General features: G+C 50.4%; 18 protein-coding genes and 1 non-coding gene across 25 annotated transcripts; 12 read left to right on the top strand and 7 right to left on the bottom strand.

Annotated features, from left to right (window-relative positions):
* The first annotated feature begins 4,238 nt into the window (after window positions 1-4,238).
* Window positions 4,239-8,405, top strand: LOC117650766. The gene is made up of 3 exons (XM_034394366.1): window positions 4,239-4,349; window positions 5,514-5,681; window positions 8,155-8,405. The coding sequence occupies exons 1-3, from the start codon at window positions 4,239-4,241 to the stop codon at window positions 8,320-8,322; spliced, it is 447 nt and encodes a 148-aa protein (XP_034250257.1). The 3' UTR covers window positions 8,323-8,405.
* Window positions 8,406-10,386: 1,981 nt separating this feature from the next.
* Window positions 10,387-15,760, top strand: LOC117650539. The gene is made up of 4 exons (XM_034394042.1): window positions 10,387-10,462; window positions 11,149-11,322; window positions 13,599-13,766; window positions 15,021-15,760. Exons 2-4 carry the CDS (start codon window positions 11,161-11,163, stop codon window positions 15,186-15,188), a joined length of 498 nt encoding a protein of 165 aa, XP_034249933.1. The 5' UTR covers window positions 10,387-10,462; window positions 11,149-11,160; the 3' UTR covers window positions 15,189-15,760.
* A 1,321-nt stretch (window positions 15,761-17,081) lies between these two features.
* Window positions 17,082-18,638, top strand: LOC117650765. The gene is made up of 3 exons (XM_034394365.1): window positions 17,082-17,243; window positions 17,644-17,811; window positions 18,471-18,638. The coding sequence occupies exons 1-3, from the start codon at window positions 17,082-17,084 to the stop codon at window positions 18,636-18,638; spliced, it is 498 nt and encodes a 165-aa protein (XP_034250256.1).
* A 3,778-nt stretch (window positions 18,639-22,416) lies between these two features.
* LOC117650540 lies at window positions 22,417-24,127 on the top strand. The gene is made up of 3 exons (XM_034394043.1): window positions 22,417-22,568; window positions 23,684-23,892; window positions 24,022-24,127. The coding sequence occupies exons 1-3, from the start codon at window positions 22,524-22,526 to the stop codon at window positions 24,089-24,091; spliced, it is 324 nt and encodes a 107-aa protein (XP_034249934.1). The 5' UTR covers window positions 22,417-22,523; the 3' UTR covers window positions 24,092-24,127.
* Window positions 24,128-32,813: 8,686 nt separating this feature from the next.
* LOC117650759 (serine protease 33-like) lies at window positions 32,814-43,038 on the top strand. The gene is made up of 6 exons (XM_034394355.1): window positions 32,814-32,870; window positions 34,927-34,966; window positions 39,461-39,648; window positions 40,354-40,585; window positions 41,432-41,806; window positions 42,786-43,038. The coding sequence occupies exons 1-6, from the start codon at window positions 32,814-32,816 to the stop codon at window positions 42,914-42,916; spliced, it is 1,023 nt and encodes a 340-aa protein (XP_034250246.1). The 3' UTR covers window positions 42,917-43,038.
* Window positions 43,039-44,790: 1,752 nt separating this feature from the next.
* LOC117650601 (synaptic functional regulator FMR1) lies at window positions 44,791-54,760 on the top strand. Of its 5 annotated transcripts, none has more exons than XM_034394134.1 (13): window positions 44,791-44,945; window positions 45,926-45,978; window positions 46,055-46,363; window positions 46,439-46,675; window positions 47,292-47,360; window positions 48,348-48,495; window positions 48,583-48,720; window positions 48,824-48,967; window positions 49,044-49,287; window positions 49,750-49,980; window positions 50,294-50,440; window positions 51,954-52,196; window positions 52,881-54,760. In XM_034394134.1, the coding sequence occupies exons 1-13, from the start codon at window positions 44,895-44,897 to the stop codon at window positions 53,117-53,119; spliced, it is 2,253 nt and encodes a 750-aa protein (XP_034250025.1). In that variant the 5' UTR covers window positions 44,791-44,894; the 3' UTR covers window positions 53,120-54,760. The 5 variants fall into 5 exon arrangements, with proteins under 5 accessions (XP_034250025.1, XP_034250024.1, XP_034250027.1 ...); XM_034394133.1 differs by having other exon boundaries at window positions 48,583-48,729; XM_034394136.1 differs by lacking the exon at window positions 47,292-47,360.
* A 20,362-nt stretch (window positions 54,761-75,122) lies between these two features.
* On the top strand, window positions 75,123-77,813 carry LOC117650905 (probable cardiolipin synthase (CMP-forming)). Its single transcript, XM_034394547.1, has 8 exons — window positions 75,123-75,237; window positions 75,420-75,509; window positions 75,748-76,062; window positions 76,147-76,284; window positions 76,426-76,555; window positions 76,628-76,713; window positions 76,974-77,134; window positions 77,612-77,813. The coding sequence occupies exons 2-8, from the start codon at window positions 75,426-75,428 to the stop codon at window positions 77,721-77,723; spliced, it is 1,026 nt and encodes a 341-aa protein (XP_034250438.1). The 5' UTR covers window positions 75,123-75,237; window positions 75,420-75,425; the 3' UTR covers window positions 77,724-77,813.
* An 8-nt stretch (window positions 77,814-77,821) lies between these two features.
* Window positions 77,822-79,599, bottom strand: LOC117650906 (complex I intermediate-associated protein 30, mitochondrial). The gene is made up of 5 exons (XM_034394548.1): window positions 79,473-79,599; window positions 78,943-79,291; window positions 78,626-78,846; window positions 78,359-78,544; window positions 77,822-78,287 (listed from the first exon to the last, which is right to left on the bottom strand). The coding sequence occupies exons 2-5, from the start codon at window positions 79,268-79,270 to the stop codon at window positions 78,063-78,065; spliced, it is 960 nt and encodes a 319-aa protein (XP_034250439.1). The 5' UTR covers window positions 79,271-79,291; window positions 79,473-79,599; the 3' UTR covers window positions 77,822-78,062.
* A 1,351-nt stretch (window positions 79,600-80,950) lies between these two features.
* Window positions 80,951-165,376, top strand: LOC117650904 (ras-related and estrogen-regulated growth inhibitor-like protein). Its single transcript, XM_034394546.1, has 10 exons — window positions 80,951-81,153; window positions 81,969-82,180; window positions 82,711-83,110; window positions 83,870-83,913; window positions 121,920-124,088; window positions 154,393-154,529; window positions 157,193-157,354; window positions 160,271-160,423; window positions 161,390-161,606; window positions 164,475-165,376. The coding sequence occupies exons 5-10, from the start codon at window positions 123,977-123,979 to the stop codon at window positions 164,765-164,767; spliced, it is 1,074 nt and encodes a 357-aa protein (XP_034250437.1). The 5' UTR covers window positions 80,951-81,153; window positions 81,969-82,180; window positions 82,711-83,110; window positions 83,870-83,913; window positions 121,920-123,976; the 3' UTR covers window positions 164,768-165,376.
* Window positions 142,819-148,558, bottom strand: LOC117650910. Of its 2 annotated transcripts, none has more exons than XM_034394551.1 (5): window positions 148,445-148,558; window positions 147,495-147,502; window positions 145,123-145,205; window positions 144,603-144,773; window positions 142,819-143,225 (listed from the first exon to the last, which is right to left on the bottom strand). In XM_034394551.1, exons 3-5 carry the CDS (start codon window positions 145,141-145,143, stop codon window positions 142,836-142,838), a joined length of 582 nt encoding a protein of 193 aa, XP_034250442.1. In that variant the 5' UTR covers window positions 145,144-145,205; window positions 147,495-147,502; window positions 148,445-148,558; the 3' UTR covers window positions 142,819-142,835. The 2 variants fall into 2 exon arrangements, with proteins under 2 accessions (XP_034250442.1, XP_034250443.1); XM_034394552.1 differs by lacking the exons at window positions 147,495-147,502; window positions 148,445-148,558 and adding exons at window positions 146,735-146,963; window positions 147,039-147,103.
* On the bottom strand, window positions 161,642-166,109 carry LOC117650903. Its single transcript, XM_034394545.1, has 3 exons — window positions 165,950-166,109; window positions 165,803-165,857; window positions 161,642-164,423 (listed from the first exon to the last, which is right to left on the bottom strand). The coding sequence occupies exon 3, from the start codon at window positions 164,400-164,402 to the stop codon at window positions 162,468-162,470; it is 1,935 nt and encodes a 644-aa protein (XP_034250436.1). The 5' UTR covers window positions 164,403-164,423; window positions 165,803-165,857; window positions 165,950-166,109; the 3' UTR covers window positions 161,642-162,467.
* Window positions 166,110-166,187: 78 nt separating this feature from the next.
* Window positions 166,188-175,370, top strand: LOC117650902 (golgin subfamily A member 4-like). 2 transcript variants are annotated; one of them, XM_034394544.1, is made up of 17 exons: window positions 166,188-166,369; window positions 166,756-166,840; window positions 166,926-167,197; window positions 167,362-167,535; window positions 167,620-167,775; window positions 168,183-168,414; window positions 168,584-168,675; window positions 168,770-168,997; window positions 169,089-169,240; window positions 169,331-171,961; window positions 172,044-172,132; window positions 172,758-172,816; window positions 172,899-172,994; window positions 173,078-173,187; window positions 173,267-173,417; window positions 173,503-173,592; window positions 173,696-175,370. In XM_034394544.1, exons 1-17 carry the CDS (start codon window positions 166,283-166,285, stop codon window positions 173,717-173,719), a joined length of 4,728 nt encoding a protein of 1,575 aa, XP_034250435.1. In that variant the 5' UTR covers window positions 166,188-166,282; the 3' UTR covers window positions 173,720-175,370. The 2 variants fall into 2 exon arrangements, with proteins under 2 accessions (XP_034250435.1, XP_034250434.1); XM_034394543.1 differs by having other exon boundaries at window positions 168,162-168,414.
* Window positions 175,371-175,722: 352 nt separating this feature from the next.
* Window positions 175,723-176,715, top strand: LOC117650907 (EKC/KEOPS complex subunit TP53RK). The gene is made up of 2 exons (XM_034394549.1): window positions 175,723-176,008; window positions 176,109-176,715. The coding sequence occupies exons 1-2, from the start codon at window positions 175,810-175,812 to the stop codon at window positions 176,600-176,602; spliced, it is 693 nt and encodes a 230-aa protein (XP_034250440.1). The 5' UTR covers window positions 175,723-175,809; the 3' UTR covers window positions 176,603-176,715.
* Window positions 176,710-181,363, bottom strand: LOC117650909 (apolipoprotein D-like). The gene is made up of 3 exons (XM_034394550.1): window positions 181,224-181,363; window positions 178,751-178,973; window positions 176,710-178,117 (listed from the first exon to the last, which is right to left on the bottom strand). Exons 1-3 carry the CDS (start codon window positions 181,350-181,352, stop codon window positions 177,882-177,884), a joined length of 588 nt encoding a protein of 195 aa, XP_034250441.1. The 5' UTR covers window positions 181,353-181,363; the 3' UTR covers window positions 176,710-177,881.
* Trnar-ucg lies at window positions 177,093-177,165 on the bottom strand. The gene has a single exon. It is a non-coding gene; the product is annotated as a tRNA-Arg (tRNA).
* A 2,379-nt stretch (window positions 181,364-183,742) lies between the features above and the next one.
* On the bottom strand, window positions 183,743-189,129 carry LOC117650758. Its single transcript, XM_034394354.1, has 6 exons — window positions 188,743-189,129; window positions 188,061-188,387; window positions 186,780-186,932; window positions 186,326-186,436; window positions 185,146-185,249; window positions 183,743-183,926 (listed from the first exon to the last, which is right to left on the bottom strand). The coding sequence occupies exons 1-6, from the start codon at window positions 189,127-189,129 to the stop codon at window positions 183,743-183,745; spliced, it is 1,266 nt and encodes a 421-aa protein (XP_034250245.1).
* Window positions 189,130-223,511: 34,382 nt separating this feature from the next.
* Window positions 223,512-224,714, top strand: LOC117650879 (transcription initiation factor TFIID subunit 4-like). Its single transcript, XM_034394501.1, has 2 exons — window positions 223,512-223,565; window positions 223,843-224,714. The coding sequence occupies exons 1-2, from the start codon at window positions 223,548-223,550 to the stop codon at window positions 224,611-224,613; spliced, it is 789 nt and encodes a 262-aa protein (XP_034250392.1). The 5' UTR covers window positions 223,512-223,547; the 3' UTR covers window positions 224,614-224,714.
* Window positions 224,715-225,955: 1,241 nt separating this feature from the next.
* Window positions 225,956-228,735, top strand: LOC117650662 (Fanconi anemia group A protein homolog). The gene is made up of 10 exons (XM_034394223.1): window positions 225,956-226,132; window positions 226,228-226,331; window positions 226,425-226,622; window positions 226,697-226,770; window positions 226,886-227,081; window positions 227,163-227,441; window positions 227,519-227,660; window positions 227,737-227,993; window positions 228,068-228,208; window positions 228,288-228,735. The coding sequence occupies exons 1-10, from the start codon at window positions 226,087-226,089 to the stop codon at window positions 228,687-228,689; spliced, it is 1,839 nt and encodes a 612-aa protein (XP_034250114.1). The 5' UTR covers window positions 225,956-226,086; the 3' UTR covers window positions 228,690-228,735.
* A 296-nt stretch (window positions 228,736-229,031) lies between these two features.
* Window positions 229,032-233,256, bottom strand: LOC117650661 (serine/threonine-protein kinase D3). The gene is made up of 14 exons (XM_034394221.1): window positions 233,074-233,256; window positions 232,790-232,971; window positions 232,420-232,717; window positions 232,169-232,335; window positions 232,037-232,089; window positions 231,835-231,958; window positions 231,614-231,746; window positions 231,352-231,531; window positions 231,115-231,240; window positions 230,773-231,041; window positions 230,503-230,686; window positions 230,227-230,409; window positions 230,058-230,143; window positions 229,032-229,975 (listed from the first exon to the last, which is right to left on the bottom strand). Exons 1-14 carry the CDS (start codon window positions 233,111-233,113, stop codon window positions 229,856-229,858), a joined length of 2,145 nt encoding a protein of 714 aa, XP_034250112.1. The 5' UTR covers window positions 233,114-233,256; the 3' UTR covers window positions 229,032-229,855.
* Window positions 233,257-245,544: the final 12,288 nt, after the last annotated feature.

The raw sequence follows: 245,544 nt of genomic DNA, 5'->3' as shown, positions 1-245,544 counted from the left end.
CTGTATCCCGCCACGCCACGGCGCGCGGCGCGCCACCCTTCCCGGACGGAGCCATTCCGAGGAAAATACATTATTACATGATACCGTTTTATGCAATGCGGTGTCTTGTGGAAGCCCGCGCGCTCGACAAAAGCCTCTCTCACATCAGCGAAAGTCGCGCGCGCGGGGCGGGGCGGGGCAGGGCGGGGCGGGGGCATGCTCCACATGTGTGTCAGTCAGCCCGGAGGGCCAGGGCCAAACACTAGCGCACCAAGGTTGGTGACGAAGTGACGAACGATCCGATCGGGTTATTCGCGCTCAGGAAGTGCCGCGCTGCCCCCCCCCCTCCTTCCCCGCTCCGGCGGGCCTTGGGGGATACCCCGCGCGGCGCGACGCGACGGCCCGGCTGATTCACCGCTCCACGGCCACGGCCGCCCGCGAGCGGCGAGCGCCAAAATCAACAGAGGCAGAACTACACATCGTCCCGGCAGGCTTGGCGTTGTGAATCCAAGTGTGGAGAACTCTCCGAGGGGTCGGCAACTTCCCTTGGCCGTGTACAGTACGAGGGAGTATACGTATATTACCAGTAATATAGGTAGTATGTGTAATATAAAGTAATACAAAGTAATATTTAGTAATATAGGGGTATTATAGAGGCGAAATTGTGGTAATATGCAAGTAATATATGGTAATATACAGGTAATATACGGGTAACATAGCCACCGCGTACGAAGTAATATATGAGTTGCCGTTCCTCGGAACTCTCCCTCCACACCTGAATTGTGGAGGTGTGGAATTTGCAGTTCCCGCACTTGGAAGTGCATTGTTTGCACACTTCAAGTGTGGACACCTCCACGGTTTTCACCGGAGATAGGGGATCCATGAGCTACTTTACTGTAAGTGTGGAGACTGCAAACTCCTCACTACGTCGGACTACGTCCAAGTGAGGAGAATTAGTCCACACCAGGAGTTCTGTGCACTCGTGTAGATCTTGTCAGAATGTCAGAAACGTGTCTGAAAAGCTGATCAAAATTCGCGCACCTCTGAAAGCTGAAAGAATATTCTGACATTCTGCAGAACCCAGACCATCAATATCAGCATAATTTTTCGGAATTTCAGCTTTTAGAGGTACGCGAATTTTGATCAGAATTTCAGACATGTTTCTGACATTCTGACAAAATTTACACGAGTGGGAGTTCTCGACAGTTGGATGGATACATTGTAAATTTTGTCAGAATGGCAAAAACATTCTGAAATCCTGATCAAAATGCGCGCACCTCTGAAAGCTTAAATCCTGAAAACGTATGCTGATTGATGGCCTGAGTTCTGCAGAATGTCAGAAAATGTTTTCAGCTTTCAGAGGTGCGCGAATTTTGATCAGGTTTTCAGACACGTTTCTGACATTCTGACAAGATTTACACGAGTGTACTTACACTGTGAAAATTTGTTGTCACTTTATGACACAAAAAAAGTGGATGATACTTTCATCACTTTGACATGATGACAATCTCATCACAAATTGACGACATTTTTATCAAAGCTCCTATACTTATTGCATGGGTGTGACAACAATTTAATAAGTTGTTTTGATGATATTGTTCTAAAAAAATAGCCTTGAAATTTTCAAGTGACGACTCAAATTTTCACAGTGTACCGGCGTGTTTTGATTCCTCCATGTGGAATGTTTCCGTACTGCGCTTCCACTTGTGCATGTGCACAGAATGAATGGTTTGCCCCTCCTCGCTTGCTCTGCTTTGTTATGAGCTCTGGCTGCATTGCGTGTCACCGCTTCAGCAAAAAGACTTCACTGGAGTGTACGTACCTACAATGAAGTTTCCGTTGCGCTTTTCGGCTCAAAGGGCGCGTTTTGAGACTCCGATGGAGGCGAAGACCGTCACCGCCGTGGCCGCGGTGCTGCTGCTGTCTGGGACTGCCTCCGCCAAGAACATCCCGTCCTTCGCGGTGCGTTCGCATTTGCCAAACCCAGTCGTGTGGAGAACTCGGGAGAACTCCCAACTTCCTACACTGGGAGGTTGGCTGTTAATTCAGATGCCACTTTCATCGACAGAGGTTGTTTACCGTGCCCTGGGATTACAGTAGACACTGTGCCTGAAGAAACGGCGTTCACTGTACCCGAGGAACCCGCAGCCACTGTACCTTGGGAACTGTTCAGACTCTGCATTCGGCATCGGCACAACTGTAAAATAAAGGCAGAATTTCAAAATTGCGATAGGAACGATTCGATGACGGAAATGAACTTATCTCAACAAGACGAACCAAAAATGACTTGCATGTTACGGGCTCAGACTCGTAATTCAACGGAAATCGGGGTCAGAAGTCTAAAAAAGCAGGATTTTGGACTCATGAGTATCGGACTCATCAAATTACGGTCCAAAATCCTACTTTTGTAGGCTTCTAAAGCCGACTGCATGCTCTTGAATTTCAAGTTTGAGTCCATAACATGCTTACCATTTTTTGTTCGTATTGTTGAGATGAATTCATTTCCGTCATCGAACCATTCCTATCACGATTTTGGAATTTCGCCTTTATTTTACAGTTACACTGAATGCACACTACAAACCTAACTGTCTACTAAGTACACACTTACAAATGCGTGCTTGCAAGTACACACTCACAAACGCATGCTTGACCAAGTACACACTTACAAATGCATGCTTGCAAGTACACACTTACAAACGCATGCTTGACGCCATATAACTCATCCATGCGCCAAGCATGCGTTGTAAGTGTGTACTTGCAAGCATGCATTTGTAAGTGTGTACTTGGCCAAGCATGCGTTTGTAAGTGTGTACTTACAAGCACGCATTTGTAAGTGTGAACTTAGTAGACAGTTAGGTTTGCAGTGCAGTGTCTCTACAGTTTGCGCTATCCACTTCTCGCCATCGGCGACGAGTGAAAAAGTCTGTCGTTGCATCAGGGCCCGTACGTAATGATCGTGAAGCAGTTCTCTATGTTCTCCAACAACGACACGTTTTCCCACATAAAAGCGAAATGTTCCGAAACTTGGTCGAAATCGGTCCGAATCAGTCCGAACACCCTCGGACTGTTCCATAGAGCGCCCGAGACCAGGTCGGACTGTCCGCCACGAGCCCGCGTCGGGACTGGGACTGCCCGATGGATGCCCGATCAGATGATGCTTCCATCGGACTGCCCCGTACGGAGCCCGTAGACCCTAGTCCCGAAAGCGACTTGTCCGGCAGACCGATCGGCAGCGAGCCGAGTGTGGTGGACTGTCCCTGCCGGTGCAGGCGCGGAAAAGCCCGCTGGCCCGGGCCGGTCGGAGGCGCTCTCTGATTGGTTCGGCCGGGAGGGGAGCCTTAATCCTTCGGCAACTCGGAAAGTTTTGGCCGCCTCGGCACGCAAAACGTCAGTCTCCAGCTGCCCTTCAAGGTGCACGCATCGCGTTTGCCTGCGTCAGAGTCCACTCGCTCGGCGCGCTGAAGCCATGTCGCCTCCGCGCGCTGCAGCCTTGCGCAGCCTTGTGCTGGGAACGAGCCAGTTGGACGGAAAGAAGTGTGTTTTAGTTTGAAATTTTTTTTGCTGATGACCGTTTAGGACGCTAGTGACTCTACGCTTGCTGTTCTGTGTGCATCTCCCAACACTAAAGGGACGGGCAGTGCGAGGGCGGGAGGTGTATCATTTAATTCGCCTTTCCCCGTGCACTCTCGTCCCCAAAGTGCTTTCCATCGGAAATTATTTTTATCCTACATATCAACTATTTGATTACTATCGTAAGTTCAAATCCGGTGCCAAGTTTGCCTGCCACAAAAGTGGCACGCCGTTTTGAATGCTAAACATTGGCAAGCCCTGACCTGAAATCTTCCAGTTTGCCCAAACTTAGCGCTTCGGCCGCCAGCAATGCCCAAATTTAGCGAACTCGGAAGTATTTCAGGTCCAGGCTTGCCAATTTTCAACATTCAAAACGGCTTGCCAAGTGCACGGGCTTTGCAGTGTTGCCTGCACTGCACTTGCAGAGGGAGGGGAGGGGATTCCGAAGGGAGGAGAGGGGTTTCGGGAGGGAGGGGAAGGGTGGGGGGCGGCGGGGGGCAGCCCGGCAGCCCGCCCTGCTCGCCGGCCTTGCTTCGGGCTAGTCCGAAAAGAGTCCGAATCTAGTCGTCGGACAACACCCGAAACATTGCCGGATTTCTAACATTCTGGATGTCAGCCGGACCAGTCCGGTGGAACCGTTTTCGGACATAGCCCCCGCTCGGGCTGTTTTGGGAGCCTTTCTTTTTCATATGGGTTGGCCGAGAAACAGCAGCAGCCACTTCAACCCGGCCAAACCTTACGATCCGCAAATCGTCACCGGCACCGTGACGATCCCCTTGAATGTGGACGACAGCTTCTGGGTGAGATCGCTGTCTCTCTTGCACTCACGGAGCGGATTCGAAAGGAGGGAGAACTCTGCACTCAAGCGGAGGAGTGAAATTATTTCAGTCTCCACGGTTGAAAGATCAGAGTTTGCACTTAACACATGAGAAGCTCCACGTTGGCACTATACCAAGAAATAGCGAGGAGTCCTATTCAAAAGATCTTGTCTGGGCGCTCCCCCCAAGACAATCCTATCTTAAACACTCTAAATGTCTTACGAAGAAATTTCCCATAATACGAAGGAAATGGCGCAAGCATAATACGAAGGTGGTTTTCCTTCGTATTACGAAGGTTTTTCTTTGTATCTTACAATGAAAAAGCTAAAAAGATTCGTATTACGAAGGAATATTGCTTCGTATTATGCTTACGCCGAATTCACTGTAACATACGAATAACACAGGTCAAATTTCATTGTAAGACATTTAGAGTGAACGCCGGCAAATTTCACTCATTTTGAACAGTCAGAATAAATACGACGGTAAGCGAAACATATTTCAACATGCACTTTTGGATTTTTTGATCTTCCATCTTTAGATTTACTTGAACAAACTCACAAATTATGTTGATATGTAGCTGTATCAAATGATCAAACTATGTGAAATTCACCTGCGTTTAAGATAAGATTGTCTTGGGAGGAACGCCCAGATAAGATCTTTTGAATAGGACCCCTCGATAAGGGCTCAGTGAGCTACTCCACTCTTTAACTAGTGGATTGGAGAATGCAAACTGCTTACGCTTAGTGTGTGGAGAACTTACTTCGCGTAGAGTTCTCCACACTTGGTTTGACACAGTGGGCGACGAGGGGGTAACGACTTCGGGAATCCGGCTGACAGCAAATTGGTAATCCGTAATCCGGATAACCCGAATTTTTGAGGTAATCCGGGGTAATCCGGGAAAATTTTGAGGTAATCCGGGGTAATCCATGAATTTTTTTGTTGTAATCCGGAGGTAATTTGGGGGTAATCCGGGGTAATCCGAGGTAATCCTTAATCCGGCTGACACGAAATTTACCAGTCGTTACCCCCTCGGTGGGCGAGCGATTCCCGATATTCGACGAAAGTGAAGTTGACATCACATTCGTTAGAATGTGAATGTCAGGTTCGTTTAAATGTTAAAAGGCACTTGGAATTTCTTATTTGCAGATCAGCGGCAGAATTGCCAAGCGCGCCAATAACCAGTGGAAGGAGAACTACTTCGTGACGAACCGCTTCCCCATGGGCTTTTGTTCCGCGGTGCGATCGAACGTCCCCGAAGCATACTCCAAATTATTCAAGCCCAAGAGCATGACTGGGCTCTGCAGCATTGCCAAGGTTGGCAAGTTTGAAATGCGTTGGTTTCGTGATGAATAATCAGAAATTTAGACAAGGTAGGTGCCAGACCGCGTCTCGGCGTAACTGGCTTCACGATGTCTCGCTGCCTGTTTCTCCAATCCGCGCCTGGCGTACCTACCTTGGCCTGCGGCGCTAGCCTGCCTTCGACAGGCAATGGCTTGTCCATCGTCGGTTACTTCGAACCTCACTGAGAAAAATGTTTTGCTCCTGGACCAAGCTGACCTCGTATTATGCTTGCGCCGAACTCACTGTAACATACGAATAACATGGGTCAAATTTCATTGTAAGACATTACACTGTAAATTTATGTTGTGAATTTACAACGGAATATTTTACGATGGTTTTTGGGAATGTCCAAAAGTGCACTGTAAATGTTTCTTTCCTGCAGGAACTTTTGAAAATCAACGGAAGTTCGTCGTTAATTTACGAAGGTTCTTAGTAAATTTACGAAGAAAAATCGTAAATGTACAAAATCTGTTGTAAATTAACGAAGGGCTTCGTAAATTTACGACGGGCTTCGTTAATCTACGACGGGTCTTCGTAAATCTACGGTGGACCTTCGAAAATAACACTGTTAAAAAAAAAGTCGAAATTTTCAGACTTTTTAGGATGAAGTCAATTTTGAAACCCCGTGGTCTGAATTTTCAGACCCCCGGACACTCTGAATTTTTGGACCACCTGTCGTCTGAATTTTCAGACTAGCATGTACTTTGAATTTTATGACTACCAGGTGGTCTGAATTTTCGGACCAATTGGCGGTCTGAATTTTCCACCTCGCGGCTTTGAATTCTTAGCCGCCCAGGTAATAAAATTACCACTTCTGTCAGGATGTATATTTTTGGAGACGCATGTTTTAAATTGCTGAGAAACATGGAATGCATGCACAAAATTGAGCAGTTGTAAAACAGCTCTTGTTGTGCAGCACCCAAAGTTGCGCAAAACTTAAGCTAAATATGATATTGCTGCGAGACCTTTCCAAAAAAAACCTAGTCCTCCAATGTAAGACTCCAGGAGATGCAGCTGTGAACACTGGAAAGCAGCATGTTGGAACTAGATGCACACTTTGTGGAAACTTTTTCGGCACGATGAAAATACTTTGGGGACAAGGATGAAAGAGGAGTGGCAAATTTTCAAAACGCCACCCACTCGCTCATCACCCGTCCCATTAGTTTGGAAGACGCAATGTCAGCATAGGGCTACGCCACTTTCACAGCCTGCTGGCCGCGGATTTCCGATGCTTCAGAGTGGTGACTGCACGCAGCCAGAAGCAATTTTGGAGCACGGAAAGGCGAAGGCAAACCGGCACTGTACACACTGTGCTGAGCGCCGAGGTAACACATAAAACTTTGCTTCACGACGGAGCGTCACAAGAAAGATGACACGCGACGCGGACTTGTATTCGGATGCGATGTGCACTGCTCTGGAGACAAGCTAAAACTGACGCAAAGTGTCCAGAAATCCCGAGTGGCCGAGGGATTAAGGGCCCCCTCCTCTCCCCCCGCCCCGCGCAGGTAGGCTTCGGCCGGCACGCCGGTCAGCGGTGATTTTCCGAAAGCCCCGGCTCGGCTCGGAGTACCCTGCTCGGCTGCCCGCCGCCGGAGCGGCTCGGCTCGGGTGACCCGGGCTTCGGTCCAGGCCGGAACCAGGACAAACGTGTCGCATCCTGTAGCTTCCAGCGGAGTGCAGGCCGATTTTAAACTCAACACTAGATTGCCGTTCGCTTAGCTGAGCAAAAGTTTTTTAAGTACTGCTCTGGCAATTCAGGGTCCATCGCACTTGAAACGCAGTCATGCCTTTTATCAGAAAATAAAGCGTCAATTTCAGACTGCGCATGATGAAAATTCAGACCGTCTACTGCAAATGACTGTTTTTAGACCCCGACGCCGAAAATTTAAAGCACGCCATCCAAAAATTCAGACTCTTGAGTCCGAAACTCATTTTTCAGACCACAAGGAGTAAAATTAAGACCAACTGTCTGAAGATTCTGACTCAAGTCTGAATTCCAGATTCAGACCACTAAGTCTGAAAAAATTGGTCTGAATTTTCAGACTTTTTTTAACAGTGAAACGAAGGAACTGTTGGCAATTTTTTTGCCGAAGGATCCGTCGTTAATTCCAGACGTATAATTACGAAGGTTCTCTGTATATTAACGAAGGTTCTTTGTTTATTAACGAAGGCTCCCTGTAAATTTACGAAGGATCTTTGTAGATTTACGAAGGTGCTTCGTAAATTTCCATTGTGATTGTAAAATCGACAGAGATCGTTCAAAAAATTAACGAAGGTTTTTGTAAATATACGAAGAGCTTCGTAAATTAACGAAGGAACCGTTGGCAATTTTTTTGCCGAAGGATCCGTCGTTTATTCCGGACATTAATTTTTACAGTGTAAGAGTGTAGGTGGCACGCTACTGGCTTTTGTGATTGAAAACAGTGACGTAAACTATGACTTTCAGGGATCGTACAGCATGGACCACGAGCCTGTCCGTTACAGCCTGGCTAACTTCCCCACGTTACCGTACGGGACTTTCTTCATGAGGCTCAAAGGACAGCAGCTGGTCAAAGGGGTCCCCGGCAACGAGTTCGAACTCGACGCCGAGTTTGACACGTGGCCGCGGCCTTAGCCCGGTCGTGACGCCGTGGCGCAGCCGAACGCGACCGGACTGCAGCAGTTGTAAACAGAAGCCACACATTTTATAATCGTCGTCAGCTGGCCGTGTGTGTGTGTGTGTGTGTGTGCGTGCGTGCACTGTAAAAAAATATCGTGAATTTACGAAATATTACTACACGATATGTTTCATAAAAAAAGGTTATTGTTTTGTCAATTTACAAAATGTATCGCAATTATACAAAATCATTACAAAATGTATCGTAATCCTACAAAATCACTTCGTAAAGAGAGGGAAATCTTCCCAAATTGACGAATTTACAGACAATATCACTTCGAAATGTTAAGTTCAGTGAGGCTTTACGAAATATTGTCCAAAAACAACGAAAATTTTTTGGGTAATTTTCTTTTGCGAAGTTGTCGTTTATATACGAAAACATTTCGTAAACTTTTTGAACTGAAACAGTTGTTGTTACGAAGAAAAAAAATATTTTTTTGGAAGATTTTTTACAGCACGCTTGTTGAAGCTGAAAATCTTGATAATGGGCCGAAAACATTTCGAAAATATACGACATGTGTCGTATATAAACGACATTTTTGTAAAATTACGAACAGTTCGTAAAAGAAAATTACCCAAAAATTTTTCGTTATTTTACGAGAAATTTTTTTACAGTGTGTTCGTGTGTCCACATTTGAAATGCAGAGGATCGTAACTTTCAGTCTCCGCACTTGGAAGTGCAGACTTAGAGGTCTTCACACATCACAACGTGGAGTCGTCCACGTTTACACTATGCTAAGAGAAAGAGGCTCTGTTAACTCTGCTCTTATAAGAGCACTGCTATAGGAGCAGTTGCCAAAATAAGGGTATCTTTCGTGTCTTTTGGCTCTATAATCGTTATTTTTCAACGTATTGAGATGCGGTTTGGTGCGTTGTGTTGGGCTCGACGTCGCCCACTCTTATCCATCTGAAGTCACCACTTTTTCAATTCAGAAGATGTCGATAAAGTGCTCCAAAGGGTCATTTTGTAACGTTCCGGCATGTCCCCCGTCCATAAATTCAAAGATTCGATGCTTATATTTCAGCTAATATGGAACGTAGAACGATTCTGAGAAGATATTCGGAAACTTTATTATTTTATCTATCAGACACATGTTACTGAACTCGTTTTTACGAGCTCGATTTGGGTGCAATCTGTAAACGCAAAATGTCCTCCGTGGTTGACTTTGCGGAACGTTACATGTGAATTATCACGGTTTCTCGCGTTGTACTCCACTGATAGTTCTCGCCCTTGTCGTCAGATTAATCTGTAGAATTTTTGCCGTCGAATAGTGCAAACGGGAACTCTGAGAAGTTAATAGAAAGCTCAGAATCTTGTTTTATAGGTTATGTTTCGGTAGTCTCCGACCATGATTTTGAAATGCTTTTCTGTTCCCCGGGCAAGTTCTAGACCAAACAGAGATATGATTCTATCGGGACGTGTTGAGGAATTTTAAAACAGGAGCTCACACCAAATGGCGTGTTTTAATTCATAGCAAGAGAGTTACTAGGCCTGTTTGAATGACATGTAACGTTCCGTATCCCGCTGTTTTCTGTAACGTTCCGTGTCTTTCCCCTATACTTTTGATAGGGGCTTTTTGGTCTTTCTGCAATATTGCACCGGGAGCTTCGACTGCGTTCAGATATAAGTCGTGAGACGTCTCTGAATAAATTGGCCGAGAAAAAAGCCGACTTTTCCACGTTTTTTTTTTTGCGGTTCTATGGCCTTTAAAAGTGCCCCGAGTTTTGGCAACTGCTCATAGCAGTGCACTTTGTTTGACAGTTTACTCACCGGCGCTTTTGATGCCTGAATGTGGATTGCGTTTCCATATTGTGCACAGACTGGTTCGCTCCCCACTATTTCCTGTTTTTCGAGAGCCCTGGCCTGCGTGTCGCTGTTTTAAAAACAAAAAAGCGAAAACAAAAAAACGCCTTGTTGGAGTTACCTACGTATACACTTTCACTGAAGTTTCCGAGGTGCTGTCCCGCCCAAAGGCCACGTGGTGCGAGCCACGCAGTCGGTCCCGCGCGCACCGCGCCCATGGACGCGAACATCGTCAGCGTGGTGGCCGCGGTGCTGCTGCTGTCTGCCTCCGCCAAGAACATCCCGTCGTTCGCGGTGCGTCGTCATGTGTGGTACTTCACACATCCTGGTGTGGAGGGCGTCTGGAAGTTTTGCTCCACACTTCAAGCCAAGTGTGCAGTAGCTCACCGAGCCCCTGTCTGTCGGCATCTCGCTCGGCATGGTTGCAAACGTGGAAAGCTCGGGAAAGCTCCACACTCGAAGAGTGGACTGCAAACTCTGGGAGACTGCACCAATGCACTGAGAATCCAAACGCTATGAGTATAGCGTCAATTGGTGCAATGCAAAAGCATTGCACATGAAGTGCAATGCTTCCCCATTCCCATGCATTAGCATAGGGCCTTTTCGGGATGCATTGCACGCGCGTAAGGTGCAATATGGCCATGGCATTGCACGTATGGTGCGATATCTCAGCTGCATTGCACCATACGTCTTATACTCAGCGTTTGGAATCTCAGTGTGGTTCCTGGCTTTTTGATACCTCTTGGTCTTGACTCGGCGGCGCACAATGAGCCAGACGATGGGTGGAGGTGGCCAAAATTCTAGACCTGGTTTGAGCACTAGAGCAGGAGAACTACGCTTGAAGCCGAGCGTAGTAGCACTACACTTGAAGAAAGGCGTAGAAGTAATACGCTTCAGTTCTACCAGTGTAGAGTTTTGACTGCCTCCACCGGTCTTCTGGCCCACTGTGCGACGGTTGAAAGGGTTTGTCGTTGCCACAGGGTCCGTACATAATGACCATCAAGCGGTTCCTCATCTGCTCCGAAAACGACACTTCGTGGGGGCAGAACAGCAGCAGCCTGCGGTTCGGCCACTTCAACCCCGCCAAGCCGTACGCGCCGCAAATCGTCACCGGCACCTTCGTGGTCCCCTTCGACTTGGACGACAGCTTCTGGGTGAGATGACTGTCCCTCTCGCACTCACGGTGACTCGGACGACAGGATGAGGAGCATACTGTCTCTCTCGCACTCACACACGAAGAGACTCGACACGGTAAAAACGGTTCCTGGTTTTCTCAGGAACTCCCTGGAAATCGCCTATACCTTCACCATTGGCTTCCTGGGAAAACCAGGTTCCGTTTTTACCTTGGAAGGACGACTGTGGAAACCAATACACTCGTGTAAATCTTGACAAAACGTCAGAAATCTGTCTGAAAACCTAAACAAAATTCGCGCGCCTCTGAAAGCTGAAAACTGATTCTGACATTCTGTAGAACTCAGGCCGTCAATTTAACCGTAAACTTTCAGAATTTCAGCTTTTAAAGGTGCGCGAATTTTTGTCAGGAATCCAGACATGTTTCTGACATTCTGACAAAATTTACACGAGAAGTCCACACTTGAAATGTTCAGGTATGGAATTTTCCCTCTTCGCACTTGGAAGAGCTGAGTTTTGCAGTCTCGAAACTTTCAGAGTTCTTCACCTTTGCACCATGCCAAGAGATAAGGGCTTTGTAAGCTACTCTACACTCACTTATGAGACTGCAAACTCCACTCGTCCAAGTGAGCAGATTTACTTCGCATCAAGTGGGATCGCGACATCCAGTCTCCACAACTAATTTGACAGTGATCGCGTGCTTTAGGACGCCAATGTCACGTAAGGGAGTATGGGGCGATTTGTAACAGATTTTGGAATTCTCTATACAAAATTAAGAACATTCTGCATATCGGTGTCAAACTTGTGCCAGTTGAGCAGTCTGGCCCTTCATCTAAACTGTGCAGCTCCATTGGATCAATCTGAAGTCCGTAATCTTTGAAATCTAAGACGCTTTCCAAACCCTTGCATGCTGTTACGCATCGCCCCAGCGGGTGATTTGTAACAGCCATGGGGCTTTTCATAACATCCTGCTCAGTCCCAAAAAACCATGGATTGCATGGGATCCCATGACACAAATTCCATGACAGCGCATTGAAATACCATGAGACCGCGGTTCCGCACCATGGACAAGCGGCATGCCATGAAAAATGGAGGTTGTTTTCCATGGTGCAGGCCTAGCACCATGGGAGGACCTTCCCCATGATGCAAACTTTTCCATGGGTTCGGACTTCCCATGGGAAGGCAGTCCTGCTCGTGCGTTGAAGTCTCCGCCTGATTTTCAATTATAGGTCATATAATCTCAACAGTGCCCTCCAGACAAAATATGATTGCAAAATCGGATGTAGCGTCAAAAGTTTAGGGGGTGACAGTTCAAAAGAGACATGTATCTCTACGTGCTCATCATGTTGTAGTCGCAAGAGACTCTGCCAAGGCAACAAAGTGCCACCCATGACTCACACTGCATCATGGTACCTTTCCCCATGGGTCGCTAGACACCATAAGAAGTTGTTCCAAAAATCACGGGGAATCGTTCCCATGGAAAGAATCGGCCCATGGCATCCCATGTACCACCATGGCTCATGGGATGCCCCATGGTTTTTTTGGACTGGGGCACATTAAATGAAACATCGTCGGGAATGTTATCTCCTCCAGCAGTTGTTCTTCGGATGTCCTGCAGACGCCTTAAAATCTACATTACAATCTGCCGTTGGCCGCCTCAGCATTAACTGACCGGCTATGACAACCCTAACCTCAATTTTTTCAATTTTGGAGGAAAGAATATAATAACTCGCTTTAAAATGAATTTTGAGCTCTGTAAATGTATAGAAATTAGGCAGCAGATGATTCGAGAAATAATTCATGCATTTAGTTGCAAAAACTACTTCAATTCTTGTTTTTATACGGGTCTGTTACGAATCACCCCAAATGCCTGTTACGCAAGAAATACGTCCCTAACTATCACTGAACAAAGTATAAGCAACTTATGCCACGTGGTTACATTGTGAAGGGGTCACGCTTCAAGGCCCCAACGGTACTTCGATGGTGATTCATACCTGGGGAGCCTCAGACAGAAACTTCCTAGAACTCAAAATGAAAGATTTGCCTGTTTTCGGTGTACCCTATATTTCAGACGCCCTCCAAAACTATACCTGAGCACCGATCACATCCGCTTCGATTGTTGAAGGACCCTGTACTTGAAGGGAAAGAGGGGCCATACTCAGATTTTCCTCTGCTCCCTCCACTTAAATTAATAAACGCATTTGTTACGAATCGCCCCTGTTACAAATCGCCCCATATTCCCTTACGTTTGAATTTTGGTTCGTAAAACCAGGGGAGAATTTCTAATTAAAATTTGCAGGTCACCGTGAGAGTGGCCAAGCGCGCCAACAACCAGTGGAAGAAGAACTACTTCGTGTTAAACCGCTTCCCCGTGGGTTTTTGCTCCACGGTAAGATCGAACATCCCCGACTGCTTCGCCAAACTCTTCAAGCCCAAGAGCATGACGGGGCACTGCAGCATTCCCAAGGTAGTTCATATTGCTTTTAGTTCCTAATCAGATCAACCATGACCAACCTGGCCTACTCTTCTTACTTTATGAATCGTATCACTGGGAATCCGGAAATGTGACATCACGTTTCGGCCTGTACGCGCCTGGATTAACGTTCAAACGAATGTGACACGATTCATGTTAAATCGAACGCGTCGGCACATTCTCACATTTCCAGAGGTGTGTAGGCCCAAAACTATCTGGGTACGCCAGTGTTGCTTCTGTGCGAAAACACCCCACGGCCCACGGATCGACGTCGACGAAATTACATTACTGCGCTCGAGGTCTGCTGAGGCCTAACAGCGCTGATGCACTACAAACCTAACTGTCTACTAACACACTTCCAATTCCATGCTTGCAAGTACACACTTACAAACGCATGCTTGGCGCCAGGGGCGTCGGAAGTACTTTTGGGTGGGGGGTGCGCAAATTTAAAGGGTTGTGCTGTGGGTTGCCTACCTTTCAGGCGGTACTTCCCAAGGCCAGTATAATTGGCGAGCGAAGCGAGCCAAGAGCTCAGGACTAAGCTAACACAACAGGTTTGTTTCGAGAAATGACAAAAGACATGTGTAAAATGGATTGAGACTGTGCAATTTGTAATAAACAAGTCAATAATCCTTCAAAATAAACCAAGTGTAAGACTTCAGGGGAAGTGCAAGGTAAAGCTTTAAACTTATGCGTTCATAAGAACATTAGAGGCATTAAAACGTAATTTTTTGTACAGAATCTTTGAAAAAGAACGGGAAAAAAGGGAGTGAAGCGAGCTGGTTTCAGGATTTAGTTTTGGTCCTTTTTATCAGAGTACGGCGCTACGAGTTCTTTGCGAGCGAAGCTAGCCAAATGGTTTTGATTTAAAAAAGAAAATTATCAAAACCAGTAAGCAAAGCAAGTTTTAGATCGAATATCATCTCATGAGTGTTAACTAGTTTTGTTACCATTATGATCTCTCACTCTTTGTGCATCAAAATGGGGGGTGCTGCGCACCCCCCAGATTATTTTGGGGGGTGCGCAGCGCACCCTCTGAACCCCACTTCCGACGCCCCTGCTTGGCGCCAACTCCATGCTAAGCATAGGCATTTGTGTATACTTGCTAAGCATGCATTGGAAGTGTCTGCTTGGCCAAGCATGCGTTTTTAAGTGTGCACTTGCAAGCATGCATTTGTAGGTGTGTACTTAGTAGACAGTTAGATTTGTAGTGTGATGAATATGAAGGAAAACTTTGCCGCCTTGCAGGGTGCGTACTCCTTTGACCACGAGCCCATCCACTGGAGCCTGGCCAACTACCCGACGGTGCCCTACGGGAGCTACTTCCTGAGTCTGAAGGGACAGCAGATCGTCGACGGCGTCGCCGGCAACACGTTCCAACTCTGCACCGAGGGCGACATTACGCCGCAGCCCTAGCGACGCGTAGCGACGCCCAACACGACTGGGTCGCTCGAGCCAACCACTTGCGGAGGGGAGCAAGTCTCCTCACACTCGTGTAAATTTCGTCGAATGTCTGAAACATGTCTGTAATCCTAATCAAAATTCACGCACCTCTGAAAGCTGAAATTTTGAAATATTATGCTGATATTGATGGCCTGGGCTCTGCAGAATGTCAGAATATGTTTTCAGCTTTCAGAGGCGCCCAAGACCTGGTTTTCAAACAGTTTCTGACATTCTGATAAGATTTATACGAGTGTCACTTGGTAGTGCAGAGTTCGCAGTCCCCACACTTCAAGTGTGGACTGCTCAACGTTTGCACCATGTCAAGTGATAGAAGCTCTGAGATCTGCTCTGCACTCGGAGTGAGGAGACTGCAAACTCCACACGGTTCAAGTGTGGAGAATTGCTCGCTGTTCCAGGAAGTGCTCTGAACTGGGTTTGACAGTGTGCAGCTGTTGTAAACAGAAGCAAAAGCTGAATTTCATAATCGTCGCTCTCTCGCCAGTCCCACGCGAGCGCGCGTGATTCCGTCACGACTAGTCACGACCCCCCCCCCCCCTCCTCTCTGTCCTTAATTGTAATAAAAATAAATACTTTTAAAAACTAAACAGACACTGTCTTTTTTTCTCTGTGAAGTTTGCATTCACGGGTCATCCTCCAGAAGTGATATAATAACTTGGTGCTCCTGACGCCTACAAACTTGAAGTGTGGAGACTGCAAACTCTGCTCGTCCAAGACTACATACCGGGAAGACTCTTCCCGGCCGATTCCCACAGTTTGTTTGACAGTTTACTTACCGGCGCTTTTGATGCCTAAATGTGGAATGTGCTTGGATTGCGTTTCCATTTGTGCACAGAATAATTCGCCCCACACTATTTCCTGTTTTTCGAGAGCCCTGTCCACTTTGCGTGTCGCTGCTTTCAAAACAAAAAAGCGAAAACAAAAAACGCCTTATTGTTTTCACCTACGTATACACTTACACTGGAGTTTCCGAGGTGCTGTCCCGCCCAAAGGCCGCGTGGTGCGAGCCACGCAGTCGGTCCCGCGCGCACCGCGCCCATGGACGCGAACACCGTCAGCGTGGTGGCCGCGGTGCTGCTGCTGTCTGCCTCCGCCAAGAACATCCCGTCGTTCGCGGTGCGTCTTCATGTGCGGTGAACTCCACACATCCTGCCACTCGTGTAAATTTTGTCAGAATGTCAGAAACATGTCTGAAATCCTGATCAAAATTCACGCACTCCTAAAAGCTGAAATTCTGAAAACTTATTCTAAGATTGATGGTCTGAGTTCGGCACAATGTCAGAATAAGTTTTCAGCTTTCAGAGGTGCGCGAATTTTGATCAGGTTTTCAGACAGGTGGTTTCTGACGTTCTGACAACAGAAGTGTTAGTAAAGTCTCCACACTTGGCATGGTGCAAACGTGGAGAACTCTACGCTTGAAGAGTGGAGACTGCAATCTCTGCTTTCCCAAAGAGCGGAGACTGAGACTCCGCATTTGGTGTGGAGTTCCCGGGAAGGGTAACGACTGATAAATTTCGTGTCAGGATTACCTCATTTCGTGTCAGCCAGATTACCTCCGGATTACATAATTTTTTTTCCACGATTACCTTTGCATCAAACACAATTACCCCGGATTACCTCAGAATTTCTTGTCATTTGGATTACGGATAAACAATTTGCAGTCAGCCCTATTACCGAGGTCCTTACTCCCTCGGGAGTTCCCATAACACTTGGTTCACAGAGTGGTTAAAATACCTCATTCTTGCGTCCGTTAGGTGGAACACCCCTGGTTCCCGGCTTTTTGATAATTCTTGTTCTTGACTCGGCGACGAGTTAAGGGGCCTGTCGTTGCCACAGGGTCCGTACATAATGACCGTCAAGCGGTTCCTCATCTGCTCCGAAAACGACACTTCGTGGGGGCAGAACAGCAGCAGCCTACGGTTCGGCCACTTCAACCCGGCCAAGCCGTACGCGCCGCAAATCGTCACCGGCACCTTCGCGGTCCCCTTCGACTTGGACGACAGCTTCTGGGTGAGATCACTGTCCCTCTCGCACTCACAGAGTGATTGGAAGGAGCACTGAGAACGATTGGAAGGAGCACTGTGAAGCAAGTGTGGAGAGCTCCACACTTGAAATGGGAACGTGTGGGATGTCCAGTCGCCGCACTTGGAAGTGCAGAGTTTTGCAGTCTCAACACTTCAGGGTTCTTTACCTTTGCACCATGCCAAGAGATAGGGGCTTTGTGAGCTTCTCTACACTTGAAGAGAGGAGACTGCTAGTCCCAGCGTGCAGATTTACTGCCCATCAAGTGTGGATCGCGACATCTAGTCTCCACAGTTAATTTGACAGTGATCGCGTGCGTTACGATGCCGATGTCAGGTTCGTTTGGATCCTTGAACGAACCAGGGGAATTTCTTATCAAAATTTGCAGATCAGCGCCAGAATTGCCAAGCGTGCCAACAACCAGTGGAAGAAGAACTACTTCGTGTTGAACCGCTTCCCCGTGGGTTTTTGCTCCACGGCAAGATCGAACATCCCCGACTGCTTCGCCAAACTGTTCAAGCCCAAGAGCATGACTGGGCACTGCAGCATTCCCAAGGTTGGTCACATTGCTTTTGAGCCGACTCAGTAATATAGACAACCACGACCGAACCGTGCGTACTCCATCTCACACTCTAAATCCAAAGGTGATACTTTTAGTAGTAGAAGGAGTATTGCCAAGATTTGGCCAGGACTTGAACAAACCAAGGGGAATAGTTCTTTGTTTATTGACAGATTCTGGTGATACTCCTATGTGTTGCCAAATTTTGGCGATACTTTTGTTGTGTATCACCGTTAAAGTTTTGAAAGCAAGATTTTTCGGTAAGGCCGTTTGTTGGCAATACTCAATCGTGTTGCCAAAAAAAAAGATACTCAAGTATCGCTTTTGGACTTGAAGTACTGACGAATCTGTAGCCCCAAAACTGTTTCTGAGGACGCCAGCGTCGTTTCTGAGCACTAAGCCTACAAAGTATTTGCTTCGTTACTACAAAGATAATGAAGGCATTTTAGAATTGCTTCGCATTGACGAAATGATTCCTTGTTACGAAGGATTTTTCTTTCGTAACACGAAGCATTTCCTCGAAGATTTTACAATGCCTTCATTTTCTTCGTATTACAAAGCGGTTCTTCGTAGAGTTTTTACTGTGTGTGAAAACACCGGATCCATTCACCCCATCGACAAAATTATATTTCTGCAATGAAAAATATGCCTTCCAGGGTGCGTACAACTTAGACCACGAGTCTATCCACTGGTGCCTGGCCAACTATCCAACGATGCCCTACGGAAGCTACTTGATGAGTCTCACGGGGCAGCAGCTTGTCAACGGCGTCGCCGGCAACACGTTCCAGCTCTGCACCGAATTCGACATGACGCCGCAGCCCTAGCCATGGCAGTGTCATGGCACAACACGGCCGGACCGCTCTGAGAAATCAACCACTTGAAATGCGGAGGAGAGGAATTCGCGGTCTGCGCACTTGGAAGTGCAGAGTTTGCAGTCCCCTTCAAGAGTGGAGTTGTCCACGTTTGTAGCGTGCCAAGAGATAGTGGCTCTGTGAGCTGCTCTACACTCGAAGTGAGGAGACTGCTAACTGTACTCGGTTCGTGTGGAGAAGGGCTCCGCAACAGGAGTTCTCCACACTTGGTTTGACAGTGTGAGGCAGTTGTAAATTTACAGAGAGGCAGAAGCTAGATTTCATTATCGCTGCCCGCTCGCCTGTCCCACGCGAGCACACCTGATTTCCGTCATGACTAGTCACGACCTCTCTCTCTCTCTCTTTCTCTCTCTCTCTCCTCTCTCTCTCTCTCTCTCTGTGTGTGTGTTCAAGCGATTCAGGACGAGGATTCCGTGTCCGTTCCGTTGTGCGTGTAATTTATATCACACGGGTCGTTCTCCACGAGTTTGACGTCCCTTTGTGCCGAAACGGTTCATCCTGGAGAGTGGTGGCGTACGGCCGCAAGGGTGATGCGCCGTGGCAAAGAGAGTATACGGAGTTTACATTTACTTAACAATTAAAATGCTGTTGATACTTTTAATTTCTTTGCTCTGAAATAAAACTTTACCCACACTAAACAAACTGAGCTGAGGAGCTGACTGAGAAAGCGCCTCTAAATCACTCGTATTTTGTGCAGCGTCGTGAAGCACTTATATCACCGCCCCAAGCGTCGCAAGCCAAAGTCGACATGTGCTCTGCACTGTAAGAAGTTTTTTGTTTCGTAAAATTATGAAAAACCTTTGGGTAATTTTGCTGCACGAAATCTTTTTAAAGTGTTTGTTATGATGCTGTTATTACAAATTGTTCGCAAAGTATTTCTAATAAAACATTTCGTAACTTCACAAATTATTTTGTTCTCCCGTAACGTTTGATGAATGTTTTTAAGGGGGACACCAGTGAAAATCGACAAATATTAGCCTTCTTTTTAGGCACGAAGTAGCCTTATTTTTTTAAATTCATTTTTCTGCTATGCATTCCGAGTCGAACGCCGCAAACCCCACCTCAAAACTCCAACTACTTTGACTTGTGCACATTTTTAAAGTTCATAAAAAGGTAAGTAGTTTTTGCATATTTTACCCCAATTGGTAACGTTCAGGTGCTTCACTGAAGTCCAATGAGAAAAACCTTTTGGTCTGAGGCTTCCTCTCCCCCACCCCTCCGATTTTCAAATAAACAACGCCAAACTATTTGAAACATAAAATAAACAAAAAAGTCCAAGTTCCAATTTCAAACTGCTGCCCGGAACAAAGTCCACACTTTCGCATTTCGACTTGGTTTCGCAGTGGAGTGGGACGCGCAACGCGGCGCAGCATCGAGGGGGCGGTGGCGATGACGCGACGACGCGCCGTCAAAGGACAGGGCTTTCTTCGTGAGAGGCGCCGCCAGCAGCCGACCCATTCAGAGGAGTGGTTTGTCGCCCCGTCTCTCTCGCACCCTTACGGAGAGCCCTGCGAGTGCGACAGAGACAGAGCGGCTCTTGGAGCGCGTTGCATCGCGGGCCTCGTAATGCACCCCGGGGCGGTGGGCGCGGACGCAGCGGACGCAGCCCGCCGACGCGGAAAGCAGTCTCTCTCGCACTCCCAGGGTGTTGGGTAAGAGTGCGAGAGAGACGGAGCGACTGTTCGCGGAATCAGTCACAGGCGGCACCGGGCACCGGCAAGGGCTCCTTTCCCCTTTGGTCCATCTCTCCCGGTGCCGCCCCACCCTGCCTCGCCCCACCCCACCCTGCCCCGCCCCGCCCCGCCCATGTCTCAAGCTCCACGGGCCGCACCGCCCCAGTGACCGTGAGTCACGGTGTGTGGAGCAGGGTCGCGTCAGGGTTCCCAGGATCGGCGAGGCCGCCCTCAACGCCACACTGCAGTGCACTGGCGTCACGCTTCATTCAAGCAGACAACTATTCGCCCGAGGACCTTACGCCCTGCCCTGCTCAACTGCACGCTTTTTCCCAGTGCGTCCACCCCCTTGCCCCTTCATGTGTGGCTGGCTAGTGCGCGAGTGTAGACTGCGTCGAAAGGAAAACGAACATGGGTAGAATTTTTGTACGTGTAACTTGCACGATTTTGTGCATATGCTTACTGTTATGCGTAAAAATGCATAAGTATATGCAAATTTGAGCACATTTTTTATGCGCAACGGTACACAAGTTGACAATCATGTACAATTTTACTGCACAACGCGGTACTCAGGTTTAAAATCAAGCGTCACGACGTACAAAATTGTACATAAACATTGAGCGTGCATCCGCTCTATCCATCGAAATCGATGCGCGGAAATATTCCTAAGGCAATTTATTGTGAGACAATCATTTTAGGAGATGTTTATATATAGTTTTGCTACTCTCATCACTTGAAACGGAATCTTTTTATTTACTGCAGTGCACAGCACGGCAGGGCCAATAAACTCTTTCACGCGCGGGAGTGACGAGTGTGAAGCCCCACACATGCAAACACTCCTCCCACTCCTCCCCTCCATCCCCGCCAGCTCCCCAGGCGGTGGCGGCGTCAGGCGCGGACGCGCCGGGCGTGGCTGAAACGGGAGGTGTGGACTTCAGAGTCTCCGCTCTTGGAAGTGCAGAGTTTGCAGTCTTCACGCTTCACACTCGTGTAAATCTTGTCAGAATGTCAGAATCGTGTCTGAAAACCTGATCAAAATTCGCGCACCTCTGAAAGCTGAAAACATGTTCTGACATTCTGCAGAGCTCAGGCCATCAATATCAGAATAAGTTTTCAGAATTTCAGCTATCAGAGGTACGCGAATTTTGATCAGGATTTCAGCCATGTTTCTGACTTTCTGACAAAATTTAAACGAGTGCAAGTGGACATGGGTTTTGTGGTCTACTCTACGCACTTGAAGTGTGTAGACTGCTAACTCCACACACCAAAGTGCTGAGAATTGATCCGAATTGCTCCCTACTTGGTTTAAGGGGGGACATCACTCCAAAATGATCAAAAATTGCAACTTTTTTTTATTAGTTTATATTATAGACCATTCCTTTCTGCGTCGAATGGTGAAAACCGCATTCCGGAATTCAAAAAATTGCAGTTTTAGTACGTTGTGCGCCGCAAACATGCATAGGGGAAAAGCCCAGTTTCCCCAACTTTGATCGCGTTTTTCTCGGAACATGAAATTGCAAACGGTTGCAGGCCTCTAGGGCGCAGTTTTTGAGCTACAGCGGGGAGATTTAGCATGGAAGCTCCTACGACATGCCGCTATGGTGGGTAGCAAAATAATTTGGATTGGTCAATTTTTATTATTTTTTTAACGTTTAAAATTAAACAATTTTGACCAAAAAAATTGAACAATATTTTTTGGTATGTAACAAACACAACTTAAAATTATTTTTGAAATGTGATTGAGGTACCCACCATAGCCAGACATCTCTGGAAGGCTGTCACCAAATTTCAATGTTCTAGGTCAAACCGTTTGGCGTCCAGCGCTGCAACAGTGCGAAATGGTCTAACCTAACACTCAAAAATGTGTTTTCAACGAAAGCGCTGTACTGCCCTGGCGGATTGACTTTGTGTTGTTTTATACTTTATCTGTTAAAATATGAACAATTTTTCTCTTTCCGTTTGGTTATTATGACGTTTTTACAAAAGCACTGTTTTTGGAGTGATGTCCCCCCTTAAAGTCTCTGACGACACATTTTTGCAAAAACATTAAGAGTGTACGGTACACGACAGGCATTCTCCGGCAAGCGCGAGATGGGGCCCTCCGCGTCCGTGGCACTGCTGCTCGCTCTCTGCGTGGCTGGCCACGCCGTCGCGGCCCTCCCCGATGGGCAAGCCTTCGCAGCGGCTGCGCCCGGACCAGACGGACCACGTAAGCTCTGAGTGTCTCTCCACTGTGAAACCTATAGCGTCTATCCACTGCTACGGTGGCTGTTGGAAACCAGCAGAACTTGCTTGCATCTTGTCACCGACTTTACCAACATTTCGAGCTCAACGCACTGAAGAGACTAAGGGAACAACTGGAAGTCTCCAGCGATAAGGGAGTAGGATAACCTCAATAAACTGATCATTTTGTATGCTCCTAGTACGTTAAAACTTAATTTAGAGCTCATTCTGGCGGTCGAATCCTGCAGGATTGGCAGTGGCCGAGGCCGACTCAGGCAATCGGAATCTTCCTTTGGATAGTTAGCTGGGCTTGAGACCAAGCTGCCCGCCAGAGTCCCCTCAATTCGAGAGGTCTTATTCAAAAGACCTTATCTGGTCGTTTCCGTATAAACATTCTTATCTGCAACGCAAGCAAATTTCGCTGAGATTGAACATTTAAGACGGCTACAAATCAAAATAATTCGTAATTTAATTCACACATAAAAGATCTAAGATGAAATCAGCTCTGAAATTTTGTTCATTTAACTCCCACTATGGAGGACTACAAACCACCAAAAAATCAGCGAAATCCAACGAGGTCATTGTAAGGTCCTGCTTTTCTCTAATAAACCTGTTCTTTCATTTCGTGCTCATGGCGGGGCACTTGATTACAGCGCATAATTAAGCTAGCTAATCTTCCGTTAAATATTGTGGGTCTGCTGTCGATAGGGAACATTTTAATCGTTAACAGCTAAAACATTGATTAAAAATATGCCAAACTACCAAAAATTTCACCAAATTTCGGTGAAGCCAAAATATGCCTGCGCCACGTCCTGGCGTAACACTGTTTAGCTTCAAACCGATACATCAGGCACGGGACACCGAAATTTGGAAATCGATCAATAACGTTGCATAACATGTTTGTAAATATAAACATTGGAACAGGCGTGGATGGCAACAAAACGCTGATCAACCACGTTGTCACTAGGTGCCCCACGGAAAAGTTTCACAATCTTCCCCGAGGCTCACTTTATCATTGAACGAATATACGCAGACAACGGTAAATCAAAATTTCAAGACCAAAGCTGAAGGGTGAATCGCATTTCTCTTTTGTGTCTACAGCCCCGAACTGCGCTCCTGGCCAGAGGATCTGCGGCAATGTTTGCTGCAGTGGTCGGCAACTCTGTGTCAATGTCGGCTTACTCGGATTGGCCGCCTGTCTGGGGAGGCCATAACGTTTCAACCTTTGCGTCACTTTTCTCACCGCTGACTTCAATTGCCCTTGTTGCGGCAATCCAATCCCGAAGACCTGTCAGTCTGCCGGAACCCTTGTCAGTTTTAAGTTTTATCTCTTTTCTCCCCTACTGGACCGCGATCCGCGAAGACGCGAGTCCGCGGCGCCAGCCGGCATCTATACATACATCTGGTTGATCAACCTCTCCCTTTCGCCTCTCACGCAGATTGAACGGCGGTCACACCTATGCGGCCGTTCACTTGGACACCATTCACGCTGTACTCCTTCTGATCTGATCTGAATTACATATTCTGAGTCACTTTCATCATGAACCAAATTGGTCTCTTTATTCTACCGTCACAATACCACCTACAATCTGTCACACTACAAGGTAGGTGTACGCCAGACCGTGGCATGTCGTACCGTCAACGGGGATAACTTGGGACACTTTTCACGTTCTTAGCAGTATTAAATCAGCTAGCTTTGACTCTCCATCGCGCAAATCTGCAATTTCACTCCCTGCACTAGGATCAGCTTCTCAGTGTTTGACATTTTGTCAAAAACCTCATTATCTTCTTTCCCGTTTCTCAAATATGAATAGGGTACTTTCGTAGATCCCTGAACCGGAAGCACACAGACGCCATGTTGGCGGAAGTAGATCCAAACCTGACATGGGAAAGAGACGTTCGTCAAACGTATCGGCCACACTTGATCATAAACAGTCGTTCGATACTTGTTTGCAGTGCATATGTGTTTCGCGAGCAATATTTGTACAGCTCGGCTATAGTTTTGGATCCGAAGAGAGGTTAGTTTCCGGCCAATTTGGCGTCTGCTGGTCTGCTTGCTTCCGGTTTAGGATCTACGAAAGTACCCTATTGTGATGTTATGCTCCTTCTGCACCTTTCCGCGTGAGGCCCTGAAACAAAACACTGCCGCGGTTTTGACGCTCGGAAACTCCGTCGGTAGACGGCAGCACCAACAAGGCTGAAAGGGCAGACTGTCCCAAGTTTACCCTCGGTGTCCCAAATTACCCCTGTTGACGGTACACTGTAAAAAAAATATTTGTAGTCAAATTCCTATACATGTATATGAAACAATTCACATATACATGTTTAGGAATATTACCACAAACTTGTATGGCAATTTTCCTACACATATCGGCGCAAAATGTTTAGTTTGACGTACAGAGAAATATAGTTCTTAAATTGCGAGATATCTTCATTGTAATCTTATGAATGCTCAAAACACTTGAGTGATAAGTATAACAAGCAGGAAGCGCGGAGAGTTCTCCACACTGGGTGTGACATGGTATTTTATTCGCTCAGGTTTCAGTTTGATTCACTCCGTGGTGCGAGAGAGACAGAGCCCTGCACTGCAAATCCGGTGGTAAGTTTACTTGCCACAAATTTGGCAAGCCGTTTTGAATGCCAAAATTTGGCAAGCTTGGCTCGGAAACACCTCCAAGCTTGCCAAAGTTTGGCAAGCTTATGAAGATTTCCGACCAAAGCTTGCCAAAGTTTGGCATTCAAAACGGCTTGCCAAATTTGTGGCAAGTAAACTTACCACCGGATTTGCAGTGTGTCGTTGGGAATCAGCCTGCCTGCCGAGCCGCGCATGCTAACTGCGAAGTTTTCCGCGGCGTTAAGCGGGCGGCACCGCCACGGCTATTGCCGCGCTGCTGCGCCACCGCGGTAGTGCGAGCGGCAGCGATACGGTGGCACCGTTTTCAGCGCCGTCGCACAGTGGGCCAGAAGACCGGTGGAAGCGGCCAAAATTCTAAACACGTTTTGAGCTCCAGAGTCGCTAAGCAGCCCTCGAACCGAACGTGAGACCCCCACCAATGGATTCCTCGTGCGGAGAGCAATCCATTGGTTCGATCCCATTTTGAGACTCTGGAGCTCAAAACGCGTCCTGGATTTTGACCGCCTCCGCCGCACAGTGGGGCGAAACCGGAAAAAGTCGCACGTAAGTCCGATTTCGCCGTTTTTGTCCCACAGGGATGGGACCGACGTTTTTGAACTCAGAAAGGACCATTCTATACAGTTACGAACATTTTTTGCACCTCAAATAACTACTACTTGCCGTTTAGCGACCTCAAAGTAGAGCAATTTTGCGAGAAAATGATACATTTGGCGGGGGTCGGGTAAGAAAGGCTATTCCTATCGCTGTTGCAGAGCAAAATAACATGTTTTATATGTTTTTGGAAAGGCAAAAAATCAACCAGTCCAGTCCATTCATTGGAATTGGTTTCAAACGAAAAGTGTGGAAACTGCGGGTCTTCAAATGTTTGCGAAAATCGTCGTCTGTGACTTTTTTGACGAGGGATAAGTCGAGTTGCGAACATTTGCGAACCGGTCGGGCACCGTGATGAGATAGTATGGTGACCCCACTTTCATGTCCATTTCGTCCGGCGATGCCGTTCGATGCCGTTTTCCTTCAAATCGACGTCAAACATGCGACTTCGTCTCGCCGCGCCACACCGCCGCTACCGCACCGCGCCCTCGGGAGAGGACGGCAGAGGCGCTACGCGCGCTTGCTACTCCAGCCAGCTCTGCCAGACACTGTGCCACACCAGACATCGTTTTGGACTGCCACCGATAGTGATACTGACAACTTCCGTGGTCATGCTGTTACGCCAAGACATGCATCGTTACGCAGGCCTCGGGTGCAGCCAGTATCAATTGGCGGCACAAGAGGCGCGTTTGGTCGTCTCCTGGGTATATCTTTTGTCTTCTTATCTCCTCAGAAATGATTTTCACTACCAATGAAACCCTCAAATCTAAAGTTTTGCGAGAATTCAGCAATAAGGTTCGTTTTACCCCCCTTCACGCACCTGGCTCCGCCTCTTAGGGTGCCTTTCACGATCAAATCTCGTCAGAAATGAATTCAGCGACCCCTAAATACACTATACACAAAATTTGGTGAAGAAAATAATTTCGTGCGACTTTTTCCGTTTTCGCCCCACTGTGCGCCGATCTTCTGGCCCACTGTGCGTCGCCGCGTTGGGTGTGCGAGAATTCACTCAAAGCAAGGCGAGGGGGAAAAATCACTCTTAAAAACTGTGACCCGACTTCTCCCTATTACGTTCTATTAAGCTAGTGCAGAAGGCTTATTACGCTCGAAATTATCCATTTTTAGGCTAATATCGGATCCTAAATAGGGATTTTTTTTTAAAATTTGGCTATTACGCTATTACTATTCACTGTTAAAAAAAATTTCTGAATTTTCAGACTAATTTGAGTGAAGTACTTTTACATAAACTCGTTATTAATTTTCAGACTCGTCTTGGTCTGAAAATGAAGTCTTAAAATTCAGACATGGCCAAGTCTTAAAATTCCCACTGCTTTGTAGCTGAAAATTCATACTTTTTGTCCAAAATTTTAGAACATACTGTGTGAATTCATCCTGCAGCAATCCTGCGGAAAGGGCAGTCTGTTGTGGTGGTCTAGACGCTTGTTAGGGCGGACCTACTGGACGATAACGATTTTTCTCCTGTGAGAGAAAGAGCAAACTTGAAAGCGCGCCGGGATTCGGCGACCATGGTCACCATCGCTACTCAATAAATATCAGACGAGATGGTCCGCAATAAGACTGAGGCACTCGTCGTTCGAGGGAGAGAGCTCATATAGAACCTCCCATGTGTCCCACAACATTTCGGAGGATCATGCGGGCACCCAACCTAATGACCGAACGCAGACGCCAGCGAGAGCCAACATTGAAATGCGGTTTTATCGACTTCGGAGTAATATTTTGTTTCAAAATTATTGCTAAAGGCTAGAGCTGATAATTACTAAAGCAACAGATGATGCTGTTTGCAAAAATTATTTACTTTAATGACATTAATCGGAAATACAAAGTGGCGATCTGCCGCGGCGCTCCAGGCTCCACCTAGCGGCAGGTCCCTGAAACGTAACTCCAGGCGGCTGCAAGCAAGTGGACCAAACCATGTGAGAAGTGATTTGTCCACAGTTTGCATTCAACAAGCTCCCTCAACATAACAACTGCCAATATCATAATGCTTTGATGCGCGACGTTTTATTTTGTATATCTGGTTTTGTATTAGTCAGCCTAATCTTAATTTTATGACTTCCCTCATTATGAAATTTCAGACTGGGTACAAATATTCAGACCAAGCACGGTCTCAGACTGCCCTGTCTGACATCTCAGACAAAAGTTATGAAATTTCATAAAAAGGTCTTAATTGGTGTTTCATAACGTCAAGTCTGAAAAAAGTTGTCTGAATTTTCAGAATTTTTTTAACAGTGTTACGCGTAATACTAGGAATCGGTGACCCGACTATTACGTGAGTGATTTCCCCCTCGAAGCAAGGTGTGAAACAGTGAAGCAGTGATTCGCAATTGAAAAACAGTGAAGTGTAGCCGACTGGTTCCAAGCAAAGACTCACTGTCACTCTCGCGCACCCCTACGGAGGCTCATGTCTGCAACAGAGTCAAAAAGCAGTGTTGCGTGAAGTTGTGACAACGCGCAAAGTTGGCGCCTGAGGCGCCTGCGAGGTAGGCCACCAACCCATCCCGCAGCGCACGCCAGTGGAGACGGTGGCCTACCTCGCCCCTGCGAAGACGACAGGGGCGAGGTGGGCCACCGTCTCCACAGCGGTGCTTTGCGGGGGATGGGTTGGTGGCCTACCTCGCAGGCGCTAGGCTCCGAGCTGGCAAGCGCAAGACAGTGCATCTGGACGACAGCGCCGTGAAGGGCCGATCCAGAGCCGACCTGACTGGCCGCGGGGGGGGGGGGGGGGGGGCAGAAGTAGCACTCCGCAGGCTATAGTGATTGCTATTGACCGCGTATCACGACAAGGAAAAAGGACGGAGTGACGTTGCGTCCTTTGACCTGTTCCCTCCCTGCGGCGCACTGCGGCCGGCTTCACAGTCAATATGGCCTAAAGTGGCCTATTGGCAGCAGGATGATTCCGCTGCACAGTGGCGTGCGCAGAAATGTTGAAAAGGGGGGAGGGTCAGGCCATGCTTTTTGCCTACCTTCCAGGCGGCTGTCTAGTGCCCACAGGGGGAGGGGGAGACTGCCGCTGCAGTATTTCGTCTGTCTCTTTCCGTCTCTCTCTCTGCGGCAAGGTGACAAAGGCATCGGAATCGTCCCGGCTGCCGTCTGCCCGGTAGCGGCGAGGGTCGCGTCGAGGCTTCTGCCGGCAACGCGGTGCTCGGGGCGGGCCGCGGCGGGGCGGGGCGGGGTGGGGCGAGGCGGGGCGGGACGTGGCGGGGTGGGGTGCGGCGGGGTGCGGCGGGGCGGGGCGGGGCGGGCGACTCCATGGCACTGCGCCGCGCACGGCGGCACGGCGGCGGGCTGGCTGGGTCAATGCTGTGAGGACCTTGTCGACAACTGGAGCGGCCGAGCGATGCGGGCGCGACGCCACGACCCCCAGCACCTGCAGCCTGATTCCGAGAGCCGTTTTCGTCGCTCCGTCTCTCTCGCACTCACGGGGCGTGCCGTGCAGGTGCGAGAGAGACAGAGCGACGAAAAAGACTCTCGGAATGAGTCTGGCGACTGCGCCGCGGATGCCGCGCGCTCCGTCGTCGTGGCTGCGCCGGGCTGCGCTGCTGCGCGCACCTCGCACCCCACAGTGGGCCAGACGACCGGTGGAGGCGGCCAAAACTCTAGACGCGTTTTGAGCTCTAAAGTCGCTAAATGGGACTCGAACCGAACGTGTGACCCCACCAATGGATTCCTCGTTCGAAGAGCAATCCATTGGTGGGGTCACACGTTTGGTTCGAGCCCTGTTTAGCGACTCTGGAGCTCAAAAGGCGTCTTGAGTTTTGGCCGCCTCCACCGTTCTTCTGGCCCACTGTGCACCCCCGCGGCGCTGGGCCGCCCGGCCGATGCCGAGGCTGATGCAACCCACGCAGCGCCAGCGCCAGATAGCGGCAGCAGTGTAGCAACGAGGCGATGCATGGCGCTGCACGTAGCCAATGCAGCCAAACGTGAGGATTTCCGCACGTTGATGAGGCCGAGGGGGTAAACACTCGTGTAATACCCTGTACACAAAAACCGTCTATCACGCGTAATACACGTAATTGTAATACCATTTTTGGGCCAAATGTGCCAAATTTTGGCGTTTTAATGCCGTAATACACGTGTAATATCCCCGCAATACGGCGTAATACCGAGTACTCTGTACACGATTTCTCGGAGTGTTTACACCCCCTCGGATGAGGCCAAATTGCTACACTGTGAAACCATAGATGAAGAACTGCATGCTGTTTGGTGCGGAGTAATTCTCCATACTGGCTCTCCAAATTCATTGGCGTTACACATGGTGCTTCAAAGGCAGTAAAACCTGTTGTCGTCTCTTATCTTTCCCTGGTTGACTGGCCCTTCGAAAAATACTCTCCATAAAAACGGATCTGGAAGGGTGGCAATTTCTTTGTACCGCTTCTCTCGGCCTGTTGGTGGCTAGACCAGGACCAGGAGACCGCCACCACAACATTACCACCACCACCAGTAAAGGCCGGGGTATATTAACTGACAGCACAGTACCTTCAGTTTTGTCCTACAGTGCAAGTTGGTATTGGTGTGGCGTGGGCCGGGGGATCCCCCGGTTAAAATCAGCCCCCCCCCCCTCTTTCCCGCCCCCGTCAACCCCTTACGCGATAACTCGCAGTGGCGCTGCAGCAATGCCGCGCGGTCGGTCTGTGTGTCCCTCGCACCAGTGTATCCGTCGATTTACCTCTCTGGCACCTGTACAGTTCATCCCTTGCGTGCGAGAGAGGCAGACCCACACCGCACAGTGGGCCAGAAGATCGGTGGAGGCGGACAAAACTCCAGACGCGTTGGAGCTCCAGAGTCGCTAAATGGGACTCGAACCGAGCGTGTGACCCCACCAATGGATTGCTCTCCGAACGAGGAATCCATTGGTGGGGTCACACGTTCGGATCGAGGCCTGTTTAGCGATAGTGGAGCTCCAAACGCGTCTAGAGTTTTGTCCACCTCCACCGGTCTTCTGACCCACTGTGCACCGACGGCCGTACTGCCCAAGGCACTATGCCCGGGGCTGGGCCGCCGAATAGGCAAAAAGTGCTACCCTGCCCCTGTAAGTAGGCAAAAAGTGCGACTTCCCCCCCCCCAATAAGCCGCCTCTGGATCCGCCACTGCCGGAGTGCCGGAGTGCCGGCGTGCGCATCACCGCCTCGCCGCGCCGCCCAGCGCAGCGCGGTCTAAAGCGCGGCCCGGCAGCAACCGCCCCGTTCCGTTCACTTTCTCCTGTCAACACGGCGGCGCGCGGCGGGCCTTACCGCCCCACGTGCTCCGTGGCCTTGGCGTGTCCTTGGCGCGCCGCGCGGGGCCTTCAGGGGAAGGGGGAGGGGGCGTGTGGGAAGGGGTGACCCGGAGCGGGGCGGGGGGCGGCCGCGCCGTGGCCGCGCGGTGGGGGCCGCCATTCGTATATAGTCGGCGTGCGGGTCCCCGCGCCGACAGTGTCGTGCGTGGCGTGCGTGTGTCGGCGGCGTGCCCCTCGTTGTTGCCAGTGCAGTGGCGCGCCCCTGCGAGTGTGCGTGCGCGCGTGCGTGTGTGTGTGTGCGTGAGTGCGAACCGCGTCCTGCGCCTCGTTGTGCCGGAGCCAGGAGGGCGCGCGTCTCGTCGTGTAAGTGCAGCGCGGTGCAGCTTGCAGTGTGGTGGTGCAGCTTGCAGTGTGGTGGTGCAGCTTGCAGTGTGGTGGTGCAGCTTGCAGTGTGGTGGTGCAGCTTGCAGTGTGGTGGTGCAGCTTGCAGTGTGGTGGTGCAGCTTGCAGTGTGGTGGTGCAGCTTGCAGTGTGGTGGTGCAGCTTGCAGTGTGGTGGTGCAGCTTGCAGTGTGGTGGTGCAGCTTGCAGTGTGGTGGTGCAGCTTGCAGTGTGGTGGTGCAGCGTCCAGTGGTGCAGTGTAGACGCAGTGCGATACTCCTCTCTGCCGCCGTCCCCGGGCGTTCAAGTCGCCAAGCCGACGACGACGGCGTCCTCGTCCTCCAAGCGACACTCGGATTAACGTACAGCTGGTGCACTACGTGGAAGCGCGAGGGATTGGCAGTGCGCCCACCGCATGGACCATCGTCTGTGTCAGTCAGTGTGTGTGTCACACAGTGTGTGCCGCCGAAAGGACGACTCCGGCATTCGATGACGGATGGACGCGCTGCGCGGCGCGTGGTCAGGGCGTCACGGCGTGGCGCAGGCACGCTGGCGCCAGTCGACTGATTCCGAGGGCCGCCTTCGTCGCTTTGTCTCTCTCGCACGTGGGGCGTCCCCTATAGGTGCGAGAGAGATAGAACGACGAAGACGGCCCTCGGAATCAGACGGCAGCTCCACACCATCATGGTGCGCGGTGCGTGTCGGCCCAGTGCTGCCTATCGTCGCCAAGCCAGTGTGCTCTGCTCTAGAAACTGAAGAGTGTGCATGCACGCTCCCCCAGGGAGTCAACCACAAAGCACGCTCTTCCCTAGAGCATGCCCAATGGCTCCTAGGAACAAAGGCCGATGTCGCGCGCTCCCTGGTAAAAGGCACGATGTCCCGCGCTGCCTGGTAGAAAGACCGATGTCAAGCGCTGTCTAAAACGGCCATCGTTTGACAAGTTATATCTCCTAAACCGTTAGAGTTAGGTCGGTACAGTAAGCGAGCCGATTGTAGATCTAAGTTGGAACTAAAATCGGCTCGCTTACTGTACCGACCTTACTCTAACGGTTTAGGAGATATAACTTGTCAAACATGGCCCTTTTTAGACAGCGCTTGACATCGGTCTTTCTACCAGGCAGCGCGGGACATCGTGCCTTTTACCAGGGAGCGCGCGACATCGGCCTTTGTTCCTAGGAGCCATCGAATGCTTGCAAGCACACTCTTCCTAGGAGCATGCTTGCAAGCACTCTCTTGGATGAAAGCGTGCTGCGTCACTATTATACAGACTCATATCAACGAAGAGGCACGCTTTCATCATAGAGTGCTTGCACGCATGCTCCTAGGAAGAGCGTGCTTTGTGGTTGACTCCCTGGGGGAGCATGCCATGCACACTCTTCAGTTTCTAGAATGGAAACTAAAGAGTGTGCCTGCCTGGTGGGCCAGGAACCTCGAAACAAGCGGGAGGTACGCAGTCCTGGCGGGGTTCCTGGCCTACCTAGTATATGCTCTGCAAACTCAAGTGTGTACATAGTACACTCTTATTGGAGCATACTTCCAAGTACACTCTTATTTACAGCATACTTGCTAGGCACACGCTAAAATAGAGTGTACATTGCATGTACACGCTAAATAAGAGTGTACCTGGAAAGTACACTTAAACTAGCCCATGCTTTTAGATAGGGCTCATCGACTGTATTTTAGCGTGTACTTGCAAGGTACACACTTATTTAGCGTGTACATGCCAGGCACACTCTATTTTAGCGTGTGCCTAGCATGTATGCTGTAAATAAGAGTGTACTTGGAAGTATGCTCTAATAAGAGTGTACTATGTACACACTTCAGTTTGCAGAGTGGTTGACATCCACTTGACAGGCATATGCTAGTAAAACAGAGGGCACATGGTACCGAAGTATACACTCTTCTTTTGCGGCCATCCGGGCCAATGCAAAAACACAAGCGCATTACAGAGGACATTCCTTGTACATCTTTTTTACGCGGCATGCCTGCTAGTGGATTAAAAATTTAGCGCCAACCCCCGGGGTTGGCTCTTTAAAAGAGTCAGCCATTTACGCTCTTCAGTTTGAAGGGTATAGAGGCGAAGAACTGCCCCTATTGTTGCCCAGAGTCACACAACAGTGGCCCACAGGCACAGGACCGGTGGAGGCGGTCAAAATCGCGGACGCGCTTTGACGCGTTTTGAGCTCCAGAGTCGCTAAATGGGCCTTGAACCGAACGTGTGACCCCACCAATTGGTTCCTCGTCCGGAGAGCAATCCATTGGTGGGGTCACACGCTCGGTTAGAGTCCCATTTAGCGACTCTGAAGCTCAAAACGCATCCGGGATTTTGGCCGCCTCCACCGGTCTTCTGGCCCACTGTGCGCTGTGCGCGTCTCGACCTATTGTCGCCCGGCGTTGCGCGGGTCAGTGTGCCGGGCGGGCTGGAGCAGTGTGCCACACTGTGCCGCGTCACGGCCTATAGTGTCTAGTGTTGCGTGGTCTTACCGCGCTTACGCCGCCAACTTTTCCTGCCGTTCATTGAGCGGCCGGCCCACTGTAAAGCGCTGTGAAGTAACCAGGCGCCCAAAGCCCAGCGGCCCAGAGAGGCCCCCCCTGACGCTTCTGCAGACTGATTCCGAGAGTCTCGCTCCGTCTCTCTCGCACCTACACGGGACGCCCCGTGAGTGCGAGAGACACAGAGCGACGAAAACGACTCTCGGAATCAGTCTGCTGGGCCCACTGTGGGACGCGGGGCCTTCCGGTGGCGCTTCTCGCTGAATGGGCCCTGCCGCCTCCGCGGGCAAAAATGGACTCGTTACTCTGTGCCCCCCCCCCTTCCCCTTTCCCCGCTACTGCGGCATTGTCCGCGTTTGGCGGCTTATACAATCCGAGGCCCGCGGGGTTGTGGGTGAACGGCGGCGGCGACGTGTGTAGGCTGGCCTGGCTCCTGGCCTGGGGAATCACCGTCGCCGCTCCGCCGTACCTGTCGACTGGAGTCTGATTTCAAACAGTGCTCGTCGCCCTGTGTCTCTCGCACTCATTGGGGCAGCCTGCAGGCTGCAAGCACACTGTCAAACCTGAGGGTGGTGCCTGCAAACTCAACATTGTGCTCAGCACACTCTGTTCAGCGTGTACTCACCTAAGCACGCTCTCGTTGGAGTGTACTCACCTGAGTACACTCTTGTCGGAGTGTACTTGTGAGACACGCTGAACTGAGTGTGCTGAGCACACTGTTGAGTTTGCAAAGCACCCCTCCGCTTTCCAAGTGTGGAGGTCTTGGTTTGACAGTGTGGGCGGCATGCCGTCGCGGTGCCCCGGGTCAAGCCCCGTCAAGCCCCGGGCCGTTGCGTCATGGCCGTCACGGCCTGTCCGGCCAGACAGCCTCGGGGCGCGGCGGCGCAGCGCGCAGCCGTGGCGCGGCCACAGTGGCGTGGAAGGGAGGGGAGGGGCGACGACGTCCCCACTCTGGTTGGTGTCGGCCTTGGCGCCCCTGACCCCTAAAAGTACCATGCCTGTCCGTTAGAGTGCTCTGTGCGACAGTTCGTACTTCTATCAGACTGATTCCGAGAGTCGTTTTCGCCGCTCTGTCTCTCTCGCACCCACACGGGTCGCTTCATGAGTGCGAGGGAGACAGAGCGGCGGAAACGACTCTCGGAATGAGTCTGCTGGGCCCCGGGGGCCGGAGTCCATCCCGAACCCAACCCCGTGCCCGGTCCACCCGGTTCGCGAGTCCCGTGATGCAACGGGCAGCGGGTGGACCGGGCCGCGCGGCGTGGAGCGAAACGTCGGCACGGCATTGGGGTCTAGCCCGTAATGGTAATGGTAATGTCAAAGGTAGGCAATCGCGAAGCATCCCTGTCCGGCGGTGCGTCCGTCGCCTACCTCCCAGGGGCCCGCCCCCGCCACCGCCCCCGCCCCGCGCCCGCTGCTGCTCGCCCTGCAGTCTCATTCCGGGAGTCGTTTTTGTCGCTCTGACAATGTGAACCCACTACCAAGACTGCAGTGCACTGCCAAGTGCAGAGATTGAAACTTACACATCTCCGCATTTCAAATGCGGAGTTCTCCTGGTTTCAGAGCAGTGCACACTCGTGTAAATCTTGTCAGAATGTCAGAAACCTGTCTGAAAACCTGATCAAACTTCGGGCACCTCTGAAAGCTGAAAACGTATTCTGACGTTCTGTGGCACTCGGGCCATCAATATCAGAGTTTGCAGATTTCATTTTCAGACATCTGGGAAAAAATCACAGTAAATCTGTTGTGATAAGTACAGCTGTCAACTGTAGTCAGAGTACAGGATTTACTGTACTTTTGACCAGGTTACTTACTTTTACGGGATTTACTGTACCGAGGAGTGGAATACGGAATATCCTGTACCGTACAGTAAATACTGTCGCCAGGCAAAGTAGATCCTGTGTTTTAAACTACAGTAATCCCGGCAAAAAATTAACGGGATCACTGTGGTTTTTTCGCACAGTGGAAGTGCGCGAATTTTCATCAGGATTTCGGACTGGTTTCTGACATTCTGACAAAATTTACACGAGTGGCACGCGTCACCACGGCACCACCGGCCCGGCGTTGCTCGCGTTGCTCCAGCTAGACGGCGTCGTCTTGGTCGTCGTGGTTGCCGCGGCGGGATCCCATTCAGAGTCGCGGCCGCGGTTTGAAACGGGCGGACACGCCCATTCCACGACGACAGTGGGCAGAAGACCGGTGAGGCGGTCAAAATTCCGGACGCGTTTCGACTCCAGAGTCCAAAGGGGCCGACCAAAACGTGTGCCACACATGGATTGCTCTCAAACGAGGAATCCATTGGTGGGGTCACACGTTCGGTTCGAGTCCTGCTTAGCGACTCTGGAGGTCAACGCGTCTAGAATTTGTCCGCCTCCAAAGGTCTGCTGAGGCCTAACAGCGCCGATGACGATGACCGGTCCGGCCCATGTGCGCCAGGCCACGCTCGCACGCCAGCCAGGCCACGCCAGGCAGGCCAGGCCACGTACGCCGCCACGCCACGCCACGCCAGCCACGCCAGGCCACGCCAGGCCAGGAAACCCCGCGTCAGCCAGCTAGGCCACGCCAGGCCAGGCATCGCCACCCACGGGCACGCCACGCCACGCCACGCCACGCCACCCAGCACGCCAGGCCACGCCATGCACGCCAGGCCACGCCAGGCACGCCAGGCCACGCCACGCGACGACAGCCACGGGGATGGGCCCACTATTACTACGGCGTAGTACGGACGGTCCGAACCGGCTGCCCCTCCCTCCCCCTCCCCCTCTTGCCCCTGCCCCCTTTCCCTGCCCTCTCTCCCCCTTCTCCCTCGGGATGGTCATTGAAAACCGATGCGGCGGCGCGCGGCCGGCAGCAGAGCAGACTGATTCCGAGAGTCGCTTTCGTCGCTCTGCCACTCTCGCTCTCATGGGGCGTCCCGTACAGGTGCGAGAGAGACAGAGCGACGAAAACGACTCTCGGAATCAGTCTGGCGGTTCCGGCGCACTCGTCCCCAGGAAGCGGCATCCCGAGACGCGGCGACGCCCATTCGTCTTCGCGACGTTAAAAGCCTAAAAGCCCCGCGCCTCGCCGCGAGACCAGCCGCGCGATTCCAAAGAGTCGTTTCGTCGCTCTGTCTCTGTCGCACTCATGGAGCTCTCCGAAGCGTGCGAGAGAGACAGAGCGACAAACCGATCTTGTCAATTTCTCGGCAGCCTCCAATTTCCCAGTTGGGTCACCGCGCGACGGGTTACGAAATGGCCGCTGGAGCGCCAGTCGGCGTGGAGCTTGACAGACGCGGCAGGCGCACACACTCAAAGTCGAAAGGCCAGGCGGGAAAATTCCCACCCTTTACTGGAAGCAATCATTTTGTATTGACACGCCAGCAGCTGAAGCTGAGAAATAAACCACGTGCACTGATGTAAAAATTATTCAGGGTGGAAACATTTCGCCCTCAGGGTCGATTTCTTATTTCTCGCACAGACAGACGCGGTTGCAAGTTCCGGTCTGGGGCCGACGGGAAGGACTCTTGTCCTGATAAGCTGGAAACAGCCTTGCGATCGGCGCGGCGGCTCACAGTGGGCCAGAAGCCGGTGGAGGCGGCCAAAACTCTAAACGCGTTTTGAGCTCCAGAGTCGCTAAATGGGACGCGAACCGAACGTGTGACCCCACCAATCGATTCCTCGTTCGGAGAGCAATCCATTGGTGGGGTCACACGGTCGGTTCGAGTCCCATTTAGCGACTCTGGAGCTCAAAACGCGTCAAGAGTTTTGGCCGCCTCTGCCGGTTTCTGGCCCACTGTGCGGCTGGCCCTGCTTGTTCTCTGAGCGATCCGCCGCCGTCTCATCTCTCTCGCACTCTTGGGGCGTCCGGCAGGGGTGCGAGAGAGACAGAGTGACCTGGCTGCGCTTGTTGTTGTCGTCCCGCCCCGCTCCTCACTTTCACTCTGATTCACTCCAATCGGCAACCAAAACGCCACAGAGCAAGCCGTCGCGGCGTGTGAGTGAGGCGACCTCGCCAGTGTGCCGTCGTTGTCCGGCGGGGCGAGCAAACCAGAAGGGGCGTCCGCATGTTACGTCACGCGGCCGCGTCCACGCGGGCCTGGCCGTGGCAGACTGATTCCGAGACGTCGTTTGTAGTCCAGTCTGCTCTGCTCGCACCTAACGTGTGACGCCCCATGAATGGCGTAATTGACTGGCGTATCAAAGACTCTTGCAAATCCTTGCTCAGGGAGTCGAAGCGCTTCGGGTGAGCCTGTTCAGCGACGATCAAACGCTTAGAGTATTGCCGCGCACCGGCTATGGCCACTGGCCCGTCCGAAATCACATCGACTCCTGCAGACTACACGAGAGTCCAGTCCTGCTCTGCTGCACCTAACGCCAATCTTGCGAAACAAAGCCACTCTCGGATCAGCCGCTGGCGTATTCCGCTCAATGGAGACGCTATTGGTGCAGCAGCGTAATGCGTAAAGTATAAGCCTTGATCTTCAAGGACCGTGAGCCCTCATGCGTGTGTTCACATGACGAAATCCCGACTACGAGTATAGCGTCAATTGCACGAAGTGCATGCCTCTCCTTTCCCATGCATTATCATAGGGCATTTTCGGAAAGCATTGCACATATGGTGCGATACGGCTCTGGCATTGCACGTGTGGTGCGATATCCCAGCGCATTGCACCATACGTGCTATACTCATAGCGTTTGGAATCTCAGTGTTTGTGCCTTTTCTTTTTTACCAGTGCTTGACTGTCTTAACCCACGTAGCCATGCTGCTTGGTGGCGGGGAATACAGCAGGAAAACTACGCTTCTGAAGAAAAGGGGGAGGGGCGCACAGTGGGCCAGAGAGCGGTGGAGGCGGCCAAAATTGCGGACGCGTTTGGAGCTCCAGAGTACGTACCTCGAACTGAACGTGTGACCCCACCAATGGATTGCTTTCCGCACGAGGAACGAGGGGTGAATCACGAGTGTACTCATGTGTACAAATTTGCCCGTACTTAGTGTACTCACAAGTTTAAAAAGGGTAAAATTCACCAGTTTTTCGACCGATTTAGCGTTGAGTGCCTTTTAAAACGCTAAACAAAGCCTTAAAACGTTTATAAACATGTGTACACTAGGACGCGGAGTGATCCACCCCTCGACGAGGAATCCATTGGTGGGGTCACACGTTCGGTTCGAGTCCTGCTTAGCGACTCTGGAGGTCAAAACGCGTCTAGAATTTTGGCCGCCTCCACCGGTCTTCTGGCCCACTGTGGGGCGTACTACTCCGTTCGGACCACAATGAAGGTTGCAAGCACCTGCCCCTTGGATCTTCCCTTCAGGGCGCTCAGCTTTGCTTCACCAGTGTACCGCCAACTAACGCCGTGCTCGTGTTGCAGCCCCGCCCCGCCACGCCGCGCTGCTGCTTCGACCGCGGCCGCCGCGCCGCGATGGCCGCGAGGCTGGTGCTGGGCCTGCTGGGCCTGCTGGGCCTGCTGGCGGGGGCGTCGCCGTCGCCCAGCATCCCCGGCCCCGCGCCCACGACGCCGCCACGACGCCGCCCACGACGCCGTCCCCCAAGGCGCACCGCGCCGGGCGCTCCGGCGGCTTCCCCAAGTTTCCCGGCGTGCCGGCGGCGGGCCCCGCCGGCGCCGTGGTGGGCGAGAGGGTGGGCGCGCAGTGCGGCACCCGCGCCGTGCCCCACCTGCCCTCGCGGCCGGGGTCGCCGTCGTCGCGCATCGTGGGCGGCACGCAGCCGCCCTACGGCGCCTACCCCTGGCAGGTACACTGAGAAACCAGGCGTGCGGCGTGGAGAACCCCACACACTGCCAATCCAAGTGTGAGACAGTCTCACACTTGTACGTGTGGGACATTTTGTCCCACGCTTACATGTGTGAGCCACGCTTGTCTCACGCTTGCAAGTGTGAGACACGGTTTGTCCTACACTTGCAGGCGTGGGACCTGTGGCATTGAACCACAGAGCTAGCATAGGCAGCAATTGTGGGACAAGCTGTGTCTCACACTTGCAAGTGTGAGACTTCGTTGTCCCACACTTGCAAGCATGAGACAAACGTGGCGCACACTTGTAAGCGTGAGACAAAATGTCCCACACCTACAAAAGTGTGAGACTGTCTCACACTTGGATTGGCAGTGCAGTTGAAATGCGGAGGTGTGGGATTTGCAGTCTCCGCACTTGGAAGTGCATAGTTTGCAGTCTCCACTCTTCAAGTGTGCAGTTATCCACGCACGTGCACCGTGCTAAGAGACCGCGCAATACTTGAAATGTGGAGACTGCAAACTATGCACGTCCAAATGTGGAGAGTTACTCCGCACCAGGAAGTGCGTGGAGTTGCCCACACTTGGGTTTGACAGTGTAGGCACTTCATGCAAGTGCATTTTTGAGCCCTCGCAATTGCACAATGACCTCATAATACCACATAGTTTTAGTACAGAATCTACATAAAGTGTCCGTGTGGGTGCCCTGCAGGTGGAGATCCAGGCCTTCCGCGCCGAGCAGCGCTCCTTCCAGCACCACTGCGGCGGCGCGCTCATCGGGCCGCGCCTCGTGCTCACGGCGGCACACTGCCTCAAGGCGCCGGCGCTCAGCTCGCCCGACCAGCTGCGCGTCGTGCTGGGCGACCACAACCTGTCCACGTCCGACCCCCACGAGCAGGCCTTCCGCGCCGAGCGCGTGCTGCTGCACCCCGAGTTCCGGAAAGGTACGGACTGCGCCGTCAAACACGGCGGCGGGCAAGACCGGTGGTGGCGGTCAAAATCCCAGACGCGTTTTGAGCTCCAGAGTCGCTAAATGGGACTCGAACCGAACGTGTGACCCCACCAATGGATTGCTCTCCGAACGAGGAATCCATTGGTGGGGTCACTCGTTCGGCTCGAATCCCATTTAGCGACTCTGGAGTTCAAAAGGAGTCTAGAGTTTTGGCCACCTGCGCCGGTCTTCTGGCCCGCTGAGCCAAGTCCGTCTAGCATGACAGTGGCGGATCACCGATCGAGCAAGCAAGCTCAGTGAGCGTACTTACCCTGCCACACCAAGAGTGTCGAGAACCCCACACTTCCTGCTGCGGAGCATTTCTCCACACATGGACGTGTGTGAAGTTTGGCAGTCTCCACACTTGAAGTGTGGAGTAGCTCACAGAGCCCCTGTCTCTCAGCAAGGTGCAAACTGGCAAACTGCACACTAGAAGTGCGGAGACTGCAAACTCTGCACTTCCAAGCGCAAACAGCAAATTCCGCAAGTGTGGAGCTCCGCAGATTTGGTTTCACAGTGCAGCCACCCCACAGTGGGCCAGAAGACCGGTCGAGGCGGACAAAAGTCAAGAGGCGTTTTGAGCTCCAGAGTCGCTAAACAAGCCTCGAACCGAACGTGTGACCCCACCAATGGATTGCTCTCTGAACGAGGAATCCATCGGTGGGGTCACACGTTCGGTTCGAGTCCCATTTAGCGACTCTGGAGCTCAAAACGCGTCCAGAGTTTTGTCCGCCTCCACCGGTCTTCTGGCCCACTGTGCGCCCTGTTCTAACCGGCGCGGCCTGTGGACTGCTTGCAGAGGGCCCGTACAGCAACGACATCGCGCTCATCCTGGTGACGCCGGTGGGCGGTCGCGCGTTCCGCTTCTCGTCGCACGTGCAGCCCATCTGCCTGCCGGACTTGGCGGCCAAGCGCGCCGCCCCCGAGGGCGCGTGGTGCACCGTGACGGGCTGGGGCGCGCAGGCCGACGACGCCGTGGACAGCCTGTCGCCCGTGCTGCGCGCCGCCGCCGTGCCGCTGCTGGGCCAGGACACGTGCCGCGCCGCCGACGTGCTGGGCGGCCCCTTCCGCCGGCAGCCCATCCTGGACGGCATGCTGTGCGCCGGGCCGCTCTCCGGCGGCGTGGACGCGTGCGGCGGCGACTCGGGCGGCCCGCTCGCCTGCGAGGTGCACGGTGAGTACTGTACACTGGTAAAACTGGAGCGTAGTTGTATGCTTCATTCAAGCATACAACTACGCTTGAAGACTTTACGCTTGACGTCAAGCGTAGAGAAGAAATTCCCCCCATGCATTTAGATAGGCGGGAGAGAGGCGAAATGGAGAACTACGCTTGAAGCCGAGCGTAGTTCTACTACGCTTGAAGACAGGCGTAAAACTACGCTTGAGTTCTACCAGTGAAGGGCGACAGGGCACAGTGGGCCAGAAGACGGAGGCGGCCAAAACTCTAGACGCGTTTTGAGCTCCAGAGTCGCTGAATGAAGCTTGACTAGCGAACGAAGATATACTCCCACCATGGCATTGCTGCGTCGGCGAGACATGAGGAATCCATGGTGGGAAGATTCCACGTGCTTTCGGCTCAAGAGTCTACTAGCGCTCGATTCGGAGCTCTAGAAGATTGTAGCCCACTGGCGTCAGAAGAGGGTAAACTTCCACGAACATGGCGTGAGCGGCCGACGTCGCTGTGGATCAAGAGCCAGGACCCGTTCAAGTATTTTCTTGCCGGTCTTCTGTTCGCCAGCTCCATGACCTGGTCTACTACGCGTCTCGAATTTCGGCCGCCTACGCCGGTTTTCTAGCCCACTGTGCTCTTGTCAGACAAAGTGTTCAGAACTCCACGTACTACTTTCTGTGGAGCGATTCAGACGAGTCGTCTCATCGCTCTGTCTCTCATGGGGCGCCCTGCATGGGTGCGAGAGAGACAGAGCGACGAAAACGGCTCTCGGAATCAGTCTGCTGCTAAGGGAGGGGTTGAGCGCCGTGGCGGTAGGCAACCCAACAGGCAGTGCAGCGCAGTGCGATGGGTTGCCCACCGCCCCGGCGCTTCGCACACGCCACTCACGCGCTCGCGGCCGTAGCCTCACGGCTGTTGCGAAAAATCCGGGTCTTCTGTTTCCATCGCGGTTCTTGAAGTTGTTTCTGCTTGTCTGCCGCAGGCCGCTGGGTGCTGACGGGCCTGGTGTCGTGGGGCGACGGCTGCGCCAAGCGGAACCGCCCCGGCGTCTACACCAGGGTGGCGCACTACGGCGACTGGATCCGCGACTCGGCGAAGCAGCTGGGGCTGTGATGCACTGTGAAGCACTATGAAGCCTGTGGAGTGATTCCGAATGGGAGGCCTCTCTCTCGCACTCATGGGACGCTCCGTGCCGGTGTGAGAGATGCAGACCGACGGCCGCGCTGTGCCGCCATCCTCCGCTCTCCGTCGACGCCGCCCGGCGCGGCGCCCGGCGTCGGTAGGGACCGCGGCACAGTGGGCCAGAAGACCGGCCAAAACTCTAGACGCGTTTGGAGCTCCAGAGTCGCTAAATGGGACTCGAACCGAACGTGTGACCCCACCAATGGATTGCCCACCGAACGAAGAACCCATTGGTGGGGTCACGCGTTCGGTTCGAGGCCTGTTTAGCGACTCTGGAGCTCAAAACGCGTCTAGAGTTTTGGCCGCCTCCACCGGCCTCTGGCCCACTGTGGACCGCGGCAGCCTCGCCCCGCCAGTGCAGCTTGCTGCCCTGCTGGGCCAGCTCCAGGACGGTCGCGATGCAAGCCGCCACGGCTCGCCGGCGAGCTCCCGGGGCACGGCGCCTGCCTCGGCGCACCGCGCCCTGTTTGTTCTAGTCACAGTGTGGCGGCTCTTTCGAGGAGCGACTCGAGCTTGGGGAGTCAGAGTCAGGTCACTGTGAAACCAAGTGGGGAGGACGCCACACTCGAAATGCGGAGGAGTGGCATTTTCAGTCTCCGCACTTCAAGAGTGGAGTTCTCCACGTGTGCACCACACCAAGAGATAGGGGATCTGTGAGCCACTCCACACTTTGTGGGGACTGCAAGCAAAACTCCGCACGTCCAAATGTGGAGAAATACTCCACCCCAGGAAGTGTGGAGCTCTCCACACTTGGTTTGACAGTGGCGCCACGCCAGCTTCTCTGGCTGACGCGAAAGACTTTGGCGCAGAATGAAGAAAGGAAATGCAACGCGCCCCGTGAGGGAAGTCCACGCCGTCCACGCCGCCCACGCCCAGCCCAAGAACACGAAACGCTCACAGTGACGTCATTTCGATGTCAATATGACAAATTTTAGTCAAAATTTCGACAAAAAAAAGCATTATTGTGACGTCATTTTGAGGTCCTTTGACTGCTTCGTGAGTGTTTCGTGTTCTTTGGGGCCCGCTGCGCGCTGGGGCGTGCCTCACTGGCTGCTCCTCTCGCTGCTGGGACTATGCCATTCCCAAGTCGCTCGCTGCTGAGCTACGATGAGATACCAGTTAGTTGTTAAGGTTGACAAAGATGACCGGTGTACTGTTAAGACTACAAGTTTAGGATTCGATATTTTGGCTGTGAATAGTACTCTTAAGTTGCGTAGAATAGTTGTAATTTATTGAATGTTCCTCGTCGTGTGTAAATTGGGATAAATTAAATTTAGTCTCCATTGTTGATTTTTTATTATTGTTGCCTGTTTCCCCTCGTTCATGAGTGTGTGATTGTTGCCGCATACGGTACTGCTCAAGATCCAAGTCCAAAAACGGGCCTTTTTTCAAAGTTTGACTTAATATTTAAAAAAAAAATTAACGATGTCGCTAGTTTAACGCTCCCATTGCAAGTTTGAAGTAGGACGGCTCATTTCAAAGGATACTTCAACATTGATACGAGCGAAAACTTCTGAAAATAGAATCAAAACAATAAAGTTTTTGGCAGAGTACTGGGTGAGGCAGCAGTAGGCAGCAGCGGTCAACAACCGAGAAACTTTGACCACCAGCGACCGCAGAGCAGTATTTGCACGCATGGCCAAAACCACTCTCCACAACACGACCGCATGCTGACACTTTCACAACGCGTTCGGCGGTCGAGAGCGAAAGAACGAAGAAATTCGAGGCGTGAGACAGTCTTTTCCCGTAAAAATGAAGGATTTCTGCCCCCGGAGTGGCGCCACCTGACGGCGACGGCGCGCAACTGCCCGTTTTCAACATGGCGCAGACGCCGTGCGGCGGCAACCAGCGGTGGCGACGGTGGGCGAGAAGTGAACGCACTCCGCGCTCCTTGTTGTAGTAGAACAAAATGGATGAACTCGCAGTCGAGGTATGCGGCGAGAACGGAGCTTATTACAAGGTGTGTACCAATTGAAGTATGCCTCCACCCTGAGATTCAGAACCCAAATGTTTTTCTGCGTCACCCGCCGAATGATTCAAGGGCACCAACAACGCCGGCGAGACCATAGTTTGTCTTATTTTGGGTTGTTAAGACGACGGTGTATCACGGACGCCATGTCTCATTTGACAGGGCGTGTATTTTTCACGACCCGACACTCGCGACTTAAAGGCAAATTTGCTTCTCGTGCTTCCGTGACAATATCCCCAAGTCTCATTGAAGCGCTTTGCTTAGGCCGTCCCCTCGCAGCGGTGCGGGAACCTCGTTGATGTCAAGCAAAAGCTGGGCTTTCTTGTCGCTTAGGCCCCTTCGCGCTCGGTTATCAAGCGGATTCACTGCACCCCGTATTCCCCCTAAACACCCTTTTCATTTATTCTTATCGAGACTTGCTGGAAATTCGCGGCTTCTGTTGTGTTGCCGTCACTAAAAATTTCCTTTAGTTCGCATTTTGTGTGCCTCTCCCGGCGTGTACCGTTGGGCGTAAAATTATTTTTCCAAAACGTGACTAAAATCTCGACGGCCTAAACGTCGTTCGTATTTTATGACAATTCTGCATTTCTTTAATGCACATTAAAGAAACCAGGTGATTTCGTTGCTGAAAGTATTTGTGCAATCAATAGTTTTTAATTTTTTTCTTATTTTTTTTTTAGGGTTAAATTCCTTTTACCTACTGTTGTGGTGTTCTTTTGTTAATACTTGATTTAATTCATTAAACATTTAATGTTCATTACAGTTTTATCTATTTTCCTGGACTTTTATAGTTCTGAAAGGCTTCTCAATAACAATTTGATCTGTTATTTTTTTTTTCGAATTCGTTTTAATCAAGCACTATTTAAGCAACTATTTTGTGTCATTCAAAGACAATAATTAATGACAGACTGGCCATGGGTAGCATTAACAAGTTTTTCTTCTTAGTTTAGATACATTGTTTTCTGTTTCAGGGATATGTCACTGGTATCTATGACGACTCGGTGTCAGTTGCATTTGAAAATGAGTAAGTGTTACTATTTTAATTTCTCTACTTATGTTGTGAAATATGTGGTTAATTAGAAGTGGCTTTTATGTTTTAGCTGGCAATCGGAGTCCAAGTTTCCCTTCTCACAAGTCCGTTTACCTCCGAAGGAGGTTAAGGATGTTGTGGAGAAACAAGAGGTGGAAGTATTTTCAAGTGCCACAGAACAAGAGGTCTCAGGATGGTGGAAAGCCATTGTGAAAATGACGAAGGGCGATTTTCATGTGGTAGAATATTTGGGATGGGATAATACATATACAGAAATTGTGCCTCTGGATCGAGTCCGACCAAAGAACACCAATCCTCCAATTGATCGGAATACATTTTGCAAATTTGAGATTTTAGTACCTGAAGATCTGAGAGAGGCGTAAGTTAATATTTTCTTAATATGTTAATTCTCACATAACCCTCATTCTCACTAATTATGTGTATCTTCTTTCAGTGCTAAAATGGATGGAGCTCACAAAGAATTCCAAAAAGCCATTGGTGCTGCTATAGTTAAGTTTGAAGCTGACACTGGTAACTTGGTGGTTTTATCTCGAACTGAAGACTCAAGCAAGCGCTCAACACTTCTTCAAGAAATGCATTTTCGTAATTTAAGTCAGAAAGTTTTGTTATTGAAACGAACTGAAGAAGCAGCCAGGCAACTTGAATCAACCAAACTGAACACCACGGGAGGGTGAGTACAGCTCTTTAGAAAAACTAGGACTTTGTGGTTTGGCTCTGTCTGTGGTAGTAATTTGGATCATTATGTCCTCCCAAATTTCCTTTGATAAACCTGATTTATGTGTGGATCATGATAAATCTTTCTTGCTTCAGACTGGAAGTATTCATTCAAAGAAAATTGTATCAAGTATTAAATCCTCCCTTCTGTGTTAGGACCCAGTTCACTTTCTTTACCCATCAACAAATTGCGACATCATTCTGTATTCCCAGTCTTTCAGTTTACTTTAATTGTTTTAAACTTTCTTTGTTTTGTTGTAGCTATTTTGTGGTGTCCATTTTACCTCCTTCACCATCCTAATACCAATCTTTTATCATAAAGTATTGTCTTAAGTTATGTGTAATTGTATCATTGTGATGTTAGGTCTGGAGATGACTCATAGACTAGACCCAAACCTCTGCACTGAAACCCTGCCAATCATCCTTTAAGCTTGATGTATTTTATGTTCTGTGTCTGTGGGAGCTTTTGGCACTGATGCCCCAACATTTATGTTTGCTCGGAGCATGGAAGGAATTTAGGCGCACTCATTGTGCTCTGCTTGATAAATGCTATCATTTTACTTTGTCCACAGCAAATTTAGAGCATCAAACTTAACGTATCAACGTGTCTCAAACGAGGCAGGAATGAGAGGCAATGCGAGGTGAGATAAAAGTATCACCATTAAATTTCTTTGGAGCCTGCAAGTCATCTCACGTAGCACATAATCAAAAGTATAATGCAAGCCAATTTAAAGAAAGTCTGTTGTCTTAGTTTGTGTGATCCATTTTTACGCAGCCTATTTTGGTCATGTTGAATCATGCTTACATAGTGTGATCAAAAGTACTGTAGTGGAATCGCCAACTGACAACTTCGTTTTTATATTTTGGAATAACTAGGAATTTTGTTTGATGCTAATAGATTTGCAACATTATCCATTTGCTTCATTAAATGGTGGTGTAATGAGATTACCTGCCATTGTTTAGCTGTAAGAGTGCTGATGCTGTTTCAAATTAAAATAGCTTGTTGCACCTGAGGAAATGCTGCAAGTTTGAGGAACTTTGATACTGTTTTGTTGATGGAAGTGTTGAGGTGGGAGCACAAGTTGTATGCCCTGCTCATTTTGTCTTACTAGAAGGCCATTGCTTCTAACTAGAAGTTTGAATAATTTCCTTTTGTTTTGTTCAGCCAAGTACTTGAATACCAACATGTCAAATTTGCATGTGCAATACTGAGAGAAAAGGGAACATAGTTGACTAGTATTTCTTTTCTTTCAGAAGTGTTACTAACATAATTGACATTGTTCTAAAAGTGCTCGGTTCGGAATTGAAAATTTGGAACGTCTCACCGACTATCATTGCATGATATTTGAAATGATTTCTGTTTGCATGCTTGGACGTCAGACATTGATTGCTCTACCTTGTGGGTTTTACCAATTTATGACTACCATTTCTCACTTCTTTATTGGACACCTTCCTTCATTTTCTTCTTCTCTAATTTATTCAGTCACAGATCATTTATTTATTCATGATTCCCATGAGACTCTTTTAATTAATTGCAAAGCAGCTTTTTTGTCGTTTGTTCTTCAGACTTGCTCTTCATAAATATTTTTGCAACATTAAGCGAATGTTCCATTTTTTTCCCTGTGCAGGTACTCTGATGAGTTTGCCGTAAGAGATGATCTAATGGGCTTGGCTATTGGAGCTCATGGTCAGAATATTCAGCAAGCAAGGAAGGTAGATGGTATTACTAACATAGAACTTGAGGAAAAGTCCTGTACATTTAAAATTTATGGTGAAGTGAGTATTATCATTGAAATTATCTACTGGAGGGGAAACTACTAGTTTTTTCAGTGAAGTAATTGAATCTTTTTTTTTATTTTGTAGTCATCAGATGCTGTTAAAAAAGCAAGAGGCATGCTAGAATATGGTGAAGAATCAATCCAAGTTCCTCGAATTCTTGTTGGGAAAGTCATTGGCAAGAATGGACGCATAATTCAGGAAATAGTGGACAAAAGTGGTGTTGTAAGTATTGTCAGTATTGTCTTTGTATTTCTCTGACTTTGTTTCGTTTTGATCCCAGAAATACATGGTTAATCCTGTTCCCCAAACTTCTTTCTGTTGGTAGGTTCGAGTGAAGATTGAAGGCGATAATGAACCAGAACCTACTATTCCACGTGAGGAAGGGCAGGTTCCGTTTGTGTTTGTTGGTACTATGGAGAGTATAGCAAACGCCAAAGTTCTTCTGGAGTACCACCTAGCTCATTTAAAGGTAGGCCTCGTTTTGTTATGTGAAGTTACTTGCGATGTAGGGAATGACACTGCTCATTTCTCTTTGTTTCGTTCAGGAGGTAGAAGCACTGCGACAAGAGAAGCTGGAAATAGACCAACAGCTGCGGAGTATGCACGGGTCCAACATGGGCTCCATGCAGAGCTTCCCAGTGCAGCGGCGCAACGATCGAGGCTACAGCTCAGACTTCGAGGGCATGGGCCGAGGGGGCCGTGGCGGACCCATGCGGAGTCGAGGGGGCGGTCCGGGCAGTGGCGGAGGCAGGGGCCGGGGGCTCGGCGGCCCGGGCAGGTACAACTCAGGTATGTATGTGTACCTGTATTTGGTTAGAGGATTGTAGAAAATTCCTTGTCAGTGTGGCCTCAGGTTAGGGAATTCAGGGATCTGAACTGAAGTATCGTCTGGTCATGCGCAAGGATGACCAGATTGGATATGTTATTGCTCTCGGGGAGATTCTGGCCACTCAGCGAATATGTTCTTAAAACGGAAATGTCAGGGGCTGTTTTTATCTATAATGGTGGAGCTGGCCTGTGTGGTATGCGCCATGTCTCTTCGCTCTGAGACCTTTGGTTAGGGATTGCAGGGTTCTGAACTATGATATTGTCTGGCTATGCCAAAGGATGACTAGATTGGATCCGTTTTTGTTCTGCTTTTCTTCTGGCCACTCAAATTTTTTTTTTTTTTACGAGAAATGTAAGGGCCTTTGACTTTATCTCAAATTTTTTAGCTGGTCTGTCTGGTTTACGCAACTTGTCCTCCCTCAGGATCTCGACATCACACACCAGACACGATGGACGAGCGCATCCGCGGCGCGGCGTACTCGCGGGGTTCCTACGGCGGCCCCAGAGGCTCGAGCGGCAACGGGCCGCAGAGCTATAACCGGGACGGGCCCCCGAGACGCGACTACAAGAACGACCGGGACTTCAAGAACGACCGCGACTTCAAGAACGACCGGGGCGACAGAGACCACGATAGAAACGCCAGATCCGACCGAGGTGAGTCTTGTTGTTGGTTGCTGGCGACGCACAGTGGGCCAGAAGACCGGCGAGGCGGCCAAAATTCTAGACGCGTTTTGAGCTCCAGAGTCGCTAAATGGGACTCGAACCGAACGTGTGACGCCACCAATGGACTGCTCTTTGAATGAGGAATCCATTGGTGGGGTCACACGTTTGGTTCGAGTCCCTTTTAGCGACTCTGGAGCTCAAAACGCGTCTAGAATTTTGGCCGCCTCACCGGTCTTCTGGCCCACTGTGCGACGCCGTCTTTGTTTTTGTTGCTGGGATGGCGTTTGCCACTGTGTGAGAGAAGGTTACTTTCAAGGCGGCCGCGGACCCGAGAGGGACAGAGACGACCGGCGGCCCATCCCCAACACGCGGCGGCGCGACGACCGGAGGCGCGTGACGGACGACGACGACACGGTCATGGACAGCCAGGAGGCCTCCAGTCTGGACAGAGGTAACCACACTGCCAAACCAAGCGTGGGCAACTCCACACTTCCTGGTGAGGGGTGATGCGCCACACTTGCAAGTGTGGAGTTGGCAGTCTCCACACTTCTAGTGTGGGTAGGGTCAGAGGGGGGAAGAACTGGACAGGGGAAGAACCGAACACCCCACATTTTACTTAAATTACCGCATGCACAGGCATAACAACCGTCAAAAGTTGTTCAAGCAGTTCATTACGTGATAGTTGTTAAGCCTGTGCATACAGCATTTGGAGTAAAATATGGGGTGTTCAGTTCTTCCCCTGTCCAGTTCTTCCCCGCCCTGACCCTAGCCAAACTCTGCACTTCCAAGTATCGAGACTGGAAATTCCACACCTCTGCATTTCAAGAGTGGTATTCTCCACACTTTGTTTTACAGTGTAGATGTTTGTGTTAGTTTCATTGCATTGTATTACCTAGCTGTCCGCAATGCCAAGTATGTTTAAGTGTCGGCCTCGAGTTGCCCACCTACTTATGCAATTTATAGCTCTACTGTAATCATGCCTTGATTCAGTGCTTTGCTCAAGAGTGTTAGGCACTCTATAAGAGAATATGCTTAGAGTATGCAATAGTCTCATTTTAAAAAATCTATATCTTATTAATTGTTGATAATGGGCATTGTTTGTTTTGATGAACGGTCAAAATTCTTTGCACTTTGTTACTATCCTATAGAATCTTACCTTTGCACAGTTTGTTGTTTCATGAGTTTCAAATTTGTAATGACAGATGAAACAGCCTTTCATATCCAATTGCATGTGGCACTTCTAAACCCACAATTTTTTTCCGGATGTTAAGCCCAATTTGAACTGTGATCTGATAATTGCTTAAGAAGCCTTCTCTGCTTTCGCTGTGAAATTTTGAAACCTTGTCAATCTGGTTTCTTTGTCAAGAGGCTAAGTAATACATAGTGAAAATCATCTTAATTTGTGCCTGCCCTAGAAATTCAAGTTTATTTTCATATGCCAAGGGATATTTTTAGTTTGTGTATGGAACCTCATTTTGCTTGTATAAAATTTACCCTTGGAGGCCGGAGGGATAGGTTGGGGAAGAAAAGTACGTGGTAAGAAAAGAACACCCCCATGTGGGCCTCCTACAGAAGACCTCAACATCCGTTTAACTGGGATCTCGCACTCAGATTTTTATGTTGAGTATGACTGGTCGAGGTATGATATCAGCTCCATGAGGGTTGCACTTTACTTACCCTGTACTTTTCCTCCCCAACTTACCCCCACTGTTAAAAGAAACCTGTGCTCTTCTGGCTGTCCTTCGCTGTCTTCTTACTGCATGAGTAGTGAGTGGGCAGACATATGATTTGTGACCACAGGGGAGCTTGATCCAAACGGGTGTCCTGAAAGTGGTGTCCTAGACAGTCGCGCTTCTGTGAGCTACTCCACATACTCCAAGTGTGGAGACGGCCAAGTGTGGAGTCCTCCACACAGGGTTTGACAGTGTGGCAATGGGTTGACGTTTGCCTGTCTGTCTGTTTAGAATCTGTGTCTAGTATGGACGGCGCGGGCCGACCAAGGCGTCGGCGGAGAAGGGGGGCATTTAGCGGGAACGTTGGCCCACGAGAGTCGCGAGGCGGGCCGAGTTCGGGCCCAAATGACACCAGTGGTCCCAATGGGCCTCAGACTCACAGTGCAGACCCCAAGGTGGCCGATGCTGGCCCAGGCTCAAGTGTTCCCCCTAGCAAGGGTGGGAACCAGCCTGTCACCTCCACTAATGGAGCAGGTATGGACCTATTGAAACTGCAGTCGGTGGTGCCATTCGTTCCTAATGTGGTTCTTTCTTTTGACTAACCTGACGTGTAACTGGGGGTAGTTTTCTGCTATTACAAACTAACTTGGAGTGACATTGGGGGTATACCATTTGTATCTATTTGCTGCTTAGGGGTGAGTTGGTGAAAAAGGTGCAAGGCTAGAAAAGTATACCAGCCTGTTGACTATTGGAGAGATCGACATCTATTTGATAGGGGCACACTCAGATCTTCATGGTCAGTTTAAATAACTGGTCGAGGAATGGCACCAAGTCGAGGTGTCAGCTCTATAAGGGTGTATTTTTTTTTTACCCTGTACTTTTCTTCCTTAACTTAACTGACCCCTATTCAAGCCCTGGTATGGGTATTTTTAAAGAATTTTAATCCAACAAAGGGTGCTCTTCAACCATCTTATAACAAAAACTCTTGTTCTGTTCCTGCTGCTTTTTTGTGGTAACACTCTTACATAAGTATTTAGTCTGTACCACTTAGCACTATTTCAAAACGGTCCTCAAGATTAAGAACTAACTACTGACCTCTTCTATGTCTTCCTTCTTGCATGGGTTCTATTCATCTGTTGAGCATGTTTATTAACTATAGGAGTGAAAACTTTCCTTAGTTTATCGCAGCATCTGACAATGTCCCTTGTGCATTTTCAGGCGGACCCATACCATCTGTGAACATTGAAGCCTCCTCTTCCTCGGTGCTGTCAGGCGACCTCAACAGCAACCCCAAGCCTCCGAGGGAGCCGAAGGGCCGAGGCCCACGCCCGCCCCCTTCCAAGAGGGGTGGAGGCAACCCCGGCAGCTCCACCGGTAGCTCCAATAGCTCAGGCAGTGGCGTAGCCTTACCCGACAACAAACAGGACAAGTCCATGGTGAATGGCACGTCAGCCTAGCACCACAGGCTCACAACCACAATGTGGGATTCAGCATGGCAGGCCATTTCAGCGCACTCTCTGTGACACAGCCACTAGTCAACAAGATAAGTGGAGGCATGCTTTGGCCTCAAGCAGCTCATTTTCTTCCAAATTTATGGTCAACAACTTACATTTTTTGTTTTTTTTGTGTGTTCTAAATTTGATGAGAAAATGGGTCAGCAAATTTATTTTGTAGGTTTGGAATTAATATAGTAATGGCAGTTAAAAATTGCATTGTTGAAGAGCACTGCCTTTGCTGTGTCCAGTGAATAAGTGCTGTTTTTTTGTTCCATGTTTTTTTTTTTAAATCTTGTCCTTTCTGGAGTGTTATGGGTCTTGATTTTGGACCAGTTCACTTTTCTATCTCAAGTATCCTAACGAGTGTTTGGTGAATAAGGCTTGTACTTTCGTAAATTAAATGCAGACTAACCTATTGCGGGAAACCAGTGATGTTCTAATCTCTGGTTTGTTTTATATTTAAATTGTCCTGGTGGGTTACTTTCACCAACTCACCCAAGTCAGGAAAAATAATTTTGAGTCTGGCGTGGTTGCTTTGTGGAGTTAGCATGTATCAAGGATGTAGTTCAATTTGATGGAGTGCGCTGGGACTGTTCTGTTTTGTTTTTTAATTTATTATTGGCCTGGATGGCTGTCCCGGTTTGTGTGTCAGTGCATTTGTTTTCCTTGTTATACACTTCTGCAAGCGTAAACAGTAGATTTTCTGTCAAATGTCACTATTTTGGTGCCAATGATACACCTTTGTTCTCGATTCTCATAGTCAGATATTAAACAACTTTTGTTCTTTTCAGAAGTTGAAATTAATAGTGTTTTGTTTGTCTAGTTGAAGTAGCTTTGATATGTACTTCAGTTTTAAATTGAAACCCAGTATGGTGGAATGGATACTGCTTTTACTGTAAGCCGTTCATGTTGGTCCAAGAGGAACTTTGTCTGAATCATATCCTAGCCACTCACTCCAGGGTTGTACATTGTTTCAGTGTGTTTCATTAGTAGTATTAGCCAACGTGCTCTATTTAAGTCATTAACATTTGTTTTGTAAGATACGTTTCATCTGCTGTGAGTTGCTGCCTGTGATTCCGACATAGATTTCCTTCCATTATTGTTGTTTTCACGTTTTCGTTTCATCGGACTTTCATGGACGCTGCTACGTATCTGTTCATCACTTAACTATTATGATCTATTTCCTTCTTAGCTTGATATAACTATATGTTTTGAGATTTTCTAGACTTTTAGCCTGCAGGTTCAAAGTTTGTGATGATGCTAAGCCCTGAATGTGTAAAATGATGGCAATAAAAGTGTTGGTTTTTCACTTGTTGTGATAACCAGCCAGCCAGACTGACTCTTGTCCCTGAATGTAGTATTTTATTTCATTGCATTCGGCACGCTTTAACAAATAGAGGAGTGTCAAAGAGCAAAATTGTGACGAACTATCAGCCCTTGTTGAGACTTAATGGTGTCTGTAATAAACTATTCACTTACATCTTTGTTTCTTAAAAAGCAACATTGTAGTTTCTATTGAGTTGTGCTTGTTAAAAAGATTTGTACTGATTGCTATGTTTGCGTAATTTAAGGAATAAAACATTTCTGTATATAATGTCAAAAGGATTGTTTTCAACAGTGTTCTTGAACACCTCCACCTCCCCCCCTTTTTTAAATATAGTTTTTTAAAGTTTTTCTTTTGTTTTTATAGCTCTACTGGTTGTGTTTTGCTGCTGCTGCAACTATTTGCAGTCTGCTACAAAAGTTTGTATTAGAGAATGCGTTAGCAGGAGTAGTAGCTACTGTAATTTACGCTAGAATTCAAGTTTTGAATATTATTTAGTTCTATTTAGTCCAGTCATCTTACAGGCCTCTATGCTTATGAGGGTTGACACCAACTGGTTGCATTTAGCCAACATTCGATTTTGGGAATGAGTTGGTTTTTGTTCAGTCTTGACACAACGTCCGCTGACAAGTAAAGAGAACTAAATCATTTTAGAAGTGCCTCATCTTTTCGCACTTACGCGCTTTTATGACTATATCCATTATTTCATGATCTCTGACAAAACCCTCGTTTTGTCAAAATCATGGCGAAAATCAGTTTTAGGCGCACTTATGTAACGATCATACTCAACAGTTACACCCTAAAGCAATGTGTCACGTTCATTGAAATACTGTGTCACATTCGTTTCAACGCGAATCGGTGTAGGAAAAAGACCTAACAACATTCCTTGATCACCATATGATACAGCGAGATGAATGGTATCCACCTGTTTACGAATTCTTCACACTGGGCGCCCCTCTCCCCTCCAGGCGCGGTGCCAGTGGGAGGGACAATAATTGACTCCTGCCGGGACTCGTTAGCCGCCGGAAAAGTAGGCAAAAACAACACACTTTCCCCCTCCCTCAGTATACTGTGGGAGTCCGAGAGTCTTTTTCGTCGCTCTGCCCTTCCCGCTCTGCCTCTCGCGGGCGGCCCGTACTGTACAGGGGCGGGAGAGAGACAGCAGAGAGACGGACGGATCGCGGACTCGGACTCACGGCACGGGCTGGGATGGGATCGGTCTGCTGCGGCCGGCGCGCTCGGGCCGGGCTGGCTCCTGGATCCGTCACCTCACCGGCCCCGCGCCGCCCCTCGCCACCCCACCCCGGCTGATTCGATTTCGATGCCACGGCGGTAAATGTCGGACTCTGCGCTCACAGTGCACTCGACTGCCGGTCGGCGCGGAGCGCGGAGCGTGGCGGTGTGCCCTCGATGGGGAATGCGATGCCCGCGAGGTTCCGACTGACGCGGCACGGGCGGCGAAGGCAGCGGACCCGCAGGGCTGTGTCTCACGAGCGTGCGCCGAACCAGGACGGTGGCGACCAGGACCAGGGCGACCAGGGCGCGTTGTTCCTGCCGCCCAGGGCTCTCAACATATTCACGGTCGTCTTCCTCATCGCGCACACCATCCTCGCCATCGCCATCGCGGTGGACTGGTTCATGCGGCTGGAGCAGCGGGTGGCGGCACGGCGCCAGTGCGTGTTGGCATCTCGCGAGGAAGGCGCCGGTAAGGAACCAATCGAAAGGCGGTCAGTGCCGGTCAGTGCTCGGGTCAGTGGCGGATCCAGAGTCGGCCGGAGGGAGGGGAAAAGTAGAATAGTTCGCCTACACTGAAAAACCAAACGTGGTCTAGACCACACCACTGGTGTGGTCAAATAGGGGCCATTTTGACCGCAACAGTTGGTGTGGTCTAGACCACGTTTGGGCACGTTTGGTGTGGTCTAGACCACGTTTGGTGTGGTCCGTCTAGACCACGTTGGTGTGGTCTAGACCACACCAACTGATGCGGTCAAAATGGCACCCATTTGACCACACCAGTTGGTGTTTCAGAAACCCCGTAGAAGTTTGAAGGTATGCAACCCGCTCGCCGTCGTGCGGGCGGGCTTGCCTACGCGCTGGTCGGCGGGCGCCGGAGCGATCGTGGGTTGCCACTAGTTGCCACTCGTCCACTGGTGCAGCTGGGTGACGTCCCCCTTCCCCTCGCCGCTCCGGTTGCGCTCGGCTTGCCCGGTCAGCTGTCACAGGTGGCGCTAACGTCGTCTATCGGCCGCCAATCAAACCATCTCGGATGATGTCGCTAGCTGGCGAACCACCGATCGGCGAATGTTTGCGAATTTAGCGACATCAGTCTAGATGGTTGGATTGGCGGCCGATAGACGACGTTAGCGCCACCTGTGACAGTAGACCGGGCCAGCCGAGCGCAACCGGAGCGGCGAGGGGAAGGGGGACGTCACCCAGCTGCACTAGTGGACGAGTGGCAACCCATGATCGCTCCGGCGCCCGCCGACCAGCGCGTAGGCAAGCCCGCCCGCACGACGGCGAGCGGTTTGCATACCTTCAAACTTCTACGGGGTTTCTGAAACATCTGGTACAATGTCATCATTTGATTTGGTGACATCCTTGTAAGGAAAATTAGCCTTGAAATTGTCATCAAGTGACGACTCAAATTTTCACAGTGTAAGGGCGTAAATCGTTTTATGCCCTTGGGAAGGGCGTGAATGCGGTATGGGACTTTTAAGCAAAATTTTAATGCCCTTTCAAAAGGCTTTAACGATTCACGCCGCTTCAGAGCATAATTTTGATGCCTTTGTTTCACCTGCAGAGGGAACGCAATTGGCGGTGTTATTTTGTATCTCCTGTGTTAGGCGGCATCTAAATGGCGCGTCATTGGCGGTTATGATTAGTACCGCATTTTTCTTACAGTGTATATTTTACCGCGAATAGAAAGGCGGTATACAGAATTTTACCGTCTTTGCAGCACCATGTGTGCGCCAATACAATTTGGAGTGTTGTATCGCATTTGCTTTAATTATGAATCATCAATGTGTGATAAAATTGTCATCATTAAGCCCCCCCCCCCCCGGGCAAGCCAAACCCCGCACTGCCCCACCAACCCTCGCCTAGCCCACGCCCAAGGAGAACAGAATTGTCACGAAAAGGTCATCGTGAGCTTATTTGGGGTCACGTGTGACCTCATATGTGCTCAAATCGTGACGAAAATCTATCACCTGCAGCTCCCGGTGACCTTTTCGTGACGATTCCGTTCTCCTTCTGGGGCGCTGCCCCACCCAACCTTCTCTACCCCACGCTGCCCCACCCCACCCTACGTCTTAATCTGTTAATGCGCCTATCTTTTGAGCTATGTGTTGTACTTTCCTAAACTCGCTGCAGATCCCGACGACTGCTGCTGCTGACTCCGCTGTCGCTGCAGTCATCGGGTCGGGCGGAGCGTGGCGGAGCGTGGCGGATCGGCGCTGCCTTGGGGCGTGCGTCGCGGCGTTGGTCGCAGAGCTCAGGGCCCTCTGAGCGCAAGGGGGCATCTCGGCCGTGGTGGAGGTGGTCGTCAGCGACTCCGGCCAGGTCGGCATCCAGGTGAGTCAGCGACGGGAGCCCCGGGACCTGCATCGTTTCCTTGTCACTCCAGTGGCGCTCCGTTTTGAACGCCAAATTGTGGTGTCCCAAGCCGCTCGAGCTCTAAATTTTGTCGTTCCGTAGGAACAATCCGGTCCTAGTGCACTGTGAAAAAAATCTCATTCAACGAACGTTAATGAAAGCAGATGATACTTGTTTGCTTTTCTTCTACGGGGTAGTATGGGCTCATTCTAAAGATGGCATTTAAAATTGTGTACCGAGCGATCTGACCGGTGTGGGTACTATACTCTGACCAGAAAACGAAGAGCCGTGGGTCCTCGCGGTCGAGGGCTGCCTGCAATGCTATCCAAGGCGGCAGATGCCATAAACCGCGAGGACTCAGGGCTCTTCGTTTTCTGGTCAGAGTATAGCGCCAGGCCTGCGCCCAGCAGTGGCCTGCACCGCCCGCCGCGACCCCAGCGCGCCGAGCCGGCCCGAACCGGCAGGCATTGTTGGTAGCCAGCGGGGCGGTCTGGGGCGGACGCGCAGCAGCAAGCAGCATCAGCGAAATCGGGTCCCCTTCTATGGTATTCTTCTGACTCGACACTGCAATGATAGCGGCGCATCATCTTAACTCATGTCTTTTGACGCTGGTACAAGTTCGAGTATCGTCCTAAGGACTAGTGCCTCACCGGAAAACGTTATTGCCTTCCTGGCGATGGACATAAAGATCGGCCAAAATTGTCGCGATCTTTGGATATTGCCAAACCAGGCATTAAACCGGTCTGTACCCTGCTTTGTTCACATTATTGCCAACGTCGCTGGCTAATTTTTAGCTACAGAAAGATGCCAAATTTTGGCATCTTTTGTGATCGCCGTGAAGGCCAACTGGAGCTTTTCTAAGCCGTTAGGCGATCTCTGACGCAAAAAGGCTAAATATTGCCTTTGGATTCTACAGTGTCATACTGCTCGGCGCCTCACATCTTGAGAGTACTTACTAGCATGCTGACACATTATCCTAACTACTATTTCTGTTTTATGTAGGTCTCAATGCATAATGTATCATCTGCTAAAAATCTGAAATTTCAGTACAATTTGTTCAGATTTTTTGCAGTCTGGACCGGTAATTCAGATAGTTGCTTTCAATTTTCAGACTAGGAAGGCAGCACAGAGCGTGAGCGCCATCCGGCGCCATCCTGACCAGCAGCCGGCGAGCCAGGCAGCCAGCCAGGCAGCCAGCCAGCAGACAGTGGCAAGCGGTAAGTGATTCGGATTATACTTCGAACACCCTCCATGTTCCCGACCGTCATACAGTGAGCCCTCGTTGTTTATCCCGTTTCGTCCCACGTTCTTTGTACCTGTCATCCCCTCCACCTTGGCTCCGGCCAGGCCCCGCCCCCGCCGGCCGGTCGACCGGCGCTATGACCCTCTTCAGGTAGGGATTACGCCACCATCCCTCGGTAATTGTCTGCTGAAACTCCCGACGCCGGGAAAAACAACGAGGGCTCACTTTTCCAACAATAACAATGGAGGGACTCCCAGTGCCGCAGAGCAGGGAAGGTATAGATGTCAAAACTCAAAATATGACAGTTAATTCTGAAAAAAAAATCCCCCCCCTCCTCGAAAAAAAGATGGGGTTGCGTAAACGTCCCTTGAATGGGGATTTTTTTCCTAAGGGGTAAACAACATGCCTCTGCGGGTCAGAACGTTTCTTTTGGCCTAAACTATCGATGTGCAAAGCGGCATCGCATGCGGAAAAGTGCAGGATGCCATCAAAAATTCTTTGACTATCAGCGGCCACTAACAGGCGGGCCACACCGGGCCACACTCGGGCCTAACAGCAGGGCGTGCTAACTTAACATTTATTGAGATTTTGAGTGCCTTTATCTCGTCAACGACAAAAGGTAAAAAAGTTATGCACAGGGTAACTTAAATTTAAAATTTGATTTTGAATTTAAGTTATTCCATGCATAACTTTTTTATTTCCAGCCGTTTACGAAATAAAATGTCAAAAATCGCAAATAAATGTTAAGTTAGCACGCCTTGCCTAACAGGTCCAAGCTCAGTCAGCGGCGGCACGATCCCTGCCCCTCCCCCTCCCCCACAGCCGTGTGAGTGCGCGACGGATGCCGGCCAGACCTCCGGTTTCACTTCGGGCATACGCATAATTTCCTAATTGCAACGGGCCACTTAACGCGAGGATGCCCAATTCGGTGGCTAATCACATAAATACTCACTACCCGAAAAAGTTATTTTCGGTTCTAGGGCGGGACGCCCCGCAGTGTGTCAGCCACTTGAAACTCTAAGAGGGACCGGCCGCAGCCCTTGCAGCCCGCGCGGCCCCCGACACCCAACACTTGAGATAAGCAAAGAGTAGCGCGCACAGCCGACGCGCGGTGTCTCGAGAGGGGCAGGGGGTTTGGACGAGGAAGGAACAGCTTCCCACATTCATTGTACAAAATTTGACCACACTCCACATTCAGGAGCCAAAATCGCCTGTAAGTAGGCAACATGTGTGGCAAAAACACCAGAAATCTTGCACATTCTTGCACATTCACACAATCATTGTACTCAAAATTTTACAGTGGGTCACCCCTCGGGGTTGGGGGCCGCCACACGATGCGTGCCACGCACTGAAGTTTCGTTTCATGTGCATGTGTAGACGGACTGCTGAGAAGCGCGGCATGTGGAGGGGGTCGCGGGCGAGGGGTCGGCAACTTCCCTTGGCCGTGTACGAGGGAGTATACGTATATTACCAGTAATATAGGTAATATATGTGTAATATAAAGTAATACGAAGTAATATATAGTAATATAGGGGTATTATAGAAGCGAAATTGTGGTAATATGCAAGTAATATATGGTAATATACAGGTAATATACGGGTAATATAGCCACCGCGTACGAAGTAATATATGAGTTGCCGACCCCTCGGTCGCGGGGCTCTGCGCGACGCATGCCACGCACTCCGTAGATAGCTGCGTGTGGAGGCGATATGCCGCGCCGGGGTCCCGTCGATTGCGGACATACCTGAGGTGCCCAGGCCTGGGTCCCGTCGATTGCGGACATGGAGGGAGAAACGGGAGGATTATGCGGGAAAAAAGAGAAATTGTCGATTGCGGACATTATCAGGTGTGTGCGTTGTGTTGCCTACCTTTCCGGCGCTCGCATGCCTGGGCCGCTCAGCTGAGCTTTGAAAAAAGGGGGTCGACCGACTAAAAATTTTTACTTAAGTTTTCGATAGGTCTTGGCAAGACCTCTTCAACGAGGGGTCGGAAGGGGGGTCCAGGAGCCCGCCTTCATGAGTTATGGGAAAAAGTGCGACGGACTCGTTTTGCGCTCCTGCTGTGCCTCTATTGCAAGGAGTTGCAGTAGCATGGCAAATATGGGTATTTTCGGAATGAGGGCTAAGAGACAAAAGAAATAGGCATATTCTAAGGACAGTTGGAGTAAAAAGTGTAAGGACTTTTGCATATTGTGAATAGAAGGGCGGGTCTAAGTCACGATGGTACATCGATAACTTTGCTTTACCCGCTCACGGGGTGTGTGATGCGAGCGGGCCGAAGGCCCGGGCCTTCGACTGGCCAAGTTGGGTCTGATGCGAGGGCCGAAGGCCCGAGAAAAGGCCGCCGGCAGGCCAAGCTGGGCCGGCCCCCTGTCGAACCGAGTTGCCGGCGCAGCGAAGCGGAGCTGGCAACTCGGTTCGACGGAAGGGCGGGCCCTAGCTTGTTTAACAGTGTGGGCGCAAATGCAAAACAAAAAGCACCCACATATCGCACTGTTTTCCCTTCCTTTTCTTTGAGTGAAGGTAAAACCAGTCACAATAGCGTACTTATTGCCAAACATTGACTGCCCGAAACACACGCGAAACTTGTCCACTTCACTGTCCAGTTCACTGCACATCACACTCGTTCGTCGCCTGATTGACTGGGCGAGCCCTCAGGTGTGAGCAGGAGACAGACTGCTCAGGCAGACCGAGTGGAGGCAAGGCAAACACTCGCCGCGGAGGCAGGCAACACAACGCACACACTAGGTGATGTCCGCAATCGACAATTTCCCTTTTTCCCCGCAAAATCTCCCGTTTCTCCCTCTTTGTCCGCAATCGACAGTCCAGGTGCACAGCCCCCCAGGTATGTCCGCAATCGACGTACACTCGCCACAATTGTCTCACACTAATCCACAATCGTCCCAAATGACGCCAAAATGGTCTAGAATGACGTCACGATCGTGTCGGTGCCGCCGTGCCGGTCTCCATATAATTGGCGCCACTGTTGTCACTGATCCGCCGGGGAAGCCCTTGTGCCGCCACTTCGGCCGCCACTTGGAGCGTCCCCTGAAGACCTTTGTCGGGAAGCTGATAAGAACAGCGTTCGATCGCGGGCGACGCGACGGCGCTCCAGGAAGGCGGGGAAGAGGGGGAAGTCTTGCCGTGCGGCTTGTGGTTGTGCGGGCACAGTAATTGAGATGTCGCGGCGCAGCGCGCTCCGGACGGAGAGAGAGAGAGAGAGAGAGAGAGAGAGAGAGAGAGAGAGAGAGAGAGAGAGAGAGAGAGAGAGAGAGAGAGAGAGAGAGATCCGGACACCAAGTAGGTTCGAGACTGGAGCTTGGAGCTCCTCGGGCCTCGAAAAAATAACCACTTCCTCCTTCGCCTGGACGGCAACCAGGCGCTGATCAGTGGCGGATCCAGAGGCGGCCTATGGGGGGGGGGCAAAGAGACCCAGAGACCTCAACGCCACATTGGGGGTCATCGTGAAGGGGCAGGAAGAACGTCATCGGGGACCTCACGGCGTTGCCGACGACGTTACTTAAGTTCGGGTGATGATATTTTGACTGCCCAAAATTGAGTGACCGCCGGCTTGTCACCCAAAAGTTGAGCGACGATGCACGCGTCACTCAATGAAAGTGCGATGGTGGTGACTCCTTTCATTCTCGGTGGACTCAGTGGCCCAGGCTTCCTCGACATCGTGTCACGACACTGTAGCCACACCGTCACGACACTGCCACGACACCGTCACGACACCGTCACGATGGCGGCACTCTTCCAAAAATGTCCTGTAAATGCCGTTAATTTATTACCAGTTTTCACTGTAGGTCAATTCACAGCGTTTGCTGTGAACTAGTTCACGGCATTCACTGTGATCTCGGTTACAGTGTTCACTGTGATCTGGTCCCCAGTAAACACTGTGAGTTTGACGCCGCTGAGCACCGAAGTACTGCAAATCAGGCTCCCATTCACGGCGTTACTGGGGGCCACCGACTCTCAGTGACAGCGTACACGAGATTACGTGGATTGACGGAACTAGTTTACAGGCATTACGCGTGAAATTTGCGATAAGATGCAGTTCAAAACGTTGAAGAAGTAGCTTTCAAAAGATGTCTTTGGCTCTATAATCGTATTACAACGTATTGAGATGCGATTTGGTGCGTTGTGTTGGGCTCGACGTCGCCCACTCTTATCCATCTGAAGTCACCACTTTTTCAATTCAGAAGATGTCGATAAAGTGCTCCAAAGGGTCATTTTGACGTCCGGCATGGCCCCCGTCCATAATTCAAAGATTCGATGCTTATATTTCAGCTAATATGGAACGTAGAACGATCTGAGAAGATATTCGGAACTTTATTATTTTATCTATCAGACACATGTACTGAACTCGTTTTTACGAGCTCGATTTGGGGCAATCTGTAAACGCAAAATGTCCTCCGTGGTTGACTTTGCGGAACGTTACATGTGAATTATCACGGTTTCTCGCGTTGTACTCCACTGATAGTTCTCGCCTTGTCGTCAGATTAATTGTAGAATTTTTGCCTCGAGGTCGCAACGGGAACTCTAGAATCAATTGAAAATCACCACTTTTTCAATTCAGAAGATGTCGATAAAGTGCTCCAAAGGGTCATTTTGTAACGTTCCGGCATGTCCCCCGTCCATAAATTCAAAGATTCGATGCTTATATTTCAGCTAATATGGAACGTAGAACGATTCTGAGAAGATATTCGGAAACTTTATTATTTTATCTATCAGACACATGTTACTGAACTCGTTTTTACGAGCTCGATTTGGGTGCAATCTGTAAACGCAAAATGTCCTCCGTGGTTGACTTTGCGGAACGTTACATGTGAATTATCACGGTTTCTCGCGTTGTACTCCACTGATAGTTCTCGCCCTTGTCGTCAGATTAATCTGTAGAATTTTTGCCGTCGAATGGTGCAAACGGGAACTCTGAGAAGTTAATAGAAAGCTCAGAATCTTGTTTTATAGGTTATGTTTCGGTAGTGTCCGACCATGATTTTGAAATGCTTTTCTGTTCCCCGGGCAAGTTCTAGACCAAACAGAGATATGATTCTATCGGGACGTGTTGAGGAATCTTAAAACAGGAGCTCACACCAAATGGCGTGTTTTAATTCATAGCAAGAGGCCTGTTTGAATGACAATGTAACGTTCCGTATCCCGCTGTTTTCTGTAACGTTCCGTGTCTTTCCCCTATACTTTTGATAGGGGCTTTTTGGTCTTTCTGCAATATTGCACCGGGAGCTTCGACTGCGTTCAGATATAAGTCGTGGGATGTCTCTGAATAAATTGGCCGAGAAAAAAGCCGACTTTTCCACATTTTTTTCTTGCGGTTCTATGGCCTTCAAAAGTGCCCCGAATTTTGGCAACTGCTCATAACAGCAAACATTGGTAATAAATTAACGGCGTTTGACAGGACATTTTTTGTAGAGTGGGCGACGGTTCGCAAATGTTCGCATCTCAACTTATCGCACCCCAAGAAATGAAAAATCGTTACTTGTGCAATGAACAACGTGTAACATTTAGCCCAGAAACCCAATAGAAAATCAAAGGTACACTCTTTTTTAACGAATGTGACGTCACATTCCCACTCCACTGCAAAACTGTCTTCTTAGTACACACTTACAAATACGCATGCTTGGCAAGTGCACACTTACAAACGCCTATACTTAGCACGGAGTTATCTGCCGCCAATCATTCGTTTGTGTGTACTTGGCCAACTATGCGATTACAAGTGTGTCCTTACAAGCATGCATTTGTAAGTAAGTACACACTAAATGTTATGTACAATTTTGTACGAGACATCACAGTTTTTTGTGCACACGAAATTTTCGTACAATTTTTGTACGAAAAACTGCACAAATTTCCCCTTTTTGTGCAAAATTTCGTACAAATTTGTACGAAAAGTTCGTGTGCACAAAAAACTGTGATGTCTCGTTCAAAATTTGTACAAAAACATTTGGTGTGTAGACAGTTAGGTTTGTCGTGTGTGTGGGGCTACGTCGCGGCGGCCGGGAGGCGTCTCGTCGCTCTGTCTCTCTCGCACCACCGCGGCGCCGCACAGTGGGACGAAACGCGTAAAAAGCGGCGAGAAGTGGCATTTTGAAAATTGAACGGCAGGGTCCAACAAACTCGTCGATGTTTATTGGAAACGCCTTGGCTATGCGTGACACTTATCAGTTTTACAATATATGACCCGAGCGAGCCACAGCGGAGCGCCAAAGATGACGCATTTTCAGCTTTTCGTTCACTTATAACAATAGGTGTTCAGTGTTCGCTCTGGTGGCCGCCCTATTCAAGATAAACGTGTCAAATTTTATGTTTTTGGAAAGCTGACAGCCTCACCAATGTTATTCAGCAGTAAGATTTACTCTTGGGTCACCCGGATAAAAGTACATTGCCGCTAAAATTGCTACAAAATTGGCGTCTGAACGATTTTTACAGTGCGATAAGTTGAGTTGCGAACATTTGCGCACGGTTCTGTGACTTGTCGGTGATAAGGCAGCCAGTCCACTTTGGACTCCATGCCACCGAATGTTTCGGAATGTTTCGCGTTTTGAGAAAATCGCCTCCAAAAGTGCGTTCTAGACGAAACCCGAAAAAAGTGGCGATAATTTTGGGATGCTCCGATCGTCTCCCAAATAGCTACCTGGTGGTTTTGGGGGATGAGAAACTCGTTGCCGTCAACGTCGACAGCCGGAAATGAACGCCAGGGGCAGATCCAGCATTCAAGGAGGGGGTTTACCGTTCGGAGCCCACGGAACGATGCCAAAATCGCTACACCGGGGTTTTTGGAGATGAGTAATTCGTTCCTGTCAACGTCGAAAGCCGGAAACGAACGCCAGGGGCGGATCCAGCAATCAACGAAAGGGTTAAACTAGATCCGCCCCTGGAGTTCGTTTCCGGCTTTCGACGTTGACGGAAACGTCAAAAAAAACCCGTGAAGCGATTTTAGCATCGTTCCGTGCACTCTGAAGAGTTCACCCCCTCCTGGAATGCTGGATACGCCCCTGGCGTCTGTTTTCGGCTTTATAATTTGACGGATTCGAGTTTCTCATACCCCAAAACCCCCGGGTAGTGATTTTGGAGACGATCGGAGCATCGCAGAATTATCGCCACTTTTTTCGGGTTTCGTCCCACTGTGGCCGCGGCTGGCCTCGGCCCGGCCCGTGAGTGCGACGGAGACAGACAGCCCGGCCGCGGGGCGTGGCGGCGGCGGCGCGGCGGGGCCGCCTGGCGGGGCCGCCTGCGAACAGCGGGGTAGGCCGGCCCGCCGAGCACGCCTGCCGGGCGCGTTGCCTACGCCGTGCCAGTCGGGCGCTTCGCTGCACTACTCGCCCACTGCTCGCCCACTGCTCGCCCACTGCTCGCCCACTGCTCGCCCCATTCGCCACATTCCGTCGCTCTGTCTCTCTCGCACTCGTGGGGCGTGCCGTTGCGGTGGGAGAGAGACAGAGCGACGAGAACGATCCTTCGAAATCAGGCGGAAGGCCGAAGCCAGCGCCGCATTCCTGACTCGCCGAACCGCGCTCTTCGCTCCGTCTCTCTCGCACTCATGGGGCGTGCCGCTGCGGTGCGAGAGAGACAGGCAGCCCCGCTGCAGCCCGTTCGAATGGCGGCAGCCCGACCAGCGCCTCGATATGCTGCGGTTCCCTTGCGCGGCGCTGTGGGAAAAAATCGGAAAAAAATCGCAGTAAATCCTGTAGTGATTAGTACAGCCGCGAGTACAGCTGTCACTGTAGTTCAGAGTACAGGATTTACTGTACTTTTTTTACAGGATCTACTGTACTTTGTACGGGATTTATCGTACCACGGGAGTGGAGTACACTCTCAGCCGTTTACTGACTATTTCTCATTAGCAGACGTATTTCTGTAAGCAACTATAATACTTAGTATTAAGTTCTTAAATACTTAAAAATTTCTTTGTAATTTACTAAGAAAACGGTAATATCAGTACAGTAATTAGCAATTGCTAAGTAATACTGACAAAAAATACTAAGTATTATGGTTGCTTACAGAAATGCGTAAGCCAATGAGAAAAAGTCAGTAAAAGGCTGAGAGTGTACGAAATATCCTGTACCAGGTGCGGTAAGTACTGTAGCCAGGCACAGTAAATCCTGTGTTCTGAACTACAGTAAATTCCGGCAAAAAAATTAACGGGAGTCCACTGTGGTTTTTTCGCACAGTGGCCGTCCGCACGGCCGACGCATGCTTGGCACCCGACACGTCAAAATTTTGGTTTGGTGGCCGAGAAACGGTCTCCAGGATGTCTCCACGAAGCTTCCACATTGTGTCTCCACGCTGTCTCTAGGACGGCTCGTCATAGAGACTCTCTGGGGACGCAATCGGAGACGGAAAACTCCACGCACTTGAAATGCGGTGCTGTGGAGTTTGTAGTCTCCGCTCTTTAGACGGTTAGGGTTTGCAGTCTCCACTTTTCTAGTGTGGAGTTCTCCTCGTCTGCACCAAGCCAATCGATAAAAGGGTTCCGTGCCCACAGGGGTAGCTACCACTGTTTGCCTACCTTCCACCAGAACTTTGCCCGAAAAAATGGAGTTCGACACAAATCGAGACGAGACTGACGTCACATAGGAGTGGGGGAGGCGGACCGATGGCGGTGATTTCCGCGTATCATTCGTGGAAAAAACTTTTCCGCCATGTCGGGGAAGTTGTGTGTTGCGTTTGCGAAGCGAGGAATTAAGCAAAAAAGCATTCATTTTTATACATTCCACGTTTGGCATTCGAAACGGCCTGCCAATATTGTGGCGAACAAACTAGCCTCTGGTGTGGCAAATGCGCCCCCCCCCTTTTCCTGTCCGTTCACGCAACAACGCCGTGCCACTGATGCTTCTGGCCAGTCCGCGTTTATTGGTTCCCAGTGGAGGTGCCCTTATTTGCATTCTTGCCTGCATCGTCGAACGCAAGCCAGGGACGTCAAAGAACGCCGTGAGGGCAGGCGCGGATCTGGACGTCCGTCTGGGGAGGGGCAAATACGGTGGGCTGCCTACTTTCAGGGGCCGCCCGACAAGGACTTTTAAAAAAATTCTTTTTGAGCTTCTCTTTCTCTCTAAAACATTTGACAGCACCCGACGCCCGACAACGCAAAAACGAAGACAACTAGTCAATGACAGGGCAAATGCGCGATTTTTTTTCAGCAACAGCAAGCCTCCCCCTTTCCCTAAGGTCATATGACCTGAGCCCCCCCCCCCCGGTGTATCCGCGCCTGCCGTGAGGGAGGAGGAAAGAATGCGATAGCGGAGCGTCCCGAGGAGGCAAATTTCGCGCATTCTTTCGGCGAACTGTCGAAAGCACTCTCAGCACGTTACTGACTTTTCGCTCGTTTTGTCAGTACTTATGCAAGTAATTTGTGCAACCATAATTCGTACTTTTCCTTTTCTAAATAACTACTTACGATAATGTACTGACAATTTGGCCTTGTACATAATTTTTACAAAGGAAATTAGTCATACTTACTTAAAAAGAAAATACCAAGTATTCTTGTTGCTTATACAAATAATGAGAAAAAACGTTCATTTTGTCAATTAATTTGAAAGAGTAAGCACTCGGAACTCTTTATTTGACAAATTTCTTACGCATGGTAATTCACGAAAATGTCAATTTTAGTATAACTTTTGGATATCCTAACGTGACATCGTTTGGTGTTTAAGCATGTTCGCAATGTCGGTGGGACACTCATATGTCCGATACCACTTGTGTTGGGTATCATTTTCGTTGTTTTAAGGAGGTGACTTTTGGTGGGATCACAAAACTCTACCCAAAAATTTTTTTTAAAGGGGGGGATTCCGGATCATGTGACGTAAAAGGGGGGCCCCTGAAAACCAAAACGTTGACCGAACGGTGTTAGAGGGGCCATTTTGCCCAACGGGGTGTGGTCTGACCCGTTTCCCAGGGTGTGGTCTAAACCCCCGCCCAAAAAAGGGGTTCAGACCCACCAATGAGGGTAAAATGGCCAAAAGGGGGGCCCCCCCTTTTGGCAGGGGCCTCCTCACCTGCGCCACCCGAACCCGAAACTCAAGGTAAGCAAGAGTGGCGCGCACTGCCGACTGCCGACGCGCCGCTTCTCGAGAGGGGCAGGGGTTCAGGGCAGAGCTGTGCAAACCCATCCGTCTGCATCCGTATCCATCCGCACGGTCCAGGGCGAGCCGGCCAGGCGGTGGCTGTGCGAAGTGCGTGGCCGGCTGACCGTGCATTTGTATAGAAGCTCCCCGCGTCGAAAACTGAATTAGAGCGGACAAAGGAAATCCAATAAAAACACGCAGAGGCCTACTCTTGTCGTCTTGTCTGCGCGGCGGAGTGCCTCAGGGGTCCGCTGCACTATGCGCGCACTCAGGTTGAAGTGTGTGTACGTGTACACTGCTGCGGGGTGTGGCGGGGCGCGCGCGGACGTGGCGTCTTGGCAGGGGAAGGGGCGCGGGGGGCAGCACAGTGGGCCAGAAGACCGGTGGAGGCGGCCAAAACTCCAGACGCGGTTTGAGCTCCAGAGTCGCTAAATGGGACTCTAACCGAACCTGTGACCCCACCAATGGATTGCTCTTCGAACGAAGAATCCATTGGTGGGGTCGCACTCTACCAAAAATGTCCTGTAAATGCCGTTAATTTATTACCAGTTTTCACTGTAGGTCAATTCACAGCGTTTACTGTGATCTGCTCACGGGATTCACTGTGATCTTGTTCGCGGTGTTCACTGTGATCTGGTCCCCAGTAAACACTGTGAGTTTGACGCCGCTAAGCACCGAAGTACTGCAAATCAGGCTCCAATTCACGGCGTTTACTGTGGCCAGATCACAGTGAACACTGTAACCGAGGTCACAGTGAACGCCGTGAACTAGTTCACAGCAAACGCCGTGAATTGCATAACAGCAAACATTGGTAATAAATTAACGGCGTTGACAGGACATTTTTTGTAGAGTGTCACACGTTCGGTTCGAGTCCCATTTAGCGACTCTGCACCGTAAAACGTATCTAGAGTTTTGGCCGCCTCCACCGGTCTTCTGGCCCACTGTGGGCAGCTACGTGATGCGTGCAAGCCAAAGATCGTCAACGGGTGGATCGCGATGGATCGTGCTCCCGAATGTCGGTTCGGGTCGGTTCCGAACCAAACCGAAGCGCCGGTTTTGGCCCAAACCGTTGACCAGCTTCAAGTCCCGGCGGCGCCATAATTTTTTTTCGCGACTTCAGAGCTGCAACCGCAACAAACATTTCACGGCACACATAAATACCGTGGAGATTCTTTTTCAAGAACCTGAAGGGTACCAGAGACCGACAAAAATGCAGGCATCTGCCTGGACTCGAAGCTGGGCCAGTCGCCGGCCGGGCCCACGCCCGCCAGGGCTTGGCTCGGGACCGACCCAGGCCGACGTTGGCGAGCACGATCCAACGCGATCCACCCGTTGACGATCTTTGGTGCAAGCAGCGTCTCGTGACGACAGGCGGGTGGGGAGGGCTGTGCGCAACGCGAGGGACGCACTTCAAGAGTACTAGGTAGCTGGGTTTGGATGTTATACGCCGCGCGCGCAACCCGAGCCCCGCAGCCGCCCTGATTCCACAGGGGGACTCGTCGGCGCAGCGCGGCGCGCTCCACGGCCCTCCGCTCTCCGCTCATAAAATTCTAGACAAGCCAGCCAGGCGCTCGGCCTCGTCTAGGCTGGGCAGCCAGGCAACCACTGCCGGGCCAGCCGGAAACTCGGTACTCTCCGCACTCTGCAAACTCAACAGTACACTCTAGTTACACGCTAACAGAGTGTACTGAGTACACTGTTGAGTTTGCAGAGCACGAGAGTTCAAGCACGCTGATACGTGAACGTGTCATCTGCTAAAAAGTCATAGTAACGTGCTGAGAGTACACTCTACGCTGTACCAATCGAAAAGCGGGCATTGCATGCACTGGCTAGAGCGTGTTTGCAGGCACTCTGCAAACTCAAGTGTGTGCCAGGCATGCACTTCTTGGTCGAGGGGTTACCCACTCCGGGAATCATGTGTACACTCAGTCCGGGAATCATTCGTAAATCTTTTAAAATTTGATGGAAAATCCTCATAGTTTCAATTTAAAGTCATGGTAATCATGTGATACACACAAAAACATTCAAATACAAAGAAAATTATTCGAAAGTTTTCTCTTTTTCTCGTGGATATGTTCTGGGAATCGCGGGAATCCGGAATCGTGTGTACACTAAAACAACGAGTGGGTAACCCCTCGCTTCTTGGTGCATGCCTGCAGGCACACACTTCCTGGTGCATGCCTCAGGCACACACTTGCTTGTATGCATGCACCAAGAAGTGCATGCCTGGCGCAGAGCATGCATCAGGTACAGCATACGCTTTTCGATCTGTAGAGCGATTGAAGTGTGAAGACTGGAAGCTCCACACGCCTGTGGAGAATAATTAGAATAATTACGCTACACCAGTGTGCAATTCTCCTGGTCTGGCAAAGCGGTGGGGGCGTTTTTAGATCAGGGTTTCGCTGCTCGTTTTTGGTCACGCTGTCATTGTCACCCCGGCACTGCCGGAGCTGAGCAGCGCGTTGGCGGCGATACAAAAAGTCTCAATGGTCGCGCGGTCCATGCGCCGGCTCACCCCCGCCTGGCAGCCACGCCGCGCCTCCATCATTCATCGGAGCCGTGGCTAAGCACGACTCCGTGACCAAAAACGGGCAACGAAAGGCCTTGTTAAAAATAGACGACCGCCTGTACACTGATCACGACGAGAGGGTATGCGCTCTCTGAACCTGTGTACCGACTATTACGCTATTACGCTCTATTACGCCACATCGGAATTTAGCTAAAAACGGCCTAAAACACACCAAAATTGATAAAATTTTGACAATTTCAGCTATTACGCGACTATTACAGATAGAGTGAACCGACTATTACGCGAGTGCATACCCCCTCGGATCACGAACTGGCCGGACACAGGGCATTCATTGTGAAGACAGCAGGCGCTGCGTCGCCGGGCTCTGCACAGAGCAGTCGTCTTCCGGGACGAGCCGGGGCTACCGAGTCCACACAGTGCGTCGCCGCGTAGCACGCCAGCGTTGGGAGCTCCACAATTGAAATGCGGAGGTGTGGAACGTGCAGTCTCCGCACTCGGAAGTGCAGAGTTTGTAATATCCTTCCTTTTCAAGTGTGGGGTGTGGACCGTGGAGTTCTCCTCGATTACACCATGCCGGGAGATAGGAAGGGGCTCTAAGGGCGTGAGCTAGGCAGGCGCGGATCCAAGGGGGGGGGGGGGGGGGGGGGAATGGAGGCGTTGCCCCCCCCCCCCTGAAGGCGGCAAAGCCGCCTGAAAGGTAGGCAACTTTCGCGACATCCCCCCTCCCTGAACCCGTCCCTGGATCCGCCCTTGGAGCTAGGCTACCCCACAAGTGCTCTGCAAACTCAAGTGTATGCCAGGCATGCACTTCTTGGTGCATGCCTGCAGGCACACACTTCCTGGTGCATGCCTGGCAGGCACACACTTCCTGGTGCATGCCTCAGGCACACACTTGCCGTCGCTTATGCATGCATACAAGCAAGTGTGTGCCTGAGGCATGCACCAGGAAGTGTGTGCCTGCCAGGCATGCAGAAAAGAAGTGTGTGCCTGCAGGCATGCACCAAGAAGTGCATGCCTGGCACACACTTGAGTTTGCAGAGTGCGGAGACTGCAAAGTCAACACGTCCAAGCGCGGAGAAGCACTCCGCCACAGGGACTGTGGATTCCTTCACACCTGGTTTGACGTTGCTGGAACCGGGCAGCGACAACGTGCTTGTTTACACCTGAGTGAAAATAAATATCGATGCTGTTTGTCGTAGCAGGATTGGAAAGGGCACATGGCCACGGCGAGCTCGCATCTCTGTCGCCGGAACAGTAGCATTTTTTTTAAATCAGTAAAAAGTATTGAAACTGATTGAACGCGGAATTAAAATCGTCGGTTCGTTTCCACCACACTGGTGAAACAAAGACATTAAAATTAAACGATGACGTAACGACACCCCTGGAGCGGCGTGAATCGTTAATGCCTTTTGGAAGGGCATTACAAGTTTGCTTAAAAGTCCTCCCAAGGGCATAAAATGGTTTTCACCCCTAAAGGGCATAAAATGGAGTCCATTGAGGACGTCGACTATTGGTAGGCGGGGCGGGCTGCTCAAAGCTGGTCGCAGAAACCCATTTCCTGACGACCTGGCCACAATGGCATTCGGGGGACTGCTTGCCAGAGCTCGAACTTTTGCGAGGCATCTTGACTGGCTGGCCCGACTGGCGACCACACTCTTAAAAGCCTACGAAGCATTTGCTTCATAACTACGAAGAAAATTAAGAAAGCGTAGAATTGCCTCGTATTGTGAAGAAATGCTTAATATTACGAAGGATTTAAGTTTTTTTTCGTAGATTTGGCAGTGCGTTCATTTTCAGCACGATGCACAAGTGCGAGAGAGACAAAGCGACGGAAACGACTCGCGGAATCAGTCTGCAGCGATGTGTGGGTGGGTTGCCCTCGACACTGAGTGAGTGACACGCGTTTTGTCCCCTCTCTCGCTTGGCGCGTGGCGCCTGGCGCGACTCACTGTCGGTCGGTGTGGCGATACCCCTTGCCTGCCCTGCCGCCGTGTCGCCGCGGTGATTTATTCACCGCAGATTGAGACGGGCAGGTGGAATGGAACGGTGTCGATACCCCGCGTCACTGTCGACCCGCGTCACTGTTGCATTTTTCGACTGCCACTTGCCGCGCCGCGCCTCTACTGTGAAAACACGTGAGAACTCTGCACTTGAAAATGCAAAGGTGTGGAATGTTCAGTCTCCGCATTTGGAAGTGCAGAATTTTGCAGTGTCGACGCTGTAAGTGTAGAGTTCTCCTCATTAGCGCCATGGCTGGAGATATGGCTCTGTGATCTACTCCACACTTGAAGTGAGGAGACTGCAAACTCCACGCGTTCGCGCGGCTTTAGCACGGTTCCAAACTGGTATTCATGGTCTCTATTGATTTTGCACTAATAATGATCTCTTCCACATATTCTTTATTGCATGGTTTCTAATCGTCTGTTAAGCATGTTAAATTGGAGTTAAAACTTTCCTCAAGATCGCAGCAACTGGACATTTCCTCTTGCGCACCCATCTGTGAAAATTAAAGCGAAGCCTCCTCTTCCCCGGTACTGTCAGGCGACTTCAACAGCAACCCCAAGCCTCCGAGGGAGCCGAAGGGCCGAGGCCCTCGTCCGCCCCCTTCCAAGAGGGGTGGAGGCAACCCCGGCAGCTCCACCGGTAGCTCCAACAGCTCTGGCAGTGGCGTAGCCTTACCCGACAGCAAACAGGACAAGTCCGGTGAATGGCACGTCAGCCTGGCGCCAAGATTCCCCCTATCCGCCCCTATCTAAATGCATGGGGGAATTTCCAGCCAGAGTCTGCTCATGCGTACATAGGAAACATGCTTCTAAAGCTAACCAGGGGCAATACATGCCGCTACTGGGTTTACAGCTTTATGGAGTCAAGAGTCAAAAGCCATTCATGGCTTAACCTCTTACACATTACCACCGAGCAAGGTGGTCCATCCTGCTCCGTATGATTTCTCAAGTCCTGGATTGGGCGCCCAGCCACCTCCCGAGAGTTTAGGGCACCGCATGACAAGGAAGAATAGGATTCCCCGTGTGTGCGAGAGAGAGGAATAGCCTATTCTCATTCTCTCGGTAGCGACGACATGCTGGAAGCAGGAAAGTTATACATAGCCTTCGCTGGAAGAAACCCTTTCCTTCTCCCCTTCCTCCTCTCCCCACCCCTCTCGGGCGTCGGCCTTGCACTCCCCCCCCCCCCCCCCCCCCCCCCGAGTCCGCCGGGTGCGACGAAGTTTCTGCTACAACACTCGTGGAAATATCCTTTTTACTTTTGTTTGTGACCGTGATCCCCTCAAGAAAACTGACAGTAATTTGTCAAATTGGCAAGTTTTGTATTCTGTAATGTTTGATGTTATGAACTATTGTTAAATTTCTCTCCCTAGCCCTTTGTTCTTACCTCAGAAGGTTATGTTTACCTGATCTCTTGTGTATCAGAATCTTACGTCCGTGTAACACAAAGAAGAGAAGCTGAATGCTTTTGTAATTTATTTTAATTTTCTTGCAGACAATTATGGAGGGGCATTTCATGAAAGTGTGTTTGAGGGCTTGTTCGCTGTTGAGATGTAGCAATTTAAATATTGTTGCTGTATCTGCGGTAAGTTAAATGTAGCATGGTATGAAATATTGCATGTCACTAGACCAAAGGTGTGTCCTTTAAGTGCATACTTTCACTCCATTGTTGATCCCTTGGACATGATTTTACTAATTCCTGATTGATCAAGAAATTTTAAAAACCTTGAACTGCTACCTTTTTTTGTTTGCCTGGGACCTTATTTACTCCACAGCATTCTAATAATTTGACTAATGTTACCATTTAAATTAAAAATTTTCAGGTGGGCCAAAGAGCTGCTGCATCACAGCATGAAAGTGTTGTGAGGTTGTCCCGTATGCTGAGCTCGGACCATAGGAAACGTGTGATTGCAAGTAATAATGTTCCTGGTCGTCAGAACAGGCAAAATGGATTCCTTGAAAGTGTATTACCAAATCAGAAGCATTTGAGATTGAAACAGACTCAGAATCGCATAAGGGAAACTCAGGATAAAATTAAGAAAACTCAGCAGCGTTTTAAGGAGTCTAAACAACGCATCCTAAATGACATCAAGGACACTAAAACCATGATGAAAGAACGAATGGAAGACATTATAGAAGTAAGGCGCTTTTTTGCGGTTTGTTATGTATCTTTTGGTCGTAGAAAAACGGCTTTAATCTAGACAATGATCTTTTATTTCTAGCGTGAAAACATATATACCATACCTAATGTCTTATGTGTCACAAGAATTGTGTTTTCACCATACCTAGGATATTTAATTATTCAATCAGATTTCAATTTGGCACTTGGGCTGCTGGTTGTAGCAGGTGTTACTGATGCGGTGAGTTTTGTACCAACTGTTATTTATCATAAGGTCTGAAAATGAAGGATTATATTTTCACTTTTCTGCCAATTCTGCTTCTGTCCATCCAGCCTGCGTTCAGGGCCTTTTTAGTTTCACATTTATGATTTTTAATTGCAGTTAGATGGGTGGATTGCCAGAACATGGAAAAGTCAGTCCTCCAAACTGGGAAGCTTCTTAGACCCAATGGCAGACAAGGTTTTAATTGCGACACTGTTTCTTTCACTGACTTATGTTGATCTCATTCCCAGTAAGTAAACTAAGTCTCAGTCTCTGACCTTTAAATAGCATGTTTGAGAATGTTTGGTTTCTTTTGTTTCAGTTGCCTTAACTTCCCTGATAGTGGTTCGGGATGTGGCCCTTGTGGCTGCTGGGTCTTACATTCGGTACAAGTCCTTGCCAGCTCCAGTAAGCTTTTCCCATTACGGTTTCATTTTCAGTCCAAAGCTGGGTATGGCAAATAGCCCAGGAGTAAAAGGCTTTTAAGCTCTTGCCTCTTAAGGTGGATCATTGGAGCAAAAAATACGATTTAGTGGAATTTTTATTTTTTGTTTGTAAAAGGTTTTTAGCAGGATTTCACTCTGGGCAATGACACCAGCTTTGACTGATTTTTAAATTTTTGTTTCAAGTTAATCTTTCTAATACCCATTTTTGTTCACGTTCATCAGCATACATTCAGAAGATATTTCGATGCTACTCATGCAACTGCTCAGCTGGCTCCAACAAATATTAGCAAGTTTAACACAATGGTTCAGCTGGCATTGGTAGCATTCACATTAGGCGCTCCTGTCTTCCAGTATGTGGATCACGCAGCTCTCCATGGACTATGGTAAAACATTGTTTTTTTTTTTTAAATTGAATCAAACTATAAGTGATAACAATAATGTCGCGTGTATCCCTTTTCTATCTGTTCTTTACACTCTCTGGTTGCAAGGAGTAATAAAGTGACACATGTTAAGCCCAGTAAATACAGGACCATGAGAGGTAAAATTACTTTTCCTTGACTTATAGTCTTTGTTATCTCTAAAAAAATTTCTAACTTGAATTTTGTCAGACGATCTGTCTCCTCACAAGTTTGAGATTGTGTAGTTGACAATTTTTTTAAATAACTTACAAATGTGTCACATTGAGAAAATTTTATAGCATTGTAAGAGTCTGAGCCCTGTAACATTATTTGTCCAGTTTACAGTTAAAATATTGTTAAACGTGCATCATTATGCCACCGGCTGAGTGCAAAGGACAAACCATACTTGTGTTTTGCTCCTATTTCTAGCTTAATTGTTTTCAATGAATTTGTCTCATTTAGGTATCTAACAGCTGGAACCACTGTTGCATCTGCTTTGAGTTATGCATTTTCAAAAGGAACATACAAGTTTCTTAAAGTGAAGAGACCATCAAGATCATCAAAACCATCATAACAAGCCTGTAACTCTAAACTGCAGAAGCATATGATTGGATATACATGTACGTAAATTTTTGAGGTGATAAGAAATAGTTTTCTACAATCAGAGGAATGAGTTCTTACTTGACATTTATTTATTTCTTAGCATTAGAAGAGTTTATTATACATGTGACCAACATTAAAGTAATTAAATCATTTTAAAGAATGCCAACAACATTTTTCATGCCACTGATTTTTTTGTTTGTTGTGACTTTGATTTCTTAATATCACAGGCAAGAAAATATTTTTAAATGTCATGAAAACCCAATGGAGATGAAGCCTATTTACAAACTGATTAAAGACTTGAGATAAACTTTTAATTGCTGGCCATCCATCGTCCAACGTAATATTGCTCATACGCAAATTCTTCATTGTGGTTTTCATCTTTAATACAACCCACATAATCTATTTCTAGACTGAAAGGACCCTCATTCTGATCCATAAGAGTAATGCTGAAGTTTCTCACTTCCTGTAGCTCGATAGGGTATTGCTGATCGTGCATTCGTCCTTTGTGATGTATGAAGAATTTTGAGAAAGGTATCTGAAAAATAATACACGATCAGAAAGTATAACACATTAGGTATAGTAAAATATGTCATATTCAAGACTTACCAATGTTTCTTGCCAATATGGGCCTCCTCTCGTATGCAGGACATAAGAATGCAAATCCATAAAATTAAGATCAAACATGGTATGAGGGTGAAGATTGACCATGTATGTTCTACCATCACCTCTGATCCTCAAAGCCAAATGGGTGTATGCAGCAAACATGTATGTTGATTCACGATAAAACGAACGCTGTAAGCATATCAGATTTTCAATACAATAGATAAGTGAAAATGTAAAAATGATTCATAAAAAATCGTTGGTTGTACATACATGGGGAGGAACAAATCGCAGGTTGGCGTACCCAGCAATGTGAACTTGGCCTGTTTTAGGTATTCGGGTACTTATGTTTCCTGAAAATATTCCTGTCCCAGATGGTGAAATGGTGACATTGGCAGTCGAATAGCCTTGATCCCAGTCACTGTCACAAGTGGTAACCCAGTTATCGACGCTTTCAGGACTACCAAATTCAAAATACTTGTCAACAACACCGTCTGTCAAAATTTAAAAAAAGGGAGAGATGAAGAGGCATCAAAGAAGAGACGATAAATGGTTCATACTTAAAAATACAATACACTAAATAAACTCACCTTGAGGATACCAGCACTTTGGGGGGTCTTGAGAAAAGTAATCCTTAAGCTCCGTGATCATCTTTTTCGTTTCGGGTATAAGCATTTTTGCACCTCTCTTGAGGTGTTCCTTGTTACTCATAGGATTCGGGTCTTCTCTGTGAAATTCAGAACCACCTCTTCGGTCAGGTTCCCAAATAGTACCACCATAGTCTTTGCTTGAAACATGTAAACATCTTTCAGCAGATGGACTATGACTCTTGTTCCAAATAGAATGATCACCCCAACGTAACTTGCTCAGTCCACCATACACTCGATGAATATTGAAATTCACAGTTGGAAGTTTCATGTTAGTGATAGTCTAAGAAACCTGTGAAAGTAAAAAATTAATATACACTTCGCCCTTCGCCATAGCAAGAAGATTCTATTCTGAGGTTAAGTGCGGCTCAAGAAGGATTGTAATTATTTGAGCGATGTTACGTCACTGACATTTGTTCCACAAGAAAAAAATTAGAACTTGAGATTGAAAAAAATGAAATTGTGACACATACATTGACAAAATTACGCTTTTACGCGAGTAAATGTGACTCGCGAAACGCGAAGTCCTCCAGCAGACAGCCTGCGAGCCTCAACCACTATTTGCACGACCCGTTTGTTGTGTCTAGCTGTCTATAGCCCCTCTGCAACTATTTACAATCCGTTCCTAGGATTTGAATGAATTAAGTGCGGGTTAGCAAGGAGTGGTTACTTTACTCCGAGCTAGAATTTGTAAGTTTTGAATATTATTCGGATGGGGGTAGCGCTCTCTGAGGCTGGCAACCGCTATTAGCTAACGCTCTTAATTACTCTACAAATTTTTTTTCAAAATTTAGCAAAACGTTTTTCGAAATCAAGGCGAAAATCAGATTGGGCAACCGTATGACAAAAGTTCATGCTTCCACGCCACTATTACGCCGACTATTAAAAGCCCCTTTGTTACGCCTTGGTACTATAAACGATAGGTGAAAACCGAACACATTTACACCGAGTGCAGCGCGATTATCGGTTTTAATTCGTCAAATTGTGCATCTACCCTTCATGAGGGTCAAACCGCCTGGCATTTAGCAAAACGCCCCACTTTCCCGGAATGGGGAGAAAGTTTCTTCTGACCACCCATTCCATTCCCTCATTTGCTTGACAGATTGAGAGACATTATCTCCTGTTTTGTCGAATCACGGCGCTCGAAAACAGAGGGGCGACACGGTAGACTAACGATCATGCTTCCACGTCCACAGTTTTATTACAGTCCGAGGCAATGTGTCACAATCTTGCCACGTTTGTGTCACGTTCCTTGGAATATCGTGTCGCATAAACGGGACTCAGGTTTGGAAAAAGGCCGAATCACATTCCTCGATCACCAAGAGATGCAGCGCGATATCCACCTGTTTTGGAATTCGTCAAATTGTGCCTCCCCACCCTCCATGTGGGTTAATCCGCCTGAGCAGCAGGCAAAAAGCCACACTTTGCCCCGGAAATAGGGCAGAAAGTGCTACTTTGCCGACTTTGGCCTTCCCTCAGTGCGTTGACAGATTCCGAGAGTCGTTTTCGTCGCTGTGTCTCTCGCTCTACGGGCGCTCTGGAGCGAGCGAGAGACAGACGGACGAGACGGACTCTCGGTCTGCTGGCCTGCTGACCGGCTGGATGGCCGCCGCCGGCCCTCCCTGTCCCTGGGTCCGTGACTGGCCGCCGCGAGCCGCACGCGAGCCGAGCCGCCGCGCCGCCCCTCCCCGGCGGATTTGTGCCGATGGCGGCAAATGCCGCCCTTGCGCACTCGGCTCCCGGTCGGCGCGGAGCGCGGTGTGCTGCGCAGTGCTGCGCCGGTGCTGCCCTCGATGGGGAAGGGGATGCCAGGGAGAGCCAAACCGGCGGGGAAGCGGCTCGAGCGTCCAAAGCGGCGGGGCTCCGCTAGCGTCGGGATCACTTGCGAGCCTACGCCGCGCCGGGACAGAGGCGACGGTGCCGATCGTGCCGACTCCCGCGAGGACGTTCGCGGGTCGCGCCTGTCGCGCCTGTCGCGCCTGTGGCGCCTGTCGCGCCTGTCGCGCTGCTCTTGGGTGTCTCTGACCTGCATCCTGAGCATCGTCCTCTTCCTGCAAGTTCTCGTCGCCGTCGCCGCCTCCGCCGAGTGGCTCCGACAGCGCTCGTTGATGCTCGATTACTGTTGCGCGCGACTCAATCGCGAGCACAAGTTCGGTAAGGAACCAAACACAGTCAGGGGCGGATCCAGAGCCGGCATGAGGAAGGGCAGAGTAGAATATTTTGCCTGCTTACTGGGGCAAAGTCGAGGGGCAAGTCTCTTGTGTACTCATGTGTGCAAATCGTCCCGTACTCAGTGTTACTCACAGGTGTAAAACGAGCAAAATTCGCCAATTATTTTGCCCGATTTGGCGTTGTGTATCGTCTGCAACGTTTAAAAATGTGAACTTTATGAGTTTGGTCAGAGGCGGGCTGTGTATTTTACCACCAAATTCCTTTGTACAATTTTTGTGCAAATTTGTGCGATTCCTAATGCAAATTTGTGCGAAACCTGGTTTAAAATTGTGTGAGAGCACGTACATAATTGTACACAGACATTTGGCGTGTAGGAAGGCGGTACATATTTTACCGTCTTTGCTCCACCATGTGTAGTACCGCCGACAGATTTTGAGTGTTGCATAACATTCGTCTCAGTGAATCAATTGTCATCATGAGTGATGTAAATGCCATCTACGATTCTGTCATGAAATGAAAACAAATTTTTACAGTCAGTGCATCTGGGGTGATCTGGGGACTGAGGTTTAAAGGAAATTACCGCATTAACAGATTCGCAAGTTGCGGAGAGTGGGGGAGTGGAACAGTTGATACAGTCCTTGCTCCCTCACCCTAACCTACCCCAATCCACCCTCCTTGCCCTACGCCGCCCTACCACACACCACCCTACCCCACCCCTGCGCCCACCTGTTAATCTGTAGGAATCTGCGTCAATCTGTTTGCCATATTAACGTGTTTATTTCCTAAACTCGGTGCAGGTCCAAACGGCTGCTGCTGATGACTCCGCTGTCGCCGCAGTCGCTGGGTTGGGCGGAGAGTAGCCAGGCGTGGCGGAGCGAGGCGGAGGGTGGCGGAGTGGCGCTGCCTGGGGCGTGCGTCGCGGCGTGGGCCGCGGGGCGCAGGCCTCAGTGGGGGAATCCCGGCCGTACCGGAGACGGTCATCAGGGACCCCGGCCAGGTCGGCGTCCAGGTGAGCATCAGGACCTGCATCGCAAATTCGATCGTTGGTTAGGTGTTTAGGCCAAGCGTATCAAAGCTTGAGCTGTTACTCGCAAAATGTGCGAGGCTCAGCAGCCCAGTTTTTGTAGAAATTTTGTAGGAGACATCACAGGTTTTTTTTGTGCACACGAACTTTTCGTACAAACTTGTACGCGGTTTCGTACAAAAACAGGGAAATATGTGCAGTTTTTCGCACAAAAAATGTAGAAAAGTTCGTGTGCACAAAAAACTGCGATGTCTCGTACTAAATTGTACATGACATTTAGAGTACACTCCAGTGGCGCTCCGTTTTGAATGCCAAAATTTGACCTTCTGGGCTGTGGGAACGACAGGGTTCGGCACTCCAGCGTTCTCAAAACGGCGTCCGAGCCCAGGAGGCCAAATTTTGGCATTCCAAGCGGAGCGCCACTGGAGTAGCAAGGAAACTTACCCATGGATTGCAGTGTGGTGCCGGTTTCGGAAGTCCCATATTTACCTTGGTTTGCTATTTTTTTTTACCAGCTTCCGAACGTGGTGTCGCACTCGAGGGCGCAACCCAGAGCGCGAGGACCAGACCCATCCATCCATCCAGACATCCAGCCAGCCAGCTAACCAGCCAACCAGCCAAGCAACCAGCCAGGCGCCCAGCCAGCCAGCCAGGCATCCATCGAGTCAACCCGGCAGCCAGCCAGGCATCCGCCCAGCCCGCCCCGCATCCATCCATCTATTCATCAATCAATCCAGGCAGCCAGCCAGGCACTCATTCAGCCAGCGACCCAGCCATCAAGCTATCCAACCAGGCATCCATCTATCCAGCCAGCCAGGCATCCAGCCAGGCGTCCAACCACCTTTCTATCCAGATCCATCCATCCAACCAGCCAGCCATCCATCAGCCCACCCGGCCAGCAGACAGTGGCAAGAGGTAAATGACTCGGGCAACACTGCGAACACTCTCTTTATTTTGTTCCTCTCTGTCATGCCGACAATGAAGGAATCAAAACGCGCGACGGGCGCGAATGCCAGTCACGTGTTCCACAGCGCCTGCGAAGGAGAGGGTAGGCAGTGCCGCGGAACGGGCAAGGATGGCGGGCTTGCCTATCCGGTGTTCCAGAGGCGCCTGCGAAGGAGAGGGTAGGCAGTACCGCCGAACAGGCAAGGTAGGCGGGCTTGCCTATCCACTGTTCCACAGGCGCTGACGGAAGATGAGGACTATTATTACCGTGTGCTGCAGCGCGTCTGCACAGCAGACAACTCCGTAGTTGTATACGGGAAATGTACGGAGGGCACGGTAAAAGTATTATGTGCGCAACTCCCTACGGGTCGGAAAACACGAATGAAATCCCCCAAGTTGGCAAGGTGTGGGGCAGTGCAGATAAATAGTTGACCAGACATGTGCCGTACTTTTTCTGCTCTGTTTTCAACATTCATTTCTTTTTCTACTTTTTCTCCACTTCTCTTTTACTTTTTCTGCACACTTTCCTATCAGCAAAGCCAGGCTAGAGTGCGCGCAGCTTGACCGTGCATTTGTATAGAAGCTCCCCGCGTCGAAAACTGAATTAGAGCGGACAAAGGAAATCCAATATAAACACGCAGAGGCCTACTCTTGTCTGCGCGGCGGAGTGCCCCGCCACCACTGCAGTGTAGTGGCACTGTTTGACGTGTTCTTTTTCTCGTGTTGCAGCATGCGTCGGCCGGAGAGGCAGACCCTGGTGTAGGCGACACCAGGTGAGTGGGGCGGCCGCAGTTGGGGTTGCAAGGGTTGCAACGTGAGCGAGGGGCGCGCCTCGCTCCATCAGTGGCATGCGCAGAAATTTTGAAAAAAAGAGGGGGGGGTGTCAGGCCGTACTGTTTGCCTTCTTACGGGGGAAATGTGACGCAATTTGCCTACCTTCCAGGCGGCTGTCTTGTGCCGGGTGGTCTCTCTCCCTCTCTCTCTCTTCCTCTCTCTCTCTCTCTCTCTCTCTCTCTCTCTCTCTCTCTCTCTCTCTCTCTCCCTCTCTCTCCCCCCTTCCCCCCCTTTTTTAGCCTGCACCACTGCGCTCCATGGATGCGTCCCACGCACAGTCGGCCAGAAGGCCGCTGCGGGCGGCCAAAGTCCCGGACGACTTTTAAGCTCCAAAGCCGCTGTACAGTACTTGAACCGCGTGATCTCGCTAAGGGTTTCCTCGTTCGGAGACCGATCCTTTGGTGGGCCCAACCGTTCGATCCAAGTCCTGTTTAGCGACTCTGGAGCTCAAAAGCCGTCCGGGATTTTGAACACCTCCTCGGGCCTACGGTGCGCCTGTGAAGTAGAGGGTACACGCTTATCATCTTACGTTGGTTTTCGTGCGTAATACGATGATTTTCCATCGTAAGGTACGACCAATTTCCAACCTGCATAATACGCACGAATGTGAACGTAAGGTACGCAGGATTTTCAACGTAATACGCATGTTTTCAACGTATTACGCACGTTGTTAACGTAAGGTGCGTTGATTGCGATTGTAGTACGATGACATTTCAGCGTAATACGCATGTTTTGATTTCAGCGTATGTTACGTTCGCGTTACCATCGTAAGATGATAAGTGTGTAGGTAGTGCCGCAGAACAGGCAAGGTGGGTGGGCTTGCCTACCCGGCGTTCGACAGGCGCCAGTGAAGGTGTAGGGTAAGGAAGGCTCGTGCGACAGGCGCGGGCTTAAGTTTTGGCGGTAGCGGCCTGAACTAAGCAAAACACTATTCCTGGAGTAGAGGGTTGGTGGTCCAGACTCCGGGGCTGCGGGCAGCAAGGCGGGCAGCAAGGCGGGCAGCAAGGCGGGCAGCAAGGCGGGCAGCAAGGCGGGCAGCAAGGCGGGCAGCAAGGCGGGCAGCAAGGCGGGCAGCAAGGCGGGCAGCAAGGCGGGCAGCAAGGCGGGCAGCAAGGCGGGCAGCAAGGCGGGCAGCAAGGCGGGCAGCAAGGCGGGCAGCAAGGCGGGCAGCAAGGCGGGCAGCAAGGCGGGCAGCAAGGCGGGCAGCAAGGCGGGCAGCAAGGCGGGCAGCAAGGCGGGCATAGCAAGGCGGGCATAGCAAGGCGGGCATAGCAAGGCGGGCATAGCAAGGCGGGCATAGCAAGGCGGGCATAGCAAGGCGGGCATAGCAAGGCGGGCATAGCAAGGCGGGCATAGCAAGGCGGGCATAGCAAGGCGGGCATAGCAAGGCGGGCATAGCAAGGCGGGCATAGCAAGGCGGGCATAGCAAGGCGGGCAGCAAGGCGGGCAGCAAGGCGGGCAGCAAGGCGGGCAGCAAGGCGGCAGCAGGCGGCAGCAAGGCGGGCAGCAAGGCGGGCAGCAAGGCGGGCAGCAAGGCGGGCAGCAAGGCGGGCAGCAAGGCGGGCAGCAAGGCGGGCAGCAAGGCGGGCAGCAAGGCGGGCAGCAAGGCGGGCAGCAAGGCGCGCAGCAAGGCGGGCATAGCAAGGCGGGCAGCAAGGCGGGCAGCAAGGCGGGCAGCAAGGCGGGCAGCAAGGCGGGCAGCAAGGCGGGCAGCAAGGCGGGCAGCAAGGCGGGCAGCAAGGCGGGCAGCAAGGCGGGCAGCAAGGCGGGCAGCAAGGCGGGCAGCAAGGCGGGCAGCAAGGCGGGCAGCAAGGCGGGCAGCAAGGCGGGCGGCAAGGCGGGCGGCAAGGCGGGCAGCAAGGCGGGCAGCAAGGCGGGCAGCAAGGCGGGCAGCAAGGCGGGCAGCAAGGCGGGCAGCAAGGCGGGCAGCAAGGCGCGCAGCAAGGCGGGAAAGCAAGGCGGGCATAGCAAGGCGGGCAGCAAGGCGGGCAGCAAGGCGGGCAGCAAGGCGGGCAGCAAGGCGGGCAGCAAGGCGGGCAGCAAGGCGGGCAGCAAGGCGGGCAGCAAGGCGGGCGGCAAGGCGGGCAGCAAGGCGGGCAGCAAGGCGGGCAGCGACTGGCGAAGGCAGGCCGCGCGCCTGCGGGTGCACTGCCAGTCCAAGTGTGAGACAGTCTCACACTATTTAGTGCGAACCACGATGTCTCACGCTTACAAGTGTGAGCTACGTTTGTCCCACGCTTTGCAAGCGTGAGACATCACGCTTACAAGTGTGATCACACTTACATCACACTTAAGTGTGAGACACGGTTTGTCCCACACTTACTGCCTATGGTTCCCTGAGGTTTAATGCCAAAGGACCCACGCTCGTACGTGTGAGACAAACCGTGTCTCACGCTTGTAAGTGTGAGACATGCCGTGTCTCACACTTGCAAGTGTGGGACACGCGAGGCTCACACTTGTAAGCGTGAGACATCGTGGTTCGCACTAAATAGTGTGAGACTGTCTCACACTTGGATTGGCAGTGTGGCAACGCCTTGCTGCGGACCGAGGGCCGTTTCCCTCGCTCTGTCTCTCTCGCACTCATTGGTCAGGTGCGAGAGAGACAGAGCGACCCTCGGAATGGAGGCTCCGCCCGCTCGCTTCTTCTGTCGCTCGGTGACGCGTGCCAGGCAGCCTTTCTCGCTCGAATATGATTGAGCAACTTTTCGAGGTTATTCCGAATCCAACCGAATGAGGCCGAAAAACTCTTGATTGGCGATTCGTGTTGAAAAGAATGTGACGCACTAATTGGACGGGAATACTTATTGGTATAAAAAGTGCAGTTTCCTGGGCTATTGTGACCGTCTATTGTCTTTACGGAATGATGACGATACGATGTTCCCCTCCCGGGCCCCGAAGCCAAACGAACTCCAGCCAGACTACGCACACAGCAGACCGATTCCGGGAGTCGTTCCCGTCGCACTGTCTCTCTCGCACTCGTGGGGTGACCTTATAGATGCGAGCGAGACAAAAGCGACTCTCGGAATCGGCCCGAAGTCTGAACTGGATGCGGCAGCGCCAAGCGCCAGGCCCCGCGGCCCCAAACGCCCCGCGCGGCTGCCCTTCTAGGAAGCAGCCGACCGACAGAGAGACAGTCCGTCCAGAGGGCCGTGGTGTGGGGCCCATCGAGCCAAGCGCGGATCCAGCCAGGGGGAGGGGGGGGGCAGGTGTCGTTTTCCCCTTCTATGCCACCTAGATACCGCCTGAAAGGTAGAAAAAAAGCCCTAATTTGCTCCTGTAAGTAGGAAAATGTGCTACTGCGTCCCCCAACACACACCACACACACACACACACACACACACACACACACACACACACACACACACACACACACACACGTCGCCTGTGGATCCGGTGGCCACTCCCACGGCCAGCCCGCACGGTGAAAACGGTACCTGGTTTTCCCAGGAAGCCTATGGTAGAGACATAGGCGATTTCCAGGGAGTTCCTGGGAAAACCAGGAACCGTTTTTACCGTGCGACAGCTATAGGGTGGTGTGTGTCGTTTGGATTTCAAACGTCATTTCCACGAAAAGCGCCGAGGTTCGCGCCGCGCCCACCGCGTGGGAAAGACGAGGGCGAATTCAAAGTGGGGCAACAGGTCTTTTGCTTTGCCCCTGCAGGTTGGCAATTAGAAGGGCTTTGCCCCCCCCCGATCGGGCTCTGGATCTGCCCTTGCCCTAGGCAAGTGTTCGCCGTGAAACCAAAGTCTACGCCACACTTGAAATGCGCAGTTTGTGGAATTTGCAGTGTCCGCATTTGGAATTAAAGAGCAGAGCTTGAAGTGACCGCTCTTCTAGCGCGCTCAGCGCGGAGTTCTCTGCTTTTGCACCATGTCAAGAGACAAGTGCTCTGTGAGCTACTGTATTGCACTCAAAAAAATTTCAATACAAAATTCTGTAACATGGTTACGCAGTTCACTGGTTTTTTGACAAAGAGGCGTAAGTCCACTGAACCAAATTTTTCAGGACGGCCAAAAAACATACAGTTTTTAGCTCCTAAGATCTATAAATTCCCACACAACACTCAAATTTTTGTGACAAATTCTTTGAGAAAGTGTGCATCTTTTGGTAAAAATCTCATGTGTGTAACTCTTTTGTAACTCCTACAATGTCAGAAAAACCCTTCCAAATGAGGTGTGATTTTTGACAAAGAGGCGTAAGTCCAGGTGGATTTTTGACAAAGAGGCGTAAGTCCAGGTGGTTTTTTGACGAAGAGACGTAAGTCCAGGTGGATTTTTGACAAAGAGGCGTAAGTCCAGGTGGTTTTTTGACAAAGAGGCGTAAGTCCAGGTGGATTTTTGACAAAGAGGCGTAAGTCCATTAGCCATTCTGACAAACAGGCGTAAGTCCATAGGCCATTCTGACAAACAGGCGTAAGTCCACAGACTATCCCGATAAACTAGTTCAGATTTGTAATTAACCACTTACGAATGTCCACAGCTAATGTGGTGAAAATGGCGAATGTCCACTCATGAGGTCACAGAGTGGTTTGCAACATGTCAACACTGTTTTAATCAAAAAATAATGACTAATGGTTCCTCTCATCTCAATCCCCTCAGGCTAACAATACATATCTCAAAACGGACTCTTAAATATTTGCAAGGGGTATCAGATCTAAAAGACCAGCATTCTTCGTCACCTGAGTCCGATGATGATGGTGAAACCAGAGTCCGATGACGATGGTGAATGTTGCATTCGTCTTCTTAGGCAGCACTTGGCCTAAAAGTCATGGGCCCAACACAGAGTGTGCTATATGGAGGTTATCAGCATGGATGAGTCCAGGTTCTCCCCTGCTGCAGAAGATTAATGCGCCAATCACCATCTCCATCGGACTCCGGTGAGGAAGAATGCTGCTCTTTTAAATCTGATTACCCTCGCAAAGATGTAAGAGTCCATTCTGAAATACGTATTGTAAGCCTGATGCGATTGAGATGAGAGGAAACGTTACACTTCAAACCTAACTGTCTACTAAGTACACACTTACAAATGCATGCTTGCAAGTCCACACTTACAAACGCATGCTTCACGCATGGAGTTATACGGCGCCAGGGATGCGTTTGTTAGTGTGTACTTGCAAGCATGCATTTGTAAGTATGTACTTGGCCAAGCATGCGTTTATGTGTACTTGGAAGCTTGCATTTTTAGGTGTGTACTTAGTTGACAGTTAGGTTGGCACTGTAGTCATTATTATTTGATTGGAACAGTGTTCACAAGTTGCAAACCACTCAGTGACCTCATGAGTGGTGGATGGTCTGTGGACTTATGCAACGGACTTACGACTTAAGGTCCATGGACTTACGCCTGATTGTCAGAAAGCTCTATGGACTTACGCCTGTTTGTCAGAATGTTCTATGGACTTACGCCTGTTTGTCAGAATGACCCATGGACTTACGCCTGTTTGTCAAAATGGCCTGTGGACTTACGCCTCTTTGTCAGAATGGCCAATGGACTTACGCCTCTTTGTCAAAAACCCACCTGGACTTACGCCTCTTTGTCAAAAACCCACCTGGACTTACGCCTCTTTGTCAAAAAACCACCTGGACTTACGCCTCTTTGTCAAAAAACCACCTGGACTTACGCCTCTTTGTCAGAAAACGGGTGGACTTACGCCCCTTTGTCAAAAATGGAATGGACTTACGCCCTTTGGACACCTTCTGTATCTTCTGAACTAATTGAGATATTTTCATTTTTCAAAAACCAGTAGGCTTGTTCTTTAATTTTAAATTCTTTTCTGAAAAAATGTGGATTTTGTCAATTTGTGGACTTACGCCCCTTTGTCAAAAAAACAGTGAAATGTTACAGAATTTTGTATCAGCACTGATACAAAAATTTTTATCACGCGTTACGGTAAACTGTTTCCCGGTTACAGAATTCTCAATCGGTTTGGGTATCATCCCTGTACCGCACCCGGTGTACGTCCGTCTCGACCTCGTCCCCCATTCCCCCGGGTTTCACATCGGCGACGGCTCAAAAGCGGCCTTCCCGGGAAACTGGCTCAAAGGAAGAGGATAAGGTATCATCTGCTAAAAAGCAATCGGCTATCGGCTTCCTCGAAAGCGTATGGGTTCGACGAACGTCGCCCGACCGTGTCTCTTTGCGAGCGAGCGCTGCTGGTGCCGCTGGTCCTCCTGTGTGAGAGGGAAGCCTGTAAACTCGGCCGACCGCGGGGCCGCGCGCTGCACACAAGCGCCATGCAGGGGTGGACAAAAAGGCAGGGGCCCGGTCTGTAGGTGGAGCCCGGTTCGAAAAAGGTCCACAGCGACCTCCTAGAATATTGAATACCTCCTGTGTTTTGGTTTGTTTTTCTTTTCTTCATGTGGAGAACTACTCATTTCCTGGTGCTAAGTATTCATCCCCACTTCGACGTGTGAAGTCTGCAGTCTGCACACTTCGAGCGCGTCACAGAGTCCCCATCTATCGTCATGGTGCAAAACGTGTGGAACTCCACACTTCACTGCAAAGCCAGTGGTAGCTTTGCTTGCCACAAATTGGGCAAGCCGTTTTGAACGCCAAAATTTGGCAAGCTTTGGTCGGCACTCTTCATAAGCTTGCCAAATTTTGGGTATTTCCGGGCCAAGCTTGCCAATTTGCTTGCTAATTGCAGCTTGCAAATTTTTGGGCATTCAAAACGGCTTTGCCGAATTCGTGGCAAGTAAACTTACCAGTGGCATTGCAGTGTTGAAGTGCGGAGACTGGAAAACTGCCGAGTGCGGAGACTGAAAATTCCCCACCTCCGCGCTCTTCAAGTGCGGTAATTCTCCACACTTGGTATCACAGAGTAGCGGCCTGGCAATCAGGACAACGTGACGTGGCGCCAACTTGGCCCTCCAGCCCAGAGCTCTCAAAAAACGGCTCCGCAGGCCGGCCGCTGAGGCCGCACGCGGCCTGCGGCAGGCCGCTGGCGAGCAACCCTGCGCCTGAACGGACAGTGCCGGACTTGTCCGCATGATGTGAGGGCGCCACGTCTCGGCCACCTCCCGGCTCCCTCGGTCGCATCCGTGAACCCTATTGGCTGCCGGCAGCCGGCCCCTCGTCGGGCCCGGGCCGCGCGGCCTGCAGCAGGCCGCAGCGGTCGGCCTGACGAGGCCGCGGCCGAGCCGTCCCAGCGGCCTGTCCCCTGCGTGCTGAGGCCGCACCGCGGCCTGTTCGGCCGGCCTCAGAGGTCGCCTTTTGAGAGCTCTGCTCCAGCCTCCGACCTCGCCGCGCAGCCGCGCACCTGAGAAAGCCTGGCTCCGACGGCCGGACAGGCAAGGCGGGGCGGGGCGGGGCACGCAGATTGATTTTGGCGCGGTGGCCCGAAGTGCCCCCCAACTTCGCCATCGCTCGCCGGCATTGTCACTGAATAGTGGACCGGCGAACCGAGCGGGTAACCACTCGCGTAATACCCTGTACACAAAAACCGTGTATTACGCGTAATACACGTGATCGTAATACCATTTTTGGGTCAAATGTGCCAAATTTGGGCATTTTAGGGCCGTAATACACGTGTAATACACCCGTAATACAGCGTAATACCGAGTAGCCTGTACACGATTTCTTGAAGTGTTTACCCCCTCGCGGCGAACACATAAGCACGCCCGATTTCCGGGTAACTTCTCTGTCACTCCTTGTTGTTGTTTTTTAAACCTTTCTGTTACGCCTCTTTTTGGTGTGGAATCAGAGATCACGCGTGGTTTTGGTGTAAACTTTCTTTCGCGCCTATTTTTTGGTGTAAGCTTTCCGTCACGCCTACTTTTGGCGTAACTTTTTCGAAACACCGGACGTAATTCTGACGTGCACCCTGTCGGAAGATTTCCGCTCTTTTTCACCTCACGATTAATGACAAAAGGACGGAAAAAAGGAATTCGTTGACCCAACGAAAGAGTACGTTGATTCCGTGACAACTGAAAAAAAAAATTGTTTGAGAAACGAAAAGTTTGTTTGCGTAACGAATAATTTGTTGCTGACGAACAATTCGTTGGCGGAGCAAAAAAGTTAGTTGGAGATACAAAATCATGACTGTTCCTTTGAAGGATCGTTTGGTTGCGCTAACAGATTGTTAGTTTTACTAACAAAAATTTTGTAACTCAAACAAAGTTTTCGTAACTCCAACAATTTTTTTCGGTTATCACGGAATCAACGCACTTTTTCGTTGGGTCAACGAATTCCTTTTTTTCGTGAGAACTCAAGTAAAAATTCGAGGGTTATTTAAAAAAGAAAACTCACCACCTTTTGTTACGATCACTGGTAAGCGACAGCATGCGTCGAGTTTAGTTTAACATGGAAGGTCATCAAATGAAACTAGAATTATATTTCTATTAATGGGGATCAGGTGTCTTAAAATTACCCCAAAATTACCTCAAATTGCCTCACAATTGTCTTAAAATACCCCACAAGCGTCCAAATTAACCCACAATCGTCCCAAATCACCCCTGTTTACGGTGGGGATCCCGTCGCTGCCGCCGTAACCATCCTTGGCGTCGCTGTCACGACAATCCGATGGGGAAACCTTTGAGCCGTCACTCTAGTCTGGCCCCTGAAGACCTCTGTCGGAAAGCTGATTAGAACGGCGTTCGTTCGCGGGCGCCGCCGCTCCCGGAGCGCGCGACGGGCCGCGGGGGAGGGGGGAGGGGAGGGGCTTGCCGTGTCGCTTGCGGTGGTGCGGGTACAGTAATTGAGATGTTGCGACGCAGTGCCCTGCTCCGGAGAGAGAGAGAGAGAGAGAGAGAGAGAGAGAGAGAGAGAGAGAGAGAGAGAGAGAGAGAGAGAGAGAGAGAAATCTCGAGCGGTTCCAGAGTAGTGAACATTCGAGGCTGACTGCGCCGAGAATGAATCAGGCATGATTCTGTGAAATAGGTGCGGCTCCAGAGTTTTGCTAAGGGAGCACAGTTGGCCAGAAGACCGGTGTGGAAGGTGGTCAAAATCCCGGACAGGTTTTGAGCTTCAGAGTCGCTAAATGGGACTCGAACCGAACGTGTGACCCCACCAATGGATTGCTCCCCGAACGAGGAATTCATTGGTGGGGTCACATCAGTGGTCAGACAAGAAAAGTCTCGAGACACTTTTGTCTGACCGCTTTTTTTGGCGAGACTTTCAGGTCTGACCGAAACTTGTCGAGACTTTATGTCTCGCCATATTTTGGCGCGAAGTCTTTCCATTCGATTTGCAGTCGTGGGTACCCGAGTTTCGGTGACACACACTAAATGTTATGTACAATTTTGTACGAGACATCACAGTTTTTTGTGCACACGAACTTTTCGTACAATTTTTGTAAGAAACCCGGGGGAGGGGCCCATGGGCGACCAATGGTCCGTCCATACTGCAACCTTAGACACCCATGGTGAATCCATTGGTGCCCATGGTCGTGAAGGGGTGACCATGGTCGATCCGTGGACAGGCCGGACAATCCATGGTTGGCCCTGGGTCATCCATTACAAATGGACAACCAATGGTCATCCTCAGAAAGGTCCATGGGCGGCCAATTTTACAATGACTTCCTCGTGCATCTAAGTCTCCAAGTAATTTTCACAAAGTCCTTTTAACTTTTGAACCGTTAGTCCCAAACAAAATCTGAATTTAGAATTGAGTGAAGCGCGAAAAGTTCATATAGAGCCCACCATGTTATTCTGACTTGGAAAGACTGCTTAATATTGGGAAAGGGCTTGCCAGAGCAATATGGGAGCCAGTGTGGACCCTCCATGGGGCCCTCCATGGGCCGTCCATGGACTGTCCAGAGAAACCGCTTTCAATTTCCCATGGACCGCCCATGGATCGCCCATGGGCGCCCCCACCCAGGGAAAAATGCACAAATTTCCCCTTTTTGTGCAAAATTTCGTACAAATTTGTACGAAAAGTTCGTGTGCACAACAAACTGTGATGTCTCGTACAAAATTTGTACAAAAACATTTAGTGTGCACAGATGCAAGTTCCCTTTGGGCCCGTGCCGTTAAGTCTTTCCATTCGATTTGCAGTCGTGGGTACCCGAGTTTCGGCGACACGGATGCGAGTTCCCTTTGGGCCCGTGCCGTTTTCAATCCTGCCGCGACAAACAGCATCGATATTTGCTTTCAACGTTGTCACGTATCGAGGAACGGTGAGCTCCTCCGCGAGCAGCGACACACGTCCAAGGGAATTACTGGGTGCCTGCCGGTGCCTGCCGGATGCGTGGACTCCTTCGCACCTGGCACCTGGAACTGGGTCGCGACACTGCGCTTGTTTGCATCCTATTGAAAGTAAATATCGATGCTGTTTGTCGTGGCAGGATGGGAAATGGCACGGGGCCAAAGCAAGCTCGCATCTCTGTCCGCGCCGAAACGCTGCTACCTCAGCACGCACCAGGAGCGGAGAACTCCACACCTTGGTTCCACGGAGGTGTCGAATTCGCAGTCGTCAAAATTCATAAATTCAAATTCAAAATTCAAAAGGCAAAATTCATAGCCTTGAAGTGTGGAGACTGCAAACTCCACGACACTGTTATTCAACGAATGTGACGTCACATTCGTCAGAATGTGAATTTTGCCACGGTCGTTTCGATACGATGTCACATTCGTCTGAACGTGACACGGCCATCGTGCGGCCAACTGATGCGGGTGTCACTTGAGCGTGGATCAACATTCAAACGAATGTGACATCATATTCAAACGAGAATGTGACAAAATTCACATTCTGATGAATGTCGTCACATTCGTTGAATAACAGTGGCACGCGTCCAAGTGAGGAGGTTTACTCCGCATCAGGAAGTGTACGGAGTTCTCCACACTCGGTTTGACAGTGGAGGCGCTGCTGCGCGCCGCCCTGTTTGCCGAAGTGTCTCGCGGCTCCCATCGTCAAACAGCGCAGCACACACTCGAAGATTCTAACAATGAAAGGATAATAGTGATACACGATGCGTCGAAAACATACGCACTACGAGGAAGTTTCATCACACCGTGGCAATGAGGCGTTGAAAACACGTGCATAGCGCAAAGAAGTCATGTCGGCCTCGCGGATCTCGCGTTCCACAACGACGCAAAGTACGTGTGATCAAATTTTGACGATGATAGGCTAAATATGACGTCACTTTCGTTCAATACCAACGTAACACGTCGAAGCCAGGGAAGCACGTGCCCTCCTGTAGTCAGGCGCGGATACAGGGGGGAGAGGGGGGTAATGGGGTTGTTGCCAGCCCCTAGATAGCCGCCTGAAAGGTAGGCAAAAAGTGCTACTCCCCCCCCAAATAGGCCGCCTGTGGATCCGCCACTGCCTGTATAGCAGGAAGTACACTGAGAATCCAAACGCTGTGAGTATAGCGTCAATTGGTGCAATGCAAAAGCATTGCACGTGAAGTGCAATGCCCCCTCATTCCCATGCATTAGCATAGGGCCTTTTCGGGACGCATTGCACGTAAGGTGCAATAGGGCTATGGCATTGCACGTATGGTGCGATACCTCAGCTGCATTGCACCGTACGTGCTATACTCATAGGGTTTGGAATCTCAGTGTATTACGTCACATCTGTCGAATCGCAGTGTAACACGTTGAAGGGCGCGGCCCGGAGGCGCAGGCCCTTCTGCAGCGCGAAGGGCATTCCGCATTCCATTCCTGCCAGATTCCTTGCCTCGCGCTCGGCCGGCCGGCAGACTGATTCCGAGAGTCGTTTCGGTCGCTGTCTCTCTCGCACTTACGAGGCGTCCCGTGTAGGCGCGACAGGGACAGAAAGCCGGAAACGACTCTCGGAATCAGTGTGCCGGACAATAAGCCCAGCCGGCCGACTGCTCGGCCCACAACGATGCGCTGGCCACTCCGAGAGGAGCTCCAGCAGCAGACTGATTCCGAGAGTCGTTTCCTTCGTTCTGTCTCTCTCTCGCCTCCCCTAGGGGACGCCTCATGAGTACGAGAGAGACAGAGCGACGACGAAAACGACTCTCGGAATCAGTCTGCAAGCGAGCAAGGAAAGGGGAATCAACATGCGATCAGCCATCCCCCTCTCCAATGCCCCCCCCCCCCTCCGCCCGGAGCTACACGCGCCACCAAGTGGCTGGCCAGCGTGATGCGGTATAGCGTCAACAAGAAACTACACATATTGCGACTTGGGTGCGCACGGTCCGGCGGCGAGCTGTCCTGTCGCCCGGGGCGCCGCGCCGTCTGCCTACCCCCGTCCCCCTCCCCTCCCCCCTCCCCCCTCCCTCCATCCCTCCTTCCCCTTATCCCCTTCCCCGCCCTTCCCCGCAGCGTCGCATACAGCGCCGTGCTTCCACCGATGTACAAACAGAACCCTTGTCAACGCCGCCCCCCCCCCCCCCCCCCCCCCCCCCCCCCCCCCCAAGCCCCGCCACGCCCCGCGATCAACCGCCACGGGCCCAAAGGGGCGGGGCGGTGCGGAGCGGTGCGGGGCGGTGCGGGGCGGGGCGGGCGGGGCGGGGCGGGGCGGGGCGGGGGGGGGGGGGGCGGGGCGGGGCGGGCTGCGCGGCCCCGCCCCGCCTTCTCCCTGGCGACGAGTGCGCTCCAGTCCCAGGGGACTCGTTCCTTGTCCCCCTCCGCTTGTTTGTTGGTCTTTTTTCTTGTCCTGCGCGGCCCTGGCGGCCCGGACCCCCCGTCGCTTCACCTCCACGACTACAAACACCTTGCCTGCGTCACCACACCGTGTCACCACACCGTCACGACCACGACACCGTCAGGCCTCGGGATACTTTGGCACTTGTGGGCCTCCGCCAGCAGCAAAGAGTCACGTTTGAATCCAAGGGAGGGCGGTTTCTTTGTCTTTGAGACGCAGAAAGCTTGGACACTAGTGCGGAGAACTCCACACTTCCTGTTGCGGATTAATTCCCCACAGTTGGACGAATGGAGTTTGCGGTTTCCAAAGCCCTGAGTGTGGAGTAGCTCACAGAGCCCCTGTCTCTTGGCATGGTGCAAACGCGAAAAACTCCACACTTGAAGTGCGGAGACTGAAAATGCCACAACCTCGCATTTCAAGTGTGGAGCTCTCCACAGTTGCACTTTTGCAATTAACGTTATTTCTGTATCTCGTAAACGGCTAGAGATAGAAAAGTTATTCATAGGGATGACCCCATATTAAATTGAATTCCAGATGGGGTCATCACTGAGAATCCAAACGCTATGAGTATAGCGTCAATTGGTGCAATGCAAACGCATTGTACATGAAGTGCAATGCCTCCCCATTCCCATGCATTAACGGGCTTTTTCCCCCCATGGAAGTGAAATTGGCCCATACACGTGGTGCGATAACTCAGCTGTATTGCACCAACGTGCTATAGCGTTTGGAATCTCAGTGATCCCCTATGAATAACTTTTCTACGAGATGCAGAAATAACGTTAGTTGCAAAAGTCAAATGTTAGCTCGCTCCGCCTTCCAGGGATCTTCCAGGGACCTTCCAGGGACCTTCCAGGGACCTTCCAGGGACCTTCCAGGGACCTTCCAGGGACCTTCCAGGGACCTTCCAGGGACCTTCCAGGGATCGTCCGGGCATCAGCCCCTCTTTTTAACAGCCGAGTCACATCGGGGGCATCGAAGGGGGAGGCTTTGTGCGACGACGCTTGAAGTAATGTCCGGCGTTGTCCGAAGGACAGAGGGGCTGCACGTCAAAGAGCGCAGCGGGGCGCCGTGCCTTGCAGTGCCGTGCCGCCCGGCGAACCCAGTGTAGGCCGTGCAGGCCGTGCAGGCCGTACACACACTGCAAACTGGAGGGTGCAAGGGAGAAACGACTGATAAATTTTGTGTACATCGGATAGGGATAACCCCGGATAACCCGCGGCTTACCTCCGGATTACATCGAAAAATTTCCAGGACTACCATTGGATTACGCCGAATTACCCAAAGGTTACCTCAGAATTTCCCCGGATTACCCCGGATTACCTCAGAATTTTCCCGGATTACTTCGAAATTTCTGGTTATCCGGATAACGGATTACCAATTTGCTGTACACCGGGTAACCGAAATCGTTTTCCCCTCGGGAGGGTGTGACCTGCGGACTCGGTTTTGGTGAGAAAGAGTTCTCTCGCCCCCAACAAAACCATGAGTGGACTACTCCACACTTTGAAGTGCGGAGGTGTGGAAGTTTCGGTCACCGCAATTTGGAAGTGCAGAGTCTGCATTCTCAACCCAAGTGTGGAGTTCTCCCCGTTTGCACCAGTGATCTATCCACATCCACACGCAAAGTCGAGGAGACTCTGCTTTTCCAAATGTAGATTTCTCCACACTTGATTTCAGAGTGCCGTTTTGTGGCGAATTCCGCTCGAGGTGATTATGCGGTCCATGTTCTGTTGAGGCGGCCATTGTCATTGTACTCCGAATCACAGAAGCGGTTGAGCTTTTCTTTGACATGGCGCAAACGTGGAAGATTCCACGAAGCAGAGGCAAGAGCGAGTAATAGAGAGAGAGAGAAGAGAGAGAGAGAGAGAGAGAGAATGAGAGAGAGAAGAGAGAGAGAGAGAGAGAGAGACAGAGAGAGAGACAGACAGACAGACCGACAGACAGACAGACAGAGAACTTCCACCAAACGCGACCGAGTCCGCGTTTGTTTTCTCAGTGCAGGCAGGCCATAGGCAGGCCGTCCCTCACGCACTTGGTCACGCAGGGCACAGGCCGGCGGTGCGTGCTGCCTTGCCTACCCAGAGGGCTGACTGCGATCAACTGTATTCTAGTCCGGATTCCGTTGGAAGCTCTCTCTGTCTTCCTCTCTCTCTGTGTCCTGTTCTCCCTGTCTCGCTCCCCTACGGAGCGCGCCGTGAGTGCGAGACAGACAGAGGGCCGTGGCCGTCGCCTAATGGACCGTTCCACCATAGGATTCGATTTGCGCCTCTCTGTGATCAAAGGGCGCAAGGCAGGCAAGGCGGGCAAGGCCGCCGCCCCCGGTTTGTCGAAGCCATCACGGGCCATCCAGCAAAGGACCGCGCCTTGCCGTAAAAAGATGACGGTGACCTCCAGCCTTTCCATTCGCGCCCTTCCCCTGTCTCCCCTTTCCCCTCCCCTCCCCTCCTTCCCTCCACCCAGTCTCAGCCTTTCTGCCACTGTCCCCGGGCCCGCGTTTCCCCGCGGGTTTCGCCGCCAGCCCGGGGGGAGCCAAGAGTCGTTTTGTCGCTCTGTCTCCCTCGCACCCCGTGGTGGGCGATTAATCGAAAATCGAAAATAATGCGTTTTTTGTTAATCGTCCATTTTTCAAACCCCCCTTTGTTTCTAATCGAAAGGTTACCATTTTTTCGAGACGATTTCTTAATCGTCTCTTTCGGATATTTATCACTCACAAATCAAAGAGGTTTCTGGGACGTCTAAAGGAATCCCGAAGCACGTTTAACTACGAGTCCAAGCTGACAACTAGTGCAAAATGCCAGTCACGTCGAAGCTCTGCAAAAGGGCGGGAGGATCAGGAAACGGCTGGGATCTGCCTGTTGCATCTTTGGGGCATGGTGCAGAGCGGCGCGGCTGACCAGTTGGGATCTTTCCTCTTTGAGTGAGCATCACCGCTTCGAGCGGAAAGCGAAAATTTTTTGAACGCCCGGCTTCTCGCACTCGGGTTTCCCTGGTTTTTTTATCCTCAAAGCATTTTTACAAAGACGAGTATTCCTTTGTTTGGGGCCTTTTCCAAAAAATCGGTTTCCCCCGAACTGCTAATCGACACCAATCGCGATTATTTTATTCATCGGCCGATTACGATTACAACCAACAATCGCCCAGGCCTACTCCTGCGGCACGCCCCGTTGGTGAGAGAGAGACAGATTCGTCTCGAGCGGCGGCATCGACACACGGTCTGCTGTGCGGTGCCTTCCCTGCCGACCAGTGCACCAGGGTCGAGACGTCGCAACCGCGGTTCGTGCGGCAAGCCGCGCTGCGGATTATTTCAGAGCGTCGCCTTCGCACGCCTTCCTCGCTCTGTCTCTCTCGCACTCCCGCGGGACTCCCCATGGGTGCGAGAGAGACAGAGCGGCGGGAACGTGACTTCGCAATCGGTCTGCTATGCGGTTTCTTCTCTGCCGACCGGTGCAGCTCCGTCGACAGCGCGGTTCGAGCGGCAGGCCGCGCAGCGGAATAATTCAGCGAGCCCTTGTCGCTCTGTCTCTCTCGCACTCCAGCGGGATGTCCCTCGGGGTGTCCCATCGGTGCGAAAGAGACAGATCAGCCAAAACGACACGAGTCAGTGTGCCGGCTGATGTGGTGCACTGGTGTAAATCAACTCAGAAATTTTCTGATACTTTTGCATATCAGAACATTTCTCATGTCTGAGTTCTGATGTTTTTTCGGACACCTATTTCTGATGTTTGCGTTTCTGATGCCTCAGTTTTCTGATGACTTTAGTTCTGATAACATCGGCTGGACTCATAAAGAAATATATCAGAACAATCATTTTCTTCTGTAAACATATATTTTGATCTACATGAGACTCGGAAACGGGAAAAACGTCTTCGGGGGGTCGAAACCGAGTCCGATCCAAATCTGCAGTCCAAATTGAGCTAGCTCGCCATCAACTCTCAAAAAGACAGTAAATGTGATCCGATCTCATTGAGATAAAAACTGGCCTAGCCAAATCTTGCAAACAAGACACTCACCAAATTTGAAACTGAAATTACGTACACTTTCTATTTTACAGGGATCTCATTTTTTGGAACATCGGACATCTGAAACATTTCTGACGATTATATTTCTGATAACTAGCAGTTATCAGAAATCAGATCGACTTATCAGAAAGGTCTCTTTTTTTGATGTCTCTGTTCTGATAACATATGAAAGTATCAGAAAAAACCATTTCTGATGACCTCTTTCTGATAAATAATTGATGTAATCAGAAAATACTCGAAATCTGATGTTTTTTTGTCAAGTTATCAGAAAATCCACCGTTTATCAGAAAATTTCTGAGTTGATTTACACCAGTGTGCGGTTTGTGCGGGAAGCCGCTCGGCGGAATAATTCAGTGTCGCTTTCGTCGCTCCGTCTCTCTCGCACCAAATCGGGCGCCCGCCCCATGAGCGGGGAGTGACCCACTGTAAGATTTTGGGCACAATCATTGCGGGAAAGCAAGAATAGGCAAGATTTTTGGTGCATTTGCCGTTGCCGCCACACCTGTTGCCTTTTTACAGGCGTTTTTGCTACCTGAATGTGGGAAGCTTTCTCCCCCTCGCCCCTGAGTGCGAGAGAGACAGAGCGGTGAATACGATTCTCGGAATCAGTCTGCAGGGAAGTCCGCCGCACAGTGGGCCAGAAGATCGGTGGCAGGCGCGGATCCAAGGGGGGGGGGGGGGGGGGGGGCGATGGGGGCCTCGCCCCCCCCCTGAAGGCGGCGAAGCCGCCTCAAAGGTAGGCAAAAAGTCGCACATAACCCCTGTAGGTAGGCAACTTTCACGACGTCGCCCCCCCCCCCTGAACCCGTCCCTGGATCCGCCCTTGATCGGTGGGGGCGGCCAAAATTCCGGACGCGTTTTTTGAGCTCCAGAGTCGCTAACTGTGACTCGAATGAACGTGTGACCCCACCAATAGATTCCTCGTTCGGAGAGCAATCCATTGGTGGGGTCACACATTCGGTTTGAGTTCCATTTGGCGTCTCTGGAGGTCAAAACGCGTCCGGGATTTTGGCCGCCTCCACCGCTTGTCTGGCCCACTGTGAGGCGTCCGGCGAGTGACTCTGCGATCCATAGTCGGGAGAGTGCTTTGACTGCCAAGCACGCCGCCCGCGCGGCGTCGTGGCGACGTGGCGACGTGGCGGTGCCGGGCGGATCGGTGACGGTCCTCGTGGCGGTCTCATGACATACCAAAATGCAAAGTGCGATGCCCTTGACTCCAGGCTCCTCGTTTTGGTTTTTCCATGGCACATATTTGAGATAGTCATCGTAGGCTATGAGTTTTTTGAGCATGTGTCAGCTTACAAACTAGACAGCCTAAAGAGGCTGGCGCGGCAGCGAAAACCTGTTGGTCGTTTCGTCCATGTATGGGAGTTTAAAATTCGCGTCGCTCGCTCGCTCGCGGGTTTTTGATATTTTTCCTTATGTTTTTTATAATCTTTACATCATTAATTATCCTAAATTACTTTCAAAATTTGGTCAGGATCTAAAAAATGGTCACAGTACAATATAGAATCATTTTCGTGTCAAAAAAAGAAAATAGGTTTGATTTCCATTATGAATTACGCCTGTCGGTGACGCCTGTCGGTGACGCCTGTCGGTGGCGCCTGTCGGTGACGCCTGTCGGTGACGCCTGTCGGTGACGCCTGTCGGTGACGCCTGTCTGGGATAAAGGGGACGAACGGACACGACCTACTTTGTTTAACTAAGACTGTCGGTGACGCCTGTCGGTGACGCCTGTCGGTGACGCCTGTCGGTGACGCCTGTCGGTGACGCCTGTCGGTGACGCCTGTCGGTAACGCCTGTCGGTGACGCCTGTCGGTGACGCCTGTCGGTGACGACTGTCGGTGACGAGTGTCGGTGACGACTGTCGGTGATGACTGTCGGTGACGACTGTCTGGGAGAAAGGGGACGAACGGACATGACCTACTTTATTCAACTAAGACTGTCGGTGACGCCTGTCGGTGACGCCTGTCGGTGACGCCCGTCGGTGACGCCTGTTGGTGACGCCTGTCGGTGACGCCTGTCGGTGACGCCCGTCGGTGACGCCTGTTGGTGACGCCTGTCGGTGACGCCTGTCGGTGACGCCTTTCGGTGACGCCTGTCGGTGACGCCTGTCTGGGATAAAGGGGACGAACGGACACGACCTACTTTGTTTAACTAAGACTGTCGGTGACGCCTGTCGGTGACGCCTGTCGGTGACGCCTGTCGGTGACGCCTGTCGGTGACGCCTGTCGGTGACGCCTGTCGGTGACGCCTGTCGGTGACGCCTGTCGGTGACGCCTGTCGTTGACGCCTGTCGGTGACGCCTGTCGGTGACGCCTGTCGGTGACGCCTGTCGGTGACGCCTGTCGGTGACGCCTGTCGGTGACGCCTGTCGGTGACGCCTGTCGGTGACGCCTGTCGGTGACGCCTGTCGGTGACGCCTGTCGGTGACGCCTGTCGGTGACGCCTGTCGGTGACGCCTGTCGGTGACGCCTGTCGGTGACGCCTGTCGGTGACGCCTGTCGGTGACGCCTGACTGGGATAAAGGTGACGAACGGACTGTAGTAAATTTGGATGTGTTTATTTTGAAGATGAGCCTCTTTTCTTTTTGGGGAATGATAGCCAGAAAGTATGCTTTTGCGCGAAGGATTGTGATTCGGCAATGGTTGGTTTCTCCTTCAATCGAAGGAAGGGTATTTAATAATCTAGAACTAAAAGTTCCAACCAATCCTAACCAAAACTAACGGGCTCGTGACAGATCTTACTCTACGCGTGACAGCTCTTACCCTACTCTCGACAGATCTTATTCTCAAACTAAATGGTCCAACCAATCCTAACCTAACCTAACGGGCTCGTGACAGATCTTACTCTACTCGTGACAGATCTTACCCTACTCTCGACAGATCTTATTCTCAAACTAAATGGTCCAACCAATCCTAACCTAACCTAACGGGCTCGTGACAGATCTTTCTCTACTCGTGACAGATCTTTCCCCACTCTCCACCGATCTTATTCTCAAACTAAATGGTCCAACCAATCCTAATTTAACCTAACGGGCTCGTGACAGATCTTACTCTTCTTGTGACAGATCTTACCCTACTCTCGACAGATCTTATTCTCAAACTAAATGGTCCAACCAATCCTAACCTAACCTAACGGGCTCGTGACAGATCTTTCTCTACTCGTGACAGATCTTACCCTACTCTCGACAGATCTTATTCTCAAACTAAATGGTCCAACCAATCCTAACCTAACCTAACGGGCTCGTGACAGATCTTACTCTACGCGTGACAGCTCTTACCCTACTTTCGACCGATCTTATTCTTAAACTAAATGGTCCAACCAATCCTAACCAAACCTAACGGGCTCGTGACAGATCTTACTCTACGCGTGGCAGCTCTTACCCTACTTTCGACCGATCTTATTCTCAAAATAAATGGTCCAACCAAACCTAACCTAACCTAACGGGCTCGTGACAGATCTTTCTCTACTCGTGACAGATCTTACCCTACTCTCGACAGATCTTATTCTGAAACTAAATGGTCCAACCAATCCTAACCTAACCTAACGGGCTCGTGACAGATCTTACTCTACGCGTGACAGCTCTTACCCTACTTTCGACCGATCTTATTTTCAAACGAAATGGTCCAACCAATCCTAACCAAACCTAACGGGCTCGTGACAGATCTTTCTCTACTCGTGACAGATCTTTTCCTACTCTCCACCGATCTTATTCTCAAACTAAATGGTCCAACCAATCCTAATTTAACCTAACGGGCTCGTGACGCCTGTCGGTGACGCCTGTCGGTGACGCCTGTCGGTGACGCCTGTCGGTGACGCCTGTCGGTGACGCCTGTCGGTGACGACTGTCGGTGACGCCTGTCGGTGACGACTGTCGGTGACGAGTGTCGGTGACGACTGTCGGTGACGACTGTCGGTGACGACTGTCTGGGAGAAAGGGGACGAACGGACATGACCTTCTTTATTCAACTAAGACTGTCGGTGACGCCTGTCGGTGACGCCTGTCGGTGACGCCTGTCGGTGACGCCTGTCGGTGACGCCTGTCGGTGACGCCTGTCGGTGACGCCTGTCGGTGACGCCTGTCGGTGACGCCTGTCGGTGACGCCTGTCGGTGACGCCTGTCGGTGACGCCTGTCGGTGACGCCTGTCGGTGACGCCTGTCGGTGACGCCTGTCGGTGACGCTTGTCGGTGGCGCCTGTCGGTGACGCCTGTCGGTGACGCCTGTCGGTGACGCCTGTCGGTGACGACTGTCGGTGACGATTGTCGGTGACGACTGTCGGTGACGACTGTCGGTGACGACTGTCTGGGAGAAAGGGGACGAACGGACATGACCTTCTTTATTCAACTAAGACTGTCGGTGACGCCTGTCGGTGACGCCTGTCGGTGACGCCTGTCGGTGACGCCTGTCGGTGACGCCTGTCGGTGACGCCTGTCGGTGACGCGTGTCAGCAACTGAACACTGTGTGGGGACGAACGGACACGAACAGGCCCTCCGGGCGGAGGCGCTCCGCCGAGCGCGCTCGCTGCCGCTCGCTCGCTCGCTCCGCGAAAAAATACTTTGAATGTTACGAACTAGTTCTTCTTCTTCGTATACAAAACTAAATACTACCTTACATTTGTTCTAAAATTGTCCGTGAGGTTTCGAACGTGCAGAATGCGAATCTTGTCGCGATCTTCTTGAGTAGGACGATGTCACGATGGTCCACGTTCAAACGAACGTGGCTTTTCTTTTTGTCCTTTTGATCCGCCATTCCGACCTGTTCTTCATTGCATGCCTCTCCCCCGGTTCCGGCCGCGCTCATGCGTGGTATTCGCGATATCGGCGCGGTCGGCTCTCCGCCCAGCAGGCGGAAATAAGACGCAATGCGAAGAGAGGAGAGGAGAGAGAGAGAGAGAGAGAGAGAGAGTGAGAGGGTGGGAGGGAGAGAGAGAGGGAGGGAGAGGGAGCGAGGGAGAGGGAGTGAGGGAGGAGAGAGGGAGAGAGAGAGAGAGAGAGAGAGAGGGGGCGGCATGTCGCCAAAGCGAAATAAACAAAACCGAACTAGAAGCGACAAGGAGTCAAGGAGGGAGTGAGTGGGGGCTGAGGCGGCTGAGCGAGCGCTGGACGAGCCAATAATGTCCAGAGGGGTGGCGCGGGGGGAAGGGGGAGGGCGGATGGCAGACTGCGCGTCACTGATGCCGGCCGGGACCTCCAACCCCCAACCCAGCCGAGCTATTCAGAAAAGTCCTTCCTCTGTCTCTGTCGCACTCATGGGGCCGAGGGGGAAATCACTCAAGTAATAGTCGGGTCACCGATTCCTAGTATTACGCGTAATAGTAATAGCGTAATAGCCATTTTTTTAAAAAAAAATTCCCTATTTAGGGTCTGATTTTAGCCTAAATATGAATAATTTCAAGCGTAATAAGCCTTCTGTAATAGCGTAATAGAACGTAATAGGGAGTAGTCGGGTCACAGTTTTTAAGAGTGATTTCCCCCTCGCATGGGGCTCTCCCGAAGGGTGCGAGAGAGACAGGCCGCTCTTCTGAATCGCTCGGCAGGGCGTTGATGCAGCACGTCGTGTTTCGTCGCGCTGTCCCCCTTGCACCCTGAACCCTGAACGCCGCGAGAGTGCGAGAGAGACAGAGCGGCGTCCGGGAATGAGTCTGCTGCCTTACTCGCCTTGCTCGCCTTGCCGCTCGCAGGGCTCGGCACGCACGTCTCCTTCCTGGGTTCGGTTTGCTGTCGAGCTGTCGCCTGCCGTCCCACAGTGGGTCAGAAGACCGGTGGAGGCGGCCAAAACTCTGGACGCGTTTTGAGCTCCAGAGTCGCTGAGCAGGCCTCGAACCAAACGTGTGACCCCACCAATGGATTCCTCGTTCCGGGAGCAATCCATTGGTGCCGCGCTGAAACTTTTTTCGAAAAACCCCGCGGAAAATTCGGCGTAAATAGCCTTCTTCGGCGGACTACTGTCGCGCCGCGTCTAAGTTCGGTGGAATCACCCACCGAACGCCGCCGAACGCCGATGAACGTCCGCCGAAGCTCGGTGGGAGTGCCCGGGCCCATGAGGCCCCGTTGTGCTTCGACGGCCTTCCGCCGAACGGCTTGCCATCCATGTTCAACGCTCCTTCGTCAAATCAAATCTAATTGGGATTTTATGTAACAGGGCACGGAATATACTAGCAAGGCAACGCGAAGGGTGCGCCACTTCGTCCAGTCAGTGTACACCCTTAACTCCACTGACTTGTCTCAGTCTAGTCACTTAAAAAGCCGGCACAAACGCGTAAAATTTGCCCCATTTGCGGCATTTTTGTAACGCATTTCGTAAGATTTACGTTCTAATCAAGGTGTAAATTCAGTCCAGTCTATAGTCAGTGTACACCTATTTTCCAAGTGAGGTACCCCTCGAGGCCACGTCAAATTTCACGTGGAATCTTATTTTGGGGTCAGTTGTGTAAATTGTCCAAGGATGTTCCAGTTCCAAGCGGATATGCAACTCAGAGCTAGGTTAGGTCAGCCGTGACGTGCGCCTCGCGCCGTGCTTCGACGGCAAACCCCTGTCGCGATTCACGCCGTATTTTCGGCGGTATTCCTTCGAAGGTTCGAGAAAAGTTTTAGCGTGATGGGGACTGATAAACCAAACGTGGTCCAGACCGCACCACTGGTGTGGTCAGATGGCTGCCATCTTGACCACATCAGTTGGTGCGGTCTAGACCACGTTTGGCCACGTTTGGTGTGGTCTAGACCACACCAAACGCACCAAACGTGGTCTAGACCACACCAACTGATGTGGTCAAAATGGCACCCATTTGACCACACCAGTTGGTGCGGTTTAGACCACGTTTGGTTTTTCAGTGGGGTCACACGTTAGGTTCGAGTCCCATTTAGTGACTCTGGAGCTCGAAACGCGTCCAGAGTTTTGGCCGCCTCCGCCGCTCTTCTGGCCCACTGTGCGTCCGGAGCCACGATCCTCGACAACATCTGCCTTCATTATGCGCGGCGGCGTCCGAAGGCTGCCGAAGGCCTGCCGCCCGACTCCGGAGGGCCGTTTCGTCGCTCTGTCTCTCTCGCTCTCCTACGGGGCGTCGCATGAGTGTGACAGTGCGACAGAGACAGAGTGCCGAAACGATCCCTCAGAATCGAGTGGCTGGATGGGCTGCATTGTCCGGACGGTCTGGAGGCCTGATTGGCCCGGAAGGTCTGGAACGTCTGGGAAGGCCTCACTGCTAATCCAAGTGAGGACCAGGTCCACGCTAGGTAGCGTGGACCACGATGGCCTACGCTAGGTAGCGTGGACCACGATGGTCCACGCTAGGAAACGCGGGCCACGAATGCGGTCCACGCTAGGAAACGTCCACGCTTCACTGCGTTGAACTCCTCATATGTAGGCCAGTCACACTCCCAAGCGTGGACCATCCGTGGACCATCCGTGGTCCACGCTTCCTAGCGTGGACGCTTCCACCCCTCCTAGCGTGGACCATTCGTGGTCCACGTTTCTTAGCGTGGACTAGGTCAACACTTGGATTAGCAGTGCTGGAGGCCTGGATGACCGGAAAGACGCACACAGGGCGGCCCGAAGCCCGAACTGGACGCGACCACAAACTCCCTCCGCGCACTGAAAACGTAATGGTCGGGTACATGGCCAAATTATGGCGTGACGAAAAGCCACGCCAAAAATTGGCGTGACACGAAATTCACGCCGAAAAACGGCGTGACATGTGAGTCGCGCCCTCATTTGGCGTGAATGCCCGTGAATGACAATGCGTTTTAGGAGACAAGTCACACCAAAAAGCGGCATGACAAGAAATTCACGCCAAAAATTGGCGTGAATTTTTGAGTCACGCCGATGCAGCGGGCCGGCCGCCGGGCGACTCTCCAGAGGGCCGCGTAGGGTGGTCCAAAAAAAAGTGAAGTTGCTCGGATCGTCCAACGCCGCCCGGATTTGGATTCTACATCGAAAAATATGAAATACGTGTTTTTTCCTTTTTCGAAAAAATGATTTTTAGGACCTCCGCAGAGCCCTCAAAGTTTTTGGCAGTGCTATAAATAGGAAAAACTCGTAACTTAGTCATTTTTTGACCGATTTTCAAAAACGAAACGGGGATTTGTTCGTTTTTGAATGCTTATTCCGAAAAAAAATATGCCTAACCCTCTTTTTGGTTTGTCTAACTTTCAGGGGCAAAAAATGACTAAATTTCGGCCCAAATTGGCAATTGTTTCGGATTGTAGGCCGCTTCAGCCACTCCAAGTCCACCCTGTCAGCATGGCGGGGTGCCCCCACCACAAGGCAAGCCCCATGAACAGAATTGGGATGCCGAGTGCAATTTGCCTACCTCCCAGGGGCATCAAATTGTGGATTTTTTCGAAAATCTATCAATAGTGATGTCTCTTGGGGCCCCTGGAGACTCAGATGGACACCCTTTCACACGGTTCGGTACCCGCACTACGTAAAAAGAACAAACAATAAGAATGGACTGTTGAGCACCTCTTGCTTACCTCTCGGGACCAGAAAAACGTAAAAATTTAGAAAATTCCTTCATTTTGATGGCTTTCTTTGTGGCCTTGCGTGGTTTGCGGTCCCTCGCGTCAGCAACGTCCATAACGTTCATATCATTTAGTGTGGGTATCAAACCGTGTGAAGGTTTGTCCATCTGAGTGCCCAGAGGCCCCAAGAGACATCACTATTGATAGATTTTCGAAAAAATCCACAATTTGATGCCCCTGGGAGGTAGGCAAATTGCACTCGGCATCCCAATTCTGTTCATGGGGCTTGCCTTGTGGTGGGGGCACCCCGCCATGCTGACAGGGTGGACTTGGAGTGGCTGTAGCGGCCTACAAACTGAAACTATTGCCAATTTGGGCCGAAATTTAGTCATTTTTTGCCCCTGAAAGTTAGACAAACCAAAAAGAGGGTTAGGCATATTTTTTTTCGGAATAAGCATTCAAAAACGAACAAATCCCCGTTTCGTTTTTGAAAATCGGTCAAAAAATGAACAAGTTACGATTTTTTCCTATTAATAGCACTGTTAAAAACTTTGAGGGCTCTGCGGAGGTCCTAAAAATCATTTTTTCGAAAAAGGAAAAAACACGTATTTCATATTTTTCGATGTAGAATCCAAATCCGGGCGGCGTTGGACGATCCGAGCAACTTCACTTTTTTTTGGACCACCCTAGGGCCGCGGCGCAGCCAGCCACTCCAGCGGCCAGCGCTGTGTGCCGATCGGATTTCAAACGGGACTCCCACACGAAATGAGCCAAGCGGCGTCCGCGCGTGTCCACGACCACACATGCACGCATACACAAACAACACACACGGAATCACAACCATGCAGACACGTCTACACAGCAGACACCAGCGTACTTACACACACGTAGACACGCCTGTCCAACACTTACACACACAATCATACACACGGCTACACAGCAAACACAGCGCGCACGCACACGCGCGCGCGCGCGCGCGCACACACACACACACACACACAATGTGACGCCCTCGCCCTGTATTCACATTCCCGCGACACACGCAGTGACCCTGTGCCCGAAGCCCTAGATGGGCTCCGTTGTTGGCGGGGATGCCTGGAGGCATGCCTGGAAGACCTGGAGGACTCGGTGAAGCCACTCGATCGGGGCCTTGAGGCCGAAAGGCCAAGGAGCAGCCTAACGAAGCTCTAAGAGAAAAAAAAAATGCATTGCCGGATCGTCGGGCAGAAATGTCTCACGGTCTCACGGCAAAGAAGTGTTCCCGATTTTCCCAGAAACTCCTTGGAAATCGCGATATCTTTCGATATCTTCCAATAATTTTTTTTCGCAATTGCTTTGCTTTGCGCATCCTTGCGCATCCCCCGCATACTTTTATTGCAACTTCTGCCATCATTATTTTATTGCAGATTTCTAGTACTCTTTATTCCAAAACATTGTGTGCACTGAGTGTTTTTTTGTCGCAAAACACAGGCAGCGCATACTGCATACGGTAAATCGGTTCCTGGTTTTCCCAGGAACCCCCTAGTAATCGCCTGTGTCTTTGCCATAGGCTTCCTGGGAAAAACAGGAACCGTTTTCACCGTGCTCTTTGAATGACAGCCTTACCTCACATTGCAGTTCGTCCCTCGCTTTGAATCAAAGTGCAGTGGAATGGGTTTGTGCTCTGTGATTGGTGATTGGTGCAGGTGTCGGCGGACAAGTGTACCCCCCGGCCCAGGGAGCCCTCAGGTACATCTCGCCTAGGACCAAGGTACCCGGGGGTACACAACGCCTAGGCTCAATGTACCCCGGGCACCTCAGGTCTGGGGGGTACACTGAGCCTAGGCGAGTTGTACCTCAGGGTACAAAGCCTAGGCGAGTTGTACCCGGGGTACAAAAAGCCTAGGTGAATTGTATCCTCCCTCATCCGAGGGGAGGATACAACTAGCCTAGGCGAATTGTATCCTCCTTCATCCGAGGGGAGCCCGTTAGGTTTGGTTAGGAAAGGTTGTACGATTTCTTTTGAGAATTAGATCTGTCGCGAGTAGAGTAAGATCTGTCACGAGCCCGTTAGGTTTGGTTAGGTCTGGTTGGACAATTCAGTTTTAGAAGCCTTCCGTCGGTCAATTAAAAACCAACCAGTGACGCATCGCAATCCTGCCGGGGAAGAATATAAATCCCCTCGTCTTGTTGCATCCTCCCTCGGCGAGAGAGGATACAATTCGCCCAGGCTTTTTGTACCCCGGGGTACAATTCGCCTAGGCTAGTTGTATCCTCCCCTCGGATGAGGGAGGATACAATTCACCTAGGCTTTTTGTACCCCGGGTACAACTCGCCTAGGCTTTTTGTACCCTGGGGTACAACTCGCCTCGGCTCAGTGAACCCCCCAGGCCTGAGGTACCCGGGGTACATTGAGCCTAGGCGTTGTGTACCCCCGGGTACCTTAGTCCTAGGGGAGTTGTATCCGAGGGCTCCCTGGGCCGGGGGGTACACTTCGCCGCTTACACCGGTCGAGGGCTGAAGGGCCGCCTCTCTCCCTCTCTCTCTCTCTCTCTCTCTCTCTCTCTCTCTCTTCTTTCTCTCTCTCTCTCTCTCTCTCTCTCTCTAAACAGAGAGAGAGAACTGTAAACAGTGTGATTAATCCTAGCTTTGACTATGGAGCTATTATTATGAATGATATGCATGTGGAGAACAAACTTAAACTACAGAGGCTTCAGAACGCATGCGTTAGATTTATTTTTGATGTTAAAAAATATGATCATATCACACCGTACTATACTCAGCTAAACTGGCTAAAACTTGAGAAAAGGAGAGTCATGTCAACAGCATCATTATTATTTAATGTAATGAAGTCGCAAACTCCTATGTATATTTTTAAAACTATCAAAATGTCATCTCAAGTAAACAGTAGAAAAAATAGACTATCAGATAAAATGCTAATTATACCAGTGCACAGAACTGTAAAATATGGAAAGTCATTTACAATAGTTGCATCCAAAATATGGAACAAGTATCAAATATATGATCTCATCACCCTAAGTTACCACCGGTTTAAAATGAGGATGAAGGAGATGCTCCTTAGGGAGCCTTAGCCTGCTGTGATTATGATTAGGTTTTTGATATTTTTCTTGAGTTGATGTATATATCTCCGTTTTGAGCTGCAAGATAGGTTCATTTATGTTAAAGATGTTTTTGTTTTTGTTCTATATGTCTATTAAGTTTTTTAAAGAGAGCAGATTATGTACGGGAACGGGGCTCCCATAGCCCTATTGTATATAATCTTTAAATAAACAATTTCAATTTCAATTTCAATTTCTCTCTCTCTCTCTCTCTCTCTCTCTCTCTCTCCCCCCAATAAAGCATTTCATAAACTAAAAAAACTCTCTCTCTCTCTCTCTCTCTCTCTCCCTCTCTCTCTCTCTCTCTCTCTCTCTCTGTCTCTTTCTCTCTTTCTGACTGTCACTCTCTTTCTCTCTCTGTCCGCCGCGTCACCGGCACGCTGCGCGCGGCCGAGGCGCGCAAAACAAAACGACAGAGACATGTGACGTGCAATTTTGCCGCTCCTGTGGGGCCGTCAGGTCGTGCTAACTGGCTGCTGGTTTGGATGAAGACCGCTCTCGTCGCTCTGTCTCTCTCACACCTGCACGGGGCGCCCCATGAGTGCGAGAGAGACAGAGCGAAGCTGAGCGGAATCGGCCTGCTGGCTGGCTGATAGGACGGTGCTCGCCGCGGGCGCCATTTGACTGACGCGTGCTACCGGCAACTATAAGCTTTACCCCAACTTCGGACAGTGGTCCTAACTTTAGACACGTCGTACCGAGCAGAGCGGCCATCACAGAAAAGGAAATAGAGAGCATATTGTTTTCGGAAAGTTTATGTTATGATGAAATGATTGCGCCCGTAGAACTGGTTGTGACGTGTCCAAAGTTAAGACCGCTGTGCGACAGTTTGGGTAGTTGAAGGTGATTCCCGATCCACACACTGTTGCTGTGAGGACACTGTGAAACCAAGCGTGGGAGAACGCCACACTTGACATGCGGAGGTGTGCAGTCCCTGCACTTGGAAGTGCTCAGTTCACTCTACAAAAAATGTCCTGTCAACGCCGTTAATTTATTACCAATGTTTGCTGTAATGCAATTCACGGCGTTTGCTGTGAACTAGTTCACGGCGTTTACTGTGATCTCGGTTACAGTGTTCACTGTGATCTGGCCACAGTAAACGCCGTGAATTGGAGCCTGATTTGCAGTACTTCGGTGCTCAGCGGCGTGAAACTCACAGTGTTTACTGGGGACCAGATCACAGTGAACACTGTAACCGAGATCACAGTGAACGCCGTGAACTAGTTCACAGCAAACGCTGTGAATTGACCTACATTGAAAACTGGTAATAAATTAACGGCATTTACAGGACATTTTTGGTAGAGTGTTTGCAGTGCCACCACTTCAAGCGTTTGGAGTTCGCCGCGTTTGCACCATAACAATGGATGTGGTTTCTGTGAGCTACTCCACAACACCTGAAGTGTGGAGACTGCGAACTCTGCGCTTCCCCTTGGTTTGACAGTGTGGTGCCTCGGAGCGAGAAAGCGCAGAGCGGTGAAAAGTCACGCACGTTGCCGCTGTAAGTACTGTAAGTAGGGGGCCATCCATAAAGTACGTCCGCACTTTTTTCGGCAATTTTGACCCCCCCTCCCCCCCTGTCCGCTAACGTCCGCTTTCGGCGACCCCCCCTCCCCCCTTTGAACGTCCATTTTGGCCAAAGTATTCCAAATTTCAACAATAAAGCGCTTTTTTGGGGGTAAACTGATAAAAAACGCGTGTTAAGCCACAAAAAGAGGCCTTCTGCGTTATTCAGAAAATAAAAATAAATATGACTATGTTCCGTTTCCGTCGCCGCTGACATCGGCGCCGCGCGTAAAGACGGCGCAAATCGTCTAATTTTTCTTAATTTTCTTCGTATAAAAGTAGGACGTCCGACCACCTCGGACCCCCCCCCTCCCCTCACGTCCGCCAACGTCCGCTTTTGTCCACCTCCCCCTCCCCCTTCGAGTGCGGACGTACTTTATGGATGCCCCCTAGGCGGCTCTCCTACCCCGTCCCCTCCCCGCCTAAACCCGTCTCTGCAGACTGATGCCGAGAGTCGTCGTTTTCGTCGCTCTGTCTCTCTCGCACCTGTACGGGACGCCCCACGAGTGCCGTAGCGACAGAGCGACGAAAACGACTCTCGGAGTCAGTCTGCCAGGTTCGCGTCCTTCCGGGGCGCCACCCGGTTCGCCCCCCTGCACTCGTTAGCCCAGAGGTGCCAGCGCTGAGAGACGCGCGGGCCGCACACTGCGCTCGGCTCGACTCGGCCACCATCTCAGCTGGACTCGACTCGTCAATCGCCGCCAGCCGGCGGCGTGGCGGAGCGGGGACCGGCCAAGGTGCTTCTCGCTTGGTCGTTTTTTCGCAATTTTGACGTTTCTCGGGTATGGAGCTGTGCACACTGATCAAATCTGACGTTTTGCAAGAAACGAGACTCCCAAAGCTCCCATTTTACCACTTTATTCTGACTACTACAGCATCAACAGCGCCAATGCGGAGGCAGTAGCGTTGCTGTCAACGCTACCTGGCCGCCACTGCCGCCGCCCGAACGAGACCCGAACGCCAGCCGAGCGTCTGTCCGCACGCGACTGTGTGCGGCCCGCCTACGGGCCGCACGTTCGGGCCTGGGCCGCAAGCGGCCCGCCCGACGGCCCGCTGGCACCTCTGCGTTAGCCGGCAGCCAAGCGAACTGTAATGGCTAATCCCGATTTATATCTGGCTCCCCGTGGAGCCACTCCGTCTCTCTCGCACCTGCGGGGCGGCGCGGGGCGGCGCTCCGTGCGCACGGATGCGAGAGAGACGGCGCGACGACAGCACGCCTCGCGGAATCGGGGCTCGGCTCGCGGTGCACAGTGGGCCAGAAGACCGGTGGAGGCGGACAAATCTCTAGACGCGTTTTGAGCTCCAGAGTCGCTAAATGGGACTCGAACCGAACGTGTGACCCCACCAATGGATTCCTCGTTCGGAGAGCAATCCATTGGTGGGGTCGCACGTTCGGTTCGAGTCCCATTTAGAGACTCTGGAGCTCAAAACACGTCTACACTGAAAATCCAAGTGTGGGACAGGCATGCACTAGATAACGTGGGACAAAATGTCCCACGCTTGCAAGTGTGGGACACGGATTTGTCCCACGCTTGTAAGCGTGGGACACGGTTTGTCCCACGCTTGCAAACGTGGGACATTTGATCCAGGAAGCGGAAGAAGGGAATAACTTGACTTATCCCCAAATTGAGTTTTTATTTTATTATTGTGCCTTAGAATGGTTTACATCATTACACCAAATTATTTGACTGAATTCCAAGCAGTTTAGGAGAAAATCCGCATGGAAAAAGGGTATAACTCAACTTAACCCCTTCTACAGTCTAAATTTCATTGGAAAATGGAGATTACTCAACCTTAGTCTACATGAGTCCGTTTGACAAATTGGCAAAAGGATATAACTCAACTTGTGTTTTTATGAATCTAGTGTAAAAAGAATCAACTCAACTTAACCCCCCCTTAATTTTAAATTTCAATTTGGAAAAAAGAGCTAAGTCCAAAAAATACACCAGAGTAACATACACTTTATGCAGACTATTGTTCCACTTGACTTGTCTCCAAATTCCACTTTGTTTAGGAAATATAAGGTGAGCTGATTCTGTTTTCCATTTCAACGGAAAGTGATAAGTCGCAGAAATCCTCTACGGAGTGACCTTACACGTTTGATTTTTTTCCAAAATTTTACTAATGCTTTTTGAAATTATTAACATCTGCAACATTCATTTGTTTTGTTTTAGTTTTCCCTGCTAACAGTTTTTTGTTTCTCCTGAAAAATGGCCAAAATTGAGTTATCCCCTTCTTCCGCTTCCTGGATCATTTTGTCCCACGCTTACAAGCGTGGGACAGTTTGTCCCACGTTATCTAGTGCATGCCTGTCCCACACTTGGATTTTCAGTGTAGAGTTTTAGCCGCCTCCACCGGCCTTCTGGCCCACTGTGCGGTGCTGGGGTTCAAGAGGCTCGGGGCGCGTTGCAGACCCATGCCGAGCTTCACGCGCTCGTCGCGCTGTCTCTCTCGCACTCACGGGGCGCCCCGCACAGGTGCGAGAGAGACAGAGCGAGTCTGCTGCCGGCACACTGTGGGCAGGTGTGGGTGGCGAGCGGCTTTTAAACTCACAAAGGGATGAATACGGCGTGTGCGGTGCGCGAAATGCCGGGGGGACAGCGGAAGTGGAGGGAATCCCTCGCGCAAATATTGTGATGCGCACGTTCTGAAAACCTGACAAACTGTTTTAGGCCACACGGTAAAAACGGTACCTGGTTTTCCCAGGAAGCCTTTGGTAAAGACGTAGGCGGTTTCCAGGGTGTTCGTGGGGAAACCAGGTCCTGTTTTTACCGCACTGAAAAACCAAACGTGGTCTAGACCACTCCAACTGGTGTGGTCAAATGGGTGCCATTTTGACCTCATCAGTTGGTGTGGTCTAGACCACGTTTGGCGCGTTTGGTGTGGTCTAGACCACACTTTGCGCGCCCACCGCACTGTCAAACCAAGTATGGTGCGGTGTGGCAAATTGTACAGTGCATGCCGCAATTTGGCAGTGTGTGCGACCAGTTCGTGCTCTGTGTACAGTCGGTCGTCGTGGTTTCGACACGCGGCTTTTCGCTCCTCCTTTTTGGTCACGGAGTCGCGCTCTGCAGCAAGCTCTGCAGTGCAGGGGATGAGCGGTGGACCCTTAGCGCGCGGACGGTGGAGACTTTTTGTATCGTTGCGGGTTTAGTAGTGCGGCTCCGTGACCAAAAACGAGCAAGCCTCGTCAATAACGAACGGTCGCCACACTGTCAAAACCAAGTGGGGACAACTCCTCGATTGCCCTGGCTCCACTCTTGAACGTGTTGAGTTCGCAGTCTCCACCCTTCAAGTGTGGAGTAGCTATAGAGGATCCACCTTTTGGAATGATGCAAACGTGGAGAGTCCCACACTGGAAGTGTGGAGACTCTGCAATTCGGCATACAGGACATGAGCCCCGTCCACTTCTCAGACTGAAAATTCCATACCCCCGCATTTCGAGTGTGGATGGAGTTTTTCTTGGTTACACTGCGGCGCACAGTGGGCCAGAGGACCGGTGGCGGCGGCCAAAACTCCGGACGCGTTTTGAGCTCCAGAGTCGCTGAACAGGACTTGAACCGGGCATGAGACCCCACCAATGGATTGCTCTCCGAACGAGGAATCCATTGGTGGGGGTCACTCGTTCGGTTCGAGTCCCATTCAGCTACTCTGGAGCTCAAAACGTGTCTAGAGTTTTGGCCGCCTCCACCGGTCTTCTGGCCCACTGTGCGGCGCCGGCCCATCTTCGCGCTGTACAAAAAATGACGTATACTTTTGTCCGTCAAGTGTACGTACAGAAGAATATAGCACGACAGAGTGCAAAAAAAGCACGCGGACCGTCGACGTCCGTGCATGTTTTATTTGCACTCGTGTAGGTGGCAGGTACGGACGATCCGGGCAAATTAATTGCTGTCGTCACTCGTTCCTTATTTTTTTTTCTGTACTTTTTCCCCCTCCCCGTGTTGTCACTTGTCAGTTTGCAATGCGCTGCAGTGACGGCGGCGCTCGCCGGGCCGCTTATTTACATACCGTGGGCGATTCAGCGCGGTATGAGAATTATGGCGATCGGAGCATTCCCGCTCCAGGGGACTTGTACACGGAAGGTAGGACAGGTGATAGCCACTTCTTCCGTGCAGTAGACACTAGCGTGTGTCAAGAATGCTGCTGAGTCCTCAAAACGCAAATGAAATACATTTCCAGAAATAACTTAAAAAGACTCTAAAATGATCTTGATCATACAAACACAATTTTCTGTTCAAATGATATTGCTGTGAAGATACTTGATGTAGCCATCAGATTAGCATAATGTAGGATGCAACAAATAAAAAACCTTTTTTAAAAAGAAAGATATTTTAGATCAATGAAAAATCAACACATCTTTACATGTTCATTTTAAGGGGTGTTAAGCCTGTTGGTGGTCAAAATATGACCTTTTATCCCTTTAATGGTCCGTTAACTATGAATAATTTAGATGTACTGCTCCAAAATTGCAGCTCCACTTTCTTGGAAGTGAGGATATCCTCTATGAGAGAGATCAAATGAAAGCGACAAGTTTCCGTAAACTGACTTGTCAAAAGATCTTGCGAGCCTCATTTTTAAAGTAACCATTAGGTGAACATAATTGAACATTGATTGAACATGATTGAACATAAAATGTTTTTAAACTTGTCTTTCGGAGAACTCCAAGTGTAAGCAGGACTATTTTGATATTGTTAATGGTCGTTGAGATCAAGAAAAATAAAAAGTTTTAACTTATAAAATTTTTAGGTGTTGATCACTTTCAGCAATATCAAAGTAGTGTGGTGTACACTTATCGTGCACCTACAAAGAAGTTGAAAAACATTTCTGCCTATTAAATATTATCATACATGGTTTAAAAAAATTGGGAACTTTTTTCCAACCTTTACGACAAGTTAGTTAACGTAAACGTTTTGCTAACTTTTGAACAGTTAATTAACATTAACTTGTCGCTAACTTTTGAAAACTTTTTCTTAGGAAATCCGCAACTCCCTCTAAATCAGAGAAGATGAAACTCAAATTTTTATACAGAACCACTATATTCCTCGAGGTTTCTGATCTGTTAAGTTTAACGTCACAAATTTAGTCGTTTCTCTCATCACTCCTTTCAAAACCAAACTTGAGTTTCCACCCTTCCTCCCAAAAAAAAATTAGTCTAGAAGGACATACTAATTGGATTGCAGCTTGTTGCACTATCCCTTTAAGTCAGTTAATAAGAAAATATTAATTATCTTTACATTTCAACAGAATTTTTTTTCTAATCCTTACAATTTCAAGTCGTTTTGATACTTTTATCGGAAATGACTTCAAATTGAAATTTAAGGACACATTGGGTGTGTGGTACATGAGAGTCCACTAGAATAGTGGCCAAATCACATGTCCCGTAAAGCGGGGATGCTCCGACCGCCATAATTCTCATACCGCGCTGAATCGCCCACGGTATGTAAATAAGCCGCCGGGCCGCCAGAGCGCCGTCCAACGCGTCAAACGAGCTGACACGATGCCGGGGCTCGACATGGCCCGCTCCGCGATGCTGGCCCCTAGGACGGCCGTTCTGACGCAGGCACGCAGGCACTCATGTAGCCCCCCCCCCCCACCACTTCCCCTCTTTTCCTCCCTTCCCCGCCGCCCCTTTTCGTTTCCATCCCCCTGTCGCAGCGGACTGATTACGAGAGTCGTTTTCCCCTCCCCCCCTCTCTCTCTCTCGCACTCGTAGGGTGCGAGAGAGACAGAGCGACGGATATGGAATCGGGCTACTTATGCCATTGCTGCCCCACTGCAGACTGATTCCGAGAGTCGTTGTCGTCGCTCTGTCTCTCTCGCACCTAGACGGGACGCCCCATGAGTGCGAGAGAGACAGAGCGACGAAAGCGACTCTCGGAATCAGTCTGCTGCTGCACCGTCGCTGCCCACGCGCCCCATCATGACTGCATCGGGACGCGGAAAGGAAGGGAGGGAAAAAAATGCGGGGAAAACGGGGAAACGAAGCCAATTAGCAAAGAGAGATTCCAATTCACTTCTGCTTCCAGCTTCCGACTGTCACGTCCGACGCGGCTGGTGCGGGCTGGTGCCGAGAGTCGCTTCGAGTCGCTCTGTCTCTCTCGCACCTGTGCGGGACGCCCCGTGAGTGCGAGAGAGACAGAGCGATGAAAAACGACTCTCGGTCGCTGGGCGCGCGCTATCTCATTTTCATGATTCGGACTGCTAATTGACTACGATCGGAGGTGGACGAGGGGAGCAGGGGGGAGGGGAAGGAAGAAGGGGAGGGGGAGGGGAGGGAGCGAGGCACGATAACGTGACGGGGGCCGCGTTTGCCTCGATAAGCTGCACCTGGCTGTCAGACACGGGCTGCCCGGCTCTGCTCGAGGCCGCGCGCCAAAAGGTGCGAAAGGGACGAATTTTACGTCCAAACCCACCTCACATCTTGACACCTGGAGAGATAGTCGCCTGAAGGGAGAGAAACACGTTGGCTCCCTCCCTCTGACGCTGGATTTGCATCTGTCGAGCGATTCCGGCAACCTCGCTCTTTCTCTCTCGCACCCACTCGTACCACGGCACACTCCATGAGTGCGAGAGGGACAGAGTGAGCCTGCCCTGGTCTGCCCTCCCCTGCTCTGCCACCGCGCCGTGTGACGCAGCAGCGGCGGCGGCGGTGCAACGTGCACACACTCAACAACTTTTACTTTTACAAATTGTGTGCATTGTCTTACGAATGTCGGTTGTGTTTGTTCTGAAAACGCATTCTTAGCCTGGTGCGAAAACGGCGATAGCTGCGCCCAAGCTTGCTCCTGGCTGAAATAACAGGAAAAGTAGCGATATACATCGGCAACTTTGGCCCGTCCCGTACAGTTAGAAATGTGTGAATTTCGCTAATGTTTAACCCTAACGGTATTTAAACCTCAGTCTGGGGTCCAAATTTGTGTTATTTTCGTCATCAGCACCCTCAAAAACATCAGAAACAATGCAAAAACTCGAGTAAAAAGAATGTTCCAAATATACCCCACTGGGATTTGAACCCGGGTCCAAACTTCTCCGATTCACTTGAAACTGGCACCGTTGGTTTTTGGCCCGTCCCGTTCATTTTTTTTTAAAAAAATGACGGAGGGACGGGCATATAGTATGATGCCTGCTGTGCGTCCGTCCGTCCGTTCGTCCGTTCGTCCGTTCGTCCGTCCGAGGACTTCCCGTGGTCCGATCTTGACCAAATTTGGTATGCAGCCTCCTTGGGTGACCCTTAGAACCGCCCGGTGGCAGCAAATCCGATCCGAGCCCCGGGGGCGCTGCTGCAGGTGCATCATGGTCTACATGGGGTCGAGGAGGATCTCGGCAACGGATGCAGCTAGAAGGGCATGTAGGGGTATTTTTGGAATCGGGGCGACGAGAAAAAACCAATGGTGCCAGTTTCGAGCGAATCGGAGAAGTTCGGACCCGGGTTCAAATCCCAGCGGGGTATTTTTGAACATTCTTTTTATTCGAGTTTTTGCATTGTTTCTGATGTCCTTGAGGGTGCTGATGACGAAAACTACATTTATTTTAACCCCAGACTCAGGTTTAATTCCCGTCAGGGTCAAACATAGGCGAAATTCGTACGTTTCTTAATGTACGGGACGGGCCAAAGTTGCCGATGAATATCGCTACTTTTCCTGTTATTTCTCGTCGCTCTGATTCCAAAAATACCCCTACATGCCCTGCTAGCTGTATCCGTTGCCGAAATCCCCTTCAACCCCATGTAGACCATGATGCACCTGCAGCAGCGCCCCCGGGGCTCGGATCGGATTTGCTGCCACCGGGCGGTTCTTAGGGTCACCCAAGGAGGCTGCATACCAAATTTGGTCAAGATCGGACCACGGGAAGTCCTCGGACGGACGAACGAACGAACGGACGGACGAACGGACGGACGCACAGCAGGGATCATACTATATTTATGCCCGTCCCTCCGTCATTTTTTTTTTTTCAAAAAATAAACGGGACGGGCCAAAAATTAGAAGTAACACTCGTGTAAATTTTGTCAGAATGTCAGAAACATGTCTGCAATCCTGATCAAAATTCGCGCACCTCTGAAAGCTGAAATTCTGAAAACTTACTCTGATACTGATGGTTTGAGTTATACAGACTGCCAGGAGTAGGTGTTTTCAGCTTTCAGAGGTGCGCGAACTTCGATCAGGTTTTCAGACAGGTTTCTGACGTTCTGACAAGATTTACACGAGTGAAAACACGAATATGCTAATGTTTGTCTTATCTGTACTGTTGCAGGACACTCCAGGCGCCCCCAGACATCCCTCCACAGGCCACTCTCTCTAGACTTTTCGATGCCACCATCACTATGCTTTTCTCTGCCACTCTCTGGGTCTGCACAGGCCACTCTCTAGGCTTCTCTATACCATTCTGTATATGCCTCTTCTTCTCTATGCCGTCCTCCAGGTCTCCCCAGGACACTCTATAGGCGTCTCTGTGCTCTCTCCATACTTTCCTATGCCACTCTCTGGATCTGGACAGGCCACTCTCTAGGCTTCTCTATACCAATCTGTCTATGCATCTCTATGCCACTCTCCACTTCTCTCCAGCACTCTATAGCGAGGGGGTAACGATTAGTAAATTTCGTGTCAGCCGGATTTCGGGTTACCTGAACCACCCGCGGATTACCTCCAGATTAGATTCAATTTTTTCCTGGATTAGCTTGAACCCACGCAGGATTGCTCCGGATTTCATCAAAACTTTCCGGATTACCTCAAAATTTCTGGCCATTCGGATAACGGATTACCAATTTGTTGTAAGCCGGATTGCAGAGGTCGTCACCCCCTCGCTCTCTAGGCTTCTCTATGCTTTCCTTTGCCACTCTCAAGGTCTCTCCAGAACACTTTGTAGGCTTCTCTACGCTACTCTCCGTGTGCTTTTTAATGCCACTCTTCGGATCTCTGCAGGTCACTCTCTAGGCTTCCTATACCATTCTCTCTATGCTTTTCTATGCCACTCTCTCTATGCTTTTCTATGCCACTCACCCGGTCTCTCCAGGCCACTCTCTAGGCTTCTCTACGCCACTATCTATACGCTTCCCTATGCCACACTCTAGGTCTCTCCAGGCCAGTCTCTAGGCTTCTCCATTCTTCTCTCCTGGCCTCTATTAAGCACTCTCCTGGTTTCTTCAGGCCTCCAAAACCACTCTCTAGGCCTTTCTTCTCGCCTCTCCAGCCTTCTCCAGGCTGCCCTTAGCTTCTCTAGCCTTTTCCATGCTGCCCTAGGCTTCCCCTGCCTTCTCCAGGCTTTTTCACGCCTTTTTCGAGGCTATTCTCCAGGCCACTCTCCAAACCACTCTCAAGGCCTCTATCTAGGCCTCCCCAAACTTCTTTGGGCCACTACCCAGGCATCTCCAGCCTTCCCCAGGCTACTATCTAGGCCTCCCCAGGCTACTTCAGGCTACTATCCAGGCCTCTCCAGCCTGCAACAGGCTACTATCAAGGCCTCTCCAGCCTTCCCCAGGCTACTATCCAGGCCTCTCTAGGCTACTATCCAGGCCTCTCCAGCCTTCCCCAGGCTACTATCTAGGCCTCTCCAGCCTTTTCCAGGCTACTATTTAGTCCCCTCCAGCCTTTTCCAGGCTACTTTCTAGTCCCCTCCAGCCTTTTCCAGGCTACTATCTAGTCCCCTCCAGCCTTTTCCATGCTACTATTTATTATTTACTATCTAGTCCCCTCCAGCCATTTCCAGGCTGCCATATCTAGTCCTCCCCAACCTTTTCCAGGCCAGTATCCAGGCCTCCTCAGCCTACTACAGGCTTCTTCAGGCCACTATTCAGGCCCTCCCAGCCTTGTCAAGGCTACTATCTAGGCCTCTCCAGCCAACTCTCCAGGCTGTCATCTAGGCCTGTCAAGCCGACTATCTAGTCCTCTCCAGCTGACTATCTTGAGCATCTCCAGCCAAATATCTAGGCCTCTTCAGCCGACTATCTAGGCTGTCAAGCTGACTATCTAGGCCTCTCCACTCCGGCCGACTGTCTAGGCCTTTCTAGCCGACTATCTAGGCTGTCCAGCCGACTATCTAGGCATCTCCACTCCGGCCGACTGGCCTTTCTAGCCGACTATCTAGGCTGTCCAGCCGACTATCTAGGCCTCTCCGGTCGACTATCTAGGCCTCTCCGGCCGACTATCTAGGCCTCTCCAGCCGACTATCTAGGCCCCCCCAGCCCTGTCCGCGCCTCTCCAGGCCACCCTCCACGTCTCTCCAGGCCGCTCCAGACTGCGGTTCTACTCGTCGCCCTGTCGTCACCGTCGCAGTCCGCCTGGTTCCAGCCGGGCGTCAGCCTAGCTCGCGCCATGTCGCTGTCCTCCACATCGCCCATCTCCTCCCTGTGCAAGATTGGCCTCTGCTCGCGGCAGAAGCCCATGAAAGTCATGGTCCTGGGGCAGGGAGGCGTCGGCAAGTCAGGTGAGTTTCAAAAGGGCACCGGAGAGGAACCAAAAGTACCAAGGCCGTGGCTTAGGGCGCGGCTTACAGTGGAGCAGCGGAGCTCCCTGAGCCGGCGAAATGAAATGCGGCATTCACGCTGACGGGTCGTGTCGCGGTCGCCGTCCGATTGCTTCCTTTTTTCACATTTCGGACACTCCTAAAATAGTCGTTTCTTGAACAACGAAACATTACTTACTTGAACAACGAAACATTACTCACTTGAACAACGAAACATTACTCACTTGAACATCGAAACATTACTTACTACAAAACATTACTCACTTGAACAACGAAACATTACTTACTTGAACAACGAAACATTACTCACTTGAACAACGAAACATTACTTACTTGAGCAACGAAACTTTGCTTACTTGAAACATTTCTACTTACTTGAAATATAACTTTACTTACTTGGATACTTTACTTTACTTACTTGGGACATTACTTTACTAACTTGGATACTTAACTTACTTGGAACATTACTTTTACTTTCTTGGAACATTACTTTACCTACTTGGAACATTACTTTACTTACTTGGAACATTACTGTACCAACTTGAAACATTTCTTTACTTACTTGAAATACTTACGTGAAACAATTCTTCACTTACCTGAACCATTGTCCTTTACATACTTGAAACATAAAAGTAAATCCACTTTTTGCGAGTTGTATTGTTTTGGTTCAAGAAACGACTTTTAAGGGTGCAGTGTGCAAGAGTCGTTGGCATTCAACCTCCGTAAAAAGCGCAGCGGTGTAGATTTTTTACAATTTAAGAAGTATGTCGCCCTGCTTCGTTCTGCGGTGTAGATTTTTGTTTACAATTTACGTAGTATGTCGGTCTGCTTCGTTCTGCGGCCGCGGCTATCGTTCCGGAGCTTTGGCGGCGGCGAGGGCGGCGAGGGCGGCGCGATCTGGCCGAAATTCAATCCTTGCGTGGCGCCACGGCACCGCCACGGCACCGCCACCCCCTTGGAGTGTCGTCCGCGTCCCCGCGTACGTGTCCCGCATCGCGCCGCCACCGATGGGCCGCCTCACTGCGGAAGGATCGTCGCACAGTGGGCCAGGCGGCCAAAACTCTAGACGCGTTTTGAGCTCCAGAGTCGCTAAATGGGACTCGAACCGAGCGTGTGACCCCACCAATGGATTGCTCTTCGAACGAGGAATCCATTGGTGGGGTCACACGTTCGGTTCGAGTCCCATTTAGCGACTCTGGAGTTCAAAACGCGTCTGGAGTTTTGGCCGCCTCCACCGGTCTTCTGCCCCATTGTGCGTCGCTCTGCGTCGCTCTGTCTCTCTCGCACTCACGGGGCGCCGCCGTGAGAGCCCGTGAGTGCCCGTGAGTGCGAGAGAGACAGAGCGACGCAACGATCCTTCGGATCACGCGCCGCAGGCAATTTCGACTACACAGTGGAATAAAGCGCTCCGGCCGGGGACGTCCCAGGCGCCGCCTGGAGGGGAAGGGGGGGGAGGGGTGGACTGTTATTGGAGGCGCGCTGCTGGTAAGCTCGCGGAGAGAGTAAATTTGTCTCGTTAATTTCCACTTAGGGGGATTTGGGGCGGCTGGGATGGATGGATGGATGGATGGATGGATGGATGGATGGATGGATGGATGGATGGATGGATGGATGGATGGATAGATGGGTGGATGGGGGGAAGGGGGAAGTGCAGCACAGTCTCCACACTTCAAGTGTGGAGTTCGCCACGTTTGCATCATGCCAAGAGACAGGGGCTCCACACTTTGTGACTGCACTGTGGCAAAAAGGTACGGAAAATTCTGTTAATTTTTTTGCCAGGATTCTCCGTAGCCCTCTTATCAATATTCTCCGTAGGCTCTAACAGTATTCGCCGTAGGGCCGTACAGTATTCTCTGTAAGTCCGCACAGTCTTCTCCGTAGGACCTGGAAGACTACGGAGATCACTGTAAGGTCTTACGGAGAATACTGTGCGGTCCTACGGAAAATACTGTAAGAGCCTACGGAGAATATTGATAAGGGGGCTACGGAGAATTACCACAAGCTGTTTACAGAATTTTCTGTAGCTTTTTGCCACAGTGTGCCAACGCCACTCGTCCAAGTGCGGACAGTGACTCCGCACCAGGAAGTGTTTGGCAGTGCAGCCAGAGTCAGACTGATTACTGCTGCGTTTGAGGGAAATGGGCACAATGCAGTGTGCCTGCGCCTCGCCATACGGCGCGCGGCCGCCGGTATTATTCTGATATTCCCCATTGAGGACGTGATGGAGATAGACCGGCTATTGTTAGGCGGCTGCTCGAGCAAGCTGCTCGCAGAAGCCCATTACCTGACGGCCAGGCCCTAGTAATAGCATACGGAGAGCAGTTTGCAGCGTCTGGCTTGACATTCCATCCACCGATCGTGCCAGGCAAGCACACAGGCACATCCCGGGTCGAGGGGGAAATCACTCGCGTAATAGTCGGGTCACCGATTCCTAGTATTACGCGTAATAGTAATACCGTAATAGCAAAATTTTTTAAAGTTTTCCCTATTTACGGTCCTATTTTAGTCTAATTCTGGGTATTTTCGAGCGTAATAAGCCTTCTGTAATAGCGTAATAGAACGTAATAGGGAGTAGTCGGGTCACAGTTTTTAAGAGTGATTTCCCCCTTGTCCCGGGTGCATGATTCATCACACGTTGGGATGGTTTAATTTACCCTCTTGGGTATTTCCCGTATCCAACCACTGTGGATGGATGGATAGATGGATGGATGGCATGAAGCAAGGTCACTGCATGCCGTCCGAGCCGTTCGTGGCTGACTGTTCGCTCTGTCTCCCTCGCACCTACACGGGACGCCCCATGCGAGCGAGAGAGACAGAGCGACGTGTGGCGACGCCAGGCAACGCCCTGGCGCTGGCGGCCGGAGAACGACCCGCCGTATCGCGCGGTCTCGCCTTTCCGGGCGTAAAAGAAGCCGACCCCAGGGAGGGGCGGCCACAGCAGACCGATTCCGAGAGTCGTCGCTCTGTCTCTCTCGCACTCATGCGGCGTCCCGTGTAGGTGCGAGAGAGACAGAGCGACCGAAACGACGCCCGGAATCAGTCTGCTTCTGCAGCAGGGAGATGAGGCCAAGCCCAAGCTGACCCGGCAAAGGGCGTCTTTGCAAGGCGCTGCGCTGCGGGTGATTCCAAACATCGCTCTCTGTCCCTCACGCACCCCTACGGGTAGGCCTGGGCGATTAATCGAATAATCGAAAATAATCGCGATTATTTTGTTAATCGTCCGATTATTTCAAACCCCCGATTAGTGGTTCGGTAATCGAAGGATTGACCGATTATTTAACGATGATCGATTATCGATTAATCGTCTCATTATCGGATATTCTATGCATCACCTGTTCAAATTCTGAGCGGAAAAGTCTTGAAAAGTTTTCAGTTAACGCACGAAAAAGCTGTCTCAGACACTCGAGGTTGCGCCAATGGTTTTCTTATCCTCTTATTACATGCTATTTTCACAATAGTACGAGTATTAACCTTTGTTTGCCAATTTCCAAATAATCGGTTTCCCCCGATTAATCGTTGATTTTCGATTAATCGTGTACGTTTTCGATTACCGATTACCGAACTGCTAATCGACACCAATCGCGATTATTTTATTCATCGGCCGATTACGATTACAACCAACAATCGCCCAGGCCTACCTACGGGACGCCCCATGAGTGCGAGAGAGACAGAGCCACGGCCCTTGTGTGTCGAGGCGCGGCAGGCCTAACTGGCCGTCCCTGCGAAACCTCGTTAAATAAAGGGGGAACGGAACTGTAAGAGATAAGTCGGGGCCTCGGCAGACCTTCGGACCTCCAGACCTCTGCAGGGCCACTGGGCGGAGAGGCCGGGCCGTCGTGGCATCCGCACCCGGGTCTCTCTCTCTCTCTCTCTCTCTCTCTCTCTCTCTCTCTCTCTCTCTCTCTCTCTCTCTCTCTCTCTCTCTCTCTCTCTCTCTCTATGCCACTGCTGCCTCACTGCAGACTGATTCCGAGAGTCGTTTTCGTCGCTCCGTCTCTCTCACATTTCAACAGGACGCCCAATGACTGCGAGAGAGACTGCAGGACGAAAACGACTCTCGTAATCAGTGTGCTGGCCTGGTTGGCCCTGTGTTGCCGGACTCTGGACAGAGCAGTCTTCCGGGACGAGCCGGGGCCACCGAGTCCACACAGTGCGTCGCCGCGTAGCACGCCAGCACCACGTGCACACTGTCAAACCAAGTGTGGGGAGCTCTACAATTGAAATGCGGAGGTGTGGAACGTGCATTCTCCGCACTCGAAAGTTTGTAATGCCCTCACTTTTCAAGCGTGGAGTGTGGAGTTTCCTCGTTGGCATGACACCATGCTGGGAGGTGGGGGCTCTGGAGCTACTCCACACTAAGCGCGTCTCGTCTAAATGCGGGACATTCCCCCGCCCCGATAAGTGTGCCGCACTTTGGGTGTCGTCTTCCGGCCTGTCTGCCGGTCTGGCTGCCTGCCTGGCTGCCTGCCTGCCTGCACTGAAAGACCAAACGTGGTCTAGACCGCACCAAACGTGGCCAAACGCGGTCTAGACCACACCAACTGATGTGGCCAAAATGGCACCCATCTGACCACACCAGTGGTGCGGTCTGGACCACGTTTGGTTTTTCAGTGTGCGCGTCGGGCCACGGAGTCCGGGACACGTACGCGGCCACACGCCGTTCGTCCGACAGGTGGGACGGATCCGGATCTTGCCGTCTGATTCCGAACGACCGTCCCGCCGCTCTGTCTCTCTCGCACTCACGGGGCGCCCCCATGAGTGCGAGAGAGACAGAGCGACGGAAAAGTCCTCGGAATGAGGCGGCGGTAGACCGAGACTCCGAGCCAGCCCCACCTCGGCCGACATATCTGGGTCAGAACGCACACGGGCCCGCCTGGCGTCACTCGCGTCGCCAAGCCTTGCCGGCCCTTTGCAGATTTTACAGCGCCATTGGCTGGGCCGGCCCCGAGGGGGTAAACACTCCACGAAATCGTGTACAGAGACAGAGTACTCGGTATTACGCGGTATTACGCTGTATTACGCTGTATTACGGGGACATTACACGTGTATTACGGCACTTAAATGCCAAAATTTGGCATAAGTAGCCCAAAAATAGTATTACGATTACGTGTATTACGCGTAATACACGATTTTTGTGTACAGGGTATTACGCGAGTGTTTACCCCCTCGGCCAGCCCCATGTCACGGCTCGGTGGCAGCACACTGTTTATTTCAAATACCGCCGCCCTGCAGACTGTCCGAGCCGAAAATCCCCGCTCGGTTCCGAGTACGGGTACGACAGGAAAGGATTCCGACCGGGGAAAAGATTCGCCGGAATCGTTACGACGTAATTTCGGACAATCCCGCTCCGACCACGATCGCACCAGGAAGGGGGTTTCGGAGGTAACTGACCAGGGCGGAGAGTAAAGCGTACAAACACAAGTTTGTTTCCGAGTGCTCCATCAAGCAAAGATTTTACGATAAAGAAAGCCCATACAGGGTAAACTTTGCAAGTTACGCCCATTTTGACTTCAGAATCTTGTAATACCATTCACAATTCATGGAGTGCTTCAGAAAATTCTGGACGAAACGCATGGGTGCTTATGGGAAAACGGCCTCGGAACTGGTTGGTCAGCCTTTACCGGAATTCAGGTCGTAACCAAGAGTCCGGGACGTACTTGGAATTTTTCCGGGTAACCCGTACAGTCCGGTCAAAACCGTATCCTAGGTACAGTTTTCCACGCAACTTGGAAAACGAGCTTTACCTATCGTAACAGGGCAGGTTACTTTGGAACCGTAACCGGGATTTTCGGCTGGGTGATTCCGAGAGTGTCTCGTCACTCTGTCCCCCTCGCACCTACACGGGGCGCGAAAGAAGACGGAGCGACGGAAACGACTCTCGGAATCAGTCTGCAGTCGAATAATTCAGCCGCCCGCAATCCTCGCTCCGTCCCTCTCGCACTCATGGAGTGTGCCGGAGGTGTGTGACAGGGGCAGAGCAAGGTGTGTGGGCGGTATCATTCCACGGTAGACTGATTCCGAGAGTCGTTTTCGTCTCACTACACTCTAAATGTTCTACAAAGAAGATTCTCCATATCATGGTGAAATTGTTCCATATTATGGTGGTGTTGCTGACCTCGTAACATACCATTGAGAATTCACTGTACCTTATAGATATTTTGACGAATTTTGTTGGTATTATGGAGAAAATCTCCACCATAATATGTTGGTGCAGCCTTTCACCGTAACACATTTACAGTGTATGTGCACCAGGGCTGGGACAGATACTTTATATTTTTACCTAGGTACAGATACAGATACTGGATCAAAAAAGTACCTAGGTACAGTTACAGGTACTTGATCGAGCTCTGTACCTAGGTACAGTTACAGGTACTTTGGCAAAATACCTAGGTACTTTTCAGGTACTTTCAGATATTTTGATATTTTAACACATCCGCCCAGTAACGCAACCAAAACAAACCTCGCGCGACTTTTTCGTCCCTTTAAACTTTCTTGCGTCAATGACCCTTTCCATGCCAACGTGTGTGCTGTTTACAACCCCGATTCGTCACGCCGCATCGCCGGCGGCTCCAGGGACCATCCTTGAGCTCGCTCCTATAATGGGATGGTTCCGGAAACGCATTTTAGGGACAAACCCTATGATCCCTGCTGAGATGTGTCCATTGTTTCATAGTGCAAGTCCTCTGCGTTCACCTTGGCAGTGCGTGCGGTGACCAGACCTGCCACATGGAGCCCGGAGGAGGCACATAAAAAGGGGAGGGGGCCGAATATCTGTTTCTTCCCCGAAAACAGGCAGTCCTCTGAGTGCCTTTCTTTATCCCCGCACTGTTTTGAGCGCGTCTCATTACCCGTCTTTCCCTACATTCGCGCCCAAAAGTACCTGTAAAAGTACCTGCAGTTCTAGGTAAAGTTACTGCCCAAAATGTACCTAGGTACAGGTACAGTTACAATTGTGACTTGAGTACCTAGGTACAGTTAAATGTACCAAAAAAGTACCTAGGTACAGTACCTAGGTACTTTTTACCTAGGTATTTCCCAGCCCTGATGTGCACCTACGCGGGACACCACAGGAGTGCAGGGACAGAGCGACAAAAGGGTCGACTGAAATTGGAAGTTGAGGTGGAGGGCTGCCTGTCAAAGTGACCCTACCACGTGCTCACACGGCTCACACACACTGTTAGTCAACCAATGTGACGTCATAGTCGTGAGCATGTGAATTTCTTCACGTTCATGTGAGAACTAAGTTGGAACGTGACATTCGTTTGAACGTGGATGAACAACAGTCAATCGAATGTGACAAAGTTGACATTCTACCGAATGTGACGTCACGTTCGGTGAATAACAGTGCACGCACACAAACACAACGTTGAGCAGCTTTCGGAACGCGCCTCTCCGCTGCCGCTTCGTTTCCGTTTTGCGCTCCATGCACGGCCTCGCGGTGTGTGTCGAGGAGCTCTCGCTACATCGTGCGCCGCCACCGCGAGGCTCCGCGACGTACCGCGATCCGCCCTTGTGTTCGCCGCCACCGTAAAGCAAAGCACTGCCCCTCCCCTCCCCTCCCCTCCCGCCGCACCTTCGTCGCGCACCATTACTGTCCTAAGGCCTCCCGGAGTGCGGCACGCGACGCGCGCGTCTCTGCTGACTGAGGGATACAGTGCGACGACAACATGTGGCCAATCATCTTTGTCAGAGCCGGTGGGATGTTCGCCCTGATCGCCCCCTCCCCGCCCTCCCTCCCCGCTCCCGCTCCTTTCCCTTCCTCCCCCTCCCCTCTCCCTCCCCTCCTTACCCCTCCCCTCCCCCTCCCCTCCGCTCCCCCTCCCTTCCCCCTCCCCCCCCTTTCCCCCTTTCCCCTCCCCCTCCCCTCCCCCTCCCCTTCTCTCCCCCTCCCCCTTCGCCCTCCGGATCCCCCGGGACGCGCGCTCGGCCTCAAACTGCGTCAAAGCCATTGTGCTCTTGGCACGCACTGCCTGCCACCGACCGCAACAGGCGGCCGGTGTCGACGACTGGCGCGGAGAACGCGTCATCGGCGCCGCGCCTCGCTTCACTTGAGAGATCATGTGGCACAACAACGTATCTTCATAGGGGATCCCACGGTAGATGCGCTGTTACGAATGCCACACACTTTTTTCACGCACTGCATGTTCACTGCTGCACTGTTGAACCAAAGCGTGGAGAACTCCTCGATTCCCTGGTGCGGAGTCGTTCTCTACTCTTGGACGAGTGGAGTTCGCAGTCTCGACACCCAGAAAAATAGTTTCGAGCATACTAAGAAAAGATTGGATAAAGAAAAACTTTCTTGAAAAAAAAATAATAATACAAGAAAAGTTAAGTTTTTTCTTGATCTAAGAAGACATATTTTTTGGGTGCAGACTTCGAGTGTGGTGTAGCCCTACGCAGCCTCTGTCTCTTGGCATGGTGCAAACGTGGAGAAACTCCACACTTGAAGTGTGGAGACTGCAAACTCTGCACGTCCAAGTGCGGGGACTGAAAAATCGACAGGTCCGCATGTGTGGAGGGTTGTCCGCACTCGGTTTCACAGTGTGGGCGTGCTCACTAAGCCGGCCAGCCCACTGTCATGCTGATGGAAAGCCGCGTGGATGCGCGCACTGTCCGACGACGCGTAGCATTGCCAAGCCATCGGCCGCACCGTGTCGGCGTCGCTCGCGTGTCGGATATGCCCGCCGCTCCGCCCAGCCCCGCCCAGCCCCGCCCCACCCCACCCCACCCCGCCCCGCCCCGCCCCGCCCCGCCCCGCCTTCCGCGCGACGCGCACATCCTCCGCGCCATCGTCGTAAAATTCTTTTTGAAACCACACTGCAATCGCATTTGCGGGTCCATGCGGGGAGTGGCGCTACGCTACGCTACGTCGGCGCGGCGGCCGAGCGCCTCCCAAGACGCGTCTCGTCGCTCTGTCTCTCTCGCATCGCCGCGGCGCCGCGGCCGGCCTCGGCCCGTGAGTGCGACGGAGAGAGGCTGCCCGGCGGCGGGCCCGCCTGCGAACGGCGGGGTAGGCCGGCCCGCCGAGCACGCCTGCCGGCGCGTTGCCTACGCCGTGCCGGTCGGGCGCCCCGCCACACAGTGGGCCAGAAGACCGGTGGAGGCGGACAAATCTCTAGACGAGTTTTGAGCTGCAGAGTCGCTAAATGGGACTCGAACCGAATGGACTCCTCGTTCGCCCAGGTCTAAAAATCTCGTAAGATCATACGGGATTTGAAAATTCGTTAAGGGATTCCCGTACTGCTATACGAGATCCCGAGCCATACAGGATCCTGAGGTGGACGGGATCCCGTGAGGACACACGGGATCCTTTAACGAATTTTCAAAATCTCGTATGCTGGGACAGGATCCTGTACGCCAGGACGGGATCTCGTATGCCGGAAAGGAATCCTTTGCCCACTAAAAGGATCCTGTAAAGTGCAGATAAAGACGTTAAAATACAAGTTCTTCTGCGGATAGAATCAAAGGATTGAATCATCTGGGAGGATGGAACCGAGATCTATCCAAATCTGCAGTCAAAATTTGGATAACTCCAGCGGTTCTCGAGATAGCAGAAAAAAGTTGTTAGATTTCAATAAAATTCAAATGGCACTGGTGAATTTTAGCGAATATACCCCATACAAAATTTGAGCTTAAAATGTTAAAAACTTTCCGAGTTACAGCATACCTAAATTTGAAATCCCGTGCGCACTTCCCGGGATCTCGGCAACATAAGGAATCCCGCAAGACCATCACGAGATCCCGTGTGGCTCGTCCCGGATCTCGGCAGCGTGCGGGATCCCGTACGACCCTCTCGGGATCCCGGCTACGAAAGGGATCCCGTATGACCCTCTCGGGATCTTGTGTGACCCTTACCGGATCCCGTAAGGTCTTAAGGGATCCTGTGCGACCCTCCCGGGATCTCGAGTGTTCTTACGGGATCCCGCAAAACCATACGAGATCTCGTAAAACTAGACGGGATCCTGCAAAATGATACAGGATCCCGTAAACCACACAAGATTTTTAGACCTGGGCGGAGAGCAATCCATTTGGGGTCACACGTTCGGTTCTAGTCCCATTTAGCGACTCTGCAGCTCAAAACGCGTCTAGAATTTTGGCCGCTCCGTCGGTCTTTGGGCCCACTGTGCGCCGCTAGCCACAACTCCACCACATTCCGAACAGCGCTCTCGTCGCTCCGTCTCTCTCGCACTCGTTGCACGTCCCCCATGGGTGTGAGAGAGACGGAGCGAGGAAAGGGATTCTTCGGAATGCGGCGGCCGACACGTTGGCCGGCCGATTCCCGATTCCGAACGGCACGCCGTCTCTCTCGCTCTCACGGGGCGTGCCGTTGCACTGCCACCCAGGCTAAAAAAACCATGAGCTGGGCCATGGGGATGGCTGACCATGGTGATCCGTAATTCACCATGGTCACAAGATTTTGCCCATGGAGAAATGCCCATGGTGTTCAGGACCATGGGGAGGGCAGCCATGGGGATGCGAGCCATGGGGATGCGTGCACCATGGGGATGCGAGCACCATGGGGGCGGCTGCACCATGGTGCACTGCCTCATGGGGAATGAAGGACGTGTCTAGCTTATACCTTGCGAGCATCAGGCACCTTGGTCACCGATCAAAATTCGATGCTACGCACGATGGTGCTGTCGGCGTCACTCTATCTCGAAATACATAAAAGTTACGGAAAATTTCTGAATAAACTCTAGAGACTTCAACGCACGAGGAGGGCGACATTCCCCATGGTGCGAGCGCCACCATGGTGGCCAGCACCATGGGAAGACCTTTACCATGGTCTAGAACGCCGCACCATGGTGGTTCTCCCCATGGTCCGACCTCCACCATGGGGAAGCCGGTTAAACCATGGGGATGGCAACTTCCACCATGGGGAACAGCCCTATGGCCATGGAAATTCACCATGACGACCATGGTTTTTTTAGCCTGGGCATTGCGGTGCGAGAGAGACAGGCTATGCCGCCTTCTGCACAGTGGGCCAGAAGACCGGCGGAGGCGGCCAAAACTCTAGACGTGTGACCCCACCAACAGATTGCTCTCCGAACGAGGAATCCAATGGTGGGGTCACACGCTCGGTTCGAGTCCTGTTTGGTGACTCTGGAGCTCAAAACACGTCCGGGATTTGGCCGCCTCCACCGGTCTTCTGGCCCACTGTGCTCTGCCTGGCCCGCTGGCTGAGGCATGGCGACGGCACGACGACCTGCGCGCCAATACACTGCAAGAAAATACCACAACAAAAGTACACAAATTACTGGCAAATTTTTTATCAGGAATTTATTGTACTTTCAAAGTACAACAATTGTTGTACAAAGTACAATGGAACCGGCATGACGAGTGCAGTTCAGCCCAGGGCTCGTTGTGGTTTGTACAATTCTCGTTGTACTTTCTACAATCCCTGTTGTACTTTTATTGCACAGTTTTTGTTGTACTTTTGTTGTACTATTCACACTTTTTCTTGCAGTGTACAGCGCGCTGCGGTTCCCTTGCACGGCGCCCCGCCGCGCTCCGCAGCGTTCCGTTCACACCTTCAGCGGTTATACACTGCATGCCGCCGAGCCGCCAAAAGTTTGGCATTCCGTAATGGCATGGAGTCCAAAAAGGCAGTCGGGGAAAAAAACGGCGTTGAAAACGGAGCGCCACGAAAGTGACATAGGAATCTGACACGGTAAAACCGGTACCTTACCTGCACTGCAAGAAAAAGTGTGAATAGTACAACAAATGTACAACAAAAAATGTACAATGAAAGTACAACAGGGATTGTAGAAAGTACAACGAGAATTGTACAAACCACAACGGGGCCCGGGGACTGCCCAGCATCGTCATGCCGGTTCCATTGTATTTTGTACAACAATTGTTGTACTTTGAAAGTACAATAAAAACCTGATAAAAAATTTGCCAGAAATGTGTGTACTTTTGTTGTGGTTATTTCCTGCAGTGTGGTTTTCCCAGGAAGCAGTGGCGTCCGCAAAAATTTCGAAAGGGGGGGTGTCAGGCCATGCTTTTTGCCTACTTACAGGGGGAAAGTGACGCAATTTGCCTACCTTCCAGGCGGCTGTCTAGTGGCCCGGGGGGGGGGGGGGAGACGCCTCCCGGCAATAAGGCTCTATCTTTTCCGTACGTCTGTAAAAGGCTTTATCTTTTTCGTGCGTCTCTAAAAGGCTCTATCTTTTCTGCACGTCTCTAAAAGGCTCTATCTTTTTCGTACGCCTAAAAGGTTCTATCTTATTCAGGATTTGATCTGTTATTATAACTCTATTTTGGGTTTTTACTACCTTTTGATGGTTCAGAGTGAAAGCACATACCGTCATGAACCAAAATAAACCATCATGTTGATAACTAATCAAATCTTTAACTCTCAATATCTCAAAAGACTGCCTGAAAAGATAGAACCTTTTAGGCGTACGAAAAAGATAGAGCCTTTTAGAGACGTGCGAAAAAGATAGAGCCTTTTAGAGACGTACGAAAAAGATAGAGCCTTTTAGAGACGTACGGAAAAGATAGAGCCTTATTGCCGGGAGGCGTCGACACCTTTTACACACACGCCACTGCCGGAAAGCCTAGACACGGGTGATTTCCAGGGAGTTCCTGGGAAAACCAGGAAACGTTTTTGCCGTCGACCGCTGGGTTCGCAGTTCGCAGCGTCCCCGACCGCGCCATCTGCTGCAGCCCCGCCCAGCTGCCGTGCTGCGTAGGCCATTACATCTGCGGTGCGGCTGTCCGGTACACTGCATACTGATTCCGAGAGTAGCTTTCGCCGCTCTTGTAGTCTCTCTCGCACTCATGGGGCGCCCCGTATGAGTGCGAGAGAGACAGAGCGACGAAGACGACTCTCGGAATCAGTCTGCAGGAGTCGAGGAGGCGAGTTTGGCCTGCGGTGGGGCAGACCGACACCGCGCATTGACTGTTGGCCGAACCGTCGTCCGTCTCTCCCGCACTCACTGTGGAGCTCCGTGGAAGTGCGAAAGAGACAGAGCAATGTTCGGAAGCAGCGTGCACGGAGACTCTCCAATCATTTCGAAGTGAAGTGAACAATGCTCCCCCGTTGCCCTCGGTGCGGTGCGGTTTTGGGGGGTTATTTGGGTCCTTCGCTGTTCCCCCTTTTCCCCTCTCCCCTCTCTCTCCTCTCCTTTTCTCTCTCTCTCTTCCTCTCTCTCCCTCTCTCCTCTTTCTCCTCTCTTTTCTCCCCTTTTCTCTCTCTCTCTCTCCCTCCCGCTTTTGTCGTGGTGTGCGATTGCTTCACAATCGAATCGAGTGTAAACGCATCGGGACAAAATCCGATTACATTCGAAAACGAAACAAAATTTTAAAATTTCCCAATTGGATAGTTTTGGACCGAAACAGCAAAAGAGTGCTCATCTTACCCCTTTTCAGTCATAAATGTATCCTGGCCGATTTGAAGTCGAATCGAGTGTGACCTGATTGATTCGATTCGAGATTGGATAGGGTCCGATAGGGCCGCTTCGCAAACCACTACTACCTAATTGGCTCCTGGGCTGCCGCCCTTCCCCCCCCCCTTTCCCCTTTCGGCTCGCTCGGTGGTTCAATTACCAATAAACCGGATGCTCCCTTCAAGTGAGTGGAACGGGTTGTAAGGAGACTTTACGGAGGGCTTAGTGGCGGGTGAGTGAGTGAGAAGGAGAGAGAGAGAGAGAGAGGGTGAGAGCGAGCGAACGAATTATATGGAGTTCCAGGAGGTAATTTCCCGGCAAAGTTTGCGCGACGCGCGACCTGAGGTCAGGGAAGGGGAAGGGGGCGACGTTGGCCGACGGAAGGGGGAGGGGGAGGGGAGCGGGAGGGGGGGGAGGGGAGGGGAGGGTGCAGGTTGTGATGAGTGAGTCCGCCGGCCCGGAAAATCAATTAGGGCTCCAGAAGTCCCATGCAAAATGGCTCACCTCAAGAAAAGCTGGAATAATATTTACGCCCCACTCTGTGAAAATTTGAGTCGTCACTTGATGACAATTTCAAGGCCAATTTTCCTTACAACAATGTCATCAAAAAAATTGATGGCGTTGTTGTCACGCTCATGCAATAAGTATGGGAGCTTTGATGAAAATGTCATCAATTTGTGATCACTTTCACTTTCAAATGATGACAATCTCATCAATGAGATTGTCATCATTTGAAAGTGATGAAAATGTCATCCGCGTTTTTGTCGTAAAGTGACAACAAATTTTCACTGTGGCAGGCCCCAGCCGGCCACGCTAAAAGAAGGCAAAAAAGACGCGTCCGGATAGATGCGACGTGATGATTGTTTTGAAAGCGGATTGATGACGCTACGTCGAGGGGGAAACGACTTCGGTTATCCGATGTACAGCAAATTGGTTATCCGCTATCCGGATAACCAGAAATTTCGAAGTAATCCGGGGAAGTTCTGAGGTAATCCGGGGTAATCCGGGGAAATTCGAAGGTAATCTGGGGTAATCCGGCGCAATCCAATTGTAATCCTGGAAATTTTTCGATGTAATCCGGAGGTAATCCGCGGGTTATCCGGAGTTATCCCTATTCGATGTACACAAAATTTCTCAGTCGTTTCCCCCTCGCGCGACGTTCGCGTGGTGGAAACGCGGTGAAAACCTGGAAATCGCTTTTGTCTTCACCACACACTCTCATTCCAGGGACGTGACGTCACATTCAAACGAATGTGAACATAATGTCACATTCGTTGGAGCATCGTGTCACATTCGTTTCGATGTGAATCAGCCATGAATAAGCTTCTTCACATTCACACGAATGTGACACGATGCTCAAAGGAACGTGACATTTAGCCACATTCGTTTGAACGTGACGTCACCACCCAAAATCGAAAGGCGGTACACATGGTGTTACGAAGGCGGTATTCGTTTTACCGCCTTCCAAGTGTGGTAAAAAAATTACCGCCCATTGAAGGTGGTAAAATTACCACCTTTCACCGCTGTACCGCCTTAAATTTCCCTCCAAACGGAACATTCAAGGCGATAAGGTGGTAATTTACCGCCTTCAATGGGCGGTAAAATGAATACCTCACTTGGAAAGGCGGTAAAACAAATACCGCCCTCGATTGTGGAAATTTTACCATCCTTGGGTTTTGTGTGACGTTCCGGGAATGAAAGTCGGCTTCCTGGGAAAACCAGGAACCGTTTTTACCATGCATGGTCCGTTGAAGCTCTTCACACTGAGAATGAATTGGTCACCACCATCACCCTTTAAATGGGTGATGCAACTTCGTTGCCCAAAAGTTGGTGATGAAAAATTCATCACCCGAAATTTGGTAACAGGCGTTTGGTCGCCCAAATTTTGGGGAACGCCGTCCGTCGACGACGCCGTGAGGTTTCCCCATGACGGCCACCCCGATGACCGGAGGCTTCAAGCCACATTTGGTTTATCGTGATGGCCCCGGAGGAGCGTCATCGGGGACCTTACGGCGTCACCGACGACGTTACCCAAATTTGGGCGACGATTTCATGACTGCCCAAAATTTGGTCACCGCGGCCTCGTCACCCAAATTTGGGCAACGGTGAGTGCGTTACCCAATGAAAGGGCAATGGTGGTGACTCTTTCATTCTCAGTGCAGGCATTCTGTTTACAGCCAACACGACACGACATGGTGTGACTTGCGACTGCACGCGAGAGAGAGAGAGAGAGAGAGAGAGAGAGAGAGAGAGAGAGAGAGAGAGAGAGAGAGGGAGAGAGGGAGGAGGGAGGGAGGGAGGGAGAAAGAATTAAAAATGACCGTTTAGCGGCTTAAATTAACATTCTTGGTACGTCGAATCTCTTCAGACATTCTGTTTACAACCACTGCGACACGACAAGGTCAGATTTGTTGCGACTGCACGCGAGGACAAAGAGAGAGACAGAGAGAGAGAGAGAGAGAGACAAAGAGAGAGACAGAGAGAGGGAGAGAGACAGAGAGAGAGAGCAGACAGAAAAGACGGACGCGGCATGATGTTTTGAAAGCGGATCGATGGTACGTTGCAGCTCTTCAAACATTCTGTTTGTTTAGCTATCACGACATGGTCAGATTTGCGACTGCACGCGAAAGAGAGAGAAAGGGGAGGGGTGAGAAAGAAAAAGAGAGAGAGAGAGAGAGAGAGAGAGAGAGAGAGAGAGAGAGAGAGAGAGAGAGAGAGAGAGAGAGAGAGAGAGGGAGGGACGTGGGGGGCGAGGCCACTCTGACGTCTCGGCCCGACCTAACCCACCCTGGCACGGCTACGGCTAGACAGCAACAGCTTCCCTCCCCTTCTTCAAAAAAAAAGAGGAAAAAAAAAAGAAATGTGGTCCACGAGCGAGGACTGAGGTTGTGGGTCTTTGTGGGCAGAGCGCGGTGGGCAGCTCTCGGCCGGGGCACGTCACGTCGGACGGCCGGACGCCTCACGGTGGGCCAGAAGACCGGTGGAGGCGGCCAAAACTCTAGACGCGTTTCGAGTTCCAGGGTCGCTAAACAGGACCCTAAACCGAACGTGTGACCCCACCAATAGATTGCTCTCCGAACGAGGAATCCATTGGTAGGGTCACACGCTCGATTCGAGTCCTGTTTAGCGACTCTGGAGCTCAAAACACGTCCGGGATTTTGACCGCCTCCACCAGTCTTCTGGCCCACTGTGCGCCTCCGCATGCCTCGGTCTTGCCTCGCTCAACCTGTCGGGCCGTAGACCGACTTCGAGAGTCGATTCCGTCACCCTGTCTCTCTCGCGCCTGCATGGCGCACCCCATGAGTGCGCGAGAGACAGGGCGACGGAAACGACTCTGTCTGCCGGGGAGTGAGAAGCGAGGTAAAAAGGGGTGCTGCCCGGCAGGACCTTTCGAACGACACGGCCCGTCGCCCCGTCTCTCTCGCACTCGCAGGGCGGCTCGCTCGGGTGCGAGAGAGACGGAGCGAGGAAAGCACTGATCAGGATCAGCTTGCAGACGGGGCGAGGCGTTGGAGGGGGAGCGAGAGAGAGCGCAAACTGTGGCTCGCCGGGCGGCGTCGCGCCGTGCCCCCGCCTTTCCCAGACGCCTGGACAGGCCGCCTCGACAGGTTTTCGACAGGAGCTGGAGGGCTTTGCTTCGACGTGCCCCGAGGCTCCGACTCACAGTGGGCCAGAAGACCGGTGGAGGCGGCCAAAACCGTAGACGTGTTTTGAGTTTCAGAGTCGCTAAATAGGACTCGAACCGAACGTGTGACCCCACCAATGGATTCCTCGTTCGAAGAGCAATCCATTGGTGGGGTCACACGTTCGGTTCGAGTCCCATTTAGCGACTCTGGAGCTCAAAACGCGTCTGGAGTTTTGGCCGCCTCCACCGGTCTTCTGGCCCACCGTGCGACTGCTGCTCCTGGAACCCTCTCCGCAGCCAGCGGCCAAGCCAGCGGCCAAGCCAGCGGCCCACCGCACGGCCTCACAACAGGTTAAAAGTTTGCAAGCTGGCATACTTTCAGGGGCCGTCGGCATGGCGTCATCGTGGCAAGCCGCCCTTTCAAAACGGCCGCATTCCGCGGTGGGACGGGAAGAGGCACAGGACGGGATGAAATAAACAAAAGTTCGCGGCCGGCATACTCAGGGGCATACTTGTCTAGGTTGTTTACAGCGGTTACAAAGTCGCGACAGAGTGCGCGCGGCCTTGCCTGGGACGGTCGGTGCACTGTCAAACCAAGCGTGGAGAGCACCACGTTTCCTGGTACGGAGTGATTGTCCACACTTGGACGTGCAATGAAGCAACCCTACCGCCACCGACCGCCACGCCACAGCCCGCTCTTTAGGCAACCCAACCTACGCCGCCCCTTGGCTCCGGGCGGAGCGAGGCTGGCAGACTGTCGCTACTCCACGCCTAGTGCACTGCAAGAAAAAGTGTGGATAGTACAACAAAAGTACAACAAAAATTGTACAATAAAAGTACAACAGCGATTGTAGAATGTACAACGAGAATTGTACAAACCACAACGAGCCCTGGACTGCCCAGCACTCGTCATGCCGGTTCCGTTGTACTTTGTACAACAATTGTTATACTTGAAAAGTACACTAAATTCCTGATAAAAAATTTGCCAGAAATTTGTGTACTTTTGTTGTGGTTATTTTCTACAGTGTGCGTCTCTTCATGAACACGCCCTGGGCAAGTTGTGGCAGAGCCGGAGCGCACTGTGAGAAAAAAGTACGGAAAAAGTACGGAACATGTCTGGTCAGTAATTTGCCTGGAACGTCCGTACTAGCCAACATGGTTTACATGGGTTCATATGGAGCAAGTACGGAACGTTCCGTACTTCTCTCCGTACCTCCGTACTATATTTTTCTGTACCATTGCCGTACAAAAGTACGGCATTTTACAGTGGCCCCTGTATGGCATGGGCTCGATAACAAGTTCACCGACCGGTTTGGTGACATTTTTGTAAAGATGATGAGCCTTGTAATTTGTCCACCACAAGTCGACCCCTCCCAACAAAACCGCCCTAACTCACCCGCGTGCTGAGAGAATGTCTCAACACTAACACAAAACGTATCAAGTAAAGAGAGTCTCCCAGCTTACGGTGGAATTAGAATAGTTTTTTAGCACCCTGTGCAGTTTTGTTGGAATTGCAAAATTGTTGGAAAATTTCGTGCGCCGAAAAAACTGTGATGTCCAATTGTACATAACATTTAGTGCGTAGGTGCTTGTTGCATGATGGATGCGAGGCATTAATTTCGCAGTGCAGGAGAATGAAAGACGGTGAAAGAGGCACAAGGGACGGACGGCAAATGGTCGACGAGATCTTTAATTGTCGTTTTCAAGGAACCTGACGGAGCGGATGCTCTTGTCCCACGTCTCGAGGCACGTGCACTTCTCCCCCGACTTGGGCGACCTGTTGACCGGGCTGTCGGCGTACGGGCCCAGCGCGTCCGGGACGCAGTCGCCGCGGAACTGCTTGGTGCTCACGGTGCTGGAGTAGCCGCACGTGTCGAACTTGCACACGCGGGACAGGTCGTCGATGAGGCCGCCGTTGTCGTAGATGACGTCCTTGGTGGAGCCGTCGAGCTGCACCTGCTTGTAGGGCACGGGCCAGCGGAAGGCCTGGCTGTAGCCGCCGCAGAGGTGGCCGTCGTAGACGACGATCGTCTTGTTCGAGTAGTTCCAGTACATGGAGCTGGCCGCGGCCGCAAACATCTGGGGGCAAGGAAGGTTCCAGATCAGGTGCACAGTGGGAGGTGGTCAAAATCCCGGACGCCTTTTGAGTCCCAGAGTCGCTAACACGGTGAAAACGGTCCTTGGTTTTCCCAGGAACTCCCTGGAAATCGCCTTCTCTCTCTCTCTCTCTCTCTCTCTCTCTCTCTCTCTCTCTCTCTCTCTCTCTCTCTCTCTCTCTCTCTCTCTGCCATAGGCTTCGTGGTAAAACCAGGGACCGTTTTTACCGTAAAGTGGGACTCGAACCGAACGTGTGACCCCACCAATGGATTGCTCTCCGAATGAGGGATCAATCCATTAGTGGGGTCACACGCTCGGTTCGAGTCCTCCACACTTCATGTTTAGAGTAGCCCACAGAACCCCTATCTCTTGGTACGGTGAAAACGTGGAAAAACTCCACACTTAGAAGTGTGGAGACTGCAAACTCTGCAGTGCAGTCTGAAAATTCCACACCTCCGCAATTCAATGGCAGAGTTCTCCGCACTCGGTTTCACAGTGTACCGTCCGTGCGGCCCGAGACAGTGCGCGGCAAGACGTTTTGACAGGCGACCTCCTTCCCCTGCTCCGGGATCTGCAGCCAGCACTGTGGCAAAAAGGTACGGAAAATCCTGTTAATTTTTTTGCCAGGATTCTCCGTAGCCCTCTTATCAATATTCTCCGTAGGCTCTTACAGTATTCTCCGTAGGGCCGCACAGTATTCTCTGTAAATCCGCACAGTCTTCTCCGTAGGACCTCGAAGACTGTATAGTCCTACGGAGATCACTGTGCGGTCCTACGGAGAATACTGTGCGGTCCTACAGAAAATACTGTAAGAGCCTACGGAGAATATTGATAAGGGGCCTGCGGAGAATTACCACAAGCTGTTTACAGGATTTTCCGTAGCTTTTTGCCACAGTGAGCGGCCTCGCGCGTCACGTGTGTCACGGCGTCACAGCCACGGCGACAGCAGCATCTAGTATTCCTATGCAGCTCCTGAGAAATGACATTTTCCAGGCCGGCCCTGGGAATCCCAGGTAATGCATTTGCCATGTGTCGCCATGTGTGTTGCGGCAGGCCGGTCGGACTGACTTGCCCTACTATAGCCCAGCTAGATTAGTTCAAAGTGCATGGGGGGGGGGGGCAACACGCCGCGTCCGTCGCGGCCCCCACTGAAAAACCAAACGGGATCTAGACCGCACCAACTGGTGTGGTCAAATGGATGCCATTTTGACCACACCAGTTGGTGTGGTCTGGACCACGTTTGGTGCGTTTGGTGTGGTCTGCCAAACGTGGTCTAGACCCTGGCCCCGCTGGCCTCGGGCCTGCTATCCAACCTTTGGCCCCCTTAAGCCAAGGATTCAATAATGCCGAGGTTCTTACCTTGGGAAAGCGGCCGAAGCAGGTTCCAAGTTTGTCTTTGAAGCACTCCGTCGACTTTGATCCGCTGAGGCCTGTTTTGGTGGCCACCGTCAAAGCGGGATCGTGTCCGCCGCATCCTCCACTCGCGCCCGGCACCATAATTGCACCCACCGCGAGCAGCACGCTGACACACTGTAAATGAAATAATTCGAATACTATAAATTTTACACATGGGAGGCGTTAGATATCTATTGCGCGAGTGGCCTTCACTCATGCCACACTCGTGTAAATTTTGTCAGAATATCAGAAACATGTCTGAAATCCTGATCAAAATCCGCGCACCTCTGAAAGCTGAAATTCTGAAAAAATTACTCTGAAATTGATGGTTTGAGTTCTACAGAATGTTAGGAGGTGTTTTCAGCTTTCAGAGGTGCGCGAATTTTAATCAGGTTTTCAGACAGGTTTCTGACATTCGGAAACATCTTTCTAGTTATAAATTCTGTGCACCCCCCCCCCCCGAAATTTCACAGAGAATGCTTACCGTGACAGCCACGCTCTTCATGATGCGTGCGTCTTGTTGGCGACCGATGACCACTTTCGTCCGCAACTCGTTCCCGCGACACGCTGTAAACATAAAAACACCTTTTAGCGCACACATAGAAAACTGCAAACCGTCACCTTGTCTTGTCGTTCTGCCGCTGCAGACTGATTCCGAGAGTCGTTTTCGTCGCTCTGTCTCCCTCGCACCTATAAGGGACGTCCGATGAGTGCGAGAGAGACGGAGCGACGAAAACAACTCTCGGAATCAGTCTGCTGAACCTCAGGAACAGTGAGGAACCGTTTTCGCACACATAATGGAAACTATATTTCCAGCCCCCGGCTTTTAGAGTCTCTCACCGATGCGCACCAGGCAGGCCGATGCAGAGTGCGGAATGATGTGCTTCGAGTGTAAGCCGTGCTGCTTTTAAAAGTGCGGTACTGCTGGAGGGAGGGAGGGGGGGGGGGCGATGCGCGACCTTATCGCCTTGTTTTCAATCTGCGGACTGATTCCGAGAATCGCTTCCGTCGCTCCGCACAGTGGGCCAGAAGACCGGTGGAGGCGGCCAAAACTCTAGACGCGTTTTGAGCCCCAGAGTCGCTAAGCAGGCCTCGAACCGAACGTGTGACCCCACCAATGGATTCTCGTTCGGAGAGCAATCCATTGCTGGGGTCACACGTAAGGTTCGAGGCCTGCTTAGCGGCTCTGGAGCTCAAAACGCGTCTAGAGTTTTGGCCGCCTCCACCGGTCTTCTGGCCCACTGTGCTCCGTCTCTCTCTCACCGATGGGGCGTCCCGTGTAGGTGCGAGAGAGACGGAGCGACGAAAACGATTCTCGGAATGAGTCTGCTGCCACACTGGGCACTTCACCGCGACACGGCCGCCCGGAGCGAGGCCAAGTATACATCTCACGTTTCTTCCGAACGAATAAGCTAAAAGAAAAATGTTGGCAATAATAAATTTTGAAAGTGGGGGGCGCGCCGCGCCAAACTCCCAGTGTAGTGATGTATTTAGAAACATAAAAAACACGACATTTGATGAAGGCAAAACTCTAGCTGAATCCAGCAAATCTTCACCAATATCAAGTCGGATGCCACTGAAGCCTAACCCTACACTGCTTTAGTCGAGGGGGGAAACAGCTTCCCACATTCACTGTACAAAATTTGACCACATGTGCATTCCACATTTAGGAGGCAAAAACGCCTGTAAATAGGCAACATGCGTGGCAAAAACGCCAGAAATCTTGCACATTCACACAATCATTGTACACAAAATTTGACAGTGGGTCACCCCTCGGCTTTACTGCTGCTCTCGCTCCAGGCACGGTTACAGAGGGGGGATGCAAAAAGTGCTACACACTTAATGTTATGTACAATTTTGTACGAGACATCATAGTTTTTTGTGCACACGAAATTTTCGTACAATTTTCGTACGAAAAACTGCACATATTCCGCCATTTTTGTACAAAATTATGTACAAATTTGTACGAAAAGTTCGTGTGCACAAAAAACCGAGGTGTCTCGTACAAAATTTGTACAGAAACATTTAGTGTGTACTTCCGCCCCCCCAATAGGCAGCCTCTGGATCCGCCACTGTCTCGCTCTAGGCTGACTTACCCACTCGCGCACTCGTCTCAAAGCGTTCTGCCCCGCACTCTGTGGCGTAGCATTGCTCCAGGCCCTTCGGCTCCGTCCCGAACGGCAGGGCTACCACCACACCGCGCTCAACTTTCGCTCACGCTATCATCGGCGCTGGCCTCAGTAAAGGCGAGTGAAGGGATTTCCGCAGCTCGCAGCGCGGGGCAAATCCGAAGTCGAAAGTCCACGAGTGACTCACGGACCAGTGCTGGCAAGTAGAAATAACCCCAGCCAAAGTTGTACACCAAAAATCATCAAACATATGTGAAATTCACTGAAATACCTTGAAAGTCATCAAAATTTGCCAAAATTCTTTGAAATTTTTTTCAAAACTCAGTAGTTGTTGCCTGAAATTCATCAAAATTCAACCGAAATTCATTGCATTGCATTTGTACACTGAAATTTACAGTGATTTCCCCTTGAGTGCGCGGATCCGCCCGCTGGACCGAGCGAGTGTCACCCTACACTGCAAGAAAAAGTGTGCATAGTACATCAAAAGTACAACAAAAATGTACAAAAAAGTACAACAGGGATTGTATAAAGTACAACGAGAATTGTACAAACCACAGCGAGGCCTGGACTGCACAGCACTCGTCATGCTTGTTCCATTGTACTTTGTACAACAATTGTTGTACTTTGAAAGTACAATAAATTCCTGATAAAAAAATTGCCAGAAATTTGTGTACTTTTGTTGTGGTTTTTTCTAGCAGTGTAGGGCAGAACTACGCTTTAGTTTTACCAGTGTGACTGCAGGGTGATTCCGCGCGTAGAGGGCGTTTTCGTGTCCACACCCTCCCCAGAGCGAACTTATTCGAGTGCAGTCCATTTATACACTTAAGAATCTTGTTTGGCACTAGAATAGCTTGTTCCCTTTGGATACGGACTTTCAAAGCTAACATGTGACGCGGGAGAGGGGCCAAAAGGGGCGATTTTGTAAGTTCCGTCATGTCCATTCGCACCTTACACCAACTTTGCGGCTCTATAACCCTGCGTTCCATTCAAATCTTCGAATTCCACACACACCCATCAAATCTTTAACTAATAGTGACTATCTTGCTTGAATTTGAAGATCGTATATTGATTGGAACTGTACTTTCAGAACGCGTACTAAATGTCCACCGTACTCCGACTTTTACCTTAGCGGTTTCAAAGTAAGCACCAAAAAAACTACTAGGAGTGCTTCCTGCTCAAAACCACCACCGTATTCAGAATCAGCACGGTCTGTTTACCATATGAACGAATTTCGGTGGTGAAAAAGTGAGGGGGCTGAGTGTGCGAGTGGAAGTTGTGTGTGAAATCGGTGGGTTGTAACAATTGGTGTAATTTCCGTATGCCCCTCTCGCTCATCGTCTATTGGGTTTTGAAAGACATCCTACACGTGAAAAGATGTGTCTTGACGTCGAACTAGTGTGCCAAACTTATGGCATATTTCTGTGGCGATATGCAGTTGCAGTGAGCCAGAAACACCTGTTTGTAATTTCCGTGAAGCGTAATTTCCGTCATATTTTCAGATAATTTCTTCATATTTTATAGGGGGAGGAAACGAAAGTCAACTTTTAGCTCGCCCACGCTCAGAGTGTCTTCCTGGGGTTCAATTGATGCGATCTAGGCCAAATTCCGGCCGAACAAGCAGGATTGATTACTTGACTTTCTTAGGTGGCTAAAACGGCCCCTACGCACGGAATCACCCTGCACTCGTAGACAAGAAGAAATGTGACTCCTCTTGCTATTGCAGCAGCTCGCAGGTGGTCTGCAGGCAGGAAGAGGTTTGGTGTTCGACTGCGGCGACTGCGGCACTCTTACAGAGTCGCCGCTTCGGCCGCGGACCCTCGATGTAAATGGGTGATAATTGATTCTCCCGTTTCGGACCGACTGCACGCCGACCCGCTTACAAGTTGTTACTGGCCACGCCGTCACACAGTGGGCCAGAAGAACGGTGGAGGCGGCCAGAACTCGAGACAGACGCGTTTTGAGCTGCAGAGTCGCGAAATGGGACTCGAACCGAGCGTGTGACCCCACCAATGGATTCCTCGTTCGGAGAGCAATCCATAGGTGGGGGTCACACGTTCGGTTCGAGTCCCAATCAGCGACTCTGGAGTTCAAAACGCGTCTAGAGTTTTGGCCGCCTCCGCCGGTGTTCTGGCCCACTGTGAAGCAGGCGAAGCAGGCACACCTTCCCGCATTCGCGGTGAGACGCCCAGAAGGTCCAGGAGGGGGAGATGCACTCTCGTCCCAGGAGCGTGACGTCACGTTCCGATTCGTTCAATTGGACCCTGGATGAAAAAGGTGCTTCGGAACAAGCGTACCCCTTTGCCTACACTGGTAAAACAAAGGCATAAAAATTATGCCCTTTGGGACATAAATACTCTTTTACGCCCTTCCCAAGGGTTTAAATACACTTTTACGCCCTTCCCAAGGGCATAAATTGTTTTATGCCATTGGAAAGGGCGTAAATGAGTGGTCATCGGACAGAACAACCTATTTTCAATGGGTTCCCCATGTGACTTACGTCCTTATGCCCAACGGCCGCTGAAATGGTATAGGAATTTCAAGCAAAATTTTAACGCCCTTTCCAGAAGCGTGTGACCCCATGGGGTCACACGTTCGGTTCGAGTCCCATTTAGCGACTCTGGAGCTCAAAACGCGTCTAGAGTTTTGGCCGCCTCCACCGGTCTTCCGGCCCACTGTGTGCTTCCCACGACGGCGGCGGGACGACGCCGCATTAATGCTAAATTATTCGGCCGCCCGCAAAGGCCACACACTACACGCCACCGCGCCGGGCCGTCGCGGGGCCACGCTCGACTTACCCATTTTACGCCCAATTGGGCTCCAAGATGCGTGCCAGTGTAGCGTGCTGGCGGGGGTGGGGGAGGTTTGAGGCTGCTCGACAGGCGACATGGGCTTTCGCCGGCGTGTGTGTGGACCAGCCTCTGTGTGTGTGTCAACCACACACACACACCTACACACACTCACACACACACATACACGCATACATACATGTCATACAGGCTGGTCCACAAACACATACGCGCTTGGGTTGCTTTTTGGCCCGTGCACTCTACGTCTTACAGTGTATGGATTCGTATTCCCCACTTCCGGCGTGGAGTTGTTCACAGAGCCCCTCTATCTCTCTCTCGGCACGGTATGCAAACGTGGACCCTCACTTGCAGCGTGTGGAGACTGCAAACTCTGCCCGTCCAAGCGCGGGGACTGCAAACTTCCACGCCTCCGCATTCCAAGTGCGGCGTCCCACAGTGGGCGGAGGCGGCCAAATCTCTAGACGAGTTTTGAGCTCCAGAGTCGCTAAATGGGACTCGAACCGAACGTGTGACCCCACCAATGGATTCCTCGTTCGGGGAGCAATCCATTGGTGTGGTCACACGTTCGGTTCGAGTCCCGTTTAGCGACTCTGGAGCTCAAAACGCGTCTAGAGTTTTGGCCGCCGGCGCCTGCACTCTGGCCCACTGTGCGTCCTACCTGGTTTCACAGTGGGGCCGGTCCGGGTCGGCCGTGCCCTTCCGATGTGCGTGTTGGCGTTGGCGTGCCGCCGGTGGTGTGCTGCCCACTTTGCCATGCATGCACGGCTGCAGGACTGCCTGGCGCACAGTGGGGCGGTCGCCCGTCGATGACAAGTTTAATCTTTGATGAGAAGAGCGGCTTGTCGGCCCGCTTGTCCTGCCTATTTAGGCGGCTAGACACGAATCAAACCACCGCACCGTGCCGTGCCGCGCCAGTGCCGTACCGTGCCGTGCTGCAGGGCCGTAGCTGCCCGGGGGGGGGGGGGGGGGGGGGGGCGGGCAATGCCCCCCCAACTTTTGGCCAGGGGGGCAAGGGGGGGCAAGGAATCTGGCCAGGTGCAAGCAATGTAGACACAGAAATTCACGAGAATACCTTTTAAAAAAGTGTAAAAAATTCCAATGCTAATCGCATTGCACGGTGTTCCCGTTTCCATAACTGGTTGAAAATCGAGGAAAACATGACAAGACAACCGCAGCCTTTGAGAGCATGCCAATCAATCCAACCTCAGCAACAATGGAGGGGCAGTTTCAATGGGCGCCTGTTCGTTCTTTCAGCCTCGCGATTTTCGAAAGGGCGCAGACGGGAAGCATATTGGTGCCAACCCACGAAAATTAATTTCATGTGTCGTTTCTGCTACGAACTTTTTAGTAGTGACAGACTTTAAAGATGTTCCAACGTTGAGACACCGTGCAATGTGTTAGCATTAGCATTTTCGAATTTCACGGCGTTTAGATTTTTTTAAATGGGCGACTTCAAATTTTGACGGGTGGTACGATGGGACCATGCCGTTGCCATGGAGATTTTTTTTCATGTTTTGACCATTTGCTCAGAACATATATGATTTCTTGTTACTTTGATGAGCCAGGAGGTTTAGTTTTGAGGAGTGGCACATTTTTTATTTGAACCATTTTTTCATATCATTAAGTTCTCGTTTTCGATTGTTGCAAATTTATGTTTTTCGCGTTTACGGAAAATTTCCACGATGAATTTTCGAAAAAAATTGGAATTTTCGTTTTTTTTCATGGTTGAAATAGTTTAGAGTTGTTTATTTGAAAATCGGAGAGGGGGGGGGAAAGAATCCACGGACCTCGGACAATAGGGGTTCTTGGGAACCCCTAATAACCCAAAGAACTGCAAATTTTCTCAGCTCGCTTCGCTCGCAAATAATTTACATTTACCAGCCTAAATATCCCTAAGAACCGCAAATTTTCTCAGCTCTCGGACAAACACTGACCACCCGAGTAAGTCGTAAGAACCGCAGATTTTCTCTCTTCCCGCGCGAGCTCTGTTTGCTCGCAAACAAATTACGCCGTTTACCACTCTAAAAAGTCCTAAGAACCGCAAATTTTCTCAGCTCGCTTCGCTCGCACACGTTTACCACCAAGTAACCCTAAGAACCGCAAATTTTCTGAGCTCGCTTTAATTGCAAACAAATTACGTTTTCCACCCTAAAGCCCTAAGAACCGCAAATTTTCTCCGCTCGCTTCGCTCGCACACGTTAGAACCGCAAATTTTCTGAGCTCGCTTCGCTCGCTAACAATTTACATTTACCACCCTTTTAATACATTCAATCGTGTGTTAAAAATTGAAAAAGCACCTGCGGGACCCCCTGATAGGTAGGCAACCTTCAATGCAGACGAAAATTCCCCCCCCCCTGGCGCGAGGAGGCGGCTACGGCCCTGCCGTGCTGTGCTGTGCCGTGCCGCGCCAGTGCCGTGCGGGAGTCCCCCAGGTTCCGCAGTGCGTGCGTTTGGACCACGTGCGTCCTGTTCATTAAATCACTGTCGTGTTTGCCTCGTCGGCTCGCCTTTCCGCGCGACAATCGGTAACCAGACACTCGCGCGCCGCGGCCCACCGTGCCTCGCCCCGCCCCGCGCCGCCCCTGTCACAGTGTCACGGCAGGCCGGGCACGCGGCACGCGCGACGTAACAAGGCAAAGCCACTCGCCCGGGGCACGTGGCGGCCGCGAGCGACCCAAGCCCTGCAGACCGAGGGTCGTTTTCGTCGCTCCGTCTCTCTCGCACTCATGGGGCGTCCCGTGCAGGTGCGAGAGAGAGAGAGAGCGACGAAAAAAGGCTCTCGAAATCAGTCAGCTGGCGAGACAGAACGGGCCGAGGCGAGCGCCGCGGGCTGAATTTACACGGAAAAGTGTTGGCGTCGTCGGCACCGTGTTGCTAGCCGGGGGGGGGGGGGGTGGGGTGGGGCGTGGCGTGGCGGGGTGGGGGTGGGGCGTGGCGTGGCGTGGCGTGGCGGGGCGGGGTGGGGCGTGCCGTGGCGGGGTGGGGTGGGGCGCCGTGGCCGAAGCCGCAAGCCCTAGCCAGCCCTGCGTCGTGGAGGTGTGGTGGTGGTTACCGGCGGCGTGGCGTCGGTCCGCGCCGCCTTACCGCACGGCCTCCACGTCAAACGCACTGCGCACCTTCCACCCCCTTCCCCCTCCCCTTGGCGCCATCCTTCCCTGGGGCGGCGAACGGATTCGCGCCTACAGCGAATAAATTTTACTCAAGTGGCTTTGGGCCTTTGGGATTGCGGTGTGGTTGCGTCCGGCGCACAGTGGGCCAGAAGACCGGTGGAAGCGGACAAAACTCGAGACGAGTTTTGAGCTCCCAGAGTCGCTAAACAGGACTCGAACAGAACGTGTGACCCCACCAATGGACTCCTCGTTTCGAGAGCAAATCCATTGGTGGGGTCGGTCACACGTTCGGTTCGAGTCCCATTTAGCGACGCTGGAGCTCAAAACGCGTCTAGAGTTTTCGCCGCCTCCGCCGGTCTTCTGGCCCACTTGGCGGCGAGGACGAGAAGGGCACTCTTGTTGTGATATTAGCTCCCCGGGACCGCCTGGCCCAAGGCCTGGCCCTTAAGGCGGCGCGCATTTCCAAGCGGGTTAAGGGCGGAAGAAGAGGAGGCCGAGCAGCAGCAACAACATCAACAACAACCAGTGCCGCCCTTACACTAGTGTAACAAAGGCATTAAAATGATGCCCTTTAAGGGCGTCAACGATTTACGCCCCTGGAGCGGCGTGAATCGTAATGCCTTTTGGAAGGGCATTAAAATATTGCCTAAAAGTCCTATACCATTCACGCCCTTCCCAAGGGCATAGAACGATTTACGTCTTTAAAGGGCCTAACACGGTAAAAACGTTACCTGGTTTTCCCATGAAGCCTATGGTAGGGAAAACCAGGAACCGTTTTCACCGTAAAAAGAGAGTCTATGCCCTAGCCTTTGTTTTGCCAGTGTAGGGAATTCCCCAAGGGCGGCGTGGTCAAAACTGTTCCTATAGTTGTCATTTCCGACTTCCGCTCCGACCATTCTTTCTTTCCGCCTCACTCAAGCCGCACTGCAGCCGCACTGCAAATCTTTCGCGGTGATTCAAGGGACCATGAAATAGGCCGCCCCCGACTCGAACGCTAGAGGTCTGCTGAGGCGTAACAGCGCTGATGATGATGATGATGATGATGCCGGGAACGCCAATATTTGGCCTTCCCTGTGCAGGCGGGAAGCGGCGGGAAGCACCTGTCCCCCCCCCCCTTTCCCTCCCCACAGTCGCTTGCAGCTGCCTCAGGTGTTTGCCCACTGCAGATTGATTCCGAGAGTCGTCGTTTCCGTCGGTCTGCAACGGAAAAAGAAATCCTTCGTTGTGGTAGTCAAGTTTGCACGATGGGCTGAGCTGAATTCGGTGGCTGCAATCGAAAAAGACTTTTCGAACTCAGCCTACACTGCGAGAGAAAAAGTACGGAAAAAGTACGGAACATGTCTGGTCAATAATTTGCCTGGACCGTCCGTACCTGTCCTACTACGGAACTTCTGTACTTTTTTTCCGTACCCGATTAGGAGTTCTTATGGGACAAGTACGGACGTTCCGTACTTTTTTCCGTACCTCCGGACCATTTTCGTCTGTACATTTTCCGGACAAAACTACGGAATTTTTTTCAGTGTATCGAACAAAGTCGACCACCACAATGATGGAGTTTTTCCGCGTGTCTCTCGCTCCCTTACGAAACGGTCCTTGAGTGCGAGAGAGACAGCGACGGAAACGACTCTCCGAATCGGTGCCGAATTTCAAGTCGTGGAGTTGTTGGGTTTCACGGTTTCACAGTGCAGCCCCTGACTGTTGTTGGCAGCGCTCGTGGTGCGCTTCATCACGAGGAGGTTCATCGGCGAGTACGACCCGAACCTGGAGAAGGTCTACAGCTTCCACACCATCATGGACAACGAGATGGTCTTCTTCGAGATCCTCGACACTGCGGCGCAGCCCCACGTGAGTAGAGGTCCAAGGGGACTCGGGAAGTGAGTGAGTGGGGTCGGGTCGAGGGCCCGGTTAATCGTTAGGTACACTGCAAATCCATTGGGGCTAGCCGCAGCCCTGGGCAAAGTGCGACTTGTTGCCGACCGTCGTCGCCCCCTTCAGGTGGAGTTGGAGCCCTGTCGCGAACACTCGTCGCCTCCCCCTCCCCGTCGCGGATCCAGGGACGGGTTCAGGGGGAGGGATGTCGCGAAAGTTGCCTACCTACAGGGGTAATGTGCGACTTTTTGCCTACCTTTCAGACGGCTTCGCCGCCTTCAGGAGGGGGCGACGCCCCCATCGCCCCTCCCCCCCCCCCCCCGGATCCGCTCCTGCTCCATGACGCTCCGTTACGAAGGCCACCACGTTAGCCCCAGAAACTATGGCCAACATGCTGACGCAAAGGCCAACAGCACTCTTATGCTCCCCCCCCCCCTCCTCCCCGTATGAGCCTCTGAGATTGCTAGAATTTGGCGTCCCAGGCCGCTGGAGAGCCATCTTTTGGCAATCTATGAGGGCGATTCAGGCCCAGAAGGTCAAATTTTGGCGTTCAAAACGCAGCGGCGCTGGAGTGGCAAGGACATTTACAAATTAATATACGTACAGTGTAAGCCCTACGCGTCAAGGGCGGATCCAGGGGAAAGGGGGGCGGCGATGGATGCGTCCCCTCCCCCCTCCCCCAAGACGGAGGCAACTAGTCGCACGTAGCCCCTGTAGGCAGGCAACTTTTGGGACATCTCCCCCCCCCCCACCCGTCTCTGCACGGTAAAAACGGTTCCTGGTTTTCCCAGGAACTCCCTGGAAATTGCCTATGCCTTCACCTTTGGATTCCAGGGAAAACCAGGTTCCGTTTTTACCGTGTGGATTCGCCCTTGCGTGAGCCCCTGCACGGCCACTCCGTGCCACTCAGTGCCACTCCCTGTCGACGCAAAGCTGGCAAGCTGGCCAGAGGACCAGGCGGGCGTCGTCGTGGCTCTGGACGCTCTCTGCCTTTGAAGCCCACCGTCCTGAAACAGGGGACGAACCGAACGCGCGAGGGCGGCAATGGCTCCTCGTTCAAAGGCCAATCTAATAGAGAACCTTTGTGTTCGGTGATCGATTCCAGTCTCGTTGGGGGAACGTGGGGCTGAAAACGTGCCCCGGCGCACGCCCGGCAGGCGCCTGCATCCCCCTGCCCTGCTGCAACGCGAACAGCGCAAACAACGCAAAAAGCGCCAAAGCCACAAGAGGGCATGCAACGAGGGGGTAAACACTTCACGAAATCATGTACAGACTACTCGGTATTACGCTGTATTACGGGCGTATTACACGTGTATTACGGCCCTAAAATGCCAAAATTTGGCACATTTGACCCAAAAATGGTATTACGATCACGTGTATTACGCGTAATACACGGTTTTTGTGTACAGGGTATTACGCGAGTGGTTACCCCCTCGGCATGCAAAGGCTGTTACGCGCTCCACAGGGCACACCATTAAAGCCTTTGTGTAAGCCGGTGAGAGCGGCCTACCAAACACGGAGAACTGCGCTCGTGGCGGTGTGCACACACTGCACTTTGACCGAGCCTCGAAAGGGCAGAGTGGCTTGCGTCCGCAACAAGAGTGCTCCGCGGTCCGCATCGTGTGAAAGGACAAGCTTATCCCCACGGACAACCTCGCCCCTCGCCCTCGCGGAAAACAGAATTCGTCTCCTAGTAATGTCTTTCCGTTTCTCCGTACCCACCTCTTCGATACACTGAAAAAAATTCCGTAGTTTTGTCCGGAAAATGTACAGACGAAAATGGTCCGGAGGTACGGAAAAAAGTACGGAACGTCCGTACACATTCAATCAATAATGCTGTGGAATCAATTCAAACTCTATAACTTGTTACATCGAACATACAAGACTGTAAAGAATACAGTTTTTAACATCCTAATGTCGTGATTGTACTACAATACATTCTTTTGTGATTATAAGTATTATTATAAGTATTATTATTATTATTATTTTTCTAGTCACCTGCTGCTCAAAATTAAAACTACTGTAATGAGAGCGGGTTTATGTTACAGTGGGACTATTTAGTCCTTTTACATGAACCCTCAATAAAAACAATTTCAATTTCAATTTCAATTTTCTCTCTCTCTCTCTCTCTCTCTCTCTCTCTCTCTCTCTCTCTCTCTCTCATCGCCCTCCCCCGGTCTCCCCCCCTCTCTCTGTCCAATTGCAATGTGTTTCTCCGAAGGGGTAAACACTCGTGTAATACCAATACCCTGTACACAAAAAACGTGCATGACGCGTAATACACGTAATTGTAATGCCATTTTTGGGAGAAATGTGCCAAATTTTGGCATTTTCATGCCGTAATACCCGTGTAACCGAGGGGGTAAACACTCCACGAAATCGTGTACAGAGTACTCGGTATTACGCGGTATTTCGGGGACATAACACGTGTATTACGGCACTAAAATGCCAAAATTTGGCATTTTTAGCCCCAAAATGGTATTACAATTACGTGTATTACGCGTAATACACGATTTTTGTGTACAGGGTATTACGCGAGTGTTTACCCCCTCGCGTGTAACATCCCCGTAACACAGCGTACTTCCGCGTAATACCGAGTACTCTCGGAGTGTTTACCCCCTCGTGTTTCTCTGTCCCAGGAGAGCGAGTGCCTGACGCTGGAGGCCAACATCCGCTGGGCCGAGGCCTTCATCCTCATGTACTCCGTGACGGACAAGTGCTCCTTCGACGAGTGCAACCGCCTCAAGTTCCTCATCAACTACAACAAGCGCAAGCGGCGCCTTGGTTCCAACAGTTCCAAGGTCCGCGCTTTTCTTTTCGCCACTTTTTCCCGCAGACTGATCACTGATTCCGAGAGACCCTCTGTCTCTCTCGCACCTACACGAGACGCTCCTTGAGTGCGAGAGAGACAGAGCGACGAAAACGAGCTAGGCAACCCATCTCCACCGCAGCAGAACTCAACTACTGTAGTGTCATGGGATGGGCACTGCCATTTTCACCCCAAATAGAATGTGTTAACGACCATTGGGCACCGGACATCTGTTCCATAGGCCCCTAGCAATCCATATCAATTTCAGACGAATCTGAGATGGTCGACCATTTTTATCGGAAAAAGCCGCTTTTACAGGCTCGACACGTAAAGCCTCGTTTAGGGCTAGCCTCCCCTTTTGCCAGCCGCAGCCTCGTTCCTGTAGGACGTAGCGCCCGCCGGGTCCAAAAGCTGCTCCCGCTGCAAGCCCAGATTCTGTGGGCGTACGAACCCGCGGTCTACCGACAAAACCACTCCTCTCAGTAGGGACGACCCGTCACGTCCTGGTGAATCACCGACATGGCGAGGCGGGCCTGAAAGCCAGACGATCATTTGTGGTCGAGGCATTAATCGCAATCATCGCCTGCAGGGTAGGCCGGCCAGCCGGGGCGGTCGCCATGTTGGGCTCGAGTCGACTCAACGCGGGTCACGTCGCTCCGTGTTTGTCCTTGATTTTCGGTGGTACAAAGTCGGTTTTCCGGGTCGAACGTGGTACCAGTCGGTCCGTGTGGACGCCGTGCGTCGAGGCTCGAAGTGTCGCGGTGATCGGTGCAACAGTGTCCGAGTTCTGTGCAAATTAGTTTTTGGCGCCTTGTTTACAAGGCAGCGTCCGTCCAGCCAGGCCACTACAGCGGCGACCGTGTCCACCGACCTGCCGGTCGCAGGGCTGACGTACCGCGAAAAACCAGCAGCCAGTGCCCCAATCGGTGTCCGCGCAGTGCCCAGTGTTCAGTGTTCAGTGCAGTGTTCAGTGCAGTGTTCAGTGCGGTGTTCAGTGCAACACCCAGTCCGTTGCGTCCGTTGTGCAAGCGGCCCCGGCCATGGATCCACCAGTGCAGCGGTTGTGTGTGTCCTGCGTCGCCCCCCTACCTGCCATGCTGACCCGATGTGCCGTCCACCCGTGTTCAACAAGGCGATCAGAGAAGCATTCACTGCGCGGGAAATTTCTCGGCGGGGCCCTGTAGCGGACGGGAAAAGTCGCCATCATTGTGCGAGCGAGCGCGCGCACCGGCGGCGCACGTGCAGCGCACCCCCTGCGGGGCTGAGTCCGGGGTGTGCCTTTTTTGGGGTCTCTCTCGCACTCGGGGGTTTCCCCCCAAAGGGGAGCGAGAGGGACGGCGCGACGAGGCGGTGTCCGGAGTGGACCGGCTGGCCCGCCGGGCCATGCCGAGCAGGGACCCCCGGAGGTTGGGGTTTCCCCGGCTCGGCACACCGACCGCGTCCCCTGGGGCTCGGCTAGGCTCGGACAGCTCGACTCGCACCGACGGCGCCGACCAGATGCAGTGCAGTGGCAGGCAATGCAGATTGCCAGGTCCCGCGCGACAACGTCCCGTGTTGCCACATTCCTAGACACCAGACAAACTACTGCGCACCCGGAGGGGCGCACCAGGATAACATCACGCCCCTGGAGTCATAAGGAAGGAGACAGACACCTACACCTATGGATGAGTGCCGATTTTAACTTTGGTTATGGTTCTTGGGCTGGTTGTGGGTTGGTTTTTGGGGTCCCCCTCTCTGCGGTTGGCTGACCGGGCGGTCACCCCCTCCCCGCCGTCGCCGCCACCGCTGCAGTAAAAAGGGGACGCACGGCTGCCGAGGTCGCGGTCACAGCGGCGATGCGGCGCCAACCACCTACGCGCCCGGCGTGTAGGCAGCACCAACAACGGTGGGCTCCAAGGGGTTGCCTACCTATCGGGCGCTCCCATCGGGAGCACGACAAACCCCGTCCGCATGGCGCGGCCGGCTGCCAGCATGGGCCGCGGATTGGCGCTCAGCAGACAGACCGGCCGGCCAGCCGGGGCCCGAGAGCAACGCGCTGTCCCACACCCCGAGAGCGGATACAGCGCAACGCCCCTCCAGCCCCCACGACCCTTGTGACCGAAGAACACCAGCCTCGCACCTAACCAGTCGTTGCATGTTGTGTTGCACGGAGGAGACGGGGCACATGCCCTCTCTCTCGTAGTCGCAGGCCTACAACAGCATGCAGAGCGACACAGAGGAGCATCGCGGGGAAGGGCTCCAGGCCTCACACCGACGGACGCCGTGGCGGCCGAACACGAGTATGGGGTGGGCGTAATGCCTCGGGTTAGAGTCCTGTTCCAGCCGAGAGGTCACATCAAGAAAAGGGTAGGGGTGAAGCAAAGTAACAATTACCAAGACGCGTCAAGAAAGAAGAGAAGAAGACACCGAAGGTGCAACTGTTCCCGAGAATAAGGGACGAAGCAGGCGGGTTCCGGACTCGGTCAAGCTCAAAAGAGGCTGGCCCAGGGTAGGGACGGCACAACCCTCACGGGAAAGGCCTGTCACTAACCCGCGGGGAAGGCACTCTGCGAGCCAGGGGCATGTAGCCGCTTGAGGTTCTTCCCCGCCGAGGTAAAGTTCTCCCCTAGTAAGGACGACCATGTCCCGTTTTGCAGTGCAGGCGGGCATGTGTCGGGCCCGAAATGGCATACGATCATATGTGGTCTAGCCCTTAATGGTAATGGTAATGGCAGGGTAGGCCACCAACCCGTCCCGCCATGCAGAGGTGCGGGGTTGGTGGCCTACCTTGCCCCTGTGACTGCAAGGCCTGGCGAGTCCTCGCGGCTGGGTCCTCCTGCACTGCACGTGCACGGTGTCCTGAACTGGGCGAGTCCTCGCTGAGCACTGAGCAGCGCGTTAGAGTGGCGGATTCTCGTGGTCGTTGCAGGACGCGGTCGCCGACGTCCCCGTCATGCTGGTGGGCAACAAGACCGACCAGTGGGGCGACCGCATGGTGTCCGTGGAGGACGGTCAGCGACGCAGCAAGGAGATCGGTTGTGTCTGCTTCCACGAAATCTCGGTCCGGGAGGATTTCGACCAGGTAAGACCTACCTCCAATTTGGCATGATTCTCCCTCCTTCCCTCTGCAACGCTAGCCCCCCCCCCCAAAAAAAAAATTATAATGAAAAAATAAATAACAACAAAGAAAAGAAAAAAAAGCAGGCACTTCATAAGGAAAAACAATTTCAAAGTTCGGTTCAAATTTCAGATGAATTTAAAATTTATAAAGTAGGGGGAAGTTGGGGAAGAAAAGTACAGGGTAAGAAAAGTACAACCCCCTGCGACCTGCTGGCAGACATCTCGACATCCGTCTGGCGGGGATTTCTCACTCAGATTTTCATTTTTAGTTGAAATAACTGGTCGAGGGCTGCCTCAAAGTCTACATCAATTTCATCTTCGATTCAATTTCTTCCCCAACCTACCCATACAAGTGCATTTTGACAAATTGCATTACATTTGATGAGTTATTTCCCTTTGTTCATCTCTTATTATCAACCACTTGGTCTTCATCATTGAACCTTCATCTATTAAACTATCGATGTTTATAAATTTGTCTTTGAAAGTCACCATTAATTCAAAAATTGCTAGTGACTCCGTAAGAAAGCTACTTTAGAGTGTCACTCTTAATTAAAGCATAGGGCATAGTTTCTCATAAAAAATGTGAGCTTTTGATTCAATTTTATGGTCTGCAATATCCTGATATACTATATTGAATTCCTTTCACTAAGTTTGTTGGCAGTTGGCACTCAACTACAGTTTTGAGTCAGTTTGAACACTCATGGGCTTTTTTAAGAAGACTTTGAAAAGAAACATTTTTTCAGATCAGATATTGTTTAACTAAACATACGGTATAGGTTTTCTTTTTAAAAATTGCGAGCTCTTTACTCAATTTTATGGTCTGCAATATCTTAAATGTATAAGACTAATTTTAGGAAGACTTTGAAAAGCAACATAGTTTTGGTCAAATTTAGATGAGCTCACAAATGAATGCCCGTGTGTGTGACAGGTGTGGGCAGTGTTCCGCGACGTGTGCCATTTCTGGAAGGTGCACAACAAGTGCCCCAAGCTGAAGCGCTCTTCCAGCGACTCCCGATACGAGTCCTTGGCGTCCATGGCGAGCCCGGAGTCGTCCAGCGTGCGTTCCTTCGGTGGCTCCATCAACGGGAGTACGACGGGCCTGCTCTCCAGCAGGACCAGCATTACCAACCCCTTCAGCAGTCTCGGTAGGTGTGAGGGCAGAGTCAATCAAAGTCGCAACGTTTGGTTTCGAACTTTAATAGAATAGCTGTTCAGCAAAATACAGTTCATAAAGAGGGGAAGCTAGAGCAGAGTACACAATTTGTTCCGTTGATACAGTTTAAATGGGCAGGGGATAAAATAAAAACACACAGGTTATAAATGATCAATGAAGAATAAGTACAATTTTAAAATCATCGGGAGCTGTGGGAGAGAAACAAACTGGGTACTCTATAATAGCTTCCCCATGAAGATCACAGGTTTGTTTTAAATCTTCACTATATACACTTACAAGAACTCTTTTCATCAAAGCAGCACAGAAATGCTTTCGTTTCACAAATACTTGTTCTTCCTTATGGAGCAATCCATCACACACCATGGAAACAAGAATATATTTGAGCATTGCTTTGATTCATCACAGTTTCTAAAAAGAGTACCATAAGAAACTAAAATAAAATTAGACACCACGAGGGGATGTTCTGAAATAAAAACATTAGTAAAACATAAATAAATTGTCAAGTTAACTAATAATCAAACAAAATTAAATATAAATGCATGAAACAGCTGTATGCAACATTGAAATGATTCTAAAGTTGCTCCTGAAAACCAAGAATGAGCAAGGTGGACATAATGCCAACACATCTTATTGCTATCACACTCCAATCTTGCCCACTATGAACAAAAAATAAATAAAGGAGCAACATTTACATTTTAATTCCATCCCTAGACATAATCCTCCCACTGAATGAAGAGGTCAATCACCTAAAAACCAGTTTGCAAACAACTTCCATATTTTTGGACTGAAATTTACAATGGTCATATGTACATTAAAATACCTAAGAAAGTCTTCAAAGGAAAATTTTGTGGAATTGTTTCACTGTCAGCTTTTTCCGACAGGTTGGACACTTCTTGTGAAGCTTCACTGCTGAACGAATACATGTCCCGCAAAATATATGACCACATGTTGTCGACATAATTTCAGGGACTGCAGTTTTTGATTCCAAGCATATTGGACAGCTCCACCCTTCTGGACTTGCTGGTCGTTCTGGTGCACTGGCAGGAGCAGCGGCGGCGGTGCTTGCTTGTGCAGTAGTTGCAGGCATGCCTGGCATATTCGCTGGTCCAAGCATATTATCACAGAACATTTCATTCCAGGCCTCGTTATCAAAGTCAGGCCATAATAAATCCATATCCGCAGGCATGGGAAGGACTGGCAGTCCCGGTATTGATGAGGGGACAGGGGGCGGAAAGCCAACATAGCCAGGAGGAGGTGGCAGGGGAGCTGCGGCTGAAGAGGAGGCTGCTGCCCCGTCCATTGAGGCTGAGGCAACGTTGAGAACCTCCACATCAGGGCTTCCACTAAGGAGGTAGCTGCCCAAGGGCCTAGGTTCCTGCGGCTTGGGGTCGGGTTTTATAACACCTTCACAAACAATATCACTGTCGTCATCTGATGAGGAGAGAACTATACATTCACCAGGTGGTGCTGTGGTAATAGTGACCTCTGAAGCTACTCTGTTGGGTACAGGACTTCCTTCTTCATCCGAAAGGTCGATAATTGGAACGTCTTGCCCAATTGTTCCTCTGGCTCTCGTCTTTGCCAGAGTCATGCGAGTATGGGTATACCTTTTTCTACCTCTACCATGTTTGTGAGTCTCATGGCACACACCACCCGCACAGTCTGGACAAGGGTGCTTCTCCCGCCAATCACCTTTTCCAATATTGCATTTACTTGATGGCTTTGTAGGACCCCTTTCAGCCAAGTCGGCCAACTTCCTCTTCGGACACAGACATTTGTGCTTGATGTTCTTTGCTTGTTCAATCAACGCCTTTATTTGTTCTGGAGTTAAGTTTGCATAATCTATAGTCTCATCTTCACTGCAGCTACTGCTACTGCTACCAATTGTTTCCACTAGGCTGTCTCTCTTGCGTTTCTTGAATGGCAGAGCCATGTGTATGTCTGGTAGATCATCTTCTGAATCAGAGCTCAAGGAGTTCATGCCCCGATGGGATGTGCCTGAACAACTCGGCCTGCTAGGGCTTTCATCTTTGGAACTAGATGATTCAGCACCAGACTTCGGAAAACTAACCTCCTCTTCATCAGATAACATGTCAAATTTTAGCACACCTGTATCTTTCCTTGGAGAAGCATCAGTGGCAATCTTAGTCGGAGAAACATTAAATTCCAGGTTGTTCTCATCATCACCGTCCTTTTCTTCAAGATCAAGTTGTAAATGAAAGTTGGTTTCGGTAGAAGTCTCATCAGATGTTGATCCTTCAACACTTTCAGAAACCGCAGAATTTTCACCAGGATGAGGTGGCTCATTATCATTAGTGCATGGTGCAGAAGTGAAAGTATCTGCACAAGCCATTTCCTCAGAATTGGCAACGAACAGCTCTGTATTTTCATGTGTGTCCATTTTATCTTCTTGGCTTGATTCTAACGGACCCATCACCTCCAGTTTCTGAGCCTTGAAACCACTTTCGGTTTTACACGATAGCTTCAAGGAGTCGAATGGAGTTGATGCAATGTTTCCAGATGGTGGTAGAGAGAGGCATCCAGAAGCACTCTCGTAAGATCCATAGGCTGCATCAGAACTGTCCATTCCTTCTTCACTCTTGAAACTCACATTTTCCTTAGAGTTGTATTTTGTTCTGTCAGTCATATCATCATCAGAATCCAGACACAACCCGAATGAACTCATGTTGTTTGGATACTGGGACTGGTTGGTGTGAGAGCCTTCACCCGGGTCACCAAACTGCACCTCGCTGATGGAAGAATCCATCTTGGATTTGAGATGTGAACCCTGCGCAGAAAACAAAAACAAAAATATTAACAGAGTCCATCTCTTTTACAGGACGTCGATGGACAGAAGTGGAACTAGACGAAGAGGACGAGTTGGAAGAAGGCATCACAGATAGAAAGAGCAGTGCAGGTGAAACTCCTGCTGAAACCACTTTGCCACCTTTCCGAGCTAGAGCTTCGACTGATGGTCATTTGCTATCAAGACCAAGGCGGTGGCGTTATCCGCCCCCATCTCTCTCAAGCCAGACATCAAATCATGGAGGAAGCAGCAGCAGCAGTAGCGGAGGTAGTTGCGCCGATCGAAGAATGAGTATTTCCATGAGGGGCAACAACGCAAGCTACTGAGAAATCTAACAAGACTGATGTCACAAAGGCTTGCTAAAATCTAAATTAACAGGCCTGGGACCAAATCCTGACGGCCTATGAGATGGAAAAACAACACTCCGAGTTCAGAAAAAATTTCCTTGAATCATTTTTGAAAATTAATAATCAATGCCCCCTACATTAATTTAAACTACCTTTCTTTAAAATTAAGATATGAAATCTCTATGTAAACATAAAAAGAAGCTTAATTTTAGAATTAGTTCTAGAACTAGAACCAACACGTTTGGTGTCAATGTAGCAGTTTAGGAAGTTGCTTGTTAAACACACCCTCACAGATACCACATTCCTTATGTAGGCAGGCATAGTGATAGTGAAAATGAAAAGTGAAGTAAAGATAAGTGACAAAGCAAATCATGGATGTGAATGGAAGAAAAAGTGAGCATTTTCATGAGAGGAACATGCAGCATTTCTTTTAGAATCACTATGTTAGACTATCTTGAAAAAAAATTTTAAAAAAATTAAGCATTTACACTTAAGATGTTAGAGTTCACACTACTTATTCCAAATCTTAGAAACAGTAGTGCCTACTTCTAGTGACAAAAAATACAAAAAAAAAATAAACGTTTTGTTTGAAACACAAAAATTATTAAAGTTACCTTTTTTACCCTATTCCCCTTCCAACAAAAAACAAAAAACAAAAAAAAAAAAAAAGGAACAGAATACTGGGGGAAGCTCTATCCCCCACCTATGGAGTCAGAGCCATATAACCCTACTTGACAAACGAAGGCCTGTCGGATGATGCAAGATCGTTAAGTGAAGGCGGAAGACAAGCTGCCATTCGAGCTAAGAGTCCGCGAGGTGTACTTTCATAGTTAGTTGAGGAAAAAGAAGCAAATCTTCGACAAAGACAAATGCCCCACCTCCACCCTGTCCAGGAACGGGCCGAGATCGATGCGCTGCCTGACCTTGTCGTCCGACAATCTCATGTTCATACGAAAAGACCTGATATCAGTACACACTTGTGTCATTACACAAGAAAAATAATTCATAACTCACCCAGGAAAGCTCCAAATGCTAGGAGAGGTTTCGCCACCGAGGTAAGACCACTTCACTGCAAGCAAACAATGGTTGTCACACACCAAACTTTACATCGAGATAATTTGACTGACTCGACGTGCGATGTATTGAAGGGCGTTTACTCACGTTAAATCAGCTCGAAATCGGTCTCACATACTGTAGGATTAGCTAAATACGTCTTGCTAAGCATGTCAACAAGACTGGGAGCACTTCTTTTCGCGAAAAGAGCCAGGGTACGTTCCACTTGGCTGGTCGAATCTGTCAAGCTGCTGTTGGCTGTGCTGTGAGACCCACACACACTGCTGGTCAGTAATGGTCACATGGTCACACACGCTGTTGTTTTGTTTTCGTTTTCGGCCCTTAGGAAATGTAGTCTGCCTGTCTACGTAAACAACTGCACAGACAAGTCATTGGCCCACATAACTTTTAATTGCTCATGGTTAAAAGATAAGATCGAAGATGTTCAAGAAACTTAAGGACAAGCTGACAGAGGAAGTGAAGATTCCCTCGCAGAAATTCACGCAGTCTATGCAGCAGCTGGCTCAGGTGTGTAGAGTGACGTTTGTGTCAATGATTGTTGTTTTCAAATAGTTAGACCCCCTCTTCAATATCGCTTATCTTAAATGTCCACCAGTTTTAAGGAGCTATGTTTGGCATCGCTCATCTCATGATTTTCTCTAAAGTGACAGCGAAACTAGCGTCAGTGTTAATGTGTAGGTTATGAAGGGCCGAGTTTCCTATTTATGCTGCAATGAATAAAATACCCTTTTCAATTTGTTTCTAAAGTCTGCAAATTTCAATTTTTGTTACAAATTAATTGCTTTACTTTCTTCTACCAGTTTTTCTCATGGTTCACCCACAAATTTATGAGAGGTTAAGGAAATTTTGCGGTACGCTTAACACTTACAGTTGTCAATGTTTGTGTGTTCCAGGCTGTGGTCTCTCCTGTAAGCAGCAACAATGCCACATTTGACACTGCATCAAATGACAACTTCAGTATTGATGGCGAGTTTGACGGTAATAGGTTGTTCTAGTTATTTGAGTCTGTAAGATGTGTGCAAACTGTCCCTAATCCTTTGAACTTGCTCCTGTCTACTTTCAGACACACCAGAAGGTACCCCTGTGAAGAAAGGGCCTTCAGAAGGTGGGGTGGCTTACAGGGGTGGACAGGCTACCCCTCTGGGAAATTCGTTTGACACTGGCTCTGGTGCTGGGTTCATGCGTGTGGATCTACAACAAGATAGTAGCACACCGAAAATGCCCTTTGGTGATACATTAGGACGACTGCGCTCGTCATCTGTCAGCTCATTCGCATCTGATTCTTCCTTCATGTTTCCAGTTCTGGAATCTTCCGGTTCAACATACAATTTTCAGGTAATTTACAATGTGAATTTGATCCCATCTAGAAATGATCATCATGCATGTTGTATTAATGTAATTATTCCCCCCAAAAAAATCTTTGTGAATTCAACCATGAAATCATTTCTGGCTGGAAGTGATGATATTTTCTGCAATTAAACTTTTAAAATGGTTTTCAGTCAGATTTGGAGTCTTGCAGTGAGGCATCAGAATCAGTTGGGCCAAATGTTAATAAGGAGCAGCTTGTTGTTGCTTACCAAAAAATACAACAGAAGTACCACAAGTACAAAGGTCGGTATGCCGACTTGGCTCGCCATTACAGAGACCTAGAACGTGATAACAAAAATGCCAAGGTAGGCCAAAAGTGGTATAAACGTCAAACTAAGGTTTTTTTCTTCTTGTCCTCATAATTGTTTAAAAAAAATTAACTGTTTTAGCACATACTTACTGAAAGTCAGGATAAAGCCTTACGCAGGATGGCTGAGTTGAAAGAGCAGTGCAACTTGGAGAAGCAAGCTAAAGCACACTTGGAGGAGGCATTGAGGTCTGATTTGGAAGAGAAAGATCATCTGATAGATACTTTAAAAACCAAGGTCTGTGCTTATTCATTTTACCTATTTTGTCATTAAGTGCATTTGTCTTCAATAAGAAAAACATTTTTTCTGCTTTTGTATGTTATGCTTCTGAGCTTTTGTAGAAATCAATGCACTAAATCTCTCTATTAACTTTTTATTGTTAATTATAAAATGTAAATAGTAGCTGCATTCAAACCATTCCCATCCTTTGAACTCTCTGCACCTAATTAAATGTCATTTTTAAATTCTCTGCAATTTTCCTACTGTTTGTGAATACCGAACCTTTGGATTCCTAGCGCTGTGTAAATTTTGCTTTTGTCCGCATTTTTGCATGCACACTATTCTTTTAATTTTAACCTTTTCCATTCTTCTTCATCTGAAATGTGGCTGCAATACAACTCTAGTATTGTGATGCCGAATTGCAGATCAAGCTGTTGCGAAGCCAAGCAGAGCAGACACTGACACAAACTGAAGCGCAAGCAGAGGCAAATTCGTCACTCTCTGTCACTGATGAAGGCGAACCAACTGCAGCCAAACCATCGGGGCAGGAGGATCTTCTGACTGGTGGAGACAGCACCTCTGCAGTCTCCTCCACTGCAGTACTTCTTACTCCTGAACCTGCAAACAATGCGGACACTGAGAATGTTGCTTTGAAAGGTGAGTTTATGTCAAACATCATCATGTAGTTTTATGTTTGTTTTATGGTTGTTTTTTTTTTTTTGTTCATAGTAATGTGATCACATTTTGATCAAGTCATGCATGGAAATCAGTTTTCACAAAGCCATCGCTCCTGTTTTTTGACTTTGAAACTGTATGTCTCTTTCAGAGAAACTCAAGAAATTGGAATCTTTACTTCATAAGTGCAAAGAAGATATAACAAACAAACGAGAGAGTATCAAGCAACTGGAAGCAGACAAGGTACAGGAGTTAACTTCTATTGCCGAAATATCAATTTCTCATTGTCTAAATCATTATTGGTTGAACTGTGTGTTTTTGCCCTCTCTGTACACAGAACACTGCTAATGCTAAAATTGAGGCCATACAACAACAGCTTGTTGCCATTCAGAAAAGAGAAGAAGAGGCCTCTTTATCATTGGCTAAAAACAAGCAAACAATTCACCTAGAATTAGAGTCCAAGGAAGATGAAATAAAGAAGCTCAAAGTACAGTTGACAGCAACCAATAATAAAGTTTCCAAACTTCAAAGTGAATTATTAAAGTTCCAAGAGGACTCCAAAAAGGTAAGAACTGCAACATCTAGTATTTTTAATGACTCATTAATTTGTTCATGTTACTCATTATGCTGCTTGTGTTATTTTTGCTTTTTCACAGGAATTGTCTTTAGCTAAAGAAGAGGCCAGGAAACCTTTAAAAGCAGAATTAGAAGAAGTCATCGCTCAAAGTAAGAACCTTCAAGAGCATCTTTCTTCTAAAGAGACTGAGTGTAAAGTATATGAAGACAGAATGTTAGATGCAATCAAGAGGTATGTGGAAGGTTTGGGAAGCTGTGTTTCGTAATTGATTTTTATTTCCTTTTGTCTCTTCCTTCATGCCACATTCTCTTTTCTTTCCAGACTGGAAGAAAATGAGGCTCAACTGAGTCCTTTACTGAAGGCCAAAGAAGACTTGGAACTGAAGTTTGAACAAAATACAACATTGTTACAGGAAGAAGTGTCTCAACTTCAAAACAGTCTTCAAACTTTGGCAGGTAAAGAATGCAAGATTGAACAGCTAAAACCAATTTTGGACTCAGTTCAGAAACTGCATGGACTCCATAAACTGTTGAAAGATGATGTCAGTAACATACAAAGTGAAAATATAGCTATGCTGGACCAACACAAGCAACTTATCCAAGAGAAAATATCAACAACTATGTCAAACTTGACACAAGAATATAACAAAGTTTCTTCAGAACTGGATGTTTACAAGACTGAATCCGAGAATGCCAGAGAGTCTCTTGCTTCTGTGAGCAACAAATTTGTGCTTTTAGAACAGACACTATCGACAGAAAAAAGTGGTGTGGAATCAAAAATGACTGTTTTAGAGAAAGAGTTAAAGAAAGCAGAGGAGAAAATTGCTGATCTAGAGGCAAGTTTGAAATCTGAGAGGTCCTCTAGCAAATCGAACCAGGAGGAGTCCTCAAAGAAATTGGTTGTTCTTGAAAATGAACTTAGTGAAGAAAGAAGCAAAGTCAACAGTTTAAAGGAGCATTTTAAGGCTGCTGAACTCTCATTAAAATCAGCAGTTGATGAGTTGAACTCTAAACTGAAGAATTTGGAGCAAGAAAAAGCCCGGCTGAAGCAAGACTATATCAATCAAAAGGAAAAATATGATTCTGCTTTAAGTAGTTCAGATCAATTGCAGCAGCAATTAGAAATGCTCACCCAACGAAATGGTGAATCAATAAATGAAATGACAAGCTTAACTAGGATTCTGGATGAAAAGACTGCTCTTATCGATAAACTTGAAGGCACTGTTTCGGAACTGGAACTAAGCCTACACTGTGCAGTAAGTGAGAAGGTTGAGTTGGAAGATAAATGGACTATGCAAGAATCTATACTGGCTGCTCAAATTGAAGCAATGGAGAAAAAATCCCAAGAAGTAAAAGACCTTATCCAAGACATGAGAGAAAAGGAAATATCTGTATCTAGTAAAGAAAGTAGCAAAGTTACAAAACTAGAAATGGAAATTAGAGAAAAAGAACAGCACATGGAAAACCTTCAAAACAAATTACAGTGTTTTGAAACAGATATAGAAAACTTATCCAGCAGAAATTCTGAGCTGCAGGAGAAACTTGGGACTTTTGACAAAAAGTGCCAAGAACAAACATCTCTTATTTCTACATTGCAGGATGAAAATGGCAAATTAACGCAGTCTATAGAACAACTGCAATCTGATGTCAAGGCTAAGTCTGACCTCATTACAGATCTGGAAAAGAACTGTGCTGAACTTAAAAACACTGTTGCTTTGGGATCCGAGCAGTCAGCTCTCATTGAAAAATTGCAGGGAGAGGTGAACCTTTCAAAGGAGGAATGCCAAGTTTTGAGAGTGAAGAGTGAAGAAGCTGTTCAAGTTAGCTCCAAACTCAAAGAACAACTGCAGTCAAAATCTGAAGAGAGTGCTAACCTAACACATGAAGTACAGAGGCTCAATCTTGCACATTCTGATGTAATGAAAATGCTGCAACAAAAATCAGATGACATCTCAAGCATGGCTGATAAGATCAATAAGTATGATGAGTTGAAATTAAAACTAGATTCTATTGAAAGGAAGCAAATGGATGATGCTGATGAATTGACCAGCCAAAGCAAAGAATGCACGAAACTGAAAGAAATTATTGAAGGCCTTCAAAAGGAGAAAATAAAGATCATGGAAGCATTGGAGGAAAAAGAAAATAAGATACAAAATATTACTTCACAGTTGGAATCTATGAAAAAAGAATACAATGACCAATCCAAAATCGTGCACGATAAAATTGAAGAGTGCACCGCGTTGGAGACAAAGTTGACAAGTTTAGCCTCCGACAAGGAAAGATTAGTCGAGTTGCTGAGACAAAAGACAATTGAATGTGAGGACAAAGAAGACAAACTTGACAACCTAGCTGAAGAAATGAAGAGGGTTGAGGAACTAAGTCAGGAACTACACCGAATTAATGATGACAGGGATGCTAATGTAGAGGTGCTGAGCACAGAGGCATCAAGCCTAGCTGAGAAAGTTGAAGAGCTCACAATCACTACGCAAGAATTGAAAGAGCGTGAAGTTGACCTCCTAGGCAAGCTCCAAGTTGCTCAAAACCTAGAGGCGGAGTACCTTTCTACTAAACAACGAGAGGAATTGCTTTTATCAAAACTGAATGAAGCCAAAACTTTTGAGGAGGAACTCAAGGCCAAGGAGGAGGAGCTCCTTGTCAAGTCAAACAAGATCAATGAACTTGAAGAGGAAAACCAAAGGTTGAAGGAAGCTGGACAAAATCTCACACAGTTAATTGATCGTGCCAAAGAGGCAGAAGCAAAGTGCACTCAACTTCAGGATGATGGCGCTGGTCTTCTTCTCCGTATTCAAAAAGCAGAAGAGTCTGAAATTCGGTGTTCCCTGCTGGAAGAAGAGTTGGATGCTTTGAAGAAGGAAAAGACCGAGTTATCTCTTGAAGTAGAAGCGTTACATGCCAAAGCAGTTCACCAAGAAAATACATCAGCTGACAAAAAGTATGTGTCTCGAAGTCAAATTTTGGGCGAAGCTTATTTTTATGTTAAGGTTCTTGAAAACAAAACTCTGTTTCTTTTTCAGCTCTCTTGTCTCTAAAGAACCTGTCGTTGAAGAACCTTGTGTTGTCAAACATTACGCAGAGCTTACTGAAAGTGAACAAAGTTCAGTTGGTAAGGAACACTTCTCGTTTCTTAGTTTCTTGGCAGATGATGTTATAAATGAAAACTGCTGGCGGTATTGTAAGGCTAGCAGCTAGCTCACTAGTCAGTCTGGCTAATTACCGAAATGGGTTGGAGGAATATGGTCAATTCCCTCCCTTTTCTTTGCATGACTTAACATATTAGATTAATAATTCACCCCAAATTTAGTGCTCTACTACCTTATTTCACTCCCAAACAATTTTTTTTTTTATAAGTTATAATAATGGTTTAAATTTTTACATTTTTAAATTTTTACTATTTTGCACCAGTGTTAGGTTGAGTGCTTTAGGCGCGCCCTCCTCACCCTGTACCGTACCGGTGTTGCCCCTTGCACCCTAGCAGCCACACGCGTCCTCTGAAATACACTATCTTCTGAAAGTCAAACCCAACCCTTTCCTTTTTTGAAAAAGAAGAAGTTTCAAACTTAAATATTACAATGGAGCACTCTGTGTTGAATTCTTAATTTAATATCTAAGTATTTAAAAAAATGATTTAGAAGAAATCTGTGTATATTTTCCCTTGTGAGGTGGTACTGTATCTTCTTATGAATGAGCCATATAACTCGCCTTCATTTCAATTTCTCTTGCCTTTCCAGCTAATGAATGGCAAGAAAAGTATAACCAGCTTTTGGAGCAACACAATGCAGCCATGCAGGTACTGATTCGAAGCTGTTGAAAAATGCACCCCAAAACAGTTAATGAACTGCTTATCACAGCTGATCTTATCTTTTCCCCAGGAAAACTCAGATATTATCGAGAGATTAACAGAAGAGAACTTGATGGCGACCTCAGGCAGAGCTTTCAAACAAAAAGAACGTTTATGGGACCGCCAGGTAATGCAGTTATATTTGATCCAGTGTCATTAATGCTGTATATTGTAATTCTTTACTCATTTTGTGCTCACATAAATTTACAGGACCCTGTAACTGATGGGAGCAGTAATGGTTCATTGAGCTTAGTTGAGAAGCTGCAACAACAGCTTGCTGTTGCATCAAATCAACTGAAGGAAACTAAAAAGCTGCACCGGTATGTAAAGAATTATGTATATATATTTTTTAAATGCTCATTTAGAGGGCCAGAATCTTACTTCCTTGATCATTTTTAGGCAAGAGGTTGATGACCTTCGAAGAATACTTTTGAATCATGGTTCAAGCAGTAACCATGTAAGTTCCAGATCAGATAATCTTGAAGACGCAACAGAACTTGAATACTTGCGAAATATTTTGTATGAGTATATGATGGGAAAAGAGCCTATGGTATGTTTTTTGTGCAGTTCAAGTCCTGTTTTTTTTTTCTTTCTAATAATACGGTTTTATGTGAATCTTCATCAAAATGTTTCAGATTCTGGCAAGAGTCATAGCTGCAGTTGTGAAATTCGACTCTGATCAGACTAGTAAGGTTCTGCAAAAGGAGCAACAAAGATTATCCTTGGTAAGTGATAGTTTGAAGGGAAATACAATATTGTGGACAAACCAAGCATATTTTGTGTCGCGTTTCAAAAGATTTCTCACTTCATGTTTTGTTTCTTTTCTAGCTTGGGCATCTGGGAATATCATGATTAAATATGTGATTTAGATTAATGTTTTATAAATATACATTTCATAGAAGATTCATAGAAGATGACTTAACTCTTCTTTGACTGACTTTGCAGTTGATGATGTAACTTACTATTCTATGCTGTTAATCAAACCTTTATACAGGTTACATTTTTATGGCTCACTTGAGTTCATGTGTGCTAAATTGTGTTAAGAAAAATATACTTAGCTCTTATACTTTCTCTAATCATGTTATAATATCTGCCAAGAGTTAAGCTGTGCTTGGATGTACTACTGTCTTGATGACAGAAACACATTAATCAATTTGTCCATTGAGTCCCTCCATGAAACAAAGGGCGTTAAGCTTTAGTTTAAAATGAGCAACCTGGTCTGTGTGACACAGTATAGTGCCGTTCCACAACATAGCAGAAAGCTATGCTCTACTTGTGTTGAACTCTAATGGTCATTGGTTTCCATGTCAAAATAATTTTGTGACAGTCTCACGAGCACCATTCACAACCTTAGAAAACTGTGGGCAACAGTTTTAAGAGGTCTATGATGGAGCTTCCTGCTTTATTAGGACATGGCACCAGGCTATGCCACAGAGGCCAAGTTTGTCATGAACTACACTATGTTATGGCTAGTGGTGTTCTTAATTTTATGATACATCTTTAATGACGTACAGTGATATTATTTATTTTGTGTCTGGTTATGATATTTAGTCAAGCAATGCTAAACAATGTAGTACATTCCTTCATGGGGACCCATCTAGTCGTGTAATTTAGCAACCTTCTTCTGTTATGACTTGATCCTAATTATTTAATTTTTAGTTGTTGATGTTTGGAAGCTTTATTGAGTCGAGTTTATTCACATGTTCTCGATTTTATATTATTTTATTATCTTAAGCTCTTGTTAACCCAAATACTGACTTGTCACAAAATGTAATATAGCTTAAAAATATATTTTGTGTGCTATTGGTCAATTGATGCAAAAACTGGACAGCTGGGTTGTTTCTAACTTTGTTTTTGCTTGTTTAGTATGCCTCCTTATCCCAAGTTATTCTGTTTTGCTATTGTACTGTTACCAGACTCTCATGTCCAATTGAACTGAACTGCTTAGTGGCTTCGTAGGACTTCCATTACCCTTCCATTAAGTATGAATATATTTTAAACTATTGCTCTAAATGTGGGACCACAAACTGTACTAAGATGACACTTTTATTGGTCTGTGTTTTATCTTGGTCCTGATCCTATAAGTCCACATTGTGCTTGCTTCCAATTCTACTTGGTTTTATCCTAGCCTCCTTTTTGTGGTGTGCCATGCCTAAAAAGTGCTTTTGTTTCTGTAATTATTCATTTCTATTCAACATATCGAGACAGGGGCGTTCTAAAGAATGCAGAGTTTTGTTTTCAAATTCAATTATTTTTTCAATTCATACTACTGTACTCATATTAACAAAATTGTTCATTGTTTAGACTTTGAAATGTTGAGAACAGTGCGTGCATGAGGGTAGAAGGCGCCTGTCACTGTCCATCCCGCATTTGACATTGTTTTCTATTATAGAGGTAGAGGAGTGTAATTAAAGATGAAATGTGGGTAGAGAATCTATTATATTCTAATATCCGGCAAACAATGTATAATCAGGTCGAGAAATAAAAAATATTTTTCAAAAAAGGTGACTTGAAGTTTATTTATCACAGCACAAAACACACATGACTATGTTAAGAATTTTTTTTTCTGCGCGGGAGATTATTACATCAGTGCTCATCGGCGCACACCATGACACAGGTACTTACAATACTAAGCTCCCTCAATTTTGAAAAGATTAATTTTTGAGTCTCTTTAGTAGATTTTGAGCCCACAAAGGCGTAAGTTAATGAGACCCTAAAAAAATCATACACTTTCTCCTGGCCTCATGACAGATGACATTTCACCTTGCAAATCGTGCCTTTTGGACAATTGACATTCAAGCTTCCCGCGCGATTTGCTTCCTCTATGAAAAATCATTGACGCCCAATTTCTCATAACTAGCTCTCGTGCGCGGCGTCTGCTTGAAGTTTGTTTACTCGTTAAATTGAGGTTATTTCCACATCTGTTGTAATTTCCAGTCAAAATGTCGAGTGAGCTGGAAGGATTTGAGATGATGAAGCAAGGTGCAGAGGGCCGACTGTTCAGAGGCGCCTATTTAGGAAAACCAACGGTTGTCAAGGAGAGGTTCAAGAAGATGTATCGACATCCAGACCTTGATGAACACCTGACCAAGGACCGAATAAAAGCCGAAGCGAGGGCTATTGTGAGAAGCAAGGCAGCTGGTATGTCCCACTGGCTAAAAATATATAATTTGATTCTTAATTTTCGATCTGAGAACTAACTCATACTTCTCTGTTTCTGTCATTTCATATTACTGTCTAGGTGTTCGGACTCCATGCTTGTATCACGTTGACTTCAATCAGAGACGGCTATACATGGAAGACATAGTAGGTAGTGTAACGGTTAAGAAATTCATCAAAGACTCCCTCATTGGCTGTTCCGATGAAGAGGCAATGGTTAAAATTAAACCCGTTGCTTATGAGATAGGATCAATCATTGGTAGGCTTCACGCTCACCATATCATTCACGGAGACTTGACCACCTCAAACATATTATATTCTCTGTCTGAAAGTAGTAAAATTGTTTTGACATTAATTGATTTTGGATTGAGCCACATTGATAATAGTGCGGAAGACAAAGGAGTTGATCTGTATGTCCTAGAAAGAGCTTTGTTAAGCACCCACTCTAATGCTGACAAAATGTTTCCAATTATTTTGCAAGCATACAAAAAAGCTAACAGTCAGGAATCCAAAACAATTCTTGCCAAATTTGAAGAGGTAAGGGCTCGTGGCAGGAAACGAACAATGGTAGGCTAATTTCATTTGTGTTAGGTATGAAATTGCGTTTCACTATTCTATAAAAGAATAACTTGTTTGTTAATCACCAATCCTTATAAACTGTACTTTTTAAATAATAAGCAAAATTGTAAGTTGGTCTCTCTTTATTTTCCTCTCCAATGTCTACATTTTAAGGTCTAGCTTCATTTTTGACAACACATTTATATTTGCTTTTGTAAGTGGAATTGTAGGTTTCTCTTTATTTTCCTCTTTAATATCTGGGCTTTGAGGTCTAGCTTCTCTGACAACTGACAAAACATTTAATCATCATATTTGCTTATGTAAATTGGTTTCTCTTTATTATTCTTTCAAATATCTGAATTTTTGAGGTCCATCTTCATTTTTCACAACACATTTGACAACCATATTCACTTCTGACATTCCCGCTCTGTTCCTCACTGGGAGCAACATGCACTTGCTCAGAGCAAGCACATCCGTAAACTATGACCGGGCTCAAAAACAGAGGTATCGACCGTGACAGGACTCGAACCTGCAATCTTCGGATCCGAAGTCCGACGCCTTATCCATTAGGCCACACGGTCGCTGTGTCTGAGGGGAGTCGGTCCGGCTGTAACGTTCCGCGCATCCGCGCCGCGCGGGAACCGGGAAGTGGTGGTGGGGGCAGCGGAAGCGGCAGCGCCGCCGCGCGCGCCGGCCTTATCGAGCGGGAGATTCCATTCGGCTCGCGCTCGGAGCGGTGCGGCGGTGGCGGCGCCCAACGTCAACGACGCAACCGCTCGCCGGGTCTCGCCTAATTTGTCCTCAAACACCAAACACGAACAAGGCACACGCCACTTGCTCGCGCAGAACACTGCGAAACCAAGTGTGGAGAACTCTGCGCTTGAAGTGCGGAGGTGTGGACCTTGCAGTCTCCGCGCACTTGGAAGAACAGTCTTCACACTTCAAGTGTGGAGTTCTCCACGTTTGCACCATGCCAAGGGAAGGGACAGGGGCTCTGTGAGCTGCTCCGCGCTCCGCGAAGTGTGGAGACTGCGAACTCTACACGCGATGGTGTGCAGATACTCCGCACCAGGCGGTGTTGGTGCCAAGGGGAAATAACTCCAGCCAAATTTGTACACCAACATGTATAAAATTAATTGAAATTCATTAAAATTAATCAAAACTCAACTGAAATTCAAATTCGACTGAAATTCGTCGAAATGCGACTTAAATTTGTTGGATTTGTACACCGAAATTCACAGTGATGTCCCCTTGGTTGGTGTGGCATGCTCTGCAGGGCACGGCTCAGGCAACTCGCCTAGCACTTGGCCCGGTCCATGTTCTTGATGTCGCTGGCGTCGATGTCGTAGCTGGAGATGACGTTCTTGAGCACGCCCAGCGCCTCGGGCGTCAGGGTCACCTTGTTGCGGGACCAGATCTCGGCGATGAGGTGGCGGCCGAAGCTCTTGGTGCTGGCCACGTACACCTGGCGGCACGCCACCACCACGGCGTAGTTGTCGTAGTCCGTGGCCACGATGCTCTGCTTGAACACGCCTGCCGAGCGTGCCGAGCACGCACCAAACCGGAAACAGAAGAGTTAGTTTAGGGGTCTCCTCAACCGAGAGTCGTTTTCGTCGCTCTGCCCCTCTCGCCGAGCCTCTCGCACTCATGGGGCGTCCGGTGAAGGTGCGAGAGAGACAGAGCGACGAAACAGTTTTCAACACACCCAGGACCCATGCAGTTTCGGTCAGCCATTCTGTTCTAAAGCGTGCGCCTGACGTACTAAACACACCGTTTAGAACAGTTTATGCATACAGACATACATTGTAAACGGTGTGCCGTGCAGAGGAAGGGGGTCGCCAAAGTGCTCCCCCCTCTTTCCTTGCCCCTTCTCAAAACCCTTCCCAAGAAGAGGCGGCCTCTGAATCCACCGCACAGTGGGCCAGAAAACCGGTGGGGGTGGCCAAAACCCTGGACGCGCTTTGAGCTCCAGAGTCGCTTAACAGGACTCGAACCGCACGTGTGATTGGAATGGAATGGATTCGTCGTTCGGAGAGCAACCCATCAATGGGGTCACACGATCGGTTCGAGTCCCGACTCTGGAGCTCAAAACGCGTCCGGGATTTTGGCCGCCTCCATACCGTTCTTCTCGGTTCTTCTGGCCCACTGTGCGCCGCCGGGACTTACCGTCGTACTCGGTGTTGCCCTGCTTGCGGTAGATGGCGTGGCCCAGCGCCAGCTTGTCGCCGGCCACGGCCTGCGTGAACACGTCCACGCTGGGCCCGGACCCCGAGAAGCGCATGCTGAAGGCGTCCGAGCCGGGGCCGGCCGACACACTGTATTTGCCGCACTTGCCCGACGACGCCACCGAGTCGGGGGAGCCCGCCACCACCAGCCAGTCGCCGCGGAACTGCAACCGAAACAACAACAACAACAACAAGAGGGTTTAGTCCCTTTGCACACTGCCTCCGAAAAGCGCACTGATTCCGAAAGTCGTTTTCGTCGCTCTGGCTCTCTCGACATCATGGGGCTCTTCCTAAAGGTGCGAGAGAGACAGAGCGACGAACCGCTCGGCTAAGTTCCAGAGAGAGAGAGAGAGAGAGAGAGAGAGAGAGAGAGAGAGAGAGAGAGAGAGAGAGAGTAATGAGAGTAATGGCGATGGACCCTCAAACTTGCCGAACCGAGCGCCGAACCGCACCGGCGCGGCAACGGGGCTTTATGCTCTGGTTCACTTTACTTGGAGCTGATTGAAGAGTCTCCGTCACGTTGCTTTCGAACCACTGAAAAACCAAACGTGGTCTAGACCGCACCAACTGGTGAGGTCAAATGGGTGCCATTTTGACCACATCAGTTGGTGTGGTCTAGACCACGTTTGGTGCGTTTGTTGCGGTCTGGACCACACCAAACGTGGCCAAACGTGGTCTAGACCGCACCAAACGTGGCCAAACGTGGTCTAGACCACACCAACTGATGTGGTCAAAATGGCACCCATCTGACCACACCAGTGGTGCGGTCTGGACCACGTTTGGTTTTTCAGTGACATCGCTCTGTCTCTCTCGCACTCCCACGGAGCATCGCACGAGAGCCCTTAAGCTCTGCCATTGCACCTGCCATTGCTATACAGTCAAGCGACGTGCCCAAACTCAGGCTGATGGTACGGGAAGCGGTAACGAGGAAAACAAGCACCTGGGATTCGATCCCAGGTCCTTCTATTGGTGAGCGACGCTCTTGCCGACCGAGCCAGACGTTGTCGCATCTGCAACCAGACAGGGCCCCACAGTGGGCTAGAAGAGCGGCGCCCGCGGCCAACCCTCGTAAAATGGCCTTAATTAAATTTAATAAATGTTATATTAAATCTTTATTAAGTTTTCATTAATATTTAACAAATACCAGTTTTATAAAATTTAATTAACTTTAATGAAGTTTCTTATTAACTTTTGTTAAGGGCCCGTTAATAAGGCCAGATTGGTGAAGCAGCTACCAATAATGCATCCAGGTAGCACGTCATAGGCTCTTTCCGTTAACAAAAACTAGTTAAATATTGTTAAAATTAACAAGTTTTAATTCAATTTTTTGGTTTTAATTAAAATCTTTTAATAAAATCCCTTGTTAAAGTTAAAGTAATTTAATTAAAGAAGTTTTGATTAAAATCGGGCAACGTTTGAACTAGTTCGATAATTTCGGATGGATGTTCGACAGAGACCCTCTGGCCGGGTCAGATTCCCCCTAGGCACCTGCCTAGAGGAACCAAGTCAAAAATTAGGAGATCGGACTCCTCTGAGCGCGACTGGTTCAGAAGGACCCGCCTGCGCACCTTATACTAGCGGCTATGCTAGTGAACTCCGCGAGCTAAGGGATTGAAGTAGACGGCAGCGCCATCTAGCGGCATACAAGTTTTTATTAAATTTAATTAAAGAATGACTTAACATTATCGTATTTATTGCCTTGAAAAGCGCGGGCTTGATGTCGATGCTCAATTAATGGAAGCTAGTCCCTTTCCTCGCTTTTGTCCCGTTCAATTCACGCTGTTCACGAAGACAAGCCTCTAAACTTATTGACATGATTAAATTAGATCGTAACATAATCCGTTAACTTAATCCAGGGCAAGTGTTCACTTTAATCAAAGAAGTCTTTAATTTAGGAACATCCGTAACAAACTCAAATTAAACACCGAACTAAACTTAACAAGACCGTCCAAAGTTGTTAAAGTAAATTACAAACGAGTTTAATAAAGAAATATTTTTAACAAACATTAATGTAAGGTTCAAATTAAATTTTGTTAGATCATTTTTTTAATAAATCCAACTAATAAACTTTTGTTAAACACGGCAATTTAACAAAAGAAGTTTAATTAAAGTAGACGATTTAATTAAAAGTTGATTACTCTTAACAAAACTTTAACAAAAATTTTATAAAATTTAATTTAACGTTTTTACGAGGGAAAACTCTAGACGCGTTTTCAGCTCCAGAGTCACTTTACAGGACTCGAACCGCACATGTGACCCCTCCAATGGATTCCTCGTTCGGAGAGCAATCCATCGGTGGGGTCACACGTTCGGTTCGAGTCCCATTTAGCGACTCTGCAGCTCAAAATCCTTCCGGAAGTTTGACCGCCATCACCGCTGGCCCACTGCGCGGCCTCCGTGGAAGGTGGACTCGCCTTGTTGAAGTCGAAGGGCGACTTGCCGGGCACCACGGGGCACTTGGTCTTGGTGACGGAGGCGCCCTCGGCCAGGGCGGCCAGGGCGGCCAGGGCGGCGAGGACGGCGACGACGGTCCAGCTGGCCATGGCGATGGCGGTGATGCAGAGGGACTACGGCGCGGCGGCGCCGACGGCTTGCTTATATAGCCGAAGTACCAATTCCGACCGCGGCGCGCGAAGAGCCCGGCCGAGCAGGCCGAACAGCAGACGGAATCGCTTTCGTCGCTCTGTCTCTCTCGCACCCACACGGAGCGCCCCGTGAACGCGAGAAGAGAGAAGAAAACGACTCTCGGACTTTGGCGACTCTCTCTCTCTCTCTCTCTCTGTCTCTCTCTCTCTCTCTCTCTCTCTCTCTCTCTCTCTCTCTCTCTCTCTGTCTCTCTCTCTCTCTCTGTCTGTCTCTCTCTGTCTCTGTCTCTCTCTCTCTCTCTCTCTCTCTCTCTCTCTCTCTCTCTCTCTCTCTCTCGCACTCATGGGGTGCTCCGTGTGGGTGCGAGAGAGACAGAGCGACGAACGCGACCCAGCAGTCTGCAGGGAAGGGGGGCGTGAAGCCTGCGTCCACTCAGGATCGTCATCCTGGAACGGCCCGTCCCGTCGAGGCTCTGGAACGCCTCTTCCGAGAGGTCACTTCGACTTGTTGCAAACTCTCGTTCGGAAACGCTCGCCAGCCGTCGCGCCATCGCAGCGCCTTCGCGGCGCCTTGCGAGCGGAATTCGGCTTTGGCCGGTGTACGTTCGGAGTGTCGCAGTGAACCTTGACCTCCTCGGGGCGTGGCGCGGTGTGGCGGGCCGCCGGGACGGCCGGCCAGGCAGGGGAGGGGCGGATCCAGGAGATACTCTCGCGGGGGAAGCTGCAGACTGATTCCGAGAGTGGTTTTCGTCGCGCTGTCTCTCTCGCACGCACACGGGACGCCCCATGGTGCGACAGAGACAGAGCGGCGAAAACGACTCTCGGAATCAGTCTGCTGTCGCAGCGAACTGTACCGTGCCGGACCGCGCCGGCTGGGCCGCGCACCCCGACGACCTGACGGCCAGCGAACAAATAAATCATAGCGAATCCTCTTAGCCGCTCAAGGCTGGCGTTTGCGTGTGTGAGAGCGAGAAGACACCAGGTGAGCGATTCTGAAAGATCGTTTCGTCGCTCTCTCTCCCTCCCTCCTGCTCTGTCTGTCTCTCTGTCTCTCTCTGTCTCTGTCTCTCTGTCTCTCTCTGTCTCTCTCTGTCTCTCTCTCTCTGTCTCTCTCTCTCGCTCTCTCTCTCCCTCTTTCAGAATCGCTCGGCTGACAGTCTGGGCCGTGGCCCATTGGTTGGGGAACCTGCACTGCAGTGAGGGCAGGAGAGGCATGACGCCCTGAAAATTGACTTCAGTGAAAACTGAGTACACACCGAAATGGTCTGTGTGTGTACTCGGTAAACTCTTTAATGATGCGCGTACTAAGCAAATCGCAGTGAACTCATTGACGTGTGGACTCAGTAAACACTTTAGTGATGCGTGTACTCAGTAAACACTTCAGTGAAGCGTGTACTCAGTGCACACACTCAAATACTCAGAGCGGGCAGGGCGTGCAAGGCACACAACGCGGGCAGTTTGTTTCGGTTTTTGTTTTATTGCACTTCAGTGACGACGAGGTCTCCTCCTACTTCCTCCTGAGGATGAACGGCGCGGGCAGGCCGGAGTAGGCGGCCGCCACGGGCAGCGGGGCGGCGAGGGGGGCGTAGGGGTTGGCGGCGTAGGGGGCGGCCAGGTAGGGGGCGGCGAAGGGGGCGGCGAGGGGGGCGGCCGCCAGAGGCGCTGCCACGGGGGCGGCCACCAGCCTGGCGACGGGGGCCACGGGGGCGACGGGGGCGGCCAGGGGCGCGGCGACGGCGTGGGTCACGGTGTGCCCGGAGTACGAGGTGGCGTAGGGCACGGCGGCGAAGGGCGCCGCCAGCGGCACGCCGGCCATGCAGACGCCCGCCACGCTCGCCACCACCAGGACCTGCAGGGCCGAGGAAACAACTGTCAAACCAAAGAGTGTGAATTTTGTCACGTTCGTTTGAATGTGATGTCACATTTGTTTGAACGTGACTCGGCCGTTCAAGCAGGGTGTCACATTCGTTTGAACGTGGATCAACATTCAAACGAATGTGACATCATATTCAAACGGACGTGACAAAATTCACATTCGAACGAATATGACGTCACATTCGTGGGCTTCCAGTGTGGAGAATTCCACACCTCCTGGTGCAGAGTGCAAGCTCCACTTGGACGAGTGGAGTTTGCAGTCTATACTCTCCTTCCAAGTACGTGACATCACGTTGAAACGAACGTGACAAAATGTCACGTTCGTTTGAGCATTTTGTCACGTTCGTGTGAACAAGCTGATTTTCGGCCAATTCACACCCAAACGAATGTGACACGATGCTCAAACGGACGTGACAGTTTGTCACATTCGTTTCAACGTGATGTCACGTTCCTGGAATGAGAGTCTATACACTTCAAGTAAGGAGAAGCTCACACAGCCCATGTCTCTCGGCATGGTGCAAACGTGGACAACTCCACACTTGAGGTGTGAAAACTGCAAACTCTGCACTTCCAAGTGCGCAGACTGAAAATTCCAGTGGCCCAAGCTCGGGTCCAAGTGTGGAGTTCTCCACACTTGGTTTCACAGTGGGTGAACGTCTGGAGGATAAGGAAGGGCCTGAGTCCCCGCAGCAACTACACGGGCCTTATAGCGAAAACTCACAACGGCGGAGAAGTTCATCTTGCTGCTGCTGGTGCTGAAAGGCTGTCACGGAGGTGACTGACGTCCTGACCGCGACCCGGCGGCTCTTATAGTGGCCCCCACACCCTCCACCCACGCCACGCCCCGGGACGGCCGCGGGCAGTCGTTGCCCAATGCAGTGTATGTGCTGTTTGCTCCCCCCCTCCCCCTTCCTCCGTCTGTCTCTCTCTTTTTCGATGCCAACGAGGTTTCGGCACCCAATTGGGTTTGTATGCGAGGCGCCGTGTCCGGGCGCGGCAGCGCGGCACGGCACACACCCCTCTGCGGCCAGACTGCAAATATTTATTTGGGAAATATTGGAAATTGAAAACATGCAGGAGGGGTTGATTGGGCCTCGCGGTGTTTCTCTGCCAGTGGCGGTGGCGCTTGGGGGGGGGGGAGGAGGAAGAGGCTGGTATCATCCTGAAGGTAACGCAACTAGCATGGCACTCCACCGCGAAAGGGGTGACGACTGACCCTCTTCGAAAAACAATTTTACAGCCGCCTAGCCTCTGCGATTGGCCGCGGGCCACGCGGGGCCCGTCGGCACTGTCAGGACTTTACTTCCATTGACTGCTTCCACGAGCCTGCCCGAAGCTATGCAGGGGCGGGGAGCGTGGGGTCGATTTGGTGGTCGCCTAGCGTTCCGTCGAGGCGACGCGTTGGACGCGCTCTAGTGCGTGCTAATCAAGGGGCCGCTACTCTTATTTCAGACGCACACAGGGTTATACGGGATCACAGGGATTTTACCGGGGATTCCACGTAAAATATTTGGAAATTGGATAAAAAATGCTAAAAAGGGCACAAAATTTCATGAAGGATTACGTGATTATGTACGGCATGGATTTCAGTCAAGATGCACACAGGATTGCGGAGGTGGTGGCCGCCTCGGCGCTCCTGCACGAAGGCGGGGGGCGCGGCGGTGGTGGTGGTGGTGGTGGTGGTGTTGGTGGTGGTGGTGGCGGCGGTGGCGGCGGCGACTCCGCGGCCGCCCGGACCACGCACGGTCCGAGACCCGACGACGGTGGCCGCCGCCTCCGCCTACCGGCACCGCCAGGACGAGGCCCAGCAAGACGTCGCGGAGGCCGTCCTGTCAGAGGACGCGGTCCGCGGCGCCGGGGATGGCCGCGGAGGTACTTGGCCAGGCGGTGCGCGGCGATCTCGCCCAGGACGGCGATGACGGCCGCAGAGTAGCCGGCGCACAGCATGAGGAGCGGCACCCGCAGGGTCTGCAGGGGGATCTGCAAGCAGCGCGCCACACTGTGAAACCAAGTGTCGTGAACCCCACACTCGAAATGCGGAGGTGCGTGGAATTTGCTGTCTTCGCACCCCGCAGTGCGGAGTCTGCAGTCTCAACACAAGTGAGAAGTTCTCCACGTTTGCCCCATGCCAAGAGATAGGGGCTCAGTGAGCTACTCCACAACTCAACTGCAAACTCCACATAAGTCGAGATGTTGAGAGTCCGCGCCCAGAAAGTGCGGGTTTCTACACACTTGGCTCCACGGCGTGCAGCTGGGCCGCGACAATGCGCTTGTTTACATGCACGGATTGAAAATAAATACCGACCCTGTTTGTCGTCGCAGAATTGAGAATAACACGGGGCCAAAGCAAGCTCGCGTCTCCGCCGCCGAATCTCTCGCGTTTTTCAATCACGAGAAAAGTGTCAAAACAAATGGGGTACGTTGGTCCATCTCGCGCGCATGAATACGGGAGAGTACACCTTATTTTACTCGAAATTTTCACATTTGTTAACGTTGTTATGCTTTCTTTAGCGTTATAAACGACACTCAACACCAAATCGAGTGAAAAAACCAGAGGATTCCGCCTTAAACTTGTGAGTACACTGAGTACGGGTGACTTTGTCCACGAGTACACCAGTGATTCACCCCTCCCCCTCAGCCCTCAGCCTGTTAGCGCCTGCGAGGTAGACAACCACCCCGGCCCACAACACACCTCCGTGGAGACGGTAGTCAACCTTGCCTCAGATTGGATTAAGAAATGTGGAGTTCTTCTCGACACTGCCGAAGGAACCTCTCGGGTCCCACCCGATCCCACCCCATAGTGGGACAGAATACCGGTGAGGCGGCTGAAACTCTATACGTGTTTTGAGCTTCAGAGTCGCTAAACAGGACTCGAACCGAACGTGCGACCTCACCAACGGATTCCTCATTCGGAGAGCAATCCATTGGTGGGGTCACACGATCGGTTCGAGTCCCATTTAGCGACTCTGGAGCTCAAAACGCGTCCGGGATTTTGGCCGCCTCCACCGGTCTTCTGGCGATTCCACTGTGCGGCCTCGCGGACGGGCCAAGCTCACCGTCACGCCGCCGCCCTTGGCGCTGGCCGCGGCCTCGCGCTTCATGAGGAACTCGTAGGACATGGAGCGCAGGAAGTGCAGCACGCCGCCGGACTGCAGGCGGTACAGTACCTTGTTGCAAAGGGAAACAAGTCCAAAAAAAATTTGTTCACAGAAATTCATGGACAATCTTGAATTTTAGTCGAATTTCTTCAAAATTCATGAAATTTAGTCAAATTTCTTCAAACTTCATGAAATTTAGTCAAATTTCTTCAAACTTCATGAAATTTAGTCAAATTTCTTCAAGATTCATGAAATTTAGCCAAATTTAATGAAAATCCTTCAAAAATCAGTGAAATTTATACTTTTAATTCAAAGAGCTGCAAATTTGTTGAAATTTGTCCAAAATTCATGTAGAATTCAAAAATTTGTGCACTGTGCAGTGTTCATGAAATTCAAAGTTATTTCCCCTTGCCTTGTTGAGCGGGTCGAGGAAGGGCGACGACTGCGGCAGAAGGAAGGCCAGGAAGTACTGCCTGGGGCACTCGGGCAGCACGTACCACGCCGAGTCCGCCGGTTTGGCCGAGTTGCGCCGGTTCATCCACGCCACCTGGTGGGTGCTGGTCACCTGCGTGTCCGTCGAGGGGGAAACGACTGAGAAATTTTGTGTACATCGGATAGGGATAACCCCGGATAACCCGCGGATTACCTCCGGATTACATCTAAAAATTTCCAGGATTACCACTGGATTACGCCGGATTCCACCGGATTACCTCAGAATTTCCCCGGATTACCCCGGATTACCTCAGAATTTCCACGGATTACTTCGAAATTTCTGGTTATCCGGATAGCGGATAACCAATTTGCTGTACATCGGATAACCGAAGTCGTTTCCCCCTCGGTGTCCGTCCAGACACTGTGAAAGTGGGGAGGACGAGGACCTTCACACTCGAAATGCGGGGGTGTGGAGTTTTCAGTCTGCGCACTTGGAAGTGCACGAGTTTTGCAGTCCCCACACTTGTATAGACTTCTCCGCGTATGCACCATGCCGAGAGACAGGGGCTCTGTGAGCCACCCCTCTTGAAGTGAGGAGACTGCAAACTGCACCCGCCTAAGCGTGGAGAATTACTCCGCACTAGGGAAGTGAGGAGTTCTCCACACTTTGGTTTTACAGTGCACTGGTAAAACAAAGGCATAAAAATTACGCCCTTAAGGGCATAAATACTCTTTTACGCCCTTCCAGGGGCATAAATCGTTTTATGCCCTTGGGAAGGGCGTAAATGGTATAGGAATTTCAAGCAAAATTTTAATGCCCTTCCCAAAGGCATTAACGATTTATGCCTTTGTTTCACCAGTGTGGTGTACCGTTGACGGGCGTCGTAATTTGGGACAGGCTGCCTGCCCCATCGATCCATGCAGGCGGCCAGAACTCTACAGACGCGTTCGGAGAGCAATCCATTGGTGGGCTCACACGTTCGGTTCGAGTCCTATTTAGCGGCTCTGGAGCGCAAAACGCGTCTGTAGTTTTGGCCGCCGGCATCGCTCTTCTGGCCCACTGTGCAGCGTATTCCAGAATACCCCGGACGTTCAAACCTACCCCAAGAACACGTAACGCTCACCGTGATATCATTTAATGTCAATTTCACTAATTTTAGTCAAAATTTCGACGAAAAAAAGGGTCTTTTTGACGTTGTGTTGACATCCTCGGACTGCTTCGTGAGTGTTTCGTGTTCCTTGGGTTGAGAGTCCGGTTCACCTGCTTGTACTCGTCGTCGTCCTTGGCCAAGAAGACCTTCGGCAGCAGCCGCCGCAGCAGGGGGTTGTCGCCCTGGAAGGTGGTGGTGCGCAGCGAGTCGGAGCCCGAGATGGTGCGCAGCCCGGACCGGTCCAGCTCCTCCAGGGTGGAGATCTTGGAGGCGCCGCGGCCGGCCGCCATGTCGGTGGACGCCAGGCTCTGGAACGAGTTGGTGGCCACCACACTGTAGAGCGCGCAGAAGCCGATGAGCACGCGCTGCGAGCAGACGCGCGGCAAGGGCACGGCCGGGGCGCCGCACAGCACGGCGAACATGAAGAAGAACGAGTCCTGCGGGCAGGGCGCGCACACTGTGAAAATTTGAGTCGTCACTCGATGACAATTCCAAGGCTAATTTTCCTACAGCAATTCAGTTGATGACATTGTTGTCACGCCCATGCAATAAGCACAGGAGCTTTGCGAAATTTTAATGCCTTTTAAAGGCTTTCGCCGGTCCAGGGCATAGTTTTAATGCCTTTGTTTCACCAGTGTAGCTGACGTTTGGTTTCACAAGGGAAGTTGCGTAATGACTCGTGCTCCTCGAAACTGGGCGACTGGCGCCCTGAAAACTGGAGCGAGCGACGAAGGCGTCCAGTTTCAGGGCATTCCAAATTTAGAGTGTCGCGGTGACGTTGGCGCGTCCTGCCTGGAGGTGAGGCCGCCGCGGCGCGTGGCAGCTGATGAGCCAGTAGACGGCGATGAGGGTGGCGGCGGTGAGGGCGAACACGAGCAGCACGCCGCCGCTGACGCTGCGCAGCAGGTCCACGAGGGAGCCGTCGTTCCCGACGAGCGGCACCACGACGCACAGCGCGTCGAAGTCCACGGCGGCGGACGGCAGCACGGCGCCCGAGTTGTAGTCCATGACGAAGTGCTGGTTGAAGGCCACGTCCGCGCGCCCCGTCACCAGCTCCCGCAGCGAGCCGGTGTAGGTGCCGTTGTCGTTGAAGCCGAAGCGCCGGCCGTCCGCCGTGCCGCGCACCTCGGCCGTGAAGTTGAGCGCCGCCGCGAAGATGGCCAGCAGCCAGGCGTCCATTGCCCAGGAAGCCGACGCGGCGCGCCGCGGCGTCGCCGAACACCCTGGCGGCGGAGGCGGAGGAGGTAAGCACTCGTGCAAATTTTGCCAGGATGTCAGAAACCTGCACTGCGCAAACCTAACTGTCTACTAAGTACACACTTACAAATGCATGCTTGCAAGTACACACTTACAAACGCATGCTTTGCAAGTAAACACTTACAAACGCATGCTTGACGCATGGATAGTTATACGGCGTCAAGCATGCGTTTGTAAGTGTGTACTTGCAAGCATGCATTTGTAAGTGTGTATTTGGCCAAGCACGCGTTTGTAAGTGTGTACAGTTTCTATGCCTTTGATTTTCTAGTGTGGAGAGGTGAGTGTAGGCTGGACACACGTCAAATGAGTGCATGAAGTGGCAGACCCCTTGGAGCCCGCAGACTGATTCCAAGACTCATTTTCGTCGCTCTGTCTCTCTCGCACCTACACTGCCAAGGCGAGCGTGGAGAACTCCTCACTTCCGGGTGTGAATTCTCCACTCTTGGACGCGTACAGTTTGCAATCTCCACTCGTCGGAGTAGCTCATCTCTTGGCACGGTGCGTGGAGTGTGGAGACTGAAGTGTGGAGACTGCGACTACTATGCACTTCTATGTGCGGAAATTGAAAATTCTTGACCTCCGCCGCTCTTCTAGTGTGGCGTCCTCCACATTTGGTGGCACAGTGTAAAAGGGCCTCGGGAGTGATGGACAGGCAGGGCGACGAAAATGACTCTCGGAATCAGTCTGCTCAAATTGGCGTTAAGCTGAGGCTGAGGCTGCGCTGGCTACTGTACCCCCTGGCCGTGGCCGTGACGTCCAAGCCCTTGCGGACCTTCACGGAGGTGGGGCGCCGCGGGAACATGGTGACTCGCACCGTCAGCCCGCGCAGGTTCTGTCGCAGAGGACCGACCACTGTATCACTGTCCAAGCCAAGTGCGGAGAACTTCACGTCACACTTCCTGGTGCGGAGTACTTCTCCACACTGCTGGACGTAGTTGTGGAGTTTGCAGCCTCCACAATTCGAGCGTGGAACAGAGCCCTCTGTCTCTTGGTATGGCGCAAACGTGGAGAACTCCGCACCGCACTTAATGTGCAAACTCTGCACTTCCAAGCGCGGAAACAGAAAGTCTCACGCCTCCGCACACTAAGAATGAAATGGTCATGATCATGACTAAAATTTTGGGCGAGGAATTCTTTATTTGGGTGTGAGGAAGGTTTCCTTACCCACATTTGGGTCATAATACTATGGAGCCATATAGGTAGCTGATACACCCTTCCTCTCCCAATTTTGGGCGAGGAAGCCTTCCTTGCCCAAATTTGGGCGAGGAAACAATCCTCGCCCAAATTTGGGTGATGTAATATACCTCGCCCAAAATTGGGTATTGATCATGACTTTTTCATTCTCGGTGTGGGAGTCGAGCCGGGCAGTACCGTCATGTTGGCGGCCAGCACGTCCCAGACGCCGCGGCCGTCCAGGGCGCAGACGTTGCGCGTGCGGCGCCGCGGCAGGTCCACTGCCGTGAGGCGGCCCGGCCGCGAAGTCTGGTACAGGGCGAGGCGGTGCACGCGACGCGAGTCCCACAGCACGCGGAACAGTTCGACGTGGTCGCGGCGGCTCGCCGTCCTCGCAGTCCCTGCGACCGGCCGGCTCATTCTAAGAGTCCTTTTGGTCGCTCTGTCTCTCTCGCACTCACGGGGCGCCCCCTGTAGGTGCGAGGGAGACAGAGCGACGATTGTCGGAATCAGTCTGCGGCACGGCGGGCTTGTTGATGATTTGCTCGAGCGGTCGAGCGCTGCCGCCGCCCGCACTCCTCACACAGTGGCGGATCCAGAGGCGGCATTTGGGGGAGGGGGGCAAAGTTTTGCCTACTTACAGGGGCAAAGTTGCACTTTTTGCCTACCTTTCAGGCGCGGGGCTAGGGGCTGTTGGGGAGGGGCAAAAACCCCATTGCCCCCCCCCCCCCCTCTGTATCCGCGCCTGCCCTCACACCACTCGGCACAGTCCATGAGTGTGAGGCAGACAGAGCGACAGGAGACTGATTCCGCTTCGTCGCTCTGTCTCTCACGCACATAGCTATGTGGCAAAAAGGTACGGAAAATCCTGTTAATTTTTTTGCCAGTATTCTCCGTAGCCCTCTTATCAATATTCTCCGTAGGCTCTTACAGTATTCTCCGTAGGGCCGCACAGTATTCTCTGTAAGTCCGCACAGTCTTCTCCGTAGGACCTGGAAGACTGTATAGTCCTACGGAGATCACTGTAAGGTCCTACGGAGAATACTGTGCGGCCCTACGGAGAATACTGTAAGAGCCTACGGAGAATATTGATAAGGGGCCTACGGAGAATTACCACAAGCTGTTTACAGAATTTTCCGTAGCTTTTTGCCACAGTGAGACGGGCGGGACGCCCCACGAGTGCGAGAGAGACAGAGTGACGAAATCGACTTTCGGAATCAGTCTGCAGGGTGAGGCGGCAGCAGCGAGCGGCGGACACTTACAGTGTGCGAACCTTTTCAGCGTGGCGACACTCACCCCCAACCCCCGCCTCGGACGAGTTCGACTGCCGCCAGTCCTGGGTCTGCAACGGCCCGCCGGTCGGCCAAGGGGCGGCGTCCAGGAGCAGGACCATCTGGCTGGAGGAAAAACCCATTTTCGTCCGGAAATTCTTTGGTAGGGTCAGGGCGGGGAAAAACTGGACAGGGGAAGAACTGGACACCCCACATTTTACTTCAAATGCCGTATGTCCTGGCCTGACAACTGTCGTGTAATGAACCGCTGATGCCACGGAACCACTTTTGATAGTTGCTATTCCTGTGCCTTCGGTATTTGAAGTAAAATATGGGGTGTCCAGTTCTTCCCCTGTCCAGTTCTTCCCCGCCCTGACCCTAAGTCGTCGGAAAGTAATCGAAAAGTGATCCGAACGAGATCGGAAAGTGATCGGAGAAGAAGGGGGTGTGCACTATCAAAACCTGTGACCCGACTTTTACGCTCTGTTACGCCTAAAAAAATTGGGCTTAAGCTAACACCAACTCAAAACACCTCAAAAATAGGTAAAAATTTGCGAATTTCGGTTATTATGCTACTATTCCGCATGCTTTTACACTGAAAAACCAAACGTGGTCTAGACCACACCACTGATGCGGTCAAAATGGCACCCATTTACCAGTTGGTGTGGTCCAGACCACGTTTGGTTTTTCAGTGTACCGAGCTATTCGGAGCTATTAGGTGGCCCGACTATCAAGCGAGTGCACGCCCCCTCGTCGCAAAGCGATCGGAAAGTGCACGTACCTCGCCAGCGGGGACCAGAGCAAGGAGGCCGCGAGGTCGAAGGCGAGTTGAACCGCAGGCAGCACCAGGATCACGAAGTTGCATCGACAGCTCTTGGGCCCCTACCGCAAGGGCACGAAGGACGACGGGGGTTAGCGGTGCCCTTTGGGCTTGCAGCGAGGGGCGAACAGCTTCCCACATTCATTGTGCAAAATTTGACCACATTCCACATTCAGGTGGCAAAACCGCCTGTAATCAGGCAACATGTGTGGCAAAAACGCCAGAAATCTTGCACATTCTTGCACATTCACACAACCATTGTTCACCAAATTTTACAGTGGGTTACCCCTCGGCTTGCGGGGCCTAGTAGCGTCGCCCAACTTTCTACTCACAGCTTGTCCAAAATTGGTGGTGCGAAAAAGAGCACCTTTCTCCTCCTCTGAAACGTTCTTCCGCATTTCGGGGGCTTCTAAGAGGATGAGGATGTATGGGGACGAGATCCGCTGTAGCCACTTCTCCAAGACCAGGCCGCATCTGTGAAATCACAGTAGAAACGCGCGCTTGAAAGAGAGGAATGAGGAGGGAGGGCCCTTTCGGCAAAACTCGGAAACAAGACGCACTGTAAAATGCTCGAGCGAGTGGCGCACACCACGCACACCCTGCGCCGCAACCCCCACCGCGTCCACGCGTTGACGCGATTCGCCAAAAACTCAAACTGCAATCAGGAAAGGAGGAATCCGTGAGCTGGTGAAACCAAGTGTGAAGAACAACTCCACACTTGAAATGCGGAGGTGTGGAATTTTAGGTCTCCGCACTTGGAAGTGCAGGGTTTGCAGTCTCCACACTTCAAATGCAGAGTTCCTCACGTTATCAGCACCACACGGTAAAAACTGTTCCCGGTTTTTCCAGGACGCCTATGGTACAGACATAGGCGATTTCCAGGGAGTTCCCCCCGGGAACACCAGGAAAAACCGTTTTTACCGTGCATGCCAAAACAGAGATACTCTACAAACTCAAGTGTGTACATAGTACACTCCACCTGGAGTGTACATGCATGTACACTTCAACCTGGAGTGTACTTGGAATGTACAGGGTGAGTTTTCTCGATGTGTCAATAATTTGTAGATAGCTTGGGCACCCCGAGGGGATCGTTTTTCACCAGTGAACTATTGGGCGCAAACGTCTAGGTGCGGAGATAATTGGTGTTTTGTAATAGGCGTTCGCATTTGCGAGATAGGCACACGCTGCCCCTGAGGGTCGCAGGACCTCACGAGACGGTGTCGCGGGTCCAGTGGGGATGCTTTGAGACTCTCGGGGGTGCGGCGGACCTTGCACTTGTCTTTTCGGGGGGTTGCCGAGGGTCGCAGGTGGCTGTCTTGGTGGCTTGCGTAACAGTGGATCTTGCAGCTGTGTTCACGAGGGTGGCAGGGCTCCACGGGCACTTCTTCTAATTCAGTGGCACTCCCGCGAGTACTGCCAGTCCCCTGACACCCACTCACGAGGTTCCGCCACCCTCAGTGGCAGCAGGTGCCTACCTCGAAGGTGCGAAGGTAAATTACAAAACACTAATTATCTTAGAAACTAGACGTTTGCGCCCACTAGTTTATTTGTGGAAAATGATCCCTTCGGGGTGCCCAAGCTACCTACAAATTATTGACACATTGAGAAAACTCACCCTGTATACTCCAGATTGGCGTGTACTTGGCATGTACACTCCAGGTTGGCGTGTACTTGCCAAGTACATGCCAGGTGGCTCATACCTGCAGCAGGGAGCCAGCAACAGTGTACCTGAAGGTATGCGCCACCTGGCGTGTACTTGGCAAGTACACGCCAACCTGGAGTGTACATGCCAAGTACACTTCAGGTTGAAGTGTACATGCCTGTACACTCCAGGTGGAGTGTACTTTGTACACACTTGAGTTTGTAGAGTAGGGGCTTCATGACTTGCTCTACTTTTGAAGCGTGCAAACTGCAAACTCCACATGTTTGTCGGTTCGACAGTGCGCGCATGTCCGCACCTGTCCGCCCCACATGGCGCCCCCGCGTGCCCCGCGCTCTACGCTACGGGTGCAGGCGGCGACGACGCCGCTGCGGCGCGGGTCGCCGTCGTCCGCCGCGGCCTCGGCGTGGACGTCGGCGTAGACGTCGGCGTCGCCCCGCCAAGACGGACACTCCTCGGCGCCGTCCTCGGCCGCCGCGTACTCGTCGTGGATGGTGTCGTCGAACGCGGAGTACGGCACCAGGTCGGGCTCGAAGAAGGCGCTGTTGCTCTGCTGCTCGTCGTCGGCCAGGTCCCTGAGGCTGAGGTGGCGCGGCTGGGCCCACGGCGGCCGCCCCAGCGCGCCCAGGCAGGCCAGGCACGTCAGGCAAGCCAGCGGACGCATCGCCTTCTGGCGGCACGACGCCGCGCCGCCCGCAGACTGGCCGCTTCCGTCGCTCTGTCTCTCTCGCACTCATGGGGCGTCCCGTACGGGTGCGAGAGAGACAGAGCGATGAAAAGGACTCTCGGAATCGGTCAGCTTGCTGTTCGATGCGCCGATCACACTTTCCTTAAGTGCGCGTTGATGCCGACGCCGCGACCACTTCGCCCAGGAGACCTCGCCCTGCGTCACGAGGGCGGTGGAAAGGGGGGGGGGGAGTCCATGCCGCGCGGTGGGGTGGGAGCCACAAACAGATAAACACATTAACACATTAACTGACGGGGCTAGGGGCTGCGCTGGAAATCGAAAGGTGGAACCGGTGGAACCTCTCGCTCTTTCCGAAATAGGGTGACAAAGACTGTAAAAGCGTACTAATACGTTTCTGTATCACCGATAAGGACGATATTCGAGTATGACCTTCCGTGGATATGATAAATTTTATATCACGGGCACCTAAAATTGGCCAGTTGTCTCACGGTTTGAATTTCAGTATATGAGGGTAAGTAAAGGGCCTGCACTGAAAACTTACTGTATGTGTACTGAGAACACACAGGGTGCTTAAGTGTCACTGCACTCCCAAGATCCTACTTTGCTTCGTAATACGAACAAAAAGCTTAGTATTATGACAGCACAGCGAAGGTAGTAACCTATGGTCAGGGGTTCTCAGTAACTTATGACCAGTTTCTTAGTATAACAAACAAACTTCTTTGTATTATGATGATTTGTGTCGTAGAGTACTGAGAATGAGCTTAGTATTATGACGGCATTTCTCAGTAGGAAATTGGGAGTGTGAGTACAGACGAAAGTTTTCAGTGCAGAAAGCTGGAAGCACCGGAACTTGCATCGACGCTGGGTGTCTCAGACTCGGCATGCTGGGATTGCGTCCGGCAGGAACCGATGACCATCTGGCTTACACAATGCGAACGCAATGCGAACGCCCCAACGTGACACTCGCACTTTCTTTTGGCAGCCCTGCGCCCAGCGGCGACGTGCGGCGCGGACGGACGGGCGCGGCGGCAGCGGCGGAGGGCCCAGGGGGCCCAGGGGGCGCATCGTTTGGCACCGCCCCGCCACGTCGACTCTTCCAGCCACGCCGAGCCCGGCCACGCCCCGCCACGCCCACGGCACGCCGCGCCACGCCACGCCTGGTCACAACACGCCCTGCCGGGCCAAGCCACGCCCCGCCAGGCCAGGCCACGCCAGGCCAAGCTCTGCCACGCTGCGCGCTGCCCCGGCACGCCGTGCCACGTCCCGCGACGCCACGCCACGCCCCACAATGATCCAGAAATCTCAAAACGCGGAAAAAAATCCTGTGGTGGCCAGATTGGTAGAAAATGGTTTTGAACTGTGTGTTGTTACTAAAATAAGTATTTTAGGTCAGTATTGAGGCCGTTTTCGAAAAAGAACTTGAAAACTCATCAGGAGCTGAAATTTCGACGCTTTTTCATACAGTTTTTCACATGTTTCCTTTAGAAGGAGTTGTCCTACAGGGCTCGTCTTAGGCTCAAACAAAAGCTCATAAAATTCCGCATCTTTTGTCACCCCAGCCATCACGCTAGCATGCTTATATCTTGTGCATTGCTTCAAAACAGTTCAAATTTTTATATTTTTCTACATTAAATGACTTAGAAATTTTTAATTACTGGTCGGAGCATACAAAATGTGTTTGCCTTTGATTATTTTTTTACAAGGAATCGAATGGTGTATCTTGAAGTCGGTTACCAGCAACAGGAAAGAAGTTATAGACATTTTCCGGACCACTGTTAAAAAAATCAGTTGTAATTTTCATAACATTGGTTGGCATTTTTTTTCACAAACAATTGTTATGAAAATTAAAATCACAAATGATTGTAAATTGTTTTACAATCACGATATAAAAATTTATCATGTTATAAAAATTTAATATTCGCGTTTGCGAGGTCATTTTAGGGCAGTTAAACAAAAGGACAACTAATTGTTCATGTATATGAACGCCTATGCGGCCTTATGCCATTTATTGAACCGATTGTACTTTTGATCAGCGGGTTTCGAACCCGGGATCTTTGACTTGTGGTGCACGCTCTTTACCGCTGTGCTACCACGTCCCACGAGAGGCGGAGGGTCAGCTACCTGATGACTCTACCAGCGCCCCCTTTGGGCCCGGCCTCTTGAGCCAGTTTTGAAATTTTCAATCGGATTCGGAAAATTACTATTGTGAGCTCAAAATCAACACTTAAGATTCGCAATTTTCAGAACATGGTTTGAAAATTACTAAAAATTGTAAATTTTTACGAAATTGTTTCGAATTTTCGCATCAAGTTATGAAAATTGCAATGTTTGTAAAATTCATATCCGTGTTCGGAAAATTGTCATCAAAATTGCTTTGAAAATTCATAACTTTTTTAACAGTGACTTTCAAACATTTTTTGGCCGATAAATCGCAATGGTGCTCCATCAAAGAGTTGTCCTTCGAAGCTCTTAGTAGTATCAATCGAAAGAAAAATCCCAATTTCCGCAACTTTAAAGACCCCAGCCGTTTTGATATCTCATTTAGTTCTCGAGAAATCACCCAAGAACCTCTTTTTAGGGGCATCAGACCTAACTTTAGCCCCCCTACACTATCATGTTCAAATTTTTTCCCAAACAAAACCATCTCATCAACGGTCTTCTTCTATCCCAAAGACTCCATTTCACCTATATTATTGGGCGTCAGATTTTATGACCTACCCTACTAAGGGCTGCGTCGTCTAACGCCAACTAGAGCAAAAATGCGAAATTTTGAGTTTTTCTCTATCTTTGGCATCAATTTAGGCCCAGAGCCGCAAGTGGCCGCACCCATCGTTGACGCATCCTTTAACTACACCCTAGTGGGAGTCAAATGCCACTTAGGACACAACAACAGCTCACAACAGTCAAGAGATAAGGACCATCAAGAATCAAGATATTGCTGTTTTTTTTTGCGTTTAAAAAACGGCTATAGTTGCAACACAGACGTCCTAAATGTGAAAGCCGGCACTGGCATCTTGAAGAGGGCGTCGAAACGTTTTTGAAAACATATAAACAATATGCTTTACGACTTTGCATCACAAAGATACACGAGTTTAAAGTTAACCCCAAATTTACAACAATGCCCAAAATATTAAAAAAACTTAACTTTGAGGCCAAAAACACCAAAAATGCATTCTTGAAGCTCAAAAAAAGTTCATATTCGTTTTCTCCAGACATTTTTCTGTGAAATTCACCACTTAAATTCATGAAAATTCCAAAAAAAAATTAGAGGTTTTTTTCCGCGTTTTGACATTTCTGGATCACTGTGCGCCCTGCCCCGCCAGGCCGTGCCACGCCACACTCTACCACGCCACGCCCTGCCACGCCACGCGCTGCCACGGGCCCCGCCCTGCCACGCCTCGCCCCCCCACGCCACGCCCCCCCCCCCCCGCCACGCCCCGCCGCGCCCCGCCACGCCCTGCCACGCCCCCGCCGGACGCGGAAGGGGCGGCGGTCGCGCGACGGTTCCCCGGCGGTTCCGCGGCGGCCCCTCGTTGACAGCCGGGTGAGTATAAAGCGAAAGGCGCCGCCATCTTGGCTCACTTGTCATTGCGGAGCGTCGCCGCGACGTCTTCCCGGGTCATCTAGTGCAGTGCCATGGCGGGCACTCAACGGGGCGGCCTCGGCCACGCGGTGAGTGAGGGGGAGGGGATGGGCGAGTGAGTGTGACAGTGTGAGAGTGTGTCGGCGAGTGAATGAGGCAGGGGGTAAATGAGTAAGTGAGTGAATGAGTGAGTAAGTAACTGAGTATGACAGTCATACTCAGTTACTCACTTATGACTGACTGTGCGTGAGTGAGTGCCTGATTGATTGATTGATTGATTGATTGATTGATTGATTGATTGATTGATTGAGTGAGTGAGTGAGTGAGTGAGTGCAGTGAGTGAGTGAGTGAATGAGTGAGTGAGTGAGTTAGTGAGTGAGTGAGTGAGTGAGTGAGTGAGTGAGGAGTGAGTGAGTGAGTGAGTGAGTGAGTGAGTGAGTGAGTGAGTGAGTGAGTGAGTGAGTGTGTGAGTGAGCGAGTGAGTGAGTGAGTGAGTGAGTGAGTGACCGCGACCGGCTGCCTCCTCGTCGCTCCAAAGGATTACCACTACTTGACTTGAAATAGCTTCGGTCTCAAAAAAATGGTCCTCAAATCGCATAAGCGATGTGATGTGCCGCGGCGCTGCGTGGCGTTCTCTGGACCGCGTCCAGAAGCAGAAGATCCGCTGGAAGCTGCCGCCGAGCGAATCAGGAAAGTCGATTCGTCGCTTTGCGTCGCATCCGTGCAACAGGCACCTATCTCAACGTGGTTTCGTCAACAACAGTCTATCTCTATGTGCTGCCATCAACAACTACCTGCGCTAGGGATAGGAGATAGGTTGTTGTTGATGATAGCACATAGAGATAGACTGTTGACGATACCAAGTTGAGATAGGTGCTTGTTGCACGGATGCGCGACGTCTGTCTCTGTCGCCCTCAAGGGGCTCTTCATAAGAGTGCGAGGGAGACAGAGCGACAGACCGCTCTCCCGAATCGCTCGCCTGTTGGACTCGTCGCGCGAATCCGCGGAGAGCAGTGACCGCGCTGCAGACTGATTCGAGTCGTTTTCGTCGCTCTGTCTCTCTCGCACGTGTGGAGGAGGACCCATGAGTGCGAGAGAGACAGAGCGACGATCTCGCAATCAGTCTCTTGGTGACTCGGTTCGGTGGTGTTCGCCGGCCGGCATGCGCTACGCAGCGCTACGCGGTGTCTGAGTAGGCTCCGCCGCCACACGCTGGAGGAACTCTACGACGTTCTATCCAAAAAAAAACGGGAACGTTTTCTCTCAGAACGTTTAGATTCGCCAAACCTGGTTTCAACGTGAAGGTTTATCGCGACGCGACTGTAGCGGCCGCGCCCTGTAGCGCCTGCGAGGTAGGCTGCGATGCGGCCCGCACCACATCGGTGTGTTGCGGGACTGTTGGGTGGCCTACCTCGCAGGCGCTCTCGGGGGACATGAGGGAATTAGGGACCCTCTCTGTCAGAGATGCGCACGCTGGCCGCGAATCCGGCCTTCTGATTGGGCGAGAGTAAGCTGGGGAAGAAGCTGGGAAGTAAGCGCGAGGCCAGAATGGAGGTGGAGGGGGGACGCCGCCCGGCCGGGAGCCTCGCAGTGCTAGTCTCGCACGGGGCGAAAATCGCCCGGTTTACTCCAGCGGTCGGGCGTGCGCATCTCTGACCAGGGGGTGGCAACGGCCTGGGGAGAGCGTGAAGCGATGCTCGCGCCGTCAGTGCAGAGGTTGCGCACTTGTTCGAGATTATGAAAACTAGACTGTGTTTTTCAAAACACTTTGCACCGATAGAAAGGGCTTGAAATTTAGGGTGCATTAGGCTAATTGCCCTTCTCGAAACTCCTCCCTTACCTAATATAAAGGAGCAGTAAAAACACCGAAAATCACAAAAATCATAAAATTTAGGAAGAAACTCGAATGCGCCATGTTGATGTAAATGATTTTGCCCTTGTGTTCGGTTGAATTGGAAGTATTGGGCAGTCTACTAGGCCTAATGCACTCCAAATTTTGAGCTCTTTCGATCTGTGCAAAGCGTTTTGCGATCAACGGTCTAGATCTTACAATCGAAGCAAAATAAGTAACCCCTGCACCTTACTCGCGCATGGCTTCACGCGCCTCCTAGGCCGTTGCCGCCCCCTGCTCTGACAGAGAGGGTCCCTGGAGGGAATCTACCAAACAGGGCTTGGATTTGCTTGCGACAGCATTGTGCCCACGATGGCGCTGAGGACGTGAATGGATCCATTTATACCGTGGACCCATTGAGGAAAAATGTGACATTTATTTCGCTATCCAGTCCAGTTTATTGGCATTGATTCATACGTTTTCGAGAATGCTGGGCGTCCGTTTCGACCCAGGCCAAAATCCCGTTAGCGTTGAATCAGAACATTTGGCGAATTTTGAAATGTGTGGGACGGGCCAAAAGCTTCCGGTCGATTTGTATCACCTATTTTCCCCTACAGTTCGTTTCTCAATTGAACTTGTGGGGTTTGCAGTCTCCACACACTACGTGTGGAGTTTGCAGTCTCCCCGAGAGTCTCCCACACTCTAAGTGTGGAGTTTCCAGCCCCCACACTTAAAGTGCAGATAAGCCCAAGGACGCTGCAAGCATCCCCCAATGCCATTACGGCCAGGACGTCAGGTAATGGGTTTCTGTGAGCGGCTTGAGCTGCCTGCCTGTGTGAATAGTCGGTCTATCGCGTCTTAATGGATCTCGACTATCATCGACCGCCAGGCGCCACCCTGCCGTCCTCCAGAGGCACAATGCAACGGGCGCCTTTTGTCCTCCCCGCGAACGCAGGAATCAGTGAGACTGGCTATAGAGTGCCAAACCGAGTGCGGAGAGAACTCTGGTCCACCCTTCCTGGTCCAGAGTAACTAGAAACTAGAGAGACTCGTCGAGAGAGAGTAGAGAGAGAGAGAGAGAGAGAGAGAGAGAGAGAGAGAGAGAGAGAGAGAGAGAGAGAGAGAGAGAGAGAGAGAGAGACTGCAGGAAATAACCACAACAAAAGTACACAAATTTCTGGCAAATTTTTTATCAGGTTTTTATTGTACTTTCACAGTACAACAATTGTTGTACAAAGTACAATGGAACCGGCATGACGAGTGCTGGGCAGTGCAGGCCTCGTTGTGGTTTGTACAATTCTCGTTGTACTTTCTACAATCCCTGTTGTACTTTTATTGTACAGTTTTTGTTGTACATTTGTTGTACTATTCACACTTTTTCTTGCAGTGGAGAGAGAGAGAGAGAGAAAGAGAGAGAGAGAGAGAGAGAGAGAGAGAGAGAGAGAGAGAGAGAGAGAGAGAGAGAGAGAGAGAGAGAGAGAGACAGAGAGAGAGAGAGAGAGAGACGAGAGAGAGAGAGAGAGAGAGAGAGAGACGACAACTAGGGAGACTTATGGCTGGGCAGCCAATGAGAGCGCGTGCTGATGTCACCGAGTTCACTCGTGCAAATCTTTGTCAGGACGTCAGAAACCTGTCTGAAAATCTGAACAAAATTCGCGCACCTCTGAAAGCTGAAACCTTATTCTGACATTCTACTCAGTCCACCAATATCAGAGTGAGTTTTCAGAATTTCAGCTTTCAAAAGATTTTAGACACGTTTCTGACATTCTGACAAAATTTACACGAGCGTTGTTACCTCTCGACCTGCCTCTCTAGGAGTAACTGTCCACTCTTGGACGTTTGGAGTTTGAAACAGACTTCAAGCGGGGAGTAGCTCACAGAGTTTCCACAAGTGTGGAAAATGTAGTGATTTTAGTCCCTGTAAAATACGCGTAAAATACGAGCGTATTTTACGTAAAATACGTAAGTAATAAACGTCCCCCGTAAAATTCGTATTTTTCCCGAAATTCGTGTTTAAGTTAAATGGCAGCAATCCATATTAATGGCACAACAATCCTATGATTACAGACTCTTCTTTTGTCTTAAAATCGTTCGGGGTGGAGCTGGTGGGAGTTGGGATAGCTAAGGTGGAAACACCGTGGGTAGGAAGGGGGGCGGGGGTGAAACTTGTACTCTGATCCAAATCTTAAGTCTGATTTTTGGTAGCTCGTGATTAGGCATATCAAAAATGATTCGATGTCCATAAAATTAAAATAGCCATCAACGCTTCATTTTTGCACCATCAACATTACCTGGTGCTCTTTTCTACTTTTGTTACAAAATCTAGAAAACCTATCAGACAAGGTTTTATTGGCTATCGGAAATATTCCTATCAGGAAATTCCTGATGACACACTCAGAAATTTTCTGCCGCGCTAGTCAGTAAAAAATTTTCTAACTGACAATCAGAAATCAGAAGATGAATCAGAATTTTTCCTCCTAGAATTCGATTTTAAAAAATCACGGGATTCTGTGAAAATTTGCACGAGGGATGCTAGAGGTGTTCCGTGTGTAAGTCCCACCCTCCAATTTCACTCAGACAGTGCAGCAGGGTACAGTACGGCAGCAGTAATTCAATTGTGCGTCAGAAAGGTCAAAATATACAAATTTCGTATGTTCCTGGCCATTTAGGGAAAAATACGAAAATTACGGAATAAATTACGTATTTTACGGTTTAAAACGTATTTTACCGTAAGATTGAATAAATTACGGTATTTTTAAATCACTACGGAAAATGCAAACGCTGCACTCCCCAGTACGCAGACAGCAAATCCCACACCTCCGCATTTCAGGTGTGGACGTCTCCACACTCGGTTTCACAGTGTGCTCTTCTTCCTTCCAAGATGACGTCTCCCTGGACGTTCGGCCACCACACTTGTGAAAGCGTCCGGCCGGCCGCTATCACGGCGCGGCATGCCAAGTAGAGCCCTCCAGCAGACCGATTCCGAGAGTCGCCTTCGTCGCTCTGTCTCCCTCGCACTCACGGGGCGTGCCGTACAGGTGCGAGAGAGACAGAGCGACGAAAGCGACTCTCGGAATCGGTCCGCAGTCCCTCCAGTCCTTCCAGTGGCGTCGCGTTGCGCCACTCTGCTCATCGCCATGCCCGCCATGCCCGCCATGCCCGGCGCGTCAAGGCGTGCGCACTGCGCGCACGCGGCGTTTCTCCGTCACTCCCTCACGCGGTCACGCGTTGGGCGGCCCGCCAGGCCCGGAGGCCCGCCGACAGCAGACGGATTTCGAGAGTCGTTTTCATCGCTCTGTCTCTCTCGCACTCATGGCGGCGGCCCGTATGGGTGCGAGAGAGGCAGAGCGACGACAACGAATCTCGGAGTCAGTCTGCAGGCTTGCTTGCCGCCCGGCGCCACGCCTCCTGCTGCCGCTGCCGCGGTCAGCGCGACAAGTCGTAATAGAGCCATTCGGTCGTCGGTGACAACATGGCTTGCGCACGGGGAGAGAGAGAGAGAGAGAGAGAGAGAGAGAGAGAGAGAGAGAGAGAGAGAGAGAGAGAGAGAGAGAGAGAGAGAGAGACGATGTGTATCTGTTAGGGGAATCATGACCCCTCCCCCCCCCCCATTTTCTGGCGCTGTACAGCCACCTCGAAGGTAGGCAAATTTCGAGACAATACGCCTGAAAATTCCGCCGCGAAAAGCACGGTTTTTTCCCAGCCCCCTCAAAGTTTATGGGCACGGTGCTGGTCGCCCATTGAAAGAGCAAGAGCAATCAATAAGCAGGAACCATCACTCGTGTAAATTTTGTCAGAATGTCAGAAACATGTCTGAAACCCTGATCAAAATTCACGCACCTCTAAAAGCTATAATTCTGAAAAATTACTCTAATATTGATGGTTTGAATTCTTCGGAATGTCAGCAGGTTTTTCTCAGCTTTCAGAGGTGCGCGAATTTTGATCAGGGGTTTTCAGACAGGTTTAATATTCTGACAAGATTTACAGGAGTGCAGCGGCACCCTACCTGACGGCCACTGCTGCGAACTTCGTCCGGACCTCCGCTTGTGACCAATCGAGGGCTCAGCTATTGAAAGTCCACAGTTGCTTACAGGCGCGCTGCTGGTTCATGACATTTTGATTACTTCCCTTGGCGACGACTGAAAGGGTCTGTTTGGACATTGACGTTTCTTATTCGGAAGGGGCAGCTTGGGCCGTGGGGGGGGGGGGGGGGCGTTGCATTGTAGCCTTGGCAGTTGACACTACTTCTCGCTCTGGTAAAGGCAAGGCGTAACCCAGCGCTAGCGCCTTTCACGGAGCGAAGTTAAGTGCTACTTGCGCGACTTGCGCCCCTCTGGAAGCGTAAGTCGATTTGCTCAAGCGCCCGTTGGCGGGCGACGAATGCTGATTGACTGCAGAGCGCCGCACAGTGGGCCAGAAGACCGGTCGAGGCGGCCCAAAAACTCTAGACGCGTCTTGAGCTTCAGAGTCGCTAAATGGGACTCGAACCGAACGTGTGACTCTAGCAAGGGATTGGCCTCAGAACGAGGAATCCATTGGTGGGGTCGTACGTTAGGTTTGAGTCCTGTTTAGCGACTCTGAAGCTCAAAACGCGTCTAGTGGGGCGCCTCCACCGGTCTTTTGGCTCGCTGTGCGGCGGTCTCGGCTGCAGCAGTGTAGCAGCTCCGTCATTCAAGTGGCCGGCCCCTACTGCCGCTGCCGCACCGCTGTGTCCGTCGTGGCCACGCGCCACCGACTGGGCAGCTCAGCCGCATCAGCAAATCGATTAAGCCCAATGTCCGAACACGCTGCCTACTGCGGCGTTGTCAACCCCAGTAAGGCGTGGAGAACTCCCCACTTCATGTTGAGGGGCAATATTCCACACGTGACGTCACATTCGTTGAATAACAGCACGGTAAAAATGGCACGGTGAAAACGGTTCCTGGTTTTCCCAGGAACTCCTTGGAAATCGCCTATGCCTTCACCATTGGCCTCCTGGGAAAACCAGGTTCCGTGTGTACCGTGGGTACCTGGTTTTCCCAGGAACCCTATGGTAGAGACAAAGCGATTTCCAGGGAGTTCCTGGGAAAACCAGGACGTTTTTACCGTGAGTGCACTTGGAGTCCACACTGCACTGGAGACTGTAAATTCCACACCTCCACGACTGTGCCCCTGCCGCCTTCTCTTTGGCAGTGTTCTGATCGGCAATGCCTTGGTGCCCACAGCGGTCGCTGGTGTCGCTGGCCTGGGTGCTGGGCGCGCTGCAGGGCGCGGTGGGCGGCCTGGTGCACCACCCGCTGCACCACCCGTTCGTCCCCGCCGCGGGGCCGCTGACGGTGGTGCGGCACGCGCCGCCCGCCGTGCCGCCCTACTCCACGCAGGTCAACATCTTCCGGTGGCTGGCCGCCTTCCCGCCGCCCGTGCTGCACCGCGCCCTGGTGCTGTCGCACGCGCACCCGCTGCACCCCGTGCACCACCCCGTGCACCACGCCGTGCACCACGCCGCGCCGCCCCCACCCCCGGTCGCGCTGCCGGCGGCGCCGGTGCTGCCGCCGCCAGCACCGCCGCTCATCCCCGCCGTGGCGAAGAGCCCCGCGCCGCCGGTGGCACCGCTCCCGCTCGGCTTCAACTTCCCCCTGCCCCTCAACTACCCGCTGGGCACCGGCTTCAGCTTCCCGCCGGACGCGCTGCCCTTCGCGCCCGGCGTGCTGCCCACCTCCGCCTTCCTGCCCGCGCGCGGCGTGCTCCCCGCCGCGCTGCCCGCCCCCTTCCCCTTCCCCGCCCCCGTCTCCCCCACCCTCAGGACCCCCCTGCCCGCCTTCGCGTTCAACGGCCTGCTGCCCGCGCAGCCCTTCGGCCCGGCGCTGCCTCCGGTCAACTTCGACTTCGCGGCCAGAGCGCCCGCGCCGCCCCCCGCGGCCCTGCCCGCCCCCACCCCCACCCCCGCGGGGCTGGTCTTCCCGGACGGCTTCGCCGCGCATTTGCGGCAGGACGGACTCCATGGACACCTCCAGCAGGACGGCCTCCGCGGACATTTCGTCCAGAACGACCTCCACGGACACCTACGACAAGATGGCCTCCACGGACACCTCCAGCAGGACGGCCTCCGCGGACATTTGGTCCAGAACGACCTCCACGGACACCTACGACAAGATGGCCTCCACGGACACCTCCAGCAGGACGGCCTCCACGGGCACCTACGACAGGACGGCCTCCACGGGCAGCTGCGGCAGGACTTCCCCGCCCAGCTCCGGCAGTACGGCCCACCCGTCAACGGCATCACCAGGGCGACGGCGGGGAACCTGGCGCTATGACAAAAAGCGGAAGTAGTAAATGCCAAAGAAAATATCTAGCAACCGAACTGACATGAGGCTGCTGTGCAGTCGTTATCCCGTTCACGAAAGTCTACTTCTGTTTTGTTTTTATTTTTCGATGGAGAGATAAATTTACTCAATTTGTAGCAGGCGTAGTGTGGCCGCGGCGGCTGAAGTCATAATTTATGGTTTGTTAAGCTAGTAATAAATGTTGACGTGCTGGCAGTGGTGTGTCCCTGTAAATAGTGAGAAAATGGAGAAAATGCTGGACTGTTATTGATATGCTGCTGTTAAGTAATATGTAATAAAAGTAAAATATTTTGTGAACGTTGTTTATTTACTGTATACAATTGAGAGCGCAAAACAGGCACTTCCGACTTCACTCAGTTGTTTCACTTTGGAGTGTTGAGCGCGGTGACAAATTGCAATACATCGCATAAAGTAGTATTGCTTCACTGGTAAAACTAAAGCGTAGTATTACCCTCTGTTTTCAAGCGTAATCAGGTTACGCTTGAAATCAAGCGTAACAGGCCCAACCGCCAAGATTCCCCCTATCTAAATGCATGGGGGAATTACCAGAGTATGCTTCATTTCAAGCGTAACGTCTTCAAGCGTAACGTCTTCAAGAGTAACTTTATGCTTGACTCAAGCATAGAGTTACGCTTTAGTTTTACCAGTGTTTACCCCACAGATTCGAAATTTCTGAGTTTGCCACTAATTGAGTCCGGCTTTGCAAACGGCAGGGTGGTTTCCAATCCGTCCTCACTGTCAAACCTGCGCTGACTGAACTCCACACGTCCAGGGGGCGGCAACGGCCTAGGAGGCGCGTGAAGCCATGCGCGAGTAAGGTGCAGGGGTTACTTATTTTGCTTCGATTGTAAGATCTAGACCGTTGATCGCAAAACGCTTTGCACAGACCGAAAGAGCTCAAAATTTGGAGTGCATTAGGCCTAGTAGACTGCCCAATACTTCCAATTCAACCGAACACAAGGGCAAAATCATTTACATCAACATGGCGCATTCGAGTTTCTTCCTAAATTTTATGATTTTTGTGTTTTTCGGTGTTTTTACTGCTCCTTTATATTAGGTAAGGGAGGAGTTTCGAGAAGGGCAATTAGCCTAATGCACCCTAAATTTCAAGCCCTTTCTATCGGTGCAAAGTGTTTTGAAAAACACAGTCTAGTTTTCATAATCTCGAACAAGTGCGCAACCTCTGCACTGACGGCGCGAGCATCGCTTCACGCTCTCCCCAGGCCGTTGCCACCCCCTGACACGTCCTGGTGCGGAGGAATTGTCGACACTTTGTCGAGGAGTGGAGTTTGCAGTCTCCTTCCCCATTTCAAGAGTGTAGGGTAGCTCGCAGGCCTCCTGGCATGGTGCAAACGTCAAGAACTCCACACTCCAAGTGTGGAGACTGCAAACTGCACTTCCAAGGGAAGAGACTGAAAATTCCGCACCTTTGCTTTGTTGGCCTGAAGCTTTCCGCGCTTGCTCTTTTCGCCTGGTCAAGTTTCAAGTTCAAGTAAAAGTAAAAGGTCAGGCGCACTCGTGTAAATCTTGTCAGAAAGTCAGAAACCTGTCGTCTGAAAATCTGATCAAAATTCGCGCACCTCTGAAAGCTGAAAACTTATCCTGACATCCTGCAGAACTCATGCCACCAATTTCAGCTTTCAGAGGTGCGCGAATTTTGATCAGGATTTCAGATATGTTTCTGACATTCTGAGAAAATTTACACGAGTGCGGCTGCACCGAACAGCAAACATTACTTACGACAAGACACCACTGTAAAACGGAAGGTTGTCCCACTCTTTATTAGCGGTCATTATGTGTTTGTGGGCTCCAGGTTTAACGCAATAGAATGGCGGTCCTGCGTCCGGCCTTCGGATAACCGTTTGTGAGTCTTGTCAGACTTTTGTGGTCATCTTGGTTGTCGTATAAGTTACGTGTTTACAAGTTTTCCTGTCTGCGCGTTCTTTCCGACGCACATTGAGAAGGCATTTAAGTGAGACGCGACGCACATTGAGAAGGCATTTAAGTGAGACGCGCGAAAAGCGGAAAGATGAATAATGATGCCGACTTGGTGCAGATCTTTCGCAGTGTGGTAGGAACACGAGACAGGGAGAGGTAATGATCTAGAACGACCAGTAGAACTTAAACCTCGTTTTGCAGTGACCATTTCGTTTATTTTTCCATGGGCTTCCGTCTCAGTTCCCCACTGCTTTCCCGGTCTTTGGCGAGGCTGTCTTCAGCGCCGCCCTACAGCACGTAGGTCGGGTACGCCGAGTAGGCGGCGGCCACGGGGGCGGCGAATGCAGGGGCGGCGAAGGCGGGGGCGGCCAGCAGGGGGGCGGCCACGGGGGCGGCCAGGGCGTTGTAGTTGCGGGCCACGACCTGGGAGGAGTAGGCGGTGGCCACGGCGGGGTACGCCGGCTGGACCACGGCGGGGGCGGCCACCAGGGGGGCGGGGTGCACACTGTAGGCCAGGGGGGCGGCCAGGACGCCCGGCTTGGGGGCGGGGGCGGCGGCAGCAACGCACAGGGCGGCGGCGAGGATGATGGCCTGCAGGAACAAAGTAGCGAAAATACAGTTGACGGCGAGCTGGCGAACTCAAGGGAGTAGTGGTGTGCGAAGCGGTTTTTCCCAATAATCAGATCTTGAGAAATTTCACTGAATCGAATCGACAAAGATTCGACTCGGTCCCATCCGAATCGAACATGGCAAGTACCGCAAGCGGTTAAAATTGTCGTAGGGGTAGGTTGGGGAAGAAAAGTACAGGGTAAAAAAAAAGTACACCCCCCTTGTGGCCTACTGCTGCAGTCCATGACATCAATTCACTAATGTTTTCACACTGAGATTTTCATGTTAAGTTGAAATCACTGGTCGAGGGTAGGCTAAAAGTCAAGATATCAGCTCCACGAGGGTTGTACTTTTCTTACCCTGTACTTTTCTTCCCCAATTCCCCTATTGCTTTCGGACCAAAATACTTCGATTCGTAAATGCCACATTTTGGTTTGGCTAAGGCTTGGGCTCAGGCTACACTTTCACTTTCGGCGAGAGCTGTACTCACGATTTTGCACATGTTGGCTGTGGCTGCGGGGCGGCTGGTCGAGTGCCTTGGGTTGCTGTTGGCTGACTGATGCCCTCCCTGGCCAGCCCCTGCCTTTTATGCCACCTGTAGCTGAGCCTTAGCGGCCCGCTGGTGTGGACACAGCGTTGCGCCAGGGGGAGGGGGAAGGGGAGAGGGGGAAGAAGAGAGGGCCTCCATCGCCCCTACTTTTTTTAAGCATTTGCTGAGGCATCAGCACCATCTCACTGCCCTCGGCGGTGGACCGCATAGCACGAACATTTTGTCGGGTTTTAAGGAACTACACTCCAAATCTTTCCGTGGTGTCAGGAACTACTTTTAAAATCCAATGGCGGTAAAAGGAACTGCCCTCCAAATCCATTGGTCGTGAAAGGAACTACTCTTCAAATCTATTGGAGGCGAAAGGAATTACACTCCAATCTATTGTCAGTGATGAAATACACTCCAATCTATTGTCAGTGATGAAATACACTCCAATTCTATTGGCGGTGTGAGGAACTACTCTCCAAATCTATTGGCGCTCACTGGTGTAAATCAATTTCAGAATGCCGCAAAGGAAATCAAAACAAATCCACTGATGTCCAAAAAACGAGATTCCTGGGAAATGGGAAGTGTACGGAATTTCAGTTTCAAATTTGGTGGAGTGTCATGATTGCAAGATTTGGTTTGCCTCATTTTCATCCCGATGAAATCGGACCACATTTACTGGCTCTTTGAGAGTTGATAACGAGCAATGCATTGGCAGGGGATTCTATGTGACACTCAGAGTATTTTTTTTCCTGTGTTCTTCTGAACACCCATCTGTTAAACAGTTTTCGAACCCTATACCATTTGTTTCTGATTCTAACACCATAACCATTTGCCCACCAGGCCACCCCGGGGAAATCTGCAGCGAAATGTGGTCACTGCACCGAATTAATTGTATATTAATTATAGTTTTTCAAATCACTTTTACAAAAAAAACACTTCAATCACTGTAGAGTGTAAGTTTACGGTAAATAAGCAGATGTGTAATAGGATACATAATTACTGTGTCTTTTGAAGAAAAAGGCTACTTATATTCTAGTACTACTAATGCCATGAACTAAATTACTAATAATACTAATATACTTATTGAAAAGCACGCGTGCAGAAGATTGTGTGAGACGTCATAAAACGAGGGGTCCTATGCAAACGATCTTATCTGGGCGTTTCCCCTAAGAGAATCTTATCTTAAACGCCGGCAAATTTCACTCAGTTTGATCATTTGGAAGGGATACGAGAGTAAGCGGAATAAATTTGTACATGCACTTTTGGTCTCTTTTATCTTTCATCTCCTGGTTCAAGTGAATTTTGTCACAAATTATATTGATTTGTAGCTGTGTCGAATGATCAAACTGAGTGAAATTCGTCTGCGTTTGAGATAAGATTATGTTGGGGAAACACCTAGATAAGATCTTTTGAATAGGACCCCTCGAAAAATCGTACAAAAATTGTGCAAAGGTAAAAATGTGGTCACTGCACTGGAATAATTGTATATTAATTATAGTTTTTCAAGTCACTTTTACAAACAAACACTTCAATTACTGTAGAGCGTAAGTTTACGGTAAATAAGCTGGTAGTAATACCATGAACTAATTACTAATAATACTAATAATATACTCATTGAAAAGCACGCGTGCAGAAAATTGTATGAGACCTCATAAAAATCGTACAAATGTTGTGCGAAAAGGTAATTAGTGTGTGAGAGGTCCTGAAACAACGACACAGCACGCAGGGCTTGGAATCTCCGAGAGATCTCTTAACATCTATGTCTTAACATCTATGTCTAAGTCTCAATTCGTTCGTACACGATGGTCTGTATTTCTAGTGTCGCGTCGGGCCTTCTGCTTCACGCTCTGAATGTCTTACGGTGAAAGGATGCACCAACACATTGTGGTGTGGATTTTCTCCTTAATACATAAGAAATTACACTCCCAATATCCTACTAAGCTTTTTCTTCGTAATACGAACAAAAAGCTTAGTATTATGACTGCACAGTGAAGGTAGTAACTTATGGTGATGTGTTCTCAATATCTTATGACCATCTTCTTCGTTTTACGAAGAAATTTCTCTGTATTATGACAGATTTGTGTCGTAAAGTACTGAGAATGAGCTCAGTATTATGACTGCATGGCATTTCTCAGTAGGAAATTGGGAGTGTAGAAAAATGTCTACAAGATACAATAAATTTTCAAAGGTCAGTTAGACAGTCAGCTGCACAACTGTAGAGAATCTGCACAGCTACGAAGAATCTTCACTTATGACACTTTCACAGAGCCACGTTCGCATCTTTTGAGTTAAAGGTCCTAACTTTACAACTTCAAAACTCTATGCCTCCACCCTTTCCCTTCGCCCTTGGCTGGGCTGAGGGCCGATGGCAGTCAATGGCAGCCAATGGCAGTCCGCCGTGTAGGGCAGGCGCGGCAGGGTGACGTGACTCCATCGCGGAGGTCAGCGGCGTGGCCACGCTTTTCGTATGCGGCCTGCGGCGCCGATGGAGGCCAATGGGTCCTGGCGCCGAGACAACACACAACTCCCTCTGCCCCTTCCAGTCTCCTTGCCCCTCCGTGCCCCTCTCTTCACAGTGGCATAACCGACCATTGCAGACAGTTCTGGAAACAGGGCCTTGAATCACCGGCGTGGATGCTCAGAGCTCAGAGGTCTTTGAGAGGGGTGACCCAAAGGGGTGCACAGAAAACTTGCGTACCTTCCCCTTGAGCAAAAGAGTGTAGTGTGTACTGACCACAACAGTGCGTGAGAGCACTTTTAAGTTTTCAAAGTGACATGCAATTTTGAATATGCAAGAATATGCAAGGGTTCTCTCGAGTAATTTTTGTCAGAACGTCAGAAACATGACTGAAATCCTGATCAAAATTTGGGCCCGTCTGGAAGCTGAATTCTGAAAACTTCCTCTGATATTGACGGTTTGAGTTTTACAGACTGTCAGGAGATGTCAGGAAATCATAGCATTGATCACTGATGTAAATCTTATCAGAACGTCAAAACCTGCCGGAAAACCTGATCAAAATTCGCGCACCTCGGAAAGCTGAAAACTTATTCTGACATTCTGCGTGTGCGTGTGTGTGTGTGTGTGTGTGCGCGCGCGCGCGTGTGTGATCACTGCGGAGCGCGGGGCGGCGCCGCACGCACCGCGGCCCTTCGCTCATAATCTTCTAGACAGGCAAGCTGCTAGGCAACCACTACCTAGCCAGCCGGAAACTCGGTACTCTCCGCACGAGAAAACAAGCATGCTGACAGAAATGTATCATCTGCTAAAATAATTTAGCCTAAAAACCACTTTTTTGAAAAAAAAAGTTAATAATTACTTTGTGCGATGAAAACGGCATCAAACGAATTGCATCAATTGGAACGAAAGTCAAGCGTTTGATATTTCAGTGTGGTGACCAAAATGAAGACCTCATGAACATGCACATGCACACTCTCTGCCTTCATCTCTCCTCCTTTTTTTCCTATCCTATCGTACTATGCCAGTGGTTCAGTGTTAACTCGTGTCACTAACTGAACGCACTTAAGTAAAATCAAGTTTCTTATAAAACCACAACAAAACTCACCATTACAAATTTAGTGCTACAGTAAACCTATGTGCAAAATAAATGTAATTTTCACGAGACGTCACAGTTTTTGTGCAGCTGAACTTTCCGAACAATCTTCGTACCAAAAAACTGCTCATACGCCTCTATTTTTGTGCAAAATCACGTACAGATTTGTAAAAAAAAGTTTATCTGCTTAAAAAGAAAACATTTTAAGGTCACGTAAGAAATTTGTATGGAACGACTATTTAGTGTACCCGACGCAAGCAAGTCATCCGACTTTGCTGAAACGGAGAGCATGTGCCAGCGCGACTCGGAAGGCACCCACCAAACTCTCCATTCCCTACAACTCCTTACATTCCCTGCCCAGTGCTGATCCAAGTACCTAATAATTGTAAGGATGGATTGAGAACAATTCTCACTGCAAACTGCAAAAGTTTCTAATTGTGTTCCCTAACTTTCTTCACTGCAAATCAGCTAATCCCGTTATCCCTGACACACAATGTCTAGGTTGTTGTATTACGATGGAACTTTTTAACAAGCCCTTCGGCAAGTACTTTTATGAAGTGTCTGAGCGTCGAGGACTTGGGGAAAAGACCGTTTTTCTCGTCATGTGCACATAGGATAATTCTGAATCGTTACTGACTGTTGGAGTTGTCTTGGATCTGCTCTGGCTGTTAGGACTTCCTTGGTTCAGCACTGACAGTCAGAATTATTCTATGAGAAGGCGTCCATTTAAGAGATCCAGATCTTTAAAAGCCCTGACCGAACTGAGTTTATAATCACTTGCTTATCCAAGTTAGTTTAACGTCGCTCAATCACTTTACGTGATAATGATGCTCACCTAAGATCTTTGGAGGCAACGCCTACTCCATTGTGCACTACAATTGTTCAAAGACGATGAAAAAACTGTTTCGGTGGAGGGGGCGGGGGTGAGGAGGCCGCAGGTACCTCCCGATTCTCTACGCAATCGGCGCAGAAGTGCTAGCAAAAATGGAGCGGACTCAGTGTCCGGAAACGAAAGGTTTGAGTGGACGCTGTGCATTCCTGCGGCCTTTGAAGACGGAACGCGAGGAGCTCGCCGACAAAGGCAACAGTTGAAACGAAGAGGCCGACGGCCAGGACCACGAAGCACACCCTCAGCTCATCAAAGCCCAGCGGAGACACGCTGGGTGTCTTGGCAAGCCTCAGCCTTTCACCTGAGTACAGGCGGGTGTCCGTGACTTCCTGGAACAGGTTGACAACGGCAGCAGAGACGCCCGCAGCTTGAAATCGACCCAAAGCCGTCTTAAGTTTTCTTCCTTTGGCAGAGCCCTTCTTGGCCATAAAAATGGTGGTGCTGAACTCTCCAGGTAAGGTGAACTGGTGAATCCCTTTCAACGTCCCAAGCTGGGGAAAGAGAACAGGGAGGGAAGAACGCGTAATTGCAATGGCGGCGCTTCGGTTTGCCACGGCGTCCAAGTAATGTTGCATTGACACTCCAACCTGCATAACGTTATCATGTCCGGGCAGAGGACTGTCAGTCCTGCCTGCGATTCCGAATTGCATGTACACTGTTAAATTGCTTTCCGCCAGTTCTTCCAGAGTTTGCATCTCATGAGAATCGCACCCCACAAAGAGCTGGGACAGGAGTTTCCCAGTGTAGCTTGAGGACAGGACGACGCAGACAAGCAGCCAGCTTCCCAGCAACGGACGGCGCGCATCCCTGCCGACCGGCGACCCAGCCTGCGACACTAGAGGGGCCAGGGCGTCCAGGAAGGCCGTGGAGCGCCCACCCAGCAGCAGTAACCCGGTGGCCACTGCGAGGAAGGAGAGGGAAACGGCAATCCAGAGCGGTGTGGTGAATTCTGCGGTGACACCGTCAACCAGGCAGTTGCCCTTTCCCATCCCCGACGGCACCAGCACCACCAACCTTTCCATACCCCACGGAAAAGAGTCATATCTAGTTGCTATTGCAAGCCGCACAGGATTAGTTGGGCTCGTCACATCGAACTCACACAACATAAAGTTTGCGAACCAGTCTCTGTCATTTATGTACATGTGGATGTCTATCTCTTGAAAGACAGTTTTAATGTACCTCGCTAACATTGTGTGGTACGTTGTATTTTTATCCCAAGATAGGAATACGCCGCTTTTCAAAGCGTTGCCTAAGAAGTAGCATGGTGGGTAGAACGGTTCATTTGCTAGAGTACAACCACCATCCGGGCCCCCCATTATTTTCTTGTATGTCTTCATGAGCGTGCCAAAGCACGAGTACTTGGTAAAAACGTGGCCAGCGTTTCCGATAACGAGCTTTGCTTGTGCGATAACACTCAGCCGCTCTGCAGCAGCTGAGCTGATTTCAGCCAGATCTTGATGTGTCCGGGTTGCCTCAACAGAAGTCCAAAGAAGTGTTCGGCTTGTAATGGATCTATCCATGCGTCCCAGCGTGGCTACCAGGTCAGAGGATTTGTCTTCAGCAATCACGAGGACTGTACTAGGTAGAGAGAGAATGACCTGCGTCCTCGGGGACGGCCACGGCCCAGTTGTTCTGGGGAGCAGCAGCACGGACGATGCTTGCTGCAGGCCCAGGAACGCGTCCAGCCACCGCGGCGTTCCCACGATCACCAGTGTAGGGAGGAAGGGCCCGGTGCGCTGCAGGGCCGGGATGAGCAAGTCGTGGATGTAGCGCGCCTCGCTGTCCACCGCCTTGTTCTTCTGCGAAATGGGGTCCAATACGCCGGTGAACGATTCTGAGGGGACCAACATCACCATCACGAGGATGGCGCTGCTCCAGAGCCCGCGATGGCTTGCCATTCTGAAGTCTTTGCCACGACTGAGGCGTAGCGATGACGACTTTAGCTCGCAATGCCCGGTCGAAGAGCCTTTCAGCTTTGACTGCCACAACGTCGACCGACTGCGACTGAATGGGCAGTGAAAAGGAGTAGCAATTTGTAGCAATCACCAGTGACTTGCGGAGTAGTTTGAAAAGGGCGGACAGGCCATGCTGTTTGTCTACTCAAAGTGGGAATGCTACGCGATTTGCCTACCTTTCTGGCGGCCGTCTCGTCCCCAAAAGAAGGGGGCTGACTCCTCCCTCGCACGCCACTGGCAAACACATGGTCGATAAACTTTTCCTACGTTTGAACATGACCGTCCTCTGTGGACAAAGGACCAATGCCCTATAGCACAATTTACAACAAAACTGCAGGAAATGTAAGGGAAAACACCGAAGAAAATTAGTTTTGGTTTAGCGATAGCGAAGCCCATGTCGTGTTTGGGAGATCTAAAAAGGGACTAGTCGATCTGCAAAAGGGGTAACACGCTCTCTTGGGGAAAAAGTTGTCAAAATGATGTCCTTACAACAGTCGGAAAGGGGCTTAAAAAATTCACTTTGACCAAATCTGCTTAGAGAAAGTGTCAACCAGTACAGAAGTGATTTTCCGAGTTTCATCCCCCTGTTTTAATCCACACCTTTAGCCCCAAGAGGGGTGGCTTATGAACGAGTGGTCGTAGGGCGATGGGCGGAAGTCAGTGTGTCGGCAGGGGATGGAACATGAAAGGACGGAACAGTGATGCGAGCTTTGCCGGCTTTGCCCCATTCATTTGTGCAGCATTTGAAAACGGAACACCAGGACCTCACCGACGAAGGCAACTGTTGCAGCGAGGAGGCCACCGGCCAGCACCACGAAACACACCCGGAGTTGGGGAAGGTCCAGCGGGGCTACGGCCGGCGTCTGGGCAGCCCGAAGCTTTTCACCCAAGTACAGGCGGATGTCCCCTACTTCCTGGAACCGGTTGACCATCTCAGGTGTGATGCCGGCAGCTCGAAATCGGCCCAAAGTCGTCCGAAGTCTTCTTCCCTGGGGAGAGCCCTTCTTGGCCAGGAACATGGTGTCGCTGAATTGGCCTGGTACGGTGAACTTGTAAATGCCTTCCAACTTCTGAAGCTGCGGAACGAGAAACGGGAGAGAGGACTCCCTCAAAGCAATGGCGGCGCTGCGATTCGTGACGGCGCCCAGGTACTCTCGCATTAAGTCCCGTAATTGCATCGTATTGACACGTCCGGGTTTAAGGGATTGATCCTTGAAAGATATTCCAAATTGCATGTGAATTGCCAGCTTAGTTTCCGCCAGCTCCTCTAGAGTTTGGATCTCTTGAGAATCGCACCTGCCAAAGAGCTGGGACAGGAGATTTCCGGTGTAACTTGACGACAGGACGACGCAGACAAGCAGCCAGCTGCCCAGCAACGGGCGACGCGCTCCTCGTACCGGCGGTCCGCCCTGCCCTACCAGAGGAGCCAGGGCGTCCAGAAAGGCCGTGGAGCGCGCGCCCAGCAGCAGCAACCCGGTGGCCACTGCGACGAAGGACAACGCTGTGGCCACCCAGAGTGGGGCAGTGAATTCTCGGGTGACGCTGTCTACAAGGCAGTTGCCTTTCCCCATCCCGGAGGGCACCAGCAGCACCAGTCTGTCCATGCCCCACGGAAACGGGTCGAATACGGATGCCCCCAAAAGCTGCACTGGGTTTGATATACTCAGCACGTCCGACTCACACAGCAGGAGGGCCATCAGCCAGCCCTTGTTTTTACTGAGCAGCTGGATGTCTATCTTCGTAAAAACTGTTTTAATGTACCTTGTGAACATAGTGTGGTACAAACCTTTCTGGTCATCAGGATAATACATTATTCCGGTCCTCGACATGTTGCTTGAAACGTAGCATGGCGGGAAGAACGGCTTTGTTCCTGGCTCACAGCCCTTCTGTGAAACAGCTTTCGACTTGAGGTCTCTTGTCATGAGCCGGGGATTGCACGTGTACATGGGGGAACCGTGGATAGCGTCTCCGACAAGGAGCATTGTATGTACATAAGGGAACAGATTGACCTCGTCCAAAACTTGCTGTGTCCGGGCTGCCTCAGAAGAAGTCCACAGTAGAGTCCGGCATGGAATGTAATCATCCACGCTTACCAGCGTGGATAGTAGGCCAGAAGATTTGTCTTCGGCAGCCACAAGGACTGTGCTCGGCAAGGAGAGGATGACTTGAGTTCTTGAAGAGGGCCAGGGCCCTTTCGGCCTGGGTAGCAGCAGCAGGGATGCCGTTTGCTGCAAGCCCAGGAACGCGTCAAGCCACCGCGGCGTCCCAACGAACACCAGTTGGGGAGAGAACGGCCCGGTGCGCAGTAGGGCCGGCTGGAGCAAGTCGAGGATGTACCGCGCCTCGCTGTCCACTGTCTTGTTCCTTTGCGAAATGGAGTCCCAGTTTCTAGGGAGCGATTCGGAGGGGACCAACATCATCACCCCGACGAGCATGGCCAAACACATGACTTCACGAGGGCGAGCCATCCTGTCTACTGCGCCGCTCGGCGTAGGGCTTCTCTTTTGAAGCACGGCTTACGTGCCTTCTGACCTCCTTTTCTGAGCTCGCGAAACGCCCCGACGACTGCAGACGATGGCCATTCCTTTGAGTCTTATTGAATGGCATGGCTGATCGATGTTCTATTTGAAGGACTAGCAATTTGCATTGCAAAGATGGCCGATAAAGGCGGAATGGGCCATCACCCATTTGAACAGTATCGACTTTTCTCCACATAATACCTTCCGTTCCAGCGAAGTTTACAACAATTCAGCAGGAAGAGTGGTCAAGTTCGTCAGAAGGTCGCGAATCCGAACGTGTTGGTTTTTAGTTTGCTACGTCTGTTGAAAAGCCTGGCTTTCTTTTTCTCCTTGTGCACTAGCATCATACCCATGCGTTTGATGGTCAGCGCTCTTGTTAACTTGCAAAGAACCAACAATAAATTTCGAGCTGTCCCAGCCAAGCAATCCCATCCCTTCTGGGCGGCAAGAGACTATCCTTCCTCGCCGGCGTGATGGTGAACCATCTTAACTGTCGCACAAAGTTTACGAAGTTAAGGGGGGACATCACTCCAAAATGATCAAAAATTGCAACTTTTTTTAATTAGTTTATATTATGGACCATTCCTTTCTGCGTCGAATGGTGAAAACCGAATTCCGGAATTCAAAAAATTGCAGTTTTAGTAGGTTGTGCGCCGCAAACATGCATAGGGGAAAAGCCCAGTTTCCCCAACTTTGATCGCGTTTTTCTCGGAACATGAAATTGCAAACGGTTGCAGGCCTCTAGGGCGCAGTTTTTGAGCTACAGCGGGGAGATTTAGCATGGAAGCTCCTTCGACATGCCGCTATGGTGGGTAGCAAAATATTTTGATTTGGTCAATTTTTATTATTTTTTTAACGTTCAAAATTGAACAATTTTGACCCAAAAAATTGAACAATTATTTTTGGCATGTAACAAATTCAACTTTAAATGATTTTTGAAATGTGATTGCGGTACCCACCATAGCCAGACATCTCAGGAAGGCTGTCACCAAATTTCAATGTTCTAGGTCAAACCGTTTGGCGTCCAGCGCTGCAACCGTGCGAAATGGTCTAACCTAACACTCAAAAATGTGTTTTCAACGAAAGCGCTGTACTGCCCTGGCGGATTGACTTAGTGTTGTTTTATGCTTTATCTGTTAAAATATGAACAATTTTCCTCTTTCCGTTTGGTTTTTATGACGTTTTTACAAAAGCACTGTTTTTGGAGTGATGTCCCCCCTTAAAGATAGTTACCCGGATGCCGTGGGAGTAAGGATAGTTGCCAAGCACCTCATCTCCTAGCACCATCGCGAGCTAGGATTGTTATCTCCGGAGAATCCAACTCGTGGAGCTCAATAGTCGATAAAGGCGTGGCTATCATCGTTTGAACATTATCGGCCTTGGTTGACAGCGTTTCTGCCGCTGCAGCACAATTGATCACAATGGCGCCCTTTTGCAGTCGGAACACGAGGAGCTCGCCGACGAAGGCGACATTTGCTGCGAGGAGGCCGCCGGCCAGGAGCACGAAGCACACCCGGAGCTGGGCCAGGTCCAGAGGGGTCACGCTGGGGGTCTGAGCAGCAGCCCGTATCTTTTCAGTGGAGTACAGGCGGGTATCCCCTACTTCCTGGAACAGGTTGACAATCTCAGGTGTGATGCCAGCAGCTCGAAATCGACCCAGAGCCGTTTTCAGTTTTCTTCTTATTCGAGAGCCCTTTTTGGCCATGAACAGCGTGGTGCCGAACTCTCCTGGAACGGTGAACTGGTGGATGTTTTTTAACGTCTCCAGCTGCGGCAGAAGAATTGGAAGAGAAGACTTCGCCATGGTGATGGCGGCGGTCCGGTTCCCCACGGCGTCCAGGTACTCTTGCATTGAATCTCGTGACCACATTAAATTAACATTGTTGGTCAACACGGATTGGGCCTGGTTCATGATTCCAAGTGACGCGTAAATTGTTAAATTGCGTTCCGCCAGTTCTTCCAGAGTTTGGATCTCATGAGAATCACATCTCATGAAGAGCTGGGACAGGAGCTTGCCAGTGTAGGCGGACGACAGCACGACGCAGACAAGCAGCCAGCTGCCCAGCAACGGGCGGCGCGCGTCCCTGCCGACCAGCGACCCAGCCTGCCCCACGAGAGGGGCCAGGGCGTCCAGGAAGGCCGTGGAGCGCCCGCCCAGCAGCAGCAACGCGGTCGCAACTCCGAGGAGTGCCAGCGCCAAAGCGACCCAGAGTGGTGCAGAGAATTCTTTGGCGACGCTGTCGGCGAGGCAGCTGCCATTGCCCATCCCGGAGGGTACCAGCACCACCAGTTTGTCCATAGCCCATGGAAACGGGTCAAATTTGGTACCCTTCACAAGCCGCACTGGGTCGGCTAAGCTCATGATGTCGAACTGGCACATCGTGATAATTCGGAGCCAGTCCGTGTGTTTTATGTGCACCGGGGTTTCCGTCGTGCGAATAACAGCCTCAACGTACCTTTTCATTACCGTGTGGTAAAAGGCGTTCTGCTTATCGTAGTAAATAACCGTGCCGGCAGTCAGCGCGTTGCGGAAAGAGTGGCACGGTTGGAGGAACCGCTGCTCCACCCCCGACACACAGCCTCCGCCTGGGCTGCTGGCTGTCCCTTTCGTGTGGTTCTTCGTGAGCGCGCCGTAGCACGTGTACACGGCGGAACCGTAGCCAGCGGCTCCGACAATGAGCGTAGCGGGTGCGTCAACATGAAGCCGTGTCGCGGCAGTGGAGCTTATTTCATCCATATCTTGCTGTGTCCACGTTGCGTTATAAGACGTCCAGAGTACAATGCGGCTTGCACAGGCTACTTCGATGGTCATCAGCGCAGCCACCAGGTCAGTGGGTTTGTTTTCGGCGATCACGAGGACTGTACTCGGCAAGGAAAGAAGGACTAGTGTCCTCGGGGACGGCCACGGCCCGGTCGGCCTGGGCTGCAGCAGCACGGACGCGGCCTGCTGCAGGCCAAGGAACGCGTCCAGCCACCGCGGCGTCCCCATGACGACCAAGTGTGGCGGGAAGGGCCCGGTGCGCAGCAGGGCGGGCTTGAGCAGGCTGTGGATGAACCGCGCCTCGCTGTCCGCGGTTGCGGGCCTGCTCTTCGGCAAAGACAAGCCGGAGGCAGCAAGAAGCGCCCCGGATGGAACCAACAGCACCGCGACGGACAAGGCCAAGGCCGAGCACGTGGCGTCGCCGGCCATCCTGGAGTGTGGCACCTCCACTGCGCACGTCAACACTTCTCCTCCAGCCGGCCAGCGAGCGAATTCTCTGTAATCTTGACTGCGAAATCGTTTCCCTCTAGCAAAAGCAGCGCCGTCAGGAAGGGGGTTGTTTGAAAAAGTGTCACCGTTGACATCCTGTACGCAATGACGAAGGCGGTGCGTCCCCTTCCTTTATGCCCTCTGGGTGGCATAGCAATTTGCAGCGCTCGATGCTTGGAAACGGACGTTCAAAGCAGACCCGCTGAGACCCACACTACAAACCTAACTGTCTACTAAGCACACGCTTACAAATGCATGCTTGCAAGTACACACTTATAAACGCATGCTTTACGCATGGAGTTATACGGCGTCAAGCATGCGTTTATAAGTATGTACTTGCAAGCATGCATTTGTAAGTGTATACTTGGCCAAGCATGCGTTTGTGTGTACTTGCAAGCATGCATTTGTAAGTGTGTACTTAGTAGACATTTAGGTTTGTAGTGCAGTGGAGGAGCTGAAAATTCAGTTTGCTGTGTGTTGGCTTGTCGGGCATCAAAGTATTGTGAGGTGATTAGGGACCCACACACGCCGTAGCTTGGCACGTGCGGGGAGTTCTTTTACCCCCCCCCAATCACCACGACCACTACTCTCTCTCTTTCTCTCTCTCTCTCTCTCTCTCTCTCTCTCTCTCTCTCTCTCACACACACACACTCACACACCAACACTACACACCCCTGCATACACACACGCTGCGCAAACTGCCAGTGCTTTGAACGAACCAAGAGGAATACACAATCTGGGAAGGGTCTTTGTCGAGTAATTGATGCCTTTCACCGAATTGGCATAGGATAATTCCTAGTGTAGCCTGTCATGACAGTGTTATGTTCATGTTGGGGGTTAGGGGAGGAGTAAAGGGAAAGTTTTTCGGATTTTCCGGTCAAGTGACGGTGTACACAGTAGAAAAAATCCACGTGAAAAGGTACAGGCACAGTCTGGTAGATAATTTGCCCGGTTCCACAGTGCGGCTTTAGGGGTACGGAGTACGGTTTATCGTAACATGGGCTCTTATGGGGAGCACGGTTTTTGGGTACAGTTGTTCTGTACACCGTGAGGTACGGTCTAGCAGTGCCTTTTTCCTTGAAATGTGCGCCTTTTTTAATAGTGTACGAAAAACTGAGAAAATTAGAAAATAAAATTGCGGCTAGTGACCTGGCGGGCTGGCACTGTGTGCGCGCTGCGTCTATGCCAGGCGCGGATCCAGGCCGGGGGAGGGGGAGGGACGATGCCCCCCGCCTTGAACGGACGAGGCCGCCGGAAAGTTAGGAATTAAGTCGTACCCCGAGTCGTACTCTGACAGGCAGGAAACTAGTGCCACATGCCCCCCCCCCCCCGTCTCTGGATCGGCCCTTGGCGGGGGAGGATGCAGAGGATGGCCCAGAGGTCCCGCAAAGGCTCGCCGTCCGAGTCAAGTCCTGCAGACTGAGTCTGAGAGTCGTTTTCGTCGCTCTGTCTCTCTCAACCCTATACGGGACGCCGCGTGAGCGCGAGAGAGGCAGAGCGACGAGAACGACTCTCGGAATGAGTCTGCTGGCAGCCGCGGAGGTCAGGCTCTACGTGCACCGCGTGCATCGCCATGCTGAGGGGCCGGGGGCGGGGCGGCGGGGGACGCGCAGGGACCAGCAGGGGCGGCCCCCGGCCAACGAGGACCAACTCGCCGAGTATATATTGTGAGGCGCAGATGGATTTCGTCACTTCGACACCAGCCACCGAAGCAGCGGCAAGCGCAGCACCGCAGCAGCAACATGATGATCTTCAGCCTGGTGAGCACACTGTGAAACCGAGTGGAGTGCGGAGGTGCGGAATTTGCCCTCTCCGCGCTTGGAAGTGCAGAGTTGGCAGTCTCCACTCCTCAAGAGTGCGATGTTCTTCACCCGTGTCTCCACGTTTGCACCACGCCAAGAGATAGGAGTCTGTGAGCTACTCGAAGTGTGGAGATTGAAAACCCCATAGGAGTGTGGAACATTACTCCGCACCAGGAAGTTTGGCACACAGTGACACTGCTAAAACCGCTGGCCTCGCCTCTCGGCGTCTGCTCAGGTTCTCCTCTCCGCCGCCGCGGTGCTGGCCGAGCCGGAGGCCCCCTTCCGCCGGGTCGCCGTCGCCGCCCCCACGGCCCCCGAGCTGGCGTACGTCGCCGCCCCCCTGGTGGTGGGTTCGCAGCGCGCCGCCCCCGCCCTGAGCGCCCCCGCCGCCGCCCTGCTCGCCTACACCGCCCCCGCCGCCCCGGTTCAGCAGGTGCAGCAGCAGTACGTGGCGAGGACCTACAACGGCATCACGACGGTGGCTCTTGAACAGCAGCAGCCCGTCGCCGCGCCGCTCATCGCGGCCCCCGCCGCCCCCGCTGCCCCCGCCAGGTTCGTGGTGACCAACGCCCCGGCGGCCCCTGCCCGCGTCGTGGTGGCCGAGGCCCAGCCCGCCGCCGTCCGCTACTACGCCCCCGAGGCGTTCGCCGTCCCCGCCGCCGCCCCCGCCGCCGCCCCCGCCGGCCGCATCGTCACCGTCAACGCCGACGGCTCTGCTGCCCGCTTCGTGGCCGTCGCCCCGGAGGCCCCCGCCGCGCCCGCCGCCGCCGTGTTCGCGGTGGCCCCCGAGGCCGCGCCGCTGTCCTCCAGCACGCAGTACTTCTCCAGGAACTTCAACGGCGTGCCCACCGTCACGTACTTCGTGGTGGGGCCCGCGCCCGCCCCTGTGGCCGTCGCCCCCCAGCAGGGAGCCGGCCCGGCCCGCCGCCCCGCTCGGCCCGGCACCAACCCCGTCCCCGCCGGCGAGCCCGTCAACCAGGGTGACGTCGAGGTGCTCGACGCGTAGGCCGGCGCGGCAGACTGTCGGGGCAGGCCGCCTGCACACCACCGCACCTTGAGGCACGCTCCCACCGACTTGATGTAAAGAAATAAACGTCCGGCAACAGATTCTCGCTTTGCCTTCTATGAACCTTCCAAATTCCCAAGTGTTGGTTGTAGTCTTGCATTACACATTGAATTTAGCAGAACAGAAGAATACAAGACACTTTAATGTGCCAGCTAGCTTCGTCGTCACTCTGCCGTCTGATTCCGAACACTGCTTTCGTCGCTCTGTCTCTCTCGCACTCATGGGGCGTTCCGTAGGGGTGCGAGAGAGACAGAGTGACGAAGCAGTGTTCGGAATCAGACGGCTGGCCCGCCAGGACCGCCGCGCCGCCACGCCGCGCCGCCGCGCCACTCCCCACAAGCTCCCCCTCCCTCCTTGACCCCTCTCTACCTACCCGGCCTCCCCGGCCTGTCCATCGCAAGACCGCTTTGCTAAGCTTGCCTTTTGTGAGGTGCAAAGATAGTTTGTCCAGAAATCTCGCATCGCACGCTGAACAGAGTGGGGACGCTGGTGTTGAATGAGACGCGACGGTATGCCTGCCTAGTCCTAGTGCTTCCGATGGATCTTTTCCTAGGGGTTACCCACTCGATAATTGGGCGTACACACGATTCCGGATTCCCGGGATTCCTGAACAAATCTTGCATAAATAGAAAGGTTTTAGAAGATTTTTCTTAGCTTTTGAGTGTTTTGTGTAGCTTTTGAGTGTTTTGTGTAGCTTTTGAGTGTTTTGTGTAGCTTTTGAGTGTTTTGTGTCTATTACATATCCCTCTCCATTGAAACTTTTAATATTTTCGATAAAATTTTGGGCAAATTACGAACGATTCCCGGACTGAGTGTACACACGATTCCCGGAGTGGGTAACCCCTCGATCTTTTCGGCGCTCTGTCTCTCTTGCACCCCTCCGAAACTGCCCATGAGTGCGAAAGAGACAGGGCGGCGAAAGGAGTCTTCGTCGCCGGCCGCCTGTCATGATGAGGGTAGGCCACCGTCCCCACATCGGTGTGTCGTGGACTGGGTGGGTAGCCTATCTGACAGGCGCTACAGCCTAGGTCCACCCCAACCCCAACCCAACGCAACGACTGACGGAAAATGTTCCAATTGCCAGTGACAGCTAAGTCTCTGCTCCTCAGAAAAAGTGTATGTTTGTCTGTGGTCCAGAGCGGAATCATCCAAGAAACACAGATCCACCGGTGGCGCCTGGGACTGGCATCTGGCATCTCCTTCGCACGTCAAAAAGGCGCGCGCTGCGCGTGAAACAAATGACGGTCCGTTTCCCTCCCTCCCCTCCCCCTCCCGCGCTTGCCGGTCAGTTTGTGTGGTGGGGGGACAAACAACAAACAGCTGATCGTTCTCGTTCTGTTGGTTATTTATCCTTTCATCATCTTAATTTTTGATGTTGACGCTATACTTGTTCGTCATAACTGGACGAATCAAATGACTCTTCGTCTCACGAGCATGGATGACCTAAGCGATTTTTTAAGTAAGTGGACAGATTGGTTTGTGTAATTTATTTTGACTGACATACACATCTTTCACATTTGTAATAAATTAAACTCGTCTTTTCAATTTGCCTAGCTATTCGCTGCAAACCAAGAATTCCACTCGATGCAAATGATGCCTGGGAGCTTTTGACACAGAAGTTGGCTGATCTTAAAGAACGAGACAGTACTTTTCCTGAGGTTTGTTGGAATTATCGTTTTAGCTTCCTCACCTTCCATACAAATATGATTTAACTTTCCTATCATTATTGTTAAGAGAATGTTGTTTTTCAGGTGTCTTCGGCTGATCTGCTCGTTTGTCGTTGTGTGAACACTCTTCATGATGCGTCCCGCAATAGCAAGCGACCCTTTGCTGTTCCCTCCAATGACTCATTAGCTGCCTGTGAGGCTATAATTGATGATGCCAAAAACCTTTTGTCGGACAATTTTTTATATAAGACTGATTTGGCGAAGGCTCTCATTAATATAGAGGTAATACTTACTCTAAATTCCCGAAGTGCCATCTAAATTAATGAACGCTTGAAGGTTCTTTTGATTTCTTATAGGTAAATATACCTCTTCTGTTAGTTTGGAAACTACATAATGCTGAAATTTTACAACTTTCATCATATGTTTGTAGGTGAGCCTGAGCTGAAATATTTGAATTTATTTAATATGGAATGTTTTGTAGCTTTTTCCATACAATTTCAAAAGGTGATGGATGTGGTTTACTCCCTTTTTTTCATCTCTCACAGAAAAATTGGTCATGGTGAAGAAAAGTTGGTGTCAGATGCCATCATCTGGTTTTTATCCAACTCAGAAGATTCTCCTGAATATGCCACTGTGGTCAAAGATACATTTGCTTCGCTTCTTGTAGCAAGCCAATCAAGGTCACTCAATTTACAGCTAGCTACTATTTGTGCGTCCATTTTAAAGAAATGTGCTGATGATGTGAGCTTTAAAACAGTAAATTAAGTACAGGCATCTAAATATAGCAGTGTGTTACACATTCTGATTTTGTTTTTGTTTTAGATTGTGGATTTGGCGATGTCCCTATCCCTACCTGAGCAATGTGCCACCTCTACTTCAACGGAGAGCACCATAGAGTTTTTTGACTTTTCCTATTTGAGATCTTCTGATCTGTGGTCTTGTGGAGGGGAAGCAATGGAACAGTTTGTATGCGCCCACCTTCTGCGTCTTCTGGGCGAACAGCCTTCACACTTTGACCAAACTCTTACAGGAGCTGTGGCCATGCAAGAAAAATGTTCTCTAAGTAGTGTGGGACACTTTTTCAAAGATTTGCTATCATTGGTTTGTGTGAACTATTCCTACACTTCTGTATCGGTTGACTCTAGAAGTGATAATTTTAATTGATCCAACATTTTCAGATTGTGAGCGGATTAGGTGCAGAAAAGATTCTAAATCAATTAGGTGTAGCTGTGGTACGTCCTACAGTTAACTGGAAAATTATTTTCAGTCTCATTGCAGTGCTTTTATCTGAAAAGCCTGAATGCTGTGATGATTTGAGAAGTAAGACATGATGATTTATAAGTTGTGTATTTTATCATTGTTACCAAAAGTTTGAATCAATGTTTTTCAATTTTAGAGCTGACAGATGAGCTTATTCAAGTTGGTCTTGAAGGGGGACGTCAGACTGAATTATCTGCTGGATTTCTTATTGCCCGCCAATGCTGCAGCTGTGATAGCAATAATTTTGGTTCATATAGTTTGTGGTTCAGCGAAAACTTTGGACCAAATTCAACTACAGCAAAGAATACAGTACAATTTCAATCACTTTTGCAGCTGCTGACTACAATAGTGCCAGTTGAATCTGCTGAAAATTTGCGAGTCCACATTAATAAGGTATTGTTTTAAATCTCCTTTCCTTCAAACTTAATTTCAGATGCCAGGATCTAATTGCTTCTTTTGCTACGCAGGTTCCACAAGCACCCATGTCTTGTCATTCGCTTCTCCACGACTATGCAGTGCTAGCTCGGACTCGTTTGGCTGATCTTAATGAATCTGCAGAGTTGACGGGCCTTTTTGCTGATAGCAGTAGAGATGCAGTTTCTGGACTGGTATGTTTCTGTGTAGGTGTCTTCATCATTTGTCAATTATGTATCTAGTGTCACCTCTTTTTTTGTTTGTTGTTTACAGGATTCCAAACAGAGAGATATTGTGCGGGTTCTCCAACATTTCCAGGGCAATAAAGAAATAATGAAGCCAGTGCTAGAGGCATCTGTTTTAAGAAGATCTTATTACAGAAATGTGTTCTTAGTTGAGCTTATGCGTCTTCCTGGTTCTGCAGAGAAGGAATTTACACCTGAAGACTTTGGGCTGAATAGGGAGACTCGTCATGAATTTATAATGGCTCTAAATAAAATGGGGAAGATACCAGAAAAAATGTTCAAGGCCTACAAAGGAAATAGGTCTCCAGAAGGAAAAGGACAAAGGAGCAATGCTGAAAGTAAAGAAGCTCGTAAAGAAACAAAAAGTGATACTGATCAACCAAAGAAGAGAAAGAGCTTAGAATTGAAGCCTAAACGATTGGCTCAGTGACGTTCATGTGAAATCATTGGCAACATTAAAATCTTTATGTCACTTACTATTTATTATTCAAATCTAAAGACCCAATGCAGTACATGATGGTGGATTTGATGTGATGAATTTGATTGCTGATCCAACTGCCATGAAAATTCAAAGATTCTGAAAGACCATGTGGTGGCAAGAAGAAAATGATTGAAGCTGAAGACAGTCTTGTTGGTTGGGTTGGGATTTTCTGTAGCTAAAATTGTATGTGTGAAGGAGTGACTGGAGGATGGATGGATGGATGGATGGATGGATGGATAAAGGAGTGAATACAACTTGGATAAAATTACACTAAATTTTGTTCAGAGATTCTAAATTGTCATAGTATTTATTTCTTTATTTCTTAAGTAATTACTTTTGTGATAACAAGAAGCATGGAAATGAGAACACATTTTATCTTAAGCGAAATACTAAAGTAATCTCTCAATTGGCTTTTAAAGTAATTGTGCACTAATCTAGCTCTAATATGCCAGCAGTCAAAAGTCATTATTGAATCCATGCACTTTGGAGAAACATCATTAAGTATCAGCATTACGTTATCACAGATACTTACAAAACTAATCAACATTAGCTCACCATATTTTATTTTTTTTAAATAAAGGAATGAATCAACGAATTACAAATTAAAATTCATAACACAAATGAAAAACAGAATATTCACAAATTCAGTCTACAATACTAAAAACATCAGAATTAAATCCTCAAAAGTGCTCCTGACATTGAGTATCATTAATATCAAAGGGTGATGTGGGCGTTAACCCAGAAATCTGAGAATAATGGAAACTGTTAACATATTTCTTCCTGTTCTGATTTACTATATTTACAGATAATTTATTTGGCCTCATTTTGTTGGTACTAGCCAAACCCACTGGAATATTTGGTGTAAGTGAACTACACACTACAACTGTAGGATGCAATGAATTACATTCCTTTGAAGAATTATTTGGAGGTAAATCTTTTAATATCTGAAGTTTACGTTTCCCTGATGTGAGGTTGGAGGGAGGCATTTCAGATTCCATTGCAAACACAACAGGGGAACGACGTCGCCATCTCCAGGGTTTACGGAGCACTGCCAAACAGCCCACTGGTTTCAGCTGGGGGGAGTGATGAACTGCTGGGAGTGCTTGTGACCACAGTCAGTCCTTGTCTCGCTCCTGTCGCAGTGCATCCCAGCGGGCATCATCAGACTCATGTGTAAGGTATCGGTAGCCAACTTGGCCTTCTAGATCCCTTAGGTCACACCAAGTTTGATAATCCTGGAAACCAAAAATTTTCATTCAAGACAAGCTATGGAGAAAAGGCAAAAGTGCAGGAAAAAGTTAGGAAAAAAGAACTCACCTGCAACCAAACATGAAGGAGTGACTTGTCCACTGTGTAGCGTTTTCTTTGTTTAACTTGAAGTAGGTTATTAATAAGATCAATAGCTGGAGGAAAATTCAAATTTAATTAATATACTGTAAAAAGTGGCAAACATAAAAATACAAAAATTATGGAAACAATAACTCACCATCTGATGATATTTCTTTCCATGGTTTGGGGGGATACATGAAAGCAGCATTTTGAATTTGATCATTGATGTCTTCATCTTCATTAAATGGAAAAGTGCCACTTAGACTGACATACACAATCACGCCCACACTCCACATGTCCAAGGACCGGTTGTAGCCTTTGTTCCTCAGCACTTCAGGGGCTAAAATGAGAGGTTTATACAAATATAAATGGAATAAGAAACAGAATGCAAATTACTTAAAACTTCAGTTGTTTGTGTGTGATAAGAACTAACCAAGATACGCTGGCGTTCCGACAACAGACCGCCGGAATGATTTTTCTCCTATGATTCTTGCAAAACCAAAGTCACAAAGCTTTACTTGAGGAAAGCTTCCATCTGAACTTAAAAGTACATTTTCTGGTTTCAAATCGCAATGCACAATGTTTTTACTGTGCAAATATTTAAGTGCCACCAATATCTGTGAAAGGAAAATGCCACCTTAGGAAACAGGTATGTTTACGGATGTTAACATATTTCGGAGATGGAAACCACAATACTCTTTACCTGTGTTATGAGGAATTTTGTAATCCTTTCACTCAGACGACCTTTTTCACTTGAGAGGATCATTTCCAGCATATCGCCCCTCAACTTTTCCATTACAACAAAAATGCGCTCTGGAGTCTCAAACATCCCTTCCAAATTGACAACACTGGCATGAGAAAGATTTTGAAGGATTGAAACTTCATTTTTTAACTGAGCCTCTTGCTTTGTTGGGAAACGTAGTTTATCTATGACTTTTATGGCTACAGTGCGACTGGATTTTCTGTGAACCCCTGGAAGACAGCAAAAGACCAATTAGGTTCTATTCAATATCAAAGTTAATTTGGCTCTTTTCGAAGCACTTACCACCATAAACGGTACCAAACTGGCCAGACCCAAGCACTTCGTCAGGGAAAATCTGATAAAGTTGACTGATATCAGCGGGTCCGCTTTCCTCCAACTGCTCGGCTTCTCCAGTTGGACTGTCTGCTTCTACACAGAATATTTATGTATTTAATATTTAATGTATTATTATTGAATGCACGCATAGGTATAGAATTTCCTTGCATGAATCAAAAGTTAAAATAAACAAACAAATCTTACTTGTGTTTGAAAGGACAGGCATCAAAGCTTGACGAATACTTGTTTCCCAGCTTTTCGAAATGTGGGCTCCTACACCACTTTCTGCTGCTGGTATATCTCGAGCATTTTGAGCATACATTGTATCTTCTCCAACATAATATGATGTTGTAGAGGTGTGCAACTCAAAGCAGTGCATAGCATCTATAAAAAGGTTTCATATACAGTACTTTCAGTATTGAAAGTTCTTGAATCAAGAAAGGACATGTAGTAAATATGTACATACCCCCTTGAAGACATTTAGCAGTTTCAATAGATAAAATTTCTGCCAATGAAATTTCTCGATAATACTTTGTCCCTGTGTCACTTTGAAACAAAGTAATAGCCTTACTGTCAAGTCTCCAGTAATGTCTTTTTCTCTGTAAGGAATAAATATGATTAGATTTAAATAAGTGGTAAAGCCTGAAAATGGAACGACAAAGAATAATGCAAATAAATTATAATTACCGTGCGATCTTTATTAGTGAAATGCACCATCCATCCCTCCTTAATGACTTTAGATCCACGCCGTTTTGTGTGCTTAACTGATTGGACAATTCTCATGAGGGGAATGTTGTTACTTGGAGATGACCTGAAAATTTTGAAATTAAATTAAAAATAACTCAACAAGCAAAGGAGCATTCCTTTTATTCAGTTTTGAGGGCCTTACGTTGCTGGCCTAGGCCGCTGACCATCACCATCTTCCTCTCCAGTCATAAGATCCTGATGAGAAAAAAAAAATGCGATAATATATTTTTAACTACTGTCTTTTTGAATCTCAAGTCACTGTGTCAATACTAACAACATAGCGTCCATTGGCATTTGGGGACTCTGCGGCAGAACTCTGCCCTGCATCACTGGGCGAAGCAGATCCAGTGTCGTCATTTTCTGCATCGCTGTCCTCTTCAACTCCGTCCCTGCTACTTTCACGGTCTGGCTCGCTCCCCATTCCACTGTCTGGATACTCTCCTGAAAATTTAATGCACAGAAGAAGTACATGTATCATTTTTCTTTGTCAAAATTTAAAGTTAAAAAGTCCTCTTATATCCATACCTCCTTCTTTTACGCTTTCACCCGGGCAGTCTTTGGGAACTTTTTCAACACATTTCTTGTGCACATTGTAGTGGCAATCCTTGCATTGGAGGCCTTGTTTAAATAAACCCTTCAATAACTTCTTGCAGATCTGGCACAGAGTGGGGCGAATGTAGCTATGAACCAGGAAGGTGTGTGGAATGGGGCACCTTGCAGCCATTTCCTTCTCCACCCAAGGGGGTCTGCCACCAAGGGAAGGGGACCTGCTTTGTTTTGGTACGGATAAGGTAACTGCCCCAAGTTGCTGCATTAAGCTTTGCTGCAATCAAAGGCAAACATTAGCACTTACAATGTAACAACAAGTTCCATTGCAGGAAATTAGGTGACTTACCATTCCACTTGATTCATCAGAGACTGAAGTCAGTGAGGAGGTGGAACCAGTTTCTGAGGGACTATGAGGAACTTGCAACGTTGATGATCTACGGCGCCTTTGCTCTCCAATGTCCAGAATAGCGTAAGAACAGTTGTTGGGTATTTTTATTATGCACCTCTTGTGATAGTTTTGTCCACAACCTGAAAGAAATTACAAGATTAAATGCACATTCAATGGTAGTCATGATATGACTGAGAATCAATTGAGAAATAAATAAAGAAGTTTGGCCTAATTTAGCTCACCTTCACATTTTAAGCCCTGTCTGACCAAACCAAACAGCATTTCAGCACAAAAGTCACAGAACGTCGGGACTTTGTACGAGTGGACAACCAAGGCATGTGGTCTGAGAGGCACGTCATCGCCAGCGATTTCAGGAACAGCAGGAGGCAAAGTAGCTGCAAGTAAACAGTATCAAATGAAAGGCGAGCGATAAAAATTCATCAACATTAAAAATAGAGTTTAGAAAAATGGAATCACGCAAAAAACAAGGGCGGATCCAGAATTGTCCGGGGGGGGGGGTGGCGCTTTTTGCCCACTTTCAGGGGCAAGGTGTTGCCTTTGCCTAATTTTCAGGATCAAAGAGGCTTGTCTCCCCATTCCTCACCCTCCCCCCCACTTTAAATCCGCCCTTGACGCAAAATTAAAATGAACCGCTGCACTCACATGGGGTTTTTTTTCCCAATTGTTAAAGTTCCCGGGTTTGGGGGGGTTTTTTTTTGGGGGGGCCCCGGGGGGGGCCCCCGGGGGAAAAAAGGGGGGGTTTTTTTAAAAAAAAAACCAAAAAGGGGGAAAAAAACCCCAAAAATTTTTTTTAAAAAAAAGGGGGGAAAAAAAAAAAATTTAAAGGGGGAAAAACCCCCCCCCCCTTTTTTTTTGGGGGGGGGGGGGGGGTTTTTTTTTTTTTTAAAAAAAAAAACCTTTGGGCCCCCAAAACCCCTTTTGGGGGGGGGGGGAAAAAAAAAAAACCCCCCCCCCCCCCCCCCCCCCAAGGAAAACCCAAAAACCCCCCTTTTCCCCCAATTTCCCCCCCCGGCCCGCCCCCGGGGCCCCCCCCGGCCGCGGCCCCCCGGGGGGCCCCCCAACCCCCCGGGGGGGGGGGTTTTTGGGCCCCCCGGGGGCCCAAAAAAAAATGGAAAAAAACCCCAAAAACCCCCCCCCCCCCCCCGGGGGGAGGGTTTGGGGGCCCCTTTAAACCCCCCCCCAACCCCCCCGGGGGGGGGAAAAACCCCCTTTGGGGGGGAAAAAAGGGTTTCCCCCCCCCCAAAGGGGGGAAAAGGGGGGAAAAGGGGGGGGGAAAACCCCCGGGGTTTAAAGGGGGGAAACCCCCCGGGGGAAAAAATTTTTTAATTTCCCCCCAAAACCCTTTCCCCTTTTTAAAAAAAAAATGGTTTTTTTGGGGGGTTTTCCAAAAAAAATTTTTTAAAAAAAAAAAAATTTTTTTTTTTTTAAAAAAAAAAACCCCGGAAAAAATTAAAATTTTTTTAAAAAAAAAATTTTTTTTCCTTTTTTTTTAAAAAAAAAAAGGGTTTTAAAATTTTTTTTTTGGGAAAAAAAAATTTTTCCCCCCCTTTTTTTCCCCGGGCCCCCCTTTTTTCCCTTTTTGGGGGGCCCGGGGCCCCTTTTTTCCCTTTTTTTTTAAAAAAAAGGGGGGCCCCCCAAAAAAAGGGGGGGTTTTTTGGGGCCCAAAAAAAAAAAGGGTTCCCCCCAAAAAAAAAGGGGGGTTTTTTTTAAAAACCCCCTTTTGGGGGGGGGCAAATTTTTCCCCTTTTAAAATTTTGGGGGCCCCCCCCCAAAGGGGGCCCGGGGGGCCCTTTGGGGGGCCCCCCCGGTTTGGGGCCCCCCCAAAAAGGGGGGGGGGGGCCCCCAAAAGGGGGAAATTTTTTTTTAAAAATTTTTTCCCCCGGGAAAACCCCCCCCCCTTTTTTTCCCCCCCCCCCCCCGAAAACCCCGGGGGTTTTTTGGGTTTAAACCCCCCGGGGGTTTTTTTTGGAAAAAAATTTTTTTGGGGGTTTTTTTTCCCCCCCCCTTTTTTTTTTTTTTCCCCTTTTCCCCCCTTTTTTTCCCCCCCCTCCTTTTCCCTTTCCCCCCCCCCCTTTTTTTTTCCCCCCCCCTTTTTCCCCCTTTTTTTTCCCCCCCCCCCCTCCTTCCCCCCCCCCCTTTTTTTTTTTTTTTTCCCCCCCCCTTCCCCCTTTTTTTTTTTCCCCCCCCCCTCCCCTCCTTTTTTTTCCCCCCCCCCCCCCCCCTTTTTTGGGGGGGGGGTTTTCCCCCTTTTGGGTTGGGGGGCCCCCCCCCCCCCTTTTTTTGGAATTTGGGGGGCCGACCCCCTTTTTTTTTTCCCTTTTTTGGTTAAACCCCCCGGGGGGAAAAAACCCCCCCCCCTTTAAAAAAAACCCCGGGTTTTCCCCCCCCCTTTTCCCCGGGGGGGGCCCCCCCACCTAAGCCTGAGAAAGTTTTCTAGCGTTAGCATCGCTTAATAGCGTTAGGGCTGCTAAATCGTTTTTTAGCGTTAGGGCCGCTAATTCGCTAGTTAGCGTTAGCGCGCTAAAACTTCTCTTAGCGGCAGATTTAGCGCGCTAAATTTTTCGAACAGCGCTAATAGCGTTAGCGTTAGCGCGCTAAAGTTTCAAATTAGCGTTAACAACCATGGTCCTCGCCCTCCTTGCAAGTTGTGAGTCCGTAAGGACGCATGACGGAGACACCATCCATGGTGGTATCCATGGTGGTTTTTCCCATTTTTTGGCCTTAGAGGGGGGTGTCCTCTTCTCCCCTGAACAGAACTTATTTCTTTAAGTCGGTAATGTTAGTTGGTGTCGGCCGAGGTCATATTTACGTCAGTGGGACATCATCAGTATGTCATGAAATACTCTGCTCGATAGCCACTTTGATGTCATTATGACCTCTTCCGGCATGACTAAAATCAGATATCATCGTGACATCATCCTGACATTGGTGTTCCACCTGGGAGGGTGGCCACTCGTCCCACCTTGCGCCGCCGCTGCGTTCCACGCCTTCCAGGCAGCCGAGTCTGCCTCTGCCTCTCTCTCTCTCTCTCTCTCTTCCCTCTCTCTCTCCCCCTCTCTCTCTCTCCTCTCTCTCTCTCTCCCCCCTCCCCTCCCTCCCTCTCCCCCCCCTCCCTTTTCCCCTTTTCTCTCTTTTCTCTCTTTTTCCCTCTCCCCCCTCTCCCCCTTCCCCCTCTCCCCCTCCCTCTCCCTCTCTCCCCCCCTCCCCTTTTCTCCCTCTCTCCCTCCCCTCTCCCCTCTCTCCCTCCCCCCCCTTCCCCCTCTCCCCCCCTCTCCCTCTTCCCCCCCCCCTCCCCCCTCCCCCCCCTCTCCCCCCCCCCCCTCTCCCCTCTCCCCTTTTTTTTCCCTCTCCCCTCTCCCTCCCCTCCCTCTCCTCTCTCTCTCTCTCTCTCTCTCTCTCTCTCTCTCTCTCTCTCTCTCTCATTTTGCGCGCAGGCGGACGGCGAGTCCCAGGTCACGGAGTCCCAGAGGCACCCGTGCCGCCAACGAGGCGAGGTGCGCTGCGCAGCGCTGCGAGTCACTGAACAGCAGACTGACTCCGCGACACGTTCTCGTCGCTCTGTCTCTCTCGCACTCACGGGGCGTCCCCTGCAGGTGCGAGAGAGACAGAGCGACGGAAGCGACTCTGGGAATCGGTCTGCAGCGCGGCGCGTGCTCCGCTCGCTGGCCCTAGAGAGACAGGGCGACGCGGCGACGCGGCCAGCCAGCCAGAAGTCATGTCACAAAGAAGCCGGCCACGCGCCGCGCATTCCCAAGCGAAGCGCCGTCGAGTGGACACCGTGCAGCACGCACCCACACTGTCGAACCGAGGGTGGAGAACCCCCACACCTGAAGTGCCGGGGTAGGGAATTTGCAGTCTCCGCGCACTTGCAAGAGCAGAGTTTGACACTTCAAGTGTGGAGATATCTCCACGTTTGCACCACGCCAAACACACTAAATGTTTTGGTACAAATTTTGTACGAGACATCACAGTTTTTTGTAGACGCGAATTTTTTGTACAAATTTGTACGAGTTTTTGCACAAAAAGGGGAATTTTTTGCAGTTTTCCGTACAAAAATTGTACGAAAAGTTCGTGTGCACAAAAAAAATGTGATGTCTCGTCGAGGGGGCAACCACTCTAGAAATCTTGTGTCCCCTTGGCGCTAGAAATCTCTGGGAAATCTGAAATCTTGCCGCAAAAAAGGCCAAAAACAAGCTAATTTTGGGCGGAATATCGGTTAAAATCTTGCGAAATCCGATAATCTTTAGCCTTAAGAAATCTTGTGTCCCCAAACATCCAATGTGGTTGCCCCCTCGTGTCTCGTACAAAACTGAACATAGCATTCGGTATGAAGATAAGGCACTCTGTGAGCATCTCCGCACTGTCAACCCAAGTGAAGAGTTCCGCGCCAGGATGCGTGGAGTTCTTCGCAGCTGGTTCGACAGAGCCGGAGGCGGGCTGCCACAATGCGATTGTTTACATCCGATTGAAAATAAATATCGGCCCTGTTTGTCGTCGCGAGATTGAGATTGGCGCGGGGCCAAAGCGAAGCTCATCTCACCGAAAACTCTGGCACCTCACCACGCACCCTCACTGTGAAACCGAGTGTGGTCCACACTTGTTTCCACGGGGGTCGCTCCACACTCAGAGGGTGGAGTTCTGTGCGTCTCAGCCTGCGAAGAGATAGGGCACACTGTGAGCAACTCCACACTTGAAGTGCAGAGACTGCAAACTCCACGCGACTAAGTGTGGAGAATTACTCCTCCCTCACCAGGAAGAATGAAGTTCTCCTCGAAGGTAACTCTGAAAAACAGTGTTGCCAAAGAACAATTAGCAATATTTTTTTTTCTTCAAGTTGCCAAGATTTACTTTTACAGTGCGGCGCTGCTGGGGACGGCAGGCAAGCCAACGCCAGGACGACAGGCGTCGCCTTCTGGGCTACTTATTACACCATCCTCGTTTCCAGGTCTTCACGAGTGGCGTTGTAGAGTGAAATGAGTTTAGGAACGATTTCGGAGATAAAGGCAAGAGAGGCTGGGGGCGTCGGGGCGCGGCGGAGGGCGGGGGTTAGTCTGTCATGATGCAACTTGTGCGCACCAGCCAGCGGACGCTAAAAACTCAAAGGTGAAAGATTAAGCCACCCTGGGTCAGGGAAAATTCGTATGGTGAGATATTCCCGCCCCGTTACCGGTGAGAGTATCAGAATCCTCACCTTGAAGTGGTGACAGTGTTTCCAACTCATGCAGGATGGTACAAAAAATCATGCCAAAATATGGTGAGAATTTTGACCCTCGGCACAGAACGGTAAAAAAATATTTTCCCCCAAAGTTTGGTCAGAATTCTCACCCTCCAACTTGCAGTGGACAAGGCGTCATTCTGGACGACGTGCCTAAGACGCCACCTCGCCCCTCCTTGGCGCGGATGCGAGCGGACCGGAGGGGGAGGGGGGGGGAGGGGGGGACGAGGAAAATTGCTGCCCCCTGATCCCCAGATAGCCACCTGAAAGGTAGGCCCCTGAAAGTTGGCAAACAGCGACACTTTGCCCCCACCCCTCCTCAGGCTGCTGGACCCGCCACTGAGCTCCTCGCTTTAACGAGTGTGACGTCACGCTCGTCGGAAAACAGCGTGTCCACTGTGAAACCAAGTGTGGAGATTCCCACTTGCACAGTAATTGAAATGGCAGAATCCGTACGGTTCGGCACGGGAACCGCAGTAAATGATTCTGAATTTGGTAGTCACAGAAACTGACAAAGGCTCCACAGAACTGGGATGGGCTCACAGAAACTGCTAAGGGGTTGCGGTCTTGCTGGCCACCTAACCTCACTGGTCTCTGGATGCTTTTGTTGTTTTGGACTTATTTACATATTTTGTGAGTGTGCATACTGTTTCTTGCTTTGACAAGTCTATAAATTAATATTTTCCTTACGCGGTACATCTACACTCTTTATTTCCGATAATATAACATCTCAAAGTCGCGAGGTGGAGGGAATCGCAATTGACGATTACGGTGCAGTGTTGTCCGGATTCCGTGGCGAGTGCACGGATTCCGTCGGCTGTGTGCACAATGGGTTTGCCGTTGGCGGTTTTGGTGCAAAACCACCCCGGATCTATTTACCTGTCGGTTTCTGCGATTTGGGGCTCTCAGACCACTACAGATTCTGCCATTTCAATTTACTGTGTGTAATGCGGAGGTGTGAAATTTTCGGTGTCCGCACTTGGAAGTGCAGAGTTGGTGGCCTCCACACTGCACAGATAAAATCCTACAAAGAACTGCTCGTTGTAATACAAAGAAAACGATTTCCTTCGCAGGCTGCGAAGCCGCCGTTTTCTTTGTATTACAAAGAGCAGTTCTTTGCAGAGTTTTAAGTGTGTGTGGACTTGTCCACGTTTGCACTATGCCAAGAGATCGGGGCTCTGTGAAGAGCGCACTGAAAACGTAATGGTCGGACACATGGCCAAATGATGGCGTGACAAAAAGTCACGTCAAAAATTGGCGTGACACGATATTCACGCCGATAGACGGCGTGACATGTGCGTCACGCCGTTATTTGGCATGAATGACAACGCTTTTTAAGAGACAAGTCACGCCAAAAAGCGGCGTGACACGAAATTCACACCAAAAATTGGCGTGAATTTTTGAGTCACGCCGATTTTTGGCGTGACTTTTCTGTCATGCCGTTTATTGGCGTGACACTTTATTCACGCCCCTGCAGCGGCACGAAGTCACGCCGATAGATTTTCAGTGCGGAGACTGCAAAGTCCACGTTCAAGTGGAGGATGAATTTCTCCGCTCCAGGACGTGTGGGGTTCTCCGCAGATGGTTTGACAGAGTATAGTAGCACTCGGCCAAAGCGCCCGCGAAGTCCGGGGTAGGCAACCAAGCAAGGCAGCGGCGCTCGACGGGCGGGTCCAGCCTATTACCATTAACACTAGAGGCTAGACCACTCATGATCGTCTGCCATTTCGGGCCCGACACATGCCCGCCTACACTGCAAAACGGGGCAGGGTCCAGCCTAACTGTCTGCAGATGGTCTGTCTCTCTCGCACTCATGGCCGCCCCGTATAGGTGCGAGAGAGACCGACCTGGGCCCTCCATGCGGACTGATGCCGAGAGAGCTTCCTTTTCGTCGCTCTGTCTCTCTCGCACTCATGGTCGCCCCGTATAGGTGCGAGAGAGACAGAGCGACGAAAAGGAAGCTCTCTCGGCATCAGTCTGCACACTGAGAAAACCTTACAAACTACTTTGGGCCTTACAAAGAAAAGTAGTTTGTATAACAAAGTATTTTGAGCATACGTAAGCTTACAAAGAAAATACTTTGTAATTTACGAACTATTTCTTCGTATAACAAAGTATTTTAGTTTGTTATATGTATTCTCCAAATACTTCGTAAGGTTTTAAGAGTGCATGGAGGGCCCAGGTCGGTCTCTCTCGCACCCCTTCGGAGGCACGGAAAGCCCCGCGAGTGCGAGAGGGACAGAGCGGTACGGAAGCGCTGTTCAGTATCAGCCTCCCTCCAGGCGAGACCCGCACCCCGGCGGGGCGGGCCGCGCCGGGAACGCGCACATCGCAATCAAATCCCTCATTAGTGCTCCGGCAGGTATTAACCCCCATTCCCATCTGGCGCGCCCTATCAAGTTGCGCCCGCTGCTATTCCGAACAGCCCCGTCTCTCTCTCTCTCTCTCTCTCTCTCTCTCTCTCTCTCTCTCTCTCTCTCTCTCTCTCTCTCTCTCTCTCTCTCTCTCTCTCTCTCTCTCACACACACACACACACTCGCTCTCTTCACTGTAAGAAAAATGTACGGTATTCGCCGTTAATTTATTAACAGGATTTGCCGTACTTTAAAGTACGGTGTTTACCGTACTTAAAAGTACAGCGTTTACCGTACCCATTGAAGTACGGTGTTTGCCGTACCTAGAAGTACAGCGTTTACTGTACCTGGAAGTACGGCGATCACCGTAATTTGTACAAGTTTGTTAATTTGTTCAAGAGGCAGTCATTTCTTGACATCAAAGTCAATTTAGACGATTTTGAAAATGTACTCAAACTCTTTGGAATTGAATTCAACGTGAGATCTTTTCAACTTCACGTTAAAAGTGCCGCTTTGAAATCCAAGGGGATGTCTTGTTATATTTCTAAGGGGTTTGAGTGAATTTTGCAAGTGGTCCAAATCAAGTGAATTTTCAAAGTGGTCCAAATCAAGATCTTCTTACAGAAATGGATTCGTCTCGTTAAGACAAACAAAAAATGTCATGGCATGTCATAGGTTTGGATGGAAAATGAAAAAACTATTCACCTACAAACTTAAAAATATGTTCAAAAAATGACCCTTTAGGTACTTTTGAAGCTCAATAACGTTGTCATTTCCCATCCAAACCTATGAGATGTGTTGACATTTTTTGTTTGTCTTGTCGAGACGAATCCACTTTCATAAGAAGATCTTGATTTGGACCACTTTGAAAATTCACTCTAACCCCTCGGAAATAAACAAGACATCCCCTTGCATTTCAAGGCGGCACTTTTACCGTGTTTGTACAAACTACGGGAATCGCCGTACTTCCAGGTACGGTAAACACCGTGCCTCTATGGGTACGGTAAACGCTGTACTTCCAGGTACGGTAAACGCTGTACTTTTAAGTACGGTAAACCGTACTTCTAAGTACGGCAAATCCTGTTAATCAATTAACGGCGAATACCGTACATTTTTCTCACAGTGTTGAGCTCTATTCATTGAGATCCAATAAACCATCATTCCATTCCATTCCATTCGATTCCATTCTCTCTCTCTCTCTCCCTCTCTCTCTCTCTCTCTCTCTCTCTCTCTCTCTCTCTCCCTCTCTCTCTCTCTCTCCAGGAGTGGGACGATTCGGACGCCATGCCAGCAGCTTAACGTAATAATGTGGACGGCCCTATCCTGAGTGAGTGGCCCTGCTCCGCACTGCGACGCCACCACACGGGGGAAAAAAAAGATTCGCGAAGTCCAACGAAACAATTCCTAGATGCCGCGACTCGGCCAGAGAGGGGGAGAACGAACACCTTTGGGAAAGGCGGATTCCGAAGCTGTGGCGTAGTGGCGTAGCGACCCCCTCCCCGAAATCAGGCAAGTCCTGGCGCTGATACATGGAAGGGAGGAGAGATTAAGGGGGGACATCACTCCGAAAACAGTGCTTTTGTAAAATCGTCATAAAAACCAAACGGGAACAGAAAAATTGTTCATATTTTAAGAGATAAAGTATAAAACAACACTAAGTCAATCCGCCAAGGCAGTACAGCGCTTTCGTTGAAAACGCATTTTTGAGTGTTAGGTTAGACCATTTCGCACGGTTGCTGCGCTGGACGCCAAACGGTTTGACCTAGATCAACGTAATTTGGTGACAGCCTTCCTGAGATGTCTGGCTATGGTGGGTACCTCAATCACATTTAAAAAATCATTTAAAGTTCTATTTGTTTCATGCGAAAAAAAATGGTTCAATTTTTTGGGTCAAAATTGTTCAATTTTGAACGGTTAATAAATAATAAAAGTTGACCAATGCAAACTATTTTGCTACCCACCATAGCGGCATGTCGTAGGAGCTTCCATGCTAAATCTCCCCGCTGTAGCTCAAAAACTGCGCCCTAGAGGCCTGCAACCGTTTGCAATTTCATGTTCCGAGAAAAACGCGATCAAAGTTGGGGAAACTGGGCTTTTCCCCTATGCATGTTTGTGGCCCACAACCTCCCAAAACTGCAATTTTTTGAACTTCGGAATGCGGTTTTCGCCATTCGACGCAGAAAAGAATGGTCTATAGTATAAACTAATAAAAAAAAGTTGTGATTTTTTATCATTTTGGAGTGATGTCCCCCCTTAAGGAGTTTTCGCCCAACCACATGACGCCTGAAAGGTAGGCAAAAACACTCTCTTTTCAGGAACGTGACGTCACGCTGCAAGTACACTCTAAATGTAGCGTGCACAGTAAATTGAAATGGCAGAATCTGTAGTGGTCTGAGAGCCCCAAATCGCAGAAACCGACAGGTAAATAGATCCGGGGTGGTTTTGCACCAAAACCGCCAACGGCAAACCCATTGTGCACACAGCCGACGGAATCCGTGCACTCGCCACGGAATCCGGACAACACTGCACCGTAATCGTCAATTGCGATTCCCTCCACCTCGCGACTTTGAGATGTTATATTATCGGAAATAAAGAGTGTAGATGTACCGCGTAAGGAAAATATTAATTTATAGACTTGTCAAAGCAAGAAACAGTATGCACACTCATCAAAATATGTAAATAATGTCCAAAACAACAAAAGCATCCAGAGACACAGTGAGGTTAGGTTGGCCAGCAAGACCGCAACCCCTTAGCAGTTTCTGTGAGCCCATCCCAGTTTCTGTGACTACCAAATTCAGAATCATTTACTGGCGGTTCCTGTGCCGAACCGTTACGGATTCTGCCATTTCAATTTACTGTGTGCCAAGAAACTGGGCGCCTTTGTCGCCCGCCCCACTTTTTAGGGTGCCAAATGTCCCCAGTTTCAGGGCACCTTTGCCGCCCAGTCTCAGGGTTGACAAACCATTAAGGAACCTGCCTTCACCCGTGGCTCAGCAGCGACTAAGGTGCCGAAGGTGCCCAGGATCTGGGCACCTTTGTCGCCCAGGAACTAGACACCTGTGCATGCTCTACTATGGGAGAGGGCCGGTTTGTCCACCCCGATTGGCCGATTTGTCCACCCCGAGACTGGACGACGAAGGTGCCCAGAAACTGGGCGACATTTGGCACCCTGAAAAGTGGGGCGGGCGACAAAGGCGCCCAGTTTCTGGGCACCCTACATTTAGAGTGTAGGCGAAGAATCATACTGTACTATGTCCGATTTTGTCCCTGTGAGTACGCAAAAAAATCATACTTTGTCTCAGTAAGTGAGAATCAAGTAATACTTTTCCTCTGTAAGTGGGCAAAAGGTTATTCCTCCTTCCTGTAAGTAGGCAAAAAGTCATATTTTGTCCCTAAAAGTAGGCAAAAAGTGCCCCCTCCGCCGCGGGCAGGCCGCACACTCTTAAAACCTTACGAAGTATTTTGAGCATACGTATATCAAACTAAAATACTTTGCTATACGAAGAAATAGTTCGTAAATTACAAAGTATTTTCTTTGTAAGCTTACGTATGCTCAAAATACTTTGTTATACAAACTACTTTTCTTTGTAAGGCCCAAAATAGTTTGTAAGGTTTTCCCGGTGCAGCTCATTCGCCACTGGGCAAGTCTGGCCTCGTCAACGATTCTAACAGTCTCTGTTTTCGTTTCCGCTCTCTCAGAGCGACGCAGGCAGCGTCCGGAATCATCCATCCAGTCTGAAGCGCGGCGCGCGGCGGCAAAGCAGCAGCAGCCAAGCAGACCGATATTGCTGATTCCGAGGATTCCGAGCGACTCCTTGTCCACCGCGGGGCGCGCCTCTCGGCAGGCTTCTGCTCCACCAGGCTCCGCAAGCAGGTGAGCGGTGTTTAGACAGCCGTCCATCAATCGCAATGAGAGAGGTAGAAAGAGAGAAACAGAGAAAGAGTGAGAGAGAGAAACAGAGAAAGAGAGAACGAGAGAACGAGAGAGAGAGAGAGAGAGAGAGAGAGAGAGAGAGAGAGAGAGAGAGAGAGAGAGAGAGAGAGAGAGAGAGAGAGAGAGAACACGGGGACCAATCCAGCAATCAGACGACGGTGCGCCTGGGTGCGCCGCTGCAGTTCTCTCCTTTCTCAAATAAATCCTTTCCGAGACCCACACAGGTGCCCGCCCACTGACTCAAAGAGTGCACGAGCCCAAAGGAGTGCACGGGCCCAAAGGAGTGCACGGGCCCAAAGGAGTGCAGGGGCCCAAAGGAGTGCAAGGGCCCAGAGAGTGCACAGGCCCGAAGAAGTGCACGGGTCCAAAGGAGTGCACTGATCCAAAGGAGTGCAAAGGTCCAAAGGAGTGCAAAGGTCCAAAGGAGTGCACGGCCCAAAAGGAGTGAACGGACCCAAAGGAGAGCACAGGTTCAAAAGAGCGCAGGGGGCCCAAAGGAGTGCAGGGGCCCAAAGGAGTGCAAGGGCCCAGAGAGTGCACAGGCCCGAAGAAGTGCACGGGTCCAAAGGAGTGCACTGATCCAAAGGAGTGCAAAGGTCCAAAGGAGTGCAAAGGTCCAAAGGAGTGCACGGCCCAAAAGGAGTGAACGGACCCAAAGGAGAGCACAGGTTCAAAGGAGCGCAGGGGGCCCAAAGGAGTGCACAGGCCTCACCTAAAGGATTCCCCAGGCCCAAAGGCCCAGAGGCCCAGAGGCCCACTGGGGTGCGTTGAGGCGCAGTGCACCCCGGCGGGAGCAGAGGAACAGAGATTACTCCTCTACCCACAGGAGCAAGCAGACTGACTCCGAGAGTCGTCCACGTCGCTCTGTCTCTCTCGCACTCACGGCGCGTCCCCCAACAGGTGCGAGAGCGACAGAGCGACGCAAACGACTCTCGGAATCAGCCTGCGGAGAGCCGGGCGGGGCATAGTGCGGTGTGTGGTGCGGTGGATTGGGTCGAGGGGTAAATTACTAGTGTACTCATGTGTACAAATTTGCTCGTACTCAGTGTACTCACAACTTTAATAAGGGTGAAATTCTTTACATTTTCGATTGATTTGGCGTTGAATGTCGTTTAAAACGCTAAATAAAGCCTTTAAACGTTTACAAATGCGAAATTTGTGAGCGAAGTAAGGTGTACTCACCCGCACT

This window comes from Thrips palmi, unplaced genomic scaffold (assembly GCF_012932325.1).
Source record: "Thrips palmi isolate BJ-2018 unplaced genomic scaffold, TpBJ-2018v1 HiC_scaffold_5, whole genome shotgun sequence".
In the NCBI taxonomy this organism is placed as follows: Eukaryota; Metazoa; Arthropoda; class Insecta; order Thysanoptera; family Thripidae; genus Thrips; species Thrips palmi.
The sequence above is the reverse complement of the archived record's forward strand: the minus strand, read 5'-3'. Positions and strand labels throughout refer to the sequence as shown.

What these genes read in the sequence shown, in the direction of transcription:
- LOC117650766 (XM_034394366.1), top strand. Translation starts at nt 4,239, where the DNA reads ATGGGTTGGCCGAGAAACAGCAGCAGCCACTTCAACCCGGCCAAACCT. An exon ending in ATGTGGACGACAGCTTCTGG is followed by an intron (nt 4,350 to 5,513) that starts GTGAGATCGCTG and finishes TCTTATTTGCAG; the next exon opens with ATCAGCGGCAGAATTGCCAA. An exon ending in GGCTCTGCAGCATTGCCAAG is followed by an intron (nt 5,682 to 8,154) that starts GTTGGCAAGTTT and finishes TATGACTTTCAG; the next exon opens with GGATCGTACAGCATGGACCA.
- LOC117650539 (XM_034394042.1), top strand. Translation starts at nt 11,161, where the DNA reads ATGACCATCAAGCGGTTCCTCATCTGCTCCGAAAACGACACTTCGTGG. An exon ending in ACTTGGACGACAGCTTCTGG is followed by an intron (nt 11,323 to 13,598) that starts GTGAGATGACTG and finishes TAAAATTTGCAG; the next exon opens with GTCACCGTGAGAGTGGCCAA. An exon ending in GGCACTGCAGCATTCCCAAG is followed by an intron (nt 13,767 to 15,020) that starts GTAGTTCATATT and finishes GCCGCCTTGCAG; the next exon opens with GGTGCGTACTCCTTTGACCA.
- LOC117650765 (XM_034394365.1), top strand. Translation starts at nt 17,082, where the DNA reads ATGACCGTCAAGCGGTTCCTCATCTGCTCCGAAAACGACACTTCGTGG. An exon ending in ACTTGGACGACAGCTTCTGG is followed by an intron (nt 17,244 to 17,643) that starts GTGAGATCACTG and finishes CAAAATTTGCAG; the next exon opens with ATCAGCGCCAGAATTGCCAA. An exon ending in GGCACTGCAGCATTCCCAAG is followed by an intron (nt 17,812 to 18,470) that starts GTTGGTCACATT and finishes TATGCCTTCCAG; the next exon opens with GGTGCGTACAACTTAGACCA.
- LOC117650540 (XM_034394043.1), top strand. Translation starts at nt 22,524, where the DNA reads ATGGGCAAGCCTTCGCAGCGGCTGCGCCCGGACCAGACGGACCAC. An exon ending in GCCCGGACCAGACGGACCAC is followed by an intron (nt 22,569 to 23,683) that starts GTAAGCTCTGAG and finishes TTGTGTCTACAG; the next exon opens with CCCCGAACTGCGCTCCTGGC. An exon ending in GTCAGTCTGCCGGAACCCTT is followed by an intron (nt 23,893 to 24,021) that starts GTCAGTTTTAAG and finishes CCTCTCACGCAG; the next exon opens with ATTGAACGGCGGTCACACCT.
- LOC117650759 (XM_034394355.1), top strand. Translation starts at nt 32,814, where the DNA reads ATGGAAACTAAAGAGTGTGCCTGCCTGGTGGGCCAGGAACCTCGAAAC. An exon ending in AACCTCGAAACAAGCGGGAG is followed by an intron (nt 32,871 to 34,926) that starts GTACGCAGTCCT and finishes CCTGTCCGTTAG; the next exon opens with AGTGCTCTGTGCGACAGTTC. An exon ending in GTACTTCTATCAGACTGATT is followed by an intron (nt 34,967 to 39,460) that starts CCGAGAGTCGTT and finishes CGCACCGCGCCG; the next exon opens with GGCGCTCCGGCGGCTTCCCC.
- LOC117650601 (XM_034394133.1), top strand. Translation starts at nt 44,895, where the DNA reads ATGGATGAACTCGCAGTCGAGGTATGCGGCGAGAACGGAGCTTATTAC. An exon ending in CATTTAAAATTTATGGTGAA is followed by an intron (nt 48,496 to 48,582) that starts GTGAGTATTATC and finishes TTTATTTTGTAG; the next exon opens with TCATCAGATGCTGTTAAAAA. An exon ending in ACCACCTAGCTCATTTAAAG is followed by an intron (nt 48,968 to 49,043) that starts GTAGGCCTCGTT and finishes TGTTTCGTTCAG; the next exon opens with GAGGTAGAAGCACTGCGACA.
- LOC117650905 (XM_034394547.1), top strand. Translation starts at nt 75,426, where the DNA reads ATGGAGGGGCATTTCATGAAAGTGTGTTTGAGGGCTTGTTCGCTGTTG. An exon ending in ACAAGTCCTTGCCAGCTCCA is followed by an intron (nt 76,714 to 76,973) that starts GTAAGCTTTTCC and finishes CACGTTCATCAG; the next exon opens with CATACATTCAGAAGATATTT. An exon ending in GCAGCTCTCCATGGACTATG is followed by an intron (nt 77,135 to 77,611) that starts GTAAAACATTGT and finishes TGTCTCATTTAG; the next exon opens with GTATCTAACAGCTGGAACCA.
- LOC117650906 (XM_034394548.1), bottom strand. Translation starts at nt 79,270, where the DNA reads ATGAAACTTCCAACTGTGAATTTCAATATTCATCGAGTGTATGGTGGA. An exon ending in AAAGTGCTGGTATCCTCAAG is followed by an intron (nt 78,847 to 78,942) that starts GTGAGTTTATTT and finishes AAATTTTGACAG; the next exon opens with ACGGTGTTGTTGACAAGTAT. An exon ending in CATATTGGCAAGAAACATTG is followed by an intron (nt 78,288 to 78,358) that starts GTAAGTCTTGAA and finishes ATTATTTTTCAG; the next exon opens with ATACCTTTCTCAAAATTCTT.
- LOC117650904 (XM_034394546.1), top strand. Translation starts at nt 123,977, where the DNA reads ATGTCGCTGTCCTCCACATCGCCCATCTCCTCCCTGTGCAAGATTGGC. An exon ending in GGGAGGCGTCGGCAAGTCAG is followed by an intron (nt 124,089 to 154,392) that starts GTGAGTTTCAAA and finishes TGTTGTTGGCAG; the next exon opens with CGCTCGTGGTGCGCTTCATC. An exon ending in CAACCCCTTCAGCAGTCTCG is followed by an intron (nt 161,607 to 164,474) that starts GTAGGTGTGAGG and finishes TCTCTTTTACAG; the next exon opens with GACGTCGATGGACAGAAGTG.
- LOC117650910 (XM_034394551.1), bottom strand. Translation starts at nt 145,143, where the DNA reads ATGAAGAGCGTGGCTGTCACG. An exon ending in TGAAGAGCGTGGCTGTCACG is followed by an intron (nt 144,774 to 145,122) that starts GTAAGCATTCTC and finishes TTTCATTTACAG; the next exon opens with TGTGTCAGCGTGCTGCTCGC. An exon ending in GCTTCGGCCGCTTTCCCAAG is followed by an intron (nt 143,226 to 144,602) that starts GTAAGAACCTCG and finishes CCTTGCCCCCAG; the next exon opens with ATGTTTGCGGCCGCGGCCAG.
- LOC117650903 (XM_034394545.1), bottom strand. Translation starts at nt 164,402, where the DNA reads ATGGATTCTTCCATCAGCGAGGTGCAGTTTGGTGACCCGGGTGAAGGC.
- LOC117650902 (XM_034394543.1), top strand. Translation starts at nt 166,283, where the DNA reads ATGTTCAAGAAACTTAAGGACAAGCTGACAGAGGAAGTGAAGATTCCC. An exon ending in GTTCAACATACAATTTTCAG is followed by an intron (nt 167,198 to 167,361) that starts GTAATTTACAAT and finishes AATGGTTTTCAG; the next exon opens with TCAGATTTGGAGTCTTGCAG. An exon ending in AACGTTTATGGGACCGCCAG is followed by an intron (nt 172,995 to 173,077) that starts GTAATGCAGTTA and finishes ATAAATTTACAG; the next exon opens with GACCCTGTAACTGATGGGAG.
- LOC117650907 (XM_034394549.1), top strand. Translation starts at nt 175,810, where the DNA reads ATGTCGAGTGAGCTGGAAGGATTTGAGATGATGAAGCAAGGTGCAGAG. An exon ending in TGTGAGAAGCAAGGCAGCTG is followed by an intron (nt 176,009 to 176,108) that starts GTATGTCCCACT and finishes ATTACTGTCTAG; the next exon opens with GTGTTCGGACTCCATGCTTG.
- LOC117650909 (XM_034394550.1), bottom strand. Translation starts at nt 181,352, where the DNA reads ATGGCCAGCTGGACCGTCGTCGCCGTCCTCGCCGCCCTGGCCGCCCTG. An exon ending in CGCCCTTCGACTTCAACAAG is followed by an intron (nt 178,974 to 181,223) that starts GCGAGTCCACCT and finishes TTTCGGTTGCAG; the next exon opens with TTCCGCGGCGACTGGCTGGT. An exon ending in GGGCAACACCGAGTACGACG is followed by an intron (nt 178,118 to 178,750) that starts GTAAGTCCCGGC and finishes CACGCTCGGCAG; the next exon opens with GCGTGTTCAAGCAGAGCATC.
- LOC117650758 (XM_034394354.1), bottom strand. Translation starts at nt 189,129, where the DNA reads ATGGACGCCTGGCTGCTGGCCATCTTCGCGGCGGCGCTCAACTTCACG. An exon ending in ACGACGACGAGTACAAGCAG is followed by an intron (nt 186,933 to 188,060) that starts GTGAACCGGACT and finishes ACGGACACGCAG; the next exon opens with GTGACCAGCACCCACCAGGT. An exon ending in GCCGCGCACCGCCTGGCCAA is followed by an intron (nt 183,927 to 185,145) that starts GTACCTCCGCGG and finishes CTTATCCTCCAG; the next exon opens with ACGTTCACCCACTGTGAAAC.
- LOC117650662 (XM_034394223.1), top strand. Translation starts at nt 226,087, where the DNA reads ATGACTCTTCGTCTCACGAGCATGGATGACCTAAGCGATTTTTTAA. An exon ending in GAGACAGTACTTTTCCTGAG is followed by an intron (nt 226,332 to 226,424) that starts GTTTGTTGGAAT and finishes GTTGTTTTTCAG; the next exon opens with GTGTCTTCGGCTGATCTGCT. An exon ending in AGGCTCTCATTAATATAGAG is followed by an intron (nt 226,623 to 226,696) that starts GTAATACTTACT and finishes GATTTCTTATAG; the next exon opens with GTAAATATACCTCTTCTGTT.
- LOC117650661 (XM_034394221.1), bottom strand. Translation starts at nt 233,113, where the DNA reads ATGCTGTTTGGTTTGGTCAGACAGGGCTTAAAATGTGAAG. An exon ending in TCACTAATAAAGATCGCACG is followed by an intron (nt 231,747 to 231,834) that starts GTAATTATAATT and finishes TATTCCTTACAG; the next exon opens with AGAAAAAGACATTACTGGAG. An exon ending in GCCTGTCCTTTCAAACACAA is followed by an intron (nt 231,241 to 231,351) that starts GTAAGATTTGTT and finishes TATTCTGTGTAG; the next exon opens with AAGCAGACAGTCCAACTGGA.